This window comes from Triturus cristatus, chromosome 3_2 (genome assembly GCF_964204655.1).
Source record: "Triturus cristatus chromosome 3_2, aTriCri1.1, whole genome shotgun sequence".
NCBI classification, from domain to species: Eukaryota; Metazoa; Chordata; class Amphibia; order Caudata; family Salamandridae; genus Triturus; species Triturus cristatus.
Window position 1 is genome coordinate 365,162,453 of NC_140584.1, and position 288,358 is coordinate 365,450,810.

Sequence of the window (288,358 nt, forward strand, 5' to 3'; positions counted from 1 at the left end):
ACATTGGTATATCTCCTACCCGGAGATATAAACACAAATACACAATAATACTTCAATTTTAATAAGGTAAGTAGCACAAAATACAGTGGTCTCCATATACTAAAAAATTGGAATGCGAACTGCGACTGAAGTCAGAATTGGACCAGGAGACTCAGAGGAGCTGGGGACACAAGGACCCACCCAAGATAAGTACCCAGGAACACCACGGAAACTGTGTGCAGATTGGAAACACAGTCTCATGTCCAACAGAAGTCAATGGGAAAGTGCTGGTTGCAGTTTTAGAGAAGAAGGACCCATCCCAGTGGACCCTGAAGAAACCCCATGGAAGACAGAACGTTGTAGAGTCCCTCCACCCATGGATACCCCATGAACCAGGATACCTACACCAGGGAAGCCGGGTGCATAGGTGCTTAGTGACGTTGGAATCTGCCATAGACCACAATGGAGGAATTCAGGAAAGATGTCGCTGGAGAAGACTGTGCAAGAGTCCGGTGGAATCCAAGGGTGGATTCTTTAAGTGAAGAACATGCACGCAGAGTGTCTATGCCACTCAGAAATGACCAGGAGGCACGGAAGAGCAATGCCCACCACTTTCGGATGGTTCAGAAGTGTTGACAGTGACCTTGTCACTGCAGCTGTAAGAACCAGGCGATGCTGAGGAAGAACAGGAGCCGTGCACAAGCTGCCCCACATCGGAAGTCGAGAACCAGGGGGTCGTGTCCGGTGGGAGCACCAACAATCTTTGGCAGCTGCAACAGGGGTGGAAAGCAAAGAAGGAGCAACATTGGGACCAGCAACGTCCAAGGGACTCACCACAAGCAGGAGAGTCAGAGCAGGCCCAAGTAATACCAGGGAGCCCACTGGAGCAGAGGTAGAACCTGAAGAGGATCCACAGGCCGGAGGCACAGGAGGACCTCGAGCAGCTCACCAAGAAGGAAGGTCCACGGTGCACAGGATGCGATGAGGACACTGTACTTGGCAGTAAGAGATGATGGAAGCTGGAGCTTATTGTAGCCCAAAAATCTCTGGAGCACAGAGCCAACAAGCCTTGGCAACGGCTGAAGGAGAGTAGGATCTGCCTCTTATGGTTACCCCCACTTTTTGCTGCTCTAACACTGTTTTTCGACTTTAGTATGGCTGGGGCCCTGCTATTCAAGACCCTAGCCTAGCTGCTTCCTCTCTAAATTGATTCCATGTACTTTAGGTACACCACAGATTGGATTCTGGGGTGCCCTTATAAGTCCCTAGTATATGGTATACTATGTACCCAGGGCATAGGTACCCCAGAGGCCTACCAGGGGCTGAAGCATGTATTAAGCCACCCCTGGGAAGCCCTCCAAAATGACACCACAGGTCTGCTACTGCAGCCTGGGTAAGGTGGTGCATGTGCCCCTTACAGAGATATAGGTTCACTATATCTCACCTATCACTGTACATAGAAACCTATCAGTCACCCATATGGCAGGCCTTATCAATCCTGAAGGCAGGGTGCTTGGTTATATGTGAGAGGGTGCCCAGGCATGAGCTGAGCCCCTCTGCAGCCTTCGGAATCCATCCTCCGGGGTTGTCAGTAGTGCAGCCTGACCATATACTCTTAAGTGCATTATAATCAAACGGTAAATGCCAACTTTGGACTGGCTGCACGGAAACATGTTGTGTTTGGTAACTGGTGTGAGCGTATGATCCCACCCTTCTCGAGGGGGAAGACGTGACAGCACCGGTATAACTGGTACCAACTTAAAAGAGCCCTGGCATCACAAAATGGATGCTGCAGCCACAGACACCGATCTGGCCTCCTGCTGCTGACCAAAACTCCGGCAGGGGAGGCCTGGACATTAGGTTTCCTGTCACAGGGAGGTGTAACCACCACCCAGACAGGCTGATGTGTATTGGGGCTGGGTGGGAGCACTCTAAGAGTGCTTTGAAGTCCTGCACTGTGGGCACATTTGGTGTCCCTGTGCATAGTCCAGCTCAAACCGGTTCAGGGACTACCAGCCCCTGCTCTGGCGCGAAACTGGATAAGGGAAATGGGTGGCGCCATCTCTCTTTCCAAACCCTCCCAGAGGTGGGTCCCCTGAGTTAGTCCAACCCCTTTCTTAGGTATAAGTAAGGAACCCCTGGCAACAGGACTTTAGATATCCCTGGACGAAACTCTGAATCCTGGAACTTCGACGCTCTACTCAAGATTAGAGGATGGAAGAAATCTCCATTGGGGTCAAGGAGTGACTCCCATACTTGGCCGGCACCAACAAAGCAATTGCCGGTCTGCATCTCTGATGCTCCCGACGGACTCCAAAGTATCTGCAGCCCAGGAAGAGGATTTCCAGACTTCATAGGTCGACCCGAGTCCCCAGCAAAGCTGAGACCCGCAGCCCTCGTGAATAACGTGGAACCGGAACTCCTGGTCACCGTGCACCTTTGCAAGTGCATTGACTTCTCGCCGTCTCTTGAAGTCATGCTTTGGGTTACTTGTAGCCCAAGCCCCTTTACCTTTTGCACCGAAGATTGTGGGCCTATACTCCACGAGTGTTCCATGAGCCCGCTTCTTGCATTTCAGCACGAGGCTCCTTCGCGATCCCTGGTCCGTCGACTGGTGGGTCCCTGTGAAGGCAACTCTGATTTTTCTTGGGCTTCCCTGGTTGCTCCAGATGTGCCCTGACCCTCCACCGCGTGGTGAGTCCCTCAGACCTTGCTGGTCTGCACCGAAGCATCTTTCTCCTTTCTGCGTGGGTTGCTGTTGCCAAGGCTTGTTGTGTCCAATCCGGGCACAGACGCTGCAGCACTCGACATCCTCCGTGGGACAGCTTGAATCCAGTTCCTGGTCGTCCTCGACGTCTCCTGGTCCTCGTGGCTGAAGAGTCAAGCTTCACCTTCTTCACCTGAAATCACCCGACATTGGTGGGCATTCGCCTATCATACCCCTGGTCACTGGCTAGTGACCCAGACTCTGTCCCCTCTGCTATTAGGTTCTCCTCATCTTCGATCCAGGTTTGGATCTCTTCGGACACCTTGCAATTTCCCAGCAGCAGCACTTCTTCGCCAGCTTCCATAGAAAACGACGTCGCGACCCGACACCATTTGACACCTATGCACCAGGCTTCCCTGGGTGAGGTAACTCAAGTACTCCGGTGCTCCCGTGGGTGTTGATCCTAGAACTTCCTAAGTCCAAAAGGGTTTGGTCCTAGCTGATCTCTAAGTGTCCCTAATCTTTAAAAATCTAACCGCGACTTTCCCCATAGAAGCTAACGGGAGCTCACGGCTGTGTTCTCACACTGCACACGGCCCCCATGGGTCCCCTGTGTCACTACCTTGGGTGGTTCCTTGGGGTCCCAGCGATTCTACAGACTCTAGGCCTTGTGTCTAGTTAAGTCGTGGTTCTTATACCACTATTTTAGTATATGGTTTGGCTCGCCCCTAGGGCCCAACGTGTATTTGTGCTATTTTACTGTAATATATGAAGTGTAACTTATGTGTTTTGAACTCTAGCCTCATAAAGAGACTAGTAGGGTGTGTTTAGAAACAAATACATATATTTTATATATATACCTGGTGTGGTTGCCTTTCATTTAGCCATTCAAGAGATTATAGACTGGTAAAACAAGCTGCTTTACATTCCTTCAAGACTTAGCCTGAAGGCTGTTCTCCATAGCTACCACTAGGATAGCTTTCAATAAAGGTTGTCTTTAACCTAACATCAATAAGGGGTTGTTTGGACTGGTGTAGGGTGCCCACTATAACTAGTGGACAGCATATAGCAGGCCAACTTCTCACAACAGCTAGTCGACACAGTGCACAGTGTTTGGTCCCAGCAGTTCTGACGAGGGATTCTGGCCTCAAACTTGCTGAGAGGACAGGTCAGGCCTCGAGGGAGATGCAAAACCACCACCTGTGTTGCTGAGCCTTTCGAAGTCTAAAGGACGTCATGAGCAGCATATTCGTCAGCTTAGCTGAGGTACCTGCAGATGCAGGGGAGTGACCCTTCACTCCAAGGGAGATTACTTTGGTGTCCTTGATGCCCCCAGGTCTGTTGAAGATCCTGGAAGCAGTACAGATGACAAGAAAGACTTGCAAAATAGCGAGGAGCAGCAGGAGTCTTCCTTGATGCAGTCTCGATTCCAGGCGAAGTCCATCAAAGTCCAAGTGTCCAGACAATTGAAAAGTGATGTGGTTTCAGGCTTGAGTCATGTCCCATGACACATCTACCCACAGGTAAGCCTTTAAGTACCCTAGGGAAAAGGTTGGAACAACTCAGGGGTGCCTCTCAGAGTAGAGGCTCAACAGAGGCGAGGATACTCCCATGACCTTTGTCCCATTCGCGCCAGAGAGGGGGCCTACAGCTCCCATAAGTGGTTCCAACTGGAGTATGCAAGAAGGGCACCAATGTGCGTTCATAGCAGTCTGGTGGCAATGGCAAGCCCCGCCACCCCAGCCCAATACGCTAAGTCCTGTCTGGGAGGTGGTCACACCTCCCTGTGACCGGAAACCTTTTGTTCTTCCCTCCCCTGCTTGAGCTCAGCTCAGCTCAGCTGCAGGAGTGCAAAAATTGTGTCTGGGGTTGGCAGCAGAACTAGCTGTCAGACCCAGAAAGGCTGTTACCGGGACTACTGGGGGCTTCCCGGAGGAGCCCCCCCAGTACATGGAACTATACCGCCAACACCGGTATCTGTGTTGGGGTAGGATTCCAACAGGTTTGATACTAAACATGCACAGGGTCGGCACAGCCACTACATAGTTAGCCAGCCATCGCGTACTGACGGATGGCCACTATATGTATCAAAATGGCTGGCTGCACCTATAAAGCCTGGAGAATTGACTATGGGGTTTGTAGGGGTGTCCTGCTCATGCAGGGGCGCCCTCGCACTTATAACCAAGCACCCCGCCATCAGGACTGCAAGGCCTGCCATAGGGGTGAATTATAGGTTTTATGTGTAGTGACTTCAGATATAAGAAAAAATATCTGTCATGAGGGATGCAAGCGCCAAGTCACACAGGCTGCAATGGCAGGCCTGTAGTCACAATTTAAGAGGTCTCTCATGGGTGGCACAATACATGCTGCATCCCATGGGAGACCCCTGGTGTACCTGTGCCCTGGATACCTTAGTACCATATACTAAGGGCTTACAAGGGTACACCCGTAGCCATTTATGGAGGTACAGAAGTACTTACAAGGGTCAATTTAAAGAGGAAGCACAGTGACTGGGGTCCCGATTAGCAGGATCACAGTTAGACTACTCAAAAAAACATACTGACACCAGCAAAAAGTGGGGGTAACCATGAAAGCAGATCCTACTTTCCAACAGAGAGGACGGCCCGGGCCTCCTACAGGACCTGTGGTAGCACTTGTGCAACATTTTCCGCACAAAGAGTGGGAATTACAGCCCAATAATCATGCAGTGTTCACTGACCGCATTGCAAGGCTAGATGAAGAAACATTTTTCTTGCTCTAACTGTCAAGTCTCTTGGATTCCTTCTCCGGGAGAGCGGCTGGGGATGAGTCCTGGGAGTCATTTTAGACCAATTACAAGCTTGGGCGGAAGATGGCAGGATTATCTCAGACTTGCAATATGGGTTTCGACAGGGCCTGGGGACCATCGAACAGGCATTAAATCTTTCACTTCTAATAGACAAATATGTGTATATTAAAAGCGGAGATTTTTATATGGTCTATGTGGACTTATCAGCCGCATTCGACTGTGTCTCCCACTCTAAGCTCTGGGCTTTATTGGCTGATATGGGGGCTCCATCAAATTTGGTTTAGTTTATTAGAGAACTCTATGCCAATGCTACCGCAAGTGTACGTTATGGGGTAGGGGGAAGAGTTGACGGAAGCCTTTTCAGTAGAAAGAGGGGTTAGGCAAGGGTGTGTCCTGGCCCCTTTTCTCTTTACATTGTACACAAATGGTCTGGAGAAAGAGATGACTAGGGGATCCCAGGACCTTCCTATGGTGAATAATCGTCCTATACCCGCACTTTTTTATGCTGACGATACCGTGATTTTAGCCCGTACCCCCCGCGAATTGCAAAAGAACCTGAACAGATACTCCACATTTATGGCGGGCCTTGACCTTAAGATCAACGTCTCTAAAACGTTTGTAATGAGGGCACGTCTCGGCCAAAAAAAAAGTACTACCAAAATGAGGGGTATCCACCTGGATCAAAAAAAAATAGCCACCACAGAAAAATATCCCTATTTAGGTATTATTATGGATCATAAATTATCCTGGAAGCCGGCTGTAGAAGCAAGAAAACTTTTATTTTTAAAATCAACTACAGCCCTTATTAATTTTACCAGGAATCTGGGAAATAGAGCTCCAGCAGAAATCCTTATGATCTATAAAGCTAAATGTTTATCTGTGGCTCTGTACGGGGCGGGTTTATGGGGTTTTGTGACCACAGACTGTATTCAAAAAGTGGAAAATTCGGGGGCGTGGCCTGCAGCCAAGCAAGATGGCCGCAGCCTAGTTGGGCTCCGGGGGAACGATCGACTCCCCCTCTCATCCGTCACTTATCCGGGTACTGCTCCGCTCCCTAAGGTCCAAAATTGTGCAGCGGACATACAGCGTTGCACCCCGGGCCAACTCCGGGGTCCCTCGGACGTCTACGACGGAATCGGCAGGGCCCGGACCTTTGCGGACTGCCGCAGCGTGCGCGACCGGGGCCTCGAGTGACGGGGCGGCCCTGGGTGGGGCGCGCCCGAGCGGATCTGCATTGCGGCGGTGGCGGAGGCTGGACGCCCACAGTTAATACTGGCGACGCCTGGGGTGGCCGAGGCAGGAGTGAGGCGAGCGCTGGACGCCCCCCATCGGCCCGTGACAAAGGGACTGCGAGAGGCGCCGGAATCCACTATCCCTCCGGTGGGCCTGGCTTGCGCTGGAGCGCGCTGCGATCGGGCCTCGGGCCTGAGCTGCACCGGAGTCGACGATCCGGACCTGTACCGGGCCCCCGCTGGGACGCGAGGCCGCCCCTGCTGCTCTGTGCCGGCCCCCCCCCCCCTCTCGGGGACGACCTGGGACAGGGATCGCTCCCTGGGCTGCCTGGAGGGTCCGGGCTCGGCCTGGGGGGCCCCCGACGCATCGCTCCCCCGCTGCTCGGCAGGAGTGACATTTGGGGGGTGGCACCGACGCCATGAGCGGGAAAGGAACCAAGGGGCATCATCAAGGCAAACTTGCTAAGTTCGCCTACACCAAGGACCCCGAGGTGTCGGACCGCGGCGGCCCCACCGGGAAGATGGCGACGGCCACCGACACGCCGAAGGTGACGCTGGAGGACATCATGCTGGCCTTAACGCAGGTACAATCCACAGTGGGGTCGATCTCAACGGACGTATCCCTGCTCCGCGCAGACTTCCAGAAAATGTCTGCCAGGGTAGCGGAGGTGGAGCAGGCAACGGAGACTTTGGCGAAGGACTCCAAAGGCCTCTTACAGAGAGTGTCGCAGTTGGAATCAGAGAACAAACGCATGGCGGCCCGGCTGGACGACCAAGAAGGGCGCTCTCGCCGCAACAACGTGCGCATTATTGGGATTCCCGAAAGTGAGGGGCACCCGGCCATGGACCTTTATGTAGAAGAACTGATTAAATCTAAGTTGCAACCCCGGGGCCTCTCGACATTCTTCTCAGTGGAGCGCGCACATAGGGTACCGGGGGGGCGTCCGAAGGTTGGGGCGCCTCCGAGGCCGGTCCTGGCCCGCCTGTTTAATTTTAGAGACAGGGATGCCATTCTACAGGCGGCGCGGGTGGCACCGCCGATTCGGCTTCAAAACTCCACAGTATCCTTCTTTCCAGACTATACGGCTGCGGTGGCGGCGCAGCGGCGGTGCTTTGTGGAGGTCAAGAAGAAACTGCGGGCTCGTGAACTTCCCTATGCAATGCTTTTCCCGGCGCGTCTCCGGGTGGCGGCGGAGGGCAAGACTTTCTTCTTCGACACACCGGAGGAAGCTCATGACTGGTTGGAGGGGTGGCGCCGAGCTGGTGGCACGGGGCGCTCGAGTCGAGGGACAAGGCGTCCCGGGAGTGAGGTCGATCCTACTGGACATGAACAGAGCCTTGCAGAGGTTGAGGAGGAACCCACGGGTTGATGCGGCGGCTCGCATCCTGCCCGAACTGTAGTTCCAGACTACCCGCTGGGAACTGATGTTGCTGTAATGTCCGCATACTGAATGGTTTACGATATGAACGATGGACCTGGGGACGGGGGATGTCCTGGTCCCCCTCGGACTCCACGTCCCCCTAAAAAGCGCAAGTACTGTTTGGGGTTCAAGGGACTGAGCGCTCTGCTGAGTTGGGGTGGCGGGCAGTTCTGAGTCCGTGTGGCAGGGAGGCAGGGAGGGGGGTGGGGGGACGGGGTATGTTCTTTGGTTTTGTTTCTTGGTTCTGGTTTGGTAGGACACGGCCTTCTGACTTACATCACACACATGTCGTACACACACCCTGGGTCACACTATGCTATATCCGCCTATTGCTCTATCTCCTCTCCCACCCGTCGTGAAGCCAGATTTACTTAATCCAATAGCCCCTGACACTGACTTGACCCCGGTGCAGCCCCTCTCTTTATTGACCTGGAATGTACGGGGTTTAGGAGACAAAATCAAACGAGGCCTGGTCTTGCATAGTATTAAACGGTGCGCCCCGGCGTTGGTCTTGCTCCAGGAGACCCATCTCACCGGCACGGCTACTAAAGCGTTGGACAGATGGGGATATAAGATGGTGGTCCACTCTGAGTTTACTTCTGGGTCCCGAGGGGTTGGCATCTGGCTGCGCAAACAGTCCCAAATAATAGTGCTTGGTGTACAAACGGACGGAGCCGGGCGGTTTGCCGCGGCTCACATACAATGGGAAGGGCACCTGTATAATGTAGTGTCGGTTTACATCCCTCCTGGGTTGCATACCACGGCGTTCCCGGCACTTAGCGAATTTCTCCTTACCCTGCCGGGGGGAGAGGTGCTGCTTGGGGGAGACTTCAACGCGGTGATGCATGATCACATTGACCGGTCCCCGCCTCGGGCGCAGGGCAGCGGCGCAACACGACTTGCGGGCTTCGTGGCGGCGCTAGGGTTCACAGATCTTTGGCGCTGGCACCACCCAGAGACACGCTCCTATACATTCCACTCCGGGGTGCACAACAGTCTAACCCGCATTGATCATTTTCTGGGCTCCCCCGGATGCCTCCACAACGTTGAAAGTATTGAAATTCGACCCAGGGGCATCTCTGACCATTCCCCGATCCTTCTGCACTACCGTAGTTCCCACCTGATGCGCCGCAGCGTTTACCCGATACGCCCCAGCTATCTGCGCCTCCCGAAGATTAGTAAATCCATCACACAGGAGTCGAAGCTCTACTTCCACGAGAACGCAGCTTCGGTCGACTCTCCCACAATTCTTTGGGAGGCGTACAAAACGGTGCTGCGGGGCCAGGCGATGGCTGCCATCACAGGACATAAACGCATGCAAACGTCTGAGTTGCAGACGCTGGAGCTTGAGCTCCGGGCTGCGGAAGCTCGTCAAGCCGAAACCCCCTCCCGTGAAGCCTCCCATGACCTGCGTGTGGCTCAGGTAAAACACAGGGAACACCTGGCAGACCGTGTCAAACAGCGACTTGAGGCCTCACGGCACACGGTCTACGATGTCGGCGATAAAACCGGCAGGCTACTGGCGTGGTTGGACAGGCGAGACAGCGGAGCCCGATGGATCGCGCGGCTGGCCACGACCGAGGGGTCGACAACGTCGGACCCACGAGAAATAGTGCGCATCCTGGCGGGGCATTTTCGTGGTGTATATTCCTCTAGCTCCTCCAGGTCGGTGGAGGTGGCGCTGACATACATTAGTGACCTACAGATGCCTAAGCTCTCCCCTGAAGCTAGGGAGTCTTTAGAGGCCGATCTTACTGTCGAGGAGCTGCAGGTGGCTATTGCGGCATTACAACCTGGCAAGGCAATGGGTCCTAATGGCATCCCGATTGAGCTGTATCAACGACTGCCCGAGATGCTTACCCCACATTTGCTGAATATGTACAAACACAGCCTGGAGATGGGGGAACTTCCCGCAGACCAGCGAACGGCCACCATCGTGGTACTGCCAAAGCCGGGTAAACCGGCGGACCACTGCGCCTCCTATCGCCCCATCTCCCTGCTTAATGCAGAGGCCAAGATCCTTGCGAAACTGCTGGCCCTCCGACTCATGCCGCACTTAACAGACATAGTGCACCCGGACCAGTCGGGCCTTATGCCCGGGAGGAGTACCTCCCACAATCTGAGGCGTTTACATAGCGTGCTGGCCCGAATGGACCGAATTCAGGAACCCGCTGTCATTCTCTCCCTTGATGCCCGTATGGCATTCGATATGGTGGAGTGGCCCTTTCTCTTCGCAGTATTATCTCATCTGGGGTTTGGGCCGAAATTTTGTGCCTGGATCCGCCTCCTGTACACTAAGCCACTGGCCCATGTTGCGGCCAACGGGCACATGTCGGAGGATTTCCCCCTGGGGCGAGGTACGCGACAGGGCTGCCCGCTCTCGCCGCTGCTCTTCGCCCTCGTACTCGAGCCCCTCGCGACATGGATACGCTGGGAGCCTATGATGAGAGGCCTTCGATGGTCGGAGAATTGGGAGGACCGCGTCTCCCTATACGCGGATGACATACTGCTTTACTTGTCATCTCCGAGGCGGTCCATCCTTACATTACTTAATATTTGCGAGGTGTTTGGCCGGGCATCCGGATATACGATCAACTGGTCGAAGTCGGTCCTCATGGTGCTGAGGGGCCCCCCTCCTCGACTGCCAGAGGGCTGCCAATTACAGGTGGCGAAGGGGTCATTCAAATACCTGGGGATACACGTTGCCTCGGATCCGATGGAGTTTCACAGGCACAATTTAAGCCCTCAACTGGACCGCCTCCGGCAGGATGTGCGGCACTGGGGAACGCTGCCCTTGACCCTGGTGGGGAGGGCGGCGCTCTTTAAAATGATGGCCCTACCGAGGTTTCTCTATGTGTTGGAAAATACTCCTTATCCGGTGCCGCCGGCCTATTTCCGAGCGGTTGCAGCGCAAGTCTCTGACTTACTCTGGGGCAACAAACCAGCACGCATTGCACAGGCGAAGCTGGTCTGTGGGTGGTACGATGGGGGAATTGCTCTCCCAGATATCCAGCTGTATTATTGGGCGGCGCAGCTCAAGGTGATTAACCAGTGGCTCCATGCGCCGCAATCGGATCCAGCGTTTAAGGCAGATAGGGATATACTGGGCGAAAGGGGTATGCTATCCCCACTATATGATGCCCGGCTGGCCCCGCAGCTGATTGGCCCTCTGCGTCACACTGTGTCTATCTGGCATGCGGCACAGGCCAGGCTGGGGTGGCGTGGAGTCCTGACGCAGCTCACGCCTCTCTGGGACACGAAGCGACTGGGACGACTTATGGACAGCAAGGGCTTTGCCGCGTGGGACGCTATCGGGATCTCGGTGATAGGCGACGTGTGGCGCAAAGGGGAGGTGGTGCAGTTCGCTCGCTTGCAACAACAGTATGAACTGGCTCCCTCGGAATGGTTCCGATATTTACAGATGAAACACGCCCTGACGGCACAGTTAACCCCAGGTGTGCAGGTTCCAGAGGCATCTCCGCTAGAAGACAGGCTGCTGACCGAATATATGCCTAAGCGAGCCACATCTTTCACATACCGCAAATTGGTCAACAATTTGCCGGACCCTATGGGGGGCCTGCGGGAGAAATGGGCCGACGAGGTCGGTGATTTTGATGACCCAGATTGGCGGGAGGCGCTGGCGTCACCGCGCGAGGCGGGTATACCCTCGCGGCTGCGCCTGGTGCAACTTCGTATTCTACATCGCTCATATTTCACCAGGAGCCTTTTGCACAGACTGGGCAGAGCACCACATCCCTTCTGCCTGCGGGGTTGCGGGGAGGAGGGAACCTTCTATCACCTGCTCTGGGACTGTCCGGTTCTTCAACTCTTCTGGAAGCGAGTGCTGCGAACGATGTCGCAGGTGTGTGGGGTGTCACTACTGCCTGACCCCAGACGATGTCTGCTAAATGTGTGGGAGCCCACGGATCTTAATCGCCAGGCGCAGGGCTGGGTGACGCTCGGGAACATGATGGCTAAACGGATCATAGCTCAAAAGTGGGGAGCGGCGGATACACCACTGCTCTCGATGTGGAAAAAGGAAATGGATGTGGCTATGTTTGCTGAGCGTTACGTGTTTATTAGGCGGGGTTGTCCTCGAAAGTGGGTCAGAGTGTGGGGAGCATGGAACAAATATAGGGGCAACATATGTGATCCGCCGCCTCTTTCTGATGAGGAGTCCTCTGACTCAGATGACTAGAGAAGCTGAAGGAGAGAAGGGGAGGGTGGCTGATACGGATGGCCTCAGGAGACTCGATCCAGGTCTACTTGGAGAAATGATGATTGTATATGGTGTTTTGCCCACTACAATGTGTATACGATCTGATTCCGTGTCCTTTTGTTGTAGTTTGTATGAAAACAATAAAATTTCTTTTAAAAAAAAAAAAAAAGTGGAAATTTCTTTTTTGAGATACATTCTCGCAGTCCCCCGGAGTGCGGGCACTTTTGCCTGCCACATAGAGTTGGGCCTTGCTCATGTCTCAGACCAAGCCAAAATCGAACCACTCTTATTATGGCGTAAGATCTGGACCTCTGACAAGGCAACCCTCTCCCAGTCTATTTTGTCTGACTGCCTTTCAATGGATAACGCTCATAGGTCTAGGTGGCTCTCGTATATCGCAAGTTTTTTCCACGATCTGGGCTGGGATACATACTATCACAATCCTTCCTTAATAAGTGAGATCACTAGGAAGACTTTAAAAAACAAAGCCCTTGCCCATCTGGAGGAACAAAGACTGACGAATGAAATTGCTAAACCTTCTGCCACCCATTCTTTATTGATTCAGTTGGTCCCTACATTACAGCCGTACCTTACCTATAATACGACAAGCTATGAGCGTTACCTATTGGTAAGATTTAGAATTAATTTTTTCCACCGAATGGTCACATTCCCTGTACAAAATAATTGGGCCAAACATCTCCCCTCTTGTCCTTGTGATCAAAAATCCCAACAATCGACTTTGCATACTATCCTTTTTTGTAAAATTTATACGGATCTAAGAAAAAAATGGCTTATTCCGTATCTGAAGCGAACTGGTTTTAGGCAATGTCGCCCAGCATTATTATTTTTACAGTTGTTGGAGGGGGAGTATTTGGTATTCGTATTAGCAAATTCTTTGAAATCTATTGTCAAATACCGCAAGATTTTAGATTGATGTATCACTTTGGATACCTAAGTTTTTGCTTTTTTCGCTTTTAACTAGTTGTTATTTTTTAATCCCATTTTAACTTGTAAATAGTGTTATGATATGTGATTGTATTATTGTACGCTTTTATGATTTGAAATTTATAATCGAAATAAAGCAAGAATTGATTGATTGAGTCCTGGGAGGTAAAGGTTTGAATTACTAAGCTCTCTGGGGAGGGTGGGTAGTGAGAAAGATTGGGTTGCCCGGGGCAGGGCGGTGGGTGATCGTCCTGTTGACAGGAGCCCATGTGCTGGGTTTGGACCATGTTCGCAGAAGGACATTCGTGAGGGCTTCATTAAAAGGGAGCAAGGGTTCTGATGAAGCTTCCAGCTGTAGCAACTCTGTCAAGATGTTAGTCTTGACTGCCACTGAGGGTAGGTGCAGGTCAAGGCCCTCAGTCGCCCTACGCACCACTATTGCGTAAGAGGCTCCCTCCTCCGTAGCCACGGTGGGAGGGGGGGGGGGAAGCATGCCAGTATCTGGAAAGGTATCCAGTCTGCTGGCTTCACCTAATTCCTCATACCAGTTAATGTCATGTTCACAAGTCTGGTTTTCTAAAGAGTCCAGCGACCCCTGCCATTCTTCTTCCAATCCTAGCACTCCGAAAGAAGACTCTGGAAACTACCTAGGACCTGTTGGTGCTGCAATCGGCGTCGGTCAATGCGGTACTGGCTCCGGATCGTCATGGATGAGAATAGGGCTGGCACTGCCGGGGGGATTGTTGTAATAGCATGACCAGCGCAGGTCCAGATCGGGAGGTGGTATGGGGGAGGGAGGACAATGTCGCTGGAGCCACCGGCACAGAACCCAATGGAGCCAACTCTGGCCCTGCAGGACTCAAAGCCGTGCCAGAAGGGTCAGGCTGCTCAAAACTGAGGCGCACAGCCTCATTAAATTCTTTGAATTGAGCGGGGGTCGCACTGCACCCGGAAAAGTGGAGAGGCACAGAGCCAACCCAGGCATAGGTTCCGGAGACCGAGGCCGTGAATGCCAAAGAGCAGCCCTGGGACCTTCCTCTTGATCAGGACCGAGACCTCCAAGGAGTACAGCTTAGCACTGCCTAGCAGGCTGCAAGCAGCTTTAGGGACCACTCCCTCAAAGCCTTCCGAGCTCTGGCCCGGCAGTCAGAGCACAACTGGGAGTCGCGGTCGCGTTCCAAACAACCAAAAATGTGGGTCCGTCACTGGAATGGCGCGGAGAAAGGCGCCGCACAGCTTGAATCCTGTACCACTACTAGACATGAGTCATGCACACCGAGAAAATAGGGGTCGGCACAAAGTCAAGAAATCCTGTCACAGTGACAGAGGGTAGCTTCTTCACGGATCAGCGCGTGACTGGCATGGAAAGAAAAGAACTGACGTCAGCTCGCAGAAGTGGGGCCTATATAGGTGACATGGATGTCACTTCCGGCGTAGGCTACACCGACGCCACATGGAGCCGACCGACACCACCTAACGGCATGCAGGGGTATTGCTCGAAAAATAATCTTCCAGATCCAGTGTAACGCCTGGGAAATTCAAAAGGTATGGAATCTGCTGCTAGATGTCCACCAGTAGGATGCAAAAGGCCTTGCTGAAATCCAGGACTGAGGCTGAAAGATTGGGATCATTGCCTTAATATACTGGACTCTCTTTCCCGGGGTAAAGGCTCAAAACAGAGCCATGTCCAGAATGGCTTCGGATAAGGGGAAGCATCTGAGAAGGGAGTCAAGTGCGACTTCGCCAGTCCGGATCCATGGCCGGATCTAGAGAGGGGGGTGGGGGCGTCTAGGATGGAGCCCCCGGCAGTGAACCCAAAGGAGTCCGGTCTGACCCCACGGGCCCTATGGCACGCTGGAGGGGTCAGGTCGCTCAAAAATGAGACACATGGCCTCATAAAAATCTTTGAATTGAGCTGGGTTCACTCTGGCTCCCGGAAAAGCGGGGAAGCGCAGAGCAAACCAGGCACAGGATCCGGAGAACGAGGCCTTGAACGCTGAGGCTCCCCCGTTGCGTCGGCTGACAGACGAGGAAAAGTCAAAGCACGTTTCTACTTCTTGTGCCTCTTATCTGAGTGTCCCAAGAGATCGTGAGTGGGATGAAGAAGATTTAGGACTCCTCGAGCGGCCCTGGGATATTCCTCTCGATTGGCCCAAGACCATCAAGAAGTTCAGCATGACGTCGCCTGCCAGGCCGCAAGCAGCTTTAGTGATTGCTCCCTTAGAACCTTTGGAGCCATGGCCCAGCAGTGAGAGCACGGATCCACTTGTCTGATTTTATAGCTTGCCATCCCGGGAAAGAATTGTTGGATCCTGCCTCCCTTCAAGTGGCTGTGTTCCTTAAGGGCATGCTAAATGGGTTAAGCAGGTAGGGCTGCATGGAGAGCAGGGAACTAGGTGTCCCTTTGACCTTGGCTGCAGTGAGCAACACAAGCTCGACCACAAAACTGATGGGTTCCTTGCTGAGGCTGACAGTACGAGACAGCTCGATCAAACCCACGAAAGATAGGGAAAATTGGTGAGGCAAGTGTGCAGTACCTCTGATCTCTTTAAATCGCTTTAAAACAGAATCAGCCTTGTTGCCAATAGGCAAGTCCATTTGAAGGGCATGTCCATATATAAGGAGTGGCCGTCGCCAGAGAACATGGTTGATTTCAGCCATGTATGGCAGCGAATGGGGACACTGGCGTCAACGGCTCGCCCAAAGAAATCAGTGGTCTTCAAACCCCAACAAATTGTGGAAGCGGATAGATCGTGGCTGGCCCAGGAGTTGAGAGAAGGCCAGTTTCAGGGAAGGTATTGAAGCCATTAGCTTCTTGGAAGTCGCCATACCAAATATCATCTTGACTGGGATGTGCAGACTCATCCCGAGAAACACTTTCTGGCATCACTGGATGCAGCACTGACATCGGAGTCTCAGGGACCAATGTGGACCATGGCACAGGAGGTGGGGTCTGGACTGGAGGCGACATGAAGGGATGTGGCGAACCTGCCTGCAGTTCTTCACATGGAAAACCTCTTGGCTCCTTGGGGCCCGAAGACGCCGCAGAGAGAGTCTGCAAGGATCGGATAATTGGAGTATGGCTGTGTGGAAATCTTCGATCTATTTTGGAGTGGCAGACTGCCCTAAATACTTGGGTTATGCTATAACACATTACGGGATCTGCTCTGAAATTGAGCAGCTGTGGGAGTGAGATTAAGAGCCATGGGGCCATCCCTGCGCCTGCTCGGGTGAACGCAAGTGTTGGGCTAGAGTCCTGCTTCATTTTGGACTTACTGGACGATTTGGATCACTATGAAGACCGGCCTCTGAAGTGGATTGATGACTCCTGGAGCAGGAATGGGACCAAACCATGGAAAGATCCGTCTTGCCAAAGAGTCTTTTTGTGCTCAGAGATGTAAAGTTTTGCCTCGCAGTCCTGGATGGCCTTCTTGTTCATCGACATACAGTCACTGCAGGCCTTGGTGTCGTGTCTCGACCCCAGGCACCATAGGTACAGACATTTGTTTGGGACAGTCCCTAAAACCTGTAGTTTTTGGGTGACATCCCTTGCACCCTGAAAAAATTAAGATGTGTCTGAGAAACGAGAGAGCACTCCGGATCCACGTCTGGTGGCACATAAAGAAAGGAACAGACGTCAGCATGCAGGAATCTTGCCTGTATAGGCTCCACACATCATTTTAGGGATGGAACAGTGTCAGTGCAGAGCCGCAGGGCGCCCCCTACCGGCATGTAGTTACTGCTGAACATTTTTCGCATCCAGTCGTCTGACGCCTGGGAGATGTTCTAAAGGTGAGGAATCTGTGGCTAGAAGTCTCTGTAAGAAAGGTTTGGGGTGACTGCTGCACTGGTTGTGGAGATTATGCCTATATACCAAACATCTGGCATAGCCTCTGAAATTTTGGAAATTGGCATTATTGATGCTTGGCAGGGGTCAACAGACCCAGAGAGCTTGCACTGGCTTTACTTTTCTTAAAGACTTGCAACACAGTCTGCCTTTTAACCAAAAATGCTGAGCCATCAAACAGGAACATCTATGAGAGAAATGTGTACAATGATGGAAAACAAGTGCATCCATGCATGTTGGTGAAGCACAACACTGGTGCCAACTGTAGGAAGCTGGCTCTGTATATACTATACTAAAGTAAGGTTTAGTGTGCACAGAGTCCTGTGCATCCCCAGAGGCTTTACAGAGGCTAAAGTAGAGAACACTAATGTTCTCTTTTGTGGAAATGTGGGCGAGCATTTAGGCTCATCAGAGGGCTGTGTTAAGCATTTGTTGTACACACACAGGCAAGGAATGATTACACGTTCAATTACTAAATCAGAGACTAATTGTAAAAATATTACTTTTTGTATATTTATTTCTTGGAACCAAAGATACTTTGTTACAGTAAAATAAGTTTTTCAATATCGAACAAGTTAATTAGCTTCGGTAAATATATATCTGTAAGAGACATATATTAGTTATGGCATCCTTACCTTAGAATTACCCCCAGGCGTCAGACTGGATCCGGAGTATTTTTCTTTAGCAGTACCCCTGCACGTCGGTAGGTGGTGTCGGTCGACTCTGCGTTAGTCGTTGTGATCGCTAGAATGACATTGCGGTATCTACTTAGACGCCGCCCCTGCATGCTGACGTCAGTTCTTTACACGATATTCCACGCCAGAAGCACAGAGCCATGCAAGACGACCACTGGTGCATAAAACTAGGGCCCTTAAAGGGAATTCCTTACTGCAGGAGTCAGTTCGCAGAACAGGGAGGATGAGTGGGGCGGTAAGGAATCCATAACTAAGATACGTCTCTTACAGATAGATCATTACCGAAGGTAAGTAACTTGTTCATCTGAAAGAGACTATTAGCTATGGATTCCTTACCTTAGAATAGATACCCCAGCAATACCAACCCCGGAGGTGGGTCTGCGAACCAAGTTCACACCAGGAAGTCCTGAAGAACAGAGCAGCCAAAGAAGCTATCTCTCCGGACGTGGCTGTCAAGGCAGTAATGCTTAGTGAACATGTGCAATGAAGCCCAGGTGGCTGCCTGGCAGATGTCATGAAGGGGGGCTCCATGTCCCAAACCAGTAGTGGCTGCCGTTGCCCTGGTGGAATGGGCACCCAACCCTACTGGAGTTTCCATTTTCACCAAGGAATAACAAATTTGAATGCAAAGAACAACCCATCGAGAGATGAATAATTTTTGCACGGCCCAACCTTTCTTAGCGCCCACATAACTAACAAAGAGCTGATCATCCACCCGGAATTGTTTTGTGCGATCCAGACAAAATGAAGGCACACTTTTGGATCCAGACGGTGGAGCCTCTTCTCCTCTTTAGAAGGATGCGGGCGGGAAGAAGGTGAGTAAAGTATGGACTGTCCTATGTGAAAAGAGGTTACCACTCTGGGAAGAAAAGAAGGTAGAGTTCGAAGGACAACCTTGTCCGAATGAATAGCAAGGAAAGGAGGCTTAGAAGAAAGAGCCTGTAGCTCACTCACCCTGCGAGCAGAGGGGATGGCAACCAGAAAAGCAGTCTTTAAGGTCAAGTGTCTGAGAGGACAATTATGTAGCGGCTCGAAGGGATTGCACATGAGGCAAGTCAGAACAAGGTTCATGTCACACTGGGGCATTACGAAAGGAATAGGAGGAAAAAGGTGAATAATGCCCTTAAGGAAACGATTTACAATAGGGCACTTGAAAAGAGAAGGCTGATCAGGAAGGCGAAGAAAGGCCGAAATGGCCGAAAGGTAGCCTTTAAGAGTACCAAGAGCAGAGCCCTGCTGGGCCAAAGAAAGAATGAAGAGGAGAACCTCTGAAAGAGGGGCAAAAAGGGGATCCACAGCCTTTGCTGTGCACCATGCCACAAATGTGTTCCATCTACAGGCGTATGCCGAATCCACAGCCTTTGCTGTGCACCATGCCACAAATGTGTTCCATCTACAGGCGTATGCCGTTTTGGTGGAGGGACGCCTAGCTGCCAAGGTAACGTTACAGACTTCAGAAGGAAGGTCAAAAGCTGTCAACTGTCGCAGCTCAATCTCCACGCAAGGAGGTGGAGGCTGGACAGGTTCGGGTGGAGGACCGCCCCCTGCTGCTGCGACAGAAGAACCTCCCCAAGAGGCCATCGGATCAGAGGATCGATGGCCATGTGCAAGAGCTCGGGATACCAGACTCTCCGTGCCCAGTCCAGAGCCACAAGAATGACGGGCCCGGTCGCGCTTGATCCTCTTCAGCACTCTGGGAAGAAGTGGTATAGGCGGAAAGGCATATAGAAGACCACAACTCCACTCGTAACGAAAAGCGCCACTGGGCAAGTGCCGCCTTGGAAATGCCAATGCTCCGAACTGCTGACATTGAACGTTCTCTTCAGTGATGAATAGATCTAACCAAGGCTCTCCTCACTGCTGAAAGAGACCCTGCACCACCTCAGAGTGAAGACGCCATTCGTGATCCATCATGCACCGGCGGCTGAGTTCGTCCGCCCAGGAGTTCAGGGAACCCGCCAGGTGTTGAACCATCAGGGACATGCACTGATGTTCCAGCCACTTCCAGAGACAAAGGGCCTCCTGACAGAGGGTCCATGACCCCACCCTGCCTTGTTTGTTGCAATGCCACATGGCGGTGGTGGTGTCCGTGAACACCTGCACTACTCTTTCTTTGACAGAGGGAAAGAATGTCTTCAGTGCAAGACGAATCACCAGGAGCTCCAGAAGGTTGATGTGGAGCCCGGACTCCGCCGGGGACCCGAGGCTTCTGATCTCCACCTCCCCATGTGGACGCCCCACCCCAGAAGTGATGCATCTGTCACCACTGTGAACTCTGGGTGGGGAAGGGAGAGGGACCTGTCAACCCAATCCTGGTCCGTCAGCAACCACTGCAGTTGGTGTGCAGTGCCCTCAGAGATCTGGACGCAATTGGAAAGATTCCCCCGATGCTGTGCCCACTGGAACTTCAAGTCACACTGCAGAGTCCGCATTTGACACCTGGCATGATCCACCAGCAAGATACAGGAGGCCATGAGGCCTAACAGCCGCAGTGTCATTCTGACCGAAACCCAGGATAGAGGCTGAAAGATCAGAATCATAGCCGTATATCTAGGACTCGCTGCTCGGGAGGATAGGCCCGAAACTGCATTGTGTCCAGAACCGCCCTGATGAAAAGGAGCTTCTGTGAGGCAATCAGGTGCGACTTTGGCATGTTGACAGTGAACCCCAGCGAATGCAGGCTGTCCGCCATAGTCTGGAGGTGGGAGAAGAGAGCCTGGTGCAAACTCACCTTCAACAGCCAGTCATCGAGATAGGGGGAAGACTGGAACCCCTGATCTGCGCAGATGAGCTGCGACCACCACCATCACTTTCGTGAACACCCGAGGGGCACTGGTAAGGCCAAAGGGGAGCACTGTTAACTGAGAATGCTCGTGGCCTACCGTGAACTGTAGGTAACGCTGGTGGGAAGGCAGGTCAGGGATGTGAAAATAGGTGTTGCAAGTCCAACGCTACCATCCTGTCTCCAGGTTCGAGAGCAGACAGGACCTGAGCCAATGTCAACATGTTGAACTTCTACAAAAAGGGTATTATCCTTTGGTCAATACAAATAGACCCACTCTTTCTTCAAACACGCCCTTACACTCATTCGGTTCTCATCCTCCTGAATATCTTAAAAGTTTGGCCCAAACAATAAATCTATGGTACACTGAAAGTAGAAATTAGTAAACATGTAAGACTTGAATGATGCGAGTTTAATTCAAAGTAAAAAGGAACTAGATTATTTGGACTGCCCTTTTGGAAACAACTCACCGTCACACTAAATTAAACAAAAGATGAGATTGGTAGTGAATAGCTAAATATATAGACGAAGAGTAGTGTAAAAACACACTTCATTTATAGTCCTGACTTTTTAGGGGAAACCTGTAAGACCTATAATAGATAGGTCCAGTAAAAAATGAGGATATGAAGGATATATGGTTAAATAAAAATATAATATTTATTTATTTTATATGGTTAAATGAAATGAGATCTAATAAGTGAGTGTGAGGACACTACGTGTAGGTTTAAAGTATGAAATTACTAGAAGATGCATGTATAATGTTTCTATGAATGGGTTTTATGTATATTGACTGTAATATATTTATTTTGAAACAGGGTATTTTGAATTTTGGAATTATATTGAACTGCGAAAGAGCAAAACTCTTATCTTGAAAAAGATGGTTTGAGATCATTATATACCATCAAAACTCGTCAAGGCACTTTCTTCTGCACAATCTTTTTTTTTTTTTTTTTTTGGAAGACAAGCTGAATTTTATTTTAAACTACTTCGATTAACATTTAGCATTAGCTCATTGAATCACAGTGTAGATAATTCAGGGCTCTGGGTTTTGGTATATTCAGGAAAGCGCGTTAGGCCTTGGAAGGGGTATGAAAAGCGCCATAAAAATAAACAATACAATACAAGTTCTTTTAAAAATTAAAAGAGCACTAAATGACTTTAGAAACCTAAGGAAAGTGGCGGCATATGTAACTAAGTCTGCCTAATGAGGAAGGGAAACCAGAGAAAGTGCATCATGTGGAATAGGACATTCTGAGGAGTGTGAAAGGGAACTCAGGATGATGGGATGCGCTTAGCTTGAATTATTTGTTTCTATTTGATATTGCAGTTCATGAAACGCCTTTGCTCCTGGTGGGGTGGGACACTTTTTTTTTTATTGAGATTTACTGGTGTCGTACACAAATTTTACAAATTCATTAAATAGATATTCCTGTTAAACCATACAAGAGCACATTTAGACAATACTAACCATTGTAAATCCAAGTAAAACAAGGACAAAACAATAATAATAATAGGGCAATAGTTCTAAAGAACAAGTTACTTACCTTCGGTAACGATGTATCTGTAAGAAACATTAGTTAGTTAGATTCCTCACCTTAGAATATCCCCAGGCGTCAGACTGGATCCGGAAGATTTTTCGTCAGCAATACCCCTTGCGCGTCGCTAGGCGTCGTCTGCGGCTCCGCGTCCGTCGTCGGCGTCGTGCGCCGGGATGACGTCGTCGGAGTACTTAGACGCCGCCCTCGCGCGCTGACGTCAGTTCTTGTACATAGCCTTCCGCGCTAGGAACGCAGAGCCATGCAAAGACCGACACTGGTGCCAAAAATAAAATCTAGGGGCCTGAAAAGGAGAACCTTAACCCTAGATGTCAGTTCGCAGAACGGGGAGGATGGGAGGGTCGGTGAGGAATCTAACTAACTAATGTTTCTTACAGATACATCGTTACCGAAGGTAAGTAACTTGTTCATCTGAAAGAAACACGTTAGTTAGATTCCTCACCTTAGAATAGATACCCAAGCAATACCATCCCCGGTGGTGGGTCTGCGAACCAAGATCACACCAGAAAGTCCTGGAGGACAGAACGGCCAAAGAAGCCATCCCTCCGGACTTGGCTGTCAAGGCAATAATGCCTGGCAAACGTGTGTAGCGAAGCCCACGTCGCCGCCTGACAGATGTCCTGCAAAGGGACTCCCCGTCCCAAGGCAGTAGTAGCCGCCGTGGCCCGAGTAGAATGGGCGCGCAGCCCAACAGGAGGGTCCTTTTTAGCCAAGGAATAGCAGATTTTGATACACAAAACGACCCACCGAGAGATGGTTCGTTTGTGCACAGCTTTCCCCTTCTTAGCGCCCACGTACCCAACAAAAAGCTGGTCGTCCACCCGGAACTGTTTTGTGCGGTCCAGATAAAAGGAGAGCGCACGTTTTGGGTCCAGACGGTGGAGCCTCTCTTCCTCTTTAGAAGGATGCGGAGGCGGAAAGAAGGTGGGCAAGGTGACAGACTGCCCAAGGTGAAATGGAGTCACCACTTTAGGAAGAAAGGAGGGACGAGGCCGAAGGACAACCTTGTCCGGATGAACAGACAGAAAAGGAGGCTTTGAAGATAAAGCCTGGAGCTCACTCACCCGTCTAGCCGAGGTGATGGCCACCAGAAAAGCAGTCTTTAGAGTTAGAAGACGAAGAGGGCAATTGTGAAGAGGCTCGAAGGGAGCGCACATCAGGAATGTCAAAACCAGATTCAAGTCCCACTGAGGCATCACAAAAGGGACAGGAGGGAACGTGTGTGTAATGCCTTTGAGAAAGCGCGTAACCACAGGGGACTTGAAAAGAGAAGGCTGATCAGGAAGCCGCAAGAAGGCGGAGATGGCAGCAAGATAACCTTTCAGGGTGCCCAGGGCAGAGCCCTGCCGGGCCAGAGAAAGAAGGAAGAGGAGAACCTCAGAAAGAGGGGCGGAAAGGGGATCCACAGCCTTTGCTGTGCACCATGCCACAAATTTGTTCCACCGGCAGGCGTATACCGACTTTGTGGAGGGACGCCTGGCTGCCAGAATGATATCACAGACTTCAGGAGGCAAGTCAAATGGCATCAACTGCCGCCGCTCAATCTCCACGCATGGAGGTGGAGGCTGGACAGGTTCGGGTGGAGGACCGTCCCCTGCTGCTGCAACAGAAGATCCTCCCGAAGGGGCAGACGTATCGGGGGATCGGTCAACAGACTGAGTAGCTCGGGATACCAGTACCTTCGTGCCCAATCCGGAGCCACCAAGATGGCTTGGGCCCGGTCGTGCCTGATCTTCTTCAGCACTCTGGGCAGAAGTGGTATAGGCGGAAAGGCGTACAACAGACCGCAACTCCACTCGTGACGAAAAGCGTCGCCGAGCGAGTGCCGCCTTGGAAATTCCAACGCGCAGAACTGCTGACATTGCGCGTTCTCTTCGGTGGCGAATAGATCTAACCAAGGCTCTCCCCACTGCTGAAAGAGGCCTTGCGCCACTTCGGAGTTCAGACGCCATTCGTGATCCATCATGCACCGGCGGCTGAGTTCGTCTGCTCTGGCGTTCAGAGAGCCCGCCAGATGTTGAACCACCAGGGTGACGCCCTGGTGTTCCAGCCATGTCCAGAGGCGCAGAGCCTCCTGACAAAGGGTCCACGACCCCACCCCGCCCTGTTTGTTGCAATACCACATGGCGGTGGTGTTGTCCGTGAACACCTGCACGACACTTCCCCTGACAGAGGGAAGGAAGGCTTTCAGTGCAAGCCGGATCGCTCTCAACTCCAACAGGTTGATGTGGAGACGAGACTCCGCCGGAGACCAGAGGCCTCTGATCTCCGCCTCTCCCATATGGCCACCCCATCCCAGGAGGGACGCATCCGTCACTACGACATGCTCTGGTTGGGGAAGGGAGAGGCTCTTGCCCATGACCCACTCGCGGTCCGTGAGCCACCACTGCAACTGTTGTGCAGTGCCCTCCGAGATCAAGACATGGTCGGACAGGTTGCCGTGATGCTGGGCCCACTGAAACTTCAGGTCCCACTGCAGAGCCCGCATGCGCCGCCTGGCGTGATGCACTAGTAGGATGCAGGAAGCCATCAGCCCCAGAAGCCGCAACACTAGCCTGACCGAAACCCGGGATAGAGGCCGAAAGATGGGAATCAGGGCCCGTATATCCCGGACCCGCTGTTCCGGTGGATGGACCCGGAACCGCGCCGAATCGAGAACCGCTCCGATGAAGAGGAGCTTCTGAGAGGGACTCAGGTGTGACTTCGGCACGTTGATGGAAAACCCCAGCAAATGCAGGAGATCCGCCGTAGTCTGGAGGTGGGAGACGACTGCCTGGGGCGAGCCCGCCTTCAACAACCAGTCGTCGAGATAGGGGAAGACTGGAACCCCTGATCTGCGCAGATGAGCTGCGACCACCGCCATCACTTTCGTGAACACCCGAGGGGCACTGGTGAGGCCGAAGGGGAGCACGGTAAACTGAAAGTGCTCTTGGCCCACCGTGAACCGCAGGTAACGCCGGTGGGCCGGCAGGACGGGGATGTGGAAATAAGCGTCCTGCAAGTCCAACGCTACCATCCAGTCTCCAGGGTCTAGGGCAGCTAAAACCTGAGCCAACGTTAGCATCTTGAACCTTTCCTTGCGGAGGAAGGCATTGACGTTCCGGAGGTCCAAGATAGGGCGGAGGCCGCCCTTGCCTTTCTTGGGAACCAGAAAGTAGTGGGAATAACAACCACGACCTACTTCTGGACTCGGAACGCGCTCGACGGCCCCCTTGGCCAAGAGAGCCGAAACTTCCTCGCGGAGAAGATCCAAATGATCCCCCGAGATACGGTGGTGCTGCGGTGGCATGGCTGGAGGGGTCGTCTCGAAGGGGAGGGAGTAGCCCCTTCGGACGATTTGCAGCACCCACCTGTCCGATGTTATGGACCGCCAGTGGAGCAGGTGATGGCGAACTCTGCCGCCCACTGGCGTGGAATGGGCCTGAAAGCTCGGACTAGGAAGGCTTTGAGGCGGATGCTGCCGGGGTGGATGTGGGCTGACCACGTCGGCCTCCATTTCCGCCACGGCGGAAGCCACGTCCGCGACCGCGCGCAGGTTGGTTCTGCGGCTGGTGGCTTTGCGGACGTGAGGAGGCGCCCCTTCCTTGGCCACGAAAGGGGCGAAAAGCGGAGGTGTGCGCCCGCGGAGCCGCGAGGCCCAAGGACTTGGCCGTAGCCCGGGAGTCCTTAAAGCGGTTCAGCGCACTGTCCGCCTTCTCACCAAACAGGCGAGTGCCATCAAAGGGCATGTCCATGAGGGTTGTCTGGACATCCCCGGAAAATGACGTGGACCGCATCCAGGCGTGGCGGCGGAGCGCCACCGTGGTGGAAATCGCCCGACCCAGCGAGTCCGTGGTGTCAAGCCCACATCGTATGGCGTGCCGTGCTGCATCCCTCCCATCGGCCAAAGCCTGGGTAAGACGCGTCTGGACCTCCTCCGGACACAGGGGCAGCACGTCCTCCACCGCATCCCACAGGGAATGGGAATAACGGTCCAAGAGACAGGCGGTATTTAAGGACCGCAGGCCCAAACTAAGGGACGAAAACAGTTTCTTGCCGAACTGCTCGAGTCTCTTGGAATCCCGATCCGGCGAAGCGGTCGGGAAGGAGGATTGGGAAGTAGAGGCCTGGATAACCAGACTCTCGGGGGTGGGATGTTGGGACAGGAAACTGGGGTCGCCCGGAGCAGGGCGGTGGCGCCTGGCAACGTTCCTATCCACAGGAGGAACTGTGGAGGGCTTGGACCAGGTGCCCTGCAGAACGTCAGTGAGGGCCTCGTTGAACGGCAGCAGAGGCTCAGTGGAGCTTGCTGAGGTTTGAAGCACCTCAGTGAGGATGTTAGTCCTCACAGCCACGGCAGGCAACTCGAGCCCAAGGGCCTCGGCCGCCTTGCGCAGCACCACAGAAAATGCTGCACCCTCCTCCGAAGCCACGGTCGGAGGAGAAGTGAATCCAGTGTCTGGCGAGGTGTCCAGCCCACTGGCCTCCCCCAGTTCGTCTGCCCAGTCCTGAGAAAGCTGTGACTGAACAGCCAGAGGGTCCTCGAACCCCTCCCAGTCGCCCCCTTCTTCCGATTCCTGATAAACAGGAGGAATGATCGGAACCGGACTGTAGAGATGGTAGGACTCAAGCGGCGCCGGATGCGGCGTCGGCGGACGCCGTGCCGGCGTCGGGTCCGGATGAGGGCTAAACCGGGGTGTCGGCGTCACAGGCGTCGGCGGCGCCGGTGACGGCGTCGGTGGTTCAGGCGTCGGCGCCGGTGGAGGAGTGACTAGGTCAACCGGCGTCGACTGGGGCCCAGGCAAGGGCCCCGCGGGGACCTGCGGCGTCGAGACCGGAGTCGTCGACGGCGCCGGGGCCGGAGCCGCCGGCACGCTAGGTCGCCCAGTCGAGGCCGCGGGGCCCGAAGGCGCGCCAGCGGGCGTCGACGGCGGGGCCAGGCTCCTGATGGCCGAGAGGAAGGCACTGATCTCCGCCGGCGCCGCGTCAGCCCCAGGGACCGGAAGGTATGGGGGCGGACGCGGCACCTGCGGCTCCGCCGGAGCCGCGGGGGTGGAACCACCCTGACCCTCGGCCGAGTCGCGCGACCGGCGAGGGGAGTCCGAAGAGCGATGTCGCCTCTTGGACTTCTTTGAGCGTTTGGACTTACCCGACGACTTGGAGCCGGACGAGCGATGGCGTCGGCTAGGGCTCCGCGAGCGATCCTTGGACCTCCTCCTGGACCGGGATCGCGCACGACGCGGAGCCGAGTGGCGAAGCTCGAGAAGCTTGCGGGACCGCTCCCGCCTAGCCTTCGAAGTCAGGGCCTGACAGTCGTTGCACGACTCCGCGTCGTGGTCGGGGCCTAAGCAGTAGAGGCACCGGCGGTGGTGATCGGTCACCGACATCAGACGATGACAATCCTCACAAGCCTTGAACCCAGGCATCCTACCGGCACCAGATGTCGATAGACAAGGATCAAAAATGATCAAAAAAGATTTAGTCAAAAAAGACTAAAAGGGGTAGCTCTCCCGGATCTGCGCTTACTGGCGCGGAAAAAAGAAGAACTGACGTCAGCGCGCGAGGGCGGCGTCTAAGTACTCCGACGACGTCATCCCGGCGCACGACGCCGACGACGGACGCGGAGCCGCAGACGACGCCTAGCGACGCGCAAGGGGTATTGCTGACGAAAAATCTTCCGGATCCAGTCTGACGCCTGGGGATATTCTAAGGTGAGGAATCTAACTAACGTGTTTCTTTCAGATCCATTCATTATCATTAAATACATAATTAAATATATAAAGCAGTATTTAGGCGCTCAAGCTCCTCCAGATAGCAAGTGGTGCCCAAATATTTCTTCCTAATTCCCTTAATGTTTTACCTTTTGACTCATATAGACAAGCCTCAATATTATGCACTCCCAGCAACCTTGCAATCCACATTTGAAATGTCGGAGGGGAGGAATCTTTCCAAGCTGCTGAAATAAGGATGCGTAGCACTGCAGTTGATATAAAGACCAGAGCTTCAGCCGCCCTACCCAACTCCAATTTCCTATCTACACCTAACAACATCAAATTGTACGATGAAGAGAGCCGCCAAGGACCACAAATGGATGAGAATGGTAGCTGGGGCCCAATGCTGGATGATCTATCCAGAGAAGAGCTAGATAGGGACCTGACTGGAAGTGAGATTCTGGCCTCCCTACGGGAACTTGCTGCTGGTAAGGCAGCAGGACCCGACGGAATCCCCCTGGAAGTGTACAAAAGCATTGAATCTGAGATAGTGCCCATCTTGCTGGATCTCTTTAATGGTATACTGTGTACAGGGGACATTCCAGATTCATGGAAAGAGACCAATATAATTGTCTTTCACAAGAAGGATAAACCCAAGGAGAACCCAGGCTCTTACCGACCTATCTCGCTCATCAACGCGGATACTAAACTGTACTCGAAAATATGGGCCAAAAGGCTAGGGAGGGTCATTGGCGGTCTTGACTCTCCTTGGCAGCATGGGTTTGTGCCTGGGCGCGGAACGACGGACCACACACGCCGTGCTATCGCACTGTTCGATGCTCATGCTGCTGGGGGGGGGGTGAGATGGCCATGATCCTCCTAGATGCGGAGAAAGCGTTTGAACGCGTGGTCTGGGAGTATTTATGGGGTATTCTTGTAGGCAGGGGATTTGGTCCCAAGGTCATCAGGGCTCTTAGAGCTATGTACAAAGATCCGGTGGCCAGGGTGTCGGTAATGGGGGAGAGTTCGGAGAAAATTGTGATTAAGAGAGGAACGCGTCAGGGTTGCCCTTGTTCTCCGATCCTCTTTTCTCTATATATAGACCCCCTGATTCAAAGAATTTTGGGCTGCCCTCAGATTAGTCCAGTGATGTTGAACGGGTTTACAACCAAACTGCTAGCATACGCTGACGATCTGGCGGTTCTTACCACCGACCCCCAGCAGGCGATGTCTGCACTTGCAGAGCTGGCGGAAGACTTTGGTAGCAGGTCTGGGTATCTGTTAAATGAGGGGGAAGACCCAGATTATTTGCACTAAGAACATCAATAGGTCGGACAGTAGATACGTAGACTCAGCGGTCTATTTAGGGGTCAGAATTAATGCCTCAGTAGATAAGATCATTACAGAAAATTATTGCCCCCTAATGGGATCGATTGAAGCAGAATTAAAGAGGTTGGACGTATTACACCTCTCCCTGGTAGGACGGGTAAACGTCCTTAAAATGTCAATATTTCCGAAGGTCCTTTACTTGTTTCGAGCCATCCCATTATTGCTGGAGGAAAAACTATTAAAAAATCTGGAGTCAATATTTAACCGGTTTATCTGGCAATATGGGAAGACTAGGCGCTCCATGAACCTTATGTCGCTCCCGTTCGTAAGGGGGGGCATGGCTTTACCAAACCTTCGTCTATATCATTTATATTGCCTTCTGGCTCAAATGTCAATACTTTTTCAATCAGTTCCCAGCTCGGTAGTGACACAGGCAGAGAGTCAGGATCCCCCATCTATTTTTGAGCTGCTAGTGGGGAAGAAGGCTGTGGGGCTACTCTTGAGCGAGGTGGATCGGAGATTTTATAAGAGGGCCCGGCTTAAGATCATGGGTGGGGTGTGGGGGTCATGGAAAGCCGTCCAAAAGCTGCTTGTAATTCCTAAAATTAATGCGCACCTCCTTCTCTGGAACTCTAACCTATTTCCTTATATGGGTATGGACAGGAATTGCGTGGCTTGGAAAGAACATGGAATTAGTTCTATTGGGGATATTATGGAGGGGGGGGGGAGGTCCTCAGGTTCGAAGTGATCCAACACAAGTTTGGGATTTCATCTAATCATTGGTTTACGTATGGACAGTTAGCCCAAACGTTGAAGGCTTTTAGACCGAGGATACTTGAAACAAGACGTTTCCCCTTGATCGATTATTTATGGAACGGGGGTAATAAAATAACATTTGTCTATAATCATTTAATGACGGGTATTCAGGACGATTTGGAGCAGACAGAATCGGCAATTGCAGGGAAATTAGGCGACCCCGACGTGGATTTAGATCTAGCACTTGTATTAAATAAGAGATTATTTCGATCTTCTAACCTACGGGCTCAGCATTACAAAACGCTGTTTAATCTGTATTTTACTCCGGCGAAGCTGTATGCCTGGGGTCTGGTGGAGAATGATAAGTGTCCTAGATGCAATAATGGTCCAGCGGATCTAATCCACATGTTCCACCAGTGCGATAAGCTTTCTATGGTATTAATGGAAATCTCTAAGTTTTTGGAGGGGCTGCTAGACTGTAGGATTAGGCTATTCTTCTGCACAATCTATGTGTTGCTGACTGGCCTAAGCTGAAAACCAACTTAAATTGAAATATAAAGAGCCAACTGGATTTGTTGGTTTTTTCTTCTTATAGAAGTGCAAACTTGAATGACAAATAATATTGTCTGATCATGTTTTTCTTGCTGCTTTAATGAAGTGTATTTTTTGAATTTGTTGAGTATCCTAGAGTACTGTTAGAGTACCAAGGCGGTGTTTTTTTTGTGGTTTTTTTAAATATATTAATTGTTTTTAACATAGGAGGTATTGTTGATATACCCAACTCTAGGTTGGCAAAAATGATTTTTTAATACATTTTGTACTAATTTCTACTTTCAGTGTACCATAGATTTATTGTTTGGGCCAAACTTTGAAGATATTCATGAGGATGAGAACCAAATGAGTGTAAGGGTGCGTTTGAAGAAGTTGTGGGTCTATTAGTATTGACCAAAGGACAATACCCTTTTTGTACCTGTTTGAGTACCCCTATCCTTTGGTTGTCCAAAGGGGTTCCTCTCATTTAACGTTGGTTTACATTTTGAACTTCTACATCCGGAGGAAGTGGTTGATGTTCCTGAGATCTAAGATTGGACGCAGGCCTTTGTCCTTCTTGGTCACCAGAAAGTAGTGGGAATAACAACCACAACCTACTTCTGGGGCAGGAACCCACTCGATAGCTCTCTTGGCCAAGAGAGACGTAACTTCCTGGCGGAAAAGGGCCAAGTGATCCTCCAGCATGCGATGGAATGGCAGTAGCATGGATGGAGGGGTAGTCTCGAGGGGAGGGAGTAGCCCCTTCGGACTATCTGCAAAACCCACCTGTCCGACATGATGGTTTGCCGCCAACTGGCAACTGGTGGTCCTAAAAGGTCGGACTAGTAGGGTTTGGAGGTTGCTGCAGAGGGGGCACTGGTGGACTGGCCCACTCGCTGGCCCTCAGACCCACAACGCTGGGTCCCACGTCCCTGGCCGCGCAGAGGCTGAGCAGCTAGCACCGGCTTGTGGCTCTGGGAGGAACATGGCGGGGCACCCATTTCGTAGCCACGAAAGGGGCGAAAGGCAAACTGGGGAAAGATGTAGTCTCGAGGCCCAAATACCTGGCTGTAGCCCGAGAATCTTTGAAGTGCTCAAGCGCGTGGTCTGCCTCGTCGCCAAACAAACGACGGCCATCAAAGGGCATGTCCAAAAGTGTAGATTGGACATCACCCGAGAAGCCAGTGGATCTTAGCCAGGCGTAGCGTCTCAGGGCTACGGAGGTTGAAATAGTCCTGCCTAGCGAGTCGGCTGTGTCCAGTCTGCAGCGAATGGCAAACTTTGCTGCATCTCTCCCTTTGGCAACCGCATGGGAGAGTGCGGCCCGGTCCTGCTCCGGGCATGTGCCAGCAACTGCTTAACCGTATCTCACACTGAGTGAGTGTAACGGCCCAATAGACATGCGGTGTTCTCCGACCACAGTCCAAGCTGGCGGAAGAAAACATCTTCTTCCCAAGACGTTCCAGCTTCTTGGATTCTCTATCTGGGGGAGCAGTAGGGAACGAGCCTTTCGAAGTAGAGGCTTGTACAACCAAGCTCTCAGGGGTAGGATGTTGGGAGAGGAAAATGGGGTCACCCGGAGCCGGGCGGTGGCGTCAAGCGATCATCCTATCCACAGGAGCCCCTGTGCTGGGCTTGGACCAAGTGCCCAGAAGGATGTCCGTGAGGGCCTCATTGAACGGCAGCAGGGGTTCCGAAGAGGCCGCTGACGGTTGAAGCACCTCAGTCAGGTTAGTCCTGACTGCCACTCTAGGAAGCTCAAGGCCCAGGGCCTCAGCCGCCCTATGCAACACCACAGCGAAGGAGGCTCCCTCCTCCATAGCCATGGTAGGGGGAGAAAGCATACCAATGTCTGGGGAGATATCCAGACCATTGGCATCACCCAACTCTTCTCTCCAGTCCGGAACTTCAAGTTGGTCTGCAAGAGGGCCAACAGACCCCTCCAGTCCTCCTCACACTCTCCTGGCTGCCATTCAGGGCGATAGGGAGCACCAGGGTAGAAAATTGGCACAAAAGTGCCAGTCGCCGCCATTACCAGCATCAGTCTACGCCGGTCCGGCTCCGTATCCAGTTTGAGATGGAGGCCGGTGTCGACACACACCAGCTGTGGATCCAACAAGTCAGAGGCGTCGGCGGTTTAGTCAATGGATTAGACGCCAGAGGAGGTGTGGTGAGGTCGACCGGCACAGATCCGGGCCTGGATCCATGGGGGACCTGCGGCGCTGGGACCGAAGCCGGTGGCGGCAAAGACCTGTAACCCCCAACCGAGTCCGCTGAGCCCAAAGGTATGCCGGCAGAGTCACACTCCTCATCAGTCAGCCTAGCTTGAATCCAGTGGTAAAGTGAGCAAAGGACCCATGTCTGGGCATTCCCTACCAACTTAGGGCAAACAAAACAAACACTTTGCCACTGGATTCAAGCTAGCCTGGCTGATGAGGGGTGTTGCTCCGAAACCGGTCCCAGGATGCTTGTTTCCGGTCCAGGGAAGACCTGGCTTGTCAGTTCGGGGTGGACAGTTCCCATGAAGCACATGGTCAAGACTGATTTGCATATGGCTGGGTCTGAACAGGGGTTGCGAAGTGAGCTAACGAACGATGATGGATTCAACTCAGATGTGACTGTGGGTGAGTGTCTGAAAAGTTTCACTGCTCCGTCCATCATCTCCTTGTGTTTGCACAGTTTTGGGAAAGAACACAGGCACTGGGAAACTGGTTAGCAGGAACCAAGTGCACATTCAGTCAAAGATGCATCAGAGTCAGGCAAAAAGTGTGTGTGGGGGGGGGTAGCCATTCCAAAAGGAGTACTTTTCTATGCCAACCACCATCCTCAATCAGTAGCATCGAGATTAGCATAAATAACATATCTGGCTGTGTCTTGTCCATCATGAATGTTTGAGCCACAGCGGCCCTAAAGTCTTCCAGGAGCGCCCGCAAGATCTCACTGCCCCTGTCCCAGAGGGAATGCATGTATTGACCCAATATGCAGACCGCAATGTGGACTTGCAGAGGAAGACCCATGCTTGCCAAAAGCCTAAATCTTCTTGGGCTTCCTATCCAGATGAGTTGTGGGAGATTCACTTTTACTGGTTGAAGCTAGAACCACAACTCTCTGGAGTAGGTTTAGTAAGAAAATCAGGATCACCAGGAGCAGGTGTGCTGTATCAGTGAGACCCTCGTTAAAAGGGAGCAAGGACTCAGAAGTGGCTGGCCCAGGCAAAAAAAATTCTGTAAGGACATCTGTTTTAGTCTTAACTGTTTCAGCTGTAAAACTAAGACCTCCGCTGCCTTACAGAGCACCACTGCAAAGGAGGCACTTTCTTACGTGGTGGCCCAAGTGGCAGGTCAAACCTTGCCTCAGGGGAGGTGTCAAGCCCACTGGCCTTTTGTAAATAAATGTAAAAGGTACCTGTGTAATGAAAGTATAGAAATGAATATGCTACTTACCAGTATGCATCTGTTCTTGGCATGTAGGGCTGCTGACATTCATTTCTGTGCATAGATCTCCGCCTAGTGTTGGGTCCGGATGATTGCATATTGTTGTCCTGGAAGAGTCTTCGAAGTATCACGAGATAGGTGGCTCCTCCCCTGGACTACAGTGCGCATGGGCATCCTCTCAATCCTCAGATTGTTTTTCGCCATTGTGGCAGTGATGGAGTAGATACAGTAAATGATGACCATGCTATACAGTAATTCTGAGTGCTGCAGCCGCTACAGGCGCCGGGGAGGAGGGTGGGCGATATGAATGTCAGCAGCCCTACATGCCAAGAACAGATGCATACTGGTAAGTAGCATATTCGGTTCGAGGCATGTGGGCTGCTGAATTCATATCTGTGCATAGATTACATAGCAGTCCCTCCATTAGCGGCGGCTGCCCGTGCCAGCTGCAGCAGTCTGAAAAAGGGTCTTGAGAACAGCCTGTCCTACAGCTGCCTGCTGTTTTGAATGTACATCTACACAGTAGTGTTTAGTAAATGTATGTATAGTGGACCATGTGGCTGCTCTACATATGTCCTCTAAAGGAATGTTGCCTAGGAAAGCCATGGACGCCCCTAACTTTCGTGTTGAGTGGGCTCTTGGAGGAATCGTTAATGTGCGTTTAGCTTTTTCATAGCAAATTTGAATACATTTAACGATCCATCTGGCTATCCCTGCTTTGGAAATGGCGTTGCCCTTGTGTTGTGGAGAAAAGGCAACGAACAGTTGTTTTGTTTTCCTAAAATCCTTTGTTCTGTCTATATAGTACATGAGGGCCCTCTTTACATCTAGTGTATGGAGCATTCTCTCTGCGACATTTTCTGGATTTGGAAAGAAAACAGGCAGTTCAATAGTCTGATTCATGTGGAACTGCGATATCACTTTAGGCATGAATGTGGGGTTGGTACGTAGTACAACTCTGTTTGCGTGAACCTGTATGAATGGCTTTTGAATGGTTAGTGCCTGGAGTTCACTAACTCTTCTCAACGAAGTGATTGCCACTAAGAAAGCTACTTTCCAGGTGAGGAATTGAATCTCACATGAATGTAGAGGTTCAAAAGGTGGACCCATCAATCTGGTGAGGACCACATTCAGGTTCCACACCGGTGCCGGTGGGTGTGTTGGAGGAATCACTCTTTTGAGTCCCTCGAAGAAGGCTTTGATGGCAGGATCTCTGAATAAAGAGAGGTGCTGCCTGTTCTGAAGATAGGCTGCTATTGCGGTTAGATGTATACGGATGGAGCTGTATGCCAGATTGCATCGGTATAAGTGTAACAGGTAACAGATGATGTTCTGAATGGATGCATCCAGCGGATTAATGTCATTGTTTTTACAGTAAATGACAAATCTTTTCCATTCAGCCGCATAGCAAGCTCTGGTCGTGGGTCTCCTGGCCTCCTTGATGATATTCATACATTCTGGAGGCAGGTTCAGGTAGCCAAACTCTAAGACTTCAGGAGCCAGATCGCCAGGTTCAGCTGTTGCGGATCTGGGTGCTGAATTTCGCCATGGTTCTGTGTTAAAAGTCTGGGTGTTAGCCGCAGCTTTTGATGCGGCACCACGGAAAGTTCTAGCAACGTGGTGTACCATGGCGGGCGTGCCCACATTGGAGCAACCAGGATGAGTGTCATTGAGTGTTGCCTTAGTTTGCGTGCCACTAGCGGTATTAATGGCGCTGGGGGAAAAGCGTACGCAAATCTGTCTGACCAGTTCATCCATATCGCAATGCCCTGCGACTGTGGATGCGGGAACCTGGTGGCAAAGCTTTGGCATTTTGCGTTTTCCCTTGTGGCGAATAGGTCTATCTCTGGATGACCCGCCTGCTGGAAGTACGGTTGGAGTACTGATGGATGTAGCTCCCACTTGTGCATTTAGTGGCTGTGTCAGCTGAGCAGATCCGCCATTTGGTTGTCCTTGCCCGGGAGGTGTTCTGCCATGAGGAACATGTTCCTCTGAATGGCCCACCTCCACATGCTCTGAGCCAGATGAGACAACTGTGGAGAGTGTGTTCCTCCCTGCTTCTGTATGTAGTACATGGCAGTCATGTTGTCCGTCCGGATCAACACGACTTTGTTGCACAAGTGTACTTTGAATGCCTTTATTGCTAGGAAGATTGCCATCAGTTCCAGAAGGTTGATGTGCATCTTCTTTTGCTGTGTCGTCCATAGTCCCTGCACTGTGTAATTGAGTACATGAGCTCCCCATCCCTGGAGAGACGCGTCCGCCGTCAGTATTATTTGTGTAACAGGCTCTTGGAACGGTCGGCCCTTGCAAAGGTTTTGTGGATTTCACCAATGCAGAGAGTTGTATGTCTGACCGCTCACCAACACTAGGTCTTTCAACTGTCCTTGAGTCTGACTCCATTGACGTGCCAAGCACTCCTGAAGCGGGCGCATATGTAGTCTCGCGTGCGGGACTATGAAGATGCAGGAGGCCATCATGCCTATCAACTGCATGAACACTCGCGCTGGAAGGGAGTGTTGAGGTCTGAACTTCTTTATCAGCAGTTGCATGCTGTTGATCCTCACTAAATTTGGCTGAGCTGTGGCTGCCAGAGTGTCTATGGTCGCGCCCAGGTACTGCCGTACGTGGGCGGGTTGAAGATGTGACTTTGGATAATTCAGTGAGAATCCCAGACTGTGAAGAAGGTGAATGGTGTGGGATATGTGGCTGGCACACTGCTGGGCTGACTTTGCCTGAACAAGGCAGTCGTCCAGGTAAGGGAAGACGTGAATGTGCTGTCTCTGGGCGCCGTTGTTACTCCGAAAGGGAGGACTTTGAACTGATAATGCTGATCCTGAATAGTGAACCTGAGATATTTTCTGTGTGATGGGTGTATGGGTATGTGGAAATACGCATCCTTCAAATCCAGTGTTGCTAGGAAGTCTCCCTGACTGAGTAACGGCAGAACCTGCTGGAGGGTGAGCATATGAAAATGCTCTGACAGAATGTATTGGTTGAGAGGTCTTAGGTCCAGTATAGGTCTCAGAGACATGTCCTTTTTTGGGATCAAGAAGTACAGAGAGTACACCCCTGACCCTCGTTGTTCTACAGGCACGAGCTCTATGGCTCCTTTCTGCAGCATACTTAGTACTTCCTGCTGCAATAATGTCAAGTGCTCTGCGGACATAGGACGGTGTCTTGGTGGTATGTTGGGTGGATTGGATGTTAATTCCAGACAATACCCGTACTGGACAATTTCTCTGACCCACCTGTCTGTGGTGATGGATCTCCAGACTGGCAGGAACTGTTGGAGTCTCCCCCTGACCGGTGTTATGTGGTCGGGGGGCAGTGACAAGATGTTACTGTTTGTTATTGGCGGAGGACCTGGTGTTGTTGTGTCCTCGTCCTCTGTCTTTGGTGCTGGATCCACGATATCCACCCCTATTGTTCTTATTATAGGTACTCTGGGTACCTCCTTTATTGTACTGCTGCTGGGACCCCTGACCTCTAGCTGCTCCCCTATTCCCGGGGCGACGAAAGGAGCCACTCCGAAACTGCTGCGACTGTAGAGCCCCCACAGATTTCGCAGTTTGTGTCCTTTTTAATCTTTTCTAGTGTAGTGTCAACCTCGGGGCCAAATAAAAAGTCTGGGTTGACTGGTTGATTCAAGATATTAGTTTGAATTTCAGGTTTGAAACCTGATATTCTCAACCATGCGTGCCTCCTCAACATCACACTAGTGTTGATTGCCCGTGCTGCAGTGTCAGCTGCATCTAGTGCGCATCTGATGGACGCATTTGTAATGAGTTTTCCCTCTCTGATGAGTAGCTCCGCTCCATCTTTGTAGTCATCTGGTAGGTGTTCTATCAGTGTTTCTAGGGTATCGTAGTGTGACCTGTCGTATCTGGCCAGGAGTGCCTGAGTGTTGGCAATGTGCCAGATGTTTGCCGCTTGTGCTGCTATCCTTTTTCCCGATGTTTCTAGCACTTTGGACTCCTTGTCCGGAGGAGGAGCATCACCGGTAGTTTGCGAGTTAGCTCTCTTGCGAGCATTAGAAACTACTATTGAGTCCAACGGCAATTGACCCTTAATGTACATTGGGTCTCCTGGGGCTGGTTTGTATTTTTTTCTATTCTCGGGTCCAATACCCGTGCTCTGGTTGTCTCCTTAAAGATGTCCTTAGCATGTTTAATAACCCCTTTTAACATTGGTAGAGTCTTGACCGTTGTTCTGATGTGGAGAACGTGTCCACCAAGAAATCCTCTTCCACAGAGTCAGAATGAAGTTCCACTCCGTGATTGGCAGCCGCTCTTTCAATGAGGACGTTAAAAGCAGCAGTATCTTCAGTGGGAGATGGTTTTATATTATAAATATGAGTGTCAGGAGCATTTTGTGGGTCTCCTGGGTCATTAGGGTCTCCCCATGCTTGATCCTGGTCTTACTGTTGTTCATCAGGGTCATTATCCACAGGATAAGTGGTATCCTCATTATAGCCCTCTCCTGCATCCGCCTCCGAGTGTGCGGGAGAAAAGGATTGTGGTTCCTGATCATATGTTTGGTAAGGTTCCACAAGCACTGGTGTTGAACCTGATGCCATTGTCCTTTTCAGTGGAATTTTGTATGATTCCATAGTCTTTTCTGGAACAATTTTCCGCTTGCGGAACGACAGTCTACCAGTGTCTACGTCGATAAACTGGTCCTGTGAGTTTTCGATATCTGTTCTTTCTGTGGACACTGTTCTTGGTTGTTCGATACTCCTAAGTTCGAACATCTTAGGTGTCCCCGGTGGTGGCAATCCAAATTTGATCGGTGCCGGCGCCGAGTGAGCCTTGGCGACCTTGTTCGGTTCGGGACCCGTTTTCGGTTCGAGAGTGTCCCGTTCCCTGATGCGCTTTAGGGACTCTGATACCGGTTTCAACGTGAATGCAGACGGTGCTTTTGATCCGACAGGCTCTTTGGAGACAGGCCTCGACGCGGTCTCCGGTTTCTTTCCTGTCTTCGGGGCTTCGATCCGAAGTTTTGGATCGACGCCTTGTTGATCGGGTATTTTGGAAGTCTCAGCACTCCTCGGTGTTGATGTAGTCGGATCGACCACCTTGACCTTGGTCGTTGGTGCCCCAACCTTCGGTGCTAGAGGCCTCTGCGTCTGCTCGGGACCGAGGGCCTTATTTTGTTTCTCGGTGCCGAAGTCCTTTTTTGGTTTCTCGGTACCGAAGTCCTTCTTTGGTTTTTCGGCTCCGATGTCCTTTTGTGTCGACGGATTGGAAGGTTTCGATGCCTTCGATCCGACCTGAACCAGTTGCACTTTCGGTTTCGATTTGACCGGTGCAGGTTTTGGTTTCGATTTCACGGAATCGACTCCAGTCTTTATTGATATTTCTGGCTCTTTTGAAATGTTCGAAGCCGGGCCTTCAGGCGGGGCTGTAGAACGATCCGACCGATCTTGGGTAAGGCCCGCAGGCGATCCCTCGACCTGAGCCTTATCAAGACTATCTCCCTCGGCCTCCGCATCGACGGATTGGCCTAGCTCCTCGCCTGAGCTATCTTCCTCGGTCCCAAGGGCCTCATCGTCGTCTCCTACCTCGTTGACGACGTCTTCGTCCTCAAAGATCTCCTCATCTTCGTCGTCATAGTGGGAGTCATGCTCCGAAGCAGGGTCCGATTGTTCTTGAACATCCTGCTCTTCAACGTATTCGAATTGTTCCACCTCTTCGACGCTCTCGACTTCTTCATCCTCGGTACTGAATATGTTAACCGGGTTAGGTGCCGATTTTTTGGCCTCCAATCTAGCCGCTCGTTGATTCCGAAGGGTCTTTTTCGACCGGAACCGGGCGCAGGCCATACACTTGGTCTCATCATGATCCAGTGATAAACATTTGTTACACACCGGATGGACATCGACGTGTGGATATTTTGCGTGACACAGAGGACATCTCTTGAAGGGAGTCCTCGATTCCATCTTCGGACGTCGATCGATGTTCGGACCGAAACTCGGTCCGATAAGGGTGAATAAGGTCGAAAACAAGTATAATAATTTATCTATACCGAACGCAAACGATACTGACGATATCTAAAGGCTTTTGGCCTTAAATAAAGTTTTCCTAACTTGAGCTAAGATAAGCACATCCGAACCCAATGGCGGAAAAAAACAATCTGAGGATGGAGAGGATGCCCATGCGCACTGTAGTCCAGGGGAGGAGCCACCTATCTCGTGATACTTCGAAGGCTCTTCCAGGACAACAATATGCAATCATCCGGACCCAACACTAGGCGGCGATCTATGCACAGATATGAATTCAGCAGCCCACATGCCTCGAACCCTATCTCCATCCCTACCATAATCATCCCCATCCTGGTCCTGGTGTGTCCCTTGACAGAGTCAAGAGCCAAAATAAAATAAGGGCAGGCTGGTATATCTGCCCTGACAAAGGCACCGGGACAGGATGCATGAAGACCGGGTGCGCTTTTATAATTTCAAGGAGAGACACATTGGTCGAGATTGAGCCAAAGACGGTCCAGTGTCCAACATTGGAATAAGTAATGGATTCTCTTCCAGTACTGGTGGCGTCGACATGGAAGGACTTGCTGTAGATCGTGGAGCTGGAGTGGAAGCTTGTACTGAAGTTGGTATGGAGCCCGAAGCAGGTACAAAGCAGGTCACATAGCACTGAGGAAGGATCCACAGACAGTAACCAGACAGAGGGAGCCTTCAGTCACATGGGACCCCAAGGAACGCCAGAAGGAGCTAGTAGCACATAAAAAATGTAAAGCATGCCTTACTTAAAAGCTGCTGCTGAATCACCAATGGCACTTGAAATGTGAGGCGCACTGGCAGCGAAGGAATCCGTTCTGTGACCAGAGATCTAGAAAGTTAACGACACATATCAGGACACCCTTGTGTCTTTTCTTTTGGTTCAGAGTGGCGGAATTAGGTTGAGTCCCACTTCTGCTTTTCAGGTTTGCACTTGGACTTTGACTTACCAGAGGACTTTTAGGGCAAATTTGAACGCTTGCAGGAATGGCCTCGGAAACTGGACCGTGTATGCGTCTTGAATGTGACTTGTTCTTGTGTTCAGAAACATAGAGCTTGACCTCCTGGTTCCAGATTACCTTCAGGATCATGAGGGCACATTTAACACAGAACTTTGAGTCACTGCCTGAGCCCAAACACCAGCGAAAAGACCTCAAGAGGTGTGTTACCAAAATGTATTCTCTGCAGTTGTGTCCTGGTCTGAAATCTTTAGTTTTAGGTGGGTACATCATTACCTAGCACACTGGAATTAGATTTAGAAATCTTCTGAAGACAGACAAAACTGGAAGTACGGAAAGAAAAGAACTGACATCGCACAAGAGTGGTGCTTATATACGCCTCTGCTCCGTTACTTCAGAGGCGCTAAAGAGCCAAGCTCCACACACAAGAACACTGCTGAAGAAAAATGTACGGATCCAGTCTGGTGCTTGGGGAGTATTGTAAAGTAAGTAATCTGCAGTTCGAAGTATCGATCAGAAACAATAATACATCCAATGAAAAGTAAACCGTATGAAGAAGGTAGTCAATTTGTAATGTCAACTAACTGCACATGAATGGATTTTTTTTTGATTTTTTCACATTTTATTAAATTGTATTTGAGAATTCCAACACGGCCACATATGGAAAAGGTCTACGGTATATGGATATTTTTTACTTGAGCAAGTTTTCTAATGGAGAGTGGTTAGTTTAGATTGTTTACTACATTGGCCCTGAATCTCACATCTGAACGGTGACAAGTATGTCGCAGTACACCAGAATGTTCAAGTTTCAGGAGGCAAAAACGAAAAGGTCCCAAAGCACTGGTGGAAGGATTTTTAATATAAAATCAGACATATCTTAATATATACAGCATTATGACAATGCAGTACATAGTTATAAAAATATGATAATTGGTAGGAGAAGTAAGCACAGAACATTCCATGTGGATTCAGAACAGAAGAAAAGAACGTTTATTTAGTAAACTTGCAACATCGGAACATTGTAGTCTTGTAGTCTAAAGATGTCCTTTGAAACTGATTTCAGAGGGTACGCTCACAGAAGGCCTTGCCTCTTCAGATCCTCATATGTTTTTTTGTTGACAACATTTCCACTGGAGTCTTCATATTCCTCCTGAAACGAAAATAAAAGTACACATTCATACTAAATTCTTGCACATACAATGATAGAAGAAACTGTACCTTCCATATTACTTCAATGCATCAATTATTTGCACATACTACTGATTCTGAGATGGGGCACAAAAAACAAACAAAAAAAAGAACATGGTACAGGGACCTTCTGTAAATCCCAAAGCCTTGGGCTGTAGGAAGGATGAGAACATGTGCACACACAAAGAATTTGCTTTATTAGAACACAGCCTAGCTCTGCATGTGAAAGGTGTGTAAATCAACTGTACAACTTCCGTCAGTATATGTGCTATTTCTTTCCATCAAATCTTGTGAGAATAAGTTCACACAGGTCATTCGATATGCAGAGATCCTTCTAAGCTTCCGATTACAATGCACCACCACAAAATCTTTAACACTCAAGTGGCTGCGATTATACAAAAGAAGGTAGGAATGCACATGTCCAGCTAGCTTATGCTTCACTAGCATAGTTTCTATTTCTAGGTTAAGAGACCAAGCTCCTTTAACTGAACTGGAGCGTGCTCTGAACGGAAAGACAAGTAACTTTACAGAACACGTGGCCTGTATCAGAGTTTGATCTGCTGGGAGTGGTTCCAGAGGACCAAAAAAAGTAGAGGTGATTTGTGACTAGCTTGAAGTGTTCACATCTGAAAAGCACATTCAATGGATCTTGCTGTGCTTCTTCATCTGCCTGCGTCACCTAGGAAGGCTGCAGTAAGAGCTCAGTGGTCAATAGGCTAAAAATCAATTTCTGTTTACCAAACCTAGACGTCTGTGGGCTGCTATCTATTCTTAGTAAGAAGATGAAGGTGCAGTTGGGAGGTGTCAGTTCTCTGCATACATTACTGGGCACATTGCTTTGCACTTTAAGGCTTGGTTTTACAACAGTATATAAAAACTTTTGCTTCAGTTTTCGTCTTACTTGATAAGGATTCCTATTAAGAAGCTCCCCACGCTTCTATATAGGCGAACTGGCTTATTATCAAAACTCTTGCAGATAGCTTCACATTATGTAATTTGAATTTGTTTAGAACATAAAAGTCACCAACCATAGAGTAAAGACACTGTATACCCCCGAGGAGTTCTGTGACAATCGATGAACAGGAAAGCTAAATGTAACATATCACAGAAATCTTTTTTGCACATTTTACAGATATCTCCTGTTGATATAGGCCCCTCAAACTCTAACACAATTGTAAGAAAATGTATTAATTCTGTCATCCACTCCTGCTCTTACCCACTTTTCTAAATCTAGCTATTATTTTCCTTTGCTAACCATAACTAAGTCAGGGACAAAGTTAACAACAAACGAAAACGTGGCTGTCAACTTCATTACCTCCTTATCCACATTTTACATCTTATCAAAGTTCTACACAGCTTACTCATTTCCGTCTTAGCTGCATATCCCCTTTAATCAAGGTATCTTTCTTATGATGTTACTAACAAGTCTAGTGGGAGAATGGTTATCTAGTAACAGACATTTAATAAATGCAGTTACAGAATTGCAAAATAAAACGTGTATTTCTACTTACCTCAGTATCAGGCTGCCACCTCTCTGAGGCCTTTTGGTTCTTCAGTTTTGCCCATACTGAAACAAATAATTACATAATGTTAAAATGTTTTTTTTTTTAAAACAATGAAAATTATACTTCACCATCAGCATAGGCCAACCCAAGCTTTACGGCATACTAATTCCTGGTAGTTCGTATTAAAGTAGGACAAAATTTTGAATCCTCTTCTGTACACAAAAAGGCAATAGCCACTGGCATGAAGCTATTTCAACTGAGAAGAGGAACATCTCTTCCTAATAATGAAAAGAGCAGATCACACACAATAAAAATATTTTTCCCCAGAGTTCATTTTCCAAGCACCCTCACTATCAAACTTACTGTCCTCCAGTCAACACATTGACTTCAGTTTCTTTCCTGACTCAGACTTCTTTCTTCCCTCAGGTGCAGAGCCAAACAAGAATTCTAGGTACTAATGTGTAGTTTAATGAATTGGGAAAGAGACCACAGAATGGGGCTGTGGGAGGACAGTGAGTATTCTGCAGTACAAAAATAATATCCTCCAGAAAGAGTTACCAAAGGTAACTTCTTTTTGTGATAGATACTTCTAACTGTAGATTCCTCACCTCTAGAACAGATCAGTACCTCCAAAGGTGGTGGGTCTGCAGAATTGCTCAGACCACAAAGTCCCTCAGGACCGAATGGGAGAAATGCCCTTCCCGTTAGGCCTTGGTGCCTACTAGTGCTTCATGAACTTAAGAGAACAACATCGTACGCGTAGCGAAGCGAGGTGATAGGTTGATCCGCTAATTATGGAGCATGGCTTATTAGACTTAATGCGAGTACCAGGTCGCTCATAAATAGATTAAAAAGCGCTGGCGCCTTGTTCAATTCTCATCTTATCAGCGACTGCTGTATGGGATCCCAGTTTTCCTCTGGCCCATGTGTTGTAATAAAGCAACAGAATGCCTCATCTTGGCGGTACAGGAATTTGCCAGGCAATAAGCTTAGACCACAGTAGTTGACGGTTAACATGGTGAAGTCCTTACTGTAATCTATAAAACAGCAGTACAGCTGTTCTTTGGTCTTTGTTTTGCTGCAAGCATCCTTATGGCCACAAGGTTTTAACAGTGCCGGAGATTTTTCTGCAGCCACTTTGGTTAAAAAGCAGCATGTTGTTTGTCGCTGCCCATTCTTTTAGCAGGAGCGACACAAAGTATTTGGCCTCAACATCCAGCAATGAGATATGTCAATAGCTGTCGAGGAGCGACGCAGGACCTTTTTTGTAAATAGGATGTAAAATAGAATCTTGCGCAGAAGTTGGAATATATTCTCTAATTATACAGCAGCTGAACAGATTTTCAAGAGTTCTGGACCACAGATCGATGTCGTATTTGTAAATAGACGCTGGCATGCCGTTGGGACTTGGGACGCAGTCAGCTCGGCTTTTCCAGATTAGTGTTGCTGTTCTTGTAGCATTAAAAGTTGCAGCATATTGACAATGTTTTGCATCTGTTTCCGCAGAGTTCTGTTGTTCAGTCTTTTGTTTTTGGGCAGGCAAATTGCTTGCGACTTTGTACAGATCGGTGACATTTTGCCCAGTTCTCGGAGGTAACATTATTTCCATTTATCATTGTTGTTCCTTATACCCTGTTCAGAAGGTTTACGATGAGCCAGAAGCATTTTGAGTTTTTGTTTCGGCATGATAGAAAGTGTTCAGTCTGGAATGATACCTAGCACTTTTGTTTATGTTGCCTAATTTGTTTTTGTAAAGGCTACACAGAATTTCTACTTCATCTAGAAGAGTGGAGTTGGATCGTTTCACTAAATGTAACTTTTTACTCAATGTTTTTTTCCGGCAACCTTAGCTCTTTTGTGAACCAAGGTTTAATAACTGTAAGCTTTGTGGATGAGGTGCCTTGATAGCTATTGACCAATACAGAGACTAATTTTTGTACGCAGAGTTGCCAGCCATTGATGGTATTTATTAAGACCATGCCCAGGTTCAGTGTTTTAATTTTCCAGTTATTATACTTGATGGCCACTTCCAGACTCCATCCAACCTGCCTCCAATTGTGTCGCGGGTGATTCAAACCGATACAGCTTAAGGTGGTATGAGCCTTGATCAGGTTTTATAAAAACAAACCTGAGGCTGTGGTCACTTTCACATCGGGGTGTAATGGCGTAAGAAGTAATGGTATTAAACAAAGTGATTGAGCAAAGCGTGTAATCTAGCACTGCTGATCTATGCGGGCAATGATGGACAGGACGAGTGGGTTGGTCTTCCGGGTCCATTTAAAGCTTTCAATAACATGGCCTCCAAGGCTGCTGACAGAGTCCGACCAATGAGGTCTGTTATTTGTGGCATTGAGACGTGAGATGGAATCAGACATAGCAAGTCTGCTATTTTTTCTGTGATACTGCGAAAACGGTTCTGTAGCAAATTTAAGATTTCTCCAGCGAGGAGAAGGTGGGCATTCACGTGATTCAACTTGATGGCAGCGATCAGCTGCTCTAATTTCTTCACTCTCTCTTTTGCGTCATAGAAGATGTTGGATGTAGATACATATTCATAAGAAATAGATTACACTTTATGGTACTATGTCGCCAGTGTTTGATTTCAATGCATAAAAAAATCTTTGTGGCAAAAGGCACTAAGGAGATTGTTAGCAGCCTGATCGTATTTCCTAATTTGGACTTATTCTGTTCGCTTGATACATGTCAGAGTGGTTTTGAGGTGGCCAAGGTTGGTGCAAGTCAGTTCGTGGAGACGATTAATGATTGCAAATTGATTGGTGCAAGTGATCGACAAAGGACTGCTGTATTTCTCAAGAGCGACTTTGGTCTATGGGCAAATTCTCTGCCTGGATGTCGATAAACTCTTTCCTGATTTAGGAAGGACGGAATGGGGTCTGGTTCGCGCTCCTTCTTTAAAAGCTGCTGGGTAGCGTGCCTTTTTTGAGAGGGTGATCAGAATTCCCCATTCTTCAAAGATCTTCCGGTTTTTCGCAGATTGTATTGAGATAGGACCACGTTACTGCTGTGGCCTATTTATGAGCTAGAATGTCCGAAGGAATGAATTGTATGGCAGTGATAATATTAGATTTCAGATGGCAAAACTTTGTGTGTGATGCTAGGAGTTTTGTTAAATTGCCTCGATTCAAAATGTCAACGTTGCCTTGTGGGGCGTAATCTGGGCGCCATATGGTCATTAAAACTTGATAATCTTGTAAAATGGTGTCTTTGTCAGCAAAAGGCGGGGTAGGAATAGAAACAATAGAAAAAGTATTCCCTTGGATCAACCAGTGAGCCACATTCAACCATACATCAAGTGAAATCCTTTCATAAATGTATACTTTCGACAACCCCACATATAATTATAAAAATCACAAATATGAAAATCACAAATTTATTTAATGTACATTAACAATAACCAATAGTGCAATTCTTTTAAAAAAAAAAAAAAAACAGCAAACACTGTCCGCAATTCATAAAAACAATTCATATGATAAGTCAATCAACAAAATAAAAAGAGACAACAGGTGACATTAAAAATCATCAGTAAAACGTTAATTCGATTGAATCTATATTGCAGTCATATCATATAGAATTATTTTTTTACTCAATAGTTGCTCGAATTTAACACCACAGAAGCGTCGACGCGTTGCGGTGTGCAAACAGATACAGCGCCACCTTCATCAGGACTTTTCAAGATAATGGTCTCTTTATGAGGAATAGCACATAATCATGTGTGCCTTAAAAAATGGATATTAAAAGGCAGAGCTTAATGTCTGTGTGGTTTTCACTTTAGGCTCTTCTAAATAGGCGTTGTGTTATCTGATTTAGTGTGAATACGTATTAGCGGACACATAATGCAATGACTCTGTTGAGGTTGCAAAAAGAACAATTGATGGACAGAATGCAGAACAATGTCATACACTCACCCCAGTACAGAGATCTGGGCCTAAATCCATCGTTTTTTGCTCACCATGACATTCCAGTTTGGACCCAGCCATATGCAAATCAGTCTTGACCCTGCGCCAAATGTGAACAGTCCAGCCCGAACTACCAGGCCAGGTCCTCCCTGGACTGGAAATAAGCATCCTAGGACCGGTTTCTGGCTTGCAGCCCTCATCAGCCAGGCTAGCTTGACTCCAGTGGCATGGAGAGCACTAGACCCACGTCTGAGCATACCTGTCCCAATAGGGGTGACAAATGCAAAAAGATGATGGCTGATGAGGGCTGTTAGCCGGAATCCAGTCCCAGGATGCTTGTTTCCGGTCCAGGGAAGACATGGCTTGGCAGTTCGGGCTGGACTGTTCCCATAGGCACAGGGTCAAGACTGATTTGCATATAGCTGTGTCTGAACTGGGGTGGCAAAGTGAGCTAAAAACCGATGATGGATTCAACCCAGATCTGTGACTGGGGGTGAGTGTCTGAAAGGTTTCAGAGCTCCGTCCATCATCTCCTTGTGTTTGAGGTTGTAAAACTCGGCTGATTCACACTTATGGTTTCACTTGTCAATAAGTGGTTAGCTGTTGCATACTTATAACGTTTAGATGGCTATTATTCAAATGATTTGAATAATTTCTGGGCGATTTTACAGGCAAGCCCTAAAGTTGCTGAAGAATCTATATTAAAATGATTAGTTGTTACAGTTGTACTTGGGAAATTCATCTTGAGATCCGATAGAGGGTGTACACTCTGGATGCCTATAATATGACATGATTTTGTTGACTGTTTCGAAGTGGTATTTGGGCTGCCGATGTTGCAGTGTCCATTGCAGACTGATTACCCCCAACCTCTTATCCCCCCCCTTTTTTTTTTTTATAATTTGAGTAGAAAAATCTGTATCTATACTGAAATTCTTTTTTTGTATTGTAGAGGGAGCCAGCAGGTTTAAACCAATTGGGCTTTTAGAAACTGCATTAATGATGGTTTGTGCCCTGATGAAATTATCGGGATTAAGCACGACATTACAATTTTGGGAAAAGGCGCTGCAATCTGATTTTTGAGGATTTGAGGGCAGTCTTTTGAACTATTGGTGTTGCTGATTTGTCCAGATGAAAATATTCCTCAAACGTCACTGCCTGTCTCATATTTTTCTGGATCTTAACCTGTTTTTTATTGCTGCCTATTGCGCTTCGATAGCTGTTCTGATTAATTGCCGCACGGGGTGGCTGTCCTATCTTCCAAATTGACTAAGGAACGTTTAGCATTACTTAACTGCTCCGTATTTTTTCATTCCAGGTTGAGAATTTTGTTACTGGTACGGTGTTACGAGCCACTGAATGGATCTCCGCACTGACTACCACAGTATTATTTGGCAGTTTTGAGTTGTTAACATTGATGAGGTTTTTGTGAAGCAGGGCTGGCAGTGGTTGTGCCACAGTGCCTTGCAGGGGCATTGATGGTATTATATTTAGAGTTGCCATTCATGGATTGCGCCTTCCTACAATTTTTACTTCCTGTAGTAAATCGCCCACTATTGCGGTTAAAGCAAGCAGTTTCTCCATAAGAATGGCACACATACAATCTTTGTTAAGAGTGGACGAGGGAGCTAAACTATGTGGATGGCTTATATGCATCTAAAAGTAAACAGCTTATGGAAGTAATAAATCGTTCAAAACGTGAGTCTATAGTGGATGCGTACTGTGCTAGCGTTTCAAGGGAGGTTTGAATATTGAATATCGAACTTGTTGGACTGATATTTCAGGGCTTTGGCTGTGATGTCTAATGTATTGAGTAGTTGCCGCCAAGTCCCAATATTTGGGAGAGAGTTGGTTGTAAAGTATTGCATTAATGCCTTGGTTTTGGAATCACCACTAGATGCAGAATCATTTGCGCTTGCAGAACTGATAATGGTTATGGTAGTCGACAAGATGCTTAAGACCCTTATCCTGGTCGTTATTTTTTTCATAATCCCACTATTTGGGATGGAGTTGGTTATATAGTCTTGCATAAATATCTTGGTTTTGCAATCACCACTAAATGCAGAATCAGTTACGCCTGAGGAATTGATAGTGATAATAGGTGACAAAATGGACTGATTGCCCTTGTCGTTTGCCATGATCTCAGTAACTACACCTGTAGGCACGCCTAATGCTGTTGTAAGAAAGCCCTGTTTGTAGAGATTGCTTTGATGTGCCAGGGGTGTGTCGCCACTGAGAGCGTCATTAATTGAATTATGCAAACTGAGATTTGGTAAAGATAAGGACCAGTCAGACAGCTGGTCCTCCTCAGGTTGCACTACTAAATCAGTCTGCTGACAATTTTCTTCTGACGCCTGTAAAGGCGGATCAGGGTACAAAATTACAGATATATTGGTGGAGTTAAGCCTGAGGGGCTGGTTGGATAATAGACTTTGGGCAATTACTGTTTTTTCACCCTGGGTGGATCAAGAGGGCATTGGGGTTGTGAGAAGAGGCATTTGAGAGGGTTGCAGTGATGGAAAAACTCCTTTTGCTTCCTCACTAGTGGGATACAGTTCTGCTCCATCTTTCATTAAAGAAAACTTGGACAGATGTTTCTGGAGCCTTGGGTAGGTGGCACACATTTTTCTGAGCTGAAATAAGCTGAGAAATTAAAATGCCATCTGTGGTCCGTGAGGACTTTTGCTTGGACCTGAACATTTGAGGCTGCGGTTCAGGTTCATCACTGGTGGTCCTTTGGCCCTTTCTTTTTCACTGGGCCAATAAGGTGTCACCCTTAGTTCCACCTGACCTCATTCTGCGGCTCTACGCACTTCAATACTCTCCAGGGCACTCACAGTATTTTCTGGTGTTTGCTCCAGGTGAAAATAAGTGTAAAAATGGAAGAATGGAATTTACCGTTGCAGCCAATGGGACCGTGTAGGAACACTCTGCAGTTGAAATGGCCTCAACTTGAATCCTGTACGTTAGCCAGTGCTTGCTAATAATCGGTGTTTGCCTTGAGTTTACTCTAAGATTGCATCAATCCCAAGATACGGGTGGGGTCTTTTCGATAGTTTTTCTGAAGGCTACTGACCACAAGTGGTCCTGTACCTCTATCCTCTTCAGAACCTCTTTGCTCTATGTACAAACTGAAAATGCAAAACAGCCACGAAGGATAAAACAGCTAAATGAAATGTCAACAAACAATGTGAATATGAATAAGTAGGACTAAATGAAAGTTGATTCTTTCCATTAACAGCTTATTTAGCTATTAAATATATACACAAATAAAATTAGAAAAATTACTGATTAGCTGTGTATTACAAAGATTTTGGTTGTATTTAGATTTCTGACAAGTTTTTTTCTACTTTTCGGGTCTGGCTTTTTAGGGCAAAGGGGGTTATGACTGAAGTTTCTGACTAAGCAAATTTGGAGACAAAACTAATCCATTATGTTTGGTCTTTAGAAAAAGGCAGTACATGGAGGCAGCAGTACATGCATTGCAACATAGAAGAGTCAGTAGTACATAACACATAAAACAGTTGTATCATACTACAGTCTTTAATTCGTTTAAGTTCACCAAAACTTCAAGCAAGAACTGTGGGCCAATATTTTTCTATGGGAAATAAAAGTACATTAAGCTTGAAACCCAGACAATGTAGTAAAAGCACAACTTACAAGAAACTGCATCTTCAATCTGTGTGACATTTGCAAAATGTGCCGTGTTTGGAATACCAAGACATCTCATACCGTGAGCATGCCGCCATTCCTGGTGAGAAATCAAAACAAATACACATTTATTTTAAAATGTTGAACATGACATATACATATTTTTATATAAGTGTCCAAAAATGAGGAAGTTGTATACCTGCAAAAATCACTTTGGAGATGTAGTTTTGTAGATTCACATGTTGTGCGCTCTACTGCCATCTACTACTGGGTTCAAAATCAACTGTTTTTCTACAAGGTTTTTGTTTTGGTTTCCAGAATGTACCAAATGTCTCATGATAACATAACCTATCATACACCAGGATTCAGACACAAATGTTATTGTTCCTCCATCGGGATGGTAGTCATTGTATGTGTGCTATTTGGAAGTGCATATAAAACTGATACTACAGTATTTTATTATAGAACAACTGCACATTGTCATGCATTCAGGAAGGGTTGCATATGAAATTACAAAGAAATAAGTTACTTGTAGTCCTTGTTCTGCAATACAAGCAGTAATGTTCATAGAAATCATAAACATTAGAAAAATGCCCAGCTGTGTGTGGGACCCCCCCCCGAACATTTCATATCAAACATTCTGTAAATAGAAATACATAACATACACACACACACACACACACACACACAGTGATGAGTCAAACGTACAGATGTAGCTGAACACTTCTAAAATCTTTTAAAGGCAATATTAAAAACTGTGTGCAATACAAACGCCCGATAAGCTTGCACTGTTAAAGTTAAAAAAAGGTTTTTTTAAAACACCCTGTCCTTTAAGGCTCAGGGGCTTCCACTAATGAGGATACCCTGTATTGGTGGCAGTTGCCTCACAGAGTTAGTTTTTAAGCGCATAGTGGAGCCTGGTATAAAAAAAAAAAAAGTTTTTATACAGCAAGCCCAAGAAATAAAGCTAGATAGAATGGAGCGTCATTTAAGACTTCAATGAAGATTACTAAGATGCAAAACCATGACTACAAGTATGTAGTATGTCATATGTTAGAGTAGAATAGCAAGTTTAAAAAAAAAAAACATTCCTTCATGAATTTTAGGTCTAAGGAATAAAACTCAAACAAATGAGAGATTGAAGAAACTCTAAACAGAGTTAACAGAATAGTGTGACCAACAATAATCCGCTTTTGTACCAGAATCAAGACAGTCTTGTAAAAGAGTGAAATGATTTCCAAGAGGACGTCCTGCAGACGTCAGCCAGATGAATGTTTCTTGGCCAGGCTGCAGTAGCAGCTTTTCCTCTAGTGGAATGAGTTATTGGTTTCTCTGGCGGGGTTTATAAGCAACTTGTAAAAACAGTGATATGCAAGATGCAATTCTGAAGCAGCTGGATGCTGTCGATAATGGCCACACTTGATAAGGAGTTGATTAGATCAGTTTAATTCTTTTGTCTAGTCTAGGCAGAAGTGTAGAACTACCCTGAGGTCCAGAGAGAGCAAGGAATGTTTTGCTGAAGTTGGATATCTAAAGAAAACTGGTAGAGTAACAGTCTGGTTAATGTTAAATTCTGATCATATTTGGGGAGGAAAGAGGATGGCTTCTAATTTACTACCACATTTGCATGGAACATCATATAGGATGTCACACCAAAAAGGGATTCAGTTTCAAGAACCCTCAGAGTTAATTAGCTACTAGAAAAGCAGTGTTCCAAGAAGTATGCTGCAATGAAACCTTGAGATTTGGTTCAAATAGTGGAACTATTAATTCTGACAGAACTTAATTGAGCTTCAAACAAGGTGGTGTCCTTTTACGAGAGGAAAATCTTTAAGCATTCAACAATGTGTTTTATGAAACAAATATATAAACAAACGATGCATGATTAGAACCCTTTATATAAGGAACTATCGTGCCAAGGTGGTCTTTGATGAGAAAGACTTGTTTGAGCAAAATGCAAGTAGTAATAGAGAAATATGGCTGTAACGCCACAAGGAAAATCTCTATTTGAAGGAGTAGAAGGCATGTAGCTTCCTTTAGAGTCTGCAAGACTATTGAAGATTCAGATGACCATATTGTCTGATCTGAGGAGTTTTGGTGTCAGATTAAGGTGGAAAATCTGATCCTGTAATCTATTGAAATGGTTTGTTATGCACAGCTAATTCTTGTGTAGTTTCACTCACATTTACGGCTTGTCCATTGCTCAGGCCACTCTAGAGCAATGAGCATCAATGTCGCCTGACAACATCATATTCAACGATGACTGTTGGTATTGATGGGATTGGAGGAAAGGTGCAATGTTTTCGACCATTTATCTACAGGGCATTATTCAGAGGCCTGGGTCTGGAAGACAGGATAAAGACTTAGCTTTTTTGGGGGGTTCAGAGGGGTAGCAAAGAGATCTAATTTCAAACAGCCCCATTCTGCAAAGATTTCTAGAAGAACTCCATCATTTAGAACCCATTTGTGATTCTCTTTGTAAGGATTCCTGGCGAGTGAACTACCTTTATCGAAAAACTTCTGGACAAGGCCCCAAGAATGCTGCACCTCCAGTGAAAATCACCTCAAGCTTTTGCCTCCTTGTTTGTTCAAGCAGTGCATTGTTGTAGGGTGCCTGACTGAATAAGGATCCTAACCATTGCCAGAGAGATAGTAGGATGGACTGCTCCAAGTTGTAAACAAACATGGTGATGTATACATCTTCCTAGACCAGTGGCCCTGCACAGAGGAGCTTTCAGATGGGCGTTCCAGCCTTGAGAGCGAGTCTTATTTCACAATTGTTTATGCTGAAAGTTCCTGCTGAAAGGGACACCTTGTACCAGATTGGCTCTCTTACACCACCAGGTAAGAGACTGTTTTGTCCTCACAATTGTTCTCCTTTTGAAAGCAACGACTTTCCAGCATTGCTGGAGAGGCCTCCGGACTAGTCTTGCCAGGTTGTAGCACAGGGAGTGAGAAGAGGACACTTATGCCACTTTCAGGCCACTCTCTCCTGTGGAGGAAACATTTCCTTATGCTGATCCAAGGTTGACCCCAGATAACATAGAAGTTATATGGTTGTAGGGTCCGACTTCAGTATTAACAGTAAAAGTGTTATTTGCAAGACCTGCCCTACTTTCTAAGTTTGCTTTTATGAGTGAATCAACCAGGTACTGATACCTGAATATTCTTTGGTGTTGTGAATGCTGCTGATACAGCCAAGAAGGGGAACTGAACCCTCTTGTGAGTATAAAAGCGACGATCGTTATGCCAATAATTTACTCGGAGATCTGAATAAATCTTTTCCACAAGACCCACTGCCTACAGAGTCTGTGCTTCATTTTTAATCCTCACTGTTTCTTACTCTGTATGTTGTCTGAACAGGGAATTTGACAGAAAATGGTAGGTTGAGAATTTTAAGCTGAGCATCACCCTAAAGAGAATTCAGCCATAACTAGGAAATATAACACAGGGTGATACCACAGCAATAACTAGAAGCTGCCAGCATGCTGAACCATTTGCTGTACTTATGACTTGATAGAAACAAGAGAGACCTTCATAACATATCTTCTAAATCCTGCAATGTGTTAGATGTTTCTCAGGAAATCATGTAAGGCCTTCATGTATTTCCCAGCCATAACAGCCTAGAGAGCCACATCATTAGCTGTCTTTAGAGTTGTTGCTGCTGTGCAAAATATTTTATCTGCAACTTCCATCCTTGGACTTTCCCTGTTGGGAGGTGCCAAAGTGTCAGGGGAAGATGGAGATCTAACTGTCAAGATGAATAAGAAGCATGGTTTAGGTCATGCTTTTAAAAAGGTGGGGTGCTGCTAAGGTGGCTTGAACTTCTTAAGCAGACTGAGAAGTAGCTGCTTTTACTGTAACCGTTGTAAAGACTTTTCCTTCCGCCAACTCCAGTAAACAGGCACCAAAGATCACAGATGTCTTGGTGATACTCGGTGTTGGAGAGTTTTCATGATTACGGACACCAATATTTTCAGTGTCTTCAAGGGTGCTGTTGCAAAGTGATCCCTTTTTGAGTGATCACACCCAGGGGTCGGGATTCACCTGTTGGTAATTTTGAATTCTATTAGGACATTGCTATCAAGTGCCCAGTGTATGTGCTCTAACCTCTAAAAGATGCTGAAAAATGCCTTAAAACCGGATTAGCACATATAACGTTCCTATAAGACCATGGCATATGGTGCAGAATAATACCCATGGTATGGAAAGCTAGTCAACTTGTGGACTGCAACACCTATTGTGCTATCCACTAGTGTGATAAGCGAAAACATGGCTTCTGGCCTACCATATGTAGCCTGACAGCAGCAGCTTGAACAGTGCTACACAGATCTGCCAAAATCGCCTTAACATATAGGAAAGGAATATGCTACTTACCAGTATGCATCTGTTCTTGGCATGTAGAGCTGCAGATCTATACACTGTGCATAGATCGCCATCTGGTGTTGGGCCCGGATGTTTGCAGTTTGTTTTTCCTCTTGGAAAGTCTTTGGAAGTCACGAGGTCGGTGACTCCTCCTTTGGTTCGTATTGCGCATGGGCTTCGGCTCCATCCTCAGATTGTTTTTCGCCAGCAGGGAAAGATGGAGCGTAGTAATAACAGTAAAGAAACCCATGTGTGTTGTATCTAAATAAGATAGACTGGAACGGATACAGGTGGGCGTGTGGGCGTGTATAGATCCGCAGCTCTACATGCTAAGAACAGATGCATACTGGTAAGTAGCATATTCCGTTCGAGGCATATGAGCTGCAGATTATACACTGTGCATAGACTATATAGCAGTACCCAACCCTAGCGGCGACCACCGGCATCCGTTGCAGTTGTTTGGAACAGTGTTTTTAGTACAGCCTGGCCCACACTAGCTTGTTGCTTGGTTTGCACATCTACACAGTAATGTTTTGTGAAAGTGTGCAGTGTTGACCATGTCACTGCTTTGCAGATGTCATCTAGTGGTATGTTCCCTAGAAAAGCCATAGAAGCCCCTATCTTCCTTGTAGAGTGGGCTTTAGGGGAAACAGATAGCGTTCGTTTTGCTTTGTGGTAGCAAATCTGTATGCATTTTACAATCCACCTAGCTATCCCCGATTTAGAAATAGGGTTGCCTTTATGTGGTGGAGAGAAAGAGACAAATAGCTGTTTGGTTTTTCTGAAAGGTTGTGTTCTTTGGATGTAGTAAAGTAAGGCCCTTTTAACATCCAGTGTGTGTAAAGCCCTTTCCGCAATGGTTTGAGGTTGTGAGAAAATGCTGGTAATTCTACCGACTGGTTTAGATGGAAGGGAGAAATGACTTTGGGTAGAAATTTTGGGTTGCTGCGGAGTACAACCTTGTTCTGATGCATTTGGAGAAAAGGTTCCTGTATAGTGAGTGCTTGTATTTCACTAACCCTTCTAAGGGCCACTAGAAATGCTGTTTTCCATGTGAGAAATTGCAGCTCACATTTATGTAATGGTTCAAAAGGGCTCCCATTAGCCTTGTGAGAACTATATTTAAGTTCCAGACAGGTGAGGGTGGTACTCTGGGTGGAATTACTCTTTTGAGGCCTTCCATAAAGGCTTTGATGGCAGGCACCCTGAAAAGTGATAGGTGCTGCCTGTTTTGTAAGTAAGCAGCAATTGCTGCGAGGTGTGACCGAATAGATGTATATGCTAGGTTACACCTTTGTAGATGGAGCAAGTATGATGTGCTTTATGGACACATTTAGAGGGTTGATTGTGTTGTTGTGGCAGTAAACAACAAATCTTTTCCACTTTGCAGCATAGCATGCCCTTGTAGTAGGGCGTCTAGCTTCCCTGATAATATTCATGCAATCAGGGGGAAGGTTAAGGTATCCGAATTCTAGGACCTCAGGAGCCAGATCGCAAGGTTGAGCTGAGCTGGGTCCGGGTGCCTGATCTCTCCATGGTTCTGGGTTAGGAGGCATGGTGAGAGGTGCAGCTTTTGGTGTGGTACTACCGAGAGTTCCAGCAGTGTGGTGTACCACGGTTGTCTGGCCCATGTTGGAGCTACTAGGATCAGTGTTAGGGAATGCTGTTGTAGCTTTCGCACCACTAATGGAATTAGTGGGAGTGGTGGAAAAGCGTATGCAAATTTGTTTGACCAGTTCATCCATATCGCATTGCCTTTGGACAATGGGTGTGGATATCTGGCGGCGAAGCTTGGGCATTTGTTGTTTTCGTGGGTGGCGAATAGGTCTATCTGTGGATGCCCCCACTTCTGAAAGAACGGGTGAAGAACCTGTGGGTGAAGTTCCCATTCGTGAATCTGTTGCGTTTGTCTGCTGAGCAGATCTGCCACGGTGTTTGACTCCTGGGACGTGTTGGGCCAGGAGAAAGATTTTCTGTGGAATTGCCCATCTCCATATGCTCTGTGCTAATTGAGAGAGCTGTGGAGAGTGTGTGCCCCCCTGTTTTTGAATGTAGTACATGGCGGTCATGTTGTCTGTGTGAATGAGGACTGCCTTGCCTGAAATCTGCGTCTGGAAGGATTTTAGGGCTAGGAAGATTGCCAGCAACTCCAAATGGTTGATTTGGAGTAACTTCTGTTGCGGCGTCCATGTGCCCTGTACTTTGAGATGTAACAGATGAGCTCCCCAGCCGGAGAGCGATGCGTCTGTTAGGATTATTTGTCGGACCGGGTCCAGGAACGGTCGACCTTTGGAAAGGTTTGTGGTGTTCCACCACTGCAGAGAGCGATGGGTGCGACCGTCCACCAACACCAGATCTGTCAGTTGCCTCTGGGCCTGGTTCCACTGGCGCGCTAAACACTCTTGGAGTGGACGCATCTGGAGTCTTGCATGGGGCACTATGAAAATGCAAGAGGTCATCATACCTATCAGTTGCATAAACACTCTTGCTGGGAGAGAGTGTTGAAGTATGAATTTTTGACGCAAAGCCTGTATGTTTGCAATCCTGGCAGGATTGGGATAGGCTATGGCTTTTGAGGTGTCTATGGTGGCACCGAAGTATTGTTTTGTGTGTGATGGTACCAGGTGGGACTTTTGGTGGTTCACCGTGAAACCTAGCTGGTGAAGCAGTTGGATTGTAGCGGCGGTGTGGCGCACACATTGATCGTAGGACGTGGCTTTTATTAGCCAGTCGTCCAAATATGGGAAGACGTGAATGTGTTGTCTTCTGAGGTGTGTCGCCACTACTGCTAGGCACTTGGTGAATACCCTTGGTGCTGTTGTGACCCCGAACGGGAGCACCTTGAACTGGTAGTGTTGGCCGTCCACTACAAATCTGAGGTACTTTCTGTGAGCATGGTGTACTGGGATGTGAAAGTATGCGTCTTTCAAGTCCAGAGTGGTGAGAAAGTCGTTCTGGGAGAGGAGTGGAAGAACCTGTTGAAGGGTTACCATGTGAAAATGGTCTGAATGTATGTAAGTGTTTAGAGGTCTGAGATCTAGAATAGGTCGTAGAGTCTCGTCTCTTTTTGGAATCAGAAAGTACAGGGAGTAGACCCTTAAATTTTGTTGATTGATGGGGACTTGCTCTATGGCTAGTTTTTGCAGGAGGGAGATTACCTCCTGTTTTAGTAACGTGGCATGTTCTTAACACATTGGGCGTTGCGTGGGTGGAATGTTTGGGGGGGGGGGGGTAGATGTTAATTCTAGGCAGTACCCTGAATGAATAATTTGGGTCACCCATCTGTCTGAGGTGATTGTCTCCCAGGTGTGAAGGAAATCTTGTATTCTGCCCCCGACCGGAGTGGAATGGTGTGGAGGGAGCGGGGGAAAGTCATTGGGTAGACGGTGTGGCAGAGCGGGCGGTATTTGTCTTGCCTCTGCCTTTATTATTATTGCCTCTGTAGCCGCCTCTTTGATAACCCTTTGTGAAGGTAGACTGAGGAGGGGATTGTTATGACGTGGATGCGCTATCTGAGGAGTAGCCTCTACCCGTGCCCCGAAAGGAAGAGCGGCGAAAGGAGCGCCTAGGAGTGTGTGACTGTAGGGCTCCCATGGATTTCGCCGTATCAGTATCTTTCTTCATCTTCGAGGGCTTCATCAACTTTTGGACCAAATAAATGTCGTTGATTGAATGGGTGATTCAATATGGAGGCTTGCACCTCAGGTTTAAAACCTGAAACTCTTAGCCAGGCGTGGCGACGGAGAAGGACACTGGTGTTTATGGCCCTGGAGGCTGTATTTGCCGCATCTAGGGCACAGCGTATAGAGGTATTAGTTATAGTTTTTCCCTTTTGGATCAATTCATTAGCCCTATTTCTGTATTTTTCAGGGAGATGGTGCATGATGGTCTCTAACTCATCATAATGCGCTCTGTCTTATCTGGCCAATAGCGCTTGCGTGTTGGCGATACGCCATATATTGGCGGCTTGTGACGCAGTGCGCTTCCCTGACGCGTCTAGGAGCTTGGACTCTTTGTCAGGTGGTGGTGCTTCGCCTGACGTCTGAGAATTTGAACGCTTCCTAGCTGTAGATACCACTAAGGAATCCAGTGGTGCAGGGTCTTTAATGTATGAAGGATCTGTGGGGGCGGCTTTATATTTTTTCTCAATACGTGGGTTTAGGACCATAGCCCTGACTGGGTCTTTAAAAAACTCCGGTGCATGTTAATTACTCCTTTTAGCATAGGTAGTATAGCAGTAGACCTATGTGCAGTATCAAAGGTGTCTAGGAGAAAATCTTCCTCCTCTGGGTCAGTATGATAATGTGCCGCCCTCTGTAGTAGGTGGTGAAAACCTAACGAGTCTTCTGGTGGGGATGGCCTAGATGGGTAAAGGTCATCCTGTGGGACATCTGGGATGTCCGGATTGTTATAGTCATCCCATGGGTCTGGGGATCCAGTAGGGGTGGGGTCTTGTTGCACATCTGCTGGATCATAGTAAGGGTCCCCTTGATCATCCTGGTCTGGAGACAGGGTCGGAGAGCGATGAGGCAGGGGTGGAGAAGGGGAAGGTGGGGAGGGTGGAGGAGGTGGGGAAGGCACTCTGAAAGGAGAGGTAGCAGTGTCCTTCCTCTTTGGAGGTGGAGGTGGAGGTGGAGGTGGAGCTGGTTTGTCCAAGTGTCTCTTTTTTGAAGACAGTGTCAAATGTCCAGTTTTTGGATCCTTGGTAAGTGTCTTTTGCAGAGGATCCGGTGTGAAAAGTTCTTGCGACACTGGTTGTTCGGTCGGCGACGAGGTTTTCGGGGCCGATGGCTTTTTAGGCTCGTCTATGCCGTGCTTCTTCGGGACCTCCGATCTTTTATTCGGTGCCGAGACAGGCTTCGGCACGGGAGTGTCGGCGCCGAGGGCCTTATGATGTTTGGTCGGCACCGAGAGGGTGGGTTTCGACACCGAGGGCTTTGGTGCTGGGCTCGGTGTAGAGGTGGAGGCCGATTTTTTCTTCGGTGCCGAAGGGTGTTTTTCGGTACCCGAGCTGCCGGAAGGCTTAATAGGCTTCTTTACCGGGCCCGAAGGTGGGGTGTTAGAAGCAGTGTCCTTGGTCTTGCCTAGGCTCGAAGGAGGGACCGAAGCCTTTTTGGGTATCAGCGTGGGTGTGGGAGGGGGTATAGTACTCACGACCCTCTGCGCTGGGGTGATGTCCTCCACATCTGAGTCGTCGGCCTCGGAAGCACTGACTAGGTTGTCGTCCTCTTCTTCGATGTTCTGCTGTCCCAGAGCTTCGACGTCGTCCCCGAAGATATCGACTGGAGCGGAGGTCGAGGAGTGCGCCATGTTGCGTCTGGCCCTTCGATCTCGAATAGTATTTTTGGATCTAAAAGACTTGCAGGCGGGACAGTCTCGAGCCTCGTGTTCAGGGGAGAGGCAGAGGTTGCACACCTCATGAAGATCGGTGTGGGGGAATTTGGACCCACATCGAGGGCACTTCTTGAAGGGAGTTCTTTCCATCAGCCGAGACCGGAGCCGGGATAGGCCCGAAGGCCGCCGTCGACGACCGGAATCGAAGAAGTGTCGAAGAGAAGGTGATTAAGATGATTTATTATCTGAAGGATCTCGATGAGCGAGGATTTTGCGTCGATCCTTGAACTGGAGAAGTTCGGAACCGGAGCGCGAAGTATTACATCCGAGCCCGATGGCGGAAAAAACCAATCTGAGGATGGAGCCGAAGCCCATGCGCAATACGAACCATAGGAGGAGTCACCAACCTCGTGACTTCCAAAGACTTTCCAAGAGGAAAAACAAACTGCAAACATCCGGGCCCAACACCAGATGGCGATCTATGCACAGTGTATAATCTGCAGCTCATATGCCTCGAACACCTGATATAAATTATTAAATCAGTCACCTCTAAGTGCACCTTGCTGCACACAAGCTAGAGTGCATTATAATTAAGAGTGTGACATTAGAAATGGCATTTTCGCCCGGCGACTAGGCTCAAAGCGACATTGTCACTGATCAGGCTGTGGCTGGCACATTAGAAAAGTTGGATTATACACTTTAATGCAGGATGTTTGACTTGTACCAGCTACAGACTCCAATCAAAGACTAACTTTTATACTGCATAAAAATTCAATCCATCGACAAGGTCTGACTTTATAAAAGTTACATTTCCAAAACTTTTAATGACAGTTACCTGCATCCTCCTGAAGCAGCTAATTTTTATGAGCTCTAACAGGAACTCCCCAGCCTGTAATTTGCCTGAATTGGATGTGAAAGTTGCTCCCATGACAAGCACGATAACCTTAATTTACTTCAAAGGGGGCTTGCCCTGTCACAAGCAAATGTTAGTGATACCTGGAAAAGCCCCAGTATTGGTCACTCTGCGCAGGCTGGCACCAAACCCAGTGGGAGGAAAGGTACTCCAACACATGTTTTTGAGTAAGCACACAGGAGGGAACTGATCATTAACCTGGCCACACCTCAGGGTAGGTACACATTTTATGTACAAGGGGAGCTGGGGTTCTCCATCTTGCATTCTAAAGGTGAAGGCAACTGTGCTCGATTTTCCTATAAAGAATGCACTTTAGGATGCTCATGTGAAAGCAGACCAATGCAGGACATCACTCTCTGAAATGTCATTACCCTGCTACCTGTTGGAGGATACACATCTAGCACAAGGAAATCAACTTTTAAAACACCAACAAACTCTCCTTTGTTGGAACCACTTTTCCTGACACAAAATTGGATCCCAAAAGGTTCTGAGCTTGCAGGTTATCCAGTTGGTCTTCTGTGAGAGAACCCTGATGTTTGGAGCAACTTAATATTTTGGAGTATGGGACAGATGAACAAGTTAACTACCTTTGTTAAAGCTCTTTCTGGTTGAACTAACTACCTGGAAAATCTTCACCGTTAGGCTCTCCCCAAGCACCATACTGGATCAGGAGAATTCTTGAGCAATGCTCCCTTACACAAGTAGGGGATTACAAGTGTCTCTCACCATTCCGGAAGAGAAGCTCCCCATAAGAGACCCCCCACCCTTGAGCACCAATCTTAGTTTCTTGCATTTTTCTCCTTCTGCACCCTCAGATGTAAAGGAAAGAACAAATTATCTGAGAGGGTCTTTGTATAAAACGATGCCATTACACTAGCTTTTCTATGGGCAGCAAAAAATCCCTCTAGAGATCTCCCAAAATGGTTTGGCGACTTGCGGGTGAAGGCACACTCGCTCGCTCTTGTAGGCAGGTCAACTCCTGGGCATTGCATGTCTTTGGTGCTTTGTCTGGGGTAGCCCATCGCCTGTGCCTGGCCTGAATGCCATTTTGTGTGCCGAACCCTAATATCAGGAAGCACATGCTCTCATACTTGCATGGGATCTGGCAGTGTAGCTTTAAACATGCTTTCCATGTTAGGTGTGACAGTAAGCATTTTGACTGGATCTTCAAAGATTTCCTACAAACTTGTAGGACAGTCTACAACATATGAAGAAACAGCTTGGTCTTTTATTTGCACAAACAAAGTAGTGATCTTCCTCCTTATCTTGCATGGCTATTCCATGGTGCAAAGTCACCCTTTGTATTACTGAATGACAGGACAATGTTTCATCTGGTGGAAAAGCCTTTACTGCTTAAGTTTTCAAATTATTTTCCTTGAAGAGTTGAAGTGCCATTTGTTCCATGCATCATCCTGCTCTTCTCTTCTCCCTCAACCAGGTCCTGATCTGTGTGGCCTGGATCAAAGTCATCCTACTCTGAAATGTATTGTATGGTCTTAAATGGTGACTGATGTGGTGCAAGAGAAGTAATGGTAGATGAAAAGCCCTAAGTTCAGATGTCATTACATTGTCAAAGAAGAGTTTTCAAAGTTCTTAACACTTTATTGATGCTTGGTCAGATTACATTTCCTCAAATAGGTACAAACTAATCAGGTATTTCGAACTCCTTAACAAATCTCAATACCTCCCCTCCCTCGTCCCCAGGCAGCTTTCTCTCGCCAGACACCAACTGACAATACTTGGATAGTCCCGTCATGCCAGCAATTAGCCACATCTCTGAATCTATTTAATGCTTAATTTATTGCATTGTTTATTCGAGTGTGGTAATTAACTGTAGCAAACTGCTTTGCAAGTTTTATGTCGACCTTTCATATTGTATGGTATTTTCTCCACTGCTAATATTGCCCAGAGCTACTTATACCATCGTCGCAGATGTGGTGGGTCTAGCCATCTCCCATAAGCTGCTATTGTTTCGCTGCCATCAATAAATGACCCACTGGAACCTGCTCTGCCTTAGACATAATGAACAAGCTACTTACCTTCTGTAACGGCTTATCTGGTAGAGCCTCTATCTAGCTGTAGATTCCTTACCCTAAAATATTCCCCAGGTGCCAGACTGGACCCGGTAGGTGGCGCATTCAGCTACACGTCGGCAGCGATGGAAAATGACGTGCACAGTACCTATATGGGCTTAACCTTGGTTCTCTTACGTCAGTTACTTTTGCGACTTTCCACACCACAAGCGCCGAGTTGTGATGAGAACTAACAAATGGTGTGACAAACTAAGACCCTGAGAATGGTGTCTTAGACTATATCATCCGGCAGAGCAGGGAAGATGGGAGGTATCAGTGGCTAGATAGAGTCTCTACTAGATAAGGCATTACCAAAGGTAAGTAACTTTCTCATTTGATAGAGAAGTCTTGCCACAGATTCTTTGCTTTAGAATAAATACTGAGTTAATGCGTCCCCAATGGTGGTTCTGCAAAGCTTATTTAAACCAGGAGGTACTGCAGGACTGAACGGGCGAAGTAGCCCGACGTTGCTGTCAGACAGGTATTCAAGACAGGGACTCCGAGGACTAACACAGTGGGTGCAGTCTTGGCTCTGGTGGAATGAGCGCACATACCCTCTAGGGGTTGCTTCTTGGCCAATGCGTATCATGCAGAGTACTAGCCACTGAAATTGTCTGTTTTTGCACTGCCTTACTTTACTTGGCTCCTACATACCCCATGAAGAGTTGATCATCCACCCTGGAACTCTTCTGTACGATCAAGGTAGCACAATAACACTCTTTTTAGGTCCAGACGGTGAAACCTCTGCCTGATTGGAGGGGTAAGAAAGACAAAGAAGGTAGGCAGGGCGATGTTCTGGCCTACATGGAAAGGAGGCACAACCTTCGGAAGGAGGTCCGTGTCCGAAATACCAGCCTGGCCAGATACAAGGTTGGCGGTAGGGAGGGTGCACTGACCAAGAGTGCCTGAAATTCGCTGACCCTCCTAGCCAATGTAATGGCACCCGATAGGCAGTTGTGATTGTCAATAGCCTAAGAGGGCAATTAAGCAGAGGCTCAAAAGGCACACACACTGAGAAAGTCAGAGTACAATTTAAATACCACTGGGACATGATGAATGGCCTGGGGAGAAACCTGTGTGGCAAGTCTTTTAGAAACCTCAGCACAATAGGTGACTTTAAGAAAGATGGTTGGTCTGCCAACCGCAAAAAAGCCAAAGTGGCTGACAAAAGAACCTTTAACTATGCCCAGAGCAGAGCCCTCCTGGGCCAAAAATCTAGTAAACAGAAGAACCTTAGAAAAAGGTGCAGAAAGAGGATCTATGTAGCTAGAAGCAAACCATGCCACAAATGTATCCCAGCGGCAGGCGTATACCAACTTGGTGGAGGAACGCCTTGCTGCCAGAAGAACAAGGAACTTCGGAATGGGGGGGGCGTGGCTAGCCGCCTAAGATGGCGGTCGACTCCTGGTAGAGCTACGGTGCCTGCGGGGGGCTTTAATTTCTGGTGCCGCCTTCCCAGACTACCAGTCGACAGGAGAACCCGACGATTGACGTCCTGGACTCCCCTGCGTCACTGGATGCCCTGGGGGCCCGTCCGGAACGAGGCACGGGGCAGTTGTGAGCCCGGGCCGACTCGCTGCAGCGATTGAGCTGAAGCCGGGACCTGCGCTGTGGAGCAGGTCCGTGCGCGGTGCAAGCAGCCCGGGGTGCTGAGAGGCGGGGCTCCCGCTCGCTGCTGGCCACAATCGGGAGCACCGGAGAAACGGGCATACACACCAATGAACAGCCAGCTCGGCCGCATGGAAGGATCGCGGGCGGCCTGACGGGTCTAGGCTGCATGCACCGGGAGGCGGCTACGGAGGGCCGCGCTGACGCAGAAATGCCCGGCAGTGACAGACAACGCGCAGCCTTATCCAGGAGGAATTACGAGATATAGGCGGTGAGTGGCGAGGATTATTACGGTGTGGACACTCTGCCTACTGCCTAACTGTGCTGCTGGTGTGCGCAGTTGAGCTTCCCCTCCCCCTCCCGTGGCCCCCCCTCCCCGGCACGATTTGGAACCTGGAGGGGCTCTGTTGTACTGGACATGGGGGGTTGATTCCTTCAGAGGGCCAGGGCATGTCCTGGACCATGCCCAAAGGGCACTGAACAACTCTCCGCCCTCATACAGTCACACTCATACAGCGACGCTGCTTTCTCCGTCACGTGCGCACCCAACGGCGGGGCCTCCATTGCCCTTTCCGGGTTCCACTACCAGCCAGGACATGTTGTTGAATCCCTGCTCGGGCAGGCAGTGCTGTGCCGGAGGGGAAGGGGCGTGATCAGACAGAGTGGAGTGGCGCCATCACTAAGCAGCCTATCCCGACCAGCCGGCCATCCGCGTGCGACCCTGTGACCTACACCGGCCGGCTGGACCTTTCTAATGCAAAACTTGATTCTTTGGTCTGTCGATTCGTGTGTCCGGCAGGGGGGTGCCATCACTGTCTCATATACAAGACCCTCCCAGCCGAAAGATCCTCCCACCCTTTTTTCCAAACGACGCAATATGGACAGGGGCATGCACCCGTAACCCACCTAAGGGTAGCCTGGACCTCTCCTCCCGACCACACAGAGTTCCATTAATAGTAATTACAGGCGCCAACGGAGTAGGGATTACATTACCCTACCACAGTGAACTCACGTCATGGGCCGAACCAAGGCGAAGACGCAGGATGGCCGGCGAGAGGCGGGGGCTCCCCGCCAGGGCGGACCCCTCCGGTTGGCAGGACGAGGCCGTCTCCCCGGATCCGTCTGGGGCCGCTCCAGACAAACTGGACCTAATCCTGAAGGAAATTCGTGATTCCAGGGCGGAATTTGCGACGCAGCTCGGTACACTTACAACCGGCCTTACACTACTCAGGGCGGACCACGGAAAACTAGCAGACACCGTCAAGGACTATGGACAATCCCTCAAGGACCTGGATCCTCAAGTGACCACGAATTCCACCGCGATACGGCAGCTGGAGCAACAAGTGTCGGGCCTTCTGGACAGGGTGGAGGATGCGGAGGGCAGAAACAGGTGCAACAACATCCGCGTAATTGGCTTACCAGAACGCAGCGAGGGTAACAAGGCGACGGACTTTATGGAGGCATGGTTCCGGGACCATGTAGCGCTGGAGGGTCTCTCCCCATACTTCTGTGTCGAACGGGCCCATAGAATACCAACCGGGCCACCCAAACTAGGCGCGCCACCCCGCACATTGATAGTGAAAATCCTGAATTATAGGGACCGGGACGTACTGCTTGTGAGAAAGTGCCATCTTTCTTGCATGGTATGCCCCCACTTTTTGCTAAATTGCTGAATGTACTTTGAATGAGTGTACCCTGGACTCCTGCCAATCAGGTGCCCAGGACCTATGTTCCTTCTTTAAAACACACAAGCTCCAAATTGGCAAACCCTGGCCACATGTCAGCCCCTGGTAAATGGTACCCAGGGCCTTGTGACCAGGGAAGGCCCCTAAGGGCTGCAGCACTCATTGTGCCACCCTTAGAGGCCCTGTACCCTTACACACACACACACACTGCCTTTGCAGGCTGAGTGTCTGGGTGCAGGATAAAAATGAAGAGTCGACATGGCACATGTTGGACAGGCCACACGAAGGGCTTGCTCCCTCCCCGCACGACAGGGCCCGAGCTCCGGCCCACCAGGCATAACCCACGAAAAGCACCCGTACCCCGTCTCCCGACGGATCTTCTGCCCTCCGACCTCTACTCATCACGGGGCCCAGCCCCACCGGCTCCCCCGGCCGGTTCAAGCCGCCATCTTGGGCCCTGCACCACGAGGCCGCGTGGCCTCGCCCCGACCCTAACCCCGGGCCTGACCGGCCCCGACATCCCGGCACCACCATCCACCCGGGAGGTGAGCGGACCACTTGGCAGGTCAATGGGAGGACGAAGTGTCAAGAGCTCTTCCCCCGCCAGGTGCCGATCGCCTCCAGCTCCCCCAGGCGCTGGCTCCACCCCCTGCTGGGTGTCTGGACACCTTCATCCCCGGGCCCTCCGACCTCCAAGTGCGAGGGTCCGGACATCAAAGAGCGCCTGCCCTATAACTGGGGCAACTCCGGAGCAGGAAGGCAGTTGTATCCTGGAGTCGAGAGACACCGAGAGAACTCAGCCTTGACGGACTACTGGCGCTGCCGTAGCCCGCTCTTGTGAACCATCGTCCTGCCTGCTGGCGCTGCCGCGGCCTTCTACAACATCCATCCTCGTCGGGACCTGCTGGCGCTGCCGCGGCCCGTTGTAACTACCATCCTCACCGGGACCTGCTGGCGCTGCCGCGGACCGTACATCGACCATCTTTCCGGGACCTGCTGGCGCTGCCGCGGCCCGTTGTAACGACCATCCTCACCGGGACCTGCTGGCGCTGCCGCGGACCGTACATCGACCATCTTTCCGGGACCTGCTGGCGCTGCCGCGGCCCGCACCAACTAAGCTCGAGGATTGTGAGCTAATCATCATCTCATCCAAACTACCTGACTGGTAGACAGACTGTCCCGCTACCCCTTACCCTGCTTTGAGAGACTTGAATCGAGGGGACCCCTGAGTCCAGACCTCCTTGTACCATTCAACCGTACCTTAAGAAGTGCTTATAAAGAACACTGAACCTTATCCGTGTGTGGTATCTGTCTGTGGGGGGGAAGTTACTTGTCTGTACGATCGCTGGAGACGGCTCTCCCCGGAGACCTCTCCTCCTGACCCCGGCCGACCCTCCCGGTCCGTCTATCCTTTCTAACAGCACACATCTGTGTGTGCCATGCCCATTACCTACACTGCCAAGGCATATGTCAGCCACCCCTCTGGCTGGGTGCCTTATGCCCATGGTGTGGGCACAGGAGCAGGAGCCCCGGAGGACCTGGCTACCTTTGAACTCTGATTCCCTGGGACTCCCATGATTAGAGGCTCTACTCAGAACCTACCTTTCACCCCTGGCAGCAGCCCGGAACCGCGATCCCATCCCACTCTGCACCCGACAAGCCTGGCCGGTGCGAACTAAACCCACGAGGAGGACCCCACGGCGACTGTGACCCCGAGTCCGGCACCCAAGGACCCCCCTCGACAATCCTGGAGAAGCCTGCAGCCTCAGAACAGAGTGCCACCCCGACCGCGATCAACAGAGGGTAAGATTTCCCGACACCAAAAGGCACCCCTGCACCCGGCGCCCCACGGCCCTCTGTGCCCAATCCCGGGGTACCTACCTATCCTCCAACTACCCAACTTACCTCTCAAAGTGGTGGCGGCACCTGAAGAGTCCTCGTCCCCGAGCCTGCAGTCTTTTTCCAAACCGGAGATTTCCCATAGAAATCCATTGAGCGCCCGACGGCTCAAAAGCACCCTGCACCCAGCCACCCGAGTGGCCCTGGCAGTGAAAACTCTACTCTAACCTACTTCCCCACTTGCCCTGAGTAAGTGACCAGGAGCCCAGCTCCCACAGCCGCGTGGCTTGCCAGACAGCAGCCACCAACCAAGGCCCCCCTATCCCTCATAGGATAACATTGGGCCTAACTCTCTCTGCACCCGGCCATCCTGAAACCGCTGAGGGTGAACTAACTGTACCTACCTGACACTGGGGGACCCCTGAGTCTATGCCCAGAACTTCAACCTCTGCCAGTCGAGTACTTACCCTTAAACCGATAACTTCATTTTCCTCATAGGGTAACATTGACTGGCTTTTTCTTGAAAATTCTTCTAAGTGTGGACTTTTCAAATCTTCAAATAATCACCAAAAATCAGCTGAGTGACAAAAACAAATTTACTCACCTGCTCTTAGGTGAGCTCCCAGTGCTGGATCTTGGTGCCCAGCACTGACTCTGAAAAGTACCCACAACTATACTTACCTTTAACTCATTTTTCTTCCATAGGAAACCATTGACTGCTTTTCTGTGAAATTTCTTCTAAGTGTTGATTTCTGCAATTCCAAGCCTGGAATTACAAAAGTAATCTGAAAAGTAATCTGTTGCATATAATTTGAATTTATCATTGAGCTCAATGTATTGTGTTTAGGAATAGAGTTGCCTACTGCAACTACTTGTAACTGTTTACTAAAAAGTCTATTGCATATACAAAAGTATTTTTATGAAACATCTCCTGTCGAGAAAGTATATTTTAATTCCAAGTGTTGGTTCTAAAATAAAACAAGCATATATTTTTTTATATACAAACCATTGGCCTAGAGTTCAGTTATTGAGTGTGTGGAACTATTTGCTGACTGAGTGTGTACAACAAATGCTTTACACGGTCCTCTGATACTGCCTTACTGCTCGAACAGGCTACCACTTTAGAGGTTATATCTAACTTTAACCTCTGTTAAACACTTGGGGTCTGTGGACTCTGTACACCCCGTACCTATTAAGGAACAGTATATACAGAGCCACTTTCTCACACTGCTACAGAAAGCGTTGGAAAAATCATGAATTCAGTTTGAAAACCATCGCATCTCATTATACCCAGACTACACTATCCTGGTCCAGAGACAGCGAGCGTCCTACCAGGCGGACAAGAAGAAACTGCAAAAAGCGCAACTCAAATACGCACTCCTCTACCCTGCCAGGCTAAAAGTAATCTATGACAAAAAAACTCACTTCTTCGAGAGCCCTGCAGACGCCGAGGAATGGAAGGAAGTTATGTGCATAGGGTCTAGTCAGCTCAGCCATTTGGATTCATCGTCACAGGGCTCGGAAAAAAAAACCCCGACCCCTCAGAAATCAGGCCCTCGCCGATCTCAGACCCCCACCCAGGAGAAAAGTCGAATGGGGCCATGGCACGAACAACAATGTCGTGACCGGGATGGGGCTCTGGCCGCTGCTGGGGCTTTCCGCGAAGACTCTAATAAAACCACTACAGACTCGGAGGACAGGACCCTGAATTCGGATCCTGAACAAAGTATTATCCTTTTTCCTACAATCACCCCAAGGGTGGCAGACGGCATAATGGATAATTAATAGCCGAAGGACCCACTTGTCGAGCGTAGAACTTTCCTGAACTGTGGATAGGCAAGTGATATGCAGAGGACATGGAAGCCAACTCCTGAAGAATATCATATCCTTTTCTGTATTCCTGCACTTGCTCTCTGTTATCTTGTAATAACCTATATAATAATGCTGAAGGTTGAATATTGTTGCTTAGATGGAATATTCAGATTGATTTTTCCCAGCAGACACAAGGGAAATGAGTTGCGGGGACTCCAGTTCTATTTCTTGCTCTTGTACATGTATGTTTTATTATGGCGGTACCACTGTCTCTGATCTGTCTATTCATAATCCCCCCTCTGCGGGCCCCGTGGAGCCACTAGGTAACCGACCTTACCGTAAACATGGACATGATCAAGGGCGGCGGCCCCCCTACAAGCGTACGCATTGTTATTTGTTATGGAACCACTGTATATTTTTGTTGGGCCAAGCGTAGTTCAGACGCGGTGCCAGGTTTTGTTGTAGTTCATGGGGAAGGGGGCTCCTGGTCGAAACTGGTTTGCTGGCTCTATATACATGGGAGCTTCTCTTTACATATAGTATCATGCCAACTACGACTACCACCCTAGGGTCTTATAACCTAGTCACATGGAATGTACGTGGGTTGGGGGCAATACAGAAGAGACATCGCATACACGCTTATCTTCTCCGGCGTAAAGCACATATAGTGTTTTTACAGGAATCCCACTTAACAGATTCGGAAACGGTAAAAACACGCAAAAAATGTCGGGGACATATATACTCCACTAACTACTCGGCGTTCGCCAGGGGAGTGACTATCTGGGTGCGCCATGGGGTCCCATTTATGGAATTGGAACGTCGGGTTGATGACCAAGGGAGGTACATATTATTGAAGGGCACGCTAGATGGTTCCCTGATAATCCTAGGTAGTGTATACGCCCCTAACTGTGAACAGGATCGTTTCCTGTACCGCCTGGGTACTGCACTGGCGGACTGGGATGGTATCCCCTGGGTGTTGGGAGGAGATTGGAATGCTGGGTTGGATGTTACCCTAGATAGATCTCACCCCCCCCTAACTGCGCAAATGCTACTAAGTTGTCTGAACTGTTTGCTACCTGGGTGGATGGCTGGACACTTGCGGACGTATGGAGATGTCTATATCCTACTCACAAGGAGTATTCATTCTTCTCCCCAGTGCATGGTCTCCACACTAGAACTGATAGATTTCTCTGCTCTCGATCCAATATCACGCAGGTCTGTCAAGCCACTTACTTAGCTAAAACCTTCTCAGACCACAAGAGCTTACACTAAACTGGGGTACTGTGCCTACCCCAGTGCCCACCTGGAAGTTACATCCACAACTATTAGAGGATGCTCCTTTCCGGACATCCCTCTCTACCACTATTACTAATTATCTAACCGAAAATTGGAACACAGCCTCTTCCAACTTAATCGAATGGGATGCGCTCAAGGTGGTAGTACGGGGGGCATCGATAGGACAATTAGTGGGGGCTCGCCAGAAAACGCACCAACAATTACACAGAGTTGAGCAACGGATGTCTATATTGGAACAGGAACGCGTGACTGACCCTGATAAACAAACGGAACTACAGACCGCCTGTATCGAACACGCTGAAACACTAGAAAGACTACGGGTAATTGATCAGAGGGCATTCCTTCAACGTAAACACACAGAAGCAGACAGGTCTGGTACACTTCTAGCCCGCATAGTTCGGGATAGGCCCGACCCACCGGTAATACCTAGTGTCCGTACAACTCATGGCAATATCGTCCATACCCAGTGGGACATCAACTTAGCCTTCCAGGACTACCTTACTACATTATATGCTACGCCCCTACCTGTTAAAAACTCCTCTATTGTAGAATTCCTGCGGGATTTACCCATGCCAGAACGTCCCGAAGAGATACGAGCGGGAATAGATGGTCCCATAACGCAACAAGAAATACGAGTTGCGATAAAAGGTATAAATCGAAATAAAACACCTGGGATTGACGGGCTACCCATTGAATTTTACCACACGTACTCAGAGGACTTGGTGCCTGCACTAGAAGCAGTATATAAAGCAGCCTTCGCAGAAGGCCACTTACCCCACTCCACCATGCAAGCACTGGTCATATCCTTACCCAAACCAGGACGTGACAGCCTAGATCTCCATAATTATAGACCCTCTCCTTACTAGCGACGGAGTATAAAATCTTAAGCAAGGCTCTTGCCAATCGTATACAGCCCTCCCTCAATATGCTCATACATAGCGATCAGTGCGGGTTCCTGCAGAATCGTAGTACGTCTCTCCACACCAGGCGACTACATTATGTAATGGAGGCCACTCCGCATGCTCATCAGTCGGCGGGTTGCATAGCCCTGGACCTCCGTCAGGCCTTTGATTCTCTTTCCTGGGAATTTATGTTCGTAACCCTTCAAAGATTCTGATTCCCAGACACATACCTTAAATGGGTACGCCTTCTATATACGGCCCGGGCCCGCACGGGTCGCTACATCTCTAGCCAATACACTATCCACAAGGGCACGAGACAGGGATGTCCGTTATCGCCATTATTATTTGTTCTTGCACTGGAACCTTTAGCGATAGCACTCAGGTCGGCAGACCGGCTTGGTATAGCCATTGATGGAGTGACTCACCTGACCTCCATCTACGCGGACATCCTGTTGTATTTACGTGACCTGTCATCCGAGAATGCTCCCTTACCTGACATTTTTTACACCTTCGAACGCCTCTCGGGTCTGGCTATAAACCCGGGGAAATCTGTGGCCTTCTTTTTCAGGGATAGACCATATCCGGATACCCTGCGATTTGGCAACTATACCTTGCCAGTGGCACCCACCACCTTTAAATACTTAGGTATCCAAGTCTATAGAACACAGGTAGATCAGATAGAAGGCAATATCACGCAAGCCATAACGGGGCTCCAGGCTAGCGTGGCCTTCTGGTCCTCCCTACCGCTCTCAGCGATGGGGCGGGTTGCCATCTCCAAATCGCCTATTATACTACTTTGTGAACCTACCGGTCATAATCCCACAGTTTACCTTTAATACATTAAACACCTTATTGGTGGAACTTATCTGGGGCAAAGGCTGCAGACGTATCAGCCTGCGGAAACTTCAACTAGAGAGCGGAGGTTTGGGTCTGGGAGTTCCCGACTTTCGTGCCTACTACTATTCTAGTCAGCTCCAGTGGCTATCTTATTGGACCGCAGGGAGACACCTACAAGAAATCGGGTACTCATCGGGGGAGATGGACCGGGGGGTGCTACACTCCCTGCTTTTGCCCAAGGTTAAGATCCCCTCGGACAGTCCCCCCCTTTTGACTACCGCCTTACAATGCTGGAAGAAGGCATTAACATACACTTCCATGGCGACTCCTTACTCGCCGAACATCCCTCTTTTAGGTATCCCCACACCACAAGGTAGGCTCGCGAAGACCAATATACAGGGTTGGATAGAGGCCGGAGTAGAGGACATTGGAGCGTTCTTTAGTGACGGACACTTGATGGACCACGACACCTTTTTACAGACCACAGGCGCATCGCCACGATTACATCTAGGCACGCCACTATATCCCACTACATAAAGAACACATGGGCACCACGGCGCAGTGAATCCCCACAGCACAACCTAGTACATCTTCTATATCACATGGGGACGGGGGGACATTTGGTTCATTGGTTATACACAGGTATACGGACGCACGCTGCAATCACTCTCACTTCACTTAGAGAGCAATGGTCTGGGGACTCTAAAATCGGAGATTACTGATAAGGCTTGGCAGTGCATGCTAGAACACCCCAAAAGAGTTTCCCGTAATGCCAAACTAAAATTCATCCAGACCATGATCCTACATCGGGCATATCTCACCCCCAAGCGGATCCATCGTATGTTTCCTGACGCTTCACACTGTTGCCCCCGCTGTAAAGGAGATGAGGCAGACTTTCTCCATATGCTGTGGTCTTGCCCACACCTTCGGAACAACTGGGAGGGAATTAGTCAAGCCCTAGGCGAAACCACACAAACCCTTATATCAGAGGATGTCCTGAACTGCCTTATGGGCCTCCACAGACCCTCGAGAGTCCAGAAAGTACGACTGAGATTCATAGACCTAGCCCTCATTTTAGCGGTAAGAACTCTCACTATGAGGTGGAAGTCCCCCAGGTGTCCAGCGTTAGCCAGTTGGCAAGATGACATGATCCAATGGGGAAAGGCAGAAGGGGCGGCACTTCGGAGGGAGGAGGAGACGGGGCTTCGGAAACAGCCCATCTCAATGGATTGGGAGGCAATGTTACAAGAGTTTGAATCACTTGACTTACTGCCCCCTCCAGGTACTCAAATTTTGTAAGCACTTAGAGAGAATAGGCGCCTATACCTCAGTAGGCCTCAAGATTGGGACCCATACATTGCATGATTATCGCGTACCAGATCGTACTACCCTGTTAGTACTCCCCTTTGAGGTTCTAATGGATATAGAAAATACTGAACGATCAGGAGGGGGGGGGATGGGAGGGAAGGGACATAGTTGAATTTGTTATCTTTGTTAACTGGAAAAAGTAATAACACTATGCTACTCATTTATTTGCCATTATTGCAGTGGGCAGCTATACGAGAGGTCACCGGACCTTATTTATTTCCCATTTCCAGCCTAACGGAGGGAGGGGGGAAAGATGGTCATTTCTCGAAGTATCTATGCTGTATCCATTGTAAGGGGAAAATGACTGCCTTTATGTAAGTTTTTATTGCATTGGATTTGATATAGTGGTCTTTAAATAAAGTATATTACAAAAAAAAAAAAGGAAGTTCGGAATGAAGGTCCTCTCAAAGAAGCAGGCTGATCGGGGGACCAGTGTTCATGCTGTTGTAAGTGCTAGTGAAGCATTAGAAAGTTCATGGGCTGGAAACTAGACAACTCGAGTTCCCCTGCACCATGATGGCTTAACTGAATCCAAGAGTGTTTTGTACCAAACAACTCCTCTCAATAAACCCCCACTGATGGCAGTGTGTGATTCATTAAACCATGTACTCAGAGGGCGCCTCAGAGGTGCCCCCTGAAAACCTACCCACCCTGGCGTGGTCACTAAATGGATTTAAGTAGCCTGCCACACATACTTGTTTCTGGACTCCTGGGTGGAGAGCCTTTGCTCTCTGGGACAAGAAACAATGCACATCCTGGGCAGATGTGTCACACCACCTCCCCCAGGATGGGAACAGTGCTTGAAGGGGAAGCTTCAAACGCCTGCTGCCTTTGTAATGAGACCCATAGCCTCTGCTGCTGGCAGCCCCTGGTTTACATCACCACATTGGGTGGGAAAGCTGGTGCGAATACTTAGAAAGACTAAGAGGTGTGCCCACCTTCGCCAACTCCACCCCTCAGGTGAAAGCGGCGAAGCTAAGCACACTTTTCTGTCCCTTTATCTTGAAGATGAGGGGACTCATCTAATCAGGGCTAGGACTATGCCCCATCCCACAGGAGGGTGGCATAATAGAGGGTGTAGTTACCCCAAGGGAGGCAACCACTGGCCCTATCTGTTACTCCTTTAAAACGACCCCTAAATCTAGTACTTAGGAGGCTCCCTCAGACCTTGAAACTAGTTACATGCAACCTAAGAGGACAAAGAAGACGCCACGCAGCAAAGGCTGAAGACGACTATACTGACTTGGCCACAGCCCTAACAGCCTGTCTCCAGCTCCAAAGACCCAGTGAGAAGACGACACCTGTCCTGCAGCAGGCAACTTCCAGAAATCAAAGGACGACTGCCTGAACTTCGACAAAGGCCTGAACTGAGGACAGCGGTTCTGTCCCCAGAAATCCAACACCAAGGACCCCGGTGGCAGATGGATCCGAGAGTCCTTATCACTCTGCACCCAATGCCTACGACCAGTGTCCAGGTGGCCCACCGACTCAGAACGATGATGTGTGCAGCCAGAATCCAGAGACTCCCCCTGACCACGACTGGCTCCAGTAAGAAGACTCCGATGTCTAAAGGCACCTCTGCAACCAAAGCCCCTGGGCCTTGGTGAGCTGATTCGACGGTGCCCTTACGACCCTCTACATCTCTACTTATCTCTGCTGTCGTTGGTCTTCCTCATGCAACCTCAGGTGCGATGCCTGCAGCCTGTTTGTCTGAAGCAAGCTCTCCATTGAAAAGCATTGGGCGGAAGATGCTGAATTTGCACCTGGCCGAGCCTGTGCCATTGGTGGTGTCTGTTTCGTGCTGCTTTGTGCCCCCGTGCTTGATCTAACCCCCAAAGCTTGGCACCTGCATCCTATTTACCTACCTGCAAGCAGTGTGGCTCCAAGCACCCCCCAGTATCCACTGAAACGCACTGGGCCGAACCCAAATTTTAACCTCTACACCCGGACGCCCCTGTGCCGCTGGTGGTGCAGTTTTGGTACTCCCCGATACTTGCTGACCCTTGGTCCCGAAGACAGAAACATTAAGTCGTGCACTTAACCCGTTTAACTGCATTATTGCTTTCCTCCATAGGATAACATTAAACTCTTTTGCACTGTGTCGACTTTTGAAAGTCTTGGGTATTTTTCCCACAAAATGTACTTACCTTATTGTGAAGATCTTGGTCTTAAAATAAAACTCAAACAAAGCTCATTTTCATAAAATTGGTGTGGATCTCCTGTTTGAGTCGTGTATCACTTATTGGTCATGTGTGTGCAATAAATGTCTTACATTACTCTATGCTAGGCCTAAGGCTACTCGACCACACTACTACTAATAGAGCATCTTGGGTATGCATTGAGCCCTGTAGACTTCTGGGGGAATCTGGACTTAGACACTATAGGGGCATACCTTTCAAATCGATATCTGGACATTTTGTGGGGGAAAGTCTGTTGGCGCTATCCCTACCTGCTGCCTCGTCGCTGTTCCTGGGCCAAATTACATCGTGTCTCCCCTGCTGCCGCTTTACCATCGTGCGGCCTAAGAGCGGGGAGACTACATTTCCCAGGTCCCCTAGCGCCCGCCTCACGCAAAGCACGCGCCCGGAGGCGCTCAAAAGGACGTGGACCCCTCTGGGGAGTGGGAAACCTTTCAAATCGATATCTGGACATTTTGTGGGGGAAAGTCTGTTGGCGCTATCCCTACCTGCTGCCTCGTCGCTGTTCCTGGGCCAAATTACATCGTGTCTCCCCTGCTGCCGCTTTACCATCGTGCGGCCGAAGAGCGGGGAGACTACATTTCCCAGGTCCCCTAGCGCCCGCCTCACGCAAAGCACGCGCCCGGAGGCGCTCAAAAGGACGTGGACCCCTCTGGGGAGTGGGAAACCTTTCAAATCGATATCTGGACATTTTGTGGGGGAAAGTCTGTTGGCGCTATCCCTACCTGCTGCCTCGTCGCTGTTCCTGGGCCAAATTACATCGTGTCTCCCCTGCTGCCGCTTTACCATCGTGCGGCCGAAGAGCGGGGAGACTACATTTCCCAGGTCCCCTAGCGCCCGCCTCACGCAAAGCACGCGCCCGGAGGCGCTCAAAAGGACGTGGACCCCTCTGGGGAGTGGGAAACCTTTCAAATCGATATCTGGACATTTTGTGGGGGAAAGTCTGTTGGCGCTATCCCTACCTGCTGCCTCGTCGCTGTTCCTGGGCCAAATTACATCGTGTCTCCCCTGCTGCCGCTTTACCATCGTGCGGCCGAAGAGCGGGGAGACTACATTTCCCAGGTCCCCTAGCGCCCGCCTCACGCAAAGCACGCGCCGGGAGGCGCTCAAAAGGACGTGGACCCCCCCGCGTCGCGGGACGCGCGCGGGCGCCGCCGGGCTGAGCCCGGGCAGAGGGCGGGCCGTCTGTGGCCGTCAGGGGCCAAAGGAGGCCGGGCTGGGCCACCCCTCTTGTCACTACCGCAACCCTCTATCCGGTAAAGACCCTCATTGCTCTATTGACTTGACGCATTGCATCTGTGACTGATTGTTTGCTACACCTCATGTTGTGATCTTTGTATCTACTTATTAGCCATGGCAATGTCCACACGTTCGGGAAAGGGAGGTGGGGCTTCCGTCAGTGGCACCCTTGATCACTTCATTATTCGTGCCTGCTCTGTATTAGAGAAAGAAATTGCCCTCACAGAGCGGAGACTCTCTCTCGACGCACTAAAAGATAAGCGCTCTTCAATGGGTGCATTTGCGCGAGCTGTGTCTCCCGCCAGAACGATCACTCAAGTGGATGGCACTGCAACTGAGACTTTGCAGCGTTCACCGCCGAGTGCGGCCTCAAACTCCACCAATCCCATCGACCCCGCTCAAGTTACATCGCAAAACCTCTCATACTCCCCTTTGTTAGTTACTTCCCAGGCAGTTTCCGACTCCGCTATTACTATCATCTCACACCCTGTAACTCCTGCGTTCACTGGGTCACCTACTGCAGCAGACCCAATACCCGCTCCAAGCAAAAGGAAAAGAGCAGCTAGTGGTAACAAGGAGGACTACGCAAAAGTATCGAAGAAATACAAAAGTAAACCACGCACTATCGGGGGTAAGAAAGCGGGTCGAACAGCACTGCCTATTTCACATCAGCAGAGGATAAGATCTTCTCCTGTCCACTCTACCATTTTGCCTACCCATATCCCCGCAGAGCAATTTCATCAACAATCTGGTTCACAAACTGTCCCTGAACCCCTGCATCCAATTGTTGGTCAACTTGAAGTACTGATTAAATCCCTGTTACTTCCTATGACGGAAAGAGTGAGATTATTGTCCGAGAGGCTTGAGAGATTTGAGCAAGCCTCTCTGGACAACTTCTTCTCTCTTAAGTCACTAATTAAATTACACGCAAAGACGGGTCAGGGTCATGGTGTTACTGTCGACCCCTCTTCAATTACTTCCATTGAGTCCACGCCCCAAGCTGCATTGCCTAAATCATATGCTGCCTCAAGCTCAGGCCCTAAGAATGGAATTCCTCCACCAGCCCCAAGGCCCCCACTACCCAATACTCATTTGGTCAACCTTTCTAATAATAAAAAACAGGTTTCCGGCTCGACTGATAGCTCTGTAGAGCCCGAACAGATCCTCCCTAAACCATCCAACAATGATCACACACAAGCCCATCCTAAAGTTCCTTCTCCCGGCCAAGAACTGAGTTTACCTCATGTTAACCTTCCACCGGAGTGCCTACCCCTTGTTGCCATCCTGACTGGAGTTCCTTGCCTTAAATCTGACAAGCCAGAATCTTACATCGAACTGCGTAACAAAACAACACACTGGCTGAACACTTATAGACCGCTCCCACATGATCTGGACGGTCATGTTCTCCATGTCAGAAGGGTATCTTGGGTGGGCAATAAACCAAAAAACATCCCTGGTGACTGTGTCATCATAAATTTTAGAGATCCTCGGGTTGTAAGGCTAATCTGCAACTACCACCAACCCACTATGCGTGCCATAGGATGTCTAGATCTAAGCCAATTTTACTCTGGCACTCCTTACTCCCATTACCAATATCCTCTTCTTCAACCACTTTGTGATGGGTATTTTAAGGGAGTCTGGAACACTAGCAATAAGGCCTCCTCCACGTTTGCCCCAAGCAACTATTACGACACCCATAGTCGTTATGAGCACTACTGACATGGAACCTCGGCTGAGGCCGATATTCCTTCTTCTGCTGGTGCCCAAATTATTGCAGATGATCCCGAAGTAGCCATTGGCTCGGTTAGGGAGCCTCTGCAAACCGGCTTGGGTCCATATGCCCACCAGCCCTGTCCCCAGCCTACTCCAACTCCACAGGGTATTAATCATCCTCTATCACCCTCCTCCAGCAACTCGACTCAGGTTACTCCTGACTCCTCCAACTTACCTATCCCACAAGATGTAGCCACCACCACTACTCTCCTTAGGATTCTAAGTTGGAATGTTGCCGGCCTCGCCAGCAAATTTGACCTTCCTCATTGGGAGTCTTCTATAACATCTTACAACATCTGTATATTCCAGGAGACTTGGGCTGTAGAGCCGTATCATATGGTTGGCTATACCACCTTCTTTATACCAGCCATCCTATCTCCAACAGGAAGAGGTCGTCCTTCGGGTGGCCTGTTGATCTGGGTTAGTATTTCCCTTGGGTGTACCATTAGGCGGGCACATATTGTCTCCCCTGACATACTAAGGCTTACCCTTAAGGGAGCCCAGGGAAGGAAACCTCTTGAGATATTTAACGTCTATGCGAGGGGCCTTAGCGGAGGTGCTCTATCACCTGCGCTTGTATCTCTTGAAGGTGAATTACGCAAGTATCACCATGCAGCTTACGTCCTAGTAGCAGGTGACCTTAACTGCTCCTTCGAGCCCCTTGCCTCAGCAGACCTTCCCGATCTATTAGAGGATGACGTCAAGCGAGGTATCCCACTACTAACATTGCCCCCTATCAAGAGATGGACTAAATCTGTTGTATTCCTGAACACCATGTCACTAGAATTTGGCCTAAGGGCGGCCAATGGTAGAACACCCTCTGACCTCCAGGGCGCCCACACGTACAACAGACCTAATCACACCTCAAGGATCGACTATATACTTCTCGATCTTGAGCTCTGGACACACATGGTGGACATGGAAATAATTCCCTCTCATGATAGCGACCATAACCGGCTATCTCTTTGTCTAAACTCACTATGGGCACAATCACATGGGTCCTTGTCTTCATTGGTGGCTAACCCCCTCCAATCTTCGGAGGTTATCCCCACCAACTGTGAGAGGCGCCTCAAATGGCGCAAAGTAATGTTGGATGATGTCAAAGTCGAATCAATCAGGTCTATTTTACACGCTACGCAAGCTGAGCTGACTCCAACCACCAATATTCAGGATTCCCTTAATAGGGCTCCTTTAGTCTTTCAAGACACCATCCTTAAATTGGGGAATCTATTTCGAATACATTGCAAAGGTGGCCTGCCGAGGGGAGGGCTAAAGCCCATCTCCAAGAATGGCTGGTATTCGCAAAATTGCAGGACTAACAAATCTGCCCTAATAGTGGCTCTAAAGAGTGGGAATACACCCATGATCCAGAAAGCTAGGAAAGATTATAAGACCTCGGTTTCCAAAGCAAAAAAGTCTTGGGAGGAACAGTTTTGGCAGACCCTAAGGGAGGCTTCCCTTAAACGTAACCCCGGTGCCTTCTGGGATACAATAAGATCAAAGAATAGACCAGCCCATGAACTTCTAACATGCAATATCACTGGTCCAGTTTGGTATGAGCACTTCTTCAATCTCTATTCCACTCGATCCGAGACGGTGGAGATGTTCTTCCCTGAGGGGACGCTTCCCCTCGTGGACGCCCAGAAAATTGACCCCTTCTCTGACAGGGAGGTATATAGTGCTATCCAGTCTATTGTCCCGCAGAAAGCAGCTGGTCAGGACGGTATCCCCGGTGATGTGCTTAAACTTGATCCATCAAGTTGGGGGAAGCTCCTTTCGACCCTTATCAACGCTATTGTTAACGGCGCCCCAGTCCCTGAGTCATGGAAGGGGGCTGAGGTTGTTCCCATTTTCAAAAAGGGTGACCGAGGAGATCCGGCTAATTACCGCCCAATAAGCCTGATCGACTCATCTCAGAAGGTTACTGGGAAAGTGATTTTGGAAAGGATACTTACCTGGGCAAATGACAACAACATTCTCTCAGATTATCAAGCAGGTTTTAGGGCCGGGACGGGCACTATAGAACAGGTCTTCAGACTGATCCTTATCTATTGGAAGATTGTCCTCCTTGGAAAAGGCAGTCTCTACTTGGCCTTTATAGATTTAAAAACAGCGTTCGATCTTGTCCCCCGCGATACCCTTTGGCGTGTTTTATCCGACATGCACATTCCTTCCTACATATTGGCCCTGCTAATAAAACTCCACGACGGCAATTATGCCCAAGTGCGTTGGGGCCAACAGGGCCAAAAAACTGAGAAAATTCCAGTAAACAGGGGCGTCCGCCAGGGGTGTGTTCTTGCTCCCACCCTTTTTTCACTTTATGTGAATGGGGTAGTGGACCATCTGTTGAAAGTTCCTGCTGATGCACCATCCCTGGCGGGCGAACGTGTTCCAACTCTCCTGTTTGCTGATGACACCCTCCTCCTTTCCAAAACACCTATGGGCTTGCAAACCCTTCTTGATAGTTTCCAATCCTTCTGTAATGATAGAGGTCTCATCATCAACACCACCAAAACGAAATACCTAATTTTAAATCCACCTAAAAAATTAGGTCAGCCTCCAGTTTTGAACGCAGTTCCTCTTGAAAGGGTCAAAGAGTTTGATTACTTAGGCATCCGCATCACAGATAATATGCGATGGACATCTCACTTGCACAAAATGCTTCTTTCTCATAAGAGGGTCACTGGTGCCCTCCTCAGAGAACATCGTTCCTCTTCTTCTAGACCAATAGCCCCAGCACTGGACATCTACAAAGCTAAGGGTGTGAGTTCGGCACTCTACGGAGCCGAATTATGGGGCTCAAACAATATTGAGGAACTTGCCAAATCCGATTCCAGTTTCTACAAGGAACTGATGGCACTTCCGCAGAGCACACCTATAGTGCCCTTACTTTCGGATCTAGGGTGCCATGCGTTGAAAGATCTGGCCAAACTTCGTCCTTTACTCCTCTGGGCTCGGCTCTGGCGGACCCCCGAGTTAGCCAAGTACGCGGAGGGCCTATCCGAAATACTTTCCATGCCCTCTTGGAACAAAATTAAATGGTTAAAAGAGGTAAAGTCCCTGCTTCTCGATCTTGGCCTAAAAGACGCCTGGATAAATAAAACTTCGCCCCCGAAAGCCGAGCTGAAGAAACTCTACTGGAGTTGGGTTATAGGAAAAAGGAATTTCAGCTCCCATTCCAGTAGATGTACCACCGAATTTCTTCTCCTCAAAGATAACGTTCATTTTGAGCCTTATCTTGACATTATTCAGAAGCCATACGATCGAGCCCTCTACTTCAAATTCAGAATTGGCACTCTTCCAGTACGAGAGCTGACTGCCCGCTGGAAACCTCCATTCCAAACTTTGTCCACCTGTCCTTTTTGTGTAACTAAACTTGAATCTCTTGCACATGTGCTTTTTGCATGCCCAGAATATAAAATCCCAAGATCATATTGGCTCAAACCCTTATGCAGAACTTTGGGCACGCGTGACCACCTCATAGCGTTGCGCATTCTTAAATCAGACACACGATCTCTCTTTGTTTGCGCCCTATCGAAATATTTGAGGTGGTCCTGGCTCCTAAGGTCTAAAGGCCTTGCAGCCCTTGACTAAGTAGTCAGACTGTTTTACATTGCCTGCCTGCATATCTATTTTATATTGTCCTATTTATAATGTTTATATGTTTTTTATAATTCTTTGTATATCTTGGGATCATGTTGTCATTATATTTGCATGATTTATTCTTTGGCATCACTTGTTTTTACAACTCATATTTGTCTGTGCTTTTTAAGATATTCTTTTATCGAAATAAAGCTTATTTCAACTTCAGTTATGCCCTCACATGAGGTATGGTGCACCCTGCATTAAGGCTGTAAGGCTTGCTGTAGGGGCGACTTCCCTATGCCTCTTGCAGTGCTGGTAGGCCTGGCACACAGATGTGTACCCGGTCGATTCCTCACTTTTATCTGCACCAAAGCATGCATGCTGTAGTGGCAGTATCTCTGTTTTTGGGGAGGGGTATCTTCGGGTGGAACAATACATGCTGCAGCTCTTAGAGACCCTCTCTGGCCACAAGGCCTTTGGTATCACTGGTACCTTTTACAAGGGATTTATATGTGAGCCAGAGGTGTGCCAATTGTGGAAACAATGTTACAGTTTTGGGACAGAACACAGGCACTGGGAACCTGTTTAGCAGGAACCCAGTGCCCACTCAGTCAAAGATGCATCAGAATCATGCAAAAAGGAGGTGGGGGGTACTGCAACAGAAACCCACTTTCCTACAAACGGCACCAGCCTTCCTTTGAGCAACTGAAAACAGGCTTTCAATGCCAAGTGATCGCCCAAAGCTCCAACAGGTTGATGTGGAGCACGGACTCTGCCGGAGACCAGAGTCAGCTCTGTCTGGGGAAGGGAGAGGGGTCTACCACCATTGCGATTCGTCAGCCACCACTACAAATCTTTGTCATGTTACCTTTGAGATGTGGCCCATGTCAGAGAGATTACCTTGATGCTGTACCCAGTGAGACTTCAGGTCTCACTGAAGAACCTGTATATGTCAACAGGCATAGGTTAGAAGCAGGATGCAGGTCATGAGGCCCAAATACCTCAGGGTCATTCTCACAGAAATCCAGGGTAGAGGATGAAACATCAGAATCATAGCTTGAATATCCTGGATCGATGTTCAGTAGGATAAGCCTAAAACTGCACTGTGTCCAGAACAGCTCCGATTTAAGAGAGCATGTGAGAAAGTGTGTCTTTTGACATAGTTAGCTCCCTGCCTTTGTGCCTGGAACATGGTGTGGTTTCGATTGAAAGGTACAGGGTCCCTCCCAACCAGGTCCCCTGTGCCAGAGCTCCTTCCCTAAAACTGTACCACGAGTGGCACAACTTCAGATCTCACCGTTAATTCCACTGTCCAAGAAGAGAGCAACTTTAAAACCGAAGAGCTCTGGCATGAGGAAACGCGAAACCGCCTCCGAACCCACCTCTGCACCCGATGCCCATGGCCAGAGTCCAAGTTTCCCACCAGTCCTGCGAAGGTTCCCCAGTAATTCTGAGCCAGAGTCCACCGTGGGCTGATCCCAACCGGACTCTACATCGATGAATGCAGCCTCAATCCAAAGACTCCCCCTGACCGCGACCTGCCAAGTAAGATATTCCCGGCACAAAAGGACACCCCTGCACACGAAGCCCCTGAGCCTTGACCAACGGAGTGCCCATGTCCCCTAGCATCAGAACTTACCTGGCCAGCTGTGGGTTTTCTTCGTTCAGTCTCCTGGCTGGAGCCTGCAACCTTTCTCCAAAACGGATCTCCCCCATTGACTTGCATTGGGTCCCCAATGCCGTGTTGGCACTCTGCACCCGGCCGCCCCTGTGCCGCTGAGGGTGTAGTTTTGGTGCTGCCTTGTGGCCCCCATGTGATTACCTTAACTCCAGGAGATTGACTCCTGACAGCTTTACTGACCTTAGCGCAGCGCAACTTCGATCACCCCCAGTCTCCATTGGTTAACATTGAGCACCGAACCCCGAAATTGACCTGTGCACTCGGCCTCCCCTGTGCCGCTGGTGGTGCAGTCTTGGTGCTAGCCTGAACCTTGCCTGGCGTTGACCATAGACCCCGAAAACTGGATTTGTAAGTCGTTTTGATTCCCTCCCATGGGTTAACATTGCTGAACTGAAAATTGCACTGTTTCCAATTTTTCAAGTGAAAAGTATTTTTATAGAAAAACGGCCCGCCGGACTCCGGTGGTTCTTCCAGCCACGAACAGGCGCTGTCTCAATCTTCGCGGCACTGCAGGGGCGATGCGTGGATTTTCAGTTCTTGAAGCAGCAAAACTACCTCCAAGGGCTAATAACTGAAATTGGCACGACTTGGCAGGTCAGAGTTCAGGAGTTCAGTGGGGCTGCAAGTGAAGTTTTTGATGGCCCTGAGGCTTAACAGGAGGCATGCACACAGAAGCCTATGGAGAATCTTCTCAAGCAGGATACAAAAGCAAAGTCCAGTCCTTGTTCTCTTCAAGACAGAAGCAGAAGGCCAACTCAGGAAAGCAACACACAGCAAAGGGGAAAAGCTCATCCTGACAGCTATCCAGCACTTCCTTGTGGCAGAGTCTCCTCTTGATCCAGACGTGTTCTAAAATTCTGGGGGTTATGTTGAATACTTCTACTCCTTTTTGCCCTTGAAGTAGGTATTCTTCAAGGGATTGTCTTTGTAGTGTACAAGTTCTTGTCCTGCCTGGTCTTGGCTCCAGACATACTCCAGGGGGCGGAGATAGCATTGTGAGGGGCCAGGCACAGCCCTAGTAAGGTGTGTGTGACAACTCCTCCCACCACTCTTGCTCAGAATGGCTCATCAGCCTGGTGATGGGCCATCAGGATATGCACCGCACACCTCAACTCCCTTTGTGTGACTGCCTAGAGTGAATGCACCAACAGACGCCTGTCAGTCTAAACCAGATGTTGATTCCACAGGCAAGCAGAGGCACAGGATGGTTAGACAAGAAAGTCTGCACTTTCTAAAAGTGGCATTATCAAACAAACAATTCAAAAACCATCTTTACTAAAAGATGCTTTTTTCAATTCTAAGCTCAGAGAAGAAAACAAGTTACTTACCTGTAACTACAGTTATCCAGTATTGGTATCTTTCATAGATTCACATGCCTGAATCATTCCCCGTCGCCGAGGCGGGAGTCCCCGGTAAATAAAAAAGTAGTGCCAAAATGTTAGTAGTAGTAGTAGTAGGCCCAAAGAAAAGACCAAAAGCCTATATCTTAGCAGCCTATCTACCTCCTTATGCAAAAGGAACCAAGAATTTGGTAACAACCAATCAGACACCAGCACCCTTCTAGAACCCTCTCAGCAGAGCCAGTTCTCCTCAGATTTTCGTAGCACAAGTGGGAAGTGAACGTCCCAAATTATATAGAACTGACTCTACGGGGAGGAGGGTGGGTGCATGTGAATCTATGAAAGATACCAATACTGGATAACTGTAGTTACAGGTAAGTAACTTTCTTATCCAGTATTGGGGTATCTTTCATAGATTCACATGCCTGAATCAGAATAGCGAGCAGTATACCAAGTATACAGTCGTTTGCGGATGGTGGGAGACTAGTGCTGATACTCCCAAGTTGCATCCACAGCTTATTAATAAGAGGTATAAGAAAGAATCTTCAAATTCGAAACATGCAAGCCATAAAGAGGAAACAGCATGTAATGCAATAACATTGAAAATGAAAGCAAATCATTATTGTAACACATTGCATTGTTATACCAAAGATATCCACATCTTGCATATTAAAATATGAAAAGGGTACCTGAAGATATCTCAAAGAAACAGATGTCGTAGTACAGCTTGCCCAACTGCTGCATCATCACGATGCGTAGATTGGAGGCAGTAATGTCTTGTAAAAGTGTGGACATTTTTCCATGTCGCAGCACGGCAGATATTTTCTAGAGTCACACCAGCAAACAATGCTGTAGACGCTGCTACTGTTCTCATGGAATGGGCCTTGGGTTTCCTCAACAAAGGCCTGCGAGCCTTGTCATGGCAGAAAAGTATTGTAGATGCTATCCATCTGGCAATGGTGGTCTTTGTAACCGCCTTTCCCAGGGTAGTCTGGCCATAAGCCACGAACAATTGATCGGACTTTCTAAGGTTCTTTGTTTTTTGAAGATAGAATTTAAGACATCTCTTGATATCGAGAGAATGCAAGGTTCGTTCCACTGGAGTAGATGGATTAGGAAAGAAAGTTTTTAACGTCACTGGTTCATTAAGATGAAACTGTGAAGGCACCTTAGGGATAAATGTTAGATTAGTTAGGAGGTGCACGTAGTCTTGAGTGAAGTGTAGAAAAGGTTCCTTTACAGTAAACGCATAAATTTCACTCACTCGTCGAGCTGATGTTAAAGCCAGAAGTAAAGCAACCTTCCAGGTAAGGAATTTGAGGTCAGCCTTGTGAATGGGTTAGAATGGATGCTTCATTAATTGCATTAAGACTGTGTTGAGTTCCCATTCCGGTGGCGGAAGTCTGACCGGAGGAAACTCTCGGAATAGTCCTTTCATAAACTGCTTAATTAAAGAGGATGAACAAAGAGAAGGGCCATGAGCACCCCTTCTGAATCTGGAAAGTGCAGCTAAGTGGACTTTGACTGAAGGGAAAGAAAATCCAGATCTTGCCAGGTGTAACAAATAAGGGAGGATCTGTTCTGCAGGAGCGTCCACCGGGTGCACCTGGTTTGCTTCACACCAGCAGCAAAACCGTTTCCATTTTAGACGGTAAGTTTTTATCGTGCTGTGGGCTCGTGATTTCGTTAATATATCCCTACAGTCTTGAGGGATATCCAAGTCCTTAAACTCTAAGAAGTCAGGAGCCATGCGTGTAAATGTAGGGACTGAGGGTCCGGATGGAGAACCTGACCTCTGTTCCTTGACAGCATCGTGGGCGTCGGGAGAAGACGGATCGGCTGGTCCTGTGATAGCAATAGGAGCTCCTGAAACCAGTATTGGCGTGGCCATCTGGGTGCAATCAAGATGAGACGACAGCCCTCCAACTTCATCTTGCGTATGACCCTCGGTATTAGGGGTATCGGGGGAAAAGCGTAAGCACAAATCCCTGACCATCGCATGGACAGGGCATTCCCCCATGAGCCCTGTGAGGGTATCTGCTGGCATAGAAGCGGCATTTCTTGTTCTCCTTTGTGGCGAACAAATCCAGCGGTGGTGTTCCCCAAGCTCTGAATACTCTGAGCACTTGAGCCTGCTCTAGCTCCCATTCGTGGCAATCTGATTGGGATCTGCTGAGTGTGTCCGCTAATGTATTGCAGAGACCTCTGACATGTTCTGCTCGGAGGGTTATGTTGTGGAGTGTGACCCATTCCCACAACTCCTGAGCTTCCGTGGACAGAGTTGCTGATCTTGTTCCTCCTTGTTTGTTCACGTAGAACATGCTGGTGGTATTGTCGGTTCGAATCAGAACCGAAGAACCTGCAATCCTTGGAAGGAAAGCTTGCAGAGACAGGAAAATTGCTCGCAATTCCAGACTGTTGATGTGTTTGTTTTTGTACTCTGGAGAGCACTTCCCCTGTATCTGTAACTTTTGGAGATGACCTCCCCATCCTTCCATGGAAGCATCGGTAGTGAGGACAAAGTCTGGAATCTTCTGAATGAAAGTGAGCCCTTCTGATAAGTTGGGAATGTGGGACCACCAACTTAGAGCGCTCTTCATGCCTGAAGTGACTCTGATGATGTCGTCGAAAGAGCCCATCGCCTGCTGCCACTGAAGGTGTAACTCCTCCTGCAAGGGTCGCATCCGGAGCCGCACCAGAGGGACGAGGTGTATTGCAGAGGAGCACATTTCTAGGAGCGACGCGAACATCCGGACAGAAACTGACTTTCTTTTGGAAATCCGGATTGCTAAGTTTTGCAGACTAACTTGCCGTTCGTGAGATAAGAATGCCTTGCAGCGGACGGTATCTAACAGAGCTCCCAGAAAAGGAAGGATCTGCCTTGGGTGTAATTGAGACTTGCTCCTGTTGATCGTAAGCCCCAGAGAGTGGAACAGACGAAGAGATGTTGTCACGGCAGTCTTGACTGATCTTTCCGAAGGACCCTTTATTAACCAGTCGTCTAAATATGGGAAAACTTGGATTCCTTGGGATCGTAACGCTGCTGCCACTGGAGCTAGGCACTTCGTAAAGATCCCTGGGGCAGATTTTAACCCAAACGGGAGCACTTTGAACTGGTAATGGGCACCAGCCACTGTGAAGCGAAGATACTTGCGATTCTTCGGATGTATTGGGATGTGAAAGTAAGCGTCTTCCATATCTAAAGAAGCTAGAAAATCTCCCTCGTTGAGGCAACCTAGAATTTCTGCCAGAGTGACCATGCGAAACCCCTGCTTCTTGAGGAATCTGTTCAGATTGCGAAGGTCTAAGATTGGGCGCCACTTCCCTGATTTCTTCTTGATGAGAAATAAGCAGGAATAGAAACCCGTCCCCTTTTGAAGTGCAGGAACCTTCTCGATTGCGTTCTTGAGGAGCATCATTAAAACTTCTTTGAATAGTAAGTGAAGACGAGGGGGAGGGGGTCCCTTGGGCGGTGTGTTGGGTGGCTTGGTGACAAACTCTAAGGTATGACCGTTGTGAACCAGGTCCAGAACCCACTGGTCCGACGTAATTTCTTGCCACTTGCTCACAAAAGTTGGGGAGGGGAGTAGGAGTGGAAGGCGCCCTGCAGAAATCATTGCTTCCGTGAGGTGTCTCTTCCCTGATTCTGCGATCTTTTTCGTCCACCTTGACGAGAGAAACCAGACGTGTTGGTCTGTCTGTAGGAAGACTGATAAGATTGTCGATACTGAGGCTGGTACCTATTCTGTTGGGTATGATAATTCCCTCTGGATGAAAATCCACGGCCTCTTGCTCCTCTGAAGGTACCTCTTTTGTATTGCAAGGAGCCCAATGATCTTGCAGTATCAGTATCGGTTTTAATTGCTTGGAGTGCATCATCTATATGTTTTCCAAACAATGATTCGCCATCATAGGCCATGTCCAATATTTTTGTCTGGACTTCTGGTCTGAACGTGGTAGCCTTAAGCCAACCCTGGCGCCTGAGAACCGCAGCCCCAGCCAACTGGCGAAAGTTAGTATTCGCAATATCCAGAGCGCAGTCGATAGTCTGAGGCTGCACGCTCACCCTCCAACAAAATCTTTCGAGCCTCTTGTCTGTTGTCCTCTGGGATGAGGTCGATAAAGCTTGCCATTTCTGACCACATTTGGCGGTCATAACGCCCTATTATCGCTAGGGAGTTGGCTGCCCTGATAGAAGTAGCTGCCATAGTTGAAAAATGTTTCCCAATTAGATCCAGTCGGCGTCCTTCCATATCCGGTGGTGTAGTGACCGGTGCTGCCAGATTCTTAGACTTTTGTTGGGCTGCCTAAGATATAACCGAGTCCGGACGCGGTTGGCCAATGAGACAGGAGGGACTGTTGGCTGGAGCACGGTATTTTTTGTCAATCCGTTGAAGCACCGCTGGCACTGATGCTGGGTCTTTCATGATTTTAACTCCTTCCTTCCAAATATAGTCAATTATAGGGATAGCTCTCGTAACCTTTCTTGACTCTTCTTTAAAGTAATGCAGAAAACAGTCAGACTGCTCAATGGTTACCGGCAAGTGGAACCTGGTTGCAGCGCGCTGCAGAAGGTTATGGAACCCCCCTATATCTTCCGGGGGCGAATCAGATGGTAGAGGGGTAGGTGGCGAAGTCATAGGGATTATATAAGAATCCCAAGGGTCTGCTGGGTCTGGCAGCTCGCCCTCTTCGAATTCCTCCTCCGAGGTTGAATCTTGACCTTGACACGGGTCCTGTGGAGGATCAGGCAGTTGAGGCATTGGGGCTGGATCCTCAGGCAAAGGCAATGGGTCCGGCTGTGGCGCAGTCTGCGGAACCTGTGGAAGGATTGGCTGCGGTGGAAAACGCTGCTTATAATCTGCAAGCATGGCTTGCAGGTCTTGAATTAACGTAGGAGGCAGATGTGACATCTCGCTCCGACGAAGGTTGTTTGTAGCAAGGTCTATGATGCGGAACGACTATGTCTTCCTGATAGTAATGCCCTTGATAGTTATCTTCTTCCTCATCATCATCGTCTTCCTGACATTTGATGTGCAGTTCCGAAGGACGGCGAGCAATCCCAAAGGGCCCTTCGTCCTAGTCATCCTCATCATCTTCATCCTCACACTGCACATATGTTTCCAGGAGATGCGAGGGAGTAAGCGGTGATATGTCACTACATTCCTGCCTCTGAAAAGACTTTAGTTGAAAAGTCCTGGTGGAAATTGGAGTGGAATGAGCGGGCGCCATTTCCTTTGATGTGATTAGGCTTGTGGAGTCCATCGTCAACGAGGTCGTCGTCGACGGGGCTGTGGTAGACGGGATCGTCGACGGGATCGTCGACGGGGCAGTCGACGGGGCAGTCGACGGGGCAGTCGACGGGGCAGTCGACGGGGCCTTCGCCGTCGACGGGGCCTTCGCCGTCGACGGGGCCTTCGCCGTCGACGGGGTCTTCGTCGACGAGCTAGACGTCGACGGGCCCTTCGACGATGGAATCTTCGTCGACGAGTTCTTCGTCGACGAGCTAGACGTCGACAGGCTTTTAAGTGGCGTAATCGTCGTCGATGGTACTGCTGCCTTCGTCGACGAGGACTTCGTCGACGACACCTCGACGACGGGCTTTTTTGTGAGGATAGTAATCCTCATAGACAGAATAGGAGAGGTAATTGCCGTCGTCGTGATGGTGTCCGTCATTGAAGAAGCAGACGAGGTGACAGAAACCGAAGATTGAGAAAAAGCCAGAGATTTTGAAAGGCTTTTACTCACAGTTTGTGCCGTAGCCTTGACTGCAGAATCCTGAGGAGAGTGCGCTTCAGAAGTAGAATGATGAGATTTCTGACGCTTCTTCCCCTCACTGGAAGAGCTGTCCTGCAATCTAGCTCTAGCTAGAAGTAGAGGCTCTGTCATCCTCCTCAGCCGAAGAGGATTTAAGCCACAAAAGCACTCCCACCTCCCTATCCCTAAGAGTTTTTGTAGGGAAGGTGCAGCAAATCTTGCAATCTCTTGCCTCATGTTTAGGGTAGAGGCAGTAGATGGAGTCCACATGTTGATCATCAACATGGACTCTCTTCTTGGCGCAGGTCTTGCAGGACTTAAACAAAGCCTTCTTGTCTGACATGCTGAAGCAAGTTGAAACAAAACTGAGTGGCACTCAGGGAGACTCCCTTCCACACGACGTGCGGTGAAAATCTGAGGAGAACTGGCTCTGCTGAGAGGGTTCTAGAAGGGTGCTGGTGTCTGATTGGTTGTTACCAAATTCTTGGTTCCTTTTGCATAAGGAGGTAGATAGGCTGCTAAGATTTAGGCTTTTAGCCTTTTCTTTGGGCCTACTACTACTACTAACATTTTGGCACTACTTTTTTATTTACCGGGGACTCCCGCCTCGGCGACGGGGAATGATTCAGGCATGTGAATCTATGAAAGATACCCCAATACTGGATAACCCAAACTCCAAATCTCTCGATGTTCCCAATTGATAGTTACACTTGTAAAATGTTACAAGGCAGCACCAATGATAAGCTATGGGAAAGCCATTCTTTGCAATAATGAAAAACAAAATTGGCAGTATTTCACGATCAGGACATGTAAAACACACCAGCACATGTCCTACCTTCCACATAAACAGCACCCTGCCCATGGGGCTACATAGGGCCTAATTTAGGGGTGCCTTACATGTAATAACAGGGAAGGTTTGGGCCTGGCAAGTGGGTGCACTTGCCAGGTCGACATGGCTGTTCAAAACTGCACACACAGACACTGCAGAGGCAGATCTGAGGCATGGTTGCAGGGCTACTCATGTGGGTGGCTCAACCTGTGCTGTATGTCCACTAGTAGCATTTAATTTACAGGCCCTGGGCACACATAGAGCACTTTACTATGCACTTACCAGTAAATCAAATATGCCAGTCACGGATAACCAATCACAATTTACACAGGGAGTACTTGCACTGTAGCACTGATCAGCAGTGGTAAAGTGCACAGATTTCTAAAACCAGGATAAATAAAATGCAGCACACAGTCAAAAACAGGAGGTCGGAAGCAAAAAGACAAAGGAAAAACACATCAAAGATGCCAGGTCTAACACGATATTACCAATAATTTGGTATATTACATAAAGAGCCAGCTTCCTACATTGCTGGTGCAGCAGTGGGGTACAAGCCTTAACATTTGTTGTACCATTCAATTAATAAGTGATTTCACAAGGGGGAACCCAAAATGGTCTTTAGCTAAAATATTTCTCCAATTTTCAATTTCTTCCAAATTTACTTTAAACTAGGCTGCCTATGCACATCTGAGAGTTTCATAACTCAAAGAGCTGTGCAAGGCCTGGAAACTTGTGTAACATGTTAGCCAGTTACATAATGTCTTTGCTGAAAATAGGGATATCTGCTATCAACTATCTATATTGACAAACCCACACCGATTCCAGTGATGGATTTACCAATACATGCACCCAAAGGGCACCTTAGAGGTGCCCCCTGAAAACCTACCAGGCTCTGGTGTTCTCACTGACTGGTTTCTGCCAGCCTGCCACCCGAGATACTGTTCTGACCTCCTAAGGCCTCTGCTCTCAGGAGGCCTAGAACAAAAGCCTGTCTGGGAAGAGGGTGTAATACCCCCTCCCACAGGATGACCTGCTGATAAGCTTCCCCAGGCTGGCAAGCTTCAAAGAGCTGCAGTCTTTGGAATGCGAGTCTGGCTCCCCTCACAGGAGAGGAAGCCACCCCTCCTTTGTCCAGGACTCCCTTGTCACCTGGACAGTTGGGAGAATAAGCTAGGCGTGCCACCTCCAGGCTAGTAGTTAGCCCTAAGGTGGGCTACACTGAGGTGAACACGATTTTTCAGAAGTAGCCATCTTTGCGATGGCATACTTAGGAATTCTGGGACAGGGTTGGTCCTATAGGGGCCGTAATGACCCCAAGGGTCAACAGCCCATTGGCTACTACCCTACACTCCCCTAATGTTCCTAAATTCAGTAGAGTCCCTGGTACCAGAGAAAGAGATCCTGATGACCTAAGAGAGAACACCTAAGAGCTGCAAAAGCAGAGGAGAGAAGAAACAGCTGACTTGGTACCAGTCCCGCCAGCATCCCTCATTGAAAACTGCACCAAAGGCGACAAGTCCTGCAGCTGTGACTCCAGAAACTTGGGAGGACTGCCTGCCTTCAATAAAGAACCAAGACTTCCTGTGGAACAGCAGAACTGTTCCCTGCATCTCACAGCATCTCCAAAATAAAGGAATAGGAGGCCTCGGGAACTACGAAAACCCGACACCTGAAACTATCAGTGCACCCGCTGCTCCAAGCCTGAACTGATGTGGGCCAACGTGTCATCAAGGTCCCCCAGCCCTCTAGAGCCTGAGTCAACCGTGGATTTACCTCTTGTGGACCTTCTGACATCACCTGCAGCCTCTGTACGCAGGCCCCCTCTACCATGACTGCTCTAATAAGGAAAAAGCCTACGCCCAAGGACACCTCTGCACCAGTTTCCGAGTGAAAGTGCCATCTTTCTTGCATGGTATGCCCCCACTTTTTGCTGAATGTACTTTGACTGAGTGTGCCCTGGACTCCTGCCAATCAGGTGCCCAGGGCCTATGTTCCTTCCCTAAAACAAACCAAACCCAAATTGGCAAACCCTGGCCACATGTCAGCCCCTGGTAAATGGTACCCTAGGTACCCAGGGCCTTGTGACCAGGGAAGGCCTCTAAGGGCTGCAGCACTCCTTGTGCCACCCTTAGAGGCCCTGTACCCTTACACTCACACACTGCCTTTGCAGGCTGAGTGTTTGGGTGCAAGACAAAAACAAAGTCGACATGACACACATCCCTGTGTGCCATGCCCATCACCTACACTGCCATGGCATACATCAGCCACCCCTCTAGCTGGGTGCCTTATGCCAATAGTGTGGGCACAGGAGCAGGAGCCCTGTGCCCCTACAGTGCCCAGGTCCATTACTGAGCACTGTAAGTGCAGTGCTGCCATTTAAGAGTACATGGTGCTGAGAGCTCGTCAAATACGAGCTCCACAGCACCATAATGGCAACACTAAAGACTGAGAAGTTTGGTATCAAACTTCTCAGCACATTAAACCCACACTGATGCCAGTGTGGGATTTAATGTACCCAGCACCCCAGAGGGCATCTTAGAGGTGCCCCCTTAAACCTAACCTACACTCCACGTCTGCTCTGAGGCTGCCTAGGCTGCCACCCAGCAGACATGTTGCTGGACCCCTGGGTAGGAGAGCCCCTGCTCTCCTGGTCCTGCAACAATGCACATCCTGGGCGAGGTGCTAAATCTCCTCCCCCAGGATGGGCAAGGGGAAGCTTCAAAGGCATGCCGCCTCTGTGAGCTTCCCCAGGCCACTGCAACCCCCCACTCTGGCGGGAAGCTTTGGCCGGAAACCCCAAATAAGGACAGGGGATGTGCCAGCCTGCCAACCCCACCCCTCAGGTGGGGGAGACGGGGTGAAGCACATCTCCGGGCTCTCGCCATCTTGAAGATGGGGAGCCCTACCCTATCAGGACTAGGCTTCTGCCCCCCTCCCACAGGAGAGAGGCAGGATAGGGTGTGTACCCACCCCAGGACAGGGACCCATTGGTCCCTGCCCTTCACCTACCTGTAACACCCCTAAATCTAGTATTTAGGGGCACCCTGAACCTTCCTTCCCCAGATTCAAAACTACAAAGAGCAGCAAGAAGAAAGAAGACCTGCCCTGCAGCTGCTAAAAAGAGGAAGACACCAACTGCTTTGGCCCCAGCCCTACCGGCCTGTCGACCCTCGAACCTGCTCCTGCTCCAACCCGGCATCTCTTGTGGCCAGCAACCTCACCAACCCCGGAGGACCTGGCTACCTTTTGGCTCTAAGCCCCTGGGACTCCCATGAGTAGAAGCTCTACTCAAAACCTACCTCTAATCCCTGGCAGCAGTCCGGAACCGCGAACCCAGCACACTCTGCACCAGCCAAGCCTGGCCAGTGCCGGAGTGAACAAAGACCCCCGAGGACAACCCCACGGCGACTGTGACCCCGAGTCCGGCACTCAAGGACCTCCCTCGACACTCCTGAAGAAGCCTGCAGGCTCAGAACAAGGTGCCCCCCCTACCGCGATCAACAGAGGGTAAGATTTCCCGACACCAAAAGGCACCCCTGCACGCGGCGCCCCGCGGCCCCCTGTGCCCAATCCCGGGGTACCTACCTATCCTCCAACTACCCAACTTACCTCTCGAAGTGGTGGTGGCACCTGAAGAGTCCTCGTCCCCGAGATTGCAGTCTTTTTCTAAACCGGAGATTTCCCATTGAAATCAATTGAGCGCCCGAAGGTTCAAAAGCACTCTGCACCCAGCCGCCCGAGTGGCCCTGGCAGTGAAAACTCTACACCTACCTACTTCCCCACTTGCCCTGAGTAAGTGACCAGGAGCCCAGCTCCCACAGCCGCGTGGCTTGCCAGTCAGCAGCCACCAACCAAGGCCCCCCTGTGGAAATTTAGCATGCAAACTGAACATTATCTGCGCCATCTTGCCTCTCCCCAGCGCCACGCACAGCGAATGCACGGCCGCCATTTTAGGCACCCCACTCTCTCCCCGCTCATTCTCGATCACCAGCGCTTCCCCCTGGCGCTGCGAACATTCCCCCGCGCGCCGGCCACCCCCGCTCTCTCATACAGGCCATAAACCCTCTCCTTCTGCGCGACCCTGCTACGGAACCACATCCGACCGACATCCCATACATGGTCATGCCTCTCCTTTGATAACCCCCTTCCTCTGCGCCCCATTGTCCGAACTGGTCCCAGGCCATCACCTAGCCCTGCGGATGCAGTTTATTGCCCCTACTGTAAGGGAAACACCCCGCATCAAAGGGATTACAGTAGATCAAAGCCCCTACCCCCTGAGACCCGGCCGGTTGCACACACCCCCGGGAATTAGCGGAATTCCCTGCTGCGCGATAGCCATCTCCCACTGCGGGTAGGGTGGGAACCTCTACTGTAACTATGTGTGGGATCGGATCTGAGCCGGGGCTTCAGGGGATGTTCTTTCATGCATCAAGAGAATCTCAAGAATGTACTATGTGTAATAAAGCAATAAACCGGTGTATAAGAGACCAGGTCTCAGAGATGCGGTTAGAGCACCTCGTGACGATACCTTGCTGTCTGATCTGATGTGTTCTGCTCCGACGGAATAAAAACTTTGTTTCCTGCCTTCCAGTCTCCGGCGCCTGCCTCTTTCATTGGTAAATTATCGAGTGGTATGAGAGGCGATTACCGCCGGGCAAATACTTGAAAGGTTATCGACTGAAACTGCCGCTACCATTTAACAATTGGCGTCCCAAACGTGGGGCCCATCAGCGACACGTGGATCCAGTGGGAGAGGTCCCGACGACAGAGTGAACGACTGCAACGATCGGGAGAGCTCCTGCCCAATAGACCCTCATCTGGCAGCCGATCATCCGAACTTCACTGGTTCCGAGCAGACCTCTCTCGAGTGATCTACGGTCCTGACTGGGAACCATCAGGAGTGCCGCGGCAAATACGGAGAGTAGAGGACGATCGGGCGCTGGAGGCGGAAGACGAGAAACTGTCCACGCGGTCCGGGTAAGGTCGTGACACACGACAAATTGCAAAATAATTGATTGATTGTCCGAAACTTTTTGAATACTAGTATTGCTCATTGATTGTGCTCATTGATTGTTCTCTTTGAGATATTCGCTGTCTACAAACGGGGAGGAGTAGAAATACTCTCTCTCTCTCCCTTTGCAGATAGTGAAGGGTAGGTAACGCAGACTTTTGTCCCCGTTGAAACCCGTCGTGCCTATCTTTATCTCCCCACTGATTGATTGTCCGAACATTGATTGTTTTGAAGAATAGTGCTCTTTGAGATATTCTCTGTTTGCAAATAACGTAGAATAGAAATATTCTGTCTAGTCTTTGCAAATAGTGAAGGGTAGGTAATGCTGACTTTTGTCCCCGTTGAAACCCGTCATGCCTATCTTTATCTCCCATTGATTGATTGATTGATTGATTGTCCGAACACTAGTTGTTCGATATTGGTTCTTTGGAGGTATTCTCTGCTTACAAATAACGAAGAATAGAGATATTCTGTCTAGTCATTGCAAGCAGTGAAAAGATGGGTAGTGCTGACTTTTGTCCCCGTTGAAACCCGTCATGCCTATCTTCTCCCCACTGATTGGTAGTTGGTTCTGCCCGGACCGCTTATTAGAGGTGAACCATCCGGCTCCACTGGAGGGCACCCCTAATAAGGACATGTTCACTAAATATGGACTAGTCGCCGTAGCTTATACCAAGCTATGGCATAAATATACAAAGAAGGACCCCGAGAGTCAGTGGCCACTGATGGGATCCTTCGACGACCATAAGATAGAAGCGCTAGAAGTAGCTCTGCGTAGCAATAAGACGACGCCTACTATGCTTGACAGTAGCGGCATGTGGCGCAAAGAAGCAACGCAACGGAAAAAGAGGGAAGAAGTAAAAGCAGAAAAGGAATTACGAAAGGCAGCTCACCTTGCCGCTAGAAGGTTAGAAGAAGACATAAAGGAGAGAAGGGAAACTAAACTAAGACAGGAGCCCGAAACCTCAGGCCAGTACGCTGTTAGGACCCCTTCTTTGCTCTACCCTGAGTTGTCCTCCAAGCAGCGAACGAATGATGAATTACTGTTAGGTCCCCCGATCATTTACATGCCCCCTCCATATGCACCCTCCCAGTCAGTAGTGCAACACCCGCAACCCCCGAACACGAGCGAAAGCAGTACAGGGGCCTCGGTCCTCACGGCCTCCGCGCCGGCCGAGCCTCCTGGGCTGAACACAACGTCGGCTATAACGTTAGACGACCCAGAGATGAGAAAGAAAGAGTCCACCAGAATGAATCGGCTAGCGAAGGATGAACGAACAGGAATCGACAAGATAGTAAAGGCACTGGTAGGATCCTTTTTGACCTTACAAAAACTAAAGTAACGCTAGGAGTTAGCCCTTTGTGGGACATATGAAACCAAGGGAAGGAGTCAAGCTCACGGTCGAGACGGCCACGAGGTAGCCCGACTCCATTACTCTCGCTACCTAAACATGTCTGCCCTACTGCCCACCCCGCCCAATAAGCATGACAAAATCCCGCACAAACGGAAGCCTGCTGACACCCACCACCGACGTCACCAAACTAGGGCTAGATCGCGCGCAATTGGTCTATGTTATTTTTCCGATTGCACAGTAACCTCCTTGTGCTCGTCATCAAATTGCAAATAGGTACAAACACTCCAACGAAGTAGTATAGTTATAACATTTTAATATCTTATAAGATATAACGAACACACCAACAGGGTAACCAGGTTAAAACACGTTTTAAAACAACTATTTACATGACAGTCTGCTGCAACCTCCATCCCAAAGCCTTAACGTCCACGTGACACCGTCCTCGCCTCTCCTTCCTCGAAATTGCAACATTGGCCTGTTTTGGGCGGTTCTTTTAGTCGGCTTTGGGCTATAAAAGCCATGCAAAAATCCATTGACATCAGTGGCGGACGACTGTGCGAATAGGCCGGAGGCTATACGAAGCGCCGAAGTTCTGGCAACCCCAAGGCGGAGCCCGCCACGCTGTGCGGGCCTTCCCGCTTTCTCTCTTCTTTCTTCAATAAGGGCTGATGCCCTGGCGGGGGGAGGCGACGCAGACGGGCCTCCCCCACCTCCCCAGGTGGAGGCTCACCAGCAGATGAGGACGCCCCAGCCATCTTTTTCATCGGCCTACTGAATTTCACCCTGGCACGCTGTGCGGATCTTCCCGCTTTCTCTCTTCTTTCTTCAATAAGGGCTGATGCCCTGGCGGGGGGAAGCGACGCGGACGGGCCTCCCCCGCCTCCCCAGGTGGAGGCTCGCCAGCAGATGAGGGCACCCCAACCGCATCTTTCACACGTCAGCCAGCTGAGTTGCGCCCTGCCACTTCATTCGCCGTTCGGCTGAGCCGGCGCCCCTGCACGCGGCCGCCAGGCAACCACCGAAGCACCGGGTTCACCAGGACTGCCGCTAGCACCCGACGCGAGGAGTGGGCCCCCGCAGCCAGGTAATCGGGGACCCACCCCGGTGGTGATACCATCCAAACTGCTGTCGTCACTGCTACTGGAATCACCCCGGTGGCAGTACCATCCGAACTGCCGCTGTTACTGCTGCTGACTCCTCTCCGGTGACTGTACCGAAGAGCTGCTGCTACTGCTGCCCTTGAACTCCGGCGGTCGACTCCTCCGGATCCAGGCCTAAAGCCCACCGTGAGACAATTCTGGACTCGAAAGCTTGTCTGCTTGGGCATGGGCCCCACCCTTGACAAGATGCTCCCCTCAGCCTTGCAGAATCGGCTGGAGTCATTTGACACTCGACTCCCGCGGACTTCCGGTAAGGACAAACCGCCGCCATTGCTCTTTGCCCCGGACGGCAGCCACCTTGCCTCCGCTTGGTGCAGTGAGAAAGACTGGTTCGAAGCGTCGGTGGAAGAACCCGCCTCCTGCCCCGCCCCAAGAACGAACCATGGCATTTCTACGGGGTCGCAGTGACGCCATGCTGACGAAAAATTGACGCTAACGAAAGTTCTCGAACTACTGAAAGGGATTCTGGTCCAACAGCTAATTCATGGAAAGACTTAGACTGTACTCTGGCCCGACTTCGCCCCAAGATGGCGCCGATGTAGGAGAGGCCTACACACCCTTGTGGCGTCCCAGTCACGTGACATTTGTGTTAAAAAGATATATATATATATGCGATGCTTCCACACATGATGGTCGGGGAGGGGCGGGAAGGGAACCGATTTTATGCCGTAGTAGCGTTGCTCATGACACTCGACGCCTCCCCACCACGTGGCCGGCCTGAACGGTTGTAGGCCCGTATCTTGTATGCTGACATTGTTTTAAATAAAGGGTCTCTTGAAAGAATTACGGAATCAGTGCCATGACTAATCACATAGGTTGATAGAGATTTCTTCATTTGAATAAATGATTGTTACCCCCAAGCAATAGAAAACAGATAATGCAGTCCCCATTTGCCTGAATCTTTTTGATTAACGGAATTTGTACCCATCACACCTATCTTTTTCCAAGAGTTGTTAAACCATGGTCAACCATAGCTCAGGGTATATGCCGAACGCAAGGTATGGTATCTTGCACCCTAATACACGACCGATTGAGAAATGCATATATGACAAGGGAACCCGAATTTAGGAAATGAAATAAATTAGAGCATCTTTGTCTCGGACAAAGAGAATAATAGGTCTGTGGTATCACCCATTCCTGCGACTAGCTTGGTACGTGGTAAGTAGAACTTTTTCGTGTCTGCGCGCGCTGGGGTACTTTGAATACTGCACATCCCCTCCCCTCTTTTTCCCCTCTATAGGTCTCAACGAAGCTCCGACTGAAGAATGAAGTGGACATGGACCGTACCGAGTTCAATATCAGGGAAAATTTAGACCAACATTGTGAGATAGTGCGTGAAGTGCAGACCACCATTGAGAACATAAGAAACTGTATGGCATGATTGTGCGTGTGTGCTATAATTACACGGTATGAATGTGTGTGCATCTCATGCTTAGGTCACTTGGAGAGAGAGCGTCACTGTATGATTGAAACGCTCACCATCGATCAAAGGGAGGAGAATACAGGGTCCGACACCCCCTAAAATGAACTACAAAATACTGAAAGTACGCAGCATAGAAAAAGAGGACAGGAAAGGAGAGGTCCCCATACTCAACGTAGCCCTGAGTCTCCGTCTTGCATGCATGTACTGTCACACCCTATCCGGCATTTGTGTGTACGTGATCACTGAATTTATGTCTTTTCCCCGCTCGTGTTTTCTTACATGGAACAGATCCATGCTACTCCATGTTGTGTGTGCACCAAGTGGCCTATTATCTTACCCATGTCTCTCTCGTTTTGTATCGTATGTATGCCAAATAGCATACTTGACGCATATCTCTCTATATCTCTCTATATCTCTCTATATCTCTCTATATCTCTCTATATCTCTCTATATCTCCCTCCCTCCCTCCCTCACTCACTCACTAAAAAGCCTTCTTACCCTCTTTTCTGTTAGAATAAATTAACGACACATACATCATCGGTAAGTGTATAATTGGACTGGAGCACGGTGGTGTTCGAACAAATTGACTGAAACAAACCGACCGTACTTTGCCACGTTACTACCTCTCCTTTCTACAAATATTGAGCTTAATTGGCTGAGAAAAGAAGGGACAGGTAAGACGACTGATGTCTCCCAATTTGGCCCTCATCACGGGGACTATATGTCAGTGGTTTCCGTTTTTTCAGAGCTTTAACAACATCATCTCCACCGCCCAGAATTACCCCCGCCCAATTACCCCGAAATAGAATGTCTAAAAGCACCCCGTTCTCCCAAGATAACCCCAGCCCTATACTAGCCGCATCAGAGTATTTCGAACGACACAGCTGATGACCTTATTCACTAATAAAACATCGCCTAAACTGATAAAGGGTTATCTATTGTCGCCAGCAAAAAAAAATAATGCTTAGCTTATGTTCCTCCCCGAAATGGATACTCGTGAACCCGTGACAGTAGCACCTCGCACTTTCTTTTTATAAACTTAGCAGTCCTCGGAAAGAAATATGTAGTAACAAAACTTGTGTTGGGACGAACGAGCCTCTGCCGGAGAAGCCGGTTCGAATTTCTTTTTTATAGACTAGAAGGTTGACAGATGTCAGGCTTCCTGCAACCAGTATCGGGCACAGGAATCGGCACCTAGGGGACGAGACGATGGACAGGGACACCCACAGAAACTTGCACCACAACAATAATTAATAGATTAGTAACGCACACACTAACATCAGAGTTAAAAGACACCAATCATGCAGCAACCGATAAAAACATGTCCGCAACTACTCGGTGGTTGGGAGAGAGGATGAAGTATGTAAATGTCTTCCCTGCCAACTCTCTAAGACTTTTGTTTCTTGTACCCATTTAAAGATAACGTGCTGCCATCGGAAGGGAGGGGTCGGACGTGACGCACAGCCTGGCTTACAGACCTTGGAACATCTATGACATCGACCAAGGGGGAGGCTACGAAGCAAAAAGGGCGTGGGACGAGACACCATTTTCAGGATGATAAGCGCGAGGGGCTACATCGAGGCCCCCTGCTCACCGACCAGCGTGCCTGAAGTCTCAACCCGTCGGGCCCGATTGATGGGCCCAGTGCTGGAAGATTCTGCTCCCCTTGGTCCACATTTTTGATCTGATCCACGTCACACCCTTCTCTCTCTCACCATCTTTTATATGGATTATGAATCTGACCTACCCACAGAAGAACAAAAGGCAGGTACCCTGTCTCAAAGTACCTATGGTGAACTGTGTTAAGGAACAGGGCTGTGATCGGAGAACAATGAATGATCACACCCTGCAACGTGAGAAATTGGATTTGAGCTGGACCTTAGCTCCACCGCCGGTGCTCAACAGTGCCAACGAAAGAAGAACAACAATGAGAGCTTACCAGTGATAGCTCTTTATAAAAAAGGACACTGGAAAGAAGAACCCATGTCAAAGTCGAAAATCCTCTTCCAACCACCTTTTATACTAACTATCTTCTTATCAAGTTTTCATGGTGTTGCATCAATCACTTCCGACTGTACACTGAGAAGTTAAGGAAATGTAACTTTGTATAGTAACATCCATACAACACCAGCCATGTACACGACTATACTGTAACTCTGTATGTATTACCTCCTCGCCTACTTTATCACCTGTAAGTAACTATAAGCAAATGTGTCAGATTACTCCTGCATGCCCTAAAAACTCTGTATCTTTAAGGAATGTACGAAAGACATTAACGATATTATAGCTGAAGGTTAACGAAGATAAATGACGGCCAGGCAAGCTGGCGAGATATGTTAAAAGGGAGGACTGTGGAAATTTAGCGTGCAAACTGAACATTATCTGCGCCATCTTGCCTCTCCGCAGCGCCACGCACAGCGAATGCACGGCCGCCATTTTAGGCACCCCACTCTCTCCCCGCTCATTCTCAATCACCAGCGCTTCCCCCTGGCGCTGCGAACATCCCCCCGCGCGCCGGCCACCCCCGCTCTCTCATACAGGCCATAAACCCTCTCCTTCTGCGTGACCCTGCTACGGAACCACATCCGACCGACATCCCATACATGGTCATGCCTCTCCTTTGATAACCCCCTTCCTCTGCGTCCCATTGTCCGAACTGGTCCCAGGCCATCACCTAGCCCTGCGGATGCAGTTTATTGCCCCTACTGTAAGGGAAACACCCCGCATCAAAGGGATTACAGTAGATCAAAGCCCCTACCCCCTGAGACCCGGCCGGTTGCACACACCCCCGGGAATTAGCGGAATTCCCTGCTGCGCGATAGCCATCTCCCACTGCGGGTAGGGTGGGAACCTCTACTGTAACTATGTGTGGGATCGGATCTGAGCCGGGGCTTCAGGGGATGTTCTTTCATGCATCAAGAGAATCTCAAGAATGTACTATGTGTAATAAAGCAATAAACCGGTGTATAAGAGACCAGGTCTCAGAGATGCGGTTAGAGCACCTCGTGACGATACCTTGCTGTCTGATCTGATGTGTTCTGCTCCGACGGAATAAAAACTTTGTTTCCTGCCTTCCAGTCTCCGGCGCCTGCCTCTTTCATTGGTAAATTATCGAGTGGTATGAGAGGCGATTACCGCCGGGCAAATACTTGAAAGGTTATCGACTGAAACTGCTGCTACCATTTAACACCCCTATCCCTCATAGGATAACATTGGGCCTAACTCTCTCTGCACCCGGCCGCCCTAGAGTCGCTGAGGGTGAACCAACTGTACCTACCTGACCCTGGGGGACCCCTGAGTCTATGCCCAGAACTTCAACTCTGCCAGTCGAGTACTTACCCTTAAACCGATAACTCTATTTTCCTCATAGGGTAACATTGACTGGCTTTTTCCTGAAATTTCTTCTAAGTGTGGACTTTTCAAATCTTAAAATATTCACCAAAAATCAGCCGAGTAACGAAAACGAAATTACTCACCTGCTCTTGGGTGAGCTCCTAGTGCTGGATCTTGGTGCCCAGCACTGACTCTGAAAAATACTTACAACTGTACTTACCCTTAACTGAATTTTCTTCCATAGGAAATCATTGACTGTTTTTCTGTGAAATTTCTTCTAAGTGTCGATTTCTGCAATCTTTAAATATTCTTCAAAAATCGTATAATATCTGAAAACGTAATTACTTACCTGTTTTGGATAAAGGTCCCAGTACTGAGTCTAGGCACCCAGTACTGGATAACAAAAGTAACGAGAACACACTGTACCTGCAACTTTAATTTTCTTCCATAGGGAATCATTGACTGTTTTCTTTGAAATATTTTTTAAGTGTCAACTTTTAAAATAGCTAAATATTGTTTAAAAATCATTACAGTAATTAAGTCGACTTTCATCACTTGATTCTGAGTACTGACCCAGGACTGAATCTAGGATCCAGTCCTGGAATTCCAAAAGTAATCTAAAAAGTAATCTGTTGCAAATAACTTGAATTTTCCATTGAGCTCAATGCATTGTTATGTTTAAATTAGAGTTGCCTATTGCAACCACTTGTAACTGTTTACAAAAGTCAATTGCATATTGCAAAAGTATTTATATGAAACATCTCATTCTGAGAAAGTATATTTTAAATCCAAGTGTTGGTTCTAAAATAAAACAAGCATATATTTTTTATATATAAACCATTGGCCTAGAGTTCAGTTATTGAGTGAGCAGTTGGGGGGTTCCAGCGACCAGCTCTTCACGGAGGCGCCTGTAATAGTAAGATTGCCTCAATTAACTTACCTGAAGGTAAGCGGGAACTAAAAATCTTTCCTGGGAGAAAGAGATATATTGATAGCCCTCCGTCTTGCCAAGTGAGAGCTTTTTTGATTGAAAAGGGAGAGGCACCTCTCTATTGTATGGAGAAAACAGAGTGAGAAAGACTCCTCCGTTTACTGACAGCCCAGTCCAGTTCGTGTTTTCGCTGAACCCGCAAAAAACGATTGGCTGTTTGAGGTCGAAGAAGTCGAAGAAGACGCGGCTCCCGCTCCCGCCTCTGTTCCCCCCGGCGGGCATTGTTCCAGCATTGTTTCAGCATTGTTTTCAGCCTCCGCTTTTGCCCCCCCGCTTTCATTAGCGGTCGGCGGGGGGTGGCTGTGGCGAATTGCGGTGGCAGCAGTGCGCGGTGGCCGTGGTGATTCCCGCAGTGACTCCCGCGATTCTCCTGTGGCTGGGGGCCGCGGTGGCAGTCAGACCACCCCTTCTCTTCGCCCTGCACCCTCAGACCCCAGTTGCAGCTGCAGGCGGAGCTGTGAGCAGGGCGTAGGTGGAGGTTAGGGGAGCTGCAGACGAGCTGCTCGGGCCGAGAGTCAAGTCGAGACCCGGCTGAGAATCGATGACATTGAGACTTTAGCTGCCTTGTTGTTCACCGGCTGCACGGGACACCACAAACTACTATCCGGAGGAACCCCTGGAGGGACGAGGGTCCCAGGGCCAAACTTCTTACCCCACACTGCTACTTTGACTCTGGGGCTCTACCTTTTACAGTGGATTTGCTGGGCTTTCTCCGTTTACACGGCTATTTCGCCGACATCTCCTTCCTGCTGCCCTTCCGTCCCCCGCCGCCGCAACAACCATCAGCGGCCGCAGAGCGGGGACGAGACTACATCCCCCACGATCTTCAGCGGCTGGAGAGCCGCCGATACAGTTTTGGCGCCAGGAGGCGTTTAAAGGGCCATCGTGACCCCCGCGTCGCGGGCAAAGGGCGGGCCGTCTACGGCTGGAAAAGGCTGGGCTGGGCCCCCCCTCTGACATCTGTGACCTGGTCACCCCCAAGTAAGTGACCCCTTAAAAGTACGTGTTTGTTCCTACATTCTGTTCTGTCCCAGACCCTTCGTTCAAGCCTGTCATCTATTGCCTACAATGGATAAAACACCTTCGGTAAAAAAGTCCACCAATGGAACATTGGATCACTTTGTTATCAGGACAATACCGGATCCAGATCGGGAGGACTCTCTAGCAGCGCGGCGAGCTGACAGACGCCGCTCGATTGAGCATATTAAGAACATGCGTATGTCTCCTCAACCAAGCACATCAGCCCATGACGGTTCCTTCGTAATTTCAACAACATGTGATCGTTCTAGCAGTGAAAGCACTCCATTGCTTTTACGGGACAGATCTAATCTGATAACTTCTATCACCGATCACATTGTTGACTCTATTAATGAACTAAGTGTAATTATTTCTACCTCTCCCTGTGTCCTTGTTTCACCCGCTAAGACCAGGGTGTCTACCCCATCACCTGTGGTAGTGTTACCCCAAAAAAAGATTCATTCTCGCAAACTTAAGCCTGATCCTCCCCAAGGTCCCCCGCCAACAAAAAGAAGGAGAAAGTTAGGAGGTAGAACTTCTAAGGGTAAATCGGGTAGGCATATCCAAAATCCAAAGCAAAATATCGATCCTGTTGACATCCCAGCTTTATCTACCCCGCAATTGCACATGCCATCTCCCCTGTCTATCTCTCAATCCATTCCAACTAAGGATACCCCCACCATTAATATAACTAGGTCTATCGAGCAAATAGTGCGATCCCTTATTCTCCCAGTAATAGAGAGATTGAACACCATTACTCTCCAGTTGGGGTCCTTAGGAGAGCTAGTCAGAGAGAATTTAGTAGCAAAGAAGACTTACCCTAATAGTGCTCCATCATCTCTTCCCCCGGTAACGGTATTACCGAGCCCCCCTCCTGCTATCCTGGAAAAAGGTTTATTACCTTCTTTGATATCTGTTCCTCCTCAAAAGGGTGAGGTAAAAAACTTCAATACCTCCATCTCAAAATCGTCCCAGTTAAACACGTCATGTTCATTACGCCCATTTTCTGAATCCAGGGTAAATACACAGGTGGGTGGGAATTGTACAAATCTAAATCCGGCCCCTGTCCCAGGTAACCATCTAAAACCAGAGGCAAGGCGAGAGCATAGCACTAGGTTAGTTGACCTCCCCCCGGAAGGGGCTCCATATGTAGTCATTTTGACAGGTGTCCCGCCCTTAGAGGAAGGCAAGACGGAAGATTTTTACCAACTAAAAAATAAAGTCCTCTTCTGGCTTAGCCAAAATCGACCGCTTCCCCCGTACCTGAACGGCGCAATCATTCACGTCAGGCGTTTGCCCTGGCTGGGCTGTAGAACGAAAAACCTATTCGGTGACTTTATTATTGTTAATTTTTCAGATCGAGGAACTGTAAGATATATTTTAGATGAATTCCAGGAAATTGGGTCAGGGGGCATCATGACACGCGATCTGCTATTCTTCTATCCAAGATCGGTTGTAGATTCCATACCTAATCTGGGACTTTTAACTAGCTACCCTAATGAGCGTTTTAGGTATAGCCGTAATAATGGTTTGTTTAACATGAATTCCTTTATTGGTCTCAACCCATTTTACGGTCATAAACCTTTTTTAGCTCCCTATAGGTTTGATTATCCATCAGGACTTGACATAAATGACTGACTGGTTCAATTCACGCAGTCCCCAGTCTGTCCGTCCCGTTCACTTCCTGAAAATGAAAACGAAGTACCTCAGCTCCACTCTGCTTGTAGGCCTATGGAGGTCCATCACTCCACATCCCAGAGTACACTGGATTTCCAATTAGACCTAGATTCCTCAAAGGTTTTGACAAAACCCCCTGGTGGAGTTACTTTAACTGTGGTGGGTTCGGTTAACTCCGCCCTCTCCCCCAAAACCAAACCAGTCGATGATCTTCCTTCTGGGGGGGGTCCAGTTAACACCAACCTCGCTCTCAAATTTATTTTCTGGAACATTGCAGGACTACGCACTAAGGCAGACAATCCATCCTGGCTCTCCGTCATCAGGGAGCATAACATCGTTTGCCTGCAGGAAACCTGGCTGACAGTACCTATTCACCTGCAAGGTTACAAAACCTTTAACTCATTTGCTGAACCATCTACATGTGGGCGAGCGAAAGGTGGCCTGGTAATTTATCTCTCGAATGAACTTTTAACCACAGACATCAAAGTTAGTAATACCAATCCCTATTCCCAGATTATTTTGATAACACTTGACAAAACACAGGTGTTTTATATAGTTAATTTTTATAATAATTTGACCCCCAAGGATATACTTCCAGTCCTGGAAAACATCTATCGACTCTTATTTGAAGAGCGTCTCAATCATTCTAATTGCAGTATTTCCATAGTCTGGGGTGGAGACTTTAATCTTAACCTCTGTAAGGGAGGTGATTCCAACATCTGTGGTATTGAGGATGACCTAGGTAACAATGTAACGCATTTCCCTCATACTAAACTAGGGAATTATCTGACCGAGATAATATTCAATTTAGATCTCGGATTTACTAACGATCTTGTTTCCCCCCCAGTCCCTTTTACTCCTACCTTCAATGGCAGGGGACTAACTAGTCTGATCGACTTTGTTCTGGTTTCCCAAGCTTCCAAAGATCAGCTACATAGCGTTCGAACTGGGATCGACCCCAGCAGCGACCACTTCCCTAATATTCTCGCCATCGCTATCCCGGAAATGTTAGTACCACCCAGTAAGCAAACTCTCTTAATACAAGACACTTTAAGGGTAAATAAGCTGAACGGGTATGCGATCAAATGGTGTAAAGTTGATGCCGAAAAGACTACTTCAGCAGTCTTGAGCCGCATACTCCCGCACATAGAAACGTGCTTAAATTTACAGTCGCTTCCCGGTCAGGTACTGGAAAGTTTCTCTCTCATTACATCTGAAATTAAGAGAGAGCTGTTCCGTAAAACGACGGGCACAAATCAAACAAAAAAGGGTTGGTTTAATTCTGCAACAAGGCGCTCACATCAACTATTGAAGAAAGCTCTTACTAAAACTGTCAGGGATAGCGAGGAAGTGAGAAGATTGAGAAAATGTTATAAGCAAGCACTAAAATCCTGCAAGGTTGATATCAAGAAGGAATTATGGGCCAAGCTGCATCAGAGTAGCTCTCTTAAGGACTCGGCCACTTTCTGGAAAATAGTTAGAACTCCCTTTTTGACTGATCAACAAGAGACTCCAAGGATCGAGGTAGCAGTGGGTGAGGCAGCATGGGTTGACCATTTCTCAAGGATCTTTGGTCTCTCGGATGATTCTATGCCAGAGCCCCCCCCAGATAGTGCAGGGATACGGCTTACCCAAAACTACAGTAGGTCTCCTCCCACCCCTAATTCTAACCTTCATTTTGGCCACGATGAGGTACTTATGGCGTTGCAGGCCTCTAAATGTGGCAAAGCCCCAGGTCCTGATGGGGTCCCTGTGGACCTATTCAAAAACAACTTAGAACTATGGTCCCCAATTCTCACCAGGGTCTTCGAAGCAGCCACTAAAATCGGCCCACCAGAGTCCTGGACAACTTCTATTCTTCTTCCTATCTTTAAGAAGGGCGACCGTAATAGTCCTGCCTGTTACCGACCCATTTCCCTCTTGGATTCTACCGGCAAGGTGATGGGTCGGCTGCTTCTTAAAAGACTCCAGGATTGGGCTGAAAGCAATCAAGTGGTTTCCGACCTACAGTACGGCTTTCGAGAGGGACTTGGGACAGTGGAGCAGGCACTAAACCTTTCCCTACTGATAGGTAAATACGTTGGGGCTAAAAAGGGGAGGTTGCATTTAGCATACGTCGACTTATCGGCGGCATTCGATTGCGTTTCCCATAGTAAGTTATGGAAACTCCTTTTGGCTATGGGGATAGATCCTCTTCTGGTGAATTTTATTCGGAATCTCTATTCAGGGGCCTCAGCTAAAGTACGGTACGGTCTGGGGGGGGGGAAGTCACAGCATCATTTCCAGTACTTAAGGGTGTCAGACAGGGATGCGTTTTGGCCCCCTTTCTTTTTAATCTATATACAAACGGTTTAGAAGCTGCGATGTTGGCAGGAAGCCAGGACCTACCAGCGATTGGTCACCGTTCGATACCCGCGTTGCTTTACGCGGATGACGCGGTGATCATGGCCAGGACCCCACGCCAACTCCAACTTCTCCTCGATAGATATTGTGACTTCATGGCAGCCCTCGACTTAAAAGTAAACATAAAGAAAACGTTTGCCATGCACATGGGGAAACGCCTTAGACATTCCGGCTGTATCCAGATAAACAATACCACCCTGGAGACTGTTACTGCATACCCCTACTTAGGTATTCTGATAGACAATACCTCTAGTTGGGGTCCCACCCTCCAGGCCAGAAAGTTGGGGCTCCTCAGGACTACAACAGCTTTGGTCACATTCGCACAAAAACTAGGCCAGCGCCCTTCCCGGGAGTTGATTCAGATTTATGGGGCCAAGTGCCGTCCAGTGGCAATGTATGGGGCAGGGGTCTGGGGTTACATCGACACGGAACCTATCCAAAAAATAGAAAATGCTTTCTTGCGGTACCTTTTGGCCGCCCCCAAAAGTTCACCAATTTACGGTTGCCACATGGAGTTGGGGGAAGATTACATTTCGGATCTTATTGCAATCCAACCAATTCTTTTATGGCATCGTCTTTGGGTTACTCCAGAATGCAAACTGACTCGGCAGCTCATCTCTGACTGTCTCACCTTAGAAGGTTGGAAAAATATCTCGTGGCTGCTGTATGTTTATAAATTTCTGAAAGATGTAAACCTGGAATCTCTTTTCATACTTCCTGAGTCCTCAGCGGACATTTCACGCAAAAATTTGAAAACCGCGTGCTTATCTCATCTACGTGAGCTGCGCCTAACATCAGAGATCTCAAAGCCCACAAATTTCCATCTTGCCGCTGTACAAGTCTCATTAGGAATTCAGCCATATTTACTAACCAGTGCCACCCATTATGAAAAATATCTTTTAACACGATTCCGGTTTAACACTTTCTATCGGTTGATTACCTTCCCGAAGACAAAAGATTGGTCCAGAAAATTAATTCCGTGTCCCTGTGATGGCCAATCTGAACAATCATTATTGCATGTAGTCCTATTTTGTAGTTATTATGATTTTCCACGGCATAAGTGGATTTTACCTTTACTAAAAGTCATAGGCTTACGCCAGTGTCGTCCGGCCCTTCTTGCATTACAACGTTTGGACACTGAGCATAGCATCTTTTTAATATCCAGTTTTCTAAAAGCTTGCGTTAAATATCGTGAAAACTATGACCTTTCTTAATTCGCCAGATTGTAATGAATTAAAAGTAATTATGTGTTATATACCTGTTGTATTTACAATCAATGCATATTAACCTTTTCATGATTTACTTGAATATTTTTAATCTCAAAACTTTGTTTTTAATTCTTGTATACTTTTATGGTTACAAATTTTGTATCCGAATAAAGTTTTAATTGATTGATTGAGTGTGTGAGACCATTTGCTGACTGAGTGTGTACAACAAATGCTTTACACTGTCCTCTGATACTGCCTTACTGCTCGACCAAGCTACCACTTTAGAGAGTAAGGTTATATCTAACTTTAACCTCTGTACACCCTGTACCTATTAAGGAACAGTATATACAGAGCCACTTTCTCACAGTCTCCCCTGGGTCGTGGAGAAGAGGACCAAAGGTGCCCCTACATCCCTGAGTTTTCAGCTTAGACTCCGGTCATGCTTCGCAGGAATCAGACTTTTGGTCTATTGACAGGCACAGATTGCATACCTGTTTTTCTGCTGTCTTTGCACTTGCGTGTAGAACTTGCTCTCACCAGCAAGTTGCATACCTGGTGGTTGTACCTCTCTGCGCATTTATGGTGGCATTCTGGGCCGAACCAAAATGGTGTCTTCATTTCACGCAGAGCAGCGAACCCCCTGTCCCTGCATTCCTCTCCTTTCCCTCAATGCAAGTTCCACTTACTTCGATGTTTTACCCTTTAATTCACTGGAACCTCTAGGTAAAAACTCCCTTACTTCGTTATAGTGATGATCATCTCAGTTTTTCTCAACAAAAATCACATTTGGCACCGGGCCAAGACTGATCCGTATGGGGAGGGCGGACAGCGGGGAGTGCAGGAGGAGATGTGGAGACCTGGGAACCTATTTCCACATCATATGGGATTGTCAACACGTTAGCTCCTTCTGGAGAGGGGTACCTGATACAATGTCTGCTGTTCTGCACAGCTGGTTGTTGCCGGAGGCAAGACGCTGCCTCCTTAACATATGGGAACCCATGTACCTAAACAATTACCAGACACAATGGGCTACATTGGGATTCAGGATAGCCAAGAGAAATATTGCACAGTTATGGGGAGCTATTCCACTGCCCTCGTTAGAGACCTGGGCGAGGGACCTCGATTGGTGTATCTTTAGGGAGAAGACGGTTTATGTTGCAAGGGGTTGCCCCCAAAAATGGGACCGTATCTGGAGCCTTTGGAATAGCTATCGAGGGGAAATCTGTAAGCCGCCAGTCCGTTCTGAAGCAAATGTCCCCCCTTCCCCGTGACGTTCCCTCTTATGTACAGCTGCAATCCTTGTCCTCCCTATGCTTTCGTAAAATGTCATTTGATTGTGTCTACGGCTTTGATTATGTGTACTAATGTCCTTTTCAATAAAAAAAGATTTATTATAAAAAAATAAAAATCACGTTTGGTTTCTTCTGCTTCCTCTTGGTGCTTGGAGACCATCATGATGCTTCCAGACTCAGTGGTCGAAAAAAAATTCTGAGGATGGCATTCAAGAGTGGGGACTTACGGGGAGGCCGTCTGACATCCGAGGAGGATGGAACAAAGCACCAAATGGTGGGGACCGTTGGCGTCCAAACAAAAAACAACAAAAAAACAACAACAAAAAAGAGAGAAAAGCAAAAAAGGACTACTATATAAGGAGAGTGTTCCCGATCCAACCACTAGAGGGCAGAACAATGCACAGCATGTGTATCCAGAAAGATTCATGCTGCAAAAAGTATCTTGCCCCCAAGAAGCTGACAATGTGCAGCTGAGGACAAGTTAAAGGGGTAGATAGGGGCGGCAAGAAAGCAGGGTGTTGGCCGAATTCTCAACCTCTACCTACTAAGGATTGGAAGGCCTGTTATGAAGGTGGGCCTTGGTGTGGTCTCCGCTGGATGCCACTTCTAAAGTCTCAAAAAAGGCAGTACCTGTGAGGATAATACCACACTGGCACAGAAAGGCCAAGTAAGCACGCTGTAGCTCTGCTTTCTTGGCCAAATCAGCCTTTTCCCTGAGGAGACTGGTGCCATCAAATTGCATGTCCATCAGTAATGTCTGGTTGTCACTGAAGAAGCCTGTGGCAGATGTAGTGGCGAAGCACATTGATAGTACAGAGTGCCCAATCCAAGCAACTAGTGATGTCCAGCCCCTTTATGATGATCTACTTTCCAGCATCTTGCCCATCTTGCACAATCTGAGCCCAAGTAGCACAAAACACATCAAGGTCAACGGATGAGGTTTTGCTCACCTTGTTACATGTGTTTGATTCCTTATCTGGGAACATAGTAGGGAAAGAGTTCTGTTCAAACTGCTTGTGAAAGATTGCACCACAAAGCTTTTGGGAGCAGGGTGCTGGAGGATGAAAGGTGAGTCCTCTGGGACTAGTCTGTGCTGTCTGGCAATTTGCCTATTCACAAGTGGGCAAGATTCAGATTTGGCCCAAGTGCCCATGAAGGTATCTGTTAGGGCCTCGTAAAATGGGAGAAGCAGCTCTGAAGAAATCTGCCCAGGCTGCAGGACTGTGAGAAGATTGTTTTTTAACCTTTACTGATGGCAGTTGGAGGTTGAGGATCTCTGCAGCTTGTGTGATGACCATAGCAGAAGATGCTGAATGGCTAGGAGGGGAGTTAAGGCCAGTGTTTGGGACCCATTTGGGCCACTGGCACAGTGAAGATCCAAAAAAGGATTTTCTTCCTCAGAGTTGGGTATTGTCATCTCCATCATGGGGTTCTGGACTCGAAAAATGTGTCAGTAGAGGCAGTGTCTCATCAAAGTCCCAATGAGCTAGTTTGGCTGTTTCTACTGTCAAGTTGGGTGCAACTTTGGTCTAAGTGGACGTGCTTCGGAGGCTGAAAAGACAAACGGTTCTTCATCCGGTGTTGGTCGTGTCTGCGTAAACGCTCGAGGAGCCAGATAGGATTTTGGTGCCGAATGAGAAGTCAGGACAGTCATAGACCCTGGAATCAGGGGAGGCCCCTCAGTGTGGTCAAGAGGCACAGTCAGCATCTGAAACAGATCTGCCGAAGGAGGCCTCCTCAGATCCTTGAGTCCCTTCAGCTGAAGATGATAGGGTGCCAAATACACACAGCATGACCTCCCTGAAGAATTCAAACTGAGAATTTGGGTTGGTTTGGGACGAGCTGAGGGATCAGCTCTGCATTGGGGGATCGGGAGACATCTGGATGGTCGTGCAACTCCTCTTGATCAGAGTGGAGAAACAGGAGTCGTATATCGACATGTTTTTTCTTGGACTTCGACTAGGAGTGGAAATAGGACCTCTCTCAAAAATGGCAGTAAGAGTGAGAACGCGTCCTCACCTTCAAGTAAGACTGGTCCTTATGTGTTTTTTTTACTGTTCAGCGAAACAGAGCTTGACCTTGCAGTCTCAGATGGCTTTCAGGTTCATTTCGGCACAGTCGTCACACAACTTCGTTTGAGGAACCCAGACACCAGAGATACCTGGTGGGGTCCGTCACAGACACCTGTTTATGGCAGTTCTTGCAGGGTTTGAAGCATATAGTTTTAGAGGGAGACGTCCATTGCACACTTTAAATATTTTGAAAAGTTAGTTTGGTCAGATGACAGGACAACAATTCAGCAAGCTTCGGATTCATGTTGGAGGGTGTGGAAAGAAAGAAACTGATGTCAGCATGCAGGGGTGGCAGCTATATGTGGTCCCAGCGTCATTTGCGTGGTGGGAAGGAGTTGCAGCAGAGCCGCACAACGCAACCAACTGGGTGGGCGAGGGAACTGCTGAGAAAAATTTGGATCCAGTCTGGCACCTGGGGACCATCACAAGGTGAGGAATCTGCGATTAGACGCATCCATAAGAACACTTATTTTGGTCACAAATCCCTGATGAGTCTAAATTATAGACAGTGTGAAGGATCTAGTTTAGACACAATGTAAAAGCAGTATTTTCCAAAACCTGCGAACCAAGTGATATAAATTGTATCTGTGTCAAGCCAATACATTTAAGGTACTTACAAAGCCCTAAGTGAAGTTGAAACAACAACTCAGATAAGAAAATATACCCAAAAAAATACTTAATCTGCCCTACTTATGAAAGTTGCCACAGGTTTGCTTAAAGCACACACTAAAATGGTCACTTCCCAAAGCAAAATAAGTCAGAAGAAATCAAATAAACCCATTTGAATCATGAGGTTTTTAAAATTGTACACCTGAACAGTACTTACAGCAAAATGCCGCTGGAACGCTTTGGGCCCTCGGTAGGTGTAGTTACCACATATTTCACAGTTGTAGTTAATATTGAGGCCATGCAGTTTATATAACCAATACGGGATTGGCTGCAAATACATAGAAGAGTGAATGATCAATTTCATATCACATTTTTATAACATCTTATACATACATAACATTACTACAGCTTCAACAAACTAACCTAACACATGCTACAAAACCCATTTGATGAGGAGCAACGAGGCAAGAGAAAGCCATTGAAGGAAGACTACCAATTTACAGCGATCTGCTTTTTAAAACACAGTGTGTGCAAAAGGTGTTTTGTACCAATGCTGGTGCAAGAAAACGGTTTATGCTGTAGGTTGTGTTACGATGAATCTACCCTCCATACCCCTGAATGAGAATCTGCTACATATCCACTTGCTTCTTTTGTTGGTTCGGTAATGCTTCCTTCAAGTTGCATTTACAATGACTGCTGAAATAACAAATCTATAACCTCCAAGCTGGACAGAATCCTGCAGGCAGACACAGCTATGAAGAACTAAGGGTGTGTGCTACTAAACGTTCACTCTGGTTCACAAACCTACATCCAATTGAAATTCTTAAAAGTAAATCTCTCCAAAGTTGATGCTACCTCGCCGTTCTGATATAAAGACTAAGCACCACTGTTCTGAACATCGGCAAAAAAAGAAAATCATCTGCCTCCGTCCCCTCTGAAATAAAAGGAAGGAGCTCACTTCGAACACTTACACCACCAATTGCCCCAGTCTCAAGCCACCTCAAAGAAACTCATAAGCACCTACTTTTAAGGAATGCTTAGTAGAGAAAATGAACGAAAGTTATTTCAACAAATTCATTCTCAAATGCACTAATGAAAAGCCTGGTTTATTCAAATTCAGTTGACAGATATAAAGATGGTGTATAAAAAACGTCATGCTAATAATTACCAAGGACATATAGATGTCAGCAATAAAGTCGTTCTCTCATAGAGGGATCCGACTAACAAGAACAAAAGTAGAGTTCTCAAAGAAGATAATCAGAACTTAAGTGCCTAACAGGTATCCATCTACATTTTATGTTATGGACAGATCCCATACACAGGGTTATCAATTACACATTTTCCTTTTGATAAACAAGGATAGCATAATGACTGCAGTTGAAGATACGTTTAATTTATTAGGAATGGCATGCTTTCATTTAGTAACAATTTGGTTTTTTTCTGATAATAGTTTTTTACATTATTTGTCTGGGATGTTTTCAGTTTAGGATCATTATTTTTTATTCTAATCTTCTGGTGCTTCTTTTGTGCCAGTTTAATTTAGGTATGAAAAATAAGGAATAGACATGTGAGTTTACAGGAAGCTAAACTAGCACTACTAATGTCACTGAAGTTTGGGTTTTAAATGCTGTGACGCCAGAGCAGTAAATAACTACGTTTTGAAAAGTGTGATGATGACTGAACGTGCATCGGTTACATAATTAACAAGGGAATGTGGCCATAACTATTTGCACTGCCACAGTTTTTTCATCTGCTGAAATCTGCAAAGCCAAAAATGTCAGGATTAAGTCAAAAGACTAGCTGTATCTTATAAAACGAGTTGGATGTAACATCTGTTCGTGCCTACAGCAACAAAGAACTCAAAAGAGAATAAACCAGCTGTGTGAATCTCTCTCCCATGAAGTGGAATGGACCATTGCCTGCTCTGTTGATATCTTAGGCTGGATAGAATTATCATTTTAGGAATCTTTAAACTTTAACTTCCGTTAATCTTTGACCAATCCCAAGTGCTGCCAGAACACTCCAGGAAGAGAACATTGCTTCTGAAATGAGCTAGAACATGCATGCATAAAAATCAAGTTATAAGAATACTTTTTAACTAGGAAAATATGCACCTTGCCATCCCATCCAAGAGGAAGGTTTTTGGGATTATAAATGATTTCATTTTCTTCATCTTCACTTTCACTCTCACTGATCTGCTCCTCCTCCTCCTCATCTCTCTCCTCCCCTGTGCGGGCCTGCTTCCGCTGAACATTCTCGTGAGTGAGATGTCGCTGTTCCTGCAGAGAGTGGGAACAAACAAAATAATGAAGCTATAAATGTGAAACACAGGAAACGGGTGCATATCCCCTTAATCTACAGTTAAAATTCATTGGAAGCTCAAATAAATACACAAACCAACAGAACCAATACCTGCTTACTTGTACAAGTCATAAGAGCAATACTCAAAAGAATTTAACAGAAATCAAACTGCTGCTATGCCATTAAAAGCCACTCCATCCAAGCCTATTGCTTCCCAATACAATAAAGGATGGAAACATCAAGAAGCTTTTCCTAACACACACTGCAAATCAAGAAACTATGAAACTCAAAATAAATAAGACACTTACATTCGCATCTGTCCCAAACCACCTCCCCTATTACCGCTCAGCAGTGAATTGGGAAATCAGTAAGAGAACACCTTACGCTTTTACACATCAGATTTAAAAACTCCACCACGTTTACAAACACAAGATAAACTTTGTTAAACATTCATATGTGAATGAACAGTGTTTTTACCCCAAGAACTTCCACATATTCATAGACCTGAGCCTCTAGAAAAGCAATATCTTTGTTCCTTTCCATGTCCCTGCAAAAAAGAGAAACGTTTTAAGGAAAACAATTTGCAAGTTTCTAGCAAGATATTTTAAAAAAAATGTTTTTATTGATCATGGTAACAAACAGCATACAACACATTACAGTTTGTACTCTTCATAGTTGCCATTACATGGTGGCTTGTGCGATAGGCACTATCTCATTGAACCATACCGTAAATCAAATGACTAACTCAACAGAAGAGATCCCTATGGTTGGGGCGGGGGGCCCTCTCTCACATGTTTATTGGAAATATAACGTGCTTTACAGGTGGAGTATAAGTACCTCTTATCCTCTTGGTATTTGAACCAAGGGTGTCTTACAACTGGACTCAAATGACGCGTGTGGCTCGCCCAGCTGGCAATGTAAATTAGCCATGTCAGTTAGGGGATCAATATGGTGTTAATATCCGTATGCAGAGGGGAGATTGGTCTCTCGTCAGCATGCTGATGCTCAGGAGAGGAGGATGGGGATGGCTGCAGCGCCTGTCGCAAATACAAGCGGTAGATATGCTAGATGTCTGTGGGTCGTGAGTCTGGTGGTTGCAAAGTTGCATACCTTTCTGTTTGCATATCACAGTACGACATGCTTCGTATCCACATAGCTTGTGTGGGGCTTCCCCCCCCCAGCTTGTCACAGAAATGCTATAAAGGCCCTCCCACTCCCACATCTTACAGGCGCACCACTTTCATTTCCTCATACACTTTTCACAGTGCTAGAAGCAGAGAAACAAGAAATGCCAATGAAAAGTAAGGACTAGGGGTTAAGCTGCCAACATCTCAGTTTTTCATATGACTAGTCTGCAGGGCACAGGTGAGCAGCATAACAAAATGAAGTCTACAAAAAAGTGAGGGATAGAATGCTTGAATTAAACTCAGTCACTGGTAAATATTCGGGCCCAATATTTGGACATCGTCTTTCTCCCCACTAAGCCACCTCAGATTAGACCCAGCCATATGTAACTGAGCCTTGGTCCTGCTCAATAGAACAGTCGAGTCCAAACTGCCCAGCTAGGTCCTCTCCGAAGCAACCCAAGACTGGGTTCATCACAACACATCTCTACAAGCAAGTCTGTTGAAGTGGAGCTGCTGGGGAAGAAGGAAGCTGTGAACACCAGTCTTGGTAGCAGGGAACATATAGTTTTCCTGGCTGCTCCAGTTCTACATTTAAGACACTCATTTCCACAAGAAGAAAAGTTATCTAAGAATGAAGTAAGAGACAGGATGAATCCATTAAGAAAACTACAGGTTTTTTGCATACAGGTAGGGTGCACAATAACAAAATGGTTACTTACTGGTAGGAGTAGTTTTGCAGCTTGAACACTTTTTTTTGAGTTGGGATCCTAGACAGTTTGGTGCTGTGACCCTCACTGATGACTTCAGATGGACATCCCAGAGAATTCATTGCATGGTTGCCATCTTCAGATTATTTTACCCGGTGTCCCGATGTTTATAGATTTATTAATATTTGATTTATTGTCCTTCTCCCTTGTTGCAAATCTCCACACTTGTTTTCTGGCAGAGGTGGGAAGGTCGCAAGTGAATTCTGAAAGTCTTCAATCTGCAAAACTACTTATACAGGGAAGTAACCATTTTGTTTCGCAGCATGAATCTTTCCGAATTCACATGCTGTGTATCGATTACATAGTACCTGGGACGTTTGGACAGTAGAAGCCTCCTCAAAGTATTTGCCTGGCCAAGACACTCAGCTAGGGGGATGTCATGGCTCAATGAGAGTAAGAATACTCTATATTGCGGAGACACTACCATTCTCCAAGTGGCACCAGGTTTGGGATCTCTGAACTCAGTATACAGGAGTCCCTCTTCCCAACAGGTCCTGTGGGAGCCACGGACATCTCCTTTTTCCTGAGCAGCAGCTTGCTGTCTCGGGCTCTCAAGAGTGGGTTAAGTTAGCAACCCAATTCTTTTGGTCACCCCCTCCATGATACTCTTTGGACACCCCAGTCTTGATCCATGGTGAGCTTTCTTTCTCAACTCCTGGGGAAGGACCAAATCTAGGTCCACTAATTATTGATAGAATTTATCATAAGTACAGTTACTTAACAGATGCTCTTTCATAAGTAAATTAAAAAGCCCAAAATAGTTGTGCACCTTACTCCCTTTTAAACAATCAACAACTCAATCTAGGACTGACTCACAGTTTCAAAAGTCTCCTTGAACTTAATCTTGTACTCCTCAGTGGTGAGTCTATAGCCCTCAATCAGGGTATCCTTCATAAGATCATTAAGTGTAAGGAGTCTATCCCTGCACATGCCTGAGAAAAGCTCCCAGAGTAGAGAGCCCCAATACTTTTGTTTGAGCTTTCTCATTTTACAAGCCCTCTCAAAGACTGTAAACCTTTTTGTGATATTATCACCCTACATGTTTGGGGACAATCCCTTTGGGGAGCTTGAGATCAAAGGTTACCTCCCTATCACGATTTACCTTGTTGCTGCCACCATTTATGGGTGCTAGACCCATCTCAGCCCTTTCTCTATTGCCAGGATTCTGGCCTCCATTCTCCATTCTCATACAGTCAACTTTTCTTGATGATAACCAACCCCTGAAGAAGGGTTTTTTAACCCGAAATGCATTGGGATCTTGTTTAAACTTGGGACTTTGTTTTCACAGCATTTGAAATTGCAAGACTGTGTTCTGTTTTCCTTAATAACTTTATAATGTAACACAAACAAGAATTGTGTTTTGTAATGTCTCAGTTTTGAATCAAGTGAATGGCACTGAAGTTAAATACAAGTCAAAGCATCGTTTACAAGAATATTGTTGTTCATTTAATTTTAATAATTTAATAATTTGTTTGTGAACTTTTGATTGAGACCAACGGTCTTGTGTTGTGCATCACGTAGGCTTGGATTATTCCGAACCTCCAGTTCATTAACTCTTCTGGCTAGTCTCTCCATTTCCTGGTCTGGATCCTCTAGTTCTTCTTGGGGCCTGGAGTGGCCAGGCCTACCTTCAAGTACACTTTGAGGTAATAGGTTTCTACTGTTCTCCTCTTCCTCTGGGGTATTGGAAGGGGAATCAACCCCATGAGTACTGTTAGCAGGCTCATCTTCACGGACATGGCCATCATCAATGGTTTCATTGTCTTTTTCTCTTACCTGGGCTCTATCGAACTCAACAAGCAACTCCTGGAGTTGTGCCTTGGTTGATTTAGAGCCCACTACAATTTTGCAAGCCTTAAGGAGTTCCTTTAGCTGCTTCAGACTACGTAGCAGGTCATGTTGAGTTCCTCGACTATCCTCGGAGATGGAAATGTTTTCTGTAGTTGGGACCTTTTAAGAAAAATGTAAAAAACAAACATACTTTAAAGGCCTTACTACTAGTACACTTTTAAAAATTCTAATACAATGGACAGGGGGACTTAACAAAAGGTGCTAACAGTTCAGATTAGAAAGATTTAGAAAAATTGAAAGCATAAAAAAATAATTGACTAAAAAGTCAATTGTGGGTTTCTTCGTGGAATCACCTATCGACCAACTGGTATCAGCAAATGCAAAGTCTTGCATCCAAACACTGATCCACCAATGTAGGAAGCTGACTTCTTATGTAGTGTACCAAAATGAGGTACATCATGTAGAAAGTCCAGATGACCCTTATTGGCTTACAGGGCTTAAATTAATAATTCCAAATGCTTTTGCGGTAGTGAAGGTGAGCAGTTGAGGCTTATCAGAGGTAGTGTTAAGCATTTGTTGTGCATATAGTCAATAAATGAGACACACACTCAAGAAGAAGCTCAAGACCAATTTCGAAAAATCCCAGGGATATTAAATATATTTTAACACCAACAACACCGTAATTGGGTAAGTACTTTGAGATATCAATTTTTACTACATACAGGTTCTTTCAATCGTATTTCAGGGGTCCCCTTTAGAACTTAACGTGCTAGGGAATAAAGGTCCAAAGAACCACCTGCATTTTGGGTTTACCTGCCCTGCAGTGTCCGGGTAAAGAGGGACTGGACGGGTTGGTAGCCTTGCGTGCTATACTGTAGGCGAAAGGGGAGGGCCAACTAGTCTGCGAGGTCCTAACAGGGGGATCAGTTCGCGAGGGTCCTTGGAGCAGGGAGGGGGGGGGAGGGGGGGGGGCACAGTTGGCTGTCGTGGACCTGGGCTGGGGAGTGCGGGTCCAGAGGGTTTTAGTCAGCTTAGCCTGTGCGTCACAGGCACCCACGTTCTCGGTCAGATCTCCAAAGCAGAACATAACAGGACAGCTGAGCCACTCTCTGTACTAGCCTCTGCAGTGCTGACGTCCGTCGGCTGGCCAGTCTTTGTTGCGTTGGAGTCCAGATTGAACTTCAAACAAGCTTTGGTTTCTGCAAGGGGTCTGGTACCCTAGGCATTAGGGCAGGGCGGCTGGAGATGGATCTGACCTCTGCGAGTATTGTGATCTCCTCCAGAGTGGCTGCTGCATTAGTGTACCCGGTGATCAGCAGAACGATGAACCAGACGTTCCAGCAGGTGCCTGCAGCTTACAGGAAAGTGGCTCCTTCTCTTCAAGGGAGATGTTGACTGTTTGGCGAACTGCTGGTGGCCCTCCGAAGCCTCCTTGCCTTGATACTAGGGGTGCCATTTACTAGGGACTTACAGGGGGTCACTTCCAGAGTAGCCAAGCAGTCCTGATTTTTGTATCCTTAACTGGTGAGACCAACAACCATAAGGCCCTAAGGAGCACAGAGCACAGCTGAAATTTCCACTCTGCACCCAGGCACCCCAGGCTAGCCACCTACAAACCGGCTGTGCTCCCTTGTTCCCAGGAACCTAGTGACCCGAGCCCCCCATTGGGAGCTTGCAGACTTGTCTCTAAACCCCCCTCTGCAGCCTCTTTCTAGGCCGCCACCCTTCTTTCCATCGGTGTAGCATGCAAGGCTACCAATCCGACAGCCACGGCCCATATCGGGCGTGCCACCGGGCAGTGACGTGGGGTGGGGGAGGGGCAGGGTGGGGGGTTGTAAAATGCAGCATACGTACCATTTTAGTTAAGTTACTGAAAGAAAAAGAAAAAGACCAAATGCGATGTTTTATTTATTTTTTCGTAACTTACCTAAAACAGTCCGTATGCCGCATTTTACAACCCCCCCCCTCCCCCGCCCCACGTCACCACCCGGTGGCACGCCCGATACGGGCCGTGGCTGCAATCCGACCAGCACCTCTGCACGCGGACACCCCAGGGCAGGTAACAAGTAACTGCTGGTGGTACTTTGGACCTTGACCCCCAACCTTAAGTACCAAAGGAGACCCCCCAGAAACTGACCGTAAAATAGCCGTATGCAACATATGCCTTTTCTCCCATAAGGAAGAATTGATGCGTAAAGACGTGTTTATGTGAACAGTTTATTTACCTGTAAAAATCAATATTTAAAAACGTACTTACTTGTAAAGTGCTTGGTATCAAAATGTACATAAAAATATGACTTGCTTTTCTACATTGGTCTCGGATTTATTCTTAAGTGTGTCTCATTCATTGCTTCTGTGAGTACAACAAATAATTAGCACTACCCTCTGATACGCCTAAGCTGCTTGCCCACACTACCACAAAAGAGCATTTAGATTTATAATTTTTGCCTCTGTTAACACAGTGTACCTCATTTTGGTCCACTATATAAAGGGCAAGTTTCCTACACAAACCATATATTTCGATTTGCTTATTTCACTTACTTATAGTGTTGAAAATTATTATGGAAACGTTATTGTGTTGGGTCACAGTGTACGGCCTAAAATCCGTTCACCTTTCTATACAATGTAATAGCCCCCAAAGCCACTTTCCATTACATGTTGTAAAGGTGTTCTGATTAATGCTTGGGTTCAAATGCAAAAATCATTAATTTGACCAGGCAACATACATCTCCAATGAAGGACAGTTTGAGTGGGAAAGACGTCAAGGTTGTCTAGGAAATTATCACTGTACTATAAAACATTAAGCCTGAGAACATACGTGACAAGCAGCAATAACAGCCAATTTCACTTTTACAGAGAAAAATGACCATATGTGAAACATACAGCAGCACAGTTTCTCCTTGGCAAATCTTGCATCATTCTGCTCCTTCGGACACCAAATGTGTAACCTCTTTGAATTTAAATGTGTAATTTGTTGTTGTGGAAGGATGGTCTGCAATAGAAGTCTGTTTTCGAGGATATTGCCCAACATCCTGTTGAGAAGATCCGAGACAGCAGTGACACAGGGTTTCTGGGCATGTCTCAGCGGGAATACCAAGAAGAGGTTTCTGTGTCCACTATTTGCAGTGATATAAAGTTCCTTAAGAATGTAAGTTCTCTGCTGTTTGATGAGAAATGTTTCAGAACATGAAGTAAAATAGATTAGAATAATGTTTTTGCCTCTGTGAAGGGACGATGAAACTTTTTCCAAGTTGAGGACAGACAACACCTTGTTGAACCAGTGCTGCATTCGGGGGCCAAGAGCTGTGCTCCTTTTATTTGAGATGGCTTGTTTGGCACACAGAAATGCATATCAGTCAAGGAGGCACATCGTTTTACGTTTCCCACACTACCTTGGTCATCCACTCCAGCAGTATACAAGGAATGTTTGACATCGAGACTGTGACTCTCACTATAATTTTGATAGCTCGGACTACCATTCCCTAAGTATGTACATAGTGGAGTACCGTCCCACACTGTAAGGGTCAGTGTTTCCATGTGTACGCACCCTAGCCAACAGTGGTCAGGTCTCTTACGATTGATGCGTTAAATTCTTTAGCATCCGGTGTAACTAGAGCAGCATTTTCTCTGCATAATGCAGTGAGAAGCAGCCAAGTGTTATACTTGCATATACCTAAAGCTTTCATTCTGTTGAAAGGCAAGCCCCTTTCATAATAATGAAAGGACATTACGGTCCACTTATTAATTAGGTCACTGAGTTTGATGCACCTGGCTTCCTGTCAAGTTCTTGGCAGGTCATCCTATCTGAATCCAGGGTGAACTCAGGTCTGAGAATGGTAGATGAAAACCTGGTAAGGTAGTGCAATCTAGACCCATACAATTAGGCTCAATTGTGTTATAGTTTGGGACGAGCTAAGGTACTCTGCTTTACCTCTTCACAAATATCAAGTCATGTATCGCGCCATTAAACAATAATGAACCAGAGCTAGGTAACAAAACTGCTATGCTATTCTGGGCAGTAAGTAGAACATCCTGGTATGCGTATGGACCTACCTTCTCGCTCCTTTGGCTTTGGGATTCTTTGCAAACAAGGAAGCATCAAGCGCCTGCAATGATATTCCTTTTGTGCCGAAAAGCCTCTGCGCTCTTTCTTCTAGGGTCCTGAAGAAAAGCGTTTCATTATTCACAAATAGATCTAACAGTGTCAAATTATATATAACTTGGTTTAAGGAATGTTATTCCCTCAACCTTCTACTCCAAATCCTCCCAACAGTGGGAAAATACAGATAACAGTTATAAAACGTTAAACTGTGTACATTTTTTATGACAAAAGACGAATTAAACAAGCCAGAATAATCTGAAGTACAGCTTGGAATAGATAATAAAAAATGAAGTACTGTACACCTAATATTTCTTGCCTTTTTGGGCTCGGCCTAATTTCTTCACTATTCTATTCTTGTGCAATAAAATCTTCACAAACGTTGCTTCCCCCATTGTGTCACAAATGCCAAAACAAAATGACACGCTTGGCATTCACTGGATAAATTAACGTTGAAGTAATGTATTCTGAATCCATCACTTTATATTCTTCTAAAAAAACAATGACTATTTCTAGCTTACCTAATTGATCTGCTATGCATTTATAGTTGTAAATATTTTCCATGGACCAAAGGAAAGGAACTGTTATTTGCTGTTGATCACAAAAAAGAGGCTACTTTTTCTCAGCAAGGAGACATTATATCTAACAAATAATTACTAAGAAAAATGTCTGGCTGCGTCATCATGCTGGACAAGAAGCAGTAAGAAGATCCAATTCTAATGATTCATTAACAAAACAAACTAAAAGCATCATGTATACACCAACAGAAGGCAGTCAAATCATTTGTGATCCAACCATGATATTAACAATTACACAACCTTTACTTAAGTGATCGGAAAAGGGTGAGAAATTAGGAGAGTGGAAAAGAAAAAGTTAACTTTTGGATGTGAGAAGTTGGCCTGATGTATGATGTCACTAGTTATAGTGTACACCTTATATCAGTCCAAATACCCTTATGGTGATTGGTTGTAAAGTCAACCTTATAGACCAGCTATCCTAGTGGTAGCATGGACAAGAGCAGTCTTAGGCTAAACTCTGAATGGCATGTGAAGCCAGCTGTGATACCATATATAATCCCTTGAATACCAAATGAAAGGACACCACAACAGATATATATATAAAATAAAGTGTATTTATTCTAAGCAAACCCTCAGCACTCTTTATGAGTTTAGAGGTAAGTACAACACAGTCTTATTAATGCATACAGTAAGTCACACAGGTAAGTAATACAGTTAGGCCCTAGGGGCCACGCAAACCATATACTAAATAAGTGGTATAAGAGCCACTGTCACGGAAATAGAATAGGCCTAGGCCTAGGGAATCGCTGGGGCTACACTACACTAGCGTTAGTTAGGGAGTGGGAGGCCCACGGGATTCGTGTGCAGAGTGGAAACACTCACGCGTAATGCGTAAAAGTCAATAGCAATGTTACAGTTTAGAAATAGATAGATTTAGGACACTTCCGGAGTAGCTAGGAAGTTGAGACTTGAAAACTAGACACTAGGATAGTCACTATCCTGATGAGCACCGGAGTACCCAAGTTACCTAGCCCACAGGCTGCGGGTGCATAGGGGTGAAGATGCGTCGTTTTCGTCGTCGACTCCTATGGATGCCTGAAGAAAGATGCTGACAGGCAGTCAGGGGAGAGTGTCCGGTGGATCCCAAGGCTGGGATCAAGAAGAGAAGAGACCTGCAAGCAGAGGGGACAGAGTCAAGGTCACTAGCCAGTGACCACGTGGAACCAGGAAGGAACCAGGCGATGTCGTGAAGAGTTGCAGGTGAAGGTGAAGCTTGTCGCTGCAGCCAGGAGGACCAGGAAGCGTCGAGGACGACCAGGACCAGGAGGCGAGCTGTCCCACGAAGGCTCTTGCTGTCGGCGGCGTCGAAGTTGGACTAGGACTCACCAAGCCTTGGCAAGCGGAACCCACGAAGAACAAGGGACTTGCTTCTGGTGCAGACCAGGAAGGTCTGGGGTGCTTCTTCTTTGCAGAGAAGCGGGAGCCAGTCTGGAGGAGCCAAACCAGCGCAGAAGATTTCAGGGAGCGTCGTCACAAAGGCCACTAGCCAGCGGGCAAGCAACCGGACAGACGCGGCAAGCAGGAAAATGCTGAAGGGCCCCACGCAGGACTCGTGGAGTGTGGGGGGCTGGTCTTCGGTGCAGATGGTGCTTGGGGTTGGGGCTTCTCAATCCCCAGTGCACAACTTCGAGGGTACCTCAGAAGCTGCGCTGTAAGTTACTAGCCACTTTTCCCAGGTAGCCGGTCCCACGTCGCTCGTCGCCTCCACGGATCTCAGCTCTGCTGCAGATGTGGATGAGGGTCGGTGAAGTCTGGAAATCAAGGCTCTGGTCGGGCTCTGCAGTCGGTTCCTCGTCGAACGTTTCACAAAGCAAAGGGTAGTCACTTGATGGTGCCTGTTTGCACAGGGTAGCCACTCCTTGGCTACAAGGGAGATTCTTCAGTCTTCTTCTTTCGTCGAATGTCGAAGGTCCAGAGTTTCTGTTCAGTTTTGCAGGTTCAGGATAATCTAAAGTCTTGAGGCCCAACTCCCACTCTTATACTAATCTGGGGGGCTGGGATACCTGCTAGGTCACGCCTTATGGGTGGGACCTGGGAGGGGGTGGTTACACCCACTTCCCTTTGTCCAGTTTCGCGCCAGAGCTGGGGCTGGAGTGCCCCAGCGCCGGTTTGAACTGGACTATGCAAGGAACACCTTGTGTGCCCCAGGCATGTCTCATTCCTTTCAGCCCACCCTGCCCCAATACACTAAAGGCTGTCTGGGGAGGTGCTAGCACCTCCCCAAGCAGGAAACCTATTGTCCAGGCCTCCCTGGCTGGGATCACTCCCAGCTGCAGGAGGTCAGACTTGTGTCGTGGCAGCAGCATCCATTTTGTGATGCTGAGGCTTTGGTCAGAGGCTAACAGTTGAAGTATGATTTTAACATGTCTTTCCCTCTAGAAGGGGGGAATAATATTCTCATGTCCAGAAATGGCATGGGGGTATTATTCCCGAGTGTTAGACACCTTACACGACATGTTTTGATAAAGCCAAACCATAGTTACCATAACCGTCTAAGATTATAAGGTACTTTAAGAGTATATGGTAGGCTATCTCATAGAACAGCTATAAGGACTTGGTTCCGAAAGCTGCAGACAGGCTCAGCTCATGCTAGAGCACCATCTCACATGTTACCAAGCACTCTGCCTCCAGGATTGTTAAGGCCTGCCATAGGAGTGACTGATAGGTACACATGTGTCTATATATAAGGGTAGATATAGGCATACTATATCTAAGCAAGGGGTGATTACACAACCTTGCCCCAGCTGAGTGATCAGCCAGTTGTGTCTGATTGGTAGGCCAGACCAGGGGTGGCATAATACATGCTGCAGCCCCTGGGAGGCCTAGGGTACACCTATGCCCTGGGTACCTAGGGTACACTGTACAGGGTCCAATAAGGTGATCCTTACCAATTGGTTATGTACCTAGGGTACATGGAGTCCATTTTACAGAGAGAGCAGACAGCCTGAGACCCTGAATGGCAGGATCTCAGGCCAACTAAGTCGAAAAACCAGCTAGACACTAGGCAAAAAGTTGGGGGTAACCATAGTCAGATATCCACCTTCCTACACAACCCCCCCCCCAAACGAAAGGAGATAAGGCTGGCCTTGACAAGGTAAGCCTCTATTGCCTGAGTGGCCATATAGGGAAGAACCAGCACTGGCATGGTTACCCCCTGTCTCATGGTCCACTAAGCAATCCCTCATCCTAAAGATATCATAGGGTCTCCACCATAGGGAATCTCTACCTTTGGTGTGTCTTTGCAAAGTAAAAGGCTGGTGTTGAGATGGAGTACTGAAGTGAGTGTCCCCAAAGTGAGGCCTCAGCTTCCTCCAATCATCCTCCACCATGGATGCCTTTCTTTCTCTAACTGAGTTGCACTGTGCTCTCAGGGTCAGCCTCTGGCTACCTAAAGCTGGAGGCTGGGTCCCTTTTGTGGGCTTACTGGAGGGACAGGTCAGGTTTGGGGCCCTAAGGTCCCATGTTTGCCTGTGCCCAACAGAATCCCTCTGGGGGAGGTCCCTAACTACCTGTGAAGGGGATCCCTCAGGAATGTTTTTACCCATCACCTGGCTAGGGCAACTAACCAGGCAATCCTCATTCTTTTGAAGGGGGGGTTCTTGTGGACAGGGGCCCTCTTGGGGTCCACTGGCCTCCCTGACCTCTGCAGCCCTGGGCTGACTGAGGCAGGGTAGAGAGAGGCAGGCTACCTGCACCAGACTGGGTCCCACCTTGGAAGGGGCCACTGACATCAGAGGCTCTGCCAGGCCAGGCCTGGCTACCTCTGGGGCAGTTCCTTCACAAGGGGTGAGGTCAGATCCCTGAGGAGGCTGACCTCTTCCTAATGTCTGGGGAGAGGGAGACTTTTCTTCCTCCCCACTACTCTCTGTTTGTGTGGAGTGATCCATAGTTTCAGGCTTCACTACCCCTATATCAGTCTGAGTATAGGCTGAGACCATTACAGCCTTGCCAACCTTTTCAGGGAGGCACTCAGTTTGGGTTTGAGCTGTGACTGTCACAGCTCTGCCAGTCTCTACAGGGAAGTCTGTCTTTGCCTGGGCTGTGGCTACCACTGCCCTTCCAACCTTTTCAGGGAGGAAATCTACTTGGACAGGGGTTGTGACTGGCACAACCCCACTACCCTTTTGGGAAAGGCCTACCATTTTGGAATGGGTGTCTTGTTCAACTCCAGCCCAAGCTGAGAGTTCTAAGTCATTCCCCAGTAAGCAGTCCACAGGCAAGGTTGGAGACACTGCCACCCTTTTAGGGCCAGTGACACCTCCCCAGCTGAGACATACCTCTGCCATGGGATGACTGTTCTGTTTGCCATCAATGTTAGTTACCTGGTATGAGAAACCAGGCAAAAGCTGCTCAGAGGGAACTAGCCTATGGGCCACCATAGTGATGCTAGCTCCAGTGTCTCTGTAGGCCTCAGCTTTTCTACCATTGATGTAGGGTTCCTGTCTGTACCTACCCAAAGTGTTGGGACAGGCAGTGAAGTTGGCAAACCCCATGCCACCATCACAGACAAGAGTAGCTGCTGTAGGGGAATTGGCTAAGCCAGGATCCCCCTGTGTTCCCCAAGAAAACCCAACCAAATTTTTGGGGGCACTCCCACCGCCTGGGGGATTACTGCTGACAGTAATAGGTGGTGTGACAGGAGTAGTTGGAGGAACAGTTTTGTTTTTAGCCTGTGGGCAACTGCTGTCAGTTTTCCAATGCCCAGGTGTTTTACACACATGGCAGTAAGGCTTTTTAACTGTGGTAGAGGAGGGAGCTTGGGACCCACCACCCTGTGTGGAGTTTTGGGGCCCTGAGGAAGATTTCTCTTTTGCTTTATCCCCACCCTTCTCTTGAGGCTTGGTGGTATCTTTCTTTTGGTCACCACCCTGATTTTTAGGCCTAATCCTGGTCCTGACCCATTTATCTGCCCTCTTTCCCAATTCTTGGGGAGAGGTCAAATCTGAGTCTACCAGGTGTTGATGGAGAAGCTGGTTCTGACAATTATTAAGGATCTGCTCCCTCATAATCAAGTTGTACAATCCTGTATAGTCCTGCACCTTGCTGCCATTTAACCAACCTTCCAAAGCCTTAGTGGCACAATCCACAAAATCAGACCAGTCCTGTGTCTGTGTCTTCTGGGTGTCTCTGAACAACAACCTATATTGCTCAGTGGTTAAGCCAAACCCATCTATCAGAGCACTCTTCAGGACTTTGTAATTGTTTGCATCCTCATCACTGACTGTGAGGAGCTTGTCTCTACCTTTGTCAGAAAAGGAGAGCCACAAGATAGCTGCCCACTGACTTTGGGGTACCTGCTGTACTTTGCAGGCCCTCTCCAAAGCAGTCATCCATTTGTGGATGTCATCCCCATTCTGATATGGGGGGACTATCTTGCTTAGGTTTCTATGGTCATAAGACCTATCCCTATCTCTAGGAATGTTGCTGCCACCAGTGGGTTCTGACCCACACAATTTTTGCTCTCTAGCCAGAGCAAGCTTCTCTTTGGCAAGGGCAATTTCTTCCCTCTGAATCCTCAGATTGGCTTCCCTCATTCTGGCTTTATGCTCCTTTCTCTCAGGTGAAGTCATTCCCCTGTGAGAGGAAGCATTAGAGATGCTAGAGACATGGGAGTGGATGGATTCCCTTGAAGGGGATCTGTCCCTCCTGCTTCTCTGTGAATGTCTACTTGTGGGTCTGTATGGGGGGACCCCATGCAAACTCCCATGTAAACTTAAGTTAGCCTGGCTAAGTCTTCCTACTTGGCCCTGGCTGTCTACCTCTTCCTCTGAAGTCCCATCTGACTCATCTGTGGTGGGTAGACCCTTATCTACAGCTATGGCACCATCCCTGGCAGCTCTTTCAGCATCATAGGCCTCCAGAAGTTCCACTAGCTGTCTAAGGGTAGGGTTGGAACCCTGTTTTATTCCTCTGGAGGTACACAAATGTCTCATCTCCTGGAATGTTAAGGTATCATACCTAGAGGGGGTCTTCTGCAGACCTGCCCCTCCTGAGAGAGCATCTACTTGATCTCCTCCCAGAGGCATGATCTAGTGAGGGTGTGGTGTGTGCACCTACCTACACTAGTTGTTTCTACTAAACCTCTCTAGTAGTTGTAGTCAGGGTGTGTTACTCCCTTCAACCTACAACCACTAAGTCCAGTAGGACTTAAGTATTATAAACTATGTTATATGTACCTAGACAATATCTGTGTGATCTTTCAATTTAGTATATCAAGATTACAATGGTATTACAACAGCAAGCTCAGATCCCAACCGCTGCTCACCAATGTGAGAAGTTGGCCTGATGTATGATGTCACTAGTTATAGTGTACACCTTATATCAGTCCAAATACCCTTATGGTGATTGGTTGTAAAGTCAACCTTATAGACCAGCTATCCTAGTGGTAGCATGGACAAGAGCAGTCTTAGGCTAAACTCTGAATGGCATGTGAAGCCAGCTGTGATACCATATATAATCCCTTGAATACCAAATGAAAGGACACCACAACAGATATATATATAAAATAAAGTGTATTTATTCTAAGCAAACCCTCAGCACTCTTTATGAGTTTAGAGGTAAGTACAACACAGTCTTATTAATGCATACAGTAAGTCACACAGGTAAGTAATACAGTTAGGCCCTAGGGGCCACGCAAACCATATACTAAATAAGTGGTATAAGAGCCACTGTCACGGAAATAGAATAGGCCTAGGCCTAGGGAATCGCTGGGGCTACACTACACTAGCGTTAGTTAGGGAGTGGGAGGCCCACGGGATTCGTGTGCAGAGTGGAAACACTCACGCGTAATGCGTAAAAGTCAATAGCAATGTTACAGTTTAGAAATAGATAGATTTAGGACACTTCCGGAGTAGCTAGGAAGTTGAGACTTGAAAACTAGACACTAGGATAGTCACTATCCTGATGAGCACCGGAGTACCCAAGTTACCTAGCCCACAGGCTGCGGGTGCATAGGGGTGAAGATGCGTCGTTTTCGTCGTCGACTCCTATGGATGCCTGAAGAAAGATGCTGACAGGCAGTCAGGGGAGAGTGTCCGGTGGATCCCAAGGCTGGGATCAAGAAGAGAAGAGACCTGCAAGCAGAGGGGACAGAGTCAAGGTCACTAGCCAGTGACCACGTGGAACCAGGAAGGAACCAGGCGATGTCGTGAAGAGTTGCAGGTGAAGGTGAAGCTTGTCGCTGCAGCCAGGAGGACCAGGAAGCGTCGAGGACGACCAGGACCAGGAGGCGAGCTGTCCCACGAAGGCTCTTGCTGTCGGCGGCGTCGAAGTTGGACTAGGACTCACCAAGCCTTGGCAAGCGGAACCCACGAAGAACAAGGGACTTGCTTCTGGTGCAGACCAGGAAGGTCTGGGGTGCTTCTTCTTTGCAGAGAAGCGGGAGCCAGTCTGGAGGAGCCAAACCAGCGCAGAAGATTTCAGGGAGCGTCGTCACAAAGGCCACTAGCCAGCGGGCAAGCAACCGGACAGACGCGGCAAGCAGGAAAATGCTGAAGGGCCCCACGCAGGACTCGTGGAGTGTGGGGGGCTGGTCTTCGGTGCAGATGGTGCTTGGGGTTGGGGCTTCTCAATCCCCGGTGCACAACTCCGAGGGTACCTCAGAAGCTGCGCTGTAAGTTACTAGCCACTTTTCCCAGGTAGCCGGTCCCACGTCGCTCGTCGCCTCCACGGATCTCAGCTCTGCTGCAGATGTGGATGAGGGTCGGTGAAGTCTGGAAATCAAGGCTCTGGTCGGGCTCTGCAGTCGGTTCCTCGTCGAACGTTTCACAAAGCAAAGGGTAGTCACTTGATGGTGCCTGTTTGCACAGGGTAGCCACTCCTTGGCTAACAAGGGAGATTCTTCAGTCTTCTTCTTTCGTCGAATGTCGAAGGTCCAGAGTTTCTGTTCAGTTTTGCAGGTTCAGGATAATCTAAAGTCTTGAGGCCCAACTCCCACTCTTATACTAATCTGGGGGGCTGGGATACCTGCTAGGTCACGCCTTATGGGTGGGACCTGGGAGGGGGTGGTTACACCCACTTCCCTTTGTCCAGTTTCGCGCCAGAGCTGGGGCTGGAGTGCCCCAGCGCCGGTTTGAACTGGACTATGCAAGGAACACCTTGTGTGCCCCAGGCATGTCTCATTCCTTTCAGCCCACCCTGCCCCAATACACTAAAGGCTGTCTGGGGAGGTGCTAGCACCTCCCCAAGCAGGAAACCTATTGTCCAGGCCTCCCTGGCTGGGATCACTCCCAGCTGCAGGAGGTCAGACTTGTGTCGTGGCAGCAGCATCCATTTTGTGATGCTGAGGCTTTGGTCAGAGGCTAACAGTTGAAGTATGATTTTAACATGTCTTTCCCTCTAGAAGGGGGGAATAATATTCTCATGTCCAGAAATGGCATGGGGGTATTATTCCCGAGTGTTAGACACCTTACACGACATGTTTTGATAAAGCCAAACCATAGTTACCATAACCGTCTAAGATTATAAGGTACTTTAAGAGTATATGGTAGGCTATCTCATAGAACAGCTATAAGGACTTGGTTCCGAAAGCTGCAGACAGGCTCAGCTCATGCTAGAGCACCATCTCACATGTTACCAAGCACTCTGCCTCCAGGATTGTTAAGGCCTGCCATAGGAGTGACTGATAGGTACACATGTGTCTATATATAAGGGTAGATATAGGCATACTATATCTAAGCAAGGGGTGATTACACAACCTTGCCCCAGCTGAGTGATCAGCCAGTTGTGTCTGATTGGTAGGCCAGACCAGGGGTGGCATAATACATGCTGCAGCCCCTGGGAGGCCTAGGGTACACCTATGCCCTGGGTACCTAGGGTACACTGTACAGGGTCCAATAAGGTGATCCTTACCAATTGGTTATGTACCTAGGGTACATGGAGTCCATTTTACAGAGAGAGCAGACAGCCTGAGACCCTGAATGGCAGGATCTCAGGCCAACTAAGTCGAAAAACCAGCTAGACACTAGGCAAAAAGTTGGGGGTAACCATAGTCAGATATCCACCTTCCTACATTGGATTTATCATATTTTGAGCACTGTGTAAACGTTTCGAAAATTTCACATAATGTAAAACTACCACCTCTGTTGCTTGCATACATGCATGCACCTGCCATGTTTTAATTCTTTCAGAAGCATTCATGTTGTTAAAAATTTAAATTAAGCTGGAGGATCTTTGAATCCATGGGAAATTGGAATTTAGAACACCACAAATCATCATTTGAAACCTCAAGTTTATTGGTACGAGTGTGCAAAATATGGGGTATTTGTTTCCGTGTGATTACACAAAATGTTGGCAAAATTAAGTTTTATTTTCCTGTTGCAATTAGGAGAAATGCAAATGTTATTTCATGCTATATATTAGCACAAAATAAGTTGGCACATTACTGTTAAACACATTTAAACAAACAACCATGAGCAATAGTTGCTCACGTTCTGTTGTCGTTGAGCCCTCGTGGTAAATTTTTCACGAGTGGCCCATAACTATATGAAGTGGTGTTATTTCAGGAATTTTGTGTTAGAAGAGCAATGCAAAATTCTTGAAATTATGCATATTGCACTGGCATATTTTGAGTTTTGCCTAGGCATAGTTATTGGACATGTAACTGAATGAGATAATGGCATATGTTTAAGTACCTGAGCATGAGCAGTGTTAAAGGCCATTGCCCAAATAATGTTCTGGCATGCATAAAGATCATATTTCACAACACATTTACCCAAAATCTAATACCACTCTGCAGCAATGGTGATTCTGTTCTTATTAAGTGGAATATTGGCTACGAAAAATTTACTGTGCTTATAGGTTTCTGTTTGCAGGTGCATGTCGCTACAGCACATTTATCATGGTACAGGGATAAAAACAATATGTCAAACCTTGCTAACTAACAAGTAAAGGAACTGTGCTGCAGTAAAAAAAACAATTGCACAGAATCATTCTCAATAACAGTAAAAGAATAAAGAAATAGAAAATGTCTTACCCTCCACACTTTAGACCAAGTGCCATCAAGGCAGATTTCAATCTGTCCAAACCGAGGGAAGCTAATTCCTATTTATAAAAAGAAACACAATACACAGAAGAATTACTTCACTACAGTGCACAATCTAAGCATGGGCCAGGGTTAATCAAAAGAAAATTCAAACAGATGTCCAAAAGGATTTTAACCACCCACTCATCCCAACCGAAACAAAGATAAATAAACAAAATCAAGATAATTCAAGTTAATCCAAACTGCTGTTTATTGGACTATCAATGATTACGTATTTCACAGTAGTAAATATTAATTTCATAAAAGATACTCAGAGGGAAATGAAGCAGCAAAAGTGTTAGGGTGACAAATTACACTTCAGAAGAAAATAACTTTTCCATTTAAAAGAACATCACTGAGTGAAAACTTTGTACATTTCAACCAGTAGTTGAAAGTAATTTCAGCAGCAAGTTCAGAGAGCAATCCAAATGTGGACGTGATCTTACCTCCCATGATGAAAAGGCAGAGAGGTCCAGGTGAGCTCCAGCATGAGTCAAGGCACTACTAGTTTCTTTCTGTGAACAACAAGAACATTCTAAGAAATCTTTCAAAATAGTGAGGTGTCTGGAGCAAACAGGTTCAATGCACCTGATTCAGTACACTTTGCCAAACGTAACTGCCAGAAGTTCTGACCTCAAGAGTTCAGGTCCTTTGTTCCTGTGTTATGTGTAATTATTTAACATGAGACTTGAACATTTTGCTACAATTTACATTGCCCCTACCCCCCAACACATCTTACATATTGGCTTGATGGCCACTAAGAGTTTTTCTCAAATGAAGATATAGAGCTGGCAAAATGTTTAGAATTTGTAGATGCACATTCTTGATGAACAAGTTACTTACCTTCAGTAATGATCTTTTTGGTGGATAATCTATCTATTCGCAGACACCTCACCTTGTAAATAATCCTGAAGCCTCAGATTAGATCAGGAAAATTTTAGAGCAGTTCTCCTGCACAGGGTGAATCTACAGCACTACATGCCACAAACAGATGCTTACAGGGTAAGTAACATAATCCGTTCGAGGCATGTGTAGCTGTAGATACACATGCTTTGCACAGACTGTAAAGCAGTGCTCCCCAAAAGCGTTGGCTTACTTCTGGGTGTTCCAGTTGTTGAAAATGGTATACTTAGCACTGCCTGTCCTACATTAGCTTGTTGGTGTGCTAGAACTCCCATACAATAATGCTTTGTGTGAAGGTGTGTGGTGTGGACCGTGTAGTTGCATTGCAAATGTCAACTAATGGAATATTCCCTAGAAAGGCCATAGAAGCCCCTAGTTACAAGTTGAGTGTGCTCTAGGGTGGGTAGTAAAGTTCTTTTGGCTTTAATGTAACTTGTTTGAATGCATTCAACAATCTATCTGGCGAATACTGAATGGAATTCAGGCTTTTGTGGTGCTGAGAAGGCCACAAAAAGTTGTTTTGTTTTCCTAAAGACTTTGTTCTGTCAATATAGTACATGATGGCTCTTTTGACATCTAATGTATGTACAGCCCTTTCTGCAACTGAGTGTCGCTTTGGGGGAAAAAACTGGCAACTCAATTGACTGGTTGAGATGAAAGTGTAAAATGACCTTTGGGAGGAATTTTGAGTTTGTGCGAAGGACAACCCTGTCTCTGTGAAAATGGAAGAAAGGTTCTTCTAAGGTTAATGCCTGAAGCTCAACAACAAGTCAAAGTGATGTGATGGCAATAAGAAATCCTACCTTCCATGACGAGGGCAGTTATTTAAGGGTTCGAATGGACTTGAAGTTCTAGGCAATTGATGCGAACAGTCTGGTGCTTAGAACCTCAGTGGCCATGGACTGTGACGTCTTGTAAGTGTGCACCCCATTCTGTGAGAAATGTCAATGATGTGGGGAACAGCGTCTAGAAAAGGCCAGCCTTTTAAGAGGTTGCTGGTGTTCCACCATAGCAGGCAGTGATGTGTGTGGATGTATATCAACACTAGATCTTCAAAGTGACCTTGTGTGTCAGGATGGGGCTGAATGCTACAATCACACCGCGCAGTTCGTTAGGACTGCATCGAGTTTGGGTTAAGCCCTCCCTCTGCAATTTATGGACAAGTATTTAGAGCTTTAGATTTCGTTCAAAGATGGCCGCCGAGTTTTCCTGACTAGCCCATTGCGTTTGAAGTCTCGCGGGATCACGAGACTTCGTTTCCTCACGAAGCGCGTCTTGCTGCGCACTTCAATTTAACCATAGTCGTGTGAGGGAGCATTAGTTCACGCTCCTCACAAAAGAACTTCTGGCACTAGGAAATTCATTTGTCTCCGCAGGACAGTTGTCAGCGGATGGAGACGCATCTCAGAGAGAATTGTAGACTTAAAGTCTGAGAGAGAAATAACCTTAGTCAGTTGGAGAATTGAACCAGAGCCGCGGAAGTAAGGAGAAGTGGTATCAGAGTTCCAGAGTAACTTCAGAATATCCAGGGTCTCTCGTCCTCCGGTAGGCTTACCGTTGAGTAAGGAGTCTGCCTGGAGACCGGCAGCAGATACGGTGAGAGTGTTCACTCAGTTATCTCAAGTAGCAGATTCAGAGAGACTGGTGTCCAGTTCATTCTCCATTCAGCAGAACTTTGCTTCGTCTCAAGCTCTGTCTCCCCTTACCGCCCTATGCGCTTTTCCTTGAACTTTCCCTTCCTCCTGTCTATCCTTCCCTGTCCCTTTTTGCGCGTTACCTTGAGAGCAAGGGAGACTTGAGACTTCACTGCAACCATCCTTCCAAGCAGCAAAGACTTGTAGTAGAAGAAAGAACTACAGGTTCTCAGAACTACGGTTACGAAATGTCATATCTGCTAAGAACATAGACTGGTAAGAAAGAGTAGAAGTGTAATGTTATGGTGAATCTTAAAGGAAGTAAGTGGAGAGTAACCCAGGGTTTTTCTGTGCATATACAGGTTATAGAAAGCCGTAACCAGAACAACATCGAACAATATAAAGAGAGGCAATACTCAAGCAAAAGATCTGGTAGGAGAAAAGCTCAGATAGAGAGAGAGAGAGCGAGTGAACAAGATCTGTTAAGTAGGTTAGAAAGGGTACTGAATGGCATTCTGTCTCCTTCTGTGCATTAGGTCTTCCAGAAATCCCGCTGAAGATTGAGGAGGGAGCCAGGCCAGCTCGAGTGTCTCTTTCTCTGTCCAACTCCCCTTTCCCCCTGCCTGGAGCAGCTGAATTAACGCAGTGAGCTCTGGGAGGAGGGCATTGGGAACTTATCTTCATTCTGCCTCCGTGGAGAGTTCCGTTTGGCCTTCTTGACAGATTGAAGTGCCCACGAGTTTCCTTCACCTGGGCAGAATGGCGGAGGGTTTCAGTTTAAAGGCCTTAGGGGATATGTTGGAGGGTATTCAGAGGGAATTAGGCACCCTAAGTGATGAAAATAAGAGTTTAAGGCAGGAGGTTATGGCTTCTAGACAGGAGACACTGTTATTGTCCCAGAGAGTTAGTGAGATATCCTCAGGGGCAACCTCCGCTCAAACCTTTCCTAGTGATGCACAAACAAAACAAGACCCACGCACTGTAGCTCAGGTTGTACACTCGGTGTCCCCCATCATTCCTTTGGCCCCCCCCGAAAGATATTGTGGAGACCCTCAGAAGGCGCAGCTCTTTCTCACCCAATGTTCCTTACATTTTATATGTCGTGCCAATTTATTCCCAGATGCTCAATCACGAGTGGCTTTTATTTTGTCCTATTTGGGAGGGGATGCTGCAAATTGGGCCATGCCATTAGTATCTCGGGACGATCCTTTTTTATATAATTTAGAACAGTTCAAGACAGAATTCCTCAGAATCTTTGACAGGCGCCGAGTATCTCAGGCTACAGACAATGAACTTTTAGAACTGCGTCAAGGTAATAAGGATCTTATCTCTTACTTAACTCAGTTTAATAAACTATTGGTGGAGACCAATTGGCCAGAGGAGAAGAGATCAGCTCTGTTTTATCGAGGCCTACGTGATGACATCAAAGATACCTTAGCACAGATTCCAAAGCGACCTATTGAATTCTCGGAGTTGGTGGATTTAGTTCTAGAAATCGATTTCCGCAGCGCAGAGAGAAGAGGAGAAAGGAAGACGAAGGACTTTCGCTGGAATTATCCACGCTTTGATCGAATGAAGACAGAACCCAGCAAGTCTACTGGTGGAACGGTAGAAAGTGAGCCAATGCAGATTGGGTCTGTTCGAGGCCCTTTGAGTAAGGAAGAGAAGGATCAAAGGAGACTGAAGAAACTATGCATGTATTGTGGGGGATCTGGGCATTTTGTGAGAGAGTGTCCAAAGAGGCCGAAGACCCCAAATCCGGGAAACTCCCAAAACCATCTGTAGGCGGAGTCGCTCAGATGGCGAAGGAGAAAAATCAGACTCCAAGAGATCACCAAATTTCGAACACCCTTCAGACTCGGGCACCACATTTAACCTTACAGATGAAATTAAGATTTAGGAGGCAAGAGCGGCAAGGAGTGGCAATAATGATCGATTCAGGTGCCACTGGCAATTTCTGCGATATAAAATTTGCCAAGAAGATGGGAATCCTGGCCATGCGTAAGGAGCAGAAGGAATCAGTCCGGGCTGTTGATGGTACTAACCTCTCGTCAGGTCCGATCACTCATCACACCGAAATGGTGGAATTGATTCAGTCCAATGGTCATAGTGAGGCTTTACAGTTCAATTTGATTGATGCCCCGCAATTTCAGATAATTTTGGGACTTCCTTGGCTGACCCTGCATAATCCTACCATCGATTGGGAAGATCGAACCATCGAGATGGATTCCGTCTATTGTGCTGACCATTGCTTTTCTTCAGTGAGTGAACCTTCCGAACCATCTTTGGCTACCTTGCTGTCTTTTAGTGGAGAGTCTATTGGAGTAATAAATACCTTGGAAATTCCAGAAGAGTATCAAGAATTCCAAGAAGTCTTCAGTGAACAGGAGGCCGAGAAACTCCCTCCACATCATTCCTACGACTGCACCATCGATCTGGAACCTGGGGCTGCATTACCCTGCAGTAGGGTTTATGCGTTAACGGAAGCGGAGAACTGCTATCTGAAAGAATACCTAGATCGTTACCTGGCTAACGGATTTATCCGACCATCTCAGTCCCCAGTGTCTTCGCCACTATTTTTTATTCCAAAGAAGGAGGGGTCTCTGAGAACTTGCATCGATTATCGTACGATCAATCGGGTAACGGTCAAGAACCGTTAACCTTTGCCTCTGATTTCTGTCCTCCTAGATCAGATAAAGGACGCTCAAATCTTCACAAAATTGGATCTTCGAGGGGCCTACCATCTCATCCGCATGAAAGAAGGCCATGAATGGAAGACAGCTTTTAGGACGAAGTACGGACTATTTGAGTATCAAGTCATGCCTTTTGGCTTGTGTAACGCTCCAGCAGCCTTCCAGCATTTCATCAACGATATTATGGGAGATTTGGTGGATCGGATCGCAGTGATCTATTTGGATGACATCTTAATATACTCCGCTGACCCAAGAGAACATTCAAATCATGTAAAGGCTGTCTTGGAGAGATTGCGCAAGCATCAACTTTTTGTAAAACTGGAGAAATGCGCCTTCAATGTGCGAACTGTGGAATTCCTAGGTTTCGTGTTATCTCCAGGAGGAATCACCATGGAAGCAAAGAAGGTGCAAGCGGTGGTAGACTGGCCGTCACCAAAGGATGTGAGAGAGATTCAGAGATTCTTAGGATTCGCTAATTTCTATCGGCGATTCATCCAGGGATTCTCGCAGAAGATCATTCCAATTACCAGATTGCTGAAGAAGGGAGTGAAGTTCCACTGGACAGTGGAGGCAGAACATGCTTTCGAGTTTCTCAAGACGAGTTTCACCTCTGCTCCCATCCTGCTTCATGCAGACCCTACAGAACCTTTCTTTGTGGAAGCTGATGCTTCTGATCAAGCAATTGGTGGAATTTTGTCTCAACGACACAAGTCAACTGGGCAACTACATCCAGTGGCCTATCATTCTCGGAAATTGAATTCAGCTGAAGTAAACTACACCATCGCTGAAAAGGAGCTGCTGGCTGTGAAAGACGCCTTTGTCGAATGGAGACATCATTTGTTAGGGGCCAGACACACCGTTACAGTGTTTACCGACCACAAAAATCTTCAATTTCTAAAATCTGCAAGAACGTTAACTCCCCGTCAACTACGATGGTCTCTATACTTCGCAGATTTTGACTTTGTGATCACTTATCGACCAGGAAACAAGAATGGGAAGGCGGATGCCCTGTCCCGGATTCAAAGACTGCTTTTAACTAATGTGTGTTGCGCTGTGAAACGGATTGATTGGGCTGATAAGAGAGCACGTTTGCGATCTCTGTATTGCACTATCTGTGGGGCTTTTATCGGGGTTGGGAGAAGTTTTTAATGAATTATGAACTGTGTGAACTGTGTGCAGCTTGAAGACTGTTACAGAATTTTAAAATATATGCACTTACCCGCACTTTAAAAATCTGATTCACTCTCGCGTTTGCGAGGGATAGAGCACCAGCAACGTTCGGCTGAGAAATTATTGTCCTCACTTCCGGGTGCCACCTCAGCGCCGCCATTTTTGTTGACGCTCTAGTGGTTCACTCGACACAGCAGACCCTCTATTTAGGAGGGGCCATGCAAGCGCGCAGCGCGGGCGCGCGCAGCGGGCGCGCCGATGGCGCGCCGGAGGCGCGCCAGAGGCAAGCCCGTCTGCGCCCGTCCGCGCCTCGGTCGCACCCAGCACCAGTCACGATGCGGGAATCGAGGTAAGATCAATTAAATATACTAGGGAGCAACTATTAGTCATAAGGAACAAGGTTAGTGGGGGGAAGAAAGTTACTGTGACACCACAGACCAGCCTGGTCCTTAAGTGTGGCCTGATTAACTGCAGGTCCTTGGCAAAACATCATCAGGAAGTCTTTAATATGGTGGAGGATCTGCACTTGGATGTGTTATTCCTCACGGAGACATGGTGCAGTAACGACTCCACGGTAGAACTATGGCTTGCTTGCCCGGAGGGCTATAAGATCGTTCACAAGCCCAGAGTTACTGGACGGGGTGGAGGGGTCGGGGTGATGTTTAAGGATATCTGGGGCTTTGCCCCGTTTGAGGTGGATGAGGTGGCGGGTATCGAGCTACTGGGTTTCTCCCTACAAGAACAGAGAGGGAGGCTCCTTACAGGGATGGTCTGCTACAGACCCCCAAGTTCCAACACACAGTACCAAGCGCTCCTGGATGTTATTGCGGCCCAGTCTCTAACTCACTCAAGAATGTTGCTCCTGGGGGATTTCAACATGTGGGAGAATGGTGCCTTAGATGGTCACCTAAGAGATCTCATGGAAACCTGTGAGAGTCTTAGCCTGCATCAGTTGGTCCAGCAACCTACCCATCAAGGAGGGCACATTCTGGATCTCCTGTTTGCTGATCTCAACGAAACTGAGGTGGTTAATATTCTACCCCAGACTTGGACCGATCATTCGCTGATCCAGTTTCGGATCTGCATACCTGATGGAAAAACCACTAGACCCCCACCGGTTACTCATCGTATGGGGAGAGAATGGGCAAAACTCATGAGGAGCAGGGCTGAGCCACTTTTTCAAAATTTGCCTCCTTTTGATCCGCATGAGTCAGTGGCCGTGAATTATCGTTTGTATCAGAATTATATCCTCGGTGTACTAGATCAGCATGTTCCTCTGAAACACCTGAAGGCCAGACTAAAACATTCTGCACCATGGTACACTGAAGAGCTGAGCATAAAACGTAGATCCTGTCGACAGGCGGAAAGGAAATGGCGCAGGCTTTATGCTGAGCAGGATAAAGTGGCCTATAAAAGGGTACAAGCTCAGTATAAAGAGTTAATGGCTAAGGCCAAGACGGACTTTTTCATCAACTCCATTCTGTCAGCACCAAATAGCACCAGAGCCCTTTTTAAGATCATTAGAGACCTCTCTAATCCCACTAGTGTGGGAAATAAAGTGGTCACGTCACAGGCGCTATGCGACAGAATCGCATCTCATTTCGAGGAGAAAATCGCAAAAATTGTAGGGGGGTTAAATATGTGTAGCCCCTCTCCTCTAAATGATAATGGACAAATGTCTCCGGAAGAACAAGGGATGGTAACCTCACTGGAGCATTTTATACCTCTCACTAATGAGTTGTTCAACAACTATGCACAGAATGTGAGGTCCGGGTCTCCATTAGACCCCCTACCCAATAAGATCTGGAAAGAGCATGCGTCGGCTCTGTTCCCTCGGCTGTGGCAGATATGTTGCCAATCTTTGGAGGAAGGGGTGGTGCCTGAAACCTGGAAGCTGGCAGTAGTTAGACCACTGCTAAAGAAGCCCTCTCTGGACCCAGGAGATCCTGCTAGTTTCAGACCCATCTCTCTACTGCCTTTTCCTATAAAGATTATTGAAAAGGTAGTGAGCAGATCTCTCTCTGGGTATCTGGAGGAGTTCCATCTCCTGGATAAGAGCCAGTTTGGCTTTAGACCAGGTCACGGAACGGAGACAGCCCTGGTCACGGTGCTGGATAACCTTCGGATGCGGGCTGACAGAGGCCTTTCGTCAGTTTTGGTCCTCTTAGACATGTCAGCCGCTTTCGATACGGTAAACCACCAAATTCTGTTGAATAGGCTGGAGTATCTGGGAGTGAAGGGATGTGCCTTGAGATGGATACAATCCTATCTCACAGGGAGACAACAGGTGGTCTCTCTGCCCCCTTTTACCTCCGGTAAGACCTTGATGGAACATGGGGTTCCTCAGGGATCGGCTATCAGCCCGATCCTCTTCAACATTTATCTGCAGCCATTAATTCCTATTATCAAAGCGTATGGGATCGATCTTATTAACTATGCGGACGATACCCAACTAGTGTTCTCACTGGAGGGCAAAGGAGCTTTGAATATGGAAGATTTCCAAAAGTGTATGCGTCAGACCTCGGACTGGCTCAGGGCTAACTCACTGCAATTCAACGGAGGCAAAACTGAGGTGCTCTACTGCCCCCCAGCGGGAGTAAGAGACTTGCCTTTTGAGTTCAGAATGGCCCCAGATGGGGAACTCACTGTTCCAGTGACAACGGTGCGGAATCTGGGGGTCATGTTTGACAATGATCTACAGATGGCCACTCAAGCTAAAAAAACAGTGGGAGTGTGCTGTGCTCTCATGAAAGCCCTACGGAAGATTCTACCTCTCCTGCCTGTGGAGAAAAGACCTGTGGTGGTTCGTAGTATCATCTTAAGTAGGCTGGACTACTGCAACTCTCTGTATCTAGGAGCTCCTCTTTACATCTATCAGAGTTTGCAGAGGGTCCAGTCTATGGCAGCCAAACTGGCGCTGAATAGGAAACGTGGCTCCTCAACCACGCTGGCGCTTCAAGAACTTCATTGGCTTCCCATGGTGGAAAGGGCTAAATTTAAATCCCTGTGCATTGTCTACAGAGCGGCACACGGTCTTGGCCCTACCACTCTACAGGAGAAAATATCCTGGTACAAGCCTCAAAGGACTCTCCGTTCATCAAATGCCTTCTTGCTAAACACTGGTAGGATTAAGAAGGCCAGGATGGGAGGTAGGGCCTTTAGTATAGTGGCTCCGCGACTTTGGAATGAACTCCCCCTGAATATTAGACAGGCTAACTCCTTGATGGATTTCAGGCGAAGTTTGAAGACCTGGCTCTTTCCCAGGGGAGGGCATATGGCCTCCTAATCTCCCATTTCCTTGATCGGTATCCGCCTTCTATCTTCCTTTGTTCCTTCTGTCACTGCTGCTACACACTTTGTTAGTTCAGAAGTTTTTCTCCATCACAGTCTGAGCGCCAAGATACCCGTTGGGTGATAGTTGCGCGGTATAAGTTCAATTACAAATACAAATACAAACAGAAGACACCGAACATTCAGTGACTCCGCAACCCATAATTCCTGAATCCAAGATTGTGTGTTCCATTTCTGAGGCCCATTATCAAGAAGCAATCCGAAAGCTAATGTCTGAAGCAGAGATGGCCGAGTGGGCCAGTCAAGAAGAAGGTCAGCAAGTAATCAATTCCTTGCCTTATCAAGACGGGGCCCTATACCTTCCTACTAAGGAGATCCAAGAACAAGTTTTGAAAGACTGCCATGATCAGCCGTTGGCTGGTCACAAGGGAGCAATGAAGACCATTGATCTGGTTCAGAGATACTTCTGGTGGCCTAATATGACTTCTCAAATAAAGAAATATGTAGAGTCTTGTGAGATCTGTGCCCGGGGAAAAGCTAGTAGGCAGGCTCCACAGGGGTTGTTACAGCCTTTGCCCACACCACCGCATCCTTGGCACACTGTCACATTAGACTTAATAGTAGACCTTCCACTGAGTAAGGGTTACAACACCATCTTAGTAATAGTAGACACCTTCACCAAGATGAGCCACTTCATTCCAGTCAAAGGGATCCCTTCAGCTTCTGAATTAGCCCGTCTTTTCAGGGAAAACATTGTAAGGGTCCATGGAGTTCCCAAGATAGTGATTTCAGACCGGGGACCCCAATTTGTGTCACACTTTTGGAAAGCGTTCATGAAGGGAATGGGAGTGGAGGTCAGACTATCTACTAGCTATCACCCTGAGACCGATGGTCAGACCGAGCGAGTGAACCAAGAGCTTGAACAGTACTTGCGTCTGTTTCTCTTAGATCAGGGAGGTGACTGGCCAGATTTATTATGGATGGCTGAATTTGCGCATAACAATGCCAAACACGCTTCCACAGGTTATTCTCCCTTCTACCTAAACTCTGGGCTGCATCCAAATCCCTTTAGTAACCAGGGAGATTTTGGAGTTCCAGCAGTCAGTGATTTATTCACAGATCTGAGTAGGGCTCGTAAATCTGCAGAATCCAACTTACACAAGGCTAAGGCAGGCTACAAGAAACAGGCCGACAAACACAGGAGGAAGACACAGCAGTATCAAGTTGGAGATTCAGTATGGTTGTCTTCAAAGCATCTTAGGTTAAAGGGAAATAGGAAGTTCCAACCTCGCTTCATAGGTCCCTTTGTCATCGAACAAATTCAGGGTCCGGTCACTGTCAAATTAAAATTACCTGCTCAGTTAGGAATTCATCCAGTGTTTCATGTATCCCTTCTAAAGAAGACAGCTCCTAACCTCAGACTAAACAAACCTCCCCCCCCCCAGTGATGTTTGACAAACATTTAGAATATGAAGTAAAGGGAGTGCTAGATTCCAAGAGAAGCAAAGGAACCCTACACTATTTAGTGGATTGGAAGGGGTTTGGTCCTGAGGAGAGATCATGAGAACCCGCAAAGAATGTACATGCTCCTAGACTAATTAGACGATTTCATGCACAACATCCCCTGAAACCTAGACCGATGGATCGGTCTTTGAGAGGGGGTACTGTCAGGATGGGGCTGAATGCTACAATCACGCCGCGCAGTTCGTTAGGACTGCATCGAGTTTGGGTTAAGCCCTCCCTCTGCAATTTATGGACAAGTATTTAGAGCTTTAGATTTCGTTCAAAGATGGCCGCCGAGTTTTCCTGACTAGCCCATTGCGTTTGAAGTCTCGCGGGATCACGAGACTTCGTTTCCTCACGAAGCGCGTCTTGCTGCGCACTTCAATTTAACCGTAGTCGTGTGAGGGAGCATTAGTTCACGCTCCTCACAAAAGAACTTCTGGCACTAGGAAATTCATTTGTCTCCGCAGGACAGTTGTCAGCGGATGGAGACGCATCTCAGAGAGAATTGTAGACTTAAAGTCTGAGAGAGAAATAACCTTAGTCAGTTGGAGAATTGAACCAGAGTCGCGGAAGTAAGGAGAAGTGGTATCAGAGTTCCAGAGTAACTTCAGAATATCCAGGGTCTCTCGTCCTCCGGTAGGCTTACCGTTGAGTAAGGAGTCTGCCTGGAGACCGGCAGCAGATACGGTGAGAGTGTTCACTCAGTTATCTCAAGTAGCAGATTCAGAGAGACTGGTGTCCAGTTCATTCTCCATTCAGCAGAACTTTGCTTCGTCTCAAGCTCTGTCTCCCCTTACCGCCCTATGCGCTTTTCCTTGAACTTTCCCTTCCTCCGGTCTATCCTTCCCTGTGCCTTTTTGCGCGTTACCTTGAGAGCAAGGGAGACTTGAGACTTCACTGCAACCATCCTTCCAAGCAGCAAAGACTTGTAGTAGAAGAAAGAACTACAGGTTCTCAGAACTACGGTTACGAAATGTCATATCTGCTAAGAACATAGACTGGTAAGAAAGAGTAGAAGTGTAATGTTATGGTGAATCTTAAAGGAAGTAAGTGGAGAGTAACCCAGGGTTTTTCTGTGCATATACAGGTTATAGAAAGCCGTAACAAGAACAACATCGAACAATATAAAGAGAGGCAATACTCAAGCAAAAGATCTGGTAGGAGAAAAGCTCAGATAGAGAGAGAGAGAGAGCGAGTGAACAAGATCTGTTAAGTAGGTTAGAAAGGGTACTGAATGGCATTCTGTCTCCTTCTGTGCATTAGGTCTCCCAGAAATCCCACTGAAGATTGAGGAGGGAGCCAGGCCAGCTCGAGTGTCTCTTTCTCTGTCCAACTCCCCTTTCCCCCTGCCTGGAGCAGCTGAATTAACGCAGTGAGCTCTGGGAGGAGGGCATTGGGAACTTATCTTCATTCTGCCTCCGTGGAGAGTTCCGTTTGGCCTTCTTGACATTGTGACTGATACCAATGTTGTGCAAGGCATTCCTGTAACAGACACATGTGAAGTCAAGCATGGGGTACTATGCCAATACAGGATGCCATCATGCCTATGAGCCTCATGACAGTGCGTACTGTGAGTTTCTGCTCGATTTGAAATCGGGACATCAATGTTTGGATATTTAGCATTCTTGTTTTATTGGGATATTCGAATCCTTAAGTTGAGTTTAGGATTGCCCCTAGATATGGTTGTATTTTCTGTGATTGAAGGTGAGATTGATGGTGAATCACAGTTGGTGAAGGATATCTATGGTACTTGTGTGTGTTGCTGGAATAGATGATGAGTACTGGCTTTGATGAGCCAGTCATCCACACAAGGATAGTATAAAAACGGATAGGATAAAACTTGTAAAGCGCACTAATACCCATAGGTGTCAAGGCGCTATAGCGGAACAAGAGGAACAGTAGAAGAAAAGCAGCTAGTAAAAGAAAACTAAGATGTAAAGAGGCAAGTTTTCAGATTGTTTTAGAAGGCCAAGAAAGAGTCTGCATCCGTTATACAGTTAGGCAGGGATTTCCATTGTTTGGCAGCCGCTACCGAAAAGAAGAGAATACCCCATCTAGCCCTAAGAAATCTGGGGATCATAAGTTTTTTTTACAAGAGGAAGATCTCAGCTGCCACCCCAGAATGTACCATTGAAAAGGCGACTTCAAATGGGAGGAGCCCTTATGATGCAGGGCCTTAAAGGCAGTGCACAAAGTCTTAAAAACAATGAATTTTCCAACAGGGAGCCAATGTAGGGAATCAATCCCCCCCCCCCCCCTCCGGCAGAGTGCCGCTTGGGAATGTTCAGAATGAGACAGGCCGTCACATTCTGTACCACCTGAAGTTTGTTATGGGTAGCACAGTTAATGTTCGGGTACAGAGCGTTGCAGTAATCCAGCCGAGATGTAACCAGGGTAATAATGACTTACTGTTGCAGCTCAGATGAAATATAAGGAATGACCTTTTTCAGAATCCTCAAGATGTAAAAGCACGTGCTGACAGTGTGACTGACCTGACCATCGAAGCTCAGATCGTCATCAAAGATGACCCCTGGGTTTTGAGCTGACCCAACGAAAAGTGGTCCGCAGACCTCTGACCACCAAGTGCTTGACCAGATGGAGTTTTGAGAACCGAACACAAGCACTTCAGTCTTGTCTGCATTAATCTTCAGTGAGTTGTCCTTCATCCAGCAAATAATGCTGGACATGCACCAATTCCTGCCACCCACTGCAGATCATTAGAAATGGAGATGATAGTTTGGATATCAGCATGTGACAGTACTTGAAAACCAAATGAACGCACCAGGTCTTACAGAGGGGCAACATATAGATTGAAAAGTGTGGGACTCAGAGATGAGCCCTGTGGCACCCCACGGGAAGACTAAAGGCCTTAGCCTTGAAACCTCCATAACTGACAATTCGAACCCTGTTCAACAAAGATGAGTGGAGATGCTGCAAGGCTGTCCCAGTGACCCCCACGTGCTGCAGACGCTGAACCATACGTGCTGGGGAGACGGTATCAAATGCTGCTGAGAGGTCAAGTATTATTAGGATAGCCGCTCCACCCTGATCAACCTGTGCACAAATGCGGCCTGGAGCCACTATAAGACCAGTCTCTGTGCTGTAACCGGCACAAACCCCATTCTGGGAGAGATCTAAAATTTCCCTGAGAGTCAATGAATTTCATCAGCTCCTGATAGATTAATTTTTCCAGGATCTTAGCAGGGGCGGGGAGAAGAGAAATGGGTCAGAGATTCTTCAAGTCCTGGAGGTCGGCTCTGGGTTTCCAAGAAGTGGCTTGACAATCGCTTCCTTCCAGATGCCAGGATAAATTCCAGATTGGAGTATACAGTTGAACACATCACATAAAAATTTAGCTATAGGACCCGGAGCCAATTGAAGTATAGAATGCATACACGGGTCCAAGGGGCTGCTGATTTTAAACTCCGCAATAGCTCCTTAGTTTGGTGGGTAGAAATCTTGGGGAAGGAAACAAGAGCATTCTCAGTACGACAATGAGCAGGGTTGTTGTAAGAAAGTGCCCTCTTTTTGCATTGTTGCCCCTACTTTTTGCCAAACTGCTCATGTACTTTGGCAGGAGCCCAGGGCACACTCAGTCAAACAGGTACCCAGAGCCTATGTTCTCTTCCTAAACTGCATTGACAACAAAACCCAATTGGCACTCTTTGGCCAAAGGGCAACCCCTTGTAAATGGTACCATAGGTACCAAGGGCACTGTGGCCAGGGAAGGCCCCTAAGGGCTGCAGCACTTATTGTGCCACCCTTAGAGGCCCTTTACCTTCACATACAGACACTGCGTGTTTTGGTGCAGAACAAAGAGAAGAGTCGACATGGCACATATTTCTGTATGCCATGTCTACAACCCACTTCCCTGGCATAGGTCAGCCACCCCTCTAGCTGAGTGCACTATACCAGTGGTGAAGGTACAGGTGCATGAGCCCTGTACCTCTACAGTGTCTAAGCCAATTTTTAGACATTGTAAGTGCAGTAATGTCATTAAGAGCATATGGTGCTGGGAGTTTGTCATTAAGAACTCCCCAGTACCATAATGGCTCTACTGAAAATTGGAAAGTTTGGTATCAAACTTCCCAGCACATTAAACCCACACTGATGGCAGTGTGGGATTTAATGCAAAACTCACAAAGAGGGCATCTTAGAGATGCCCCCTGAAAAAAGACCTAACACTAGTGTTCAGGCTGAGTGGCTGCTAGCCAGCTGCCATCACCAGACAGGTTTCTGAATCCCTGGATCAAGAGCATGCTGCTCTCAGGGGCCTGAAACAATGCACATCCTTGGACGAGGTACCAAGCCCCCTCCCACAGGATGGGCAGGGTCCATGAAGGGGAAGCTTCAAAGGCTTGCTGCCTTTGTGAGCTTCCTCAGGCCCGTTACTGCTTCCAACAACTGGCCCCCACTGGTTCTGACCCCCACTTGGGGCGGGAGAATCGGCAGGAAAACCAAGTGAGGAAGGGAGGTGTGCCCACCTTTGCCAACCCCACCCCTCAGGTGGGGGAGGCGAGGAGAAGCACAACTCACAGTCCCCGCAATCTTGCAGATGGGGGGACCCAGCCAACCAGAGTGAGGCACTGGAGGGTGGAATAATAGGGGGTGTACCCCGCCCAAGGAAGGGACCCATTGGTCCCAACCTTATACTCACCTGTAATGCCCCTAAAATTAGTATTTAGGGGCACCCCTGAACCTTGCCTCCGCAGACAAGAAACGACCAAGAAGAAAAGAAGGACAAAACAGTCATGCTAAAGCTAAGAATAGGAGGACGCCCACTGACTTGGCCCCATCCCTACCGGCATGTCCCCACCTCGAACCTGAAGAAGCGAAACTCCGGTGTGTCCTGCAGCCTGCAACCTCAAGAACCCCGAGGACCTGCCCTACCTTCCACAGAAAAGACTCTCCCGTGAGCACCGGATTTGCTCACCCACAGACTCTGGTTCCGGCCAAATCCGCAATTCTGCACCCATCGCCCACGGCGAGAGTTTGAGCGGCCCAACACCACAAGGAGTTCTCCACGGCGATCCTGACCTGCGATCTGGTGATCTTTGACCTGCCTCGACCCTCTCCATGACGCCAGCAGTCTCTTTCTGGAGGATCCCCCCGACCGGGACCAGAGCTGGTAAGAAAACCAGACGCCTAAAGACACCCCTTCACCTGAAGTCCCACGGCCTTAGGTGGCCCAACGGACGGTGTCCAAGTATCCCCAAGTATCTCAACTTACCTCTCTAACCGGTGGTCACCTCCAGAAGATCTTCGCCCCCAAGCCTGCAGTCTTTGTCAAAACCGGGGAATCCCCATTGAAACCAACATGGCACCAGATGCCAAAACAGCACCCTGCACTTAGCTGCCCCTGCGCTGCTGCAGGTGTACTTTGGGTGCCAACTCTGACCCCCCTTTGCCCTGAGCCTAACACCAGGAGCCTTGCTCCAACAACCCCGTGGCCTGCTCGTGAGCAGCCACAAACCGGAAGCCCTTTATCCCCCATTGGATAACATTGGGCCTCAGAACTCTGCACCTGGCCACCCTAGTGCCACTGAGGGTGCTTTGAGAGTGCATCCTTGACCCTTGGGGATTCCTTGTTATGACCCCAGAAACTCAACCCCAAAGACCGAGTAATTAACTGTTAACCGATAACTTAATTTCTCTCCATAGGAATACAGTGACTGTTTTCCCTTGAAAAATGTTTTGTGTGTGGTGTTGATTTGTATGAAAATCTGAAAAACTACAACTGTGCAAAACTGATTTTACTTCTCTTTTCTCTAGGAAATGTCCCGGTGTGATATCTAGGCATATCACACGGAGTAGAAAAAGTAACTTAAAAAGTAATCTGAAAAGTAATTTCGACATTTTAACTTACCTGTATTTCAATCAATTGCATTTGAACTTGCATTCAATTGTAAAATACAGCATAAGATTTTGCAAAGCATTTATTTCACATAACTGTGCCAGGCTTGACATGAATATTTCTATACAAACAAAATTGGTCTGAGTTCAGTCTTGATTGAGTGAGTACAACACATGCTAAACACTACCTTCTGATGAAGCCTTACTGCTCACCCACACTACCACAAATAGAGAGTAAGGTCCTATCTACTTTAACCTCTGCCTATCTTTGGGGTTCCACTGGACTCTGTATGCACTACACCTCATTTTGGTATAGTATATACAGAGCCAGCTTCCTACAGGCTGCAGACATCACACCGGAGGCTGCAGGAGGAAAAACAGTGGCAGCATAGGTAAGCTGGGATGTAGAGGGTCATAGGGGCACCATTGGATCAGCTCACCAAGACCCAGTGGCTTCGGGTGCAGAGGCGTCCTTGGACGTCGGATTCTGCTTACTGGAGCTGGTTGCAGTCAAGGGGAGCCTCTGGATTTAGGCTGCAGACATCGTCGTGGAGTCCAGCTGGGATCTGCCAAGGCTGGACAAGGTCAGGATCGCTGGGGGACCTGTTCTGGATCGGTGGGCCACCTGGACACAGGGCGGAGGTGTTGGGTGGAGAGTGAGCAGGAATTGCGGTTCCGGAGGGCATTGGAGTCTTTTGTGTAGGTTTTTTGGGGACAGATCCACTGTCCTCGGGAGTCTCTGGTCCTTGTAGAAATGCAGGCAGTCTTCCTCCGGTTCTGGAAGTCGCTTGCTGCAGGACAGGCATGGTCTTCTTTTACTGGGTCTTTGAAGCTAGTGATAAGCCGGTAGGGCTGGAGCCAAGTCAGTAGGCACCTTCAGGCTTCGCTGCACAGCGTCTTGATCATCCTTCTTACGTTGGCAGGAAGTAGTTTTCAGGGCTGTGGGAGCCCAGACTTCCACCCTCAAAACCTACCAACTCTGTTGTGGCCTCTGACTGGCTTTAGGCAGCCCACCACCACCAGACATGTTTCTGGACCCTTGGGTCAAGAGCCCCTGTTCTGAGGCCAGAAACAAAGCACATCCTGGGCGGAGGTGTCACACCACCTCCCCTAGGATGAGCCCAGTGCTCGAGAGGAGTGCTTCAAAGGTCTTGTCACCCTTGTAATGGGATCCTAGCCTCTGCTACTAGCAGCAGATGGAAGCCCCAGGTTCGAACCCCCACTTTTGGCAGAAGCACAGGTGGGAAAACCAAGATAGAGTAGGAGGAGTGCCCCCTTTTACCAACACCACCCCTCAGGTGCTGGAGGCGAAGTTAGGCACATTTTTCAGTGCCCACTATCTTCGAGATGGTGGGACTTATCCAGGATTAGGACTATGCACCCCTCCCACAGGAGGGTGGCATAGTAGTGGGTATAGACACTCCGGGTAAGGAACCCATTGGCCCCTACCTGTTACTCCCCTGTACAGCCCTTAAATCTAGTATTCAGGTGGCTTCCCCAGACCCTGAAATCATATTGAGACGACCTATGAAGAGAGAGGACATGGAAGAGCTGTGAAGACTGAAGACATCCACTGAGTTGGCCCAGCCCTACTGGCCTGTCTGCAACCCTCAAAGACCCTACTGAAGAAGAGAAGAAGAGTGACTCGTCCCGCAGCCCATCGACCTCCAGAACACGGGGAGGACTGACTGCCTTCTAAAAAGACTCCTAATCTCCCGTGGACAGCGGACCTGTCCAGAAGAATCCAAATTTGAGGAGTAAAGAATTCTGCCTTGAGGAACTGTGAAGCCAACGCCAGACCCACCTCTGCACTCGACGCCCGGAGTCCAAGTGTCCCACCATTCCTATGAAGGATCCCCAGCGATTCTGATCAAGAGTCCACCGTGGGCTGACCCCTGCCGGACTCCACCTCGACACCAGCAGCCTTAACTCGAAGACTCCTCCTGACCGCGACATGCTCGGTAAGCTATTTTACCGAGGCCAAAGGACACCCCTGCCCCTGCTTGAGTGGTGGTGTCCCTACGTCTCCTAGCATCTCTACATACCTGGGCAGCTGAGGATTTTCTTCGGCCAACTTCCTGGCCTGAACCTGCAGCCTTTCTTCAATGGGTTAACAATGGGCCCCTGACACTGTGTTGGCACTCTGCACCCGGCTGCCTCTAAGGGTTTAAGTTTGGTACTGCCTTGTGGCCCACCCATGTACCTACCTTAACTCCAGGAGATTGAGCCCCGACACTGCTTAACTAACCTGTGAGCAGCGCATCTTCGAGCTTCCCCAGTCTCCATTGGTTAAGATTAGCACTGGACCCCGGAATCTGACCTCTGCACCCAGCCGCCCCTGTGCCGCTGGTGGTGCAGTTTCGGTGCCAATCTGAACCTTCATACAAAATTAACCTTGTTATAAAGAACACATTGTAGTCTTTATAAAGTTTGTTAGGCCGGTATTATGTACTGCTAGGTATGGCTCTGCTAAATTATCTAGTCATGTCCACCTCTGTCAGCATGGCAGTACATTGCCTTTTTTGCTGCACTGTATCCTACGGGGAGGTTAACTTTCAAAGCCCCCTCGTGAGTTGCTGGTAGGAGTCCACCTGGCAACCACGCGATCCATAGCATCAGTGAGGAGGAGATGCGTACCCTTGCCCTGATGAATTTGCCAAAAACTTTCAGCAATGAAACATGTCAGCCATTCAAGTTCAAATGGTCTAAACATGCCGTTCCTTTTAACTGGGTGTGGACACTATTAAAATAAAGAATGTGTGCAATAGTTGTTCACAACTCATTTTTAATCAGATCTATTCACCGCTTTTCACATTACGGGGCTTAGACGTTTGATAGATGACACCATCATTTACAGTTATTATTTCACCTCTTCACACAAGCCTAAGAGTTAGGTCACAAGGCTTTCTTTTCTGTCAAGAAAGTTGCAGATGATGACAGAACGAGAAACTGGTGATTACCAACCAGTAGCTCCATGGATGCTGCTTACTTGAGGCACTTTCTGACTTCTCTCACAATTTTCCTTCGGTGGGTGTGAGAATAGCGGTGGATGGTAGATAAGATTTAGATGAGGAACACTTTGAGGTGGGAATGACTAGATAATTTAGCAGAGCCATATCTAGGAGTATATAATACCCACCTTTATAAAGACTACAATGTGTTCTTTAAAATCAGGTTATTTTTTATGTAATTTGTGAGTGGAGGGCCACCTGGTTATATTCCCTCTCATGCTCCCCATTAGATAGTTGAAGACTGGATCTGTAAGTCATGTACCTAGTTGAAAAACTGCATTCTTGTTTTCCTCCATTGGTAAACATGGCACTACCTGAAAATTGCACTAGTTGTCCACATTTTTAAAGAGTAAAATATTTTTCCTGAAAAACGTACTCACCTTGCTGCGTACATCTTGGTCTTAAAATAAAACTTGAAAAAAAGCTTATTTTTCTAAAATTGGTGTGGATCTCCTCTTTGAGTCGTGTGTCATTTATTAATACTGTGTGCATAACAAATGTCTTACACTCCTCTGTGTTAGGCCTAAGGCTGCTCGGCCACACTGCCACAAATAGAGCACTTTGGATCTACACTGAGCCCTGTACACTTCTGAGGAAATCTCTGGTCTCTGTGCAGGATAAAAAAAAATCTTCATAGATCTCAATTGTTAGGTGTCATGGAACCCCGTCTTCGCCCTTTTCAGGAGTCCCTCACCAACATTTGTTTTTAAATAAATAAATGCGTTTGAGTACATTTGCCACACATGATATTTTATCATTATTAACATCACAGTTTATAGAGTTAAAAACTCAAAGTTTATTATGTTTGTCTCATATTCAGCATGCTCACCCCTAGTTCACAAAAGACTTGTGCCCCACACCACTAGGTCTTGGTTATTGTCGTCTTTGGCGTTTTCATGCTCAGTCCATCAAAGTAATTTGCTTATTCTGTGTCTTATTCACAAATCCATTTGATGCTTTCAGTGGGACAGTTTTAAAGTATTTCTTTTGTCAGCTATGGGATAATCTATTGACTTTTTCTTGTTTTTCCAATAGGTATTTTTTTATGATTTTGTAGTTCCTTTTTCTAAAGTTTGTGTGCTTTTACCAGTTCTCTTATCCTAATAAACTTGCTTTTTTAGTTAAAATTAATCTGTATTATTATTCAAATGTTTTAGAGAAACCAATATTTCAAGTGGTGAGTGAAGGAGGACGGGTCAAGGCTTGTAATTATGTCATCTAATAAATTCCCCTTTGGCATTAGTTTTTCTCAGTGCCTTCTCTATGTGGTTGGCCTCATTACTCTAATACTAGCAATATTCTATACATGTTTTGATTGCAAATGAGTGTAGGAAATCCAACTTTTCTGTGTGGTCACCCTGTATTTCTAATATTTTGCTGGTTATAGAACTTTGTACACTTTACCCCAGCTAACCAGTTGTGAAGTGCCTTTGCTCCTTTAAACATGGCCAAACTGGCATATTCCTAATTGGTATATTTAACTTACCTAGATGTCCCCTAGTACATGGTTCAAAATGTACCCAGGACTTGAAAGTTAATTACCACAATAGGACTAAAGCACTTATTGTGCTATCAACTACAGTGACAGTGAAAACGTGGATTCAGGCTTACCTCTAAAGCCTGACTGTAGCAGCATAAAAACGGCAATATGGCCCATCAAAATAAACCCTTTTGTCTGGTAAAGAAACCTCCATTTTAAATATTAGTCGCCCCCTATGTAAGCCTAGTAGCCCACAGGACAATGTGCAAGGTATTTAAAAGTTGGGCATGTAGAAATTTATTAACATGACCTTTCAGTCACTAGCACCTAAAAGCTGTTTTTCGCTGTGACAGGCTTAGCTGTCCCTTGTGAAAAAACAGTACAGAATAAAATACTAGTACCGTATCTCAGGAATGGGACTAGCTATGAAAATAATTAACCAACTATAATTTAATAGTTATTAAAAATCCAATTCAAAAGTACAGATTAAAATACTAGTACCGTATCTCAGGAATGGGACTAGCTATGAAAATAATTAACCTACTATTATTTAATAGTTATTAAAAATCGAATTCAAAGGTTAAGTCGAAGTTTTATTAAATATTAGCGAAAAGTAAATTTTAAAAAGTTACAATTTCCCTGATAAAATTTCCTGGAGGCTAGATTTGAATTTGCTCTCGCACTTCTACCAGCCAATAATAAAAAAAAGTGCCTTCCAGCAGCAAACAATTGGCGGACCTGAATGGGCAGAGATGGCTCCCCTAAATAAGACAGAATATGCAGGGTGGGACTGAGCGTATCCTTTTTCACATTAATGTAAAATCCTGCTTGAATGTCAAAATCTGCTTAACAAGTCTGCTGGGTTTACATAAAACAGTGTGGCACACTTGAAAGGAAGGATCATGGGGTGTCAAAACAATTCTTGTGTATCCACTGTCTGGTGGCTAGAAAACTCTGTTCTACCAGACTTGTCTCTGGATTTATTGGGGGTACCGTGGCTGCATCAAACTGAATTTTGGTGTTAAATGTGGAAAAACACTAGGATTATCATAGTACAACCCTCAGAAACACCCCCATCCCTCAGAGCCCACATTTAGTGTGGCCGAAGACTTTCCCCATCCTGAGGGTTAGGGCTGGTCCCGGGAACTTTTACTCCATTGGTTAGTGCGCGCCCAGTTGTCATTCCCAGCCACCCACTAGCTTAGCTCATGCCAGGCATACATATTGCATTACCAAGCACTCACATCAGAACACTCCTGAACCGGAGAAAGATCAGAAGAGGACTGAATCTGCTTCCTGAAACATGTACACATAAACACTTTTAAACGCATATCTTTGGTTCCCTTTATTACATTTTTGTTCTCTTGGTGTCATTTTGATTGATACATCTTACTCAACTGAAATATGGTTTGAGATTTTCATTTTTTTGCATTTCAACATCAGTATTGTTTTGGTACGTAATAACTATCAGTGGGTGGGCTCATTTTAACTTAGTGACTTTAAAAAGCTTGTCCTGCAAGTGTTTTAATTATTCTTTGAGATGGGTAGTCCTCTACTCAAAATAATAATCCAATTTTTTACAGTGGGGAACTGTTTGGGTGACCTAAGGATAATACAGAATGGGATGCATACATAATAAACATACTGGTTCGCTGTGCAAAAGTTAATGAAAAATATTTTACTTTATGAAAAAAAAGAATGTTAAAATGTTGGTCTGGGATTTCTTAAGCAAAGCGTATCACTAAATGAACTTCTGACTGAAGCCCTGATAAAAGCCAATATTACCCAAACGGGTTTCATTCAAATGCCAACAAGGAGACTGCTGTATTGTTGCTATTCATAACCCATCAAACACGGGGAGACTAAAAAGTATCCAAACTTTGGGAAACATTTCAGGGGTTTCAAATATGCAAACATATAGTTACATATATTGAGTATAATAATTCTAGAAACAGATTTGCTTACTGGCCAGCCAGGAAACGTTCCACTTTCCCACTTCTTCTCAAATTCGCTCTGAATCTTGCCAAAAAGTTCATTTTGGTCCAATAAAGGCTTCACCTTGTCAGTATAATCTTGAAGGTATTCCAGAAGCATTTCAAGATATCTGTATTGTGTAACGAGATTTCATGAATATCAACAAATACATTTGCAGAAACATTAATGTTTAAAAAGTGGTCAGATAACTACACAGACCGCATGTTAAGAAACATTGCGAAAACTCTGCAACTGGAAAGAGAAAAGAGAATACTTCTGTTGAATCGTGACTTTTTACTGCCTGTGGTATCACTGAAACTTCAACTGAACGAGAAAGCAGAATGGTTCATTTGGGGGTAAATTAAAACACGTTTTATAAGTTAGAGGCATAAGCAAAATTGAAAGAAAATAATACATACACTGTTTAATTGATGAAAACCTTGCAAGCAATACTCCCTAATATAAAAGAGGGAGGCAGGACAACAATAAAGCAGAATTATTTTATATTGTATGTCCAACTGTTGTATAATTTGAACAGAGAACAGTGCCTCTGGGACACAGAAAAACAACGCAGTGCTTGTAACAAAGTATGAAGAGTGAAAACAACAGTAAGATATTCAACACAAGGGAGTTTAGATTTAAGAAATAGGTAAGCAGATACCTAGAAAGAATCAAAGAGTGTGGTGGGGTGGTCGGGGAAGGGGTTGTCTTCACCAGGGTAAAGGATAAGCACCACTTAATAAGTATCATCCTAAAATGGACAAATTAGGACAGTTGTAAGAGAGAAATTGATCAACCAATAGCTTCAGGAAAAAACAAAATCACAGAAATGGCAGAGACAAAACCATCTATCCCGGATAACAGATAAGATACAGTGTATTTGCAGTTAGGACTCACATAAACAGAAAAGAAAGAAACACAAGGGAGAGTTTTAAAGTGTGGCCCTTACTTTGAATAGTGATCTTCTTTATTATTAATGAAAGAAGGCATTAAAGAACGGATGGATCTGTGGATGAGTTAGGACTGGCAGATAGAGGATACACCATTTGGAGGACATTGGTTCTCTTTTCATTCCAGTCCACTTAACTCCTTATCCAGATTGGACTACTCTCTCAAGATAACGCGTACACATTCAGGGGAGCTCCCTTTCTGGTCACAGTATATTCAACCACTCTCTTCTTTTAAAAGGGTTGCTGGATGAAGGCAAACGATGGCAGGAAGGCATCAAAATGTAGGATCGGTCCATATGTTATGTTATGTTATTTAAATTTGTATAGCGCGCAGCTGCCGCAGCAAAGAGGCGTCCTGGCGCTTTGGAGATGGAAAACACAACACCACAGCAATAACTAGAGCGGAGCAGACTAGGCTTTAGAGAATAGGAAGGTTTTCAAAGACTTCCTGAAAAGAAGCAGGTCCGGAATTGCACGGAGAGAGGGAGGCAGTGAGTTCCAAAGGGTGGCTGCCAACACCGAAAAGGAACGACCACCTATACGCGCTTTCTTAAAACGCGGGACGATAGCTAAATTGGACCCTGCAGATCGGAGGGATCTAGAGGGAACGTAATGGAGAATAGTCTGGGTGAGAATGGGAGGAGAAGCTAACTTGAGAATTTTAAAAGTTACACAGAGAGCTTTAAACCTGATTCTCTGGCCTACTGGAAGCCAGTGGAGGTCTTGGATGGTATGATGAACAGAAGCAAACCTGGGAAGACCGACCAGCATTCTGGCCGCAGCATTTTGTACCCGCTGAAGGCGGGTTAGTTCTGCCTGATTAACTCCCAGAAGCAGAGAGCTGGCATAATCCAGTCTGGTAAGAACCAGAGCTTGTACAATGATCTGTCTGGTGACTGAGTCGAAGAATTTAAAAATGGGCCGAAGGCACTGCAAGGCGCCAAAACAGGTGCCAGCTACACGTTTAGTGTGGGGGGTGAAAGAGTTTGTCAATCCATACGCCCATATTTCTGACTTCAGCTACAGGAATGGGAACAGGACCCAACTCCAATGGCCACCAATTGTCTCCCCATAGCCCGGTATCCTCACCAAAGATGATAACCTCGGTCTTAGAGGCGTTAAGTTGGAGTCTATTTTCCGCCAACCAGCCAGCCACTGACTTAAGAGCTAACTGAAAGGTCGAGGCATCCATAGTGGAGTCACCATTCAGTGCCACCGCCAGCTGCGTGTCATCGGCGTATGACACCATGGTGAGACCAAAACTGCGGGCTACCTCCGCCAGTGGCTGAACATACATGTTGAATAAGGTAGGGCTGAGAGCCGAACCCTGCGGAACACCCTGAGGAATGGGACGGGGGGGCAGAGACATAGGGCGGTAAGGATACCTTGAAGGTTCGGTCCGTAAGAAAGGAGCGAAACCATTCAAGGGCCATCTCTCCAACTCCTGCTTCCCCAAGACGCTGCAAAAGGATGTGGTGGGAGACCGTGTCAAAGGCGGCACTGAGATCCAGTAGGATCAGTGCCGCCGTCTGACCCCGGTCCAGCAGTTTCCTAATATGCTCCACCACCACCAGAAGAGCAGTCTCAGTACTGTGACCCGCGCGAAAACCATTCTGAGATTTATCCAATATATTGGCTTCCTGCAAATGAGAGGAGAGAATGCAATTCACGTGAGCCTCCGCTAATTTAGCCATCCACGGGAGGAGGGAGATGGGGCGGTAGTGTTCTAATTTTGCAGGGTCAAGGGAGGGTTTTTTGAGAATAGGTATGACGATCGCCTGCTTCCAAGCCGTGGGAACACTGCCAGTACTAAAAGAGAGATTGATAAGGCTATGCATAGCCGGAAAACAGCACTCAGCACATTCCCGAAACTGAGTAGGCTTCATAGGGTCATCAGGTGACCCAGATTTAACTTTAATTGTCAAGGCTTTAAACTCCTCTTGAGTAGGGCTGGGAATAGCCTGTAGCCGCTTAGAGGTCAATGGGGCACTGATATTCTCAGTGACGGAAAGATGTGAGAATGACCTGTAGATGGCATCGACCTTTCCAACAAAGAACGAGGCTAAATCCTCACAATGGCCCATGGAAGCTGGCATAGTGGTGGCAATCTTTCTGCTAGTGAGGTCTTTACAAACCCTAAAGATAACCTTAGTCGGGTTCGTGCTGTTCTTAATCTCCTGGGAGTAGAAGGCTGCCCTAGCTGTACATATGGCCCGATGGTACAGTCTGGTGCAGGTCCTATATGCTGATTTAAGGTCAGCATCATAGGTTCTGCGCCAAGCGCGTTCTGCCTTTTTACAAGAGGATTTCATCAGTTTAAGGGATTCATTGTACCAAGGACTGGAGGGGCTAGATCTAGTCTTACTCCACCTAGCAGGTATGAGAATATCCAATGAGTGGTCCAACCACTTACAGAAGCTGTCGTAACCAAGAGAGACTTCTTTAGGAGGAAGAGGATGGTGCTTCATCAAAAGATGGTGAAAATGCTCTAGGTTCAGGTTTCTCCAGGGACGTTTGAGAATGTCAGGAGTATTATTCCTAGAGGGAGGAATATTAGTGACAATGCGAGCTTCGATCAAATAATGATCGGTCCAGGCCATAGGCTTGGGCTGGAGCACTGAAATATTCGTCGAGATATTCGTCACAAAGGGGTCAAGCAGATGTCCACCAGTATGAGTAGGTGATTCTACCAATTGGAATAAATGAAAAGCTTCCAGATCAGCCAAACAACTGTGCACCGAATTGGAAAATGGCGCATCCATATGCAAATTAAGATCTCCAATGATCGTAAAATTGGCTGTTTTCATGACAATAGAGGAGATCACCTCCAAAAGACTGAGACAGAAAGCGCTCTCGGGACCAGGAGGCCTGTAAATTAATAATCCTGAGAAGGTAAAATGAGGATTTACAGTTATGTTAAAATGCGCGCTCTCACATCCAGCTATAGTGGTTGGATTCCAGGCACACGGATAGCAGGTTTTAACTGCAACCGCAATGCCGCCGCCCCTAGCGTGACGATGGAGCGAATGCATACTATATCCCACTGGGAGAGCTAGATTTATAACCGCCATTGATTGGTCATGAAGCCAGGTCTCAGTAAAGAAAAAGATGTCTGGATTCTCATCAGAAATCAAAGAAAATACTTCATGAGAGTGAGAGGCCAATGATCGCACATTCAAGTGAAAAATGTTGAGGGCAGGGTGAGTGACTGAACTCGAAACAGAGTCAGGCTCATGAGCCCTACAGACTATGGGTTGGCGACTCACTATAGGCAGTGGTGTCAATAATTTGAAAGAACAAGTAGGACATTGATATGGTCCACTTAATGGATCCAAGGCACCATGATGGCAACCATCTACCCCACTACGCAGCCGACGCAGGTCTCCTGCAGCTATCATCCTCAAACGACCCGAGTGCCCTGCCCTAGCCCTGCCTTAGCGCTGACGGGCGCAGACGGGCAGGACTCTGGCGAGACTCAGGCATAGGGAAGGCGTGACCGCTTGGCTTCAAGCGAGCATTAAGTAGGTGCTCGGCGGCGAGCAACGCTAGAGCGCTAACCCCCAAGAAGGGAAATGCCTTCCCAGTATGGCGTCGTCCCGTGTCACGTGACCCAGAAGCCCCGGAACCCGGATCCGCAAAAGAGCGGTGGTAATACTCAATTATGTGCGGTAAGGGGCGAGGGGGGTCCCAGCAGCAGGATAAAAACAGGGAAAATGTAAAAAAAAATCAACAAAGATACAAAATAGGGCAGTTAAAAGATAGCGCGAGCCACAATACAGCGCTTGTCCTAATAACGCTGCAAGCGCGGTGGTCACCTTCTCCAGGCTGACCCCGTGTCCCAGCTCACCTTAAGTAGGTGCGCGGCGGCGAGCAACGCTAGAGCGCTAACCCCCAAGAAGGGAAATGCCTTCCCAGTATGGCGTCGTCCCGTGTCACGTGACCCGGAAGCCCCGGAACCCGGATCCGCAAAAGAGCGGTGGTAATACTCAATTATGTGCGGTAAGGGGCGAGGGGGGTCCCAGCAGTAAGATAAAAACAGGGAAAATGTAAAAAAAAATCAACAAAGATACAAAATAGGGCAGTTAAAAGATAGCGCGAGCCACAATACAGCGCTTATCAGACACCCTGACAGAAACAACTTATAGGAGATGGTATGGAGCCAGGACTTTACAAGGACAATATGGGAAGCATTTAAATCAGTGGGCAGAGGACAGGTTATGTCCAGTGTTATGGTAAAGAAAGAATAATCCAATCTGTATCAGGCACAGAGTTAGAGGATGAACTCCTGACGGTATCAAAGGAGTACGCTACGGATTACGTTCTGCTAGTGAGCAGCCAACTTACAGCAAGGAGTCGTTGTGCAAGTGCTGCTAACAAAAAAGGCGCTGTATCTTAGTGCATAAAGGAGAACATATGAAGTGGGGGAGAGAATGCGGCCTAATGGCTAGGGCGGTCGACTTTGGAGCTGGGGATCCGGGTTCGAGTCTCGGCAGGGACGCTCAACAGTCTGTGATTCTGGGGAAATCACTTAATCTCCCCATGCCTAACAAAAATTAATGTGTCCATCTGGAACGTAACTGGTGCTCATGTTAAGTGCTCCAATACCGCCGGGTCTAGTTTGCGCTAACAAAACAAACAAAAAAGAGGAGATAAGGTTAATAAGCTTTTGGCATGGCTTAGTACAAAGGATGAGAGTAAACTTTTGGTGCATAGAATAATGGACGGCAATGTAGCCTCGTGTCCGGCCTCGAAAAATCATTAAAAGGTTTCAAGACCTGCAAGTCTACTGACTTAAATCTACTCAACCTAATTGTAATGTTCTTGACCATAAAATGTTTTACAAATTATGTGACCCAGGGTAAATATTTCAATTCACTTGAAATCACCATTTTCTTAATTATCACATGTGAGAGGGAAAGCTTTGGTAGCCCACCAGGCCGGTGGTCTAATTGGCTAACAATGAGTCTCACTAGCCACTGTGTTAAGTGCTAACTCTTACTTGGGACCACCAAAAATATTACCCAAAGTTATCGATTTGTTATATTAAATCAGACTTTAAAAAGTCTTCATTTTGTTGCCCAAACCTTTGTTAGCCTCTCCTGACTATCTGCAGCACACTAACAGCCATTTTTATAGATATTAAATGCCGTAAATAATTGAAACAGTTTCATATTACAATAATTGGTGTCTGTCAGACCTTTTTCCTTTCGGAGAAACTTTGGGTTAAGTGAACAATATCTGTGCTTTTTCTTTTTATCTCATTGGAAGGATATTCTTACTTTCTGGAATTAACCCTACAGTTTTTTCCTAATATGAAACAGGTTAAATTATTTACGGCATTTAATATCTAATAAAGTGGCTTTTAGTTTTGTCAAGAGAATGAACGGACAAGCATTTGTATTTTTACCACCATCTTGTATGAACAAAAACAACATGTACTATATTTACATTCCAGCCTTGAAAAAGTCTCTAAAGACGAAACACATGTTGGCTGACCTATGCTGGAAGTACCAATATAAAGATTAAACCAACAGTGAAAATAAATTGGAGGATCAATTGGACTTTTGTGTTGTCTTCGTTCTCGGGAAGAGAGACAAATGACTTGTGTATTCTTGTACAAGGATTGATACCTTTGATTAAGAACTATATTTATGTCTTCAATATATCCATGACTTTGATGGGTATGTTTACTAATCTAGGAGGATGCGGAATGAAGTTCTAATGAATACGCATATCAAAGGCGGCAGGGGCTTTAAAGTCACTGGCCTTGATATGGTGAATCACTAGTCATCCTGCTGGAGGAGGTGTGAACACCTTCCTCCAGAGCTGGCATTGTTTCTGGCCTCAGTCAGCATGGGCTCTCACCTGCAGGAGGTCAGAAATACGTCTGTAGCGTTAGGCTGGACAATACCAGTCAGCCAGCACAGTAGATAATGGTAGGTTTTTCATGGGGCAACTCTAAAGTGTCATCAGGGAGCATGTCATAATAAGAGCATGTCATAATAAATCTTGTAATGGCAACAGTACAGATTTATTAAGACAAGGTGTTTGATATCAAACACACTATTTAGTAAAGCCATCATGTAGCTGGGGAACTCGTAATGACCAGTGCCCAGTACAAACACTTAAGATGGCTTCCCTGCACCATCTAGTAATTGAACGAGACAGCACAGGGGCAATCTGTTCATGAGGATATGCCTTCATATGTAATATAATGCACCTTGCCTTAGGGCTAGAAAGACCGACGAATGGGTGACTTACATAGATTACATGCAGTGAGTATGCCATGTCAGGTTTTCACTCGGTTTGCTTCGAAGCACGCAATATGCAATGGCAGGCTGCATGCTATTTGTATGGGGGTCCTATAGGATGGCATAATACATGCTTCAGCCTTTGGGAATCCTCTTTGGTACCCATGCCCTAGGTACCTGGCGTACCACTTACTAGGGACTTACAGGGGTGCCTAAGTGTGGGCCAATTGTGTTACAATTATACTATTTTACTTTGTTTTAGGGAAAAAGCACTGGGGCCTGGTTAGCAGGAACCCAGTGAACATCAGTCAAAAAACATCAGTACCAGTAGCAAAAAGGGGGGGTGAACATGACAGAAAGGGACACCTTCCTACATCTGGTCCCCGGAGGAAATAGACTTGTTTACCTGTAAGCGACTCCTGACTGCTGTAACGGAGAGCGGCTGACCAGTAGCAAGTGGACCTGCAATGAACTCCCGTGCTGCACCCAGTCCTGGGGCCGGAGTCGACCCTGAAGTACGTGGATCCCAGGGTGGCCCCAAGAAAACGCACAGCATCTCTTCATCCTCTTCATCAGAACCACTTCTTGACTGGATCGCTTTAAAGGGACACCTACGAGGTACCAAATCCAAGGTATGAGCAGTACTGCTAACGGAAATCTGGCACTTTTGGTGGTTGTAGTGTACCTTCCAGACTTGTCGATTATTGTGGTGGTCTGGAACTCCAGAGACTGGGGAACGCCAATGACTGGAAACTGGATCCACTGGTCTTCCAGAGAATGGTTGCCAGGTGAGACCCATGCAAAATGGACCTCTTTGCCACTCGTCTGAATCAGCACCTGAGAATACTTCAATTGATGTCTGTATCCAGGGTCCTGGCAGTGGACGCAATTCTCCACAATTGGAGAAGGCATGCCAATTACGCCTTTACATCCTTTGCCATGATGATGGCAACCCAAGTAAGAAGGCATGAAACAGATGTTGTCCTAGTGACGCCATTCTGGAGAGTTCAAGTAGGGATTCCAGTTCATCTGGAGCTTTCTTGGGACTTACAGGTTCTTCTCCCCCAGAGTTTGAGCATTCTTAAAGATTACAAAAAAACTATTGATGGACATAATGCGGAAAAATGTTAAACATCCACCCCCAGTACAGAGATCTGGGCCTAAATCCATAGTTTTTTTTGCACACCATGCCATTCCAGTTTAGACCCAGCCATATGCAAATCAGCCTTGACCCTGCTTCCCATGGGAACAGTCCATGTCGAACTGTCAGGCTATGTTCACCCTAAGTGGCCATGGGTATGCCCAGACGTGGGTCCCTTGCTCGCTGTGCCCCGGGATTCAAGCTAGCCTAGCTAATGAGGGTTGATACCCTGAAACTGGTCCCAAGATGCTGGTTTCCGGTCCAGGGAGGATCTGCCCTGGCTGTTCGGGCTGACTGTTCCCATGAAGAACAGGCTCAAGACTGATTTGCATACGGCTGGGGTGCCATAGTGAGCAAAAGAAGGATGAATTAAACACAGATCTTGGCTGGGGGTGAGTGGTTGAAATGTTTCTGCACTCCGTCCTGTTTTTGCTACATTCTTAAGGATTGTCAGGGCAGTCGACCAGCAGATCCTAGAAAGACCCCTGAGGCTCATGGTGAGGCATGTTTCAGGGGCAGGTTGACGATACCAGGTCTTTCATAACAGACAGAACCCCTTAGAAGTCTTTTGTTTTTTTCTCAAGCTGATGATGTGATTCACTTCTTTGTCAGTGAGCATGCTTTAAAACATGGATAGTCTCTGGCTCTTCTTAAGACTATATGAGAGTGAATGAAACCTGTTTATGTTTGTTATTGTTGTTTACCAGAAGTGGATAAGTCTAAGAATTTGAAACGTTTGCCTTTATTTTGATTTATGCAGAAACAAAGCAGGCTAATAAAAAGACTTTTGCAACATTCAATTTTTTTTTTGACTTTGTCAATACGTTTACCATTCATCAGAACTTGTGTTGTGTCTGGATCTACAAAAACGTATCGGTGGACTAGGCACTGAAGCCGTTTGCTTAAACAATAATAATGATAATGTTAAAATAAAAAAAACTATCTTTGCAAGATACTGCAAGTTGTTTATTTATTGGGTAGTCTTGTATAGGTCACATATGTTCCATTCTAGCTACTTCAGTGTGCTTGGTTGCAGGTAGTATTATTTAGAAATAGTATGGTGTTTACACATTTGGTCTACAGGAATGTCTTGGGTCAGTGGATAGAACAGTAACTAAAGAATTTCTTGTGAAGGCTGAAGTTTTTGCAAAGCATCCCCAGATAGTTCCGCTGTCGGAGGTTTTTTTTCAACTGGTGATGCATGGAGTCTGTTCTTAGTTGTACCCTTAGAATCCTGCAGATTTAGGCTTAATCTGTCCTCAAGCGTTTATAATTTGCCCTTTCGTTGGTGGATGGAGTGAGAGTTTGCTGATCTGAGGTCTCTGAAAGCATTGCAGTGAGGTGCAAGATTTTGAAGGAAGTCTGAGACTGCTCCAACACAAATTATATGCAGCGCACATGTTTCTCAGGTTCAATTTAGAGCGTGTGGAATAGTCTGTTTGGGACTTTTCTTGTGACAGCAAAATTCACTACATCCTTCTTGTTTTGCATCTACAGGAGCCTTGCTTTACTTTTTCTGGCGAAGCTCAGCAAAGTGTACGCTATATTGGCTTTTGTATAGTGCTTTATGTCGTACTAAAGCTGACTCAAACCACTCAGGAAAAGGAGGAATGGAAATGGAAAATAGGTAACAATAGAGACAATGAGGAAGGAGCCTTGCAAATGGGAGGTAGTTTGCAGGTAGCTGACCACAGGTCCCTGATAGGGAAAGAGAAAAGATAAAGTAATAGAGTAACAGAAAAGAGACAAAAAGATCAGGAAAAGTCAGTAGTTAGAAGTGTGTGTGTGTGGGGGGGGGGGGGGTGAGTTGTAGAGTGTGTTGGTAATTAAAGGTGCCAAGACCAGAGTTCAAAACCATATTAAATTGATGAAGATGCAGGGTAAGAACAGAAAACTCCCATTAGAAGCAGTGTCAGATTCTCGACCTTTCATGTTTTATCTTCTTAATCAATACATCTACTTGCAGGCTAATTAGTAAAGAGGCATCGGGATTCGAGTAGGAACCATCCATAGGGAACTGAAAGATTACAAGAACGTAACTGGATTTATCTAGCCTGGAGAATCAGTTGATCACGTGGGTGATTCAGTGGATCCCACTGTTTATTTTACCCCAAGAGACGTGTAAGAAATAAATATTTCCAGGCAGCTACTTATGTAGCAGTCTGTTACTGTTTTGTGAGAATGCCACAAAAAAAACATCATAATTAAAAAATAAACTGCATAAAATTCACATTGCTTAAGGATGCCTTTGCTTGTATTCTGACCCACAGAACAAATTACAGCCTCCTTCACACTCACCTTTTGTAGTCTGCATTTTTTCTTTCCTTTGGAATATCAAAAAGCTGATCAAATGTAGATAAGTATGTAATGTAATCCAGTTTCTGAAAATAAAAAAGGCTACATTAAGTTAGACAAAACAGTGAAAACTGGTATGACAATCAAACGCTAAACCATTTTAGCCATTACAAATGCTTAACTAGTACAGATAATTAGCATACAATTACCATACTACTGTATTCTGATTAATGTTAAATGCAACTAAAAAACTGCAGGGTAAACCTTCATTTCACATGCATACAATCTTTTAGAAAAGGTAGCTTTGCCGCTTTTTGCTTAGCCATTCTTGTTAACTATATCCTAAGGTTTCTGTTTTAAAGATTCTGAATGTCATCAGGTAAACAAAGAGTGGAAAAATAGCAATAAAATTATAGGATTCTTTTTTTAAACTGATCTATCAGTAAGGGAAAGTTACTTGTTACCCTATTGCTCCATCATTAATATTCTTACTTTACTTGTCAACAGTTCATTATCTCGGCAAAGGTGAAGTATCACAGAACACATTTTTAAATATACATTATTTTAATTCTGAAAATAACTGAAAAAAGAAAACATGAAATTACAGCTCTACGCCGCTGTTCTTTGGGCTCCTCTTCCAAAGTGGGAGCAGCCAAAGACAGCCCGTACAGGCCTTGTTCACTGTCGGGTCATGAGATCAGGCCTCCTGGTAGTCACTCCCATTGCAACTTGCTGTTCTCTCCTCCACATCTCAGTCATTATCGTTCTGTGGACGGACCAGCATGCGAGAGAGATCTCAGGCCCTTCTCAACTCGAATGGTCCATCACACTTTCATGTTACTATTACAACTGTTTCATTCACTCTTTACTGTTCTTCCTGTACATTCATCCAGCTTAAGGTCTAATACATGTTAAGACCTATCTCTAACTGTTCAACAGGCAAAACTGAAGATACAGTAATTAAGACACAAATAAATATTCCCCGGCGGTGAAAGAAAGGTGCTACACAGCCACGTGCTCTGAAAATGCTTGAGAGGCTGACTTCAGAACCTCCTCTATCAGCTGGCTCAGGAAGAATCCTTTTGACACTTAAGAAAGAAACGTAGGATGGAAAGCTTTGAAATCTGGTTTTATGCACATATTTCACAAATTGGAAGATTGTTGAAAATGCTCCTTTCTACACTCAGAGGTGTGGGCAGGATCAACATATCATTGTTCTTTCGCAGGTACAGCAATCTCAACCATGGCTAAAACTTGTTTGATCTACTCGTGCATGTTAGCTGTAGTTGGAAGAAAGGGTTCTGTTGCTGTTACTAGTATTGCTGTTGTAACAATCTGACAAGTAGAGCACATGAACATGCTGGTGCTGGCCTCTACCATGTACGTATTGCACTTCGAGGGAATCCCTCCTCTTTTGTAATCACACAGATCTTAGCCGTTTGCCTTATGTCTTCATCTTTTCTGATTTATTTATTCATGTGACACTGAAAAGAGAACGCAGAGCGAGCAGCACATTGAGCAGCTTGTAATAATCAAGCATGAGCCAATCAGGGGTGCTGTTACACCCATGATCTATTGATTTTATGTGATCACAATTTCCTTGAAGGCAAATTTAAAGTTCTTTTTGATTCTACAGAAAGATGCTATCAAATTGCTCTACAACTATTGTTTCATCTTCAGACGGCGGAAGAATTTGTGGTGGCAGAAGCCTCAGACTTCGTTCTCAAACTATTCATTCACCAGCTTTCCTTTTCTGGGGTAGCTGTTGGAAAGCATACACATTAAAATGCTTAGGCACCGCAAACAGCAATAAAATGAAAAAATAAAAATATTTTTTTTAAAGAATTTAAGGACTGAATCTGCAGTCCTACATTTCTTTTGCAGACTTTGACAGACTAAACAAAAGGGTGTGTGGGAAATGAGCCTTGTAGGAAGCTGGCTCTTTACACAGAGTGCCTCGTTTTGGTCAACTATAAAAAGAGTTCAAGCAATCCTTAGTGGTTTACAGAGGCAAAAATGCTAATAGTAAATGCTGTCTTTTGCGGTAGTGTGGGTGAGCAGTTTAGGTTTATCAGAGGGAAACACTAAGAATTTCTTGAACTCACAGAGGCAATAAATCAGAGACACACTCAAGAATTAGTCCGAGACCAATTTAGAAAAATAAGTTGTATTTTTATATAAATATTGAGACCAAGATATTTGTAATCAAGTAAGTATTTTTTAAAATATTGCTTTATACAGGTAGGTAAAATGTTCACTTAAATAAGTCTTTATGCAGCAATGCTTTCCTATGGGAAAATAGGCATTTGTTCGGTCGGTTTCTGAGGGCCTCTTTCTGGACTTATGGTCGTAGGGGGCCAAGGTCCAATGGCGGGCTCGGGTCACAAGGATCCTGGGAGCAAGGGGACACAGTCGGTTTGTTGGTACCCAGGCTGGGGAGCTCGGGTGCAGAGTAGATAGGTCAGCTAGGCTCTGTGGAAAAAGGCCCTCACAAATGTCGGTCTCATCAATTAAAGGTGCAGAATCAGGACAGCCGGGCCACTCTGGTAGTGGGTTTCTGCGGTGCAGACGCTCCTCGTCGGATGCTCGGTCTTGGTGCTAAGGGTCTTAGTTGCTGCAAGAGGTCTGGTACCGCGGGAATTGGTGCTGTGCGGCTCCAGTCGGTCCTGGTGTTCTCTCATTCGGTGGGTGGACAGATCTGACCTTCAGGAGCACAAGTCTTCCAGGGAGGCTGCTGCGTCGGGCTGGCCGGGGAGCAACAACACAGTAAACTGGACTTTACCTCTTCTGTGTAGGAGGACTGCAGGGGAATAGCTACCCTACTTCAAGGGAGATTGCCCTCCTGCCGTCCTGTGAATACCTATGCATTGAAGTGTCTGGTGGTAATAATCACTCCTGCAAACGTTTTAATACCCGCCCCCCCGCCCACCCCACGACAACCTTCCCTTCTCAGAACAGATCATGGACATTATCTCGGCCAATGCAGACCTCCATGGCACTCAGATCTTCCTGGGAGATTTCAACCTCCACTGGAACAATGTAAATGATGATGTGGTCAATAGCCTTAAATCCTTCCTTCTTGACTTCAACCTAACCCAAATATGGGACAGCCCCACTCACATCAAAGGAGCTACCTTAGATCTTATTATTGGTAAGCCCAACTCCATCCTCCTGGACTCGATTCTCCCATGTGATTGGACAGACCATTACTGCATTTCCTTCTGCATTCTTGATTTGGTAAGAATATGTAATGCACAGCCTAAGAACCCAAAACAGCTGAACAGATGCCTACGGAACATCAACCCGCAAGATCGGACTGCTCTCTGTGAGACCATCCTGCCCCCTCCTCCGAGCACGTCTGATGTTCACGACCTTACGGCCCACTATAACCACACAATGCTGAATGTACTAGACTCGATTGCACCACTACAGCTTAAAAGGATGTCCTTTAAACGATCCAAACCTTGGTTTACAGCTAGTCTTAATTCCGAAAGATGAAACTTAAGGCTTGCTGAAAGGCAATGGCCGTCCTATCCCTCCATTGAGCATCTCCAATACCGGAGATCCTTGAGAAGCATTTATAATAAACACATCAGATGCTCGAAGGCCACCTTTTTAGGTCTCGCGAGCCCAAGGCTCGAAGAGACATTTTATATCTGGGCTTTTCAAAGTGCTGCCGTGGCCTAAAGCTACAGTGCACGTGAACGTGCACGCGCGCAGCGCCATGTGTCTTTCCTCCGTAGCGATCGTAATCACGATCACTTTCACTTTCGCGGCCGCGTTTCCAAAGCTTGTTTAAATTCCGCCGAAGCTGCAATCAGCAAGTGGTGCCAGTCAATGAGTTTTCTCTGCTTCACCAGCCTGCCCGTTTCTGCCAGGAGTGCAATGACAGCACATGAAATTTCAATAGTTGCTGATCGCTCGGCGTTTCAGTAGTAGAGGCTAGCAGTGCAGCTTGGACAAACAGCTGCAGGATTTTAGGGCTTTTTTCATTTACCCACCTTTTTAACGTAGCCCGGAGTAGCCCGCTAATAATGTGGGCTGGGCACAGCCGGGTGCAGACCTTTAATTCTATACAGAAAGTTTCAGAGGGGTGCAGCATCGCATCCTGTGAGAAGTAGAAGGTGCCACTTCATGCAGCGCACAGAAAGTATTGGCACGCACTCTCAAAAAATCACTTCAAAGCGCCCGCTTAATTCTTGCACCTCTGATGTGGGTGCTCAATTGTATGGTGCAGGCCAGTCTCAAATGCCAGCTCAGAAGCAGGCCGGTTCCAGTTTCAGTTGCCGACCTCAGAAATAGTCCGGCACCCGTGTTCCAATCTCAGAAGCGCCAAAATGCCATCCTCTGTGCCACCGCGCCAACAATCATCCAAGAGTCTCTCCAGGGGCACTTGGTGCCAGCTCCAGTGCCAATCCCTACAGATGGCATACTCAGACTGGAGTGCGCTTGTCTTCTTATTCTCTTTCCGAGCAATGTGGATCTCCCGTTGCCGTCGGCGAGGTAAACCAGCCATAAAAACCCAGTCATGGAGGACGAAGAGGATGCCATTGGACTCCTGGACAGAGCCCTGAAGGAGGAGGACGTGTTTCTGTTGTGTGACTACAAGATCATTGTGATGCCCTCGTGCCCCCTGGAGCTGGACTTCCTCATGTCGGGAAAGGTGAGAAGACATGGAAACCCTGATTTTATTTTTCATGTTTACAGTATTTCTGTCTTGCAGCTCTGTGCGCATTGGAAGGCCAATGTGGTCATGTATGGACATTGCTTGGGGGTCAGAGGAGGGTGGGGGTTGTTGAGGGTGTGGCAAAGCCTGCCCTCTGAAAGGTGATTGCTCAGTGCGCATAGTAAAGGCTGTCTTGTTTGTAGGCAAGGTTGGTGGTGCCATGGCCGCGGGCTCTGGAAAACTCGTCTCAATGTATATTTGTTTTACCGGTGCTAGTAAAAGAGGGTGCGCCTGCTGCTCGTTTTCCACTGGAGCTGTTCCTTCGGAAGGGGGTAGGTGATGAACAAGAGTCCCATTTGTGCCCCTCAGCTTGGCAGACATTGTCCTGGGTGAACAGCGCGCTCCCTCTGCCCCCTTGGTGTGGTGCCAGCACGTCGACCTTCCTGAACACAAAGTGTGCCTCTTGCAGGATCACACTGCAGATTGCTGTCCCTGCTTCCCGTCTGTTTGCAGGTCTGAGGCACACACTTCTCTGGACATGGCTCGTCATACCTCAGTGCCCTTTGCACATTGCTACCTCTCTGAATGTAGCTCAGTAAAAGCCACACCCAGCTACCAGGGTTCAACGTGATGTAGCTAGGTTGGGTGTATGACTGTGCCACGTGGCCACAGTTCTACCAGATTACACCTGTACTAACAGCAGTCACCAAGAAGGGTGCCCCAATGCAAACTGAGTGGACCTCTTAGCTGGCACACAACGCCCATAGCCTACAGCCCCCTCCGTTGTGTGTCTCAGCCTGGGCTGATGCAGCTGGAGCTGCTGTGCGTTCGGCTGGGCAGTGTCTGGAGTCTTATCTCCTGCACCCTGAGTTATTCACAGATCTTTAAAGTCCATTTGCATATTTACATTCCTTTGTAAACTGGTTACCCAGGCTTCGTTTGTTTCTGGTTCCAGTACCCCCTGTGCCCCCACTCTGCCTATTCCTTTGCCGTAGTTTCAGAATGTATTTCACGAAAAGGAATATAAAGTAGGATTGCCAAAAGAAAAATGCCAGCCATGTGTTGTTTAAAGAGCCTGCAAAACCTTGTCTTGACACTAAATAGGGATGTAAATAAAAAAGTATGTATTCATTTGTAATGTGACTTTTCTGTCTTTGTTCCCTTTAATTGTCATGGATCATTCAGGCAGTCCTAGAACACAATTAAAAGTGCTTTTTATTTATATTTGCTGTTCCAAGTATGCACAAATAACTGCTGAAAATACGGCTTTAGGTGACTGTTTATTTTTGTACCATTTGGGACATCAAAATAATGAGCTGGCAACCCTAATCATAAGACTGGAAGTTTGTTGTAGGATCACCACATTATTTATTTCCTCCACCCTTAATCCCTACTTTATGCCATAATAGAAATAGTTTAATTTATATCTGAAACTCTACGCCGCCGTCAATAACATGCTGAGTTACTTCAAGAGTCTGGGAATGTACCCTGCATTCAGATAATTGACGCCTTATTCTCGACCTTCACTTTCACCCTGCACTCACAGTGATCACACTGATCACCATGCACTCACACCATTCACCTGCTCACCCCGCACTCACAATGCACTTGTACTGTTCACCCTGTACCTCACCCTGCTGTCAATGAGCACACTACTCACCCTGCAGTCATGTAACACTTCACTCACCTGTCCCCCTTACTGCTCAATCTGCAATCTCACTCAAATAAGCCCATCACTAACCATGCATTCATTAGTCGCACTCTGCACTTACACCCGCATCCAAATTCATATGGTCATCTCACTCACTCCTCTTACCGTACTCTCACACTGTCGCATCGCTCACCGTGCACTCACATGTGCACTCTTATCACCCACACAGCACACAGGCTTAATGTGCCTGCTACAAACAACGTGTACCAAGCAGATCACAGAACTGAGTGTGAGTAAACTAAGAATAGCCCTATAAAACATATGAAATGTTTGTCAGAAAGAGGCTATAGAGAAATTAGGTGCACTGTTGGCGAATGGTAGGGAGGGAATTAATGGAGAAGGAGGAAATGCGGGAGGGGCGCCAAAAAAGACTGTTGCACTGTGTGCGACCAGGGCCAGCACTGGCTGGCAGTGTTAGTTTCCCCACCCCCCGAAGTTCGGGTCTAGTTGCACCCCTACCTCTTAGTGCCTCTGACTCACCACTGTGCACTACTCCCACCAAGCTGCACGGGGAGCTTCTTTTACTCTCCGTTTTACTTTTAATCTAGGAAACCCATTTTTTAAAATTATTGTTATCTTTGATGTTAAGACCACACAACACACCTCCTCCAGGCCTTTCCCTCTTTAGGTCGAGCCGTGGCAGCGCATGCGCTGCGAGCTATGCTGTATTGGAGTATGTACTTGAAGCCCCGCTCACTCTCCGCCCATATTTGTCATGGGCTTGCGTCATTGTCTTTCATAAATGCTGGCTTCGGATTCATTATTAGACTTGTTAGTCCCTCCTTAGTATCACCTTGTCTATATTTGTAACATCCCATGAGTACTAGCCCTTTTACTTTGGTTTTTACACAGTATGTCTTTAGTCTGTGAGCACTATTTTCTGTCATGAGTTTCTCTTACTGCAGGAGGGTCTCTTGTGCACAGATGTGACCACTGGATTGTTTATTCAACTCATAGTAAATGGGGAGCTCTTCAGGGGCCAAAGGAGATAGAAGGGGGCAACTCAGTGATGCCGTCCAGCATTTGGAATGCAATAGGTCTCGCATTTGCGAGAGTTTAAGCTATTGGCATTTTAAATGACAATGCCTTTTATTTAGGTTTTAAAAACCAAAATATAAATAAAAGGCATAATCATTTACAATGCCAATAGCTCAAACCCGCGTAAATGCGAGACCTATTGCATTGCAGATGCTTGTTCAGAACTCAACTAGAACAAGCAAAAAACCGTCCAAAAAAAACTGTTCTAACTCATCAAGTCCCAAACCAATAGTCATCCGAACCCCGCGTTGCTGGGTCAGTGGACACTGCCTAATTGTGAAGAATTTGCAGACTTCTTCACTGCTAAGTCTAGTAAGATCGAAACTAAATTACGATCTGCCCAGGACTACCTGTCGATCAGGCCACAAAACTCCTTCTGTTCACTAGGTGTGGCTATCTCTGACCCTGTGCACCCCGACCACCCCCCACCCCCTAAAAACAATGCTTCCCGGAGTCTGTTCCAAACCCTGGATGAGTGCACTATACGCAAAACACTGTCGACTCTGAAACCTTCCAATCATCCCTTGCCATCGAACATTTTCCCGGAAGTTAGATCCTCCTTACTAACATTGTGGACTAAGATCGTCAATGCATCACTTCAGCAATGGGATATTCCGGACTGCCTAAACTCGGGGCAAGTAACCCAGATCTTAAAGAAACCAACAGCTGATGCCACAGACCTGCATGACTTTCGCCCAATCTCCAACATCCCCATCCTGGCAAAGCTCCTGGAGAAATGTGTGCTTGCCCAACTCTGCAACCACATCGACCATTTCCAACTCCTGGACCAATGCCAATCTGGTTTCCGTCCGGGCCATAGCACAGAGTCGGCTCTAACGCATATTGTCGATGATGCGCTAAGAATGCTGGACCACAATGAGTCGTGCCTACTGATCCTTCTCGACCTCTCGTCAGCATTTGATACTGCCAAACACGATAACCTAATTGACCTCCTGGAACACAGGATGGGGTTGTCTGGGCCGGTGCTTAACTGGTTCTCTTCGTTCCTCCTGAATAGATCTCAAACCAATCCTTGTCCCATCCTGCACCGGTTACTCTGGGGGTTCCACAAGGTTCAGCACTCTCTCCCACACTCTTTAACTTGTTCATGGAGCCTCTAACAGAAATTCTGAAATCATCCAGCATTCACTATCCTATGTATGCAGATCACACCCAACTTTACTTGAAGATCGCCTCCCCTGAGGACATTCAGTCCTGCTGGAAACACAAAGCTGGCTGACACGGAACAACCTGAAGCTAAATGCTCTAAAAACAGAATTCCTCCTAATCTCACCCCACAAGCAATCACCGGTAATGGAACAATGGCTGAATCAGCTTACTGCTCTCAATTGTAGACCTCACCTTGTGGACTCGGCATCCTCGCTTGGTATTATATTAGACAATAGTCTGAACATGCTAAAGCACATCAGCTCCCTCAAAGGAGCGAATTTCCAACTCAGCATCTTAAGGAAGCTCAAACCCTTACTCCCTGCTCAAGACCTAAAGGTTGCAGTGCAAGCATTAGTGATCACAAAGCTGCGTGGCTTGCCCAGAGGGAAAATGGCTCCTCTTAGGGTGGCCCTCAATTCTGCTGCTAGGCTCTTAACGGGAACTAAAAAATACAACCACATCTCTCCGGACCTGCTGTCCCTAAAGTGACTCCCATATGAAGCTCGGATACAGCTGAAAAACGCATGCATGGCACACAAAGCCATCCACTTCAAGACCCCACTGTACCTGGCCCAGAAACTGGAGCTCTCATGTGGTACAAGAGCCTCCAGAAGCGCCAGAACCCTTTTACTCAAACCACAAAAATTCAAGAAAAAAAAGACAATTGAACCTTCTCAGGCATGGCACTGAGGATCTGGAACTCTCTCCCCCCCGAAGTCAGGGGGATCCCTTCCACTGTCCGCTTCAAAATAGAAGGTAAAGGACTCTTGATTAATTAATTCCTGCTTCAGTCCACCTTCCCCACTTGACCTGGGGTCCATAGCTGCTGTTTGTACCCAGAGGCCTTGCTGGCGTGATTGCTGGACATTTTTAAAATGTCGTACTTTTCGCTTTGTTGACTCCGTATGTCTACCTATACCCTCCTTGCTGCATAATCTGTGAAGCGCTCCGATACCCTCAGTGGTCATATTCGCGCTATATAAAACTTTATAAATAAATAAATTGCTGGCAATCGCAATGGGCTGGAAGTCAATGGAGGTTCTTGGTAGTTGATCAGCTGCAGGACTAGTCACTCAGTCATGAGTGTTGGGACTGGTACAGGCAGGCAGGGCTTTGCACCATAAGTCTTCAGTTCTCCTTCTATCGTGGCTCTTCTTTGCCCTCTTCTTCTGGATCTGTTGAAATCTAAGTTCCTGGCATCAGGGGTGCCCTTAAATACTCAATTTAAGGGAGTTAAGGGGAGTGACAGGTAGTCACTAACGGACTACTTACCTTTAAGGCGATTACACCCTCTATAATACCACTTCCTATGGGAAGAGGGCATAACCCTGACCCAGTGAGCCCAATTCCACCAAAAACCAAGATGGTGGAATTCTCGTTTCTATGTTCACATCAGGTAGCCCACCATAAGGTTGGTACTAGCCTGATAGGAGGCCTGCCTCCTGACTAGCTAATTTCCATGCCTGTCCTGGTGCCAAATGGGCATCGGGTGGCATTTCCCAAGCCTGGGGGAAGGCGGCAGAGATATTTGAAGCCTCCTGCCTTGATATGCTGATCACTTAGCCATCCTGCTTGGAGGAGGTGACAACACCTCCGGCCAGAACAGACATTGTTTCTGCTCTTAGAGAGCATGGGCTCTCACCTGCAGGGGGTCAGAAACCTCTCTGTGGTGGCAGGCTAGTCCACACCAGTCAGCCAGTACACAAGAGGTTGGTAGGTTTTCAGGGGGGCACCGGTAAGGTGTCCTCTGCGTGCATGTATTAATAAATCCATCACTGGAATCAGTGTGGGCTTGTTAACACAAGATCTTTGATACCAAACATCTTTAATTTTAGTGAAGCCATCATGTTCTTGGAGAAGTAGTAATCACTAGTGCACAGTACATATACTCAAGACAGCTTCCCTGTTCACTGGCAAGATCTAAGAATCAACATGGACATCACAGGGGCACATCTGCTCATACACATATGTCCTCAGATGTTATGTAATGCACTCTGCCATAGAGCTGTAAGGCCTGCTGTAGGGGTGACGTACGTATATTACTTGCATTGTCTTCAGGCATGACACACAGGAGGTGTGCCATGTGTCTTCACTTTTCTCTGCACCATGTCACGCAGCTTGCAATGGCAGTTTGTAGGAGTGTGCTGAGGGATCACTTAGGGTGGCACAATACATGCTGAGGGACCCTCAAACCTCCCTGTCCTAGGTGCCAGGGGTACCATTTACTAGGGACTTACAGTGGGTGCTAAAGGTATTGCCAATTGGGAGTACAAGTATGCAGTTTTAGGCAACAAGATCTGGCCCTGGGGACCTGAATAGCAGGAACCCAGTGCACTTCTGTCAAAATTGCATCAAATACCATGCAAAAAGTGGATGTGGCCATGACAATAAGGTGCTCTTTCCCACAGTCCTCCTGGTTCCTTTGCTGACCTGTCATCCTTAGGATGCACAGCTCCTGGAGAACCAGGTATTGGATCTATAGGAGGGAGTGCTGGTATGTTAGTCAAGTGCTTCCAGAAGGTCTTAAGAGTGACAAACAGCTCTAGTCCGAGAACCTGGCTTGTTACAGTTGGAAAGAGGGCTATCTTTACTGAGGACAAAGGAGCAAATACTCGGAAAGACTGCAAAATACTCAACAATGAAGGTCTTTTGCAAAATCAGTGTATTTAGAAGTTCTGGCTTTATAGTGAGGGGAATGATTCAAGGTGTAGTACCTCGACCTGCCAGGTGTTGCTGACAAAGTGACAACTAACTGAACTGTTTGTCAATCCCTGGAGAGGTCAGGTCTTGTTTTATTTATGTCAGGTTTGTTAATTGTGTTCTCCTAGCCTCTTTGGGCAAGAAAGAAACAGCTGGTGTGGTCTTTTTTTCCTTTCAAAGCTCCCACTGTGTTTTTAGGTATACTCCCTCTCATTAATCGTGTCAGAGGGCATGTTGTGAATACCATTTTTAGACACTTTCCCACCAGAGGAAAGACTCTGTCAAAGAGAGCAAGCATGGTGACTGAAGTAGCATGGAAGGCGAGAAATCAAGGGCAGAAAAAAAAGCCCAGACCTTGAAAAAAAAAAAAACGTACTAAATGACGCTTAATGTTTTAGTGCCTAAACAAAAGCATAAAATGGCACTAAAATAGTTGTCTATCAATAATGATTATTTTGGCGTAACTGTTAGTTTTAAAAGGAAGATTGTAAATGTTGCCTCATTTTCAAAACTGATGTATATTCAAAAATATGTTCTATGATCCTGCATAGACCAAACAAAAGACCTTCAATTGTTTATGAATTCTGAGGGATTACTAGAAAGGAAAATATACATTTTACTATGTTCTATGATAACATAGTTTGCCATCTAAAATATAAAAAAATATTATGCTAGACAGAACATTCTTTTGGAGAAACACAAAGCCACAATAAAGCAAACTCAAAAACTGAATAGAAATGCACTATATTTCATTATGGTAGAATTCAGAGTGATAATGTACAAAGTATTTTAATTATGTATGTGAGAACAGATCTGTGCAAACAGTGCTGGCACAGAGATAGGATCCTAAAAAGATCTAGATCTGTATAACATAATAGGAATACGGTTTCTGAGGTCAGGCTGTTGTAAAGCACAGTCTGTCTGTTGTACACAATGAAAAAACATACAAAGCAGCACCATGTTGTCAAAGCTTTGCACTCATACCTTTTTACTTCAAAGACCAAATGCAGAGCATATCAATTTAAAAATAAAGGTAGGCATCATTAAGACCAGTAGCCAAAGTTAGAAAAAATGGATTCCAAGGAACCATGGCCAAAGATGAAAAACACATTTACCCCTTGGCTGTACCTATGATGTTAGGCATGGGTCAACTTTTGAAAAGTGGCATCATAACTGTAGAGGTAAACTTGCACAACAGTATTACTCAAAAAAACTATTTGGATATTAACTTAACTAACAAATCTGGAACTTAAACAAGTTTGCATTTATTTAAAAGCCGCATCTTTATAAAAGAACATTCATTCTATCAGTTTACAGAAATGGTAAACAATAATACATAAGAAATGCTGTATGAAAAGAAGGATTTGCTTCATAAGCTATTTTAACATATATTTGGCAAATTAGTCTCACCTCTGACGATTTAAGATTGATGTACTTGAGGTAGCAATCGTGGAGGTCCAAATATCGTCCATACCCCTCTTCATCTGTAAATTCTACTAAATCTAAATAGAGTTGGGGAAACATGAGAAAATCAAACATTTACCATACTTCGCTGTGGTAGATGTACACATTTGTTATTAACAATAGTGCTTGACATGTATTCAGTACAACCACACCTCACAAATACTGAACAGTGCACACACTACCTCCATAACAAAAAAAAAACTTGCCTAGTCTGATAATACTACTTGTCAATCTGCTTGGAACTCTACTGCGCAATATCAGCCTCGACAGCCAACAATATGGAAACAACATTCAACTCTACCTAAAAGTTCCAACTGCTCACGGCATGCAATGGCTTTAAACATGCCTCAATCGAATTCATTATTGGATTTCCAGTTCCTGCCTTAACAACCCAGCCAAGACAGAAGTCGTCCTATAGGCCAACAACAAAAACAACACTCAAGCCTGTCTCTCCAAAATGAACCAGAACTCACCGCCCCCCACCACCCTATTATCCCTTGCAAAAACTCTTATATTCACTGTAGAATGCTGCCTCTTTATATGATACACCTCTAAGTGGTAATATCGTGCAGAGAGTCCAGAGATTCCCCCAAAAGTGTGCAGGGCTCAATGTAAACCCAAAGTGCTCTATGTTTTTGGTAGTGTGGTCGAGCAGCCTTAGGCTGAGCACAGAGGAGTGTATGAAGTTTATTATGCACACAGTGATTAATAAATGACACACAACTCAAAAAGGAGATCTGCACTAATTTTAGAAAAACAAGCTTCTTTCCAGATTTATTTTAAGACTAAGAAATACGTAAAAAGGTAAGTATGTTTTTCAAGAAAAATACTTCTCACTTAAAGTGGACACATTGCAATTTTCAGTTCAGCAATGTTAACCTATGAGAGTGAAACAAGAATACAGTTTTGCAGTTAAGTATTCAACTACAGTCTTAGTTTTCAGGATGAAGAATTAGCACCAGGCATTGTTTAGGTAGTAGCAAACCTGCACCAACAGCGGAACCGGGGCAGCTGGATGCAGGGCTCAAATTTGGAATCTCACGCCAATGTTATCCAAAGGCGAAAGGGGGTAATCTAAGAGATGCTGTTCACAGGAGAGTAACACAGTTTGGCAAACACATTCTCTGGGGGTGAAGTTAAGTACGGTGGCCACACGGAAGCACCAACCTTCTACCCTAAGCGGAACAGGGGCGGTCAGGTGAAGAGTGCCAACAGCGTCGGGTTCCCAATGCAAATCAATGGGGGCAGATCCGTTTTGGAGAAAGGCTGCAGGCTACTGCCAGGAGGCTGAACGAAGAAAACCCACAGCTGCCAAGGTAAGTTCTGATGCTAGGGAACGTAGGGACACAGTTGGTCGCACTCCCAAAGGCCCAGGGGATTCAGGCGCACGGTTGTCCTTCAGCATCGGAAAAGATTTTCCCGGGCAGGTCGCGGTCAGGGGGGAGTCTGAGTTGAGACTGCAGGCATCGAGGCGGGGTCAGGCAAGGATCTGCTGACGGTGAACTCTTGCTCAGAAGCACTGGGGAACCTTCACAGGACTAGTGGCCCACTTGAAATTGGGCCATGTGCGTCAGGTGCAGAGGTGGGTCAAGCAGTGGTTCCGTTGTTCTTCTGGGCAGAGGCTTTGTTCTTTAAAGTTGGTTTCTTCTGGACAGGTCCGCAGCCCACAGGAGTTCTTGGGATTTGCCTAAGGCAGGCAGCCTCCCAAGGGTTTGGAGGTCGCTCGGCTGCAGGAAGGGTCATCTTTGGCACAGGATCGCCGAGGGTTGCAAACAGGCCGATAGGGCTGGGGCCAAGTCTGTTGGTGTCTGTAGTATTCTCTTCTGGTGGGACGCTGTAGTGTCCTGCTCTTGTTAGGTCATCAGGAATCTTATTTCAGGGTCTGGGAATGCCACCTAAATACTAGATTTATGGGCAATACAGGGGAGTAACAGGTAGGGACAAATGGGGGTCTCACCTGGGGTGTTAACACCCACTATTATGTGACGCTCCTGTGGAAGGGAGGCATAGCCCTAACACTGGTTGTATACGTCCCACCATCTTCAAGATGGCGGGCACTTAAAAATGTGCTTCACTTCGCCTCCAGCACCCGAGGGGTGGAGTTGGCAAAGGGGGGCACACCTTCTGTTCTTACTTAGGTTTTTCCACCAGGTCCCCTGCCACAAGTGGGGGGTTTGAACCAGGGGCTGCCATCTGCTGCTAGCAGCAGAGTCTGGGAACGCAATACAAAGGGTGCAAGGACTTTCAAGAGTTCCTCTTGAACACTGTGCTCATCCTAGGGGAGGAGGTGTGACACTATTGTTTCTGGCCTCATGGAGCAGGGGTACAGAAACGGGTCTAGTGGTGGCAGGCTGCCTGAAGCCAGTCAGATACCACAACAGGGTTAATAGGATTTCAGGGGGTACCTCTGAGGTGCCCTCTGGGTACATGTTTCAATAAATTCCACACTGGCATTAGTGAGGGTTTATGGAGAGAAGTTGTTACTACCAAACACGCCTGGGTTCAGTAAAGCCATGGCACTTACAATATTAAGAATAGACAAATATTGTAGGGGCATGTCTTCAGATGCAGATATGTCAACTTCTGAGATATAGCGCTCCCTGCCTTAGGGCATATAAGGCCTGCTAGAAAGGTGACTTACCTACTATACCTTAGGCAGTGCTGCTTGGCATGTCACACAAGAAGTGCCATGTTGACTTTGTTGTTTTTTCTGCACCAAGGCATGCAGGCTGTAGAGGCAGTTTGCATGGCCTTGGTGAGGAGGTCCCTAAGGGACCCTCTTCAGTCCCAATGCCCTAGGCACCATTTACTAGGGACTTATAGGGGGCCTGAAGTTGCCAATCGTGGTACAGTTTGCAGGGAAGAAGCTCTAGCACAGGGGACCTGGTTGGCAGGGACCCTGTGCACTTTTAGCCACAACCACATTTTCCATGCAAAAGGTGGGGGGCAAATCATGTCAAAAGAGGCACTTTCTCATATTCACCCTCAAAACAGACCTCTGCTTCAAATAACACTTTGTAAAGAACCTAGATAGCATGGTATCAGCTCCTCCTCTGGCATAAAGTGAATTTGTTCCTATCTGAAATGTACTTAAGAACTAAACACTAAAGTCCTAATCCTGTTTACCTTGTACTTGGATAGAAGCAATGTTCTGCTCTATAGTCTTTACAACACTGCTCTGCTCTCTAAATAGACAACCTACAAGCAGCTGCTGGCCTAAAGATGTTCACTTAAATCACAGATGGAGGAATTACATTTGTGCTGACTCCAACCACCCACTTGCTTTAAGACCAGCTGTAGCTCATATAAGGTCACCATTATAAGCATCTTTTCTTACAAGGATGAAAAAATTACTCTCTCAAGCAGACGGTGCCACACAAGAAGTCATAACAGTCTAGAACCAACAAAAAGCAAAAACAGAAAACAGGTCATGTCTTACTACGCTCAAGATCTGGAAGAACATTCCACCAATATCAGAAAAGCCCGAACAATTAAATGACCCGTAGATTCACCCTTTCAATGAACACATCATTGACAAATTAAAGAAAACTACTCCCCTATATTTGGCCTCATATATTACCCCAAATCACAATGTTCAGTGCTCCGTTGCTCCCTAGCAAGGTTTGCACTCTAAAAAATGACATACATGCATAGGATAATGGCTATCAATCATAGATCTGTTATTTAATGGACATTTCTTTTTATTGCGTTAGGTTTTCTGTGTGGGGTTTTTGTACCAAGAAGTGGACTATGGTGCTGGACCCACAAAACAATTACTTCAGTGTAGGAAACTGGGTTTTTGTTGAGCTGCTCCCCACTTTTTAGGTCTCAGGTGGCGTTGCAGGGCAGAGCCCTGTTCCGCCTCCGCAAGAGATTTTGTAAGAGAGGACTTTCAGAAGAGGGTTTTAAGCCCTGCCCATCATTTCCATTGGCCGGCTAAACGGTGGCCTGACATTGGAAATTAGGGTTTTCTATTCACGCCCTTTGTCTCCGAGCCAGACTGGCTCACCTGCTTCACGGCTGTAGTGAAGTGCTTTCTTATCTTTATAGGGCCATGTGTCGCACATGGCCCCATAAAGACAAGAGATGGATAGCAATTTGCATGTTTAGGAAGGAGCCAAGCAACAAAAACCTCCTCTAATCTGGCTAGCAACAAAATCAAAGCCAATCCTAAAGCATGTCGGGTCTCGGACCAAAAACCAATCACAGGCTAGAAGAAGCATATGTTTTTTGACTCAGGGCATAGCTACCAATCGGAGTAGGTTCTTTTTTTTCACAAGACTATTCGAACTTGGACCTTTAAAGTCGTGATTCGGAAGGGAGGGGTTTGATCTTCTACAGGAGGGTCGCAAGTTACCAGCGGGACGCAGACGCCTAAGCTGAAACCCCTCTGCACGTTGCCGACGTCGCTCCCTGGGCGTTGGAACTTGGAAACAAGAAAACAAAAAAGCAGGCAAAGTCAAAGCGGCCGAGACTAGATCCGGGCAGCAGTTGCCGTAGTAGGGGGGATTCCAGCGTGCAACCCACTTAGAACCATGGTCTTCTGAGGTGGCTCTGACCGCTAGCTATCCGTTTATTTGGTGAAATCTTTCGGATTTAAAGGCGGAGGAGGAAGAGCAGCCGAGACCCCGTGAGCAGGTGAGAGTTGCTTTTGGGGGCTAAGAGGGAGGAATGGGAGTAGCTGTGCCTGCATATTTCATTCTGTGATTTCCTTTCTGTACCGCCTGTCTTATGATTGGCTGGGGTGGGAGCTCTCTTCGCCATTGACATGAGGTCCTACTGTTAGGCGCCCGTACATTTGGGGAGAGGTTCTGAGGCGTTTGATGCGTTGCAGCGGAAGCTGTGTATTTGGGAAAATCTGACATGTTGGTGAGCCTCCCATTGGCAAGTAACCGACTGACGGGCTTGGAGGCTGAGTCTCACGCCCTCGTCTTACGCCCTCGTCTTGGGACGAGTAGTCTTGTCGGGATAGTCAGTGACCCCTTATCTGTGTCGTTAACTAGACTTCGAGGTAAACAACGACCGCTTGATCAGCTGACTGTCCCACCCCCTACTGCTGTCTGGTTGTAGAGGAACCGCCTCCGTGAGGCAGAGGAATCTCCCTTTGCAGTTTTATGCAGCTTCAAACACAACTCTAAGGTATTTGGAGTGCTTTACATGAGCAGCGGTTAACACTCCACAAAGACACACATTTTATGGGATTAGGCCTCACCTGCCCCTGCTTTATGTGTTTGCGGACGTGAGGAACACTAGGTATATGAAAACGTCATGACAGACGTCCCTCCCACTCAAAGCACCCCTAACGTTGTGATCACTACGATTGTTCACCTCAATTTCAAGGTTAAGAAGCAGAGGTTAGGGTCTTATGATGTTCTTGCCCCCTTATTCGTACAACGCCCGCTTTTGAAATTGATCGAATCAAATATGTAAATAAGGAGGATTTTGTCACACCTCCTTGGAGTCTCACTTAGACTTGTCACTGCTTTCATTAGCCAAAGCAGCCAACATTCCTCTGTGAAAGGGACATGCGTGATTGACTGCATTTTGTTGCTTGCACCATTGAGATTACGGGACTGCTCTTCATGAGCAGGGCCTTGATGTTGTGGCAGTCTCCGTGAGCATTGGCAAGACCAGTCAATTTAGGTCTTGCCTAGGGCTACATTTTAGCTGTTTTGTCGAAAACCTATTGTGAACACTACTATTAAGTAGAGTGGGCTTTGGGTACGCCTATTGGTTAGCATTCACTTGCTTTCTTCTTTTTGTTGGCAATTGCACGCTGCCTCCTATCACAGAGCGCAATGGCCTCCCGTCTATTTTTTGTAGGCACGGGGAGATTAAGTGATATGCCCAGAATCACAGGACGCCAAGACTAGTTGGAACAGGAACGCATCTGCTGTTTGAGAAATAAAGGAGTCACCCCTCTAACCAACGTCTTGGCTTCCAATGATTGTGGTTTACTGATTCTTTTCCCCAATTAGGGCCTTGAATCAGTTGCTTTTTCTTCGGTGCCCTGGCCTCTCCTTCGCCCTTCACCTGTGGCTCTATGCATCAAAGCTGAGAACAAATAAACAATATCTACTCAATGCAACGTCTAGGGCTTATCAAACGCTATTATTGCCCAATTCGTTTGAGAAGTCTGTCAGGGCAGAGCTGTAAAGCCTCCTTCACACTGTCGGAAGCAGAATCTACCATGGGGGTGTGTGGGTGGTAATTAAAGTGAAGCGCATTTTGTGTAAACAAACGTGTGCGTGCGTGCCTGGGCAGCATTTAGATTCGTGTACACTGTTCATGTGTGCGCAGGGCTTTAAGTGGGATGAAAAAACTGGGGGAGTCTCTCAAAGGAGCATGGTCAATGTAATTAAGGATGTGGCTTAAAAACACATAAGCTCAAAATCTTTGCTTAGCATAGTGTGCCGCCGACTTGTATTTTGCTGTTTCTGTCATTGCATCCAGATAAATGATACAACAAGAAGCATCATACCTTCAACAAGTCAGGACTATTGACTTTGTCAATGGTTGTTAGTTGCATATGATAAATAAGCAGCAACTATGGCTTATATATAATATTGAAAAAGCTTCCACTTAAAACCCTGGGGACAATACGACAATGCTGCTGCTCCCGAGTTTCAAAAGAGAAGGGAAATCCGGAGAGAAAATGACTCTCTTTAAAGGATTTCCCTTACCCCACTCTGCTCACCTGGCATGACGTCATGCCGTATCTTCTCCACTAGTGAGAAGTGAGCAGCGCACATCGATGTGCCTGCTGTCACTGCAGTCCAGAAAAAAACGGACCGCCTGTGCCAGGGCAGAAACAGAGCCCGATAGAGACCAGTTTCGAGCCCCGATTTAAAAAACCTGGCGGTGCTCAGCACCGGTGAGACCCGGCCCAATTAAAGCCCTGTGTGCGCGTATATGCACTGTTCTTTTGTGGTGTGCGCCGGTGTTGATGTTTGTTCGATCGTTTTAACAACCTGCAAGGTACCCATGGCTGAAAGTAACAAGCATTAAAAACGAAATAGGTCTCGCCTTTGATTAAGTTAAAGCCATTTCTTTGCTAATGGTATTGTATAGCAAAGCAAATGGCTTTAACTTAATACAAGGAGAAACCTATTGCATTTTTAATGCTTGTGTGTTTAGCAACTAGATGCTGGTTTTCGACTCGGACAGTGAACTGAGGCCTGCCAACCAGACCTCAGTGCCAGTGCTCTTTCCTGAACACAAAGTGATGTCTGATTGTTTCACAACTGACTAAGGACTATAGCACCCCTGTAAGTCCCTAGTCAATGGTACCCCTGGCATCTACGGCATGGGTACTAAAGAGTCCCTAAGGGCTGCAGCATATCTTATGCCACCCTAAGGGACCCACACTCAAATTCCACATAGACTACCAGTGCAGGCTGCGTGACATGGTGCCAACCATGAGAGAAAACATGACAGGGCACACTACTGTGTATCATGCCAAAGTCACTGCATCTAATATATGCAGGCCACACCTACAGCAGGCTGATGAACCCTAATACAGGGTGCATTACATATTATCTAAGGACACATCTGCATAAGCAGATATGCCCATGATACAGAGATCCCTTACTGGATATTGCAAGCGAGCAGGGAAGCCATCTTAAGATTTGTACTGGGCACTGGTCAAAATGAGTTCCCCCAGCGACATAATGGCTTCACTGAAACATGTGGGGTTTAGTATCAAACACCTTGCATTAATAAACCCACACAGATTCCAGTGATGGATTTATCAATACAATCACTCAGAGGGTACCTTAGAGGTACCCCCTGAAGCCTACTAGTCCTCTAGTGTGCTGGCTGACTGGTCCTGTCCGGACTGCCAGCACAGACCAGTTTCTGAACTCCTAGGAAGTGAGAGCCCCACTCTTCGAGGTCAGAAACAATGCCTGCTCTGGCAGAAGATGTTTACACCTCCTTCAGTGAGAAGGCTAGTAAATTAGCATGTCAATTAGCATGTCAATGAAGGAGGCTTCAAAGAGCACACCGCCTTTGATATGCGAGCCTGGCTTCCCCCAGACATGGAGGATGACACCGCCTGCCTTTAACCCCATTTGGCACCAGGATAAGCTAGTCACACCCCCAGGGCCGATTACCTAGGTGAAAACAAAAATTAGGATTTTACCATCTTAGTTGTGGTGAGATCAGGAACTCTGGGACAGGACGATACCCAAGCCCCACAGGAAGGGCTCATCTAGGGGGTGTAGTAACCTCAGGGGTAGGTAGCTCTTTGGCTACTACCCTTCAGTCCCCTTAACGCCGTTAAATTGAGTATTCATGTGGCCCGCTGACACCAGGAAATTAGATTTTGATGCCTGAAGAAAGAACGACAAAGAAGAGCCCACAATGTGAGAACTGAAGAGCAGCGTCAACCCTGCCACCGGCTTGCTGTCCCCGACAACTGCAAGGATCCAGCTCACCCAGAAAGCGGTGTCACCTCTAAAAGCTTCAAATGGCCAGAAACATCTCCCTTGGAGCAGAGGCGCTGTTTCCCTGCACTGATGCAGGGACCAAAAGGACAGACAACGGCAGCCTCCGCAACCCCACCAGACAAAGCTGCACGACACACGGGCCCCAAAGTGAGAGTGGTCGTAAATCGATGGTGCCCCTGAGGCACAGAGACCCTCAAGACTTTAGCCACCACCTGGGCTGCATCGGACTGCCTCCACCCCCCCCATCCAGTCCTCATCTGCAGCCACTTTCTGCAGGAAAGCAAGAGCCCTCAAAGCCTCTGGACCACCGCGACCAGACCCCTGAAAACACCACTGCACCCGAGCCACACAGCCAGCAGAGAGGTGAACCAACGGTGCCCACTGGGTCCTGAGACCCTCCACAGTTTAACCCACCTTTAGGGTTGGCTGGACTGGTCCCCCAATCCTCGCCTACAGCCTGGTTTTGCAGGCAACCAAATACCGTTAGTGCCTCCTCCAGTGCGACCCAGCCGGTTAAAGCACCACTTCACACGAGCCCACAGCCCGATTTTAAGTGGGCCAAAGGTGTCTCTGTGGGTCTGAGACCCTCAAGGACTGAGCACCCCTCTGGGTTCGCCCGACTGGCCTCCCAGTCCCCACTTGCAGCCTCTTTTGAACCGGACTGTTCCCCATTGATTTAAACTGTGGCCCAACGCTGGAAGCAACTCTGCATCCGGATGCTCCAGAGCCGCCCTAGGTGATCTGTTTGTGCTGCCTTGGTCCTTGCCCCATACTTACCTTAGAGCCAGAAGGACAATTCTGTAAGTCGCTACTAAGTACATGTATGCAATATATGCTTCGTTCCCATAGGAGAACATTGCATTTTCACCAATTCAAGTGCCGGTCTACTTCTGTATACAGTAAAACAGTGATAACTCATCAAATGCAAGTATATTTCTGCATACATTCAAGACAGTTAAATCTCAAAACAATGTACTTACAGTAGTTCTTGGTGTTAAAAAGTTATGTAACAAGGGCTATTTTTCTAAATTGGTGAGGATCTCCATTTTGAGTGTGTGCATCATTTACTGACTCTGTAACAAATGTCTAACACTCCTCTGTTAAGCCGAAGGCTGCTCGACCACACTGCCCTATATAGAGAACCTTGGGATTGCTAGAGCAAGCCCCTGTCCACTCATAAGGGTTACCTGGACTCTTTACACACCATACCTCTTTTTGGTAAAGAAAATATAAAGATACAGCTTCCTACATTCTGCAGACTACATCTGGGAATTATTACAGACTTAGCACTGCTTGAAAAGTCAGGTGTTAAACTGTTGCGTTTCAGATTATTTTCAATTTTCCACAGTGCCAGACAGAGTGTGGGAGACGTACGTTCCATGCGCAGAAAATTTCTAGCTTGGGTTCTCTACAAAGGCAGGACTGATTGGGAAGTGGTAAGAAGAATCATGCTTGAGTTTTGCCATCAGAAATGAAGGACTCTAATTTTAGGGGACCCATATAACTATGAAAAGTATCTTGAAAATTACAAGCTTTTTAACTGTGAGCTAGAACAGCAGACCCAAATCATGGTGAGAAAATCATGTAAAATGACTAGTATGAAGATTACATTATTGTAAACTATATGATCCACCTTTTCTTAACTTTACTGAAATATATTTACTAAGTGCTATCTAGCACACAAGTGGAGAAATAGGCTAGACACCCGAAAGTGTGATTTTTCAAAACTGCTTCTTTAGTAAAAGCCTTGTGTGAGAAAGTGCCTTTTTTTACATGGTTAGCCCCCACTTTTTGCCTGGTTTTGATATGGTTTCAACTGTAGTGCACAGTGTCCCTGCCAACCAGGTCCCCTGTGCCAGTGCTTCTTCCCTAAAACATACCCACAATTGGTACTTCTGACCCCTGTGAGTCCCTAGTGAGTGGTATCCTGGATTCCTTGGGCCTGGGATCTGAAGAGGGTCCCCTGGGAGCCCCCTCACTGGGACTGTGCCACTGCCCTTGCTGCTTGCCTACCCCTGTGAGGTAGAAAACAACAAAGTCGACATGGCACCCTGCCTGCGTGCGTGCCATGCCAGCCAGCACTGCCTGAAGGTATAGGCAAGTCACCCCTCTAGCAGGCCTTATAGCCCTAAGGCATGGTGCACTAAACCACAGGTGGGGCGAATCTGCATGAGCAGATATGCCTCAACAATATTAGGGTACATTCCTTAATGTTGTAAGTGCCAGTGAAGCCACAGAGAATACATGGGCTGGAAACTCGACAACTTGAGTTCCACAGCACCACGATGGCTTCACTGAACCCAGGAGTGTTTGGTACCAAACTACTCCTCTCAATAAATCCACACTGATGCCAGTGTGAGAGTTATTGCACCATGTACCCAGAGGACACCTCAGAGGTGCCCCCTGAAATCCTACCAACCCTGGTGTGGTCTCTGACTGGCTGTAGGCAGCCAGCCACCACCAGCCACATTTCTGGACCCCTGGGTGGTAAGCCCCTACTCTCTGGGACCTGAAACAATGCACAACCCGGGCAGAAGATTCACATCTCCTCCCCCAGGATGGGCCAGTGCTCGAAGGGGAAGATTTAAAGCCTTTGTAATGAGAACCCAGCCTCAGTTGCTAGCAGCAGATGGCAACCCCCGGTTTACACCCTCACTTTGGCGGAAAAACTTAGGCGAATAGGAGGTGTGCTCACCTCTGCCAACTCCACCCCTAAGGTGGGGGAGGCAAGATTAAGCACATATTTCAGTCCCCGCCATCTTGAAGTTGGGGAGACTCCTCTAATCAGGGCCAGGTCTACACCCCCTCCCACAGGAAGGTGGCATAATAAAGAGGGCAGTCACCCCAGGTAAGGTGCCCATTGGCCCTACCTGCCACTCCCCTAAAACGCCCCTAGATTTAGTATTTCGGTGGCTCCTCCAGGCTTGCGACGACCAAAAAAAGAAGATATCCTTGCAGGGAAGACTGAAGACAACGACTGCCTTGCCCCAGCCCTACCAACCTGTCTTGCAGCTAGTGTCCTTTGAAAAGCCTGGGAGAATTGCTGCCTTAAAACAATCTCCTGAGGACAGCAGCCCTGTCCAGAAGAAATCGACTCCAAGGCCAAGGACCACGGATCCAGGCAGATTTGCGTCTTCTGCCCACTCTGCAGGAGATGTCCACGGCTTGAGTCTAGGGGCTCACCCGTGCAGTGAAGTCTCTCCAGCAATCCTGACCTCGACTTCAGCTTTGGCTGACCTCTCCTGATCTCCACATCAGCGCCGGCAGTGTGAATCCAGAGGCTCCCCCTGACTGCAACTGGCTCCGGTAAGAAGACTCAGACTCGAAAGGCGCCACTGGGCCTTGGTGAGCTGAACAGATATGACCCCTTACATCTCCACCTACCTCTGCTGTTGTTGTCTTGCTCCTGCAACCTCCAGTGCAACGCCTGCAGCCTGTTTCCTTTACAAAGCATTGGGTGCCAGATGCTGAAATTGCACCCGCCTCCATGCCACTGGTGGTACATTTTTAGTGCCGCCTTGTAGCTTCCCCTGTGCATAATCTAACCCCCAAAGCTTGATCCCTGCAGCCGATTTACCCACCTGCAAGCAGTGCGGCTTCGAGCACCCCCGTCTCCAGTGAAATGGATTGGGCCGAACTCAAGATTTTGACCTTTGCACCCAGCCGCTCCTGTGCCTCTAGTAGTACAGTTTTGGTACTCATCTGACGCTTGCCCCTTGCTGACCTGTGGTCCGGAAGACTGTAAACGTAGGTGTGATACCTACCTGTTTAGCCACAATATTGTTTTCTCCATAAGGTATCATTGAACTGTCCAGAAAATATACTATGTTTCGATTTTTAAAAGAGAAAAGTATTTTTATTTCAAAGACTTACTTACCTTATTACAGATATCTTGGTCTTAAAATACTTAGTATATTTTCTGAAATTGGTGTAGATCTCCTTTTTGAGTCATGTATCCATTATTTGTCAATGTTGTGCAATAAATGTCTTGCACTCCTCTGTGTTAGCCCTAAGGTTGCTCATCCAAACTACCACTAATAGACCACTCTGGGTTTTACATTGAACCCTGTACACTTTTGGGGAATCCATGAACTCTGTACACGGTACAAGCACCAAGTTGCATACCATATATAGAGCCAGCTTCTTACACCTTGTTCTTGTATACTTGTGAAGACAATCTGTCCTCGATTTCTCCGTCTTCCACAATCTCACTCCTTCACTTGTTAGTAGAGTGAAGCTTATGATCACATTAAGATTTCTAGAACCTCCTGAAAAGGGAGTACAACTGTGCTGCCTTCCCTTGAGTAGCTTCATTTCATGGCAGATTACAACTTTCAAATGGATACTTTGCAGATTCATCTAAAAACGTTTTCAATTCACAGGGAGAAATTTTAACTCTACAATCTATAAGCAGCCTTGGATCACTGTGCGTGTTGTAGCAGTTTATTACTGGTACAGTCCAAATAGACCCGGTTGCCATAGTCAAGATGCAGCTGTAAAATTGCTTCTGAATCAATCCCTAGCCACCTATACCAGATTCACGGCAATCAAATCAAATACCTTGACAACACCTCCTACGACCTTTTCACCAGTCCAGTGATGTCCTTTAATGCTCAATACTGCATAATGTTCAACAGTTTTGAGGCTGCGCGACTACAGGGTGTTGCTTTAGATTGGAAGACATTTTCTCAAAGGCCGCTCCCAATCAGTCCGTCTCTTTCCCTTTCGCTCAGCCATGGTACAATTAAACTTCTGTGTACCACAGAGATTGTCCTAATCCCACCATCTTTTTAATCTTTAAATTCATCCTCTGGTACATTCTCTTCAGCAGCGGAAGGTGCAACAGGCAAGATTATCTGTAATAGACCCCAACACATGAAACTTCCTACCTCTTAAAATCAGATCAACAGCCAACTATATGAGCTTCAGGAAGCTCCTAAAAAACTGGCTGTTAAAACAAGCATATGGCTAACTTCATGCCAGATGTTGCCTCTCTTTACTTCAGTGCAGGAAACCTTTTTGGTGTACGTGCGCAAGACAAATGCCTTAGAACATAACATGAGTATTCACTCCCTCTCTCTCTACTCACAGGACAATTGCTACCCTCAAAATACAAATGTACAGCCCTTAACAAAGATGGCAGAAATCATGCACCCAAATGGTTTTGAGTACAGTAAGAATGCACTGGTCTTTGCTCGTCCTTGCCAAAATAACACAAGATAATCAGATATCATGACCAATTACTGCCCTCATTTAACTAAAATCTTGTCCACAGGAACAGACTCCGTACCCTTCTAAGGTCCTTCTTTTCCAACTCCACCCATCATCAATGCAGCCCTTATTTAACACTTCTACTTGTCCACCCCTACAGAAATGGCCCAGATAATTTACATTCCCAACACCTAACCCTTCTCCTTCTAAATCACTAACCTCAAAATGTCAAATCTCTTACCCCATCTTCTAATGTGGTCCATTATTTCTCGACCTTTCATTGTTTTCTTTTCTCCAGAAACCCTGAAAAAGCCAACTTCTGATACCTACTCAACCTTCAAAGTACAATTTTATTTTGTTAAAATCTACTAAACCATTACTTTTCCTTCATATTATTAGACCCATTCCAAACTGGGTTTTGTCTCACGGTTTCTCTCAAAGCAATATCACAAAACAATACTATGAGAACAGGTTTTCCCTCTAAGGGGTGACCATACCACTGATTCACACTGCACGGTTTTAGTGTAAGAAGCACTCCAAGACTTCTACTTTGGCAATGAACAGCTAAACTTTCCAATTCTCTCCACATCATAACGTTCACCACCACGAAAATATTTTCAAAGGCTCATTTCTCAGAATATTCAGTGTCCTATTCCCACTCAAAAATAGTACTCTGACTCATACTTTTAGGCAGAGGTTATCCAAATACTGTTGTAAGATGGACTAGAGCAAGAGCATATACTTTCTCTGCCCCAGATGAGGTAGCCTTTTTTTTTTGGTTCAACTTTGTTTTTATTATTTTCAACAAATTTGCAATTTACTGCGCATTTTCATTTTGATCATTGTGATTAATACAGTTCAGACCACGGCTGTACAGAGACATTCTGGTCAGTTAAATCGGTTATCGTCTGTCTGTTCCATTTACTGATCTAGCAACATAGCGTATTGCGAAAACTTACATATTGCTTGTACAATAACATAACATAGAACGTTGTAGCCTACACCTGAAGTAATTACAGTAGAATTATACATTTCCTCGTGAGATGCACTCGTAACCCCCCTCGTCCACGCGCTGGACCTAACATATCTTTTTGTCTGTGCATTGCGTTTACCCAGTCTCCCATTTCGTACAATGTGGAATAACTAATGTTCAGGTGATGTACCCTGTTGTTATGTGGGGGCTAAATGTATGCATGGGAGGCAAGGCAGAGAAAACACGCATTAACCTATGCAGAGCAGTGGGAAGAGGTGCTAAACACCACCCCACATTCCCTGCACTATGAGCCATCTGTACTCTTATGTCCGTCGACATTCGTTGGTGTACCCGGCGTTGACTGCGGACAATCGCGCCAGGCTGTGCGAAAGTCCGTGAGAATCGCGTCCCATGCCGCAGCTATTGGCTGTTTACGCAGCCCTCTGGCGTTTTCCCGATGAAGGACCACACTTTCCGCCTGCACCCAGCATAACATGGACTGGTACCAGGCTGCAGCCACTGGGGAAGTAGGAGACTTCCAGCGGCGCGTGAGCAGCCGCTTCGCGACAATAAGTCCCAGATCTATGTACCGGGAAGTCACCTTGTGTCTTTTGGATCTGGGGTACAGCCCCAAGATGCACTGCTCCCACGTCCAGTCCAGCCCTCGTTCCGTGTATTGAGCTAAGCAGCTTGTGACCGCGCCCCAGTAGGTTTGAATGGCAGCACAAGTCCACAGCATATGTATTAGGTCTGCTACCACTACATCACATCTTGCGTATTTGGCATCAGTGCGACTAAAATACCTATTTATACGCTCCGGTGTCAAATAAGCTATGTGAACGATATAATATTGAATAAGCAGGAATCGGACATTCCAAGGAATGCGCACTGGACTTTCGAGAATATTTTCAGAGTCCCGGCCTGTGGTGGGCCTTTGCAGGTCCGCGTCCCATCGGGCACGGAGGGAGAGCAGCTGCGGCACTGTGTGTGTTCGGAGAGATTCCGCAAACCGCTTTGTTAAATGCCGGCCTGTGCCCAATTTGTGTAGGTATAGTATAGTTAAATGGGTAGCAGGCTCCTGCGTTATATCGCCCCACAGTGCGACTGATGAATGAACTATTGCAGTATGTAACAGGAATTGACCCTGTGGCAATCCTGAGTTCTCGGCTAGTTATGCAAACAGGAGGAGCAGCCCATCACCATATAGATCGGTCAGCGTCTGCATCCCCGGCTTCTTCCAATTGTGCAAGCTCAGCGCTGGTTATTGCTCCAAGCCTTCTTGGGGTACCCAGTATCAGGAGTGATGGCGCGTATGGTGCAACACGCCGCGTAATGTAAAGACTGCGCTGAAAGCATTGGTACGCCACCCCCACCAGAAGCTGTGCAGGTGCACTGCCCGTTCGGCCCGGATGGAGCAGCGTTACAATATGGGCACGAGTGAGCTCGGGTCCCTGCGTTGCTGTGTCCGCCAGTTGGCGTGCGCCAATCCAACGCGCCACCCATTGAAGCTGTGCAGCCAAGTAATACTGTTCCATGCGTAGTGAGAGACCACCCTGGCTGGTCGGCAGATACATTTTAGCCAGTGACACTCTGCTCCATGTCCCATGCCATATGAATTGCTGCATGCCGGATTCCAAAGTCTTTAAAACTGGGGGTCAGAGGTGCAATGGCAAATTTGTGAAGTAGTAGAGATGGGGTGGCAGCGCCACCATTTTTAGCAGCGCAATTCTGCCTATGACCGCTAGTGGTAAGGTTGACCAGAATGACATCAGCACTCTGAGCGCTGTAACAGCTCCGGTCAGGTTCCCATCAAGGAGATCCTGCGAGTCCCTGTAGATCAGGATCCCCAGGTATCGAAACGCCTCAGTCTGCCAGTGGACTCTCCTGCCACTGATGATTAGATGTGGGTCAGGGTTAGCTTCTGCAAATGGGTATAAGCAGGACTTACCCCAGTTCACCCTCAATCCTGACACTACTGCGAAGTCAAGGAGCGAGGTCTCAATTGCTCGATGTGCTTGTTCCACATCTCTGAGATAGATCAGCAGATCGTATTTATAAGGAGACAGCATGTATACCATCCCAAAGTGGTAATCCCCAGTCATCCTGCGCCAATGGTTCAATGGCAAGCGCAAATAATTATGGGGAAAGTGGACATCCCCGTCTCTTACCCAGTTCCACGGAGACACGCCCCGAAACGTACGAGCCTGTCTTGACTCTGGCCGTGGTACACATGTAAAGCAACTTGACCAGGCTCAGAAACACATCACCCAGGCCGTAACGTCGCAGTGCAGTGACCAGAAACTCCCATTCTAGGGTGTCAAAGGCCTTCTCGAGGTCAAACACCAGACACCCAGCTTGCAGCCAGTCATTCCCTGAATAATGTGCCACGCGGAAAAAAACCAAAACTTCGACGCAGGTTTTACGATGTACTGCGCGCTGACACAAAGCCATTCTGGTACGCATGGACCAACTGCGGCACCAAAGGGGCCAGCCTGTTCACCATTCTTATAGCGAGCATCTTATATTCTGAGTTGAGCAGTGCTAACGGGCAATAGGACCCCATGTGTTACGCATTCCTGTGTGGCTTGGGCAGAGACACCAGCAAGGAATCCCGAAGTGTGGCCAGGAGAATGCCTACCTTCTGCGCATTTTTGTACACTGCATGTAGGTGCGGTGCCAGTACCTGTTGATAGGCCTTATAATATTCAGCCGGGAAGCTGTCTGGCCCTGGGGCCTTTCTGGTAGCTAAAGGAGTTGATGGCCATTTGCACTTAACTTGTCGCTCTGGTCAGCTGTGACCTGTAGTAGGGGCAAGGAATGCATCTATGTCTGCCGGCATCGCGCAGTTAAACAATTGGTATATTCTGGTGTAATGCCCGGTGAACGCACCATGTTTGTCATGTTGTGCAGTGAGCACCTCCCCCTCCGCAGACCGAAGCCTCACTATGGGCGTCTGCGCGGTCTCCTGCCGGATCATGCGAGCCAATAGCCTACCCGCTCTATCCGCCACTGCATGCGTGCGAGCAGCATGTGATATGTAATTTAAGCAGCGCAGTCGCTCCATCACCTCAGTGTGTTTGGTTCGCTGCACGTCTAAGTCTTGTTGCACCTCAACACTCCGCCCCAGCTCAGCCTCCAGCCCATGTTAAGGTGTCTTCAATGCTCTTTTAACTCTACCTCCAGCTGTCTCCTAATGCTCCAACTCAACCCCATGCTGTAACCCCTCACCACTACCTTGCCTGCATCCCACAGTGTTCCCACATCTGCAACAGACCCCACATTAAGTTCGAAATATGTTTCTAGCTCCGCGTGTACCGCCTCTCGAAATGGTGGGTCTTCCAGTGCCAGGGGCTGTAGTCGCCACAGACGAGTGATGGGTCCCCCTGCAGCATCAGTACATGTGAATTATGATCCAAGTGTGTCTTGCCTAGGTAGTCCGCCTCGGTGCACTGTGGAAGTAGCGAGGCGCTTGCAGCGAAGCGGTCAATGCGAACGTGTAATCTATGTGGGTGCGAGTAATGCAGATATCTACTTGTCTGTGGATGGAGAGCCCGCCATACAACCATCAGTCCCCACCTATGTAGACATTCCCCCAAAAGTCTGGCATTCGTTGTTGCAACCATCTGTGGTAGTGGCGGAAATGACCTATCCAGTGTCGTGTCCAGAACCGCGTTAAAATCCCCTCCCAGGAGCCAGGGAATATCGCACCAGCACGATAACAGGCTGGTTAGCGACTGCCAGAAGGGGCCCTGTTCCGTGTTCGGAGCATAAATGGAGCCCAGTATTACCTACGCTCCATTCAACCGTCTCTTGACAAACACATACCTGCCATGAATGTCTATGTTAGCGTCTTCAAATATGAAGTGGGTACCTGGACTTATTCACACCAGGGCTTCCCTGGCATACGCTGAGTAGCCCGTGGCAAAGATCTGACCTCTCCACCTCTGCTGTAACTTATGAATCTCTGGTTGTGAAATGTGCTTTTCCGGAGGAGCGCCACATGTGAAGCATGGCGCTTTAGATATGCATACGTGCCAGATCTATGGGCCGGTGTGTGGAGCCTCCTAACATTCCAGGGGACTACATTTGTGGGAGACATAGGGCATGTAGATAGTGGTCTAATTCACGCGGGTCAGCGGCAGAAGCACATGGGCGGCCCAGGTGGATCCTAGTCATAACTAAGTGCAGTCGTATCGAACAGCAGTGTAGGGATTTAAAAACTCGAACCGGGGGTGGGGAAGTAACCCTAGTGAGGGTTAAATGGAGAGAGCAGGTAAGCAACATATACCCGCCTAAACTATGAAGAATGCCATGGGGCAACACACGGCTAGATACGCCACTTAGATCTTACTGAAAGGTGGGGTGGGTTAAAGCTAGTCGTGTAGGGAGTGCATGCTGGTAGATCCGCTCTTTATATGTAGGTGTGCGCGTAACCTTACTTCATGCAACGTGTCTCAGTGGCTAGCTGTCTGTTATGCAACCTAACCGACGATAGCCCACCCAGTCGTCACGATCCAACCAATGTCATAAGATTATAACCAAATAAATCATATTCGTGTTGCAAATGTCACATTAGCATTTAGCTTCTCTTTCTGATACTTGCATACCCTTGAACTGCACCACAGTTTTACATTAAATCGTCCGCAGTCTGTGGTGTTACAACAGGAAGCAGCTGCGAATCTTCGTGGATCGGCCACACAGCTTGCGAGCCGTCCTCACTCAGGGATTGCTCAGATGAGGCGTCAGTGTCCCTGCTACTCCGACGGCCACCCATGTCCGCTACTGCCTGCAGGGCGTCCCTCCTCTCACGGAGTACTTGTTGAAGGTTGGGCCCGCCACCGACTGCATTGACGCTTGTGTCGCCCACAATCCACGCCTGGCCCGCCGTCCTCTGTGAGTGCCCGTCCGTGGGCCCATACCCCTGTGTCTCTGGCTTGGTGAAGTGTGGTGAACTTTGGATTCAAGCCATTCCCATGCGTCTTCCACCGCGTCGAAGAAGTGCGTAGAGCCATCCGCTACTACTAGCACCTAGCTGGGAATATTTGAGGTTGAACTCTCGCATTCGTTGCTTGACTGTGAGGAAGGTATTCCGCTGCCGTTGCACACCTAGGGCATAGTCCGGGAAGAGATGCAGTAGCCTTTTAAACAGGATAGCTGTATCAAAATCTCCAGTTTTCCTTATGGCTCAGAAAGACTTTTCCTAAAAGTAGATATGATCTAGCAACTACTTTGTTGATTGTGATCTGATCTGGGTTTTAATCTTGGAACCCACACTAGACTTCTACTTAAAGAAAACATATCAGCAATCAATGTTATTTTAAAAATATATATTTTACATCGACTTAGGTGTTTTCACCCATAAACATATAAGGCAACATGAACTAGAGAATACATGGTATCATGAAGAAAAGAAAACACTACATATTTTTAAGGCTTCAAAAATGAACTACTGCCTTGTGGCTTAATGTCCCGGTCCCTCTGATACCATTAGCAATACATTTCTTCCCACATAAAATATTTATGGCATTCTGACTTCCTTATATGTAGTTCTCAATTTGGTATTTTACAAGAATTGATAGATACATAACTGAATCTTCACATCACAAACCACCAATCCCCAGCCACTTTGAAGCAAGTAATGTTTTTCACCTGCGTTTAAAAATAACGACTGGGATCTGTACTATTTTGATCAATGTGAGGTTGCTGGCACCAACTAACCTACTAAAATTTGCAGTTTTCAAAAACTTTAAAAACCTTTTAGGCAACCTTAGGATGGTTGACCCATTTCATAGTCTTCAAAACCGCATAAAAAACCATATTGGTGCAGACAACTGCATCAGAAAAAAAAACTGGCTGCAGGTGTGAATGAGGTCACTATAATGGTTTTACTTGAATATCTGCAGTTTATTTGCATTTTTTTAAAATTATTTTACCAAAAAGAATATAGATAACACAACATATTCTTCCATCCCATGCCACCCTGTCCCATGCCACATCAATGACAAATAGATCATACTGATTTTCCCTGCTGCCGTATCATAAAATTGCAAATTGTTATCTTATTACAGAGATAATGTAATGACAATCAAACAACTGTAAGGACGTTAGTCTAATTGGAGAGAAGCACCCGTATTCAATCCTAGAAAGGTCCTTTATGCATCGACATCAGACAACTGTAAATTTCTTCTTTGTGCAAGATTTTATGTCAGGATTTTACATGCCGGCAAATGCCATGGTTTTCCAAATTCATAGGTGAGGAGTTCCTGCTTTTTCAGATTAAAGCAAACGGCATTCAAGCTCTTCGCAGCATCTACCATAGTAGTGCTTTAGGCGTATGTTCATCTGAATAGAAATTAAGCCCCGTAGTATTAACTCGGGATCTACTGGTATGCCACTTCCTAATACCGTTTTGATGTGACTCAGTATTTCTTTCCAGAAGGCTTTGAGGGTTAGGCATCCTCTTCAGATGCAAACCATAGTGCCTTTTCATGCTCCATATTTCCAGCACATGGCTGAGGACCCTGAGAAGATCAGACGTTAACTTTTCTGGTATCATATACCATAGAACAGGATTTTATAGGCAAAATCCCTGTTAAGAACACTCGCATGTGTTTTGAGGATGTCCCTCCATACAATTTAACAGCCTTCAATATTCCTTTTCAATATTTGTGACCAGGTTCGCTGATATCTCCACATGTTCGTCTCTGCCCAGTATATTCCTAGGTGAGATTTTGTCATTTTTTTACTGTGGTTAAGTCTTAAGGGTTCGTGCTCGATCTGCGGCTGAACAGTGAAGGTCTTTTTTTTAGCTCTCACCTATCAGACAGCTTTTAACCGCATGAATTTTTGTCGGCTAAACCAAGAGCTAACAGTGGGCTTACAGTTCACCCACTGCTTCCTTTGGTTGTCTTTACAGTCGCTCATTTGCTTGATTTTTATTCGACGGCTTACCTTCCTCTTCTTGTGTTTATTCCTCCCATAGAGCATACCCTTTTTAACCATCATTTTCTTGACTGGACTTTTATCCTTCCACTGCTTACTTTTACTGAACTACTGTTTTCTTTTTTTGCTAAGCAGTCAATGAGAATGCATTTGTTTTCCAGCATGCTCATTTATGCGCTTCTCCCCAGTGCTCAGTGTTGCTCTCTTCCCCTGCGTGCAGTTCTCTTGTGCTTCTCCTCCCACCAAACTCACTGCACTCCATGTTGCTGTCTCCCTTGTTTGCTACTTTTCCCTGCTTTATCAGTTATCTCCCTTCTTCCACCTGATGTACTGTTCTGTTGTGCACACACCCCTCGTATTTCTTTTTTTTAAACGCCTTAGAGGGCCCTGCAGCTCCAGTTTGATACCAGGCTTCTGCGATTGATGAAATGCACTTTCGCTCAATTCAAAATGTTGTTTATTTACAACGCTACGTGAATTTTATCATCTTGGATCGGTAAATAAAAGAATTAAGAAATTGGCACAGCATCATGCAGTAAGTGCGTACTTACGTGATGAAGCCTGCAAGTGCATACTAAATGACACAAGCACCAGTAATGACATTACGCAGACATGCGGTGCACTTGTGGTATCATAACACGTTTTCTTTTTTGGCGATGCTGAACATTGCCAAAAATTATTTAGCTTTTTGGTGCTGCTGCTACACAGCCTCCCCAAAACGCATTGGCAAAGCCAACAGGCCCCAAAAGCTTGCTGGAAATACTGCAATCTGTCTCTCCCAACCATTGTGTGGGAAAGTGGGTTTCTGTTACAGAACTCCCTCCCTACACCCCTACACACACACACACACACACACCCCTACACACACACACACATACACCCCTACACACACACACACACGCCCCTACACACACACACACACACACACACACACACACACACACACACACACACACACACACACACACACACAGACACACACAGACACACACGTATTGGGTCCCTGCTGTCCAAGTTCCCTGTATCAGCATTCTCTCCCTAAAACTGTGCCACAATTGGCACTTCAGACCCCCCCTGCAAGTCCCTGGAAAATGGTACCTAGGGCATTGGGATTGAAGAGGGTCCCTAGGGACCCCTCACCAAGGCCATGCCAACTGCCACTGCAGCTTGCATGCCTTGGTGCGGAGAAAAACAACAAAGTCAACATGGCACACTGCCTGTGTGCCATGCCAAGCAACACTGCCTAAGGTATAGGAAAGTCCCCTTTCTAGCAAGCGTCACAAGCCCTAAGGCAGGGTGCACTATAACTCACTATAACTCAGGTGTAGGCATATCTGCAGGAGTAGATATGCCCCAACAATATTTAAGTCTATTCTTAATATTTTAAGTGCCAGTGAAGCCAGAGAGTACATGGACTAGAAACATGACAACTCGAGTTCCCCAGCACCATGGTGGCTCTACTGAACCCAGGAGTGTTTGGTACCAAACAACTCCTTTCAGTAAACCCACACGGATGCTAGTGTGAAATGTATTGAAACTTAAGAGGTGTCCCTGAAAACCTACCAACACTGGTGTGGTCTCTGACAGACTTTAGGCAGCCTGCCACCACCTGACATGTTTCTGGACCCTAGATCGAGAGCCCCTGCTCTCGGACGCCAGAACTAAAGCACATCCTGTGCAGAGGTGTCACACCTCCTCCCCAAGGATGGGCACAGTGCTCGAGAGGGAAGCTTTGAAGGTCTTGCTGCCTTTGTAATGCTACCCGAGCCTCTGCTGCTGGCAGCAGATAGCAGCACCTGGTTCAAACCCGCACTTTTGGTGGGAGAACTGGCTGGAAAACGTAGGAACAATAGGAGGTGTGCCCCCTTCGCTAACTCAACCCCTCAGGTGCAGGAAGCGAAGTAAAGCGCATTTTTCAGTGCACACCATCTTGAAGATGGCCCCCGCTCCCACAAGAGGGTGGCATAATAGTGGGTAAAGTCCCCCAGGTAAGGTGCCGATTGGTCCTACCTGCTACTTCCCTAAACGCCCCTAAATTTAGTATTTATGTGGATCCCCAGACCCTGAAACCAATTCTGCAGACTTAAGAAGAGACACGATGAAGAAGTTGCCGTGCAGAGAAGACTGAAGACACCAACTGACTTGGCCCCAGCCCTGCAGGCCTGTCAGCAGCTTGAAAGACCCGGCAAAGAAAACAGCACCTGTACTGCAGCCACAAGCTCTCAAACCCCATAGAGGACTGCCTGCCTTCGTAAAAGACCACAACTTCTGGAGACAGTGGACCTGTCCTCAAGAAGCCAAGATAAAGGACTCTGGTGCCTCCCGGAATGACGATCCCTGAGCACTTTGCATCCAACGCCTCCAGCCTTAGTCCAGGTGGCCCACCGGTCCAGAAAAGGTTCCCCAGTGATCCTGAGTCTAAGTCCAGCATTGACTGACCCCTCCTGGACTCCATGTCGATGCCTGCAGTGTAAACCTGAAGGCTTCCCCCTACCGCGAACGGCTCCGGTAAGAGAAACTGGACGACAAAGGACACCCCTGCATCAGATGCCCATGGGCCTTGGAGAGCCTGACCAACTTACCCTGCTATTGCTGGTGTTCTTCGTATAGCCTTCAGTTCGATGCCTGCAGCCTGTTTCCAAAACAGAGTTCCTCCACTGACTTGTATTGGGCGCCTGAAACTGTTTGCACCCTGCACCCGGCCACCCATGTGCTGCTGGTGCTGTGTTTGGTGCTGCCTTGTGGCTCCCCGTGCTCACCTAAACCTCCAAAGCTTGGACCCAGCAGCGGCCTTACTTACATGCAAGCAAAGTATCTTCAGCACCCCCAGTCTTAAATCGGTTTTTAACATTGGGGCTAACTACAGATTGGACCTCTGCACCCGGCCGCACCTGTGACGCTGGTGGTGCAGTGTTTTTGCTTACCTGAACCTTGCCCTCTGCTGACCTTCAACTCCGAAGACTGGAACTGTAAGTTGTGTACTTACCTGCAAAACCACATTATTGTTTTTCTCCTATAGGTTAACATTGCAAAGACTGAAAATTGCACTGTCAACTTTTAAAACTGAAAAGTATTTTTATTTAAAAACGTACTTGCTTCTATGAAAGTTTTGTAGTCTTAGTAAATAAATATACCAAATTACTATTTTTATTATTTCAAATTGGTCTCGGATTTATTCTTCGAGTGTGCATCTCATTTATTGCCATTGTGTGTATAACAATGCATTAACACAACCCTCTGATAAGCCCAACTGCTCGCCCACACTACCACAAGAGGGAGCATTAGTGCTATCTACTTAGCCTCTGTACAACCTCTGGAGACCCACTGGACTCACTACACACTATACCCCTTTGTGGTATAATGTATGGTGTGTCAGCCGCTCACACATTCCTACGGTTATTTTGCATCTTTCAAAAGATTTTAGCGCTCCACTCTCAAACATGTTTGATATTGTGCAACACTCCCCTTATTTCCATTTGAAGGTCTCCGGTATATTTGCAGGAGTGAATGATGGGTGACTATGTAGTGGGGCATTACGGGTCAGGATTTATGTTACCCTGCCTACTTTTGATACTCTATCCCAAATTTCCAATACTGTTTACATAGTGTTAGCCAAGTATGTATTGCGGGGTCTGTGGGATCTATGTAACCATGGAAGATCTCTCAGTGATAGCTCTACTATTGCTCTATCCATCGGGTGCAATTCTTTTCACAGTTTTTGTCGCTGTCCATTCTGATTACTCTACAATGTGCTACTCTGTAATAGGACAAAATATATGGGTCTGACGTCTGGGGCTTTATAAATGGCCACGATCCAACTATGTGCAGTTATTCTAGTTGATCAAACCATAAAACATCTGAAGGCACGCAGGCCATTCGTTTGGGAGGTTCAACAGTGACTTTATTCAGGCTATTTTTGTCAGACAGGCATAGATGTCAAAAGACTCTGTGTCATGTGCCAGATCTTCAATGAGATGTGACATTTTAGCCAAGAGCTCTTTTTGTGATAGGAAATTTAAGCTCATCCCAACAATAGTAAAAGAGAGACTTATTGTCCCAGAATAACAAACGTTTCTCGCTAACGATCAGGACCAGCTTAAAGGTGTTCCAAATATAATGGGCAGTCAACTGCAAGTTATGAACTAGTAGTGTACCTCTAATTTCTTTTTCCTTGAAGTGTATGTATTGCATGTGGGGGGGGGAGGGTGTTGGATCTAATATATACCTGGCCCGTTTAGTGTTTTTAATGAGCCTCTGCCTAGAATAATCAGGCCTACAGCCAGGGTGTCCTGTTCCAATGGAACATTGGGGGAAATTTAGTCACTTGTATTACAATTTCAAACTATGCATTTTTTATATTTGTAACGTGAAAGCAAACTCTGTCTCAAATTAAACATCATTACTCAGAATTGATGGTAAAAGGGCAGTAAGGAAGATCTGTGCAGTACAACTCCTTGGCAGATAAGAATAACACTTCTAAGATCAGCCAAGGTTCAAATATTTTCATGTGAATATTATCCTTTCTTACCCTGGATAGAAATAGATCTCCTACAATCTCTACATTGTGGTGTAGCCTTGAATCAGAGAATGGGTCATGCTTAGGGCTCATCTTCATCACCTTCAAATGATACAGAATGACTGCTTGCTTTATGGTTGACACAAATGTACCCAGGAGAGGGCCAAACTATGCGGCAGGGTTGAGTAAAGAACAAGAACAAACATTTTTGGTGGTTAAAATTTGGAGATTATGCGGCAGATGTATTAGGTGGCACATGTGGCAAATCTATAACTATGTGAAAATCGGCGCACAATCGCATAATTCCAGTGTCACCTTTCCTGAATGCATGTCAATGCCTTCCAAATTGTTAGTATGTTCAGTTCAAGGTTCGCCTGACTAGCAAATAGTGTCTAATCTATGCAGTGAGCCCTTTTTTCTATAATGAAATTCAGGTAAACTCTCTTATCCCTAGCCCCCACCACACAAACAGAACACTCTGTTCCTTGACTAACAGCAAGCTTGCTATCTGAAGGATACATAATCACAGAAAGAAAAGGCAGGCCTTTTCTCAACTTCCACCTTCCCTATGCAATATGCTTCCAATAGCTTGCAATCTCATCTTTAACAAAGGTAAAACATTTCACTAGTTTTAGTCTGTATAGAAGTTTGATCTTGCTAAGCACCAAGATGATTTCTGTTAAACATTTGTGCCTCACAAACGAAATACAATCTCAGACCCCATAAACAGCACAATCTTGTTTTCTTTTTATAACTATCAACGTCTTACTTAGGGCCTCTTCACTGGGGTTATCTCTGGACTTCAGCAGTTCTTCAAACTCCACTGACATTGGGACACAAATCTTTAAAAAGAAAAAAAAAAAGAATAAAAAAATCTGAGAAAAAACATCATGCAAATATTATTCATGGACACAGACTTTACTGTCAATATAAAACCTTGTAGAATAACACATTTTCTAACTTCTTCATATCAAAGTACAGAAGCATGAACTACTCATGCTCAATTTATACATTACGATACTACACAAAGAAAGACTTGGAAACTGGGTAAACCATCAAGCATTTAACAAATTACCATGTCAGATACAACTAAAAAGGTGCCTTTTACATACATTAGACAAAGTGAGAACCTGGTTGCAAGTTAACGTAAAAAGGCTGATATTTTGAACACAAGCACTTTGTTGAATGCTGATGTGTCACTATTCAATCACTTTATGCACCAAAGTATTCATTGCCATCTATTATGGATAATGCATAAAGGGCTCACAAGTCTAGTTACAGACATGCCAGAGTTTTTTGTACAGCAGGGATTGCTTCCCTCAGAACACAACCCAGAAAGCGAAACCCACTGATGGGCCAGTGCTGCGAGGCCTCTGAATGGTTCACAAGAGGAACTACTTTAGTGAATCTGCATTCACGTAACACTGCCAGCCAATGGATACATTAGCACTCTAAAGTAGCCATTACGCAACATGCTAATGCACTATGACAGCTTTAGAATTAGATCTATTTTGAGCAGACAGAGTTGCTAGAAAGAACATTTGCGCTCAGACTTGTGGCTTTACAAGAAACACATCAGCTGCATGATCATAATCCAGTTCAAGTGAGAGGTTTATACACATACAATATCAACTACTTAACAATTAATTTTAATTTTAAAGCCTTAGGGATCTGAGTGAAAAACATAAAACACAAATACTTGTCTGGGGCAATAAAAAGCCATTGTCAAGCAAAAATGTCTTATTATTCATCAATTAGAGAGGATGGGTGAAACCAACAAACATGATCACTTAGAAGTAAAAAGCAGACGGTGAATATGGTGGCATCCAAGCCGTTTTGTATTTGTAATGCTAAAGAGAGGAAAGTTTTATATCAAATGAGAATGGGCTATGGAAAGGTACAGTGGACACACCTCAACAGACAGACAAGACAAGGTGAAGCAGATATTCAAGTAACCAAATTTCTTAGTATCAGGGAAATAACGGATGACATTCATGCTTCAACATCTTATAACTGTTGCTGTTCATCTATCAATAGTACATGACCCATTGGTTTGTATTTCATGGTCCCGGTCAACTTGCCTCGTTAGGGTGTTTCCGGTGGAAATCTTTGATCAGTTTCAGTCGGTTGTAGAATTCAGAAAATTCATTTGGCCCGGAAATGGCATTCAGTTCCTCTTTTCTTAAACTATAGATACAGGAAAAGAAAATGAGATTTATTAGGTGATGTATACAGGCATGGTAGATTCTCAAGAGAACATTCACGGATATTTCTGCTTCTTTTTAACTTCTCAAAACTATACTCAAAAGAAACATTTTGGAAATTGCACTCAACTGCTGAACCCAATACAAAGGTAACATCAGTCAGGCAAGCATATAATATAGGTAGTCAGGTAGGCACATAACTAGGTCCACAGCTTCAGCAAAGTCAGTGGACATTTTGATCAACGATTCTCTACATTGCAACAATTTAAGCAACATTTTGTTCCCTGCTCAATAATTTCTAAGATTACACAAATTAACATGATTATCTTTGATCCAGGTGAGGCAAAGTGAAATCAATTATCTTCATATGGATAATGGATCACGTGTTTATTACAGTGGTTAAGATCTCGAAACTTAACAGAAAAAAGCATCTGCAACTTGATGTACTGTGAAGTTACTGACAAGATCTGTCAATACATCTGCAGGTTCCAGGATGCAGAGGGCAAGTTAATGACCAGTGAAGTGAGAAACTCCAAGCAAACTCATCTTTGCCCACTATATATGAGAGTTCCCATCCTGAAGGATTAATGCTTACTTACTAATTTACACACTCTCACATCCCAATGTTAACATGTTGGTTTAAATTTCACTATAAAGTCTCAATCACAGTTCTGGTAATTACATGCACCTCTGCACTCTTGTCACCCTTTCACCCCCCTTTTCTTTCCTCTATGACACCTCAAGAGAAAAGGTCATTCAAATCCACCCGGTTGAGCAACAAAAATATCCACATGCTGAGAGTCAGTAAGAAAAAAAGGTACAGAAGAAATGTAAACCCCAAACTGAGATCCTGCACCAACATGTAGGGCAGGGACCACAACAAACATTAACCAGAAAATCCTTCTGATCATGAAATGTAGCAAAGCAGACTAGAAAAGGTCACTGGTCTGTTTCTTACCCATCTTTGTCATCATACAGATCTCTAAGATTTCCACTGACATCCATAAAACGCTAAAAGTAGAAAAAACAAACATAAAATACATTTATAAGATATTTATGACTGTGTGACAGCAGTGACTACAAATTATCAATTATTTATGGAAGCACTCGAGTCCCTGTGATTTACACAGCGATTTCTCATAAGATGCATAGGCTAGAATTCATGTTGGCAAGAACAAGGAGAAACTTGACATGAGTGACAAGAACGTAGGAATTAGATTGAACACCCCCCCCCCAATCGCCCGCAGACTTCATTTTACATCTATTTTCAAACACTGTTTGATTGCTTTTTCTTTTCAGATGCAATTTTACTCCTGCCTATTCCTCTCTCATTTTACCGGTCTCTTTGCAACTTGTTTTATTGCTTGTTGTGTTTAGCTGTGGCTTATTTTTTCTTTCCCTTTCATTCATGTAAAACCTGTGCCTCACCTGAGCTTATTTATATGGCTCTTCGTTGTTCAAACAGCCCTTTTTTTAATCCAATTCTTCTTTCACTTGCCTCTCTGTTCAGCGCTTGTTTTAATTCAACACTTCAGCTTTTGTTCAACCTCCATTTTAGTTTCAGCGTCATTTCACATATGTTCTTCAAACCTCAATTTACCTCCCATCCTGTTCAACTCATGTTTCCTAGTCTTGTTTTTTTTTTACATTCACCTTCCGTTTCCGTTCATGTCTTGTTTTAATTCCTTTCTCTTCTTACCTTGCTCTCTCTCTAGCTTTTTTGAATGCCACTCTTCTTTAGTTCTTGTTTACCACTGTTAATCTTAACATTCTGTTAAGCAGTTCTTTTATCAGTGAACATCACTTGTCTATTATTGCATTTCTAGTTTTGGTTGTTACTATTATGTTATCACCTTTTAATGCACAGTAATATTACTTAAGCATTTTCTTGGCAGTGAGGGTTATGCACTTACAGCAGCCAAAATCACCAGTGCTACTAATGTGTGGCGCAGAATTGTTTTTTAAAGCAAATGTCTGGTTGTTCTCATTACAAAGATAGTTGATGGAAGCAAATTCCTCAAATTTGATGCTTGGAGAGAGAACCTCTGTTATGATGGGCCACCCTGGAGAATTTGGTCATTAATAGATCATTAAAAGGGTGGAGAAAATTTCATACTGATTTCTGTTTCTAAAAAAAGCATACCTTCGACTTAGTATGCTTAATGAACAACACATAACGTAATAAAATCAACCTGTAAAACTGCTTGCAGCCAAACCACATCAGACATGACTGAAAACATATTATGCTGCCACTGAATACCAGTTGCCAAGAAAGCAGTAGTATACTGGATTTACTGTAGATGTCAGAGAAGGAATGGAGGCATTCCAAAGAGCAGACTAATACTACATAATTCCACGGTAACCATAAGACAGTTATAATGTCACTTTATGTGCCGAACACAGATGTCACCACTCGCCATTCCATTTGTAAAGAGCTCCAAGAACAAACTGTATGGTTTTCGCTATAAAAATCTTCCTATATAAATATAGGTAGTCTAACTGTGATTGGGAAGCTGCCATTTTCTCTAATGATCTGCTGTAGAATCTGGACTTATTCTATTTTTCATATTTGCACAGTGGTGCAACAATTTTAAATGCCAAGACCGACGCAAATTTATTTCTTAAGTCTTAGGACTGATTTACTGAGCCTACTGAATACTGAAGTACTTATAAAGCACTCGAATGCCGAGGCGTCTTGGCGCTGTAGTATATATTTTCACCTTCTGTATTATATTTTAATATGAATAAACCTTCATATATTTCTAATTTAATGAGCTCAAACCCTTTTTGAGTCAATTTCTTATTTAAATTACTTATTTGAAATGCTGGTATGAATCTTTTCTTTAGGGACACATTTCCTCATCTATTCACAAACCCCGACCCCACACTGACACTATGACTATCATGTAGATATCTGAGGGATAGCGCCAATATCATCAAGACTCAAAATAATTTAAAAAAATGTTTGTTTTGGCCATATAGGGATACATTAGGATGGCAGGCGGACTTTAGTCCGCCTGTCCACCTATCGGTGCTGTGACCGGCCACCAGAGGTGCGGTGGTCCCGCACCGCCAATTAGGACGCGACCGCCACCCTGGCCATCGCATTCTGTATCTTCAACATTGCAGCGGGTTCTGCTGTAAGCAGCACCCGCCCCAATGCCAAAGAGGCATGCCGTGCATTACCATGCACAACATGGCAGGCACCGCGCGGTGCCTGCCACCTTGTACATGGCAATAAAGGGGGGTACCATAGGTACCCCCCCCCCCGCAAGTGCAGCCCCCACCCCGCCGGGGGACTGCAACAGGCCCCCAAAAGCTATTCCCACCAGCCTTTCCATGGCGGCAACGCCGCCATGGGAAGGCCTTTACCACCAGACATCATAATATGGACACCATATTATGCCGGAGCTCTGCCTGGCCGGAAATCGTAACGATTGCCAACCGGCTGAAAAGCGTCGGACGGACTTTCCGTCCGCCGCGGTACCTCCGCCTTGGTAAAAAGGGGGGAGGGGCTGCCATCATAATCACCCCCTTTATGTTTTTTTTTTTAAACAGACAGAGTGCTTTAAAGGTGGTTGTGGCTCATTGTTAGGTTTTCTATTAACTTTTGTTATTTAATCTGACTTGTGATTTAATTAACACAATGGTGAAACATTTTTTAGAACACTTCTACACAAGAAGGAAAAAAACAATACTTACATCTAACATTGCCCTTGTACGATGGTCAGAGTTGATCTGGTCTCGTAACTATGGAAAGAAAAAGGAACATAAAACCTCTTGACACAGTTAATGTACGGAATTACATATTACACACACATATATATATATATACACACACACACACACACACACACACACAAATGTATTTCCTAACTGTAACCTTCGAGAGTGGGTGTGTCAGTGGCTTAATAGGGCGGCGAGTGGGTGTGTGAGTGCCTGTATGGGTGTGAGTGGTTGTATGGGTCCGAGTTGGAGTGAGAGTTGCTTTGTGGGTGATTGTTCGTGTGGGTGCGTGATTGGGTGGGTGAGTTGTAGTATGGGTCTGTGAATGGGTGTGTGAGTGCCTGAGTGGGTCTGTGACTGGGTCTGCAAGTAGCACTATGGGTCTGTGAGTGGGTATGTGGGATGTGCAAGGGATTTTGGGCATTTCCATACTTAGGGTACTGAAAATGGAGAAACATGGACTCTGCTCTCACCAGGAGACAACAAGAAAGAAACTACTCATCACAGTCACAACAGATCAGATTGTGCTCCAATAGATCACAAATGTATTCACCCCCATTACTGATTTCATATTGTTTTTCAATGTGGAATAGAAGAGGAAACACATGTGCTTTGCTTTTGTGAAGGCCAAGAAGTAAGGATCGTTTGTGCTTTACTAAAGTGAAGCTTTGACTGGGACACCTGCTATGTTTATGTGTGTAAGTGCTTCCTGTTGAAGTTTAATTTCTGTGAAATCACCATCGGTACCATTTCGGCCACGGAGATGCCATCCCCCAGGGCCTAGCCTTGTTGCGCTGGGTGCCCTGGAGCCCATCCAGGGAACCCAGTCTGCACTGATGGGGATCGCGGGAAACCTGAATGCCCCCGCTGTCCCTGCCGGCTCCCTGACTCCAGCGGGAGCCGGCATTGCTAAACATGCAGCTCCCTCTGTGGGGGAGCAATCTTTTACCCTAACAAACGAAAACTCTGCTCCCAGCAAGCGGGAGCAGTTTGACAGCACCCGCTTGCTGGGAGCTAAGTTAGTGATCGCTGTGACTTGACGGTAACTGTCAAAGCTCCCGCCAAGTCAGAGCAAACAGCTATGCTACGGGTTGGGCACCCCGGGACATAGGGACTGGACCTGGGGGCGTGGCGGTCCCCATGGTCATTAATAGCTCCTGGTGGGGGGTGCCTGCAGCCTCCCTCCTTCTGAGTTCACAGGCTTACACCAGGAAAGTGGTGGTCTCCAGGCCGCATATGGTCCGTGAGGGGGACTGCACAGCCCGCCTCCTTGTTTTAGATATATCGCCCAGGCACCCGAGGCCCTCCCTCAATTAGTTATTTTAATTCCCAAGGGAGGTGGTGATCCCCGGACTTCTACAAAGCTCATAAGGGTGCTCCACGTGGACCCCCTCTATTTATAAAAAATAAAGCCCCGGGGGAAGTGACGGTCCCCGAGGGGGTCTGCAAAGCCTCCTTCAATTTCTAAAAGTAAATCCCTGGGGAGGTGGAGGTCCCTGGGGCTCAAAGAGCCTTAGGAGGGGTGCCCCATGTGTCCCCTACCTTTTAAAAACAAGCATTTGCAATGCAATAGGTCTCGCATTTACGGGAGTTTGAGCTATTGGCATTGTAAATGACAATGCCTTTTATTTATGTTTTGGTTTTTAAAACATAAAATAAAAGGCATTGTCATTTACAATGCCAATAGCTTCCTTGCGTAGATGCGAGACCTGTTGCATTTTCAATGCTTGTTAGATGAGCTTCAAAGACTTTTGAATGGAAGCATTAAAAGAAAACCTCTCATAACTGTACCAACAAATAGGTCCTTTTTCTCACCAGGCACATGGCATGCATGATTAGAAGCTGTGTAGAAATAGCGCTTCGCGGTACTGTGGTAAACACTAATGTACTGGAATCTTTATTTGAATCCCTTTCGGAGCAGTCAGTAAAATTGGCAAATATAATTGAAAAATTGAGCAGTTAACATGCACATTTTGGTTTCACTTTACCAAAATTATCCTATATAAAATCCTACTGAGCAATGTGCTGCGGGTTACTCACTTGGCGCACATGAGGCCTAAGTTTATACTTTTTGACAGGGCTGTTTTAAATTACCAGTCCGGCCCTGGACGTGTTCCAGAGTCGAGTCAATGACAAAGAAGTGGTCCAAATGCTACGTTCAGAAGGGGAGGGTGTGGCTTAACGGCCAGTGCAGCCGACTTGGGCGCTGAGAGATCCAGGTTTAAGTCTCGTCGTGTGCTCAACATCCTGTGATTCTGGGCAAATCACTTCCCCCTGCCTACGGACAGCGCCTACAGACCCTCACGGGTTATTAGCGGCGCTATACAAATCCAAGTATTATATTATAGTATAATTATTAAGAAGAGAAAGAGGCAGCCAAAAGACGAGGATCAAATGTCCAAGCAAAATGTAAAAAGTGGCCTAGAAGGAGACTAGATAAGAGGGGGGTGGGGAGGGGGGGGGGGGGGGAAAGGAGTGGCCCGAACGCTACTCTTAAAAGCTGATGAAACACAACTAGTAGAAATGGACAAAGTATTGAGGAACTATATGCAGCCGTTCCAGGCGTTCTGAATTTCCGGTACCAACGGGAATCTCTGTACGCAATTACGAGTTTGCAGACCAAGAATTACTTGGCATAATTCTGCATGGAAAGCTGCATGTTTAAAGCTACAGATCACATTTTTAATGAAACTGCACTACAGCAACAGTACCGGCCCTGATAAAATATTAATGGCCGCAGAGCAGCACGGTAGCAGCAGAAAGCCTTTTAGGCTCTTACGCAACAAGTAGCTAAATTAATTATTTGCAGGGAAAGGATCCCATACCCCCGGCAGCCTCCGAGGGATGAGTGAGAGCCAGACTGCGAAGGCGCTCATTAGCGACCCTCAAATGTCAGACACCGGGAGGAAAGAAGAGGCCTGACAGGGAAGGAGACACAGATCTGGAAGGGAGGGTGCGCGAGAAAGACAGGGACAGCGAGGTACAATGATGGAAGAGGTGGCGACGGAGCGGGCACAAAGAGGGGAGAGGGCGCAAGGTAGACGGGGACTGCAGGTTAGACAGGGACAGCAAGGTACAATGATGGAAGAGGTGGCGACGCGAGAAAGGGAGCAGGCACAAAGAGGGGAGAGGGCGCGAGGTAGACGGGGACCACAGGTTAGAGATAGGAAATGATGGAAGGCTCGTGAGAGAGAGCAGGATAGAATGGGGAGAGCGGGAGAGACAAAGAGCAGTAAATTCAGACATAAGCGAAGAGTGAGAGAGAGCAGTAAATACAGACATAAGCGAAGAGAGAGAGAGCAGTAAATACAGACATAAGCGAAAGGGAATGGGGTCGTAAGATAGACAGAGGCCTAGGAAAAGCCAGGTAGAGAACAAATGCGTATTACGAAGAAAACAAGACAAGCCCGGCTTCTAAAGTGCTCCGGACGCGAGCGAGCGCCCGCTACGCGAAAGTGAAAGCAAATTTGTCACGGCGAGACGCGGCGGAGCGTGGTGCGCGCGCTTGGCGGGGGCGCGGACCCTTTGAAGTATGATGCCGAGGGCGCCAGTGGGCTGAAGCGCTTCCCCAAACGGATTGCATGGCGGCGCAATGCACGTGATTGTGCGCGTGCTCGCCATGCAATCCACTTTTGGGAGCACTTTGAAATGCCCCTCTTACTAGAGTCTCGCATAGCGATTGCGTAAACGCAATAGCTAGGCAAGACCTAAAAATGCCACTGGGACCTGGCCCAACCTGGGTCTCTTTACAAAACAAGCATGGGAGCCCATGCGGATCCATCGCAACTTTCGGCGAATATTTTTGAAAAAATGCTTTTTTGCCCTGGCAGGGTCTCACAGGGACTCCAGGTCAAGGGCCTAACATTCTCCTCCCCCCCCCCCCCCCTCCAGATGGCTGCCAACACTTCTGGGTTGAAGTGTTGGCAGCCAATAGGATATCAGCACAAGGGCTGTCAGATCCTTGAAAGATCTAAAGATCTGTGCCTCTAGATATACAATTTTTAAATTAAATATCTAAACGATCTTACACAAAATAATAACAAGCATTGGAAATGCAATAGGTCTCGCACTGATTTGATTTTGAGCTTTTGGCGTTGTAAATGGCAATGTTTTGTACCCATGTGTTATGGAGTGTATGTATGTGGTGTGTAGTGGAATATTTTGAGTTGGATTATAGTTATTTGTGGAGCACCATGAAGCATCAGGAAGGATATTGAGGAGGGGTAGAGCAGCACAAGGACGGAGAGTGAGGAGAAGAGAAGCGTGAAGCACAAGGAAGGAGAGTGAGGAGATGAGCAGCATAAGGGACATGGAATGAGAACAGCAGCGTGAGGCACAAGGACGGAGAGTGAGAAGAGCAGAGTGAGGCAAAAGAAAAGAAGAGTGAGGAGAACAGAAGCGTGAGGCTGAAGGAACGAGAGAGGAGAAGAACAGCGTGAGGCACAAGGACGGAGAGTGAGGAAAACAGCAGTATGAGGCACAAGGATGGAGAGTAAGGAGGAGAACAGCGTGAGGCAGAAGGATGGCGAGTGAGAAGAGCAGCGGGAGGCACAAGGAAGGAGAGTGAGGAGAAGAGCAGCGTGAGGAACTAGGATAGAGAGTGAGGAGGAGAGCAGCGTGAGGCAGAAGGACAGAGAGTGAGGATAATCGCAGCATGCAGCATAAGGAAGGAGAGTGAAGAGAAGAGCAGCGTGAGGCACAAAGGAGGAGTGTGACAAAAGCAGCATGAGGCACAAGGAAAGGAGTGAGAAGAGCAGCGTGGGGCAGAAGGAAGGAGAGTGAGGAGAAGAGCAGAGTGAGGTATAAGGAAGGAGAATGAGGAGAAGATCAGCGAGAGTAACAAAGAAGGAAAGTGAGGAGAAGAGTAGCATGAGGCATAAGGAAGGAGAGTGAGAACAGCAGCATGAGGCAGCAGGAAGGTTAGTGAGGAGAAGAGCAGCGTGAGGCACAAGGACGGAGAGTGAGGAGAAGAGCAGAGTGAGTAACAAGGACGGAGAGTGAGGAGAAGAGCAGAGTGAGTAACAAGGACGGAGAGTGAGGAGAAGAGTAGAGTGAGTAACAAGGACGGAGAGTGAGGAGAACAGTAGTGCACTGCATGCATAAAACCAGGCAATGGGCTCTGCGCTGAGCCAGCAAAGCCCGTCATGATAGGTCTTATAGGTCATACAGGAGTAAGTGATTTTCTGGCATGACGTGTCAACCAAGCGCAGTCAAAAAGTAACGTTCTTGAGCAACATTCCCTGTATTGTACACCTTTAGCCATGGACGGGAGAAAGGTCATTGATTTGTGTACTATTCAAAGAAAAACCTAAGTTCAAAGGAGTTAGACCAGCAGAGGCTAATGGGTCACTAAAATGCGCTTCCATATCCTATGCTGCCTTGCACTTTCACAATAAAAACAACTGTTACTTCCTGGCTCAAGAGATGGCGTAATTTGTAACAATGTTACTCGCAACGGCGCAATTAAAACATTTGTGTTCCCAAGAGGAACCCATTTTAGGTATTTTGATACATCATGGACCTAGCTCCAAGAAGGAGCTGCGGAGAACTACTTAGTGAACGTATAGTGCAACAGAAGCGCACCAAATATGAGCTTTGTACACAGAATAGCATGTTGTGTATGTCGTGAGCTGAGCCGGCATACTCCAGCATGCAATAGGGATGAACATGTAATTGTGACAGTAGACTGCACACATCTGTTTTTGAAAGTACATATTTTTACAATTTCAGGCAAAACAAGATCATGACTTCATTTGTGGTCATTTTTCAACCTCGGGGTCTCGAGGTCCAAATTCAGCAGATTATTACATGGACCAGAGGTATAACATATTTTCTATGTTACCCAACAAATCAACCGAAAAGCAGACTCGTTATGGGGAAAGCAAGCCGGGAGTCTGTCACGGGAAGCGTGCACATAGTAGTACATACATGAAAGCTGGCACTTTGCATTAGGAGGGGACAATGGGAATGTGTTAAAAGCGTCACGTTTTTGCAGACACCAGTGCTGTTTTCAACACATTGTATGCCAGGGCATCGCGTTATGCAGTCCTGTCAATATTTAGGTTACAAGAAACGTCCTTGTGAGACGTATTTCATGTAGTGCCAACATGCCACCTGAAGACCTTCGCAGCGCTCAAGGCAACACAGTGCTGAAACCCCGTCAGAAAGATCAGCGTACGTAAACAGCGGCAGTAAACTTACTGTGTGCTGAAAAGTGAACTGTCACCTTCAGTACTGCGCTACCATGATGCAAAGCAACAACACCACTGGTAACACTGTCACATATAAAGCCCCAGAATCGAACATATGTCTCGAGTGACATGGAGTAACTGTAGTTAACCCAATGTTTTTATCAACCCAGGAAGGATGATTTTAATAAACCTAGGAAGGTTGAAAGCCCGAGGCAGTTCTACAGCCAAAACATCTCAGCAGTAGGTGATCGTCCCTCTGAGGTATGTTAAGAAATAACACTTCAAGTGCATTCTCGCTGTGGGACTCCACAAGTACTTACGGGCATTTTATGACGCAGCTAAATCCGAACCAAAGATTAAGAGACAGGAAATGAGAATCGCTTGTTACCCTTTAATCCTTGGCTGCCTGGGGGCTTCCAGCTGCATGGGTCACCCTTTGATGTTCGACGCCGCCCGGTTAATCCTCACATTCTGGTGATTAATATGTGGAGCGAACCCTGCAGACACTGCGCAGCCATAACTGGGACTCCATACTCAGTGCGCGAGCCTGCTGTCAGCACAGTGCAACACGGGCGGGCCGCGCTCCGCGGGCGCTGCGTTCAGTGGTAAAGTGAAAAAATATAAAGAAACCGAGCGCGGTGGCTTTGACATGGACGCCGCGCTCAAATGAACAAATAAAACGAGTGTGAGTACATGAATAAAAGACACGTACCTCCACCGTACTGCCAATGACCAAGCTGTTGCCATTGCGCGAATGAAGAAACAAGACTTCGGAAACATGATCCGTTAATACACCCCTCCTAAAGACAAGAAATACCCTCACAACAGCCGTTAAGCAAACGATCCAGTCTGGATGGGCCATCCCAAAAGGAGACAGGGCGGAAACAAAGAACCCTCATTTACAATTGGAGGCCGTTTAGCATAAACGATGACGCCAGCCAATGAAAATATTGGGCGAGGCTTCAAGTCCCCTCCTGAAATCTCCTCTACCACAATATGTCTCGCAGAGCGAGCAGCACATGCGCGCTGCAACGCTAGGCGAGACCTAAAAAGCACGCTTTCTGTAGTAAGAGCGAACTTTCTGCCAAATTTGGTGTAATTCTGTCCAGCGGTTCAGTCTGTAGTCGTGTTCAAAATCCCAACAATGGGAAAAAACACTTTTTTGTTACCCCCTCTCTTTTCCCAGCCCCCCTTCACAGATCACTCTGAAACTTTACATGTACAACTGGATTCCCCAGGACTCCTTTTTTTTGGAAAATTTCATGAAGATTCATGAAACTGTGCCAAAGATATAAGCAAGTCAAAAAATGTTTTTCCTATGGAAACCTGGTCCTACCTATAACTTCCTACTAGCGACCGCCAGTAGGATGTATGTATATATGATTTCACAAGGCATTTTACATGCAGATAGACAAACGCACACAAACACTCTCCCTCTCGGTTTTGAGAGTCTTCAAAAATGTTGGTTATTTTACAAAATATTGTTTTCTTTCACTTAGTACCCCTACCTACCTGCATTTATCTCCCTTTCCACAGCCCCTTAGCCCATCTCATGAGCCCTGCATGTCATATGGTGTATTTTAACAATTAATATGCCAGAACATTTCTTGATGAATCTGAAGCTCATCCTCTCCCCTAATCTTAGTGATCAAGCTATGCCCCTGCCTCCGATAGTAAGTGCATGCAATTCATCCAACTACTGATTTTTCTCTTTTTGTCCAGCATATTTTGAACTCTGTACCATCAGTCTCATTGTGTCATCATAATTGTCACGAAATGTTCTCTTCTTCAAGATACACCTTTTCAATTGGTTAAACTATAGTTTGTTTCACACAATTTCAGCATACAGCGGCTAATTTAGAATAAAATAGACAGACCTTTGCTCAGGCAACACCATGTGCATTTGCTAAAGCTAGTTTTATCATTCTTAGCATTGTTCTAAACAAGTGAGAACTCATTAGCAGAACAAGCAACCTCTTATCCTGTGGGGTTTTAGCTTCATCAGCCGACAATAAGCAAACTGCAAGACGTCAAATACACTGAACAGCTCTGGTGCCTCCCTATGGCCAGATGGCATCTCTGGCACTGGTTGTAGGAAAGTGACCCATTTTGACATGGTCACCCCCACTTTTTGCCGGGTATTGATGCAGTTTTGACTGAAGGTGCACTGGGTTTCTGCAAACCAGGTCCACAGTGCCAGTGCGCTTTCCCTAAAACAAGGTCAAATGTTCAATTGCCCACCAATTGGCAAGGACCACCCCAATAAGTCCCTAGTAAGTGGTACCCCTGGTACCTAGGGCATGGGTACTGAAGAGGGTCCCTTAGGGCTGAAGTATGTATTTTTCTACCCTACGTGACCCACAGACAAAAACACCCAGAAACTACAGTTGCAGGATGAGTGAAATGGTGCAAACCAATTTGAAAACACAACATTGCACATTCTGTGTGCCATGCCCACAGACACTGCGTGCAATACATGTAAGTCACCCCTACAAGGCAGGGTGCATTATATTACACGTGCGGATATATTTGTATGAGCAGATATGCCCCTGTGATGTATAGGTCCATTTCAAGACACTGCAAGTGAACAGGGAAGCCATCTTAAATCCATGTACTTAGCATTGGTTGTTACAAATTACACAGCTACTAATGGTGTTTGTTATCAAACACCTTGTCTTAATAAATCTTTATTAGGACATGCATCCAGAGGGCACCTTTGCAGGTTTTTTCACCTAGTACTAATTTCTGAGTGCCCCTTCCATGCCTCGTCACTCAGTCCATTTATAGGTGATATTAAGCATATTTGACAGATGGCAGTTGAAATCTATCCAGAATGAAACTATAGCTGACACTGATCTACTCAACAATAGTTGGAAAGCATCTGAATAGCTTGAGTAACCTTTTGCAGAACGTTCGCCTGAGTTCAGACACTTTTTAGATTTGCTGTGAAAATATATTTCCATGACATGGAATAATGCATCCAATTTGTCAGCTGCCTTATAAATGTCATTTTGAAGTGTCGCAAATCTGTGTGTGCACAATATTCGGCACCAGCAGTCAAATAAGTAGTGTGCAGCAAGCACACAGTTTTTGTTTTGAAGACCACTTAAGGGCCCAACTGGTCTTGCCGCTCTTTCAAATGAAGCAGATGTAGTAGTGAGCCCACACTCACTGAGAGGTCTGCAGGAGGTTTAACAGCCATACCTCCAATACGGCTGATAGCAGTCAAGATTTTCCATTAGCTGTGTCATTCACAGCATTAATGGCACACTCTGGATCACGTTTTCATCAGTTTGAATCAACAGATCCCAAGGCTTCACTAGATCCCACTGTGTAGATGGTGGTTTGGAACCTGAACAGAAGATTCCACTGCCTGCATGAAAGAAAGGAGGTTTGACTAAAGCAGGGGACACCTACACTGAACAAAAAGAATGGGATTGCTGATTTCCCGAGCCAACAGATGAGAATGATGACAGAGAGAGTGTCCCGAGCATAGCGACAGGCAGCCATACATATGGTGGCCAAATGGATCATAAAACTCACTAAAGTACAGTGGATATGAACACACACTCAGGGCAAAATATCAATTTACAGGGAAAAGGGAGAACCCTATCAGTCTACGTAATAAATCACACTGCTGCCAACACCACCCATCTCCCGATAACTGGAGAGAAGGGGGCATGTACATTCAGTTTAGGGGTTCAAACCGGGTGACTTGTCTGTCAACAAAACAGGGAGCAACTTACAAGCATTCATAGCTAAATGGAAGAGAATTTCCAGTCAAATCGCAGACTGTCAAGCTCAGTGGAGGAACTCATACGGCAATGCCAAGAAAAGTATATGGATCACAGCTTCTTAAATCAAATTATAGAAATGCTGTACCAACCACATGAGTATCATAGAACGGACTACTGTGGAGTCACTACAAGTCAGGAGATGCTTTTGGTCACTTGACATCTCTAGAAAGGCAGTCTGCATTTACATAAGATACCCCTGTCTCAGCAAGCATTGCCAGGTCCAGCCCTTGCAGAGAAATAGACTACAGAAGAAACTTGGGGTTTACACTCTTCATATCTATACACATGTGAGGGACTAATGGGTTGTCTGGCCCACAAACTTGGTTCAGCATGAGTAAGGTGTGGTGACTTGCTGGTACTTCTGTAATCTAGAACACTTTACGTGTTCCGGATTCCAGGAGTGACGGTTTAACCAAGGCTCGTAAGAGTGCATGTCATCTTGTTCTCCGAAGAATAAACCATCTAATTATCTTACCTCTGATGTGATGATATCTCGTTATTACATAAGGCTAAAAGGTTCGCACTGGATTAGCACTGCTTATCAATCCCAGTCAAGTTCTCTCTTGGCACAGACCTGCAATTGATGAAGGACACCAAATGCTACTTGTCCAACTCAATGAATTAAGCCATGGCAGATCTAAATCCTATGACAGAAGCATCAGACTGGCCTGGACACAAAAACAGCTTCCCTGAAGAATTCACAGGGCTTTTCACACTCCGACCAACTGAATTTATTCATCTACCTTTATTTTTTTCAGATCAGCTCAGGGTGGGATGACAGGTGGTGGTGGGGTGGGAGGACTAAGCTACTATGGTCCTACAGTAGGCTAAAAATATTATGTAGTATCCAGTGAGACCTAGCAAATGTCTGAACAAGTTCTGGGTTGAAGGGGACCTCAGTTCAGCACAATATGGGCTTTTGATCTCAGATGTTGAATATTCCCCCACCCATTTGTGGTACAAAGCAGAAAACAGACAACTCACCGATCTGGTACTTTTTGGTCGTTTTGGCCCTCTAAAGTACAGTCAACATCCCAAGTACTGTTCCCATCTGTTAGAGACGAATGTGTGATCCAAGTAGCAGACAAACAATGCCTCTAAACAAAGAACAACGCTGTTCACCCGACTCTGCAATGTGACTGGGACATAATGCAAATTAATAAAGACGCTCAGGTCTTGCAGTTTTCCCCTTGGCCACAGGAGCTGCTCCAAAATGATCGATGAGTTTGATAGAGGACGGCAAAGATAAGCATCCTTAGTTGCTTTTGCAGTGCATTTATCATCAGTTTGAACTTTAAAAAAATAATAATAATAATGAAGGCACTGCACATAGCACTCTTTTTAATATGAGGGAAACCTCACGTTTGCTCTTCCAACCCTTTCACAACAAAGCCAGGGGACCATGTACGTCATCATGAAGTTGTTCAAGGCGGCAGAAACAATTTCCCACATCCTCATCAAAACTAGTCTATAACGCTCATCCTGCTTTTCAAGATCTTGTTATCTGAATTCATATAAAAGTATGTGTTATTTTTATGAATCAGTGTAAGACTTTATTTGGTGTGTCTCTCATTTACTGTCTGTGTGTGTATAAATGCTTTAGAACTACCCTCTGACATGCGTAACTGTGCACCCACACTACTGCAAAAGAGAGCATTTGCAGTGTCCATTTGTGCCTCTGTAATTCCTTCGTGTGTTGCCTGGACACTCTGCATAGTGTACCTCGTTATTGAGCACTATACAAAGAGGCAGCTTCCTACAATAACCCAAAAAAGTCTCTGCTTTCTAGAGGGTAAAGGCTAAGCAGCCAAGAGGTTAAAAATGTGAGCATATAGACAAAATGCACAGGGATATTGACAACACAGTTGGGGAGAGGATGTGGTCCGTCGGCTAAACTGCCGACTAGTAACGTTACCGGTGCTCATGTAAGGCGCTCCAATACCTTCGGGTCGAGTTCGCGCTATATAAAATCTGCACACAACACATGGACTCATGTGGCAGCTGTAAATAATGTACCCCAAGTGTGACCCTTCTATGCTACAGCCTCGCTACAGTCACTTTACCAAGCTGCTTTGTCTAGCAAAGAGACCACCTGTAAAGACCTTTTTGTTATCATCTCTTATCTACACCAGAATCCATCCTGCCCCCACTCACAGTGCTCTTCTTGATCATCATTTCCTTGGTCATTACGTCGCTCAGCCGTTCCCGCTCCTCATGGTAGCGCCGCTGTTGTTCCAGGATGGTCTCCATCACGTTAACCGGAGAACGTAGCCCGAAACCAAACCGTCCGAGCCCACAGTGCCCCGGAAGCGGCCGTCGCTAAGATCAGTCCCCGGTAATGGTCCGCCGGAAGCCGACGTTTCAATCTGTCCGAGGTGCGTACACCTCAAAGCTCCAGCCTCGCTGTGGGGTAGTAAACACAGAAAAAGGACAAATCAGTCGGCGGAAGAGGAGAGCTTCTCAAATACCTTCTCAAACATGTCGACCATCCTTAAGTGTACAGACTTTCTTTTCATTTAACGGGGGAATTATTGAGTAAAACTGTAGAATATTTGGAAACAATTACATCTATTTAGCAATCCACGAGAGAAATATATGCTGTGTTTTTCACATAAAATGAAAATGCAATGGTATTTGTCGGGTGTGCGCATCAATTTTTGTTGAATTGCGAAAGCATCGTGATTATTTGACACTTGTATTCGAAGAGCTGTGTTTTTGAATTCAAATGTTGTCGTTCAAAAGTGTCGGTTGTATGCGACAAAGTACAAATAAACCTCCCCAAGGAACTCACTTGGGGGCATATTATCAACGGCCAGCGATAATTATTGCTGGACACACTTAGCGATAGATTTCTTATCGCAGCCAATCGCAGCAAATTATCGCCATGCTAGCGCTGTATCAACAACGCATATCGCAATGGCGATAATTATTCCTGCGATAGCGGTGTTTTCCATGGGGCATCGCTGGTTTTCCAGCGATGTTCCATGAAAAACGTTGATAACCTTGCTGATACGACCTTGTGGTCGTATCAGCATAATCCACCCCTATGTTGTGAATAGGTAAGTCAAGATTTTAGCAGACGTTAGTTTTTGGCAAAAACTAACGTCTACTAAAATCCTGAGGGCCACCTTGTAAATATCGCGATGTGCATTTCGCGATAATTTACACGGTAGTCTGTCAGGGGTACGCCCAGTGACGCCCACTTTGCATCTCATTAGAGATGTTAAGCGAGGCGTCTGCAAAACGGCTGCTAATGCATGTTAGCACCGGCCTGCAAATAGGGCGATAAGATTATCTCTGCTTTTTTGGCTTTTAATGATAAGGCCCTTGTTAATATGCCCCTTCAACTTTTCGAGCATTGCACAAGAGACGCTCTTAGGACTGGTAGCTTAGTGGACTAATACGTCCACAATTTTTTTTCTTCAGTTTTATCAAGCGCGAACTCGACCCGAAGGTTTCAGAGCGCTATACACGAGCACCAGTTGCATTACAGACAGACACATTCATTTCTTAGACACAGGCAAATCAAGGGGCATATCAGCAACAACCGGCGATAATTATCGCTAAGCGCACTTAGTGCTACGATAATTATCGCCGGCTAGCATGGATTTTTATCGCTGAGATAGCGTGCTATCAGCAACGCTTATCTCAAAAGCGATAAAAATCCTCACGCTAACTGCTAACGTGAGATTTTCGCTGGAAACCCAGCGATAATCTCACGCAATGTGGCATTAGCTTGATGATAGGGACTCACAAACTTAGCCATGATATCCACCTTCCATAGGATATCATGGCTAAGTCAGTCCTGAAGCAGGTGTAAGGAAAGTAGCGATAACAGGGGTTATCGCTACTTTTCTTGCCGCTATGCTTCATAGCGCGGGGCTTGATGATAGGAGAAATGTCGCTTAGCTACATTTCTCCTGTCATGTCAGGTCAAGAATGCCCACTTTGCATCTCATTAGAGATGCAAAGCTGGGCGTTAGGAATTCCTACGCTAACGCAAGTTTTCACGGGTTAGCGTGAGCTTGCTAATTAGGTGAAAAAATTATCATAATTTTATCGCCTCGCCTTGCTGATATGCCCCCAAGTGATTTGCCCGGACCCATAGGCTGTTTGAGAATTCCTCCAGACTCGAACCAGGTTTCCCAGCTTTAAAGTTAGTCGCTCTAGTCGTTGACCTCATGGTCACAGGTTCAAATCCCAGGGAGTCCACTCAGCCTTTCATCCTTTTGTGGTTGATAAAATGAGCACCATTAAGTTGGGTAACAATAAACATTTGTTATTCCGCGCCAAGATACTCTCTGGTGAATGTGCACTTATAAATACATGTTATGTCAAATCAAAGAATAACTTCACCTTAGCTTCTTTGTATGTTGTATTTTTGTTTGAAAAACATACAGGATTTTACATGCAATATGCATTGGCAATATACAAATTAAAGAAACACCAAGGTAAATACGTTTGATAAAAACAATGTTAGATATTTATCTCGCCTTAGATTTTTTCAGGTCTCGTCTGAGATGCTTGCAAGACATTTCTTGAGGTCTCAGCTGAGACAGCGTATGCATGCTCTATCGCTTGCGAGGGATATTGTTGGCTTTGCCAGTCCTGCAAAGATTCCCAGGTCCATGTGGGATGTGTTGCTCCAGTTTAGCTTTTCTCTTTGAATTCTGGAACTTGTATTCTTGTTTTATAATGAAATAAACAAGACTACAAGTCTCAGAATTCAAAGAAAAAACCTGGAATTGAGCAACACATCACGCATTAGACTAGGGAAACTTGGCAAGGCTGAGCTTACAGAGGTCTACAGCCTGCCTATTGCTTATCATTTGTTGGCTTCATCGTCATTCTCATTTCCTTTAATCTCTGGTCTGCGCATGCTGGATTCACTTCCTCTTCATTTGTTTGCCCCTCCTCTGCAGCATGCCCCAAGTAATGCTTTCTTTTGGTGCACAGTGTCCTCCTAGTGCTTTCCCAAATTCTGAGGGACTTTTAAACATTTTTTAGTTGTAACACTCCATGAGAGAGCATGTGTTTGCAGTCCATCTATCTGCATATCCATATTGTTCCTGCTTGCCCCTTGTTAAAAAACATTGAAAAGGCAAATTGTAGATCTACTTGTCTTTGTCAATGTTTTTTTTGTCAAGTTGTGCCGCACCGCAGCTGCTATGCAGCATGGTGGAAAGTAAAACCAGGTATTGGCAAAGCCAAAAGGTCTGACATTGCCCCCCAGCCTTTTGGCAACACTTGTGTTTTGTCATGGCTTTTGCAGAACTTGATTGTTCAGGAAGCCACCCGGCCTTCATCAATGTAAAAACAGCATTGGCTAAAGGCAAAAGTGCTTTTGGGTCTCAAAAAGCCCATATTACCATAGTGCTCCTTCGCACCAAAGGGAACGACTTTGTGTGTGGATGTGCTCCTATTGAAAGAGCAGCATTACATAACTCAAAGCGGAGTCAGCCTTTGAGAAATAAATCAAAAAAGAAGAAAAGAAGGTATAGATAAAGAAGGAAAGGAAGACAAGAAAAGAAAGAAGAAAAAGGAAAGAATGAGAAGCAAAGAAATGATGCAAAGCAAAGAGGGAAAAGAGAGGAAGAAAACAAAAAGAAAGAAGGAAAAAAGAAGAAAAAAGGATAGAAGGAAAGAAAGAGAAGAGAACCAGACAGGGGATCAAAGATAGGGCACACAAATTGTAATGTTATGTCAAAGAATGCTGCCAGTGTGCAGTCAAACACCTTTTGAGCAGCAACGGTCCATGCAGGTAACAGTGATGGGGCGGTGGGGCCGCGTAGGGGGGTTACAAGGGACGATGCCGAGGTAAAATTAAATAATTAATTAATTTTCCCTCTGTATCATTTCTCGAAATCCCCCCGTCCCCCATGTGGCTCCACTGCCCTACCACTGTTACCTGCATGGACCACGGCTGCATTTAAGCCAGGGATTCCATTCTGGAATGTGGAGGGGAGGTGGGGGTTTAAGGAGAAATAAGGCAGAAGAAAAAAGCAGCAAGATATCTGTTAGGGATTATAAATTAATGGTAATCCAGAATCTGCTAAACCAAAGGGGATGATGGACGGAGTGTTGAACATTGCAAGCACTCACCCCCAGTCAACTGATCTGTGTTTAATCCATCATCATTCTTTAGCTCACTCCGCCACCCCAGTTCAGACATGGCCATATGCAAATAAGTATGACCTTGTGCCTCATGGGATCAGTCCAGCCCAAACTGCCAAGCCATGTCTTCCCTGGACCGGAAACAAGCCTCCTGGGACCGGGTTCGGGTTCATAACCCTCATCAGCCAGGCTATCTTGAATCCAGTGGCAAAGTGAGCAAGGGACCCACGTCTGGGTATACCCTGCCAACTTAGGGCGAACAAAGCAAAACCAAAGGGGATGATGGACGGAGTGTTGAACATTGCTAGCACTCACCCCCAGTCAACTGATCTGGGTTTAATCCATCATCATTCTTTAGCTCACTCCACCACCCCAGTGCAGACATGGCCATATGCAAATCAGTCTGACCCTGTGCCTCATGGGAACAGTCCAGCCCGAACTACCGTCACTCCATTTTTGGCATTGGCGATGAGCAGAAAAGAGAGGAACCACTGGTAAACGAAGAGCGAGGGCACAGTTGAAAAGATGACATTACTGAGAGATAGCTGTGAAGCAGAAATGAAACCATCCGTTATGATGGAGACGGCAGCATAAAACGTCACATTACTGAGGCCTCAACTTCAAATCAGAACGCAACGGAAAAACAAGGAGCATGGCAAGTGAAAATGAACATAACTATAAATATATATACTACAAACAGATGTCCGGCACGGCGATGGGAACCTGCTTCGCCCCCAGCTATGCGAACTTGTTCGTGGGCTGGTGGGAGGAGCAGGTTCCCAGAACGTACGTCAGGGATAACGATCAGGGCAGGGTTGTAGTATGGCATCGATACATAGATGACCTGTTTATTATTTGGCAGGGAACAGTGGAAACGGCACAAGGTTATATAGATCAACTTAACCATAATAGTGTCAACTTACACTTTACAGGAACAGTAAGTCCAGTGGCAGTGGACTATCTCGACCTAAAAGTGTTTGTGGAAGAGGACAACATTCAAACAGCTCTCTTCCGCAAATCCACTGCAGGAAACTCCATACTATTTGCCACCAGCAGTCATCCCCCCAAACTCATAAATAGTATACCATACGGAGAGCTTTTAAGGTTAAAAAGAAACAGTACCAGAGATGTTGATTTTGAAAAAGCAGCCTCAGAAAGTATAGCCAGATTTACCCAAAGGGGATACAACTTGGATACATTAAAATCCACCCTACAGAGGGTGAGAGGCATCTCAAGGGATAATCTGTTAAAAGAAAAAGTAAAGCCCGTAGAAGATAAGGGCAAGTTTCGCATGATCACCCCTTATTCTGCTGAAGCCAACCTTTTAAAAAACAAGCTGAAAAAGAATTGGCAAATTCTAAAAACGGATAGTACCATATGTGATGACATTCCCCCCTTTCCATTAGTAACCTTCAGAAAAGCAAGGTCACTACGTGACATTTTGGTTAGAAGCCATTTAGAAAAAACGACACAGAAAGGGGGCACTCTGAAAGAAATGGCGGGCTTTTATCCTTGCAATAGATGTAAGGCTTGTACCAACAGCAAGCGAGTTCTAACATACACTATTCCCGACATAGAACAGAGCAAGAAAATTGTGAAATTTATGACATGTAGTACCTCTTACGCTGTTTATTGTCTGGTCTGCCCGTGTGGGCTACGTTATATAGGTAGCACCATACACCAATTAAAAATAAGAATTCTTGAACATCTAAGGGCCATTGACAAAAAAGACCAGACATACCCCGTAGCACGTCATTTTGCTGATAAACATCAAAGCAATCGCAATCTGCTACAATTTTATGGTCTGGATTATGTTCCAGCTAATGCCCGTGGAGGAGACAGAGTGAAAAAATTACGGAGACTTGAGTCACGTTTTATCATAGATTTATCAACTAAGTCTCCCCGGGGGCTAAATAGTGGGGAAGAATTATCAGTCCACATTGGTACATAAGTGCCCAACTAATGCCAACAAAACTATATAAAAGACTTTCCTGGGCAAAACTTTCTCTAATAACCTTATGGAATTTTCAATGGCTGTTGAAGATTAGTATTTTGTTTATTAAAAAGAATAAGAAGGAATATACAAATAATACACAAAAAACCCATAAGTTATTAGAGAATTTATGATTGTGTTAACATGTTCTGTAAATGAAATTATGGAGAAATTAGAAAAAGCAAGGATGAAATGAACCGTATTAAGGAGAGCATAATCCAATGAAATAATTTTGTCTACACATGTATGTAGAGGGGATGTAAGCCGATTCACGGCATTATAACAAATAGACATATTGAGATATAAACTGACATAAATGAATTGTCGCCGATCCACGGTGTATGTATGTCAGATAGATCCAGAATGTAAACACGTTTGGATTTAAATGAGCAATATAGCCTTTTTAAATAAGAATGTCTGATTACAGGGAATATGACAATATACCCGTTACAAAATGTCGCTGATGTTGCAGCGATTGATGTAGTCCTCTCTCTACTGTGTGGATACGAATGATGTTTAAAACATGGCGTTTTCCGGTGTTTCAGCAACATCGAAAAAGGTATTCCGCCGAAACGCGTCTGTTGTGCTGCTGCTGGTCATTTTGCCTTACCGAATAAATTTAATTGAACACCCTGAGAGTGCGACATCCTTTTCTGAAAACAAAGAGGGAGCTGAGCGCGATAATTTTGCGGAATCCGCACCCGCAAAGTCTGCACCTACCTGTGAGTGCTCCACCTACGTGTGGGACTTGGAGCGAGAATATATATATATATATATATATATATATATATATATATATATATATATATATATATATATATATATATATATATATATCACCAAAGTTCAAAGATACGTGCGCTCTCAGGTCAGTAAACGACACATCCAGGTTATAATAGTGACCAGGTTTATTCCATAACGCGTTTCGACTGCGTCCGCAGCCTTGCTCACATGGAACCGTGTAATGAATAACTTTATGCAACTATATACAATGGACACAACTATTGAGGGCAGTGGAGTCAAAATAGGACTGTGTGAAAGACAGCGTCCGCCATCTTGGAAAGGTCAGCATAGGTAAACATTGTTAATAGCTTAATGCAATACAGATTCAAAGTACCAAATGCATGAAAGACCAACAGTGCAGATGAACAAATGAACATCCTCTACCATTCCATGTATGTGAGGTTGAATTACAATGACAAATATATTGTACGCCTCGGAAAGCAGTAACGTACCGGAGCAATTCACAAGTGACTAACAGTGATGTAAAATACATGGTAGACTGCGAGCATCGTAATACTATGTCCTAAATGATCAGGAACGCCTGGCCAGTGTGAAAGCCCTGCAAAGTAGTAATAACCCGCTCTGCTAAGAGATCGTGGCTAAAATAGCCAGAAAATTAGCATCTTGGTTAGTATAAACGATGGATATCAGGACAGATTTCAGGCGTATAATGGATATAATATAAGGTGTTGAGGTCACAAGAGAGGGTGAGTGATAGTGCTAGCAACTAAAAAAATATATAATAGGCTAGTTAGGACCAATGCCTCTTCGTATGCTCGTTGCACGAAATGCATCGTTCACCCTGAAAATGTACATGGAGATGATAATCCATGCACAAAAGTACCGGCATAGTGCTCATGAAGTGCATAACACCTGGTCTCTCAAATCATAGAGGATAAATAAACAGTGTAAAAAGTGTAAAAACAGTGATGAGCAAATGCCCTGGGTCAATCAATAACCAAAATTCACTTATCCTGTTACTCTCAGAGCCCCTCTGGAAGTGTCCAATCGTAATCCAAGTGCCCCATTTCTCTTAGTGAAGGTGAAGACGTGACTCCGAAGAAAAGGTTAGGCACCTGTGTAGTGGTTAGGTGCCTTCCTTCTCTCCTGCAATTAAAACATGAGATAAACATTAGCTGACAAGTCAGAGAAACATGTGAAAGCAAAACAAAACAAAACACAAAAGCAGGTACATCCTAGGTTATACAAGACATCTCGTTAGACCTGTCGGTATAAAAAGTATAGGATTACTCTTTCTTCAAATGTATTGAAAGTTCCTCGTCTTGGTTCATACCTCCAGGGGCCTTCGTTTGGAGATCTACAATGTATTTTGACTCTCTCTGTCTGATGACCGTGATGCATTATTGAAAGAAATCAAAGATCTTCAAGAAGACCTTACAAAAAACATGAGTATTGAGACATACAACAAAGCAATGGAGAATATGAAAGAGAGACTGGTGAAACACGAGGAGGACATCAAAGGACGCAAACAGAGAAAACTCAACAGGGACTATGGAGACTACGACAGCGGGAGAATACTAACTTTTAACCGGAAATATGATCATCTCTACAAGGACAAAGAAACAGCAACAACAGAGAAGGCCAATCCGGTGGAGGAAGTACCCTCAAAGATATCCACTGCCAGTGATATGGAATCGGACATATCCAAAGGGGAGACTTCAGGCGAGGAACGCATACCCGAACCATCACTTTTTTAGACGAATATCGGACAATGCGACAAACACGACAGAGCACGAGAGACTCAACAACACCGAGATCGAGGGGCCAAAGAGGACGGGCACGGGGAAGAGGCCGAGCAGACGGAGGACAAGACGTCAACGAGTCAGACAACAGTGGCAGAAGAGGCAGAGGAAGGGGCCGTATGGGATGCAACAAGACGCGCTCCAAAAGAACATATTGATGGACCCCAATATGGTTAATAAAACTATTATTAATCTTTCTAAAAGACACTTGAGTGATGTGGAGAAGTACACATTATGTTTAGGCCTGTCATTCTGCCCTTCATCCAGATTTAACTATGTTGAAACAAGAATTGACCTCTTTAAGTATGTCAGGAAGCTTAAGCTAAAGAAGTGGCATATATTACGTCGCCAACAGCCCAGAATAGTTACCGACACTAGTACACAGGAGGAACATGAAGCAAACCTAGCAATAGGGGATTTAAACACACTTACTACCCTATTCGAACTCAACAACGATACAAACAGGGATATTCTGACCATGGAAGAAACAGACATCTTGGATGTTATGGACATCACCCACAACTCAGCCGCCACTACTGGTTTTAAACCCCCTTCGACATTTTTACCCACGCTACCACACGACGGCATTGACACATTCCACGACAATGTCACCAAGGCCCTCATTGATCTGAGAAACAAATCACACTATAGTAACAAGTCCAACAACAATCTGTCATTTAATCAGAGACAGATTCTGAAATCATTAGCCGATGACAAAGATATAGTCATCCGACCAGCAGATAAAGGTGGGAATGTGGTAATTCTAGACAGAGAGCAATACATTGCTGAGGCCCTCAGACAACTAGGGGACACCAATTCCTACATGCAGATCACTAGGGAGGTGTACAATGAAAGTGTCATCATGATATGGGACAAACTCATCACTTGGAGGGACAAAGGGATCCTTGAGTGGGAGGAGTACTGTTATCTCAAGAGGGATTTTCCCAAGATACCGGTGCTTTACCTTCTACCCAAGGTCCACAAGAGTGCCACATCTCCACCTGGCCGACCCATAGTGTCCTCCATAGGAAGTGTAGCGGAACACATATCCAAATATGTGGACCATTTTCTCAGGGAATTTGTTACCAAGCTCCCGAGTTACGTGAGGGATACTAAAGATTTCCTAGGGAAACTAGAAAAGATCAAATGGGAGAATGGTCTACTCCTCATCACACTGGATGTACAATCACTGTACACCATAATTGACCACCAACAGGGATTAGATGCGTGCAGGCACTTCCTCAACCAAAGACAGATCAAATATTTGGAACACAATGACATGATCATTGAAATGACAGAATTCTGCCTCACCAATAACATCTTCATCTTCAACGGTACCATCTATAAACAACTGATTGGTACCGCGATGGGTTCTTGTCTGGCCCCTAGCTTTGCCAATCTCTTCATGGGCCTCTGGGAGGAGGAGATATTCTCAGAAAAGATTGCCATCAAGAATCTGAGCAAAGTAGCACTTTGGCTCAGATACATTGATGGCCTTTTCATTATATGGAAAGGTAGTCACACAGAGGCCCAGGAACTGATTCAAGAACTCAACAACAACGACCGTAACATACATCTCACAGGGAGCATCAGTGACAACATGGTCGAATATCTAGATGTGAAGGTAGAGGTGAGATCCAACATACTACATACCTCTTTATACCGCAAAAGCACAGCAGGCAACAGTATCCTACATGCCCTCAGCAGCCACCCGGATACCCTCAAATGGAGTATCCCCTATGGTGAACTGCTGAGGGCAAAAAGGAATTGTAGCAGCATTGAGGCTTTCGAGAAAGAAAGCACAGTGATGATTGAAAGATTCAAACTTCGAGGGTACCCCAACTGGGTCCTCAAGAAAGCGGTCTGTAGAGTAGAGTCCGTGGATAGAAAAGACATACTCAGGGATGACACTACAGTGATGGAGGGAACTGGAGATGCTGAAACTAGGGTGATCATGACCTACAATACGGAGTCTGATGGCATCAGACATATTTTGTCTAAAAATTGGAACACACTCAAGAATGACAACAGCATAGGCCACACTTTCAAGGACAGACCTAATATCACATACAGGCGAGGAAGAAACCTAAGGGACATACTAGTACATAGTGACATCACTTTGACACAAGACAGAGGTATCCAGAACCTTGTAGGTTTCTTCCCATGTGGTCACTGCAAAGCGTGTTCGGCTAGTACCTCACGTAAAACATACGAACAAGGTCACAATCAGAGAGTAATAACCCAGTTCCTCACATGCAGCACCACATTTGCTATATATGTGATAGAATGCCCATGTGGACTATACTATATAGGCAGTACCACCCTGATGGCCAAGAAAAGGGTACTCGAACACAAGCGGGCCATCACCAACAAAGACCCCAAATACCCAGTGGCTAGACATTTCCAAGAACGACACTACTCTGACTCCTCACTACTGAAATATTTTATTTTGGAACAAGTCCGGTTAGATCACAGAGGGGGTAACAGGACACTCAAACTCAGACAGAGAGAGTCAAAATACATTGTAGATCTCCAAACGAAGGCCCCTGGAGGTATGAACCAAGACGAGGAACTTTCAATACATTTGAAGAAAGAGTAATCCTATACTTTTTATTCCGACAGGTCTAACGAGATGTCTTGTATAACCTAGGATGTACCTGCTTTTGTGTTTTGTTTTGTTTTGCTTTCACATGTTTCTCTGACTTGTCAGCTAATGTTTATCTCATGTTTTAATTGCAGGAGAGAAGGAAGGCACCTAACCACTACACAGGTGCCTAACCTTTTCTTCGGAGTCACGTCTTCACCTTCACTAAGAGAAATGGGGCACTTGGATTACGATTGGACACTTCCAGAGGGGCTCTGAGAGTAACAGGATAAGTGAATTTTGGTTATTGATTGACCCAGGGCATTTGCTCATCACTGCTTTTACACTTTTTACACTGTTTATTTATCCTCTATGATTTGAGAGACCAGGTGTTATGCACTTCATGAGCACTATGCCGGTACTTTTGTGCATGGATTATCATCCCCATGTACATTTTCAGGGTGAACGAGGCATTTCGTGCAACGAGCATTGGTCCTAACTAGCCTATTATATATTTTTTTAGTTGCTAGCACTATCACTCACCCTCTCTTGTGACCTCAACACCTTATATTATATCCATTATACGCCTGAAATCTGTCCTGATATCCATTGTTTATACTAACCAAGATGCTAATTTTCTGGCTATTTTAGCCACGATCTCTTAGCAGAGCGGGTTATTACTACTTTGCAGGGCTTTCACACTGGCCAGGCGTTCCTGATCATTTAGGACATAGTATTACGATGCTCGCAGTCTACCATGTATTTTACATCACTGTTAGTCACTTGTGAATTGCTCCGGTACGTTACTGCTTTCCGAGGCGTACAATATATTTGTCATTGTAATTCAACCTCACATACATGGAATGGTAGAGGATGTTCATTTGTTCATCTGCACTGTTGGTCTTTCATGCATTTGGTACTTTGAATCTGTATTGCATTAAGCTATTAACAATGTTTACCTATGCTGACCTTTCCAAGATGGCGGACGCTGTCTTTCACACAGTCCTATTTTGACTCCACTGCCCTCAATAGTTGTGTCCATTGTATATAGTTGCATAAAGTTATTCATTACACGGTTCCATGTGAGCAAGGCTGCGGACGCAGTCGAAACGCGTTATGGAATAAACCTGGTCACTATTATAACCTGGATGTGTCGTTTACTGACCTGAGAGCGCACGTATCTTTGAACTTTGGTGATAATTTTGCTGGTTGCTTCGCCGGCGTGTACGCCACTTTCCGAGGGGGCCAGCTGTCCGGAAGAAGCGTTTGTGGATTTTGTATATATATATATATATATATATATATATATATATATATATATATATATATATATATATATATATATATATATATATATATATATATATATATATATATATATATCCCACAAAAAGTGCTTCGTGTTTAGCGGGAACTCATGGCTCTGCAGGGCAGCCTCAGCGGACCACGGAAACGAAGCATCCCGCTGAAATACAACAGCAACATGAACAAATGGCCGAGGCACCGGTAGAGTAGATGAGAGCATTTATTGTACCTGTGGGCGGCATCACGTGTTCTCAGTCTGACGCGTTTCAACTCAATGGTTTTAATCATAGACAAACACTTGCAGCTTTGTTAAAGACACAATGTCCCACAATGCACCAACGCGTTAAGTACCAGTCCAGGCATAGTGCATATACTTTTCACATGGTGCAGTTTTAAAATTTATCGCGGTTTTGCTGTTGATGCCGCAATACCTTAGAAAATGTCCTTTCTCCACATCACAAGAGGTGATACAATATCCCTCTCGGTTCCCTTGCTCCTTTCCTCATGGTCAAGTGACTTTGAAATGGAAATCCTGGATTCGGAGCGAGCCAGTCTCCCGACCTCTATGTCCCACAAAAAGTGCTTCGTGTTTAGCGGGAACTCATGGCTCTGCAGGGCAGCCTCAGCGGACCACGGAAACGAAGCATCCCGCTGAAATACAACAGCAACATGAACAAATGGCCGAGGCACCGGTAGAGTAGATGAGAGCATTTATTGTACCTGTGGGCGGCATCACGTGTTCTCAGTCTGACGCGTTTCAACTCAATGGTTTTAATCATAGACAAACACTTGCAGCTTTGTTAAAGACACAATGTCCCACAATGCACCAACGCGGTAAGTACCAGTCCAGGCATAGTGCATATACTTTTCACATGGTGCAGTTTTAAAATTTATCGCGGTTTTGCTGTTGATGCCGCAATACCTTAGAAAATGTCCTTTCTCCACATCACAAGAGGTGATACAATATCCCTCTCGGTTCCCTTGCTCCTTTCCTCATGGTCAAGTGACTTTGAAATGGAAATCCTGGATTCGGAGCGAGCCAGTCTCCCGACCTCTATGTCCCACAAAAAGTGCTTCGTGTTTAGCGGGAACTCATGGCTCTGCAGGGCAGCCTCAGCGGACCACGGAAACGAAGCATCCCGCTGAAATACAACAGCAACATGAACAAATGGCCGAGGCACCGGTAGAGTAGATGAGAGCATTTATTGTACCTGTGGGCGGCATCACGTGTTCTCAGTCTGACGCGTTTCAACTCAATGGTTTTAATCATAGACAAACACTTGCAGCTTTGTTAAAGACACAATGTCCCACAATGCACCAACGCGGTAAGTACCAGTCCAGGCATAGTGCATATACTTTTCACATGGTGCAGTTTTAAAATTTATCGCGGTTTTGCTGTTGATGCCGCAATACCTTAGAAAATGTCCTTTCTCCACATCACAAGAGGTGATACAATATCCCTCTCGGTTCCCTTGCTCCTTTCCTCATGGTCAAGTGACTTTGAAATGGAAATCCTGGATTCGGAGCGAGCCAGTCTCCCGACCTCTATGTCCCACAAAAAGTGCTTCGTGTTTAGCGGGAACTCATGGCTCTGCAGGGCAGCCTCAGCGGACCACGGAAACGAAGCATCCCGCTGAAATACAACAGCAACATGAACAAATGGCCGAGGCACCGGTAGAGTAGATGAGAGCATTTATTGTACCTGTGGGCGGCATCACGTGTTCTCAGTCTGACGCGTTTCAACTCAATGGTTTTAATCATAGACAAACACTTGCAGCTTTGTTAAAGACACAATGTCCCACAATGCACCAACGCGGTAAGTACCAGTCCAGGCATAGTGCATATACTTTTCACATGGTGCAGTTTTAAAATTTATCGCGGTTTTGCTGTTGATGCCGCAATACCTTAGAAAATGTCCTTTCTCCACATCACAAGAGGTGATACAATATCCCTCTCGGTTCCCTTGCTCCTTTCCTCATGGTCAAGTGACTTTGAAATGGACATCCTGGATTCGGAGCGAGCCAGTCTCCCGACCTCTATGTCCCACAAAAAGTGCTTCGTGTTTAGCGGGAACTCATGGCTCTGCAGGGCAGCCTCAGCGGACCACGGAAACGAAGCATCCCGCTGAAATACAACAGCAACATGAACAAATGGCCGAGGCACCGGTAGAGTAGATGAGAGCATTTATTGTACCTGTGGGCGGCATCACGTGTTCTCAGTCTGACGCGTTTCAACTCAATGGTTTTAATCATAGACAAACACTTGCAGCTTTGTTAAAGACACAATGTCCCACAATGCACCAACGCGGTAAGTACCAGTCCAGGCATAGTGCATATACTTTTCACATGGTGCAGTTTTAAAATTTATCGCGGTTTTGCTGTTGATGCCGCAATACCTTAGAAAATGTCATTTCTCCACATCACAAGAGGTGATACAATATCCCTCTCGGTTCCCTTGCTCCTTTCCTCATGGTCAAGTGACTTTGAAATGGAAATCCTGGATTCGGAGCGAGCCAGTCTCCCGACCTCTATGTCCCACAAAAAGTGCTTCGTGTTTAGCGGGAACTCATGGCTCTGCAGGGCAGCCTCAGCGGACCACGGAAACGAAGCATCCCGCTGAAATACAACAGCAACATGAACAAATGGCCGAGGCACCGGTAGAGTAGATGAGAGCATTTATTGTACCTGTGGGCGGCATCACGTGTTCTCAGTCTGACGCGTTTCAACTCAATGGTTTTAATCATAGACAAACACTTGCAGCTTTGTTAAAGACACAATGTCCCACAATGCACCAACGCGGTAAGTACCAGTCCAGGCATAGTGCATATACTTTTCACATGGTGCAGTTTTAAAATTTATCGCGGTTTTGCTGTTGATGCCGCAATACCTTAGAAAATGTCCTTTCTCCACATCACAAGAGGTGATACAATATCCCTCTCGGTTCCCTTGCTCCTTTCCTCATGGTCAAGTGACTTTGAAATGGAAATCCTGGATTCGGAGCGAGCCAGTCTCCCGACCTCTATGTCCCACAAAAAGTGCTTCGTGTTTAGCGGGAACTCATGGCTCTGCAGGGCAGCCTCAGCGGACCACGGAAACGAAGCATCCCGCTGAAATACAACAGCAACATGAACAAATGGCCGAGGCACCGGTAGAGTAGATGAGAGCATTTATTGTACCTGTGGGCGGCATCACGTGTTCTCAGTCTGACGCGTTTCAACTCAATGGTTTTAATCATAGACAAACACTTGCAGCTTTGTTAAAGACACAATGTCCCACAATGCACCAACGCGGTAAGTACCAGTCCAGGCATAGTGCATATACTTTTCACATGGTGCAGTTTTAAAATTTATCGCGGTTTTGCTGTTGATGCCGCAATACCTTAGAAAATGTCCTTTCTCCACATCACAAGAGGTGATACAATATCCCTCTCGGTTCCCTTGCTCCTTTCCTCATGGTCAAGTGACTTTGAAATGGAAATCCTGGATTCGGAGCGAGCCAGTCTCCCGACCTCTATGTCCCACAAAAAGTGCTTCGTGTTTAGCGGGAACTCATGGCTCTGCAGGGCAGCCTCAGCGGACCACGGAAACGAAGCATCCCGCTGAAATACAACAGCAACATGAACAAATGGCCGAGGCACCGGTAGAGTAGATGAGAGCATTTATTGTACCTGTGGGCGGCATCACGTGTTCTCAGTCTGACGCGTTTCAACTCAATGGTTTTAATCATAGACAAACACTTGCAGCTTTGTTAAAGACACAATGTCCCACAATGCACCAACGCGGTAAGTACCAGTCCAGGCATAGTGCATATACTTTTCACATGGTGCAGTTTTAAAATTTATCGCGGTTTTGCTGTTGATGCCGCAATACCTTAGAAAATGTCCTTTCTCCACATCACAAGAGGTGATACAATATCCCTCTCGGTTCCCTTGCTCCTTTCCTCATGGTCAAGTGACTTTGAAATGGAAATCCTGGATTCGGAGCGAGCCAGTCTCCCGACCTCTATGTCCCACAAAAAGTGCTTCGTGTTTAGCGGGAACTCATGGCTCTGCAGGGCAGCCTCAGCGGACCACGGAAACGAAGCATCCCGCTGAAATACAACAGCAACATGAACAAATGGCCGAGGCACCGGTAGAGTAGATGAGAGCATTTATTGTACCTGTGGGCGGCATCACGTGTTCTCAGTCTGACGCGTTTCAACTCAATGGTTTTAATCATAGACAAACACTTGCAGCTTTGTTAAAGACACAATGTCCCACAATGCACCAACGCGGTAAGTACCAGTCCAGGCATAGTGCATATACTTTTCACATGGTGCAGTTTTAAAATTTATCGCGGTTTTGCTGTTGATGCCGCAATACCTTAGAAAATGTCCTTTCTCCACATCACAAGAGGTGATACAATATCCCTCTCGGTTCCCTTGCTCCTTTCCTCATGGTCAAGTGACTTTGAAATGGATATCCTGGATTCGGAGCGAGCCAGTCTCCCGACCTCTATGTCCCACAAAAAGTGCTTCGTGTTTAGCGGGAACTCATGGCTCTGCAGGGCAGCCTCAGCGGACCACGGAAACGAAGCATCCCGCTGAAATACAACAGCAACATGAACAAATGGCCGAGGCACCGGTAGAGTAGATGAGAGCATTTATTGTACCTGTGGGCGGCATCACGTGTTCTCAGTCTGACGCGTTTCAACTCAATGGTTTTAATCATAGACAAACACTTGCAGCTTTGTTAAAGACACAATGTCCCACAATGCACCAACGCGGTAAGTACCAGTCCAGGCATAGTGCATATACTTTTCACATGGTGCAGTTTTAAAATTTATCGCGGTTTTGCTGTTGATGCCGCAATACCTTAGAAAATGTCATTTCTCCACATCACAAGAGGTGATACAATATCCCTCTCGGTTCCCTTGCTCCTTTCCTCATGGTCAAGTGACTTTGAAATGGAAATCCTGGATTCGGAGCGAGCCAGTCTCCCGACCTCTATGTCCCACAAAAAGTGCTTCGTTTTTAGCGGGAACTCATGGCTCTGCAGGGCAGCCTCAGCGGACCATGGAAACGAAGCATCCCGCTGAAATACAACAGCAACATGAACAAATGGCCGAGGCACCGGTAGAGTAGATGAGAGCATTTATTGTACCTGTGGGCGGCATCACGTGTTCTCAGTCTGACGCGTTTCAACTCAATGGTTTTAATCATAGACAAACACTTGCAGCTTTGTTAAAGACACAATGTCCCACAATGCACCAACGCGGTAAGTACTAGTCCAGGCATAGTGCATATACTTTTCACATGGTGCAGTTTTAAAATTTATCGCGGTTTTGCTGTTGATGCCGCAATACCTTAGAAAATGTCCTTTCTCCACATCACAAGAGGTGATACAATATCCCTCTCGGTTCCCTTGCTCCTTTCCTCATGGTCAAGTGACTTTGAAATGGAAATCCTGGATTCGGAGCGAGCCAGTCTCCCGACCTCTATGTCCCACAAAAAGTGCTTCGTGTTTAGCGGGAACTCATGGCTCTGCAGGGCAGCCTCAGCGGACCACGGAAACGAAGCATCCCGCTGAAATACAACAGCAACATGAACAAATGGCCGAGGCACCGGTAGAGTAGATGAGAGCATTTATTGTACCTGTGGGCGGCATCACGTGTTCTCAGTCTGACGCGTTTCAACTCAATGGTTTTAATCATAGACAAACACTTGCAGCTTTGTTAAAGACACAATGTCCCACAATGCACCAACGCGGTAAGTACCAGTCCAGGCATAGTGCATATACTTTTCACATGGTGCAGTTTTAAAATTTATCGCGGTTTTGCTGTTGATGCCGCAATACCTTAGAAAATGTCCTTTCTCCACATGACAAGAGGTGATACAATATCCCTCTCGGTTCCCTTGCTCCTTTCCTCATGGTCAAGTGACTTTGAAATGGAAATCCTGGATTCGGAGCGAGCCAGTCTCCCGACCTCTATGTCCCACAAAAAGTGCTTCGTGTTTAGCGGGAACTCATGGCTCTGCAGGGCAGCCTCAGCGGACCACGGAAACGAAGCATCCCGCTGAAATACAACAGCAACATGAACAAATGGCCGAGGCACCGGTAGAGTAGATGAGAGCATTTATTGTACCTGTGGGCGGCATCACGTGTTCTCAGTCTGACGCGTTTCAACTCAATGGTTTTAATCATAGACAAACACTTGCAGCTTTGTTAAAGACACAATGTCCCACAATGCACCAACGCGGTAAGTACCAGTCCAGGCATAGTGCATATACTTTTCACATGGTGCAGTTTTAAAATTTATCGCGGTTTTGCTGTTGATGCCGCAATACCTTAGAAAATGTCCTTTCTCCACATCACAAGAGGTGATACAATATCCCTCTCGGTTCCCTTGCTCCTTTCCTCATGGTCAAGTGACTTTGAAATGGAAATCCTGGATTCGGAGCGAGCCAGTCTCCCGACCTCTATGTCCCACAAAAAGTGCTTCGTGTTTAGCGGGAACTCATGGCTCTGCAGGGCAGCCTCAGCGGACCACGGAAACGAAGCATCCCGCTGAAATACAACAGCAACATGAACAAATGGCCGAGGCACCGGTAGAGTAGATGAGAGCATTTATTGTACCTGTGGGCGGCATCACGTGTTCTCAGTCTGACGCGTTTCAACTCAATGGTTTTAATCATAGACAAACACTTGCAGCTTTGTTAAAGACACAATGTCCCACAATGCACCAACGCGGTAAGTACCAGTCCAGGCATAGTGCATATACTTTTCACATGGTGCAGTTTTAAAATTTATCGCGGTTTTGCTGTTGATGCCGCAATACCTTAGAAAATGTCCTTTCTCCACATCACAAGAGGTGATACAATATCCCTCTCGGTTCCCTTGCTCCTTTCCTCATGGTCAAGTGACTTTGAAATGGATATCCTGGATTCGGAGCGAGCCAGTCTCCCGACCTCTATGTCCCACAAAAAGTGCTTCGTGTTTAGCGGGAACTCATGGCTCTGCAGGGCAGCCTCAGCGGACCACGGAAACGAAGCATCCCGCTGAAATACAACAGCAACATGAACAAATGGCCGAGGCACCGGTAGAGTAGATGAGAGCATTTATTGTACCTGTGGGCGGCATCACGTGTTCTCAGTCTGACGCGTTTCAACTCAATGGTTTTAATCATAGACAAACACTTGCAGCTTTGTTAAAGACACAATGTCCCACAATGCACCAACGCGGTAAGTACCAGTCCAGGCATAGTGCATATACTTTTCACATGGTGCAGTTTTAAAATTAATCGCGGTTTTGCTGTTGATGCCGCAATACCTTAGAAAATGTCCTTTCTCCACATCACAAGAGGTGATACAATATCCCTCTCGGTTCCCTTGCTCCTTTCCTCATGGTCAAGTGACTTTGAAATGGAAATCCTGGATTCGGAGCGAGCCAGTCTCCCGACCTCTATGTCCCACAAAAAGTGCTTCGTGTTTAGCGGGAACTCATGGCTCTGCAGGGCAGCCTCAGCGGACCACGGAAACGAAGCATCCCGCTGAAATACAACAGCAACATGAACAAATGGCCGAGGCACCGGTAGAGTAGATGAGAGCATTTATTGTACCTGTGGGCGGCATCACGTGTTCTCAGTCTGACGCGTTTCAACTCAATGGTTTTAATCATAGACAAACACTTGCAGCTTTGTTAAAGACACAATGTCCCACAATGCACCAACGCGGTAAGTACCAGTCCAGGCATAGTGCATATACTTTTCACATGGTGCAGTTTTAAAATTTATCGCGGTTTTGCTTTTGATGCCGCAATACCTTAGAAAATGTCCTTTCTCCACATGACAAGAGGTGATACAATATCCCTCTCGGTTCCCTTGCTCCTTTCCTCATGGTCAAGTGACTTTGAAATGGAAATCCTGGATTCGGAGCGAGCCAGTCTCCCGACCTCTATGTCCCACAAAAAGTGCTTCGTGTTTAGCGGGAACTCATGGCTCTGCAGGGCAGCCTCAGCGGACCACGGAAACGAAGCATCCCGCTGAAATACAACAGCAACATGAACAAATGGCCGAGGCACCGGTAGAGTAGATGAGAGCATTTATTGTACCTGTGGGCGGCATCACGTGTTCTCAGTCTGACGCGTTTCAACTCAATGGTTTTAATCATAGACAAACACTTGCAGCTTTGTTAAAGACACAATGTCCCACAATGCACCAACGCGGTAAGTACCAGTCCAGGCATAGTGCATATACTTTTCACATGGTGCAGTTTTAAAATTTATCGCGGTTTTGCTGTTGATGCCGCAATACCTTAGAAAATGTCCTTTCTCCACATCACAAGAGGTGATACAATATCCCTCTCGGTTCCCTTGCTCCTTTCCTCATGGTCAAGTGACTTTGAAATGGAAATCCTGGATTCGGAGCGAGCCAGTCTCCCGACCTCTATGTCCCACAAAAAGTGCTTCGTGTTTAGCGGGAACTCATGGCTCTGCAGGGCAGCCTCAGCGGACCACGGAAACGAAGCATCCCGCTGAAATACAACAGCAACATGAACAAATGGCCGAGGCACCGGTAGAGTAGATGAGAGCATTTATTGTACCTGTGGGCGGCATCACGTGTTCTCAGTCTGACGCGTTTCAACTCAATGGTTTTAATCATAGACAAACACTTGCAGCTTTGTTAAAGACACAATGTCCCACAATGCACCAACGCGGTAAGTACCAGTCCAGGCATAGTGCATATACTTTTCACATGGTGCAGTTTTAAAATTTATCGCGGTTTTGCTGTTGATGCCGCAATACCTTAGAAAATGTCCTTTCTCCACATCACAAGAGGTGATACAATATCCCTCTCGGTTCCCTTGCTCCTTTCCTCATGGTCAAGTGACTTTGAAATGGATATCCTGGATTCGGAGCGAGCCAGTCTCCCGACCTCTATGTCCCACAAAAAGTGCTTCGTGTTTAGCGGGAACTCATGGCTCTGCAGGGCAGCCTCAGCGGACCACGGAAACGAAGCATCCCGCTGAAATACAACAGCAACATGAACACATGGCCGAGGCACCGGTAGAGTAGATGAGAGCATTTATTGTACCTGTGGGCGGCATCACGTGTTCTCAGTCTGACGCGTTTCAACTCAATGGTTTTAATCATAGACAAACACTTGCAGCTTTGTTAAAGACACAATGTCCCACAATGCACCAACGCGGTAAGTACCAGTCCAGGCATAGTGCATATACTTTTCACATGGTGCAGTTTTAAAATTTATCGCGGTTTTGCTGTTGATGCCGCAATACCTTAGAAAATGTCCTTTCTCCACATGACAAGAGGTGATACAATATCCCTCTCGGTTCCCTTGCTCCTTTCCTCATGGTCAAGTGACTTTGAAATGGAAATCCTGGATTCGGAGCGAGCCAGTCTCCCGACCTCTATGTCCCACAAAAAGTGCTTCGTGTTTAGCGGGAACTCATGGCTCTGCAGGGCAGCCTCAGCGGACCACGGAAACGAAGCATCCCGCTGAAATACAACAGCAACATGAACAAATGGCCGAGGCACCGGTAGAGTAGATGAGAGCATTTATTGTACCTGTGGGCGGCATCACGTGTTCTCAGTCTGACGCGTTTCAACTCAATGGTTTTAATCATAGACAAACACTTGCAGCTTTGTTAAAGACACAATGTCCCACAATGCACCAACGCGGTAAGTACCAGTCCAGGCATAGTGCATATACTTTTCACATGGTGCAGTTTTAAAATTTATCGCGGTTTTGCTGTTGATGCCGCAATACCTTAGAAAATGTCCTTTCTCCACATCACAAGAGGTGATACAATATCCCTCTCGGTTCCCTTGCTCCTTTCCTCATGGTCAAGTGACTTTGAAATGGAAATCCTGGATTCGGAGCGAGCCAGTCTCCCGACCTCTATGTCCCACAAAAAGTGCTTCGTGTTTAGCGGGAACTCATGGCTCTGCAGGGCAGCCTCAGCGGACCACGGAAACGAAGCATCCCGCTGAAATACAACAGCAACATGAACAAATGGCCGAGGCACCGGTAGAGTAGATGAGAGCATTTATTGTACCTGTGGGCGGCATCACGTGTTCTCAGTCTGACGCGTTTCAACTCAATGGTTTTAATCATAGACAAACACTTGCAGCTTTGTTAAAGACACAATGTCCCACAATGCACCAACGCGGTAAGTACCAGTCCAGGCATAGTGCATATACTTTTCACATGGTGCAGTTTTAAAATTTATCGCGGTTTTGCTTTTGATGCCGCAATACCTTAGAAAATGTCCTTTCTCCACATCACAAGAGGTGATACAATATCCCTCTCGGTTCCCTTGCTCCTTTCCTCATGGTCAAGTGACTTTGAAATGGATATCCTGGATTCGGAGCGAGCCAGTCTCCCGACCTCTATGTCCCACAAAAAGTGCTTCGTGTTTAGCGGGAACTCATGGCTCTGCAGGGCAGCCTCAGCGGACCACGGAAACGAAGCATCCCGCTGAAATACAACAGCAACATGAACAAATGGCCGAGGCACCGGTAGAGTAGATGAGAGCATTTATTGTACCTGTGGGCGGCATCACGTGTTCTCAGTCTGACGCGTTTCAACTCAATGGTTTTAATCATAGACAAACACTTGCAGCTTTGTTAAAGACACAATGTCCCACAATGCACCAACGCGGTAAGTACCAGTCCAGGCATAGTGCATATACTTTTCACATGGTGCAGTTTTAAAATTTATCGCGGTTTTGCTGTTGATGCCGCAATACCTTAGAAAATGTCCTTTCTCCACATCACAAGAGGTGATACAATATCCCTCTCGGTTCCCTTGCTCCTTTCCTCATGGTCAAGTGACTTTGAAATGGAAATCCTGGATTCGGAGCGAGCCAGTCTCCCGACCTCTATGTCCCACAAAAAGTGCTTCGTGTTTAGCGGGAACTCATGGCTCTGCAGGGCAGCCTCAGCGGACCACGGAAACGAAGCATCCCGCTGAAATACAACAGCAACATGAACAAATGGCCGAGGCACCGGTAGAGTAGATGAGAGCATTTATTGTACCTGTGGGCGGCATCACGTGTTCTCAGTCTGACGCGTTTCAACTCAATGGTTTTAATCATAGACAAACACTTGCAGCTTTGTTAAAGACACAATGTCCCACAATGCACCCACCTATTTTGAGAATTTCGCGAGGATTCGTCAATCGGCGCCAAAGTTATTCCAAATAGAATGTTGCGGATTTCCTATGGAAACACGGTCCTAACTATAACTATCTACTGGCGACCGCCAGTAGATAATATATATATATATATATATATATATATATATATATATATATATATATATATATATATTATCTACTGGCGGTTGCCAGTAGATAGTTATAGTTAGGACCGTGTTTCCATAGGAAATCCGCAACATTCTATTCTATTCTATTCCGCCAGTAGATAATATATATATATATATATATATTCACTGAAAAAACCATAGGTTTCACACACGTTATAGTTAGGAATTAGCATTTAAAAAACCTTGCAAATTCACTGAAAAAAACATAGGTTTCACACATGTTATAGTTAGCGGAAATTTTACTGATAAAAAACCAATGAAATTCCCCCGTTATAGTTACTGCAGGCAACTATAACTCACGCGACGGCAATCCTCTGCTGATGCTAATACTGTATTTAGACACTTATTTGCCCATGTCTTCTTCCATACATTTTTAGCTATACATATATTACAAATATTTTTTTTTCATAAAGACACATATGTCATCAGCAGAAGATTGCGGTCGCGTGAGTTATAGTTGCCTGCAGTAACTATAACGGGGGAATTTCATTGGTTTTTTATCAGTAAAATTTCCGCTAACTATAACATGTGTGAAACCTATGTTTTTTTCAGTGAATTTGCAAGGTTTTTTAAATGCTAATTCCTAACTATAACGTGTGTGAAACCTATGGTTTTTTCAGTGAATTTGTACGGTTTTTTAAATGCTAAGTTACTTTACGCCATTCGTGGCGTGCGCGCCCACTTAACGCAGTTCGTTCTGTGCGCGCACGGTAAGCACGCGGTGCGCTTCGCGCACCGCGCGCCCACTTTACGCAGTTAGTGCCATGCACGCACGGTGGGCACGCGGTGCGCTACGCGCACCGCGTGCCCACGTTACGCTAGATGGGCCATGTACGCACGATGCGCTTCGCGCACCGTGCGCACATGGAGGACATATGATGCACTTCGTTTTGAAAGGTAATATTTTAATTTTTCGTATATTTTATAAGCCATGCACAAATGGTGCCCTTCGGGCACCATTTGCACACGGGGTGGAGAGAGTGTGGATAATTTTTTTTTTATTTTATTTTTTTAAAAATGTTAGTTTTTTTCAGCTGTGACAAGCCATGCACAATTGGTGGCTTTCGTCCACCAATTGCACACGGGGTGCAGAGAGTGTGGATGATGATTTTTTTTTTAAATTATTTTTTACCGTACGCATACGGTAAGCGTAATCGGCGAAATTACCGAAAAAATAAAAATTCCGTTTTTGGCCTTGGAGGATCTTTGGGGACTCCCTCAACATGCCTATGTGTGTGGGAGCTGTCTAAACAGCCCCTTTACATGTTTTTGGGCTTTAAATTTTAAAAATCGCTCTCAGTGCGAGAGAGAAAATGGTGGCCGCAGCTTCCTGGTTTCGGCCGATTCGAATGTTTACTAAGATCTAAGAGCCAATCAGAATCGCGCTCGCGCACGCCACCGTACGCGTACGGTAAGCGTACCGTAAGCGCACCGTAAGCTGGCTCAGATATATATATTGATTTAAAGGCTATTTTCTCAGAATCTACTGAACAGATTTACACCAAACCTACAAAAGGCACTTCCTTGACCTGAGGACTACCTCTCTGCCAAATTTCTAGTAATTCTGTTCAGCCGTTCGGGCTGTAGCCCTGTCTAAAGGTCCTATGGAAAAATGCATGGGAAAAACGCGTTTTGGGACCCCCCTTTTATCTCAGCCCCCGCTTGACGAATCCCCCCGAGACTTTCAGGGTAGGAGCGGAGCGTAGCGCCCCACCTATTTTGAAAAATTCGCGAGGATTCGTCGACCGGCGCAAAAGTTATTCAAAATAGAATGTTGCGGATTTCCTATGGAAACGTGGTCCTAACTATAACTACCTACTGGCGACCGCCAGTAGGTAATATATATATATATATATATATATATATATATATATATATATATATATATATATATATATATATATATATATATATATATATATATATATATATATATATATATTATCTACTGGCGGTCGCCAGTAGATAGTTATAGTTAGGACCGTGTTTCCATAGGAAATCCGCAACATTCTATTTGGAATAACTTTGGCGCCGATTGACGAATCCTCGCGAAATTCTCAAAATAGGTGGGGCGCTCCGCTCCGCTCCTACCCTGAAAGTCTCGGGGGGATTCGTCAAGCGGGGGCTGAGAAAAAGGGGGGGTCCCAAAACGCGTTTTCCCCATACATTTTTCCATAGGACCTTTAGTCCGAGCTACAGCCTGAACGGCTGAACAGAATTACTTGAAATTTGGCAGAGAGGTAGCCCTCAGGTCAGGGATGTGCCTTTTGAAGGTCTCGTGTAAATCTGTTCAGTATTTCCTGAGAAAATAGCATTTAAATCAATATATATATCTATGGGCGCGATTCTGATTGGTTGTTAGATCTCAGTAAACATTCGAATCGGTCGAAACCAGGAAGTGTCGGCCGCCATTTTGTCTCTCGCAGTCTGAGGGGGTGAAAAACAAAGGTGGATAACGTGAAAAGGGGGCAGGCTGGACAGTTCCTGACCCCCTAGCCTTTGTCAGGGGGTCCCAGAAGGACCCCCAAGGGCAAAAATTAATTTTAATTTTTTTTCAAAAAATCGCCGAATGCGCGCAGCGTACGCGCACGGCGTAAACGGAGAAATTCCGCGAGGAGAAATTCCGCGAACTTCGCGTAACTATTACGCGTACCGTACGCGCACGGCAAAAAAAAAAATGTCAAAAAGGAAAGCTTAAAAAAGAGCCGTTGGGTTAATACAGGGATGGAGGAAAGAAAGAATGGGAATATTATGAGCGTCTACAAACGTGCTGGTCTATCTTATTGTTAATAAGGGAAACACTGGTCTCCCCAGAAACAATAAGACCACAACACGTTGTACACCTCATTGCAACCCTCCCAAATCGAGGGTTAACGTCCAGAGGAGCAGAAGAAGGTGATGCTCCCACCTCAGAGGAAGGGCTCAGCTGAGCCGATGATGTACTCGGCTGAGCTTCTGAGGTTGGGCTCTGGTGACTTACTGAAGAGTTTTCTCCAGTATGTCGAGCAAAGGTCCTGGGATGTTTATCCCTAAGGTGTCTCATCATAGAGTGATTTCCAAAGGAATACTTCTTCCTTGGATTTCCTCTAGATAAAACACGGTCACAAAGTGTGCAAGTGACCAATGGAGCATTGACCTTTTTCTGCCCCTCTGGAAAAGTAAAATACTCCCATACAAAAGAATTCTTTTGTTTCCTCCTTCTCTGGATGATGGTGGTGCTGCTAGCCTCACTCTCAGAAGAGGTCTGCTGTTCTGCCATTGTATCTCAATGTCAATTCAGCTCCTTCTCCTAGGGGATCTCAAGCAGTAATGAGGGGAATGGGTGTGGTGTGGGAAGTTTCTGGAACTGAAAGTAGTTTCAACCAATGAAAAGTGTTCTTTGTGGATCACATGACCCACCGTGCGCGCTCCGTAAGCTTACGGTACGCGCTCGGAAACAAGTACGCATGCGCGAACGTGACGCTTACGGAGCGCTTACGGAGCGCGTACGTAAGACGCACTTGCGCATGCGCATTACACGCCCCTGCGTAACCGCGACGTTGCTTCCGCATGTACGCGTACGTCACGTACGTATCACATAAGCGCGCTGTACTTATGACGTACGGAGCGCGTAGCGTCAGCTTACCGTACGCGCATCGTATCACGTAAGCGCACCGTACTTATGACGTATGGAGCGCGTAGCGTCAGCTTACCGTACGCGCACGGAAAAAAATGCATACAAAAAAAAAATTAACCTATCCATAATGCAGGATATAGTACATATATTATTTTATACATAGGTTTACCAAAAATCTCAAAAAAAAATTTGCATTTAAAAAACCGTACAAATTCACTGAAAAAAACATAGGTTTCACACACGTTATAGTTAGGAATTAGCATTTAAAAAACCTTGCAAATTCACAGAAAAAACCATAGGTTTCACACATGTTATAGTTAGCTGGACATTTCACTCGTAAAAAACCAATGAAATTCCCCCGTTATAGTTAGTGCAGGCAACTATAACTCACGCGACCGCAATCCTCTGTTGATGCTAATACTGTATCTTTAGCTATACATATATTACAAATATTTATTTTTCATAATGACACATATGTCATCAGTGATGTAATATCTGACATCATCAGCAGAGGATTGCGGTCGCGTGAGTTATAGTTGCCTGCACTAACTATAACGGAGGAATTTCATTGGTTTTTTACGAGTGAAATGTCCAGCTAACTATAACATGTGTGAAACCTATGTTTTTTTCTGTGAATATATATATATATATATATATATATATATATATATATAGTTATTAAACACAGGAAGGCTAGTGCATTATTTATGTCAGTGATAAGTCATGTGACATTTTTTCTATGTGAAATATTGCCAAACTGACACGGAGAAACTGACATTGAAAAAGCCGCAAGGCGAAACGCGTCTGTCAGAGAAGGGGGGTCTGCACTAATAAAGTATTTAATATTCTAAATCTCTGTTCCCGCATGTGCTTTCCATCTGGTATCGACGATCATCGGGTACCTGTTGTCGCATATATATATATATATATATATATTCACTGAAAAAACCATAGGTTTCACACATGTTATAGTTAGCGGAAATTTTACTGATAAAAAACCAATAAAATTCCCCCGTTATAGTTAGTGCAGGCAACTATAACTCACGCGACCGCAATCTTCTGCTGATGCTAATACTGTATTTAGACACTTATTTGCCCATGTCTTCTTCCATAAATTTTTAGCTATACATATATTACAAATATTTTTTTTTCATAAAGACACATATGTCATCAGCAGAAGATTGCGGTCGCGTGAGTTATAGTTGCCTGCACTAACTATAACGGGGGAATTTCATTGGTTTTTTATCAGTAAAATTTCCGCTAACTATAACATGTGTGAAACCTATGGTTTTTTCAGTGAATTTGCAAGGTTTTTTAAATGCTAATTCCTAACTATAACGTGTGTGAAACCTATGGTTTTTTCAGTGAATTTGTACGTTTTTTTAAATGCTAAGTTACTTTACGCCATTCGTGGCGTGCGCGCCCACTTTACGCAGTTAGTGCCGTGCACGCACGGTGGGCACGCGGTGCGCTACGTGCACCGCATGCCCACGTTACGCTAGATGGGCCATGTACGCACGATGCGCTTCGCGCACCGTGCGCACATGGAGGACATATGATGCACTTCGTTTTGAAAGGTAATATTTACATTTTTCACACCACTTATAAGCCATGCACAAATGATGCCCTTCGGGCACCATTTCCACACGGGGTGGGGAGAGTGTGGATAATTTTTTTTTTAAAATATTTTTTACCGTCGCGTACGGTAAGCGTAATCGGCTAAATTATCGAAAAAATAAAAATTCCGTTTTTGGCCTTGGGGGATCTTTGGGGACTCCCTCAACATGGCTAGGTGTTTTGGAGCTGTCCAAACAGCCCCTTTACATGTTTTTGTGCTTTGTATTTTAATCCACACTCTCAGTGCGAGAGAGAAAATGGCGGCCGCCGCTTCCTGGTTTCGGCCGATTCGAATGTTTACTAAGATCTAAGAGCCAATCAGAATCGCGCTCGCGCACGCCACCGTACGCGTACGGTAAGCGTACCGTAAGCGCACCGTAAGCTGGCTCAGATATATAAATTGATTTAAAGGCTATTTTCTCAGAATCTACTGAACAGATTTACACCAAACCTACAAAAGGCACTTCCTTGACCTGAGGACTACCTCTCTGCCAAATTTCTGTTCAGCCGTTCGGGCTGTAGCTGTGTCTAAAGGTCCTATGGAAAAATGCATGGGAAAAACGCGTTTTGGGACCCCCCCTTTTATCTCAGCCTCCGCTTGACGAATCCCCCCGAGACTTTCAGGGTAGGAGCGGAGCGTAGCGCCCCACCTATTTTGAAAAATTCGCGAGGATTCGTCGACCGGCGCCAAAGTTATTCAAAATAGAATGTTGCGGATTTCCTATGGAAACGTGGTCCTAACTATAACTACCTACTGGCGACCGCCAGTAGGTAATATATATATATATATATATATATATATATATATATATATATATATATATATATATATATATTCAGTGAAAAAACCATAGGTTTCACACACGTTATAGTTAGGAATTAGCATTTAAAAAACCTTAGAAATTCAGTGAAAAAACCATAGGTTTCACACATGTTATAGTTAGCTGGACATTTTACTCGTAAAAAACCAATGAAATTGCCCCGTTATAGTTAGTTCAGCTAACTATAACTCGCGTGCCCGCAATGCACTGCTGATGACGTCACATATTACATCACTCATGACATGGTCAGTGACATCACTCATGACATCACTGATGACATCTCAAATGACATCACTGATGACATCATCCAGTGAATGTGGGTTTTTCTGAAAATTAAATATGTTTTATATATGTATATCTCAAGGTCGATGGAAGAATAAATGGGTATATAAGTGTCTAAATGGATGATTTGTTTTTGAAAAATTGATTGTTTAACTGACTGATTAAGTGTATCATAGTGAATACATGTTTTAGTGAGTAATGTTTAAATATGTATATATCTGTATCAGTCTCTCACTTTGTGTATAAGTGGCTGCATGGGTTGGTGAGTAGCTACATGGGTGTCTATATAGGTTATTAGTTGGTTTTTTGAGTATCAGTCTGAGTGTCTGCATGGTTCGGTGGGGGGTATTACGTAGTGCATAGGTGCATGAATGAGTGACTCACTGTTTGTATGTGTTGAACAGACCATGTGTGCAGGACTGCATGGGTGGATGAGTGTGTGTATGGGTGTGTTAGTGAGTGAATGACTGTCTCAATAGTGTCTTTATGAGTAACTACATATGTTTAAAACTAGTATATGTGACTATTGGTGTATATATGTGAGTATATGCAAGGGTGAGAGATTGGAAGAGTTCCTGTATGAATAAGTATGTGTTTCTATAAGTGATTGTTTAAAAGACTAAGTATGTGTAAGTTTCCGTAGAAGTAAGTATGGTGGTGTGTGTATAACTGTATATGCAAGTAAATGTATGTTTGATTCTTTATTAGTACGAGTGACTATGTGTGTGAGTTACTCTATGGATGAGTGGCATTGTGTAACAGGATGTATAGGTGTATGAGTACATATGATGAGTGAGTACATGTATGAGTGACTGTATTGGACTGTTGGTGAATGAGTGGATGTGTATGTGGATCTTAGAATTACTGAAGAGGTTGTTGTAACTGGTATTGGTATGTCCATTGTTTTGAAAATTTTAGTCTCTATTTTTGAATGTGTGTGTCAAAGGTTATATTAGGGTGAGAGGAGGTCTGCCACTCTATCACAAGGATGATGTCATCAGTGATGTCATCAGTGATGTCATTTGAGATGTCATCAGTGATGTCATGAGTGATGTCACTGACCATGTCATGAGTGATGTAATATGTGACGTCATCAGCAGTGCATTGCGGGCGCGCGAGTTATAGTTAGCTGAACTAACTATAACGGGGCAATTTCATTGGTTTTTTACGAGTAAAATGTCCAGCTAACTATAACATGTGTGAAACCTATGGTTTTTTCACTGAATTTCTAAGGTTTTTTAAATGCTAATTCCTAACTATAACGTGTGTGAAACCTATGGTTTTTTCACTGAATTTCTAAGGTTTTTTAAATGCTAATTCCTAACTATAACGTGTGTGAAACCCATGGTTTTTTCAGTGAATTTGCAAGGTTTTTTAAATGCTAATTTTTTTTTTTTTTTTTTTTCTAACATATTTTTAATTTAATTATCTTACCTTTTATAAAGACTATGATTACATTTTTAAAATTCTTTAATATGTTTTTTTAAATATATTTTTTAAAATAAACATGTAAAATTTATTTGCAGTACATTTTTTTTTAAAAAAATATTTTTTTAGTACGCGTACCGTAAGCTCACGGTAAGCGTACGGTTTACGCAACGTCCGTAATCTATCTACGCTGCTTGCGTATAGTTACGCACTTTGCGTAGCCGCGCGTACTGTGCGTGGGACGCGTGCGCGCTTACGCTACACGCGCACGTTACGCGGAAGTGTCGGGTAGTGACTGTTATGCGCATGCGCGCAAGCGCGTGTCTTTTTTACGCGCATGCGCACTTTTGCCGTAAGCGTACCGTAAGCGTACCGTAAGCGTACGGTAGGTCATGTGATCATGAAACACAACTTTTGATTGGTTGAAACTACTTTCAGTTCTAGAACTCTCCTACACCACACCCATTCCCCTAATTTCTGCTTGTGATCCCTTGGGAGAAGGAGCTGGTTTGTCTTTGGGATACGATGGCAGAACAGCAGAGCTCTTCTGAGAGTGAGGCTAGCACTAGCAGCACTGTCTTGAGGCAGAGATCGAGGAAACAAAAGCCCTCTTATGTATGGGATTATTTTACTTTTCCTGAAGGCCAGCAAAAGGTAAATGCACCCTTAGTGACTTGTAAGCTGTGTAAGCGTGTACTTTCTAGAGGTAATCCTAACAGGAAGTATTCCTTTGGGAATCACACCATGAAGAGACACCTCCAGGATTTACACAGAAGGACACATGGTCATCTTTTTGGAGGTAACTCTTCAGAAAGACGAGCCAGTACATCAACAGTAGCTCAGCCTGGACCATCATCTGCAGGGCTGACTCCTTCTTCTGCAGGTCAGGTGAGCCCTTCATCTGTGGGGGGAGAATCTCCTTTTGCTGGCCCTCTGGAAATGAACCCTCGATTTCGGAAGGTTGATATTCATTGCACATTTTGTAAAGATCTAATTTGCCATAGGGAGACCAGTGTTTCCCTAGTGAACAACAAAATAGATCAGCACATTTGTCGCTTTGAATAATTTTCCCATGCTTCCTTTCCTCTGTCCCTGCATGAACACAACGGTTCTTTTAAGAGCCAACCTTATCTTTCATCTTTTTTTTACATATGTTTTTAAAAACTTTTTTTTATTTTTTTTTTACCGTACGCGTACGGTGCGCGTACTTTTTTTTTTTTTTTTTAAAAAACACTAAAAATCATTTATCACATTACATTGTCCTTGAGAGACTACAATTATTATTATTGACTTACCATACTCACTGAAAAAATATTTATTCATTTGTTTTTTAAAAAAATAGTTTTAAAAATGTTTGTAGTTTTCGAAAATTTTCTATATCTATCTGGAAAAAAAGAAAAAAGTATTAATATTTTTAAAACATTTTATAATACAGTACACATATTTACATTTTTTTCCCAAAAATATTTTTGCCTTATTTTTGCTGTTTTCAGAATATATTGCATTTCACTATAAATTGTGAAAGCAATTGCATTCATCATTTTACAGCGGGCAAAAAAAAATACCAATCACAAAGATTGTATTAAAAATGCCCTGATTCTTTTTTTACTTAAACTTAACATTATAGAAATGCATAATATTGTAAAAAAATATCATCTAATACCAATAGTTATTTCTTTAAAATACCGTCTGATATGTTTGTTTCAGAAGTATAATCACAATATTATATCTCAAATAACTCCAAAATACATCTGATTTCATTTCCTTTAGACCAAATAGTAATTTTAAATTTTTTTTTGGAATAAATTTCCAACGGTAATCCAATAAAATTCTAAACTTTAATTTGTCCAGATCTCACCGATTCTCTGTAACATTTTGGTTCACGAAAATTTTTTGAATAATTTATTAAGTCCACAATAGAATTGGTTACTTTTCCACATGGCCAAATAGTTAAAATTAGTTAATTGTGAAAGAAATGTGACACTCAAACAGCAGATTATCAGAGCCAGGATCTCTGTTGTGTTCACCTCTCTCCTCTCAGCAGAACCAGATAATGGCAAACTTTCCCTCTATTTTTCCACACATATACTTGTAAGTTTCAAATCTCAGTGCTTCCCCCTTTTTTTCAAATGTAATCACACATTTCTATTGGTTTAAAACCAACCCTTTTCCAAAAGTACCCTTCCCCCAACTTGACTTCTGCCTAGTACCCTTCCCCCAACTTGACTTCTGCCTGCTACCATAGCAACAGCTCATGGAACACTGCTGTGTTGAGTTAGGTCAGAAGTTCGCCAAACAATGTTTCAATTCCACAGAGCAAGAGTGCTTGACTTTTCAAACCTAACAGCAAATCCATAGTACTGTTCTTTGGTTACACATTTTTTTTTACCAATACAAAACATGCTTCTATTAATTTACACATACAGCCTAGTTTTTATTCTAGAATGGTATGAAACAGCCAATCAGTTCTTTTTGTTTTGAAAAAAATATGTATGACTCCATTTCCAAACTGTCTTTCTTTTCATATTGCCATTCTACTGAAAGACACCTCCTGAGTGCATCCAGTTCTCCTTTGAAGATGTTCACAGTGTGGATTGTAGGGCACAGCTATGTCTTCTGGAGTGAAAAGTTTGCAGAGAAAACAGGTATGGTGAGAGACCTTGCTTTGCCAAATGTAGACATTAAATGGATTGGTCAGAGAGGGTTAAAGTGGCACCAATTGATGCCATTGGTGAAATCCTTCATTCAAATCCAACACCCTGACCTCATAATAGTGCACTGTGGTGGCAATGACCTAGGCACTTTGACTGGGGTAGGTCTGGAAATGCTTATGAAAGACACCTTTGCACAACTGTTTACACTTTTCCCTAAAACTGCCTTTGTGTTTTCCAACATATGCCAAAGGCAAAAATGGAACTGGTCCAATCATTTCTGTCCGCAGATTGACAAAGCAAGAAAGCACGTCAACAAATCTGTTTCTGCTTTCCTCCGTGACTATGGTATGGGTGCCATTTACCACAACAACTTGCGTTATGACATGCAAGACATTTATAGAGGAGATGGTGTGCACTTCAATGATGAAGGGAACAGAGTCTTCCTCTTGAACCTTAGACTCTGCATCGGTACTTACTTGTAGGTACCACTAAAAAAATGACTTCATAAACACAACAGCTCTTTTTAGAGCTCCCTAATATCTAAACTCTTAAATCTGCTTTTCATTTATTTTTTTTTATTTTTTTTACCGTACGCTTACCGTAAGCTTACCGTACGCGTACCCCGTGGTTTTTTTAAAATCAATAAATGTTTTTTTTTTACTTTTCTGTCCTTCTTTGACCCCCTTACAAATGTTAGGGGGTCTGTAACTCTCCTCATTGCCCCCTTTCCTTGTTTTCACTCTTTTTTTTCAGAGTGAAATACACAAAAAGGCGGCCGCCGCTTCCTGGTTTCGTCCGATTCGAATGTTTACTAAGATCTAAGAGCCAATCAGAATCGCGCTCGCGCACGCCACCGTACGCTTACCGTAAGCGTACGGTAAGCGTACCGTAAGCGGGCTCAGATATATATATTGATTTAAAGGCTATTTTCTCAGAATCTACTGAACAGATTTACACCAAACCTACAAAAGGCACTTCCTTGACCTAGGGACTACCTCTCTGCCAAATTTTGAGTAATTCTGTTCAGCCGTTCGGGCTGTAGCTCGTTCTAAAGGTCCTATGGAAAAATGCATGGGAAAAACGCGTTTTGGGACCCCCCTTTTATCTCAGCCCCCGCTTGACGGATCCCCCCGAGACTTTCAGGGTAGGAGCGGAGCGTAGCGCCCCACCTATTTTGAGAAATTCGCGAGGATTCGTCGACCGGTGCCAAAGTTATTCAAAATAGAATGTTGAGGTTTTCCTATGGAAACGTGGTCCTAACTATAACTACCTACTGGCGACCGCCAGTAGGTAATATATATATATACATATATATATATATGTGAAGAAAAAGGTTGCCCCTAGTTGAGCAGCACTCCCAAAAGGTAAGGTAGAGATCAGGGGAAGCCAAGTTGTGCTCCTTGCGTCCAACAGTCCTGACGCGTTTCGAGCAAGCGCTCTTCATCAGAGGACACCTGCAAAGAACCACCAGCAAACGTTATTCCAGAATCTTCCCTTTATTTAAATTTCAAACAGGCTCAGGTGAGTATTTCGCTAAGCATTTTGGGTCTGGAAGTCCATTCACATATTAACCCCAGTGGGCTGCTGGCAGGTTGCAGTCGTGGCTAAAACAAACCGGTGCACACACAAGCACTGCCCCCAGTGCTAACGATCACCTTCTGTTCCGTTTAACGCTGTAAGAAATCACAGCACGGATCCGCATTCTCAGCGGCGGTGCAAGCTCGCGACCAGGCGGGCCGCAAATATGTGAAGAAAAAGGTTGCCCCTAGTTGAGCAGCACTCCCAAAAGGTAAGGTAGAGATCAGGGGAAGCCAAGTTGTGCTCCTTGCGTCCAACAGTCCTGACGCGTTTCGAGCATGCGCTCTTCATCAGAGGACACCTGCAAAGAACCACCAGCAAACGTTATTCCAGAGTCTTCCCTTTATTTAAATTTCAAACAGGCTCAGGTGAGTATTTCGCTAAGCATTTTGGGTCTGGAAGTCCATTCACATATTAACCCCAGTGGGCTGCTGGCAGGTTGCAGTCGTGGCTAAAACAAACCGGTGCACACACAAGCACTGCCCCCAGTGCTAACGATCACCTTCTGTTCCGTTTAACGCTGTAAGAAATCACAGCACGGATCCGCATTCTCAGCGGCGGTGCAAGCTCGCGACCAGGCGGGCCGCAAATATGTGAAGAAAAAGGTTGCCCCTAGTTGAGCAGCACTCCCAAAAGGTAAGGTAGAGATCAGGGGAAGCCAAGTTGTGCTCCTTGCGTCCAACAGTCCTGACGCGTTTCGAGCATGCGCTCTTCATCAGAGGACACCTGCAAAGAACCACCAGCAAACGTTATTCCAGAATCTTCCCTTTATTTAAATTTCAAACAGGCTCAGGTGAGTATTTCGCTAAGCATTTTGGGTCTGGAAGTCCATTCACATATTAACCCCAGTGGGCTGCTGGCAGGTTGCAGTCGTGGCTAAAACAAACCGGTGCACACACAAGCACTGCCCCCAGTGCTAATATCGTTAGCACTGGGGGCAGTGCTTGTGTGTGCACCGGTTTGTTTTAGCCACGACTGCAACCTGCCAGCAGCCCACTGGGGTTAATATGTGAATGGACTTCCAGACCCAAAATGCTTAGCGAAATACTCACCTGAGCCTGTTTGAAATTTAAATAAAGGGAAGATTCTGGAATAACGTTTGCTGGTGGTTCTTTGCAGGTGTCCTCTGATGAAGAGCGCATGCTCGAAACGCGTCAGGACTGTTGGACGCAAGGAGCACAACTTGGCTTCCCCTGATCTCTACCTTACCTTTTGGGAGTGCTGCTCAACTAGGGGCAACCTTTTTCTTCACATATTTGCGGCCCGCCTGGTCGCGAGCTTGCACCGCCGCTGAGAATGCGGATCCGTGCTGTGATTTCTTACAGCGTTAAACGGAACAGAAGGTGATCGTTAGCACTGGGGGCAGTGCTTGTGTGTGCACCGGTTTGTTTTAGCCACGACTGCAACCTGCCAGCAGCCCACTGGGGTTAATATGTGAATGGACTTCCAGACCCAAAATGCTTAGCGAAATACTCACCTGAGCCTGTTTGAAATTTAAATAAAGGGAAGACTCTGGAATAACGTTTGCTGGTGGTTCTTTGCAGGTGTCCTCTGATGAAGAGCGCATGCTCGAAACGCGTCAGGACTGTTGGACGCAAGGAGCACAACTTGGCTTCCCCTGATCTCTACCTTACCTTTTGGGAGTGCTGCTCAACTAGGGGCAACCTTTTTCTTCACATATTTGCGGCCCGCCTGGTCGCGAGCTTGCACCGCCGCTAAGAATGCGGATCCGTGCTGTGATTTCTTACAGCGTTAAACGGAACAGAAGGTGATCGTTAGCACTGGGGGCAGTGCTTCTGTGTGCACCGGTTTGTTTTAGCCACGACTGCAACCTGCCAGCAGCCCACTGGGGTTAATATGTGAATGGACTTCCAGACCCAAAATGCTTAGCGAAATACTCACCTGAGCCTGTTTGAAATTTAAATAAAGGGAAGACTCTGGAATAACGTTTGCTGGTGGTTCTTTGCAGGTGTCCTCTGATGAAGAGCGCATGCTCGAAACGCGTCAGGACTGTTGGACGCAAGGAGCACAACTTGGCTTCCCCTGATCTCTACCTTACCTTTTGGGAGTGCTGCTCAACTAGGGGCAACCTTTTTCTTCACATATTTGCGGCCCGCCTGGTCGCGAGCTTGCACCGCCGCTGAGAATGCGGATCCGTGCTGTGATTTCTTACAGCGTTAAACGGAACAGAAGGTGATCGTTAGCACTGGGGGCAGTGCTTGTGTGTGCACCGGTTTGTTTTAGCCACGACTGCAACCTGCCAGCAGCCCACTGGGGTTAATATGTGAATGGACTTCCAGACCCAAAATGCTTAGCGAAATACTCACCTGAGCCTGTTTGAAATTTAAATAAAGGGAAGACTCTGGAATAACGTTTGCTGGTGGTTCTTTGCAGGTGTCCTCTGATGAAGAGCGCATGCTCGAAACGCGTCAGGACTGTTGGACGCAAGGAGCACAACTTGGCTTCCCCTGATCTCTACCTTACCTTTTGGGAGTGCTGCTCAACTAGGGGCAACCTTTTTCTTCACATATTTGCGGCCCGCCTGGTCGCGAGCTTGCACCGCCGCTGAGAATGCGGATCCGTGCTGTGATTTCTTACAGCGTTAAACGGAACAGAAGGTGATCGTTAGCACTGGGGGCAGTGCTTGTGTGTGCACCGGTTTGTTTTAGCCACGACTGCAACCTGCCAGCAGCCCACTGGGGTTAATATGTGAATGGACTTCCAGACCCAAAATGCTTAGCGAAATACTCACCTGAGCCTGTTTGAAATTTAAATAAAGGGAAGACTCTGGAATAACGTTTGCTGGTGGTTCTTTGCAGGTGTCCTCTGATGAAGAGCGCATGCTCGAAACGCGTCAGGACTGTTGGACGCAAGGAGCACAACTTGGCTTCCCCTGATCTCTACCTTACCTTTTGGGAGTGCTGCTCAACTAGGGGCAACCTTTTTCTTCACATATTTGCGGCCCGCCTGGTCGCGAGCTTGCACCGCCGCTGAGAATGCGGATCCGTGCTGTGATTTCTTACAGCGTTAAACGGAACAGAAGGTGATCGTTAGCACTGGGGGCAGTGCTTGTGTGTGCACCGGTTTGTTTTAGCCACGACTGCAACCTGCCAGCAGCCTACTGGGGTTAATATGTGAATGGACTTCCAGACCCAAAATGCTTAGCGAAATACTCACCTGAGCCTGTTTGAAATTTAAATAAAGGGAAGACTCTGGAATAACGTTTGCTGGTGGTTCTTTGCAGGTGTCCTCTGATGAAGAGCGCATGCTCGAAACGCGTCAGGACTGTTGGACGCAAGGAGCACAACTTGGCTTCCCCTGATCTCTACCTTACCTTTTGGGAGTGCTGCTCAACTAGGGGCAACCTTTTTCTTCACATATATATATATATATATATATATATATATAGAGAGAGAGAGAGAGAGAGAGAGAGAGAGAGAGAGAGAGAGAGAGAGAGAGTGCACACCAATGTAACAGCTCAAAGGCGCCTCATGTGTTAGGTCAGAGGGCTTGGGCATCATAGGTGGGGGAGCCAAACCCCAATAATCACCTGAACTGTAATCATTTTAACATCCCAATTTGTACCTCATCAATTCGGCTCCAAAGTCTCTGGATCATTTTGCAGTTAGAGAAAACACTTCTCATTGGTAAAATACACAATTTAGCAGAGTTAAGCAGAACAAAAAATAAAAGCATTAATAACTGAGTTCTAGTCAAAATAGGGCAAAAAATTGATTTATTACAGAAATATTAATACATGCTGTACAGAGAATAAAATGCATGAAACGTCATGATGGCTTAGATACAGAAATACAAAGTCATAAAACCTTACCTCGATTAGTCAAGTCTAAGCAATACGCCAGAGAGTCAAACTCATAAAACGTTCTGACAGCATCCCATAAGACAAATCTAAGACAAAATTGACATAGTGACAGGAAAAAGAATGAAATGTCACCCCAGCAGCAGTTGATGCAACACTAAAAAAGGCATTTACAATGCAATAGGTCTCGCATTTGCGAGAGTTTATGCTATTGGCATCGTAAATGACAATGCGTTTTATTTATTTGTTTCAAAAACCAATACATTAATAAAAGGCATTGTAATCTACAATGCCAATAGCATAAACTCTAGTAAATGCGAGACCTATTGCATTGCAAATGCTTGTTATGAATGGAAGGAATTTCTCTGAGGGAGTGAGTAATTCCAAGAAACTAACCTGCCGCTCACAACTCAGCACATTCCGGAAGCATAACAACAGAGCGAGCCTCACCCCCAGAGAGCAGGGTGCACGGGAGCCTACACCCGATCCTAAACCCGGTAAGAGAAAGCACGCAGTACTCACCGTAGTGACTCTTGTATTCTCTATTTGGTTTACAGAGCTAGGGGTGGCCTGTGGGGTCCCAAATCTTGGACCACTCTCCTCGTAGGGCGCTATACCGCTGCAGACTTTGGGAGGTGGACCGGGCGAGTGGGTGATGAGGGAACTGTCCTCGACCTTTTCGCTGGTGGCTCCCACTTGCCCGGATGTAGGTGAGAACCGACGCCAAGCCTTGCCAGCCCTTTAAGGGTTTCGAGAGGTCGGTTTCGAGGCACGTGGTGCGGCCTGGGTGTGCCCGGGTTAGTGGTGGTAGGAGGCTCTGTGGTATGCCACCTTAGCTGACAGCATCCATCTGCCATAGAAGTGGAGTTCAGGAAACCACTGCTGCTACGCACCACGTCTGTGCGACAGGTCCTTTACGAGAGACATGGGGAAGAATGAACGTCAATGTATGCTGGTAAGACTGTCTCCAACAGTGATACACTATCGGCAAATATGCATAATCTGTATAGATATAAAGGTTCCAGTGACCTGAGGAATGCGCAAAGGGGCACCTGCGCGGATGTTATTAAATATGCAAAGATAAATGTGGAGATGTTGTAGGGCCTGAGAGTCAACTGACGATCATGTGGTTGGAAATCTATTCTTTATTAGCAATTGACATAAAAGGAGGTACATGAGAACAGCTCGGGCAACAAGTAACCACATAGGGCATCAACGTGCCCGGCACATCATCCCGCTTGGTCACAGAAAGATTAAGCATTCAAATGTATACCGCGAACAATTTAGAAAAAATACAATCGATGCATGTAAATCAAACATTAAATAAACAGCAGCATTACAAAAAACGAGACCTAAAAAGCGGCATTGAAATCGATCGCGAAAGTGAAAGCCATCACAAGCAAACAAGCCCGCTAGTGGTGCGCGCGAGTGGTGCGCGCGAGCGCGCCACAGCGAGACACGTGGTTTTAATTTTCGTGCCCGTGTCTGGGCATGAAAATTGAAACCACATGACGGCCGGTGCGCGTAATAGACACCAATAGGCCATGGGCGGAGCAATGCGCCCGCCTTGGCCTGTTGCGTGCTCTCTTTGTAAAAAACACGCACGCAAAGCCCAATAGCGTGCCCCAAAAGGAAAAGCACATGCTCGTGCGTGTGCGATTCCTAGACCCTTTTTCAAACCCCCCAACAAAATGTCTCGCGCTATGCGAGCAGGGTTGTGCACTGCAGCGCTATGCTCGAGACCTTAAAATGACTCAGCAATTCTACAACCCAAGAGTTTCTATACACAATTCACACAAGCTATTAATAGATTTCGCAAATTCAGCGTGGTATGGTAATGGTTAGGGTCACATTGACAAATCAGAACCAGCAACTTAATATTCTAAATATCTAATACGAACCCATTTCTTATGGTAAGAGAATTATTCCATCTGCTTCCTCGGCAAGTATACTCTGGAATTGTACAACACAAAGGGGCCTATAAGGATGGCGGGCGGTTGCACCACCGTGGCGCAAGCGGTGCGGAAAAATGCATCTTACCGCCCGCGAGCAGCGGACCTCACGCCCACCATATTAGTATGGCCAAACATAGCCTATTTCCCGTCCGCCACGGTGCGACGCGAACCGTCATCAAAGTGCGCCCGCCACCGCGGCGGTGTGAGCCAATGGAGACTCACCGCCATGCGGAATGACGTCTGCCCCGCTCCACAAATTAGGATGCCCCAAACAAGCAGTCGCACCGCAGTGGAGAAACCTCCCAAACAGAGACTGCGGAAGCACAACAGCGGAGCGTGAAACCAGAGTCCCGGTCCACACCACCCGGACACGACCTCAATGGACCCAGCCCTACACGTTTTTCCGATGCTGTACCTGATACATCACCAGCAACTCATGGACCACCGCGGACGCCGCCACAGGTACGCAATAACACAACCACAACACACAACTCATGGGCTTATACAGGGTCCAAATCCACATCATACACCCTAGTGGGGACAGGAACACATCCACAAGTGTACCCACACATGACCCACCTGCCACCAAGTCATCCCTCCGCATCCAGGACACACATTTTCCGCGATCATGCAGCAATGTCCCGGGCACGTCACCGCAGCGGTGAAGACAAGGGAATACATGCGCACAATGCAGAAGGCAGGGCCAGTGCCAGGCATGGGCAGAGCACAAAGAGCACAAGGCCACACCTCCACCCTCCACACACTAGCCCCCCCTTGAAGGCACATGCCATGTGCCCCTCCTGTGCACCCCCATGCACAACAACATGACAGGTGACTCCACACCCTGCACCACACACCAAACAACCAGGGAGACAGCCACAGCAGGAGTGGCTGCAGAGGAACACAGAGCACAGACGCACAGGGCCAGGGAAACACACACATCACAACAACACCACACTCATGGCAATAAAAATGAGTACAAGCACTAAATGAACACACACACATACAAGGAACAAACACCCTACTGGACACACAGCCTGCCAAGGCACACAGACATACCCCATACTGACACACAGACACATACACACACCACATGCAACCAGCAATGGAGCACAACAAATAGGAAAGCTAAAGTGGGGTGCACACAAATGGAAGGCAATGGAGACAACCAACAAGCATGTGTACATCACATGCAAGACAAAGAACATAGAACAACACCATCAGCCCATCAAAGCACACATGGCTGGCATAGTGAGTGAAATCAAACCACAGACAGCTCAGTGCAACAACTCAGGGAGACAGCAAGGCAACCCATGTATAGGCACAAGGATGAAAGGAAGGCCCCCCTGAAGTCAAACTGTGAACAGCCACACATATGTATACAACTACTTCACAGGAGTATGCCAGCAGCACAACACACAGGGCCCATTGACACACTCCATGGCTGTCAAACACTAGTAGGAATCTACACACATACCCCCCTCACACCAGAAGCACACAACACCAGTGTCAAACACACTGAAGGGTGGCAATATTTGCCAGTCAATACACAGACAAACAATCACACACCCTGGGGGTAGCCACAAACATCACACACACACAGGGATGCCAGAACAAATGTCTGCACAAAAACAACAGACAAACACATAACCCAACAGAAACACACACAGAACCACAACTAGACCTCACATGCACTATGCAGCTAAACTGTGGAAAGGCAATGGGAGTGCACAACATCAGCAGTCAGGAACAATGCACAGACAACATACCACAACACAGACAAGAAGTGAACCATCACAGAAAAACACAGCCACATCAAACAAACAACAGATGCACAGGCAGAAAAATCACATAGCAAACACAGCAGGACCTCAGGGGATGCACACCATGGAATGACAAGGCAACATACAGCCACAGCACTGCATGCACAACAAGCAGTGTGTGCACACCAAGCATACCAGCCCCACACAGATATGAGTGACATAACATTAACCCACACAACACCTATCAGCACAGCACAAAGACAACAGCACACTCAGGAAGTGAAGCAGTACCACAGCTAACACACATACATCCAACACAACACCAACAGATGCACACGTCTGGGACAGAAAGGTGGAAACAACTTGACCAGAGGACTGGGCAGCACACACAGTTGAAGTGCATATGAGCAACCATGACTGCCAAACAGCACAAGAACATCACATATAACCTATTGGGGAAATGCCCTGAGTGAAACATTGCTCCTGGCCAAAGAACTGCACCACAAAGCACAGTGTCACAAATGAAGTGATGGGGAGGCACACACCCAAGGGACAGCTGACATCAAACCCAAGGGGACAGCTGACATAAAAGTGAAGTGTTCTGCATGTCAGTAGGGGACATGGCAGGAGTGTACCATACACAAATAGAGGGAGCGCAGACTCACAATGGGTAGGCATCTGAAGCACAGATAGGGAATGGTATGACGCCACACACAACATGCCATAATGGAGGCAAAAAGGCACCATGTGACAGCAATGCATGAGAAAACACAACCACAATGGCAGTGTGGAGCAGCAGGTCTGCACAGTCTCCACAAACAGTATCAAGACACATGGATGATGTAAGAAAGTGGCTCCGTATATACTGCACCAAAGTAAGGTTCAGTGTGCAGAGTCCACAGTCCCCAGAGGTTTGGCAGAGGCTAAAGTTAGATATAGCAAAAACCAAAGGAAATGATGGACGGAGTGTTGAACATTGCAAGCACTCACCCCCAGTCAACTGATCTGGGTTTAATCCATCACCGTTCTTTAGCCCACTCTGCCACCCCAGTTCAGACATGGCCATATGCAAATCAGTCTGACCCTGTGCCTCATGGGAACAGTCCAGCCCGAACTGCCAAGCCATGTCTTCCCTGGACCGGAAACAAGCTTCCTAGGACCGGTTTCTGACATTTCAGCCGTCTTCAGCCAGGCTTGCTTGAATCCAGTGGCAAAGTGAGCAAGGGACTCACGTCTGAGCATACCTTGCCAACTTATGGCGAACAAAGCAAAAACCAAAGGAAATGATGGACGGAGTGTTGAACATTGCAAGCACTCACCCCCAGTCAACTGATCTGGGTTTAATCCATCACCGTTCTTTAGCCCACTCTGCCACCCCAGTTCAGACATGGCCATATGCAAATCAGTCTGACCCTGTGCCTCATGGGAACAGTCCAGCCCGAACTGCCAAGCCATGTCTTCCCTGGACCGGAAACAAGTTTCCTAGGACCGGTTTCTGACATTTCAGCCGTCTTCAGCCAGGCTTGCTTGAATCCAGTGGCAAAGTGAGCAAGGGACTCACGTCTGAGCATACCCTGCCAACTTATGGCGAACAAAGCAAAAACCAAAGGAAATGATGGACGGAGTGTTGAACATTGCAAGCACTCACCCCCAGTCAACTGATCTGGGTTTAATCCATCACCGTTCTTTAGCCCACTCTGCCACCCCAGTTCAGACATGGCCATATGCAAATCAGTCTGACCCTGTGCCTCATGGGAACAGTCCAGCCCGAACTGCCAAGCCATGTCTTCCCTGGACCGGAAACAAGCTTCCTAGGACCGGTTTCTGGCATTTCAGCCGTCTTCAGCCAGGCTTGCTTGAATCCAGTGGCAAAGTGAGCAAGGGACTCACGTCTGAGCATACCCTGCCAACTTATGGCGAACAAAGCAAAAACCAAAGGAAATGATGGACGGAGTGTTGAACATTGCAAGCACTCACCCCCAGTCAACTGATCTGGGTTTAATCCATCACCGTTCTTTAGCCCACTCTGCCACCCCAGTTCAGACATGGCCATATGCAAATCAGTCTGACCCTGTGCCTCATGGGAACAGTCCAGCCCGATCTGCCAAGCCATGTCTTCCCTGGACCGGAAACAAGCTTCCTAGGACCGGTTTCTGGCATTTCAGCCGTCTTCAGCCAGGCTTGCTTGAATCCAGTGGCAAAGTGAGCAAGGGACTCACGTCTGAGCATACCCTGCCAACTTATGGCGAACAAAGCAAAAACCAAAGGAAATGATGGACGGAGTGTTGAACATTGCAAGCACTCACCCCCAGTCAACTGATCTGGGTTTAATCCATCACCGTTATTTAGCCCACTCTGCCACCCCAGTTCAGACATGGCCATATCCAAATCAGTCTGACCCTGTGCCTCATGGGAACAGTCCAGCCCGAACTGCCAAGCCATGTCTTCCCTGGACCGGAAACAAGCTTCCTAGGACCGGTTTCTGGCATTTCAGCAGTCTTCAGCCAGGCTTGCTTGAATCCAGTGGCAAAGTGAGCAAGGGACTCACGTCTGAGCATACCCTGCCAACTTATGGCGAACAAAGCAAAAACCAAAGGAAATGATGAACGGAGTGTTGAATATTGCAAGCACTCACCCCCAGTCAACCCCCAGGGTGGCAGAGTGGGCTAAAGAACGGTGATGGATTAAACCCAGATCAGTTGACTGGGGGTGAGTGCTTGCAATGTTCAACACTCCGTCCATCATTTCCTTTGGTTTTTGCTAAAGTTACATATAACCTTACTCTCTAAAGAGGTAGCTTGGTCGAGCAGTAAGGCAGTATCAGAGGACAGTGTAAAGCATTTGTTATACACACTCAGTCAGCAAATGGTCTCACACACTCAAGTCCTGAACTGTAGACCAATGGTTTGTATATAAAAATATATAGTTGTTTTATTTTAGAACCACAAGTAGGTATCAAAATATACTTTCTCAGAATGAGATGCTTTAGTTAAATACTTTCAATAGGCAATAGACTTTTGAATGCAATAGTCACAGTTGTTGCAATAGGCAACACAATTCAAACACAATTATAACATTGAGCTCAATGGGACTTTTTAAGTGAATGCAATTACAGTTACTTTGCGCATGATTTTCTTACTCAGGGTTGGATCGTGGATTCAACCCTGGTGCATTTCCTGTAAACAGTTGAAAGAAATCGTTTTTTGTTACACAGGCGATTTTTAAGGAATATTTGTAAGTTTCAAAAATCGACACTTAAAAGAATTTCTGGCAAAAACCAGGCAATGTTATCTTATGGAGGAAAATCAAGTTAGCGGTAAGTACGGTTGTAATTACTTTTCAGGGTCAGTGCTGGGCACCAAGATCCAGCAATGGGGTCTCCCCTGATAACAGGTGAGTAATTTCGTTTTCGTTGATCGGCTGAATTTTAGTGAATATTTTAAAGTTTCAAAACTCGACACTTGGAAGAATTTCCAAGTGAAACCAGTCAATGTTACCCTATGGAGGAAAAGTGAGTTATCGGCTTTTGGGTAAGTACTCGACTGGCAGAGTTAAGGTCAATGGATTTCAATGGAGAAGCTCTAGGACGAACAAAGGCTGCAAGCTCGGGGCCGAAGATTCTTCAGGTGCGACCACCACCTCAAGAGGTAAGTTGGGAAGCTGTAGGTTAGGTAGACACCCAGGAGCTGGGCACAGGGGGCCGCAACGCGCCGGGTGCATGGGTTTCTTTTTGTGTCGGGAAATCTTACCGTCAGCTGGTCGCGGTTGGAGAGGTCCCTGGTTCTGAGGCTGCAGGCGTCGTCAGGAGCGTCAAGGTGGTTCCTTGGGTGCTGGATTCATGGTCACAGTCACCGGGGGGACATCCTCGGGGTCTTTGTCCACTCAGGCACAGGCCGGGCTTGGTGGGTGCAGAGTGTGCAGGAGTCGCGGTTCCTGGTTGGCACCAGGGGCTTGTTACTTGCTTTGAGCAGAACCACTGCTCGTTGGAGTCCCAGTCTTTTAGAGTCACAAGGCAGTCAGGTCCTCCAGGGTTTTTGAGGTTGCTGACCATTGGAGACGCCGGGGTTTAGCAGGAGCAGGTTCGAGGGTTGACAGGCCTGTAGGGCTGGGGCCAAGTCAGTTGGTCTCGTCCTCTTGTTAGCAGCTGCACGGCAGGTCCTCTTTCTTCTTGTTCTTCTTGCTTGTTTCGGATTCGAGTTCTGAGGAAGGAAGGTTCAGGGTGCCCCTAAATACTAAATTTAGGGGCATTACAAGTAGGTAGAGGTCAGGCACCAATGGGTCCCTACCCTGGGGTGGGTACACCCCCTATCCTGCCACTCTCCAGTGGGAGGGGGGCAGGAGCCTAATCCTGATTGGGCAGGGCTCCCCATCCTCAAGATGGCGAGAGCCCGGAGTTGTGCTTCACCTCGCCTCCCCCACCTGAGGGGTGGGGTTGGCAGAGGCTTGCACACCCCCTTTCCCCACTTGGGCTTTCCCGCCAGTCTTCCCACCAGAATGGGGGTCAGAACCGGTGGGGGCCAGTTGCTGAGTACAGCAAGTGGCCTGGAGAAGCTCACAAAGGTGGCATGCCTTTGAAGCTTCCCCTGCCCATCCTGAGGGAGGAGACCTAGCACCTCGCCCAGGATGTGCATTGTTGCAGGCCCAGGAGAGCGGATGGCTCTCTACCCAGGGGTCCAGCAACATGTCTGCTGGGTGGCAGCCTAGGCAGCATCTCAGACAGGACATGGATTATGGGTTAGGTCCAGGGGGCAACTCTAAGTTGCCCTATGTCGTGCATTTTACAATAAATCCTACACTGGCATCAGTGTGGGTTTAATGTGCTGAGAAGTTTGATATCAAACTTCTCAGTCTTCAGTGCAGCCATCATGGTGCTGTGGAGTTTGTGATGATGACCTCCCAGCACCATATACTCTTAATGGCAGCACTGCACTTACAGTGCCCAGGAATAGACCTGGGTACTTTAGGGGTACAGGGCTCATGCACCTGTACCCACACCACTGGCATAGGGCACCCAGCTAGAGGGGTGACTGAGGTATGCCAGGGCAGTGTGTCTTGTGGGCATGGCACACAGGGATGTGTGCCATGTCGACTCTCTGTTTTGTTGTACACCAAGACACTCAGCCTGCAAAGGCAGTGTGTGTGTGTCAGGGTACAGGGCCTCTAAGGGTGGTACAATAAGTGCTGCAGCCCTTAGGAACTTCTCTGGTCACAAGGCCCTGGGTACCTAGGGTACCATTTACCAGGGGCTGACAAGTGGCCAGAGATGCCAATTGGGTTTAGGCTTCATGCAGTTTTAGGGAAGGAACACAGGCCCTGGGCACCTGATTGGCAGGAGCCCAGGGCTGACAACACAACACAGGTCACTCAAACATACATGTGCAGGCAGGGAAACCTGTGGCATAGGGTACACACACCTTCTCCCTGGAGACAGCATGTTAGACAGTGCATGACACAACCCCACACTCTCAGGCACATACTGCAACAGTCCAACTACATGTGTGCCCCCCTGCACTCCCCCCCCCCACTGTTGAGGACTTACCACAACATTTGGGGCACCATATAGCCTTGGGTACTGTGTGAGCACCTCGTCCACCAGGACCTCCAGCTCCTCGCTTGTGAAGGGACTGGCACGGATCTTCTCAGTCCTTGCCATCACTGTGGATATGAGACAAAAGCGGCGGAATTGGGTGGTGAGGGGTCTCTGGCAGCAGTACCTGGAGACAGCAGCAGGTGAGGGGTCTCTGGCAGCAGTCCCTGGGGGCAGCTGCAGATGAGGGGTCTCTGGCAGCAGTCCATGGGAGCAGCAGCAGGTGAAGGGTTTCTGACAGCAGTCCCTGGAGGCAGCAGCAGGTGAGGGGTCTCTGACAGCAGTCCCTGGGGGCAGCAGCAGGTGAGGGGTCTCTGGCAGCAGTCCCTGGAGGCAGCAGCAGGTGAGGGGTCTCTGGCAGTAGGCTCTGGGAGCAGGGGAAATGTGAGGCTATCTCCCACACATATATAGCCCCCTGGGGTCGTTTCAAAGGAGCAAAGGTGCAGCAATTGGTGTTCCAGGTCTGCCTCTTTCAAATGCATCTTTCAATTGCATCCAATGACCCGCTCCGCGGTGGCGGAGCACGTCTACCACGGTGTTCAAAATTGCATCATGCCACCGCAATCAAGGTTACCATTGGCTGTAAGGGCATGCTCCACGGCGGTGACACCGCAGCGGCCAGGCGGGCGCAACCGCAATGGTGCATCTTTTAATTGCATCCAATGACCGGCTCCGCGGTGGCAGAGCACGCCTACCGCGATTTTCAAAATTGCATCATGCCACTATAATCAAGGTTCCCATTGGCTGTAAGGGCATGCTCCATGGCGGTGACACACCGCTGGGGACAGGGGGAAGCTACCGCGATTTGTGTGCCATACATTCACATAAAACACCGCAATTTGGGTGACGGGGCATGCCAATTGCCATTTGGGCATGTCTCCATGGCTATCCGTACCGCACTTGTGTATATGGGTATTGCTGGTGACACACCGCTGGGTCCTGGCGGTAGCTACCATGATTTGTGTGCCATACATTCACATGAGGCACCGCGATTTGGGTGGCGGGGCATCCCAACCGCCATTTGGGCATGTCCCCATGGCTATCACTACCGCACTTGTGTATATGGTTATTGCTGGTGACACACCGCTGGGGTCAGGCGGTAGCTACCACGATTTGGGTGGCGGGGCATGCCAACCGCCATTTGGGCATGTCTCCATGGCTATCAGTACCGCACTTGTGTATATGGGTATTGCTGGTGACACACCGCTGGGGCCAGGCAGTAGCTACCGTGATTTGTGTGCCATACAATAACAATGGCCATCTGGCAAACATCAGCAGTGCACAGTGGCCACATGGCCAATGGCACATCATTGTGCACACAATGCCAATGTTCCATTTACTCCACTGGTGACTACACATGCCATGTTTGTGTATGTGATTTCATAGATTGGCATGTACTCCCTCACATGTCACTTGTGATGTTGATGGTCCTGTACACAGGACAGTGTTGTTATGGACTCTACAATGTGTACACATGTCAATGTGTTCAGGTGCAGTGACAATCACAGCAATGTTTGTCTCAATGAATGATGTTCTTTTTTGCATGTTCTCTTACGTCTGATCATGCACACAATCGTCATTTCTGCTCAGACTGTGGTCATTGTGTTGTTGATGTGTGCCAGGTTCAAATGACGCATGAAGATGTGTCAGGTACCGCAGCTAGGTATGAGACAGTGGGGTTGATTTGTTACACATATGCTGGATGCTATACTCCCAGGCGTGCCCATGGTAAATGTGGCCATATCCCTATGTGCATTCACATTGACCGAGGTGGTGTTTGAGGTACTTGCTTTGTGTAAGTTGACAAGTGTGCCATTTGTCTAGCTGAAGGTGTCCCTACATGTAGGCTGGTCTGTAACTCAATTTTCATGACAGTCATTGTTGGTGTTGTGTCATCCAGAACGTGAGATGCTGTGCCCATCTCACGATGTATTGCATTGACATATGTCCACTTTCATCTCAACTAGGAGGAGACCAAATCTGCTTCATCACTTGACAGTGCTGGAAGACATGGAGGATGAGGCGATCATTCGGCAATGCCGTTTGGATAGAGAAACCCTAAAAACCCTTTGTGATATGTTGGAGCCCCAACTGCAGCTTCGCAGAACATATCCAACAGCTTTCACCCCAATGTATAAGGTGATGGCGGCCCTGCATTTTTTGTTGCCACTGTATCATTCCAGCACACGGTGGCCAGCGCAGGTGGGATGTCACAACCTATGTTCAGCATGGTGCGGCGTGATGTACTGTCCGCCATGATGATCTACAAGGAAAGATATATCCATTTCCCCAGGGGGCCTGAATTGGCAGCTGTGAAGGGAGATTTCTATCCCCTCGGACACATCCCCCATGTTGTTGGTGCCATTGATTGCACCCATGTTGGGCTTGTGCCACCACAGGCACATGAGCACATCTACAGGAATCATAAACATTACCTCTCCATAAATGTGCAATTGGTGTGCCTGGCAGATATGATCATCTCACACATGTGTGCCAAATTCCTAAGCTTAGCCCATGACTCATACATCCTGCGAAACAGCATTGTAACCCACTTGATGGCTAATCTGCTTCCCAAGCGTGCATGGATTGTGGCTGAGTATGCCTAGTCATATGGCATGCTGGGTGTGTGACCTGCTGCCCTCTGCCTCAGCGACATAGCAATGTTTATTTGTGTTTGTCACACCCAGGTGACTCTGCATATCCCAACCGTCCCTGGTTGCTGAGCCCACTGCAGAATCCCAGGACCCCGGCTGAAGTCCGCTACAATGATGGCCATGGGAGGACACATCGTGTGGTGGAGCGTACTTTTGGTCTGCTGAAGTCACGTTTCCGCTGCCTGGACAAGACCGGAGGTGCACTGATGTACTCGCCTGGGAAGGTGTGTCAGATTGTAGTGGCATACTGCATGCTCCACAACCTAGCCATTCGCAAAGAGATTCCCATGATCCTGGATGATGATGAAGACCCAAGGCCCCCGCCTGCAAACTACCCCGTGTCCAGTGATGAGGACAGTGGAGAGGAGGAAGGTGTTGACCTGCGTCGACAGCTCATAACCCGCTACTTCACTTGAAGGTGGGTCACAATGTACAACGTACCCATTGTCTGATGATGTTGCTGTTGTTGTGAAGGTGTATGTGAGATTTGTGACAGCAGCCGGTTGTAGACTCAGTGGTGGCTGACAATGTTTCTGGAACAGTTCATTTAGGAACATCTACAGGATGTGTATGTTGACACTTGTTGCCCATTGTGATGTGTGCATGTGGGATTCTCTTGTTGTGAAGTGTTGTGTGATGTCTGTGATGCTACACCCAGACTAGTGAATGTTGTTCTGTTGTGTTTTCCTAGGTGCCTTTAACCTCTCCTTGCCTACATACACTCCAGTCTCCTGGTACATTGTAATCATGGTGAAGACTGTACATTCTGGAATAAAGACGGAGCAGGTACTACAACATGTGTGTAATGAGTTGGTTATTTGCAATGGTGACATGTGAGGGGGGTTGAACATTTGCAGTGAGGTGATTAGTGCAGCAGTGAGTTGACAGTTATGGTACATGAGATAATCGAGTAGTCACCACATAGATGTGGTGACCCAGTCCAACAGACAGATGCCATTCACAAGGCAGTGTGGGGAAGGACAGTCCATAAAGTCAAAGCAGTGGTGAAGTGGGCTGCTATCATGGCTGGCTCCGTGACTGGCATTTGGCAGGTACTTTGCCTCCTGGGGTTTTCTTCGGACGGCCCCTTCGTCGCTTGGCAGGGGGGGCAAGTGGGGTCTGGGGACTCACCCTTCTCTATGACCACAAGGGAGGATGGTGAACTGTCATCCTGCAGACCACCAGAGGGGGATGGAGGTGTTGGTTGTGGCGCAGGTCTGTCCCTCAGTACCGCTACTTGCTGGCCCAAGAGGTCCACAATTTGTCCCATGTGGGTGTCGATGGACCTCATCAGCAGGATGAGCTCGCGGAACAGTTCGTCCGACCGACCCGTTCGTCCCTGGGCCCGTTCATATGCCCCAAGGACTCTGGTGATGTGGTCCAGGGATTGGGTCCCAGCCTCTGCTGTCTGTGGGTAACCCTGCCCCTCCCACCTTCCCTGCTGCCACGGACCTGTTGCCTCACCACTGTAGGCACCCGCATCCTCTCCCGGCCCTCCTCAGTCGGTGGTGTGGGGTGGTCATCCTCTGGGACAGGGAGGGTGTTGCAGGCAGAACTGGTGGTGGTGGTGGTGGCGGTGGATGCACAGGCCGTAACAGCAGGGCTCTGCAGTGACGTTTATAGTGCAGCAGATGTGGTGGGGGGGGACGATGGGGTCCTGGGACCGGTTGCACACTGGCACACCAGATGGACCGGCATCGAGCGCATCGTCCAGAGAATCCCGGGAGTCAACATCCGAGAGTCCATGTACAGGGGAGGGGGACTGGCTGTGCAGGTTGCTGGTGTTGTCCTCTGCAGTGAGTTCTTGGTCACCTGTGGGTTAGATGGGAGATGGTCATTGTAGTGCACACCGAAAGCTTTGTGTTAGCTGTATGTCATTCACTGTTTGTACACAACACAGTTGACTAATCATCACATTTTGTTGAGTACAGGGACATGTTGCCATCTATGTTTTAGCACAGGGAAAAATATCTGTGAGGACTCTTTTTTGCTCACTATGCCCTGTCAGATGTTACATCTGGCCATGAACATTGTCATCTCCTGCATACCTTTGTCTTGTCATGTGCATATCTGGATTCGTACCACCAACCATACTTTCTAGTTTCTCATTTGGTCCTTGCTGCTCTGGCCCCATGGCACTTACACATGGAATTCAGTGCTGTGCATGATTGTGCCCAGATTTTCTCCTACATGTGCATTGGTGTGCCACACTTTGGTTGCTGTGACAGTCTCATTGGCTTAGCTGTGTGCACACTGTGAGTGGCAATAGGATCTGTGTGTATGTGTGTGTAATGAGAGGGCTGGTGTTGTCATGTGGCACCATGTTTTTTGCAGACACTGGCTGTGTGCACATACTGGCCACTTACCTGTTCTGTTTTCCCATTTGGCTTTGACTTGACACATCTGTGAGTGTGTGTGGTGGAGGCTTGCATCCTGCTCAGGGGTGTGACTAGCAAGCATGATATGTCTACCTACCTGTTATTTTGTTTGTGGTGATACAATGACTGATACATGCATCTGGGTGGGAGGGGAGGCTCCATCGTGATGGTCTGGGGGACGAGTTGGCCTGGGATGAGTTGTTGTTCAGGCATCCCACCCCCAAACAGACCTCCTAGGAAAGATGTCTGCCTACCTGTTAGTTTGTTTGTAGTGTGGCCATGGCTTCAAAATGCTTCTGGGTGGTGTGGTGTGCTCCATCCTGCTCAGGTGTGGGACAGGGGGCATGGTGGGAGTAGTCGTACAGGCCTCCCACCCACAAACACCCTCCCAGGGAAGATGGCTACCTACCTGTAAGTTTGTTTGGTGTACTGCAACGGCTTCCAACTGCTTCTGGGTGGAAGAGTGCTCCATCCTGCTCAGGTATGGGACAGTGGGCATGGTGGGAGTAGTGGTACAGGCCTCCCACTCACAAACACCCTCCCAGGGAAGATGGCTACCTACCTGTACGTTTGTTTGGTGTACTGCAATGGCTTTCAACTGCTTCTGGGTGGGGGAGTGCTCCATCCTGCTCAGGTGTGGGACGGGGGCCTGGTGGGAGTAGTGGTACAGGCCTCTCACCCACAAACACCCTCCCAGGGAAGATGGCTACCTACCTGTAAGCTTGTTTGGTGTACTGCAATGGCTTCCAACTGCTTCTGGGTGGGGGAGTGCTCCATCCTGCTCAAGTGTGGGACAGGGGGCATGGTGGGAGGTGTGGTATAGGCCTCCCACCCGCAAACACCCTCCCAGGGAAGATGGCTACCTACCTGTAAGTTTGTTTGGTGTACTGCAATGGCTTCTAACTGCTTCTGGGTGGGGGAGTGCTCCATCCTGATCAGGTATGGGACAGGGGGCATGGTGGGAGTAGTGGTACAGGCCTCCCACCCACAAACACCCTCCCAGGGAAGATGGCTACCTACCTGTAAGTTTGATGTGGGTTATGTAATGGCTGACACATGCTTCTGAGTGGGGTGGGGGAGGGCTCCATCTTGCTGATGCTGTGGGACAAGGGGGCCGGGTGGGAGTTGTAGTGCTGGCTGCCTGTGCACATGCCCCCATGGTAATATTGCTAGCTACGTTTGGGGTGAATGGGAGTGAGTGAATGTTGGATCTGTGAGACATGTTTTTGGGAGTGTGTGGTGCAGATGAATGGAATTTGTCCTAGGTGGTGTAGCTTTGTAGCTGTGCAAGACAGTGTAGAGCAGTGTGGTGGTAGTCATTTGTTTGTACTTACCAGCCTCCACTCCCCGGGTACACCTGTGAGACTCTCTGGATTCAGTATGGCAAGCACCTTCCCCTCCCATTGTGTGAATGGTTTTGGTGGAATGGGAGGGCCACCGCCAGTCCTGTCAGCCAGCTCACGGTTCTTGCTCCTCCTCTCTTTGACAACCCTCTTCAAGTCATGCCACCGCTTCATGATTTCCTTTTTTGATCGTGGGGTGGTCCCTACTGCATTGACCTTCTCGACTATCCTTGCCCACATTTGTGTTCTTGTGGCTAATGGTGTCTGTTGGACCAGGCTACCAAACAGTTGTGGTTCCACTCTGACTATCTCATCTACCATGACTGTCAACTCACTCTCTGTGAATTTGGGCATTTTATGTGTTGCCATGGTGTGTGGTGTGCAAAGTGGTTGTGGGTGCAGGGGTGTGAGTGGTGGGTGTGGTAGTGATGTGTATGGTGTGTGATGTGCAGGGGGGTTAGCAGTGCAGGTGTGGAAGTGGTGGTGGTGCTGTGTGTGGTGTGGCTGGTGATGTTGTGTTCTTTGCCTCTCCTCTGTGCTCTGGTGTTGGGCCCTTCAGTTGTGGAGTATTGCAAAGGATTCTGGTCAGGGAAGGGGCTGGTTTTATACTCAGCTATGTGGGTGTGTCCAAATGGGGTATTGCTGTCAGGTGTGTTGTGTGGGTTGTCCTGGGATTTGTATTTTTTTTTTTGCCATGTGGTTGTGTCATTGGGGTGTGTTTTGTGTTTTTTGGGGGCATGGCTAGTTTGCTGTGTGCACTTTGTGGCCTTATTGTGGGTTTTTTCATTCGTCCGCCATATTTGTCAAGGAGCGTCTGCAGCGGTGGCTATGCTGCAGCTCTTCCGCCAGGTCTCCCATTAACCACTATTTGTGACCGTGGCGGCCGGAAACAGCGGAACGTACCGCGGGACCATCGTGGATATCCTAATTTCCCATGCGGTGTCTCAGCTATACTTGCGGCAGGTTGGTGTTTTTCCGCCGTGAATCTGACTGCGGCGGACCCACTACGGGTGTTTTTTCTTGGGCCCCGTTACGCCGCGGTCAGTGTTTTTTGGTGGTTGATCCTAATTTGGGCGCCGGTTTTTCCACTGTACCGGCGGGCGGTTGTATTCCTCTACCATGGCGGTCGGGGTGGTTTTCCAACCACCATCCTAATAGACCCCAAAATGTTTCACACAATATTTGCATATTTGCACATCTTCGAAAAAGCTTCTATAAAATCTCTCCTCTCATTATTTTCTTTAAAAATAATATATTTTTTTTATTATCAATTACATATCCATAGCGCATAATACAGAAAAAAGACCATCGTTTTACCCCAATATAAAACCCTACGCCCCACCCGCCTCTCTTTATTTTCAAATAACTATTTTAAACTCCATTAATAACTTTATCAATCAGCCATTAGTCTTTGGAGCCTTCATCTTCTTGGTTAATCAAACATTCTTCTCAATCCATTTCATCTGTTGGAATATTTGGTTTTGGTACTCACCTAGTTCAAAATCCATCTATCTTTTCCTTTTTCCTGAAGTGTTAGCCTCATTACTCCTACTCTTGCTCTTATATCTTCGAATCATGCTCTATTATGAATATAAAAGAAAAAGGTAAATTGCACAGATAAATATTATTATTATTGGTGTTAGAACAGCTCTTATAGACCTCCACCACCAAACCTGCTTAGCCATTTACCTACTTTTTCAAAACCACTCCCTATCGTTCTTATCCAGGACCCCATTTTCTCCTGTAAACCTGACTGTTCCAATAACCTAATCTCATGGGTCAAATCAGTGATGTTTTTAATATAAGAATCATTCCCTCCACTATATCTGGTATGTATGTACAGCACTTATTTACCTTAATTACTTTACGGATACCCCTCTCTTTCACCAAGAGTATATTTAAAGTGAGATGCTTCTATAACGATTTGGGAAAAAGGGGGTGGTGATGGACAGAATTTCTGAATGATGCAGAATACTCTTACCAAGTCAAGAGATCATGGTTTTAATCCATCACCGTTTTTTAGCTCACTGCACCATCCCAGCTCAGAACCTGGCTACATGCAAATTAGTCTGTACCTGTCCCAGATGCTTCTATAACACCATTGCTCTAATTGCTAATATTTCTACATTTCCTAACCTAAAGGACCCTGTAATATCCACTGAAAGTCTATCCACTTGTCCATAATGTCTCCTTAATATTCTCAAAATATGTTCCTCTTCAAACTCTTCCGCCTGATAGATTATAGGGAAAACTAAGACTAGGTAACATGAACTCACCCAATTGTTCAGTAGATTAAAATAAGCAGTCTTTATACAAACATAACAAACACCTCTTATGATGGGCTATTCCTCGGTCAAAATATCTCCGCTTACTTCATATGTTTTATAACTTATATTTTCACCAACAAACTCTAATTTTTCTAGTTTTAAGACTACGTCTTACCATAACCATCTCACCTTTCGTCTTTCGTTCCATTTCCAACCTTGGATGTAAACCTGAAAACCTGAATTTCTCTTCATGTTCAATTTCCTCCAAAGCAACTTCCTGTTCTTCCAGATTTCTTACCACTTTTACACGTCTTTTATTATATTCTTTATAAAATCACACTCTTCACTACTCAACAAACACCATACTAGTATCAACTCTGTTTTGTGCAGTTCTTTCTTAAATATTTACCATACTTAATTTCCTTATCATTCTCATTAGTAAATACATTCTCCAAAGTCACATTAAAGTAAATCAGATATTTGGAAAAAAGCTTCATAATGAAATATAGCTACAAATACACTACAAGAAAGCGGATACGAAAGTTCTAATTGAATACATATAGCCCCTTCAACAGCTGATTTTGGAAGGAAAGCAAAGACATAGCAACTAGTAACTTTCATAATTTTGTTCTTTCTTTAATCATTTTAGTATACACATTATCCCTAAAACCATTAACTAAATGCTTTTCATCTACTGGTACTATTTGCGTGGGCTCCTTATGACTAGTTCTAATTGCTACTTCAGTAGTTATATGATCTGAAACATTCCCCACAGGAGTCGGTGAGCACACCAACAGATCAACTACTTCTACTAATGTCAATGTTAACCGCACCATCACTACAATTTTACAGCATCTGCTGTTTCCCATTGTCAAGTTAGAAACAAAAAAAAATCTTGTGGCAAAAATCAATATCAAGTTCTTCATTTAAATAATAATATTTCTTAATCTTTATTTCTTTCGTAGTTCATACCAAACCAAAAAACAAAAGAAAAAATGTGTATTTACTTCTTAGTTCTTGTAAAAAGGTAGATAAAAATCAACATAATCAAATTGCTCAGTCTCCGTATGTCTCTTTTTCTTTCAGTTATGTCAGGCAAGCAAAATTCCCTAACTCATTCTTGTGATTTTCATCAAAACTCAATATTTCTAAAAGTTTATGTTACTCTCAGTGTGATTCTTCTTCCGTGTCAGTCTCTAGATCTGATTCACCCTCAAAAGTCTTATGGCACTTATTCAGCTGGAATTAATCATCTTCATCTCTATCGTCTTCTGATACTGTAGCTAAGTGCACCCACTCTGGGGAGGCATATTTTCAATTGGAAACTCTTCTACTGGCTGGTCTTTTGACAGCTGATGATTCACTTTCATCAGTTTCCAGTACAAATATCTCATTAGATCTGTCTCTTGTTCACAGTGTTTCTGTTTGCAAGTTCTCTTTCTCTGTATCTTCACCCCTTACCTTTACAATTACAGTCTTTTGGCGTCCTGTTTTCTCAAGACTTTGTCTCAAACTTGAGCATGTGCTTAACTCATGTTCTCTTTCATCAACTCTTTCCACAGTAAACTTTCTTTTTCCAAAGGGGTTTTTTCAACTCTGATTTTCAGTTGTCACTTGTCACTGCTTTGATCCGACATTCTCTCTTCTTGCTGCCACTCTTGCATTGCGCTTTTTCATTGCAACATGTCTTCACTCTGTCCACTTTTTAACTGAACTTTGAAGAATTCAGGCTTTTCATCAGAACTTTTGCTGATCTGAAACGTTTTTTTTCGACTTTCTGCTAGATCTTCACCAGTAACAGAAAATCCTCACCCCCTCTGAATTCACGCTGCAAACCTGCACTTGGTGGTGATCTTGTTCATCAGACCGTGCACTTAGCTCATCTGTTCTTGCCTCATCCACTGCTTCAGCTGCTCACACTCTCTGAGCAGCATGGATCCATTGAGGCACTACTGCCCTTTGACTGTGCTGTTAGTAGTTAATATAACTTGGAAAGGAACATTCCAGCACCCAT

At 46.7% G+C, this 288,358-nt stretch overlaps 1 protein-coding gene across 1 annotated transcript; it reads right to left on the reverse strand.

The window, feature by feature from the left end:
* Window positions 1–41,721: 41,721 nt before the first annotated feature.
* On the reverse strand, window positions 41,722–229,127 carry SF3A3 (splicing factor 3a subunit 3). The gene is made up of 17 exons (XM_085647872.1): window positions 228,875–229,127; window positions 216,709–216,756; window positions 213,965–214,017; window positions 212,884–212,989; window positions 211,572–211,644; window positions 184,657–184,748; window positions 171,965–172,047; window positions 161,316–161,454; window positions 138,256–138,324; window positions 137,762–137,829; window positions 127,165–127,272; window positions 119,904–119,973; window positions 119,240–119,404; window positions 117,343–117,453; window positions 51,151–51,241; window positions 43,583–43,638; window positions 41,722–42,033 (listed from the first exon to the last, which is right to left on the reverse strand). The coding sequence occupies exons 1-17, from the start codon at window positions 228,968–228,970 to the stop codon at window positions 41,956–41,958; spliced, it is 1,506 nt and encodes a 501-aa protein (XP_085503998.1). The 5' UTR covers window positions 228,971–229,127; the 3' UTR covers window positions 41,722–41,955.
* Between the last annotated feature and the right edge of the window lie 59,231 nt (window positions 229,128–288,358).

Excerpts from the sequence above, each read along its gene's own strand:
- SF3A3 (XM_085647872.1), bottom strand. The coding sequence starts at position 228,970 with ATGGAGACCATCCTGGAACAACAGCGGCGCTACCATGAGGAGCGGGAA. Across the intron at positions 184,749-211,571 it reads CCCCAGTGAAGAGGCCCTAA|ATTTAGTAGAATTTACAGAT; the intron begins GTAAGACGTTGA and ends AACTCTATTTAG. Across the intron at positions 137,830-138,255 it reads CTGCCTTTTCATCATGGGAG|GAATTAGCTTCCCTCGGTTT; the intron begins GTAAGATCACGT and ends TTTTATAAATAG.